At 45.7% G+C, this 262568-nt stretch overlaps 2 protein-coding genes across 2 annotated transcripts; one reads left to right on the top strand and one right to left on the bottom strand.

Annotated features, from left to right (window-relative positions):
* The first annotated feature begins 20506 nt into the window (after positions 1-20506).
* Positions 20507-197586, top strand: LOC122922310 (pleckstrin homology domain interacting protein). Its single transcript, XM_044272879.1, has 37 exons — positions 20507-20599; positions 20893-21043; positions 21828-21926; positions 24128-24288; positions 25307-25528; positions 25708-25808; positions 26011-26081; positions 27732-27832; positions 33711-33751; positions 34524-34622; positions 34795-34942; positions 40937-41071; positions 42570-42698; positions 53600-53825; positions 53972-54103; positions 65545-65728; positions 66036-66159; positions 85186-85326; positions 85927-86021; positions 90745-90970; positions 96065-96184; positions 107294-107401; positions 124304-124428; positions 139531-139613; positions 140457-140568; positions 155060-155121; positions 155519-155674; positions 155778-155898; positions 156261-156386; positions 158611-158683; positions 173441-173491; positions 174176-174325; positions 176306-176458; positions 176650-176813; positions 176944-177194; positions 177631-177792; positions 195207-197586. The coding sequence occupies exons 1-37, from the start codon at positions 20507-20509 to the stop codon at positions 195962-195964; spliced, it is 5454 nt and encodes a 1817-aa protein (XP_044128814.1). The 3' UTR covers positions 195965-197586.
* A 6132-nt stretch (positions 197587-203718) lies between these two features.
* IRAK1BP1 (interleukin 1 receptor associated kinase 1 binding protein 1) lies at positions 203719-210028 on the bottom strand. Its single transcript, XM_044272878.1, has 4 exons — positions 209717-210028; positions 207977-208042; positions 205751-205881; positions 203719-204157 (listed from the first exon to the last, which is right to left on the bottom strand). The coding sequence occupies exons 1-4, from the start codon at positions 209999-210001 to the stop codon at positions 203908-203910; spliced, it is 732 nt and encodes a 243-aa protein (XP_044128813.1). The 5' UTR covers positions 210002-210028; the 3' UTR covers positions 203719-203907.
* Positions 210029-262568: the final 52540 nt, after the last annotated feature.

Below are 262568 nucleotides of genomic sequence, written 5' to 3'. Positions count from 1 at the left end.
CAGTCCTAACCTAATTTTTGTCGGGACAAGGTGACAAAAAAAGGCAAATCGCACTTTTTTTTATTTTTTTCCTTTGTTACGGCGTTCCCCGCATAGGAGATATTTTTTAATAGTTCGCACTTTTTCGGGCGTGGCGATATGTATTTTTTTTATTGTTTATATTTTATATGTAAAATTGGGCAAGGGGGTGATTTAAACTTAATATTTTGGTGTTTATTTTTATTTTTTTACTTTTTATTCGGTGCACTGCACCACTAATGAATATAGTATATGCTTAATACAAAAGCAGGCTGTGGGTGCCGGACATATCCCATACCTGGCTCCCAGCCTCTATGACTGCGGGCTGCGATTAACCCGGCAGGTCCGGCACCCGCAGCCTGTGTTTGTATTAAGCATAAACGATATTCATTGGTGGCGCAGTGGCCATAGCCCCTCCCCTCCTCCTCCCTGCTATCAGCCCATTGGTGGCAGCGGCAATAGCGGCACAGGGGGGAGGGACTGTCTTCTTCTCCTCTGTGTTGTTGAGAAGATCATGGCACACGCTGACGGCAGCACGTGCCATGTCAGTTTGTGAAAGCTGCAGAGCAGCGGCGGGTCTAGGCGCAAATGGCGACAAGACTACAAAGTCTTGTCGCCATTTAGCAATTCTAGCAGCGCATTTGTAACCATTTTGGTCGCCATCTGGAGCCCTGACCCCACATGTGGTCGTAAACTGATCTAAGGGCACACGGCAGGGCGCAGAAGAAAAGGAACACCATATGGTTTTTGGAAGGCAGATTTTGCTGGACTGGTTTTTAGATGCCATGTCCCATTTGAAGCCCCCCTGATGAACCCTTACAGTAGAAACTCCCCAAAAGTGACCCTATTTTGGAAACTAGGGGATAAGGTGCCAGTTATTGGTACATATGATTTTTAATTGCTCTATATTGTGTTTTTTGTGAGGCAAGGTACAGTTTTATTTTTTACAGCATTCATCTGACGTTAGATCATGCTCTATTTTTATAGGGCAGTTTGTTACGGACGCAATGATATCAAATATGTCTACTTTACTTTGTTTCAGTTTTACATAATAAAGCATTTTTGAGAATTTTTTTATTTTTCCTCTTTCGATTGTCTTGTGCAGGGGCTCGTGGGAACACGACAGTGTTACAAATAATTGTGTAAAAACAGAGAGAGAGAGCTCCAAACCAAAAAGGGACTAGTATCCCCCCATACAAAAATGGGGCAGTGTCAGCTTAGTGGGTGGGGCACATATAGCAACAATTGCACTTAGGACATGCATGATAGAACACTACAACCACTTAAAGGGATTCTGTCACCTCCCCTAACTCAAAAAACTATTTTAAAGCAGCCATGAAGCACAGCTTACCTTGATTAGGCTGTGCTCTTTTATCTTGTAATCCGTCCAGCAGTTTCTGCAAAAAACGACTTTTATTGATATGCAAATGTGTCCTGAAGGTGCCCAGAGGGGCGTTTTGTTCCTCTTAGAGAGCCCAGTACCGCCCCTCTTACAGTGCCCAGCCCGCCTTCCTTGCACTGTCTAACCGCCCCCAGCCTGCCACAACCTCTCCTCCCTCTCCTCCCCCTCCCTCACGCCGAACGAACTCTCGCACAGGCGCAGTACCCACTGAGGGCTGCGCCTGTGCGATCAGCAGGAGACTGAGGGCAGGAGCTTCATCCTCGTCACTGGGCATGCGCCGAGCCCAGTGACGTCCGATGCTCGCCTGTGCGAGAGTTCGTTCGGCGTGAGGGAGGGGGGAGGAGAGGCTGTGGCAGGCTGGGGGCGGCTAGACAGTGCAAGGAAGGCGGACTGGGCACTGTAAGAGGGGCGGTACTGGGCTCTCTAAGAGGAACAAAACGCCCCTCTGGGCACATTCAGGGCTCATTTGCATATCCATAAAAGTCGTTTTTTTGCAGAAACTGCTGGACGGATTACAAGATAAGAGCACAGCCTAATCAAGGTAAGCTGTGCTTCATGGCTGCTTTAAAATCGTTTTTTGGGTTAGGGGAGGTGACAGAATCCCTTTAAGGAAGTGTGAACCTGGGTGCAGCCCTCACAAGGCAGAGACTGCAGGGGGAGAAAAAAACTGTTAAAGTGCAACAATTAGGCTTCCTTACTGACCCTGGTCTGAAGCAGCCGCCCGACGATCGTTTCGCTTCACGCTTCCTCTTGGGGCATACTGAACTCATCCATACTGCCCTCCTAGATACTCCTTCAGTTTGATTTCAGCCAATCGCTACGCACCTACCCAGCTGTCCACAATCAAACAGATCAGCTACTCCTAACGCAGGGGGGAATGCCCAACTAATCATCCAATCAGATCTCATTTTTACCACAGTCGCGTCATCTGTCACATGACCTAGGGACGCTAGCACCTCCCACCTGCAGCTACACAACGTAGCGCCACCCATCCAGTAGTTAGCATCATCATCTACTCCTTTATTCCTCCCGTGCCTACATGCTGGCCTTTGAAGATATATACCAGATTAGATCTTGATCCGAGGGTAGTCCCATGCTGCTCATATGACCGCCATGCGATCAGCATCATGCTCCGGTCTCCCGAGGTGGCGGCGCCAAATGATGACGTCACCCCCTGTGACCAAGCCATGCGCCCATAGCATAGTCCGTCTCCTGGCAACCGGGTCACAGGGCGGGTCACATGATCGGCCAGGCGGCATCCGGACCCCTCAGTGTTGTTCCTTATGTCCCATCTATAGAGAAAATAGGTCAGAATATTATAACTTATTATAAATCCTTAATGATTGTGAATGATTAGATAATCAACACATCACATGATTAGCAGGAGACATATATCTCTCCATATACAATTTAGTAATGCTCTTAATTAGTGCAAATAGCAAATTTCCAATGTCCAAACCAATATTAATACATGCTTCACAGTTTGCAAAATGTAGACACAAATACAATTGAATTCATAAAGAAATTTTGTTTCCTAAAAAACAAAGAAAAAGGGGGAGGGGGGTGTAATAATAAATACAACATCCCCCATTTTTTTTAAAACCACCAATATAGTGCATGTATGTACATCGCTATTCAAAATAAAAAACTATTAATAACAGATAGCAATTGATAACTGTGACATTACTTGGACATATATGCAGAGAACACAGTCTGCTGTACCAACACCACATAAAAGTGTCTCAAAAAGACTGGTTGGGTCAGTCCAAAAAACATCATACCCTATTGGTCATATATAAACCTATTCCTAAAATTAATACCGGGGGACAAAAGGTACCCCAGAATCCAAGTGTATTCTGATACCACCAATTCATAAAGTGCAGGTGCATGTGTATAGAAAAAGAAAGAGAAATAAAGGTAAAAGAGCAGAGTAGTGAGTGCCACGTGCAAGTGCTCAGTGAGAAGAAATTGGATTGACGGTATCAGAACCCAACTCTCCCTTTCATAATTAGTCACTACAATCATTAAAAGTCTGCCCTATATCTAACTACCACATAGCATGTTCCAGAACCCATGGTAGTTCCTCTGACCCATATCAACAGCCAAAGGATCACTATACAATGCATCTATATATCTATACTCTAGAGTTTCCATGAGTGGGAGGTCTCCATATCACCTCAATCCTCCCCACTCTTCCACCGACTCCTGATGCCATGTATATCTGGTGCCGCAAGTTTTAATCACATCAATCCCTCGACCAATCGATCCATGTTCCAAGGTGCGTATTGTTAAGATGTTCAAGGCAAACTAAAGAAACCAAAGAAGAGAGCATATGGAGTAATCAGTACTTATATAAAATGGAACCACCGTGTGGCTGAGCCAATACAGGCAGCCACCTCCGGTGCTAAAGAAAAGGAAAGAATAGACAAACAACTGCTAAAAGGAGAGAGAATACAGTATTTAATCAACAAACTATAATAACAATTAACAGTTAAAAGAACCCATCTTACCTGGTGGTTCTGTGATGATCCAGCTTCGAAGCACAAAAGCGGGTAATCTATAAAAAAGGAGCATAGCTGTGATAGTAATTCAATCCCACAGGGGCCATGGTTTTCAAAGTATATATCTAGCGTGTCTCTCGTTGGGCCAGTAGTTTCTTCCAATTCCTACCTCTTTGGGAGATCATCACATGATCAATCCCTCTGAAGCGTAAGGCTGATCTGTCACAGGCGTGCTCTGCTTTAAAATGCCTTGGTATGGTTGTTAGTAATTGTAAATCAGGGGCATATGGCCCAGTAGATCACTCCTACTCTTGTACAATCAACAGGGTAGGTGATTTTGTATTCTTTTTTTATGAGTCATGTCCCAAAAAATTTGGGGCTCATTTTGCTGGATGAGGTGACTGTTTGTTTGGTACTATTTTGGGGGTCTGTATGGTAATGCCTTGCCTGTTAGTGTATTACACAGAGTTAGGCTACGTCTACACGACGACATTTGTCGCACCAATGTCGCGCAACAATTTTTATAATGGCAGTCTATGGCGTCGCACTGCAACATGCTGCGGCTGCAACGCAACAGTCGCAGAAAATCCATTCAAGATGGATTTTTCTGCGATTGTTGCGTCGCAGCATGTTGCAGTGCGACACCATAGACTGCCATTATAAAAATTGTCGCGCGACATTGGTGCAACAAAATGTTGCAGTAAATCGTTGTGTAGACCTAGCCTAATACACTAACAGGTTGCCTAGGAGACCCAGACTGAGGCTGGATCTCCTCGGCACCCATAGAAGGCAGGTCCCAATGCAATGCATTGGGCAGCCTCTGCATGGCTTTGTGCTGCCTTGTCATCCATCGGTTCCCCGCCACAGCAGTGTGGGGATCCGATGGGCTTCCTCACCCGCAGCAAACCTCTTATATGTCGCGGTTGGCGCTGACTGTGGCATAGAAGGGGGTTAATCCGCTGGCATCTGCGTTTACAGCGATGATGGCGGATACAGCAGGGGCTCAGCTATCATGGACTGCCGGACCCCTGCAGTGATCGGGTGCGCACCACGACGTACCATTATGTCAAGATGCGGGAAGTCACTGACTTCCATGACGTAATAACACGTCATATGTCAGGAAGAGGTTAAGGACCCCAGGGCTGATTGTTCTGTAAGCCGTAACAGCAGCCTGTCATACTGACAGAGTATAATGTATTAGCATCCAGGAGTGTGATGATGCATTATAAATGTGGTTATAAAAGTTATAAAATGGTAATCCCATTGGGATTTTTTATTTTTATAAATATAACAACTAAAAAAAAATCTCAATCTCCCCAAAAATCAGTACTGTTTAGTGTAAAACATATTCTATTTATACACACGTGGAAAAATTTGTATTTATATTTTTTAATATATCCGCAGCAAAAAAACTAAAACAAGGGCATAAAAAGGTTACGGCTGCTAAAATGCAAAGAGAAAACAAACGTTTTGCTGGTCATTAAGGGATTAATACTGGGGCTGTAGACTTTCATGCAACATCTGCTTTTTGACCATAATATACACAAAAAGCGTCCAGGATCGGTTGTCTGAGTAACTATAGAAATGAATGTTCTTCAATCTCTTCCTTGTTCAGGCTTTTGATGTAGTGCACATGTGTTTGAACAGCTTTATGAGCCTTGCCAATGACTGCACCTAACTACTGAAAAAATCCAGCATGGCGGGTCATTCTTTATTCTGCCTTCACTTGGCACCTGCTCATCTTGTTTGTCATGAAAAGGTCTAAATTGTCCTTTTTGGCTTTCCAAAATAGGCATTACTGAAAGTAATCATGGAGGTGCCAGGTATTCAGCCGGCCCTACAGCTATTGGTCCTACTCTGATCTGTCAAGTGTTCTTCAATGTTTTTTCCAGGAAGAATACTTGGTGATTTTTTCTTACTGCTGTTGTCATTTGTGCATTGCAGATGTGAGATGTGCTGGCTGGTAATCTAGTTAAGTTCTTTTTGTTCTGATTTTATAGTGAAATAACCTTGAATGTTGTAATGTCAAAGCATTTATTTAAGTCTCTTGATAACCTACACAAAATGCATGGGAATAACTTGTTTCTACCTTAAGGGGTTATCCCATGATTAATGTAAAACATGAAAATCGGACATATCATGCTACATGGAAATATGTAACAAAGCTAAACCAGGGTGGACCCAAAGCGTACCCAATAATTACTGTGCTAGATTTATTTCAAGAGGCAGGTCAGTTGGTGTGCCCTTTCTCAGGGGTTTGTCCTTTCTGCTGGTATAACAGCTTGGGGTTGTGTCCTCTCAGGAGGTCTCCTTTGTGCTGAAGCTCCTTCCCTATAACTGTCACAGCTTCTAGCAGGCAGTTGAAGGATGGCACTAAAGCATGTGCCACCACCTTAGTGATATTAATGAGGTGGACAGACATAAGGAAAAGAACAAACAGCAGGTTGTGCTATACAGATACATTTTATTGTATAGCTCAACAGCTATACAAATTTCTCGTTAATGTCATTGGGGGACACAGCACCATGGGTATACGCCCAGCTACCACTAGGAGGCGACACTAGATGTGAAAAAGGTCGGCTCCACCCGGGTGGGCTATACCCTCTCCAGACACTAGGCTAATCAGTTTTAGTCTAGTATCCGTAGGAGGCAGAAATGACCTGCTCTTCTCCTGCAGGTCTTGCAACTTTTTTATTTTTTTTCTCTCTTCACTTTACAGGTGCAGCAGGGGGTCTTCATTGTGGAGGTCCACTTTATTAGCAGCCCTTGCAGGCGCGTACCTCTCCAGTCACCCCATTACTGCATCCGCAGGGGAGTACCAGTAATCCCACTGTAGTGCGAGTTTACCAAGGGGTGACCCTGCGGCGCCCGAAGATGCCAGAGTGTGAGTCCCTAGTTAGGGACTTCTTCCCTCCCATCCATCCATACTCCATCGGGGTGCCCTCCCCCCTGGCCGTCCTTCCCTTCCTTGGCCTCCTTATTACTCTACTCCCTGGCTTTTTTTTTTTTTTACATTTTGGAGCTTTTTTTCAGCTTCCCTGCGGCATCAGTCCACCGGGGGTGCCTCATTTTCAGTTGCACTTTACTCTAGCCCCCCGGCTTCTGCCAGGACTAGGCCAAACTCTTTCCTGCCATATTTGTTTATTTTTTTCGGCTTCCCGTTTTTTTTTCTAGGGGTGTTGCTTCCCTCATGGTCTTCTAGAGGTTTCTGCATGAAATTTCCGGTGGGAGGATGAGATTTCCTCCTTCCCAGAGGGTGCTTTCCCCATCTTCACAGTGCCCCCTGCCCGCATGTAGCGTCATTGGTGGTACGTATTATCTTGGGCCCCTGTTGTGGCAGGTCCCCTTGCCCTCCATCCCTCCCCCTGGGTTGCTTCTGCTCCTGCGGTGGCTGGGGGTTGCTGTCTTATCAGCCTACCTGTCCTGCATGCAGTGACTGGATCCTGGGCTCAGTCGGGTTACCCTAAACTGTTCAGGGGTCACCTTCTCCCCACGTGGGTCCCTCACCTCCACAGTAGCCTGCTCCCATTCTCAGCTATAATATTATGGCGCTCTTCCCGGCCATTACACCCTCCCCCCTGGGGAGTACTTTGCTTCCTGCCTCTGTCCATATCAGGGGGCAGAGTCCAAAAGCCGCCTAGTGTCTCCCCTCATAGGTCCTGCTCATCCCCTGGTTTTCTCCCAGGAAGGGACTAGCACTGAGGGAAACTCCTCAGGTTTCTCCTCCCCCATCAGGGGACTCCTCTGCACCGATTCTGACTCTGAATAGAGCATCAGGCGGTCTTCGACCATGCAGAATCTCTCTGGGTGGTCAAAGACAAATGTCCACTGAGGAACCTCTCCTCTCCAGGGTTGGTTTCCCCTTTAGTGGATTTTCAGATGGCACTCCCCTGGTTGTACAGGTAATTATCCACACAGGTAAGTCAGCTTGCCGCCTCTCCATTAGGTGGTGTTTTAACCGCCACAATTTGTTTTTTATTTCACTACATGAATGTTGAATATATTGGTTTTATAATTGATCATTTTTAAAGACGGTAGAACCGGACATCTGTTTTGATATTTTATAATTACAGCTGGGTGGTTTCTCCCCAGGTTCAGGTCCTGGTACCTGGGAGTTTGTTGCTCCGGTTTGCAATTTACATTCATGTTGGCCACTTCTGGCTTTCCCTCAATTTGAGAACTGTTCCTCTTTAGACTATTTGGAGTTCTCTCTTCTACTCCAATATCTGTCAGATGAGTGTGTCTCCACTTGTATTAACAGGGCCTGTGACTGGTTCCTTTTTTCCTGAGACTTCATTTGGCCAGGGATTTCTTACATTTCACAGTGATAATTAGTTCCAGTTTTTCTGAAGCTTGATTTACGCCTTTTTTGTGTGAGAACCATGTCTTTACGTTTCCTTCTCCCCTAGAGTTTGGCTGCTTTCTCTGGCAGGATGGGGTTTCCACCTTCCCATAGTGTGTTTCTCTTTTCCCACCTGCCTTGCAGTGGAAGGAGGCTTGCTCCCTTCCCATGGTGATTGTTTGCTATTCTTTCTCTCTATCGTTCAGCCTTCAGTGCTTCCCTGTTTCCTCTCTACCCTGGCCTTCACATGGTGTTTGCCACGGACAGGCCATGTTTTTGGTCTGAGACCAGAGTTGTTGTTTTTTTTTTTTTTTTCCCCTTGCCGGGTCCTCTTACTAGTCGGGTTCCAGGCCTTATGGAATCGCCTTTCTTTTGCCGATGGGTGGTTCACAGGGACTTCCTTTTAGCTTGTTTCCAGGAAGTTTTTTTTCCTTGGTTCAGGACTGCTCCTCTCCTTTCCCAGGCATTTTCTCTCCTGCCAGGTTCCTGTGTGTGTGTTTGTGTATACAGTACAGACCAAAAGTTTGGACACACCTTCTCATTCAAAGAGTTTTCTTTATTTTCATGACTATGAAAATTGTAGATTCACACTGAAGGCATCAAAACTATGAATTAACACATGTGGAATTATATACATAACAAAAAAGTGTTCAAGAGGTAGTCACCTGAAATGGTTTTCACTTCACAGGTGTGCCCGGTCAGGTTTAATAAGTGGGATTTCTTGCCTTATAAATAGGGTTGGGACCATCAGTTGCGTTGTGGAGAAGTCAGGTGGATACACAGCTGATAGTCCTACTGAATAGACTGTTAGCTGCTTTTTTCTTGCCATAATACAAATTCTAAGTAAAGAAAAACGAGTGGCCATCATTACTTTAAGAAATGAAGGTCAGTAAGTCTGAAAAATTGGGAAAACTTTGAAAGTGTCCCCAAGTGCAGTCACAAAAACCATCAAGCGCTACAAAGAAACTGGCTCACATGCGGACCGCCCCAGGAAAGGAAGACCAAGAGTCACCTCTACTGCGGAGGATAAGTTCATCCGAGTCACCAGCCTCAGAAATCGCAGGTTAACAGCAGCTCAGATTAGAGACCAGGTCAATGCCGCACAGAGTTCTAGCAGCAGACACATCTCTAGAATAACTGTTAAGAGGAGACTGTGTGAATCAGGCCTCCATGGTAGAATATCTGCTAGGAAACCACTGCTAAGGACAGGCAACAAGCAGAAGAGACTCGTTTGGGCTAAAGAACACAAGGAATGGACATTAGACCAGTGGAAATCTGTGTTTTGGTCTGATGAGTCCAAATTTGAGATCTTTGGTTCCAACCACCGTGTCGTTGTGCGACACAGAAAAGGTGAACGGATGGACTCTACATGCCTGGTTCCCACCGTGAAGCATGGAAGAGGAGGTGTGATGGTGTGGGGGTGCTTTGCTGGTGACACTGTTGGGGATTTATTCAAAATTGAAGGCATACTGAACCAGCATGGCTACCACAGCATCTTGCAGCGGCATGCTATTCCATCCGGTTTGTGTTTAGTTGGACCATCATTTATTTTTCAACAGGACAATGACCCCAAACACTCCTCCAGGCTGTGTAAGGGCTATTTGACCATGAAGGAGAGTGATGGGGTGCTGCGCCAGATGACCTGGCCTCCACAGTCACCGGACCTGAACCCAATCGAGATTGTTTGGGGTGAGCTGGACCGCAGAGTGAAGGCAAAAGGGCCAACAAGTGCTAAGCATCTCTGGGAACTCCTTCAAGACTGTTGGAAGACCATTTCAGGTGACTACCTCTTGAAGCTCATCAAGAGAATGCCAAGAGTGTGCAAAGCAGTAATCAAAGCAAAAGGTAGCTACTTTGAAGAACCTAGAATATGACATATTTTCAGTTGTTTCACACTTTTTTGTTATGTATATAATTCCACATGTGTTAATTCATAGTTTTGATGCCTTCAGTGTGAATCTACAATTTTCATAGTCATGAAAATAAAGAAAACTCTTTGAATGAGAAGGTGTGTCCAAACTTTTGGTCTGTACTGTGTATATATAATATAATATTTATATAATATATATATATATATATATATATATATATATATATATATATATATATATATATAAATTTATTAGGGCTGCACGATATGGGAATTTTGTGCGATTGCGATTAGGGCCCTAAAAATTGCGATAACGGTATGCGATGCGATATTTTAAGGGAATTGTGCTAGAGGTCTATTTGCTTGGATTTTCAAGGCAAAAGCACACACAAATTACTGATAATGCTGAAATGTAGTTATGCTTAACTCAAGAACTGAAATGCACAGTGTTTTTCAAAATAAAACATCTTTTACTAAATTAAATAACATTTGCATTACTGCAAAAGTACAAAATACAAAACTTGCCATTTTCTTAATAGCACTGCACAGAACAGATAAATAAAATAGAATAAATAAAAGAACATTTGTTCATTAAAATAACGACTTGCCTCCAGCCCCTCCTCCCTCCCCATACTGTAACTGATGTATCGCCGGCCGCGCTGTGCAACATAGAGGCCGGCGATACATCCGTGTCAACCACGTAAAAAGTCAACCATCGCTTTATAAGGCGGACTGCCATTTTCCCCCCACTTTTGGGGGGGGGGGGGGGGGGGAGAGTTTGGCTTATAAAGCGAAAACTATGGTAATATAATTGCAGCATTTTTGGGTCGGCCAATTGGCGATTGCGAGATTAATTAATTGCGATTGCTTTGGCGATATATTGTGCAGATATATAGATAGAGATAGATAGATATATATATATATATATATATATATATATATATATATATATATATATATATATACATACATAATTTAGGGTCTGTCCTCTTATAGATCCTCCTCCTGGAGCATCTTTTTATAAGCAGAGCGCTAGGTCATTACCAACAGACGCCTTCTGGTTGTGCTGCTCTCCTGTTTCATCAGGGGGAGCCTTGGTTTTTCCAGATCCTTCCTCTGGCTCTCTAGTGTGCACTTGTTCAACTCTCGGTTCTTGCGCAGGACATCTAGCCCTGCTCCCTATCCTCTAGCTTCTTTATTTTTTCCACCTAGGGTGAAGCTGGTTGTTTCCCTTTGTTCCTTTCTTGCATATGGCCTTTTGTCCTAGGCATTTGTCTTTGGGATCCTGGTGGTCTCCCACAATTTCTAGTAAATTTTTTCTTTGGACTCTTTCTGGTCCTGGGGCCTCTCGCCTCACTTCCTTAGTTTTCTATCTACCATTTCATACTATGGCCTCTCCTGGTCCTGTTGGGTCACATGGTTCTCCTGAAACTGCGTGCCCAACTTTTTTTAATGAGATTTCATTCCCACCCTCGGGGACTGCTTTAGGATGTCCCATGGTGCTGTGTCCCCCAATGACATGTTGGTTCTTTGCAGGGTGGATAGAAATCAATTTTTTTAATATAAAATGCTTTTTAAGGAAAATATATTACCATCCAAAGGTTATTTCATTATGAAATAAAGATTACTTTTTTAATTATGTAGAATAAGGCTGTATATGTAAAAAAAAAATGTTAAATCCCATTAATGCTTTCACAATGTCATGCTCTTACAGAGGTTTTTGTAAGATTATTGGGCAGTTTCTCTGCAAGATATTATCACAGATGCTTGGTTTAGTTTTGCAGTTCTCAAAACTGAATTTGACTCAGCAGAGATCACGTGCCTCTTCTTCACAGCAAAAATGTTAGAACATGAACAGAGTTGAGGAAAAGACCTTAATCCTAACTTCTACAAACCTATGAATACAGAATCAAACTAATATGAAAAGTTGTTATTCTAAAAGTCTTAATCTACTTGCATACTATGTTATACCAGCAAGAATTAGTCTTTATGTAGAAAACTATGATTTAAATCAATCCTTACTGACTAGTGATTTAAATCGCGATTTAAATCTGTTTGATTTAAATCAAATCCACCCTGGTTCTTTGCTTTTGTTTCTCTCTCCTACTGCTATTGGTACAAACTGATTAGCCTAGTGTCTGTGGAGAGGGTATCCCCCTGGGCGGAACCAACCTTTTTTATATCTAGTTGTAGCTTGGCGGTATACCCATGGTGCTGCGTCCCCCAATGAATTGAACGATAAAGGGATTTTAAGGTAAGTACAAAAATCCATATTTTTTTGTTTCGTTTTTTACACAACAGTGTGACTATTACTGTGCAGAATTATTAGGCAACTTAACAAAAAACAAATATATACCCATTTCAATTATTTATTTTTACCAGTGAAACCAATATAACATCTCAACATTCACAAATATACATTTCTGACATTCAAAAACAAAAACAAATCAGTGACCAATATAGCCACCTTTCTTTGCAAGGACACTCAAAAGCCTGCCATCCATGGATTCTGTCAGTGTTTTGATCTGTTCACCATCAACATTGCGTGCAGCAGCAACCACAGCCTCCCAGACACTGTTCAGAGAGGTGTACTGTTTTCCCTCCTTGTAAATCTCACATTTGATGATGGACCACAGGTTCTCAATGGGGTTCAGATCAGGTGAACAAGGAGGCCATGTCATTAGATTTTCTTCTTTTATACCCTTTCTTGCCAGCCACGCTGTGGAGTACTTGGACGCGTGTGATGGAGCATTGTCCTGCATGAAAATCATGTGTTTCTTGAAGGATGCAGACTTCTTCCTGTACCACTGCTTGAAGAAGGTGTCTTCCAGAAACTGGCAGTAGGACTGGGAGTTGAGCTTGACTCCATCCTCAACCCGAAAAGGCCCCACAAGCTCATCTTTGATGATACCAGCCCAAACCAGTACTCCACCTCCACCTTGCTGGCATCTGAGTCGGACTGGAGCTCTCTGCCCTTTACCAATCCAGCCACGGGCCCATCCATCTGGCCCATCAAGACTCACTCTCATTTCATCAGTCCATAAAACCTTAGAAAAATCAGTCTTGAGATATTTCTTGGCCCAGTCTTGACGTTTCAGCTTGTGTGTCTTGTTCAGTGGTGGTCGTCTTTCAGCCTTTCTTACCTTGGCCATGTCTCTGAGTATTGCACACCTTGTGCTTTTGGGCACTCCAGTGATGTTGCAGCTCTGAAATATGGCCAAACTGGTGGCAAGTGGCATCTTGGCAGCTGCACGCTTGACTTTTCTCAGTTCATGGGCAGTTATTTTGCGCCTTGGTTTTTCCACACGCTTCTTGCGACCCTGTTGACTATTTTGAATGAAACGCTTGATTGTTCGATGATCACTCTTCAGAAGCTTTGCAATTTTAAGAGTGCTGCATCCCTCTGCAAGATATCTCACTATTTTTGACTTTTCTGAGCCTGTCAAGTCCTTCTTTTGACCCATTTTGCCAAAGGAAAGGAAGTTGCCTAATAATTATGCACACCTGATATAGGGTGTTGATGTCATTAGACCACACCCCTTCTCATTACAGAGATGCACATCACCTAATATGCTTAATTGGTAGTAGGCTTTCGAGCCTATACAGCTTGGAGTAAGACAACATGCATAAAGAGGATGATGTGGTCAAAATACTCATTTGCCTAATAATTCTGCACTCCCTGTATACCTTGAGGCCTGCCATTTACACCCATGAATGATAGGAGTACATAAAGCAACCAAAGTAACTCCTGCTTTTGTCCGCCATTGCTTTTTTTTTTTTACTCTATTGTGTGATGCACTTGCTTTTTAATTGAACAGGTTTTTTTTTTTTTTGGGCCTTTTTACACTGATGAATTCATGTGTAATTTCAGCTCCACCCAGAGCCCTGGGAAACGGCATATTTCTTCATTGTAGCCAGATGTGTCTCTCGCTTTAGGTTTAGATGTATTTTGAAAGTCTAAAAGCATTCCTTACATTCCTAACTGTGTATGCCGTAGACTCTTTGCCTGAAAGTACCAATGCAGACTCCTTTGTGAAAAACGGCGCTATGGGGAATGCATCTTAGAGGATTAAAGAGAGACCGGTATATGTAGTATTCATTATTTTGTGTTTTAAGGACTGCTTGTGGATGTTTCCTCACGCTGCAGGTCATTGTGTTACCTGGAACCTCATGGAATTATTCCTTGATATAGTACGACTGCTTGCACAGCTTTGAATGCTTGTTTCATTGTACATTGCAAGAGTTTGAGAGTATGGAAAGCTCTCTTCCAGAAGGCTGAACGCTAGGAGAGTGAATTACAGTTTGTTTTTGCCAGGGAGGCCGCTCATTTTCTCACTTAAAGCATATGGAGTGTTGGCTGCAAGAATCGCAGAAATCAATGAAATGCGTGAGGGAATTGTTTCTGCATCCAACGTGAAAACGACTGCAAAGACGAGGGACGCTGCCGCCTGTGGGAACTGTAATAGGAAACAATGCCTGGGCTTATTTGCATTTTCTGTTACTAGATGTGAAATACGGTAACTTGAGGTTTTTTTGTAGTTTGTTGAGCTATTTTGCAGATTCCAATCTTTATTGATTTGTAGTTTGCGTGTATCTGTCAATAATTTAACAATGATCTGTACGTTCTTTGATATTTTCATTAGCTATTGCCTACATCTTAGTGTGTGTTTTTATTTTTTTTGGGTCATACAAGGGCAGATCTGTGGACAGTATGTCAGCGATTTGTGGGAAAAGAATCAATCTAAGTAATCATTCATGCATCAAAGGTGTTGTCCACTCCATTTAGATGTGATAGGCCATCACTGTCTAATTGGTGGGGATCCAACACCACACACCCCAGCCGATCAGCTGTTTTGCAGTAGCGCTGGAAGTTAGCGCCTGAACTACACGGCTCCCTTTCTTGCACAGTGGACGGAGCTGAAGAGAATAGACAGAGCTGTGTTTGCTGCTCCAGAGCTACTGCAGAGCAACTGAGCGGAGTGCTGGACCTTCGTGGATCAGATAGTGATGGCCTATCCTGAAAATAGACCATAAGTTTTAAAGGAGTGGGCAACCCCTGAAAAGTCTCTTCTCTTTCTGAGTTTGGAAGTCAAGTGGAGAGTCTCATCAGTAATTTACAACCTTCTGTATGTGTGCAGCTGTCAATTGTTGTTAATTGGGTTGTGAGAGTTAGAAAAAGATTTGATATACAAACCGGATTCCCAAAAAGTTGGGACACTATACAAATCGTGAATAAAAACTGAATGCAATGATGTGGAGGTGCCAACTTCTAATATTTTATTCAGAATAGAACATATATCACGGAACAAAAGTTTAAACTGAGAAAATGTACCATTTTAAGGGAAAAATATGTTGAATCAGAATTTCATGGTGTCAACAAATCCCCAAAAAGTTGGGACAAGGCCATTTTCACCACTGTGTGGCATCTCCCCTTCTTACAACACTCAACAGACGTCTGGGTACCGAGGAGACCAGTTTCTCAAGTTTAGCAATAGGAATGCTCTCCCATTCTTGTCCAATACAGGCCTCTAACTGTTCAATTGTCTTAGGCCTTCTTTGTTGCACCTTCCTCTTTATGATGCGCCAAATGTTCTCTATAGGTGAAAGATCTGGGCTGCAGACTGGCCATTTCAGTACCCGGATCCTTCTCCTACGCAGCCATGATGTTGTGATTTGATGCAGAATGTGGTCTGGCATTATCTTGTTGAAAAATGCAGGGTCTTCCCTGAAAGAGATGACGTCTGGATGGGAGCATATGTTGTTCTAGAACCTGAATATATTTTTCTGCATTGATGGTGCCTTTCCAGACATGCAAGCTGCCCATGCCACACGCACTCATGCAACCCCATACCATCAGAGATGCAGGCTTCTGAACTGAGCATTGATAACAACTTGAGTTGTCCTTGTCCTCTTTGGTCCGGATGACATGGCGTCCCAGATTTCCAAAAAGAACTTCGAATCGTGACTCGTCTGACCACAGAACAGTCTTCCATTTTGCCACACTCCATTTTAAATGATCCCTGGCCCAGTGAAAACGCCTGAGCTTGTGGATCTTGCTTAGAAATGGCTTCTTCTTTGCACTGTAGAGTTTCAGCTGGCAACGGCGGATGGCACGGTGGATTGTGTTCATTGACAATGGTTTCTGGAAGTATTCCTGAGCCCATTCTGTGATTTCCTTTACAGTAGCATTCCTGTTTGTGGTGCAGTGTCGTTTAAGGGCCCGGAGATCACGGGCATCCAGTATGGTTTTACGGCCTTGACCCTTACGCACAGAGATTGTTCCAGATTCTCTGAATCTTCGAATGATGTTATGCACAGTTGATGATGATAGATGCAAAGTCTTTGCAATTTTTCGCTGGGTAACACCTTTCTGATATTGCTTCACTATCTTTCTGCACAACATTGTGGGAATTGGTGATCCTCTACCCATCTTGGCTTCTGAGAGACACTGCCACTCTGAGAAGCTCTTTTTATACCCAATCATGTTGCCAATTGACCTAATTAGTGTTAATTGGTCTTCCAGCTCTTCGTTATGCTCAAATTTACTTTTTCCAGCCTCTTATTGCTACTTGTCCCAACTTTTGGGGGATTTGTTGACACAGTGAAAATTTGAATCAACATATTTTTTCCTTTAAAATGATACATATACTCGGATTAAACGTTTGATCTGTCATCTACGTTCTCTTACAAATAAAATATTGACATTTGCCATCTCCACATCATTGCATTCAGTTTTTATTCACAGTTTGTTTAGTGTCCCAACTTTTTGGGAATCCGGTTTGTATTTGCATAATAAAAAAAACATATACTCACCTTTCCAAACTCCCTCCTTGCCTTCAATAACATGACATCATGGCTGCAGTGGTGAATATGCCACACGTGACTGCTGCTCGGCAGTATACGGCACAAGACTGCTGAGGCCACTGATGGGCTGCACCAGTTACTTCTGTATAGGGGCATGTCACCATTGCATTCATGAAAGCTAAGCCCAGCGAGGAGGATTGAAGTGCTGGCGCCAGAACAGATTGGATTCAGAATGCTGAATAGATTTTAATATCTTCTGATGCCTTTTAATACCTTTTTTTTTTTAAATGGAGAACGGGGTTACTAAGCTGTCTTGTGCTGCCGGTGTACCTTGGGCAATGGAGGGAAAAGCGGCATCTGCTTCTCTGAGCTAGAAAAGTACTCATGGTCTTTCTTCTTTTCCTGGGGTGATAGCGTTCTCCTGGAAATAGGTTCCATGTATTTATTCCTGGTGTTGTAGTAGAAATGTGCAATAAGCCTCATGCACACAGCCGTATCCGTTCTGCGGCCTGCAAATTGTGTATCCCCAAAATACGGATATGGTCCGTGTGCTGTCTTTGCTGAATGGGCATACAGATGTGGAAAGTACACGGATCATCCATGTTATTTCTGCATCCGTATGTCCATTCTCAAAAAGATAGACCATGTCCTATTTGTGGCTGCAAAATGTGACCCATAGCAACCAATCGGCTTCCATCTTTCTCTGTGCACCTTTCATTTTCTGAAAGGAGCAATCTGTTTGGTTGCTGTGGGCTTCGGAGCCAGATTTCCTTTTACATCAGTTTTGATCTCCCCAAAATACTTAAAGGGGTCTCATCTCAGACATTGGGGGCATATCGCTAGGATGTGCTCCCAGTGACTGACAGGTGTTGGTCCAATCTCTGTCACCCACACTTATCTTTAGAATAGAGCCCTCTATTCATTCCTATGGCAGAGCCAAAAATAGCAGAGTGCTGGCTCGGCTATTTCCGTCAGTCCCATAGAAGTGAATGCAGTAGTGGTGCGCTTCCCATTAATTACAATGGGACTGCTGAAAATAGCAGTGCACGCCACTCGGCTATTTTCGGCGCTCCCATAGGAATGAATGGAGGGTGTCCACCCATGCACAGTAAGCCCACATTCACTTTGCGGGCTCCATTGTAAATATCTGAGGTGGGACCTGCATCTATCAGACATTGGTGCATATGCTGGTTTGCTGGATCAGTGGCAGACTATCGTGGGGGGGGGGGGGGGGGAGAGGAGAGAGACCCCTCCACAGACTGACACTTTCCAATCATTGCTGCCAGTTTGAGACTGCGTGAACCTCCTCAGCCAGTAACACCCAGTTGCAGTAATAAACCTCTACTAGCATTAACTGAGGAACAGGACAACCTGATAAGGTTATAATAAAATCTGAGTCCTGGAGCTCTTTGTATCAGAAAGTTTTATGGTTGCAAAAATTCTCATCACCCCTATGGTATGTGTGTGGATGTCAAGCAGTCTCTGCAATCTGTGCGGTATGGTAGGCAGATTACATTCCTAGTGGTCCTTATTTTAAAGTAAGTAGGGCTTTGACATGTGTTGAATTTTTTCGGAAAGCACTATGCTAGGTGTCTGTCATTGATCTGAGGGCCGCACCAAAGACCGGACGCTAGTTTGAACGAGCAGAGGAGGAAGAAGTGATGTAGTGCTGGTGTGATCGGCAGGAGGGATCCATAAGGATAACCACAGCATAGACTGAAGATATCCCAACTACTCTGCTCACACTCGCCTTGTTATATGAAGAGCTCATAAATTCTAACACTGCTCCACATTTATTATTACATGAGGAATAAAACGTCATAGCGGCTCATGCAGACTACTGTATTTATTTTGCGGTTCGTAAAAAGGACGGGTGACATCAGTGTTGCATCCGTTGTGTTTTTTTGCGGATACATTGTACCAATGCCTGACCTTGTCTGGAAAACGAACAAGAATAGGACATTTTAATATGTCCCCAAGCACCATAAAAATAATTGTTCCATATACAAGCCTGTAAAAAAAACCAAAGGAAAAATACGTTCATGTGCATGGGCCCTAAAACAAACATGTCAGGAGAGGTGCCAGGTCTTCGTTACACGATAGTAGCAGCTTAGTGTGAACACTACATGAATTCATAAAAACCAATCTGTTAAAAACGTGCAGTAACTGTTTTGCGTTTGACGTGCATGGGCTGTCTGCTACATAGAAACCTGAGTATTCATTATTCCTATGTAAACATGTTGCTATGCCCTTGGAGGCTGCCATTTAATTTTTTTTATTTTTTTTCCCTTCAAGGCTGCGCCACAAACAAGCCCTTTAGGAGCGATGGGAAATAAAGCACCTGCTACTTGGTTCTCTTAAACAATAAGCCGTTCACTGTGATCAATGAGGGGAATATAGTCATAGCATACACCGCAATCATTTCAGGTTGTCTTGACACCAGAATATGGGTATATAGTGCATAAGTACCACACACCATAATGCATGCAGATGACCAGAATCAGCCTGGGTGCACATAAGAAGCCAGTGACCTTTGAGTTATTTACGCAGTCTTTTTTTTGTTTTACGCTACTTTTTGGCTCCATTCAGACGTCCGCAAATGGGTCTGCATCCGTTCCGCAATATCTGGAACTGGTGTGGACCCATTCATTCTCAATGGGGCAGAACGGGATGCGGAGAGCACACTGTGCTCTCCACATCCGCATTTCCGGAGCGCGGCCTCGAAAAAAAAATAGAACATGTCTTATGGGGGGTGCCGGCCGGGTGTATTGTGGATCCGCAATACACTAAGGACGTGTGAATGGATCCTTTGGCGTATGTAGGTCACAGATTGTCGCAAAAAACCTTTGTGACAAAGTCTTTGACTTTACCGCGCTTACTCCATTTTTGCGAAGTGCTAGAAAAAGAGGTGTGGTTGGTGAAAAGGGCAGGCCCGTCTCGTTCATCAATTTTCCATGCCAGGCATGGAAAATATTCTTAAACTAGGCCAGCAAGGTTGCTGGCATAGTTTAAAGCATGCCCACGATCAGCAGCAAGTGCCATAGTTATCTAGAGGTCTGCACCTCTACATAATTTTGGCGCATCCACCGGCAGTGCAGAGGTATTAAGACTGCCTTCTTAATAAATACCCCCTCTAAAGTATAAACTGGGTAAGAGAGCCAGTGGTCCGAATCTGTGCGGGAAACTGCCTACAACCTGAATGGAAACCAGAAAATACCTCATTATGATAATATATCCGGCTTCATCTGTTATGAATGGATCCAGTTGTATTATCTCTTAAATGATCCAGATCAGTTTTCTTTTGTGTCTGTCTTTCTCTGCATCCCATGCGGGACATAAAAAACGCTGCGGCATGGAAATGCATTCTGGTGCACGCCGTTCCGTTTTGTCCCGAAAACTGAACAGAGAGGGGAAAAAACGATTTGAGCGCGGCCTACAATATCAGCATGGAAAAGGTTGCAAAGCCATTGCTAGGCTGTTGCTGTTTTGCCAGTAAACAGTAGTTACTACCAGTATCCCTAAGTAGAGTTGGGTAAGGGTATACATGTATCCAGACATCTCTGGCCTGCATGGAGAAGAAACCTGATGAACATCTAACGAACTTCAGGCTTTGTTTGCCTCAGAGCATTTGTGATTCCACCATTGGGGAGAGGCACCACGTGGTATGAACTCTGCAGCAGGATTGCACGTGGAAAGTTTCTTCAGAGACCTCTACATATAAATTGACACCAATTGTGGGTTTTAAATCTGCAGTGTGTCAGTTTTCCCCTGCGGAGTTTGCAATGCCATTTAGGGAATACAGTGCTGACATGCTTACCACCAATTGTGATTGCAGATATCATGCTGCTGTTAGAAATGGGGGGGGGGGGGGAGAGAATGAAAGCACATCTGAAGCAGCTGCATCCTGTGTAAAAAAGAAAATTATTTTCAAGGTGTTGTGTTTTTTTTTCCCTAGGTAAAATATTACAGACATTTGGCACCTGACCATTTACTGCAAGTATGTCAAAGAGTCGGACCACTCCTCGAGAAAGAGATTCCTCAAAGTGTTCCTGGAATCCTGACACTATTGGGAGCTGGCCGCCAGTCTCTGCTGCGCACAAACAAAAGTATGAGAGCACTATAGATCCTACACTTTCGGGAAGGTCACCAGCGACCTGCCTATTCAACTATTTACATGGACACATGGCTGTGCTTCTCCTGAACAAAAACACTGGTTTCATGTTTATCGTTCCTGAGTTATGATACTTTTTTCTTAATATGCAAATTAGGTCTTTTGGTGCTGTTTTCTGTGGCCATCCCCTCCCACAGTCTTGTCACTGCCTAGCCCTGTCAATCGGAGCGGCAAGGGGTGGAGCTGGACACAGAAATGAATGGAGCTTTGCTGCTACAAGGGCAAAGGTGACGGCCTCATTGCACCAAATGGCTAATTTGCATATTAGGAAAATGTATCATAACTTGTGACTGGAGCCTCAGATGGACAAAAGAAAGCGTTTTAATCAGGTGAACCACAGCTATATGTCTATGCAAACTGTTTCATAGAGAAGGTCGCTGGTGACGGATTCCCTTGAAACATGCTTTTGATGCTACATGCACACGACCGTATGTGTTTTGTGGTCCGCAAAAAAAAAAAAAAATAATGGATGACATCCGTATGCCATTTTTTTTTTTTTTTTTGGTATAATTAATATTTATTTTAATTTTTTTTTAATTTTTTTGCGGGGCTACGGAACGGACATGCGGGCAGCACACCGTGTGCTATCTGCATCCGTATTTTTTGCGGACCCATGAAATGAAAAAAAAACAAAAAAAAAACTGAACGGACACTGATACAAAATGCGTTTGTGTGGATAGAGGCCTTAGTGTTACATTTTACTGTCTGTATATCCATAGGCTGCAAACATGTTGTATGGAAGGGCTCCGCTCTTGCAGCCTTGCACTGTGGAAGACCTCCAGAGTCCCCAATAAACTACGGAAGCCCACCAAACTTAGGTGAGTACAGAGGACGACAAGCACATCAACCTATACTGGCTGCATAGTGGAATTGTAAATGGGGGACAGAAGTGCTGTCGACTGATGCATTTCATAGTCTGCTTTCACATCAGCACTATGCAGGGCTCCAGATGGCGACCAAAACGGTCGCCAATGCGCCTTAAAATTTGCAGATGGCGACAAGACTTTTTAGTCTTGTCGCCATTTGCGACTGTACCGCCGCGATCCTGCGCAGCCTATGTTCTCTTCAGTAGCACAGCACAGTCAGTGGAGAAGGAAGGAGTCCCTCCCTCTCCACTATGACGCGGCCGCCTCTACCACCAATGGGGAGATTGCAGGGAGGAGGAGGGGAGGAGCTGTCGCCACTGCGCCACCAATAAATGTAAAACATAAGTATAGGCAGCGGTATCACAGACCCGGCACCCGGCCTCAATAACAGGGCATGCGATCTGCGGTAATTAACCCCTCAGGTGCCACAGATCGCATGCCCTGTTATTGAGGCCGGGTCTGTTATACCGCTGCCGACAGGAGTTAAAGAGGACCTTTCATGGGTACAAATATTAACTTATTAGTAGCATGCTACATAGAGCGGCGCCCAGGGATCTAAGTGCACTTACTATTAGTCCTGGGCGCCGCTCCGTTCGCCCGCTGTGGCCCCCGGTAATTTCAACATTCAGAGCAAGGAGGAGGAGACGCCAGTGTCTGTCCTTCCCCCTGACAGCAGCGCTGACCAATCACAGCGCAGAGAGAGGGAGTTTTTTTTTTTTCTCCCTCTCTCTGCGCTGTGATTGGTCAGCGCTGCTGTCAGGGGGAAGGACAGACACTGGAGTCTCCTCCTCCTTGCTCTGAATGTTGAAATTACCGGGGGCCACAGCGGGCGAACGGAGCGGCGCCCAGGACTAATAGTAAGTGCACTTAGATACCTGGGCGCCGCTCTATGCAGCCTACTACTAATAAGTTAATATTTTTTTGGACCCACGAAAGGTCCTCTTTAATTACATTCATTGCTGATGCAGTGCGCCCTCCCAAAGCCTCCCCCCCCCCTCCCCCCCATTATCACTGGCCACAAGTCCCCCCCCCCCCCCCCCTCCCCCCATTATCACTGGCCACTAGTCCCCTCCCATTGTTATATGGTGGCCACAGGGTCCCATCCCCTCCATTGGTGGCAGTGGCAGATTACACTGCTGGGGCTCAGATCGTTACCATGGCAGCCAGGACGCTACTGGAGCCCTGGCTGCCATGTTCAGCTCCCTGCTGCTGTGTGCACAGGGCAGCAGGGAGATGTGAGATCCTATTCACCCTGATAGATCTCTATCAGGGTGAATAGCACAAGGGATGAAAAGATCCAGGTTCTAGTCCTAAGGGAAGAAATGGTTATTAAATAAAAAAGTTAAACAAAAAAAACACCAAAATACTAAAAGTTTAAATGGCCCCCTTCCCAATTTTACATATAAAATTTACAAACCATAAAGAATTAACATATTACATATCGCCACGTCCCAAAAAGTGTGAGCTATTAAAATATAAAAAAATATTTCCGCTCGGTGAAGGCCGTAACAGAAAAAAAAAACTCTAAACCACGCAATTCGCCATTTTTAGTCACCTTGTCCCCCAGAAGATGTCCCTGGATGTGAGAGCTATGTGGTTTTCTCCTATATGTAGTGCTGGCTTACTACTGTGACCTGCGTCTCATCTTCTCAAAGTCCCTTTTTTTTTAATTATATGCTTTTTAAATTTGGCGACTAAAAAATGTAATTTGGCTCCTAAATTTTTTCGTTTAGGAGCCAATGGCTCCTGGTCATTTTTTTTTGTCTCGAGCACTGCTATGTTCTGCTTCATTATCACTGGAACTGAGGCCGCCAGCAGACACAATTGACTATAATGGAATCCATTTGGGAGTCCAGATTGCAGGACTATATTGTGCAATGTTTCTGAGAGAATCTTCGACCGAGATCACTAATGGAGTCCCTGCAGCAGGTGTGAATGCGGCCTTAGTACCACCATTACAGGCAAACGGAACAGTCATGTGGTCAATAACAAGCATACTAGATCATTGGGAACATTACATGTTCGTATTGTATGTGATCTGTATGCTCCTATCAGTGTGCTTTGAAATACTGCCGTAGATAAATACAGAATTTTTGGGCTTCTATGTGAAATTGTAGATTTTTTAATTTGCCTTGTTGGATTTTATCTTACAGCAAGTACACTTTTTGCAAGAAAGCTAAACGGAAAGTACAAGTTTCAGTCCTTAGTGCCGACTGCTGTCTATCAGCACATGAAGATGCATAAGCGGATTTTAGGTCACCTCTCCTCTGTTTACTGTGTAACATTTGATCGGACAGGTAGAAGGATATTTACAGTAAGTCGGTTTGGTTTCCTTCTTCCAATGGTAATATGGTAAAGCTGCTTGTGTTGATCTTTCTGTAGTGAAATATTTCTGTTTTCAAAAAATCTGAGTTGCTGCGTAGTAGTGCTCAACACCTAGCCGGCCTGCTTTTACTTAGAGGTTCTCCGCTTAGCCAGTATTGATAACTTATCCTCAGGATAGCTCATCAATATCAGATCAGCAGGGGCCCGAGCAGGCACCCATGCCAATTTAGCTCTTGTATGAGCGATGTGTCCTCCTCACTGTTTACCTATCATCATTGCAATGGAGAGCAGTGTAATTACAACTCCACCATCCTATTCCATTCATTATACTTGAAGTGAATGGGATGGACTAGCTGTAATTACATCACTCGCTGCTGCACTATTGACGGCATGCAGGTAATCAGCAAGGAGGGTGCAGTACTGCTTTGTCTTCATATAGCTGATTGACGTGGTGCCAGCCTCGGCCCCCACCGAACTCAAATTGGTGACCTATCCTGAGGATAGGATATTCGGAGAACCTCTCAAAATGGTTGTTTACCCTGGAGGGCAGGGGGTCTTTTGGGCAGACCTCCACCCCCAAGCGCCGGACCTTCGGTGGAAAGCATACTTACCTGTTCTCCATTGTTGGGTTCTGGCTTCTGTTGCTCCTTCTGGTCTCTGGATTTCAACGCCCTGTTTGGTGTGGGTCATGTGGCAGTTACCGCCAGTGACTGGCCTCAGCTTGTTCCCTTTGCATCATATCACCGGGTTACGTGATGTTAACGCTGTGGCCAGTTGTTTATGGCAAGGGCCATGTTACCTACATCAAATAGGAAGATCACAGTTGGAGACTGGAAGGAGGCAGTGGTGAGGGAGCGAATGAGCCAGAACCCACAAGTGAGGAGCAGGCAAGTATGCTTCCCTCTGCAAAAGACACCCACAGTGAACAACCTCTTTAAGGCATCACTGTGTGATGAAGACACTTTGATTTTGTTTCGATGCCTAAACATTTTATCTTGTGTTGATAGGGCTCTGATGACTGCCTTGTGAAAATATGGGCAACCGATGATGGTCGTCTTCTTACCACATTAAGAGGACATGCTGCGGAAATATCTGACATGGCAGTAAATTATGAAAACACAATGATTGCTGCTGGAAGCTGTGACAAAATGATCAGAATCTGGTGTTTAAGGACATGTGCACCACTGGCCATTCTACAGGGTCACAGTGCGTCCATCACATCACTACAGGTAGATTACTTGTAAGAAAATTGCAGGCATTATTATAGGGTGTGGAAGGTGTGTCCGTATGCAGCTTGGGATGGAGGGGAGGTATCTGCTGTCACTTGTAGACCATGGGTAAAGGGGTTGGCTGCAGCATACATTTATGTTCCTTGTTTTTCAGTTTTTTTGTTCTCACTTTGTTGCAGTTCTCACCCTTGTGCAGTGGGTCTAAGAGATACCTCTCTTCCACTGGGGCAGATGGAACTATTTGCTTCTGGCTTTGGGATGCAGGAACTCTGAAGTTTAAGTAAGTGTTTTGTTTCTTGAATTATCATTTATTATTTCCATAATTGGTCTTGATGAGTAATGTTGGCCAAACCTGCTGACCATTTAAAGTAGATCCTAGCAATATGCCATTGATGTCCCAGTTGGGCAAACCCCGTTGATGCTTTTTAGGAGAAAATCCCATTTACTGGTTCATTCTTCATGAATATTCTTTACTCTTTTAGCCCTCGACCAACGAAGTACAACGAGAGACCTCGTCCTGGAGTCCAGTTGATTTGTTCCTCATTTAGCTCTGGTATTTGCATTTACTTCTGCTTAATATAATAATCTTTTACGGTATATAGCGCCAACGTTTTCCACAGCTCTTTACAATCGGAGGGTAATTGTACAAACATCAGACTTTATAAAGTAATAAACTGATCAGCAATTTAATCTTAAAACATATAACGCTGCATGAGCCAATCACCAGTCCGTACCTGTGTATGCACAGATATGACGTGCGTCTGGCTGCATATATGTATATTATATTCAGTGTACATTTTAGCTTAATTTAACATGAAAATAATCAAATACAGTTTTGCTACTGTGGACATTCCATTGTTTCCAGGTTTTCTGGTTCAAGAACCTCATTGTCAGATTTAACCACTCCCAAATGACTGCAATGTTGAGTAAATGGATCAAAACTGAGAGTCCTGGAACATAATTCCACACTTGTTGGTAGAATAAGGATCTTCTGCTACTGTGTTTAGTACTCAGAGAATAGAAGTAGTTCTGCTATGCATACATGCATGACCCTTTATCCATCATTGTTTGTGGAAGTTCAGGAAATAGTTGAGCATTTTACAACCTCCTCTGTGTAGTGATGAGCATATCAGATATTTATTATATATTTTGTAGATATGCCACAATTTACACATGTGAATGCCCCTGAATACTGATGGTGTGAACTAGACATAGCATTGTATACTTTTTGCCTGCATTTCCCCTTTCAAGTTTCTTACAATGGAATTCATAGAGCCTCATAATTCCTCCAATAGAAGTGCCCTCCATAACAGTGCTGGTCATTCAGTGCACCATTTGTACTTACCTGTCACTGTCCCTGCATGGTGTAGTTACTCCAGTATGAGAAGGGCAACAGGGTGTGCAACCCTTCTTAGGGGATACCAAATGCAGACTGTAGATTGGTCAGTACATAGGGGGTACAACCTTCACTTCAATTAACTACAATGTGGCCCTGAGAACAAGTGGTGCTAAGAGTAGAAAGGAGCACAGCTGATTAGAAATGTTAGTGTCTGCAGGCCAGAGGAGGACATGTGTTTAGAGACTACATGTACTTATACCCACTACTTCATCTAATGAATGACCTCTAATTAAAATGTTGTAGTTCATGGTGAATTGGTGTGTGTTAAATGAGCATAAGGCCTCTTGCACACGACTGAATGCCCTCCGAGACATACGGTCCGTGAGCGGGCCATATGTCCCGGAGCGGCATTGATCGTGCGCACGGGAGCATAGATTACAATGATGCTGTGGACGTCGGCCCGCCCGCGGGATTATTGTCCTGCACTTATAAGATCATATGATGTGGGACAACAGTCCCGCGGACGGCCCGACGTGCACAGCATCATTGTAATCTTTGATCCTGTGCTCACGATCAATGCCGCTCCAGGACATATGAGCCCGCTCATGGACTCTATATCTTGGAGGGCATACGGTCATGTGCAAGAGGCCTAAAGCTCATTTGAAATTTAATTTTATTTTATTGTGGGTTTATGCAGTACTTAGTTTGTAACTCAGTATTTGTAATGAGTAATTCTGCTTTAAAGTTGTGCAGTACAAATCTGAAACTGACAGTGTTTGAGTCGCCCAGCCTATTAACCCACATTACATATTTTTATTTTTTATATACTTATGTTTGTGTTCTTGCTTCTGTGTTTTGCTTTAGGTGGGATGTTTCTTGCAACTGGGAGTACTGACCACATCATTAGGGTTTATTACTTTGGTTCAGGTCAGCCTGAAAAGTTATCCGAACTGGAGTTTCACACAGTAAGTATTTGTAGGCATATGTTAATTGCGTGTATACTTAGAAGTATTAAACTATTACCTCCGGTAGCCAATATAAATGCAATCAATCCAAAAATTGAGTAGGCGTGTTGGGTGATGTGCCTTGAGTCCTCTAGTCTGCTGAGAGTGTTTTGGGAAGCTGTTTTGACCTGCTCTGATTTTGTCTGTCTGCAGCTGCCACTTGTATCATTATATTTCTCTCAGCATGCTGACCAATTCTATCCAGTAAAAAGAAAAAAACTTGATAAGGCCTATTATAAGTCTTCAAGACACAGCCATATGTTGTAGGATCTCGAACAAATGTTGCAGGAGCACAGGCTTAAAGGGGTTTTTAGACTTTTTTTTAAAATTTATTTATCCTGATCTATTCTCAGGTTCTCAGTATCTGATCTGTGGGGGTCTAACAACTGGGAGCCCTGCTGGTCAGCTGCCCAGAAATGTTTGGGCAGCAGATTGTGCAGTCTAAACAACGATTTGCTGCCCAGAAACAATGCAGCTGTATGAGGGCGAGTGATCGCAATAACGACCCCCTCGTCCGCATACTGTGGAGGTGTATCCGGCATGTAAATGCAGAGCTTCACCTCTCTTTAACGAGCAGCTGACAACAATCTGTTGCTCATTGGTACGTGTAACTCCGCCTTTAGAAAAGGAGAATGTTATAAAAAGAGGATGAGAGCGGTCAGTTACAGAATCGGAAACGCCAGCAGACAGGAAAAGGACTTGTGCACACTCTGCAGAAGAAAAATGTATGAAGTTATTTAGAAGGTTGCTGAAATTTGCATTTAGGAGGCCTGTGGATTTCTTACCTCAAGTATTTTCTCACATTTATTACAACTTTGAAGCTGTCCTCAAAATATGAAGCGTTTTATTTTATTTATTTTCTTCTCAGGGAGCAAATATTGCTTAAAGGAAATCCCTTTTATAGTGCTCTAATGGCAGCACAAGCTAGTGACAGATCAACTTCGCAAAACCCTAGTTCACTCTCTTTAGTTGCCTCAATTGTTTTGCAAAAATCTTGCACTGAACGGCTCCAGCTCATGCCAATGAGTCCTGATATTCCTTACCCCCATAGCTGCTGTTTAACAGTTCTTTTCCATACGCCTCCCCAACAGCACTAAGCAGAAGGATACGCCACCTCCCAGGGACAGGAAACAACGTGGAGAACAATAATTTAAAAGCCTTTTCCAGTTGTTTCCTGTCCCTCCGGGGTGAAGTGGAGAATATAGCAGGGGTTACCTCCTGCTTACGAAGATGTCGCAGCCTTTTTGTGTCCATCCGTTCCCCTGGCTAAATTGTCAGGGGGGGGCTGCAGCAGGGCAAGATGCAGGCTTTTCTGTCGTCTAGGCATAAGTCCTGCGAATTGCAGTCAGCCCCAGACGATACCACACCTCCATGCGGAGCAAGCCAGGGGAGGAAGCCAGCATTACGAGACTCGGGGCCGGAGTCTGGCGAGAATAGGTCACGTGGGAGCAAGCGTGCGTCGTACCGTGTGACCTGGCAGTACTGGATAAATGCCGGCTGCACAAAGAATGGCCTTCCTCATCAGCGTGGAAGCATCTGTGTGTTGGAGCAGCCATGTCCTTGCCTGCTGACAAGTCCGCAGACCCTCCAAAGGCCCTAAGCCCGGTAGGCCTCCTCCTGATGGATGCTTCTTTGTTTGCATTTTTCTTTTTTGTACACCATTGGGGTTTAATGGTGACAGTTTCAACTTAATTTATTTAACCCCTTCAGGAAAAGCTTAGTATTTTTATTGCAGGGCAGAGCCAGCAAAATTGGGGAACCTTCATTAAAGAAAGCAGTTTGCCGGCCACATAAAGAAACCCCTTTGCCAGAGATGTACAGATAAGATTATGGCTGAAGAGACCCCATCTTCAATGGACAGCCTGAAATCTATCATTAAAGAGGAAGTTCGCTCCGCCGAAGATAAGATGGCTGTGATTCCTCAGAGACCCTCTACCTCCAGATGTAATCCTGACGCACCACTAGATGTCGATTTTGACTTAGATGAAGGAGAAGTCTCCTCTGATTCCGACTCAATTTCTTCAAATGATGAATCTGGTAGACCCCTGTGTTCTATTGAAGACACTGAATCTCTCCAAAAAGAGTCATTTCAGGACCTAATGTTTAAAGGTCTGGGGGATAGGAAAAGACGTGCATTCCCAGTCCATGAAAGCATAAAGAAATTTGTTGCGGACGAATGGAAGATCAGGAGTTTCTAGGGTATTCAAGCGAAAATACCCTTTTAGTGATGCGGATTCTGTCCATTCGGATAAAACTCCCAGGGTGGACACCCCGGTTGCCACAATATCTAAGAAGTCCTCCCTCCCCTTTGAGGATGTAGGTCTCTTACGAGACTCTATGGATAAGAAATGTGAGTCTATTCTACCTCCATGTTAAGGCCCAGCATCGCTGCTACCTACACTGCCAAGACCCTGTCTTTATGGCTATCTCAGTTAGAGGAACATTTACTTTCAGGTACTCCTGGAGAGGATATCCTGTCCTCCCTACCAGTGTTAAAGCAGGCTACAAATTTCTTATCAGATGCCTCTGCTGACTTAGTCAAGCTTTCCGACAGATCAGCGGCCCTGTCTGACTGTCTTTCAGAAGGTCTGTTTGGCTAAGGTCCTGGTTTGGGGACAACACCTCTAAAGGCAAGCTATGTAGTATTCCCTGCGAGGGGGACAGGCTCTTCGGATCAGTACTAGATGACATCTTAGACAAGGCATCTGATAGAAAGAAAGGCTTCCCATCAGAATCCAGACCTTTTCAGCATCGCCGCTCCTTTTGTACCCAAAGAAAGGGCCGGCCTGACCAGAAAAAGAAAGGGAGCTCAGGCTCCTGGCAGCCCTCAAGGGGCAGAGGTAGGGGTTTCCTATTTAACCCTGACAAATCCACCAAGCAGCCAAATCAATGACGCCAGGGACCGGGTAAGGGGAAGACTAAAAAAAGATTTCTTTTAGCTTGGGAAGGGGTTTCAAAATCCTCATGGGTTCTAGATCTAATATGTCATGGTTGCAGAATAGAATCCCCCCCCCCCCCCGTCCCTCCTCCAGAAAGGTTCCTATTAAACTGAAAATTAAAAGAAGAAAGGCAATTTCTACTAGAATCCCAGATTCAAACTTTACTGTTAAAACAAGCTGTTGTTCCAGTATCACCGGATCAGAATGGGAAGGGGTTCTACTCGCCAGTCTTTTTAGTTAAAAAAAAAAAAACTGCTCTTACAGGGCCATTATAAATCTGAGAGATCTCAACAAACATGTCACATACAAAAAATTCCAAATGGAAAGAGATCAACAATCAGTTATTTCAGGGCTGTTTCGTGATAACTCTAGATTTGGTGGATACCTATTGTGTTGCCATTCAGAGATCATCAGAAATGCCTGCGGTTTGCGATTTACCTAGAAAATCGCCTGACCATCTACAATTTCAAGTCCTCCCTTTCGGTCTTTCATCTGCTACCCAAATTTTTACAAAGATCATGGCAGAAGTATTGGGGTTTTTACATTAGCAACAGATCACTATACCCTACTTAGACAATTTCCTGATTTCGGCTCATACATCAGAGATTCTCCTCAGAAGGTTCCAGGTAGTCAGACGTCCTAAGCTTGAAATTAAATCTGGAGAAGTCGGACTTGATCCCCCACCAAAAAGAAGATCCTCCTGGGGATCCTTCTAGATTCCCACTCTGACATCCTCTCTCCCGGAACAGAAGTTCCAGAATATAATAGCAAGAATGAGTTTTCCGGTCTCACCCAAGGGTGTTCTTCAGAGAAATTATGGTAGTCCTCCTGGGTTTAATGACCTCAGCCATCCCAGCAGTCAGGTGGGCTCAGTTCCACAGCAGAATGCTACAGGCTTTTCTCTTGTTCCAGGTGGAAAGAAGTTGCTTATCCCTAGACAACGGGGTGTCTCTTCCTCCTCAGGTGAGAGCTCCTCTACAGTGGTGGCTACTACAGGAAAATCTGAACTAAGGAGTTCAGTGGCGAGCCTCAGACCCAATAGTGATAACAACAGATGCAAGCGGGTCAGGTTGGGGGTCTCACAGCGGAGATCAGCTAGTCCAGGGTGTTTGGAGTCAGGAGTTGCATCCTCTATCCTCAAATTCAAAGGACCTTCTAGCAGTATTCCTAGCCTTGAAAGCTTTTCGTCCAGCTATTCATCACAGAGATGTGAAGATTCTGTACGACAAAAAAACTGTAGTCTATATAAACAAACAGGGCTGCACAAAAAGCAGAAAACTTTGTCAGACAGCGTTCAAGTTATTCTCCTGGGCCCAAAGCCACACAAACTCAATTTCAGCAGTCCATTTGAAGGGAAAAGAAACGCTCAGGCAGATTTTCTGAGCAGAAGTGATCTAAAAGCAGAAGAGTGGTCCTTGAACAAGAGGATATTTCAGTCAATATTCAACAGCTTTGGAATCCCAATCCTGGACCTCTTTCCCTCCAGAATATACAGACAGGTAGATCGATTCTACAGACCACTAAGAGTACATGCGTCCTTGGCCGGAAGGCCTGCTATATACTTTTCACCCCCCCAATATACCTGATTCCAAGAGTCTTGATAAAAATAATAGAGGACAAATGCAGTGTAATTCTGATAGCCCCATATTGACCCAAAAGAACATGGGTTTTCCCCCTTCTGCTAAGCCTCTCGAGCGGGAAGTTCTGGTTTCTCCCTCAGATTCTGGACCTTCTTCAGGGCCCGGCCCAGCATCCGGATGTTCGCCAGTTGAATCTGACAGCGTGCATGTTGAACGTTCCCTCTTGAGAGCCAAAGGACTGTCGGATGCAGTTATTAACACCCTACTAAATAGTAGAAAGCCTGTCAAGTCTAAGATTTATCTTGGGATCTGGAATGCTTTTCTCCATTTCACAAAAAATGCCTGGAATCACACTGTCTTGCCAGATGTCAAGATAATTCTGGACTTCCTACAGAAAGGCCTAGAAGACTGATTAAGGGCCAGGTCCAGCAAAGAAGTTCAGTACCACAATTTAGATGTCAGGAGATGCGTCTTGACTTACCTAGAAGCCACTAAGGAGATAAGAAAATCGATCGCCCCCTAGTCTAGTATGCAGGAAAGAACAAAGGTCAAGGGGCTTCAAAAATAACTATTTTCTGCTGCCATGGCATATAGAGAGAGGGGTGCTACTCCTCCCTTGGGGTTGAAAGCCCATTCAACTAGAGCAATTTCTAACTTCTGGGTGGAAGGTGCCTCTGCTTCCCTGGCCCAGATATGTCAGGCTGCCACCTGGTCCAGTCCAAGTACTTTCTTCAAACACTACTGACTGAATGTTTATCTCTAATAGGGACCTTTCCTTCGGCTGTAAAGTTTTGTCTGCAGTGGTCCCTCCCTAATTTTTTGATTCCTCTGTTAATCCTCCTGCTTAGTGCCGTTGAGGAGGCGTATGGAAAAGATGATTATTACACTTACCGGTAATTGGATTTTCCATTTAGCCTCCAACTGCACTGGGATTTCCCAGCCAAACTTTTATGTTGATTTGTCGAATATTCTTTGTTGCCTTTTTCATTACTATGTTACTAGTATAAATAAATATACCTATTCAGCATCATCTTGGGTTTCTCTGATACTTACTGAAGTAAGGTAAAGGGGAGGAGGCTTTTAAATGATTGTTCTCCACGTTGTTTCCTGTCCCTGGGAGGCGGGGTATCCTCCTGCTTCGTGCAGTTGTTGGAGGCTAAATGGAGAATCCAATTACTGCCAAGTGTAATTATAAATCTCTTTCTACTGCAATCTGCAGCAGGAGGTGGGGAGAGTCAGAAGCTTATGAATATGAGGACTCCTTGGCACAAGCTATAATATAATTTAATAATGTATTTTTTTTTATTTTCTTTTGTTTAGGATAAAGTGGACAGCATTCAGTTTTCAAACAACAGTAGTCGGTAAGTGGTGGACATGGGGCATTATAGAATATGAATATTCAGTGCTGCATCATACACCATGAATGCTGCATACTGTAATTTAGAACACTTATGACTCAGTTACCTTACCAATCACTGTACTCTGTAATTTGCAATAAATACTTTGATTAAACGGTCTTGGGTTGTGTTCGTATTTGCGTTACGTGTAATGGAAGCTTTGATGTGGTGTCAGATCCTTCATAAACATTGGCGACTGACCCCTTTTGACTTAAAATGGGGTTCTATTGTATTGACAGAATAGTGCAGAATGCAGTGCTATTCTTTACATTAAATCTGACTGACTTTGTGACAGAGGCCCCCAGTGGAGCCTCCAATTCAAAAGTGAATATAGTCTTAAACAGAATCTTTATCACCATGATGTTGGACTGTTATCTGCAGTAATACATGATTAATACATAATACAGCACATACGAAGTCCAGATCTCCTCCATTTTTACATTTTCCTACTGACTCCTGTTCCCCTGCTGTCAGCACTCAAACCAGGGCTGAAATGCGCAGTCCAGACTGCTATGCTAACACGATGGAGAGGACCCATGCACTGCAGTCCTGACGGGGTAGTACGGGCATCAGGTTAGTAGGTAAAGATAAACCAGCTATCTGGACTCCATATCTGCGGTACTACCCATTTACTACTGCAGATAATATCCAAGATCATGTTGACACATTCCCTTCAATTAAAAGTTAACAAAAATTGGCTTTTGCCTCTCCCCTATTTAATTTACTCTTTTTTCAGCTTTGTTAGTGGGAGCCGCGATGGGACTGCTCGTATTTGGCAATTTAAGAAAAAGGAATGGAGAAGCATTTTACTAGACATGGCGACTCGCCCATCCAGGTGAGATGGGTGATTTATTTTTTTTTTTTTTTTTTAAATATGAGTCTCTACTTGTAGAGGCAAATCTGAACATTGCCACTATAATATATTGGCATTTGGGAAGGCAGTCTGTCACGTGATAACATATATAATTATGTATTATTGACCTTCTTTTCTAATCTTCTCTCCTCAGTACTCAAGGTGTGGAAGACAAGATCGCAAAGCTTAAAGTGACTATGGTGGCTTGGGATCGTCATGACAACTGTGTAATCACTGCAGTCAATAACATGACTTTAAAAGTTTGGAACTCATACACTGGACAGCTCATCCATATCCTTATGGTAACATGTCGAACTATAAAGTTATTAAAATTGACAATTCTATTAAAGCCACAATCAAGAGTCTTTAACAGTTTGGTATGAAAGTGCAGAAGCAGCAGAATCTGAAAAGAATTGTCCACTCCTTTACAAGTGATCCTCAGGATAGATCGGCTCTGACTTTCTGCACCCCCCCTCCGATCAGCTGTTCAGCAGTAGCTCTGGCGCAGATTTCACTTCAACGGTAACAGTTGTGCAGTAAGTTCATTGCACAACTGACAAAGCTGTGTCGTTCTGCCACTGCCTCCAAGGCATCAGAGCTGCTGCAAAGCAGCTGATCAGGCGGGGTGTGGGGTGTTGGACTCCCATGATCAAATAGTAATGGCCTAGGATAATTTATCACTTGTAAAGAAGTGGACAACCTCTTTCAAGGCTTTTGACTCCTTTGTATTGATATTTTATTTGCTTCCTAAATGTAAAACTAATCAACTTTCTAAATAGGCTTCTTGAAGAATGTCCTACCATTTTGTTGCTATAGAGCAGGCATGCTCAACCTGCAGCTGTTGTAAAGCTACAACTCCCACAATGCCTGTGTAGGCTGATAACTGTAGGCTGTTCGGGCATGCTGGGAGTTATAGTTTTGCAACAGCTGGAGGGCCGCAGGTTGAGCATGCCTGCTGTAGATTGTATGCAACTCTTTTTGACATGACTGGCTATGCTTTTGTCATACAGTGGATATAAAAAGTCTACACACCCCTGTTAAAATGTCAGGTTTCTGCGATGTTAAAAAAATGAGACAAAGATAAATCATTTCAGAACTTCTTCCACCTTTTAATGTGACCTATAAACTGTACTACTTAATTGAAAAACAGACTGAAAATAATGTGGTTGCATAAGTGTGCACACCCTCGTATAACTGGGGATGTAGCCGTGTTCAGAATTAAGCAATCACATTCAAAATCATGTTAAATAGGAGTCGGCATACACCTGCCATCATTTAAAGTGCCTCTGGTTAACCCCAAATAAAGTTCAGCTGCTCTAGTTGGTCTTTCCTGAAATTTTCCTAGTCGCATCCCACAGCAAAAGCCATGATCCACAGAGAGCTTCCAAAGCATCAGAGGGATCTCATTGTTAAAAGGTATCAGTCAGGAGAAGGGTACAAAAGAATTTCCAAGGCATTAGATATACCATGGAACACAGTGAAGACAGTCATCGTCAAGTGGAGAAAATATGGCACAACAGTGACATTACCAAGAACTGGACGTCCCTCCAAAATTGATGAAAAGACGAGAAGAAAACTGGTCTGGGAGGCTACCAAGAGGCCTACAGAAACATTAAAGTAGCTGCAGGAATATCTGGCGAGTACTGGCTGTGTGGTACATGTGACAACAATCTCCCGTATTCTTCATATGTCTGGGCTATAGGGTAGAGTGGCAAGACGAAAGCCTTTTCTTACAAAGAAAACCATCCAAGCCAGGCTACATTTTTGCAAAAACACATCTGAAGTCTCCCATAAGCATGTGGGAAAAGGTGTTATGGTCTGATGAAACCAAGGTTAAACTTTTTGGCCATAATTCCAAAAGATATGTTTGGCGCAAAAACAACACTGCACATCACCAACAGAACACCATACCCACAGTGAAGCATGGTGGTGGCAGCATCATGCCAAGGGGCTGTTTTTCTTCAGCTGGAACTGGGGCCTTAGTTAAGCTAGATGGAATAATGAACAGTTCCAAATACCAGTCAATATTGCACAAAACCTTCAGGCTTCTGCTAGAAAGCTGAACATGAAGAGGAACTTCATCTTTCAGCATGACAACAACCCAAAGCATACATCCAAATCAACAAAGGAATGGCTTCACCAGAAGAAGATTAAAGTTTTGGAATGGCCCAGCCAGAGCCCAGACTTAAGTCAGATTGAAAATCTGTGGAGTGATCTGAAGAGGGCTGTGCACAGGAGACGCAATTTGACAGATTTGGAGTGTTTTTGCAAAGAAAAGTGGGCAAATCTTGCCAAGTCAAAAGGTGCCATGCTGATGGACTCATACCCCAAAAGACTGAGTGCTGTAATAAAAAAGGTGCTTCAACAAAGTATTAGTTTAAGGGTGTGCACACTTATGCAACCATATTATTTTATTTTTATATTTTGTCTTCCTTCTACCTAAACAATTTCAGTTTGTTTTTTCAATTGAGTTGTACAGTTTATAGGTCACATTAAAGGTGGAAAAAGTTCTGAAATGATTTATTTTTGTCTCATTTGTTTTACATCACAGAACCCTGACATTTTAACAGGGGTGTGTAGACTTTTTATATCCACTGTACATCCGAATACATGCTCCACCTGTCTGCTGTCGACTTAAAGATCTGTTCTATCCCACACTTACCTCAAAGTAGCACTGTTATGTTATAGAACTCAAGCAAACTGCATTGGAGAGTAGAGGCGGATTTCAAGCAGTAGATAATAGCTTAGGGGATTAACACAATTGCGATTACCAATTTTACACCAATGTTAAACAAGTATTTTCATGCAAGGATTATCGTATTATTACATCTTATTGTTTGTATTCGATCATTTACTCGCTTACTCAATGATCGTTACTGTATTGAGACCGGTATAGGGAGAGTAGCACTTCTGCTTTTAAAGGATAACCGTCACATTTAGACCCCAATTTCAATTTTCATATATGTAGTTACTAATAACACGATATTCCAGAATCAGGTTACTATTAGACTGACTTACCCCATATTTAATAAGATTCAGCCCTTAGCAACCAGTCTGCATAAAACTGCAATTTCACTATTCTGTTAAGATGGCCGCCACTGCCCTCACCCTGAGGCTAATCCCGCCTGCCCTCACTAGCCAGTAACAATAGCCCCCCAAAAGTGTCAGTAACCAGAGCCCTCCCCCTAAAGGGTTAATCTCCTGCAGCACAAAGGGGTCCTCTTACCACATGTTGCTTTCATTTATACACTGAGCAGATGGGAGATCTCCCTTCCCTGGTCTGCACTGCTCCAACTCTACTTCTCCAGCTCTGCTGAGTGAGGGAGCGTCTGCCAAGTGCAGGGACAGGGAGAAGTGCACACAACCCAGGCACTGTTATCAGCTACTGGGAGGACCTGGCTTTAATAATTTACTTACAGTCCCTGGCTGTCAGTAATGTGACCTTGCACGCTGCGTGCTTCTGCGTCCTCCGTCCTTCAACACATAGACGGACCATGCCTAGCAACCCTATTTTAAGCACAGGTAAAAGTAGGCACTAGAGGGAACAAAACTGTGGCATTAAGGGGTAATTGAATACACAGTGAAAAGTTGAAATAGGGCCACCAAGGTGATATCAATCACCACAATCCAATATAAAAATAAATAAATACGACTATCCTTTAAATCATTCACATGTTTGAAAAATCACACAATGCACCCTTACATTACCACAATTGAATAATGACAAATGATCATATATAAGTTCACATCAAAGATTTCACAAGCATTGAATAAGCGTTTTTAGTAAAATCATTCAATTGCTACATTTACATTACACTATTTTCGTTCAACACAAATTTCTAGTGTTTTGAATTGTAATTATCATCCACTCTTATAAATTTTGCCATAGGGGGCACCTGTGGCAGAATCTGCCGGATGTGCGGGCATTATACCACAACAGAGTCTGTTCAGGACATGGAGAGGACTGTATAAGAAGGGGATTGCACTGGAAGAATTCTGAATTCTGAAAAGTGTTAAAGGGGTTGTTCACTTTTTTTTTTTTTATTCATGAACTATCCTCAGGATAGGTCATCAATATCAGATCAGCAGGGGTCGACTCTGTGCACCCTTGTTGATCAGCTGTTTAAAGGGCTTCTGTCACCCCACTAAACTTCTTTTTTTTTTTTTTTTTTATATATATATACTTCTACTTATAATCCCTATACTGCGATTTATGGCTACATAATCTAATTAATCATTTTGGTCCAGTAGATTGTGTTAAAAACGTGCTTTTTAAAATATGCAAATTACCTTGCTACCAGCAAGTAAGGCGGCTACTTGCTGGTAGCAGCCGCATCCTCCGATCCTATGGACGCCCCCTCCGCATGTTGATTGACAGGGCCAGGGAACGGGATCGTCCTCTGCTGGCCCTGTCTGCTATCAAGATCTCGCGCCTGCGCCGTAGCGGTATTCAGTCGGCGCAGGCGCACTGAGAGGCGGCCGCTCGCTCGGCCGCTCCATCCTCAATGCGCCGATGACGTCACATGTACACCCGGCGCAGGTGCATTGAGGATGGAGCGGCCGAGCGAGCATCCGCCTCTCAGTGCGCCTGTGCCGATTGAAGACAGGTACTGCGCAGGCGCGAGATTTTGAATGCAAACAGGGCCAGCAGAGAACAATCCCGTTCCCTGGCCCTGTCAATCAACATGCGGAGGGGGCGTCTTTAGGATCGGAGGATGCGGCTGCTACCAGCAAGTAGCCGTCCTACTTGCTGGTAGCAAGGTAATGTGCATATTTTTAAAGTAAGTTTTTAACACAATCTACTGGACCAAAATGATTAGATTATGTAGGCATAAATCGCAGTATAGGGATTATAAGTAAACAAAAAAAAACTGTTTAGTGGGGTGACGGAAGCCCTTTAAAGAGAAAGCAGCGCTCGTACTGCAGTGGCGGGCAGGTGTAATTACAACTGTGGCATTCCCCATTCACTTCAATGGGATGGCTCTGTCTGTTCAAGTGAAAAGAATGGAGCCTCTCCGTTGTAGTGAATGGGGACGCCATAGTTATTACACCTGCTCGCCACTGCAGTTGTGACAGCAAGCGGGTAAACGGCAAAGAGACTCATCATCCAGCAGCTCGGGGGATATGATAGATCTATCATATGACCTATGATAAATTCCCCTAATAAACTTTTTCTGCAATAATTTACTTAGTGCTAACCTTTCACATTAAAGGTGCGATCTGCAGGCAGCATGTTACAGAGCAGAAGGAGCTGAGCAGATTGATTTATGGTTCTGTATGAAAATATTCACTAACTTGTCATTGATTCATTTCAATTCCTGCTCATTCTGGACATCAAGTGTCTGCATGTACAAGGTTGTCAGTCACTGAACAGATGCTGTCCATGACTTTAAAGCCCAGAACGAGCAGGAGTTTAAATTAAATGCACAATCTGCTCAGCACCTCCTACTGTGACGTAATGCATGCTGCTCAGACACCATGTTCAACATGATCGGATTCATGAGTGTCATTATACTAATGCTACTTCTGTACGTGAGAGTTGGTGAAGACGGTAGACCTTCCATTCCAGCTTTACTGGGATGGAGATGCTTAAGAGGGTTGGGGGCTCAAAACAAATGATGGCATGCAGATTACAGCCTAGAACTTTGCAAACAAATATCATTATCTGTTTTTGTATACGGAAGAAAAAAGTGTTATGCTTTTTAATGTTTTTTCTTAATTAGTTCTTAAAGGGTATGGACACCTTTTTGGAGGCAATGTGTATTAGTGCATTCTACAGATTTTAAGCCAAAATGTATTCAATTTATGTCTGTTTGTCAGTGTATCCATCCAAGTGCTGCTCTGATGGCTCCTTTTCTAGCCCTTATCTCTAGTTCCCTGACCGCTCATAAACAGCCCATTAAACGTAATGCTTATTACTTTCATAAACGTTTAGCGGAAATGAGTGCTTATCAGCTGTTAGCTCGATCTATAGACTTTATCCTCACAATCAGAAGCTCTCTGGCTGATTCACTGAGAATGGGAAGCAATGGTCTGTGCAGAGAAACTAAGGCCTTACAGACAAACTATTGAAAAATTTTAATAGAGACGAGGTTAAAAATTATCTTTATCCTAACAATAAGTAGAGTGCAATGATATGCACCCAGAGGTGTCCATAGTCTGTAAGCTGATCTTGACGCTCAGCCACAAGTCCAAGTATTATCAACACTAAATAGATTTTTTTTTTTTGACTTAATTTACTTTTGGATTTCCCTTTTTACGTAATAAAGCAGTTTATTGTACTAAATGTTTTTCAGGGTCACGAGGATGAAGTTTTTGTACTGGAGTCTCATCCATTTGATCCACGAGTATTGTTTTCAGCAGGCCATGATGGAAATGTCATAGTCTGGGATCTAGTTCGTGGAGTCAAGATTCGGTCTTACTTTAACATGGTAAGCCAATATATGCTTACTGATGTTCATAGTTATCATATTTTTGGAAGTCATTCTTGGTGACCAAAGCAGCTGTAATCTGGGCAGGCAAACGCTCCAAGGACTTCACCATGGATTTGGAAAGCTGAGCAAGGTTACTTATGGCTTGGAAGAGGGAAGAACTGATTTGGGGATGGAGGGATCCGGTAGGGTTTAAGGGCAAGGCACTCGGCACAGACTGGGTCAGGCAGTCTGCAGGGCAGTTTTTTTATTACAGCGGCATATGAAAAATACATAGCCACCTTTGGGGAGCGCCTGTGGTCTGTGGGAGTCATTTACAGAAGAGGACATGCAGACCAAAGAAGGATCCTGAAAGGAAAAGAGTCAGCCTTAGGGTCCATTCACACGTCCATGTGTGTTTTGATCAGCCAAAAACTGACTTCGGCAATGTGCGTTCCGCATTTTGCAGACCGCACATTGCCGACACTTAATAGAAAATGCCTAATCTTGTCCGCCAATTTTCCAGATCCGAGCATAGAAATGAATAGGTCCGCAATTCCGTTCCGTAAAATGCGGAACAGAATTGCGGACATGTGAATGGACCCTTAGGCTGACCTACCGGACAGTAGATATGTAAGGCTCTTCAGAGGTGGTGCTGGAACTAGGAGCAGTGGAGGACCCAGGTATTAAAGGAGCATATGGGGACCCAAGATAAAAGGGCAGAGAAGAAAGTGGTTGGAATGAGAGGGAAGGGGGAACACGTGCTCACCATTTAGCACCTTTGGGCGCTGCAGGGTCACCCATTTGAGGAACTCGCACATGACTGGGTTTACTGGCATTCCACTGCCAATGCAGAAGGGGGGGACGATGACGACTGGAAGCTTGAGAAGGTACTGAAGTACGCACCTGCAGGGGCAGCTTCTAAATTGGAGACCCATGATGAAACCTGCAGAGTGTGAGAAAATAAAATAAATTTTTTTTTTAACAAAATGACAAGACCTGCAGAAGAAAGGCAGTTGATGTCCACCTCCTATGGACACTAGATTTAAAACTGGTTAGTCCAGCGTGTGTGGAGTGGGTAAAGCCCACCTGGGCTGAGCCAACACTTCATATTTTCTGATGGCAGCTAGGCATATACCAAAATTTTCTTTTTTTTCTTGAACCAGGGGGTCCCTTTAAGATTTAGTACAGAGACCTGAATTAAAAAAAAAATTAAAAATTTGTTAAAATTCTGTGTTAAGGTGACATCATGGCGTTATAGACAGGCACCTTATCTGCTATTCTCCAAAGGTGGACAATATCTACCTTAATGCCTAGCAAAAAACTTCTAAATCATTCTGTAACCACCCAATGTACATCTACAGCACCCTTTTAACAGGTGCATCTTGAATGGTGCTAACGCAGTTCATCTCATTATGGCATGGTCACTGCAACAGTGTGGTGAATTAATAGCAGTTTTTTTTTGTATTTTTCACACTATTTGAATATTGATAACATGATATGTTTTTAAACCTTACAGATTGAGGGACAAGGGCATGGAGCAGTATTTGACTGTAAGTGCTCCCCTGATGGACAACACTTTGCTTGCACCGATTCCCATGGTCATCTGTTAATTTTTGGCTTTGGTTCAAGCAGCAAGTATGACAAGGTACAATGTCTCTTTATTAAAAAGAATGCAGAAATGTACAAAACTGGTACTCTTCAGGACCAATAACTTTTTATCAACTGGATAAAATGTTTTAGGCTGGAATACAGCAGTGAATATTGTAGTTTTATTCTGCTGATTCTAGGAAGAAGGTATGCAAATAAGCTCTTAAAGGGGTTATCCAGGTTATATAAATGTATGATAAGAGCTATTATATTACTATATTAAACTTTTCTAAATCGCTTACTTTATTGATTTGGCGCTGTTTCGCCACTGCCGATTTGGCTTATGTGACCCCCGACGTTATGAACCCTGCTCAGGCACTGACTTCTAGTTTACAAGCTTAGCCCTGCTTGAGTGAGAGGCCCGGCTCTGTAAACGAGACGTCAGAGCCTTTGGTGCCCGCCCCTCTATCACTCTCCTCACACAGTGTCTGGCTCCTTCCCTCACTTCCATGGGCCAGTTTACCCGTTCCCCTCCCGCGTCTGGGGATCGTTATTAGAGCCCTGGTCCCCTCAACATGTACACATTACTCTCCTAATACCACCCCCAGGACACACAAATATTGATGAGGGAGAACTCGGGCATTGTTTTTATACACCCCATCAGCATGTACTTCAGCATATAAACACAGCAATAACAGAACCATGAAAAGGTGGGGGTCTTCTCTTAAGAAATCAAGCTTAACCAATGTATACCGTATATAAGTTCTGATAAGTCAGTGTTCAACCTTTTAAGAGGCCTAGAGACATGACTTAAGATTTTTTATTTTTATTTTTATCAGTGAATTTTTATTTATTTAGAGTACAGCATTGGAATCATACACATATCAGTATACATCAGCATGTACATGTTTACATAATACAATATATTGCAATTTTGTTTTTGAGCTACACACTCATTTTAATCAAGTTGCAATGACCTACCACAGACAGGGGCAGCTTAACCCAAGCGGATATTTTATCTTCAAATTTACTGACTAATGGGTCCATGTTGACTCTAGCCCTGACCTAAGGCCAAAATCGGTAATGTGGCGCACCACCGGATGAACGGATCGTTCTAGGTCACCCGTGTATATAAGCATATCATCCGCATATAACGACACTCTTTCCTCCCGAGCACCCACCGGTAATCCTGTCCAGTGATGCGCGTAGTTGACATGCCAGCGGTTCAATGGCCACAGCAAACAAGAGCGGGGATAGTGGGCATCCCTGTCTGGTCCCCCTATGTAGGGTGAATTGTGCACTAAGCTTTCCATTCACTCTTATTCTAGCAACTGGGGATCTGTACAAGAGCCTTACCCATGTCAAAAAACCTGGTCCAAATTCCATAGCCCTCATAGTTCCCCCACAGGAAATCCCACTCGATGCTGTCAAAAGCTTTGGCAGCGTCGAGGGACATCACTGCCCTACATCCCCCAGTGTCCACTGGCCGCTAGAGATTAAAAAATAATCTCAGGTTAATGGACGTACTTTTAGCTGGCATAAAGCCCGACTGGTCTTTGTGAATGATGGTACTAATAACCCTATTTAGACGGTTAGCTAATACTTTTGCCAGTATTTTGACATGCGTTAGAATTCAGGAACATTCCTACAAGGTCCTAACACATTGGTACGTCCTAATATTGCTAGTGTCTACCGTGAGTTTTGACCTATATAGTTCCCTATAATATTTATGAAACTCAGTAAGAATCTGAGTCATCAGACGACAGCATTCCCCTGGCAGTTTTAATGGCCAATATTCTAGAAGCCCCTGATTGTAAAAGGACCACCCTAGCCAGCAAACTACCGCCTCAAAATCTCTGCTGCATTCATGTTCACATGGGTTCTCGCGATGTGTTAGAATTCAGGAACATTCCTACAAGGTCCTAACACATTGGTATAAAACCCCGCAACGTTTACAATATGTCTTGCTGAGTCAGGAAATTGCTGGCGATGTGGGGAAGATTCAGGCACACAGTCATATTTTCTGGTTTTGTCCTAGAATCGTTGAATTCTGGCGTAAAGTGGCTGCAGAAACTGAGGGTATTATAGGCAAACGATTGCTGTCCCCTGAATCCATTTTGCTATGGCTCCCCAACGATTCATGGTGCCCGAGCAAGAAGGATTTCGCGACACAGCTAATCCAAGCGGCTAGACTGCTTATCCCTCTTAAATGGATGGATATCAACCCCCCCGACACTGGAAATGTGGATTGATAAAGTAGACCAAATCTACAGATTAGAGGAACTCGTGAGTTGGGAATTGCGGAAACACCAGGGGTTTCTGAAGTTCTGGGCTCCCTGGAAAAAATATAGGATTCAAGCCCTTTCAGCTTGATTCTATGCTCTTAAATTCCTTTTGCCGATACTGTTTTTGGTTGCTGCAGCTTATTCATGTAAACTGGAGTCTTTAGTTCTCCTGTGTTTTATTGATGAACTCTATTAGTGGAATCAGTCACAACCTTCATCCTTTTAGTTCCACTATTTCCTCCCCCTTCTTTTTGACAGCACATATCCCTGCATGTTCTTCACGCTTGAGAACGACGTGCAATCTGTTATTGATATGTAATGTACAGTTACTGTCAGATGCAATAACTTAATGCACTACGTGTGAACTGCCATGTATACCTCATATATGTATACCGTCTGTGTCGACTGTTATTCATGGATGTTCATACAAAACAGAATGTTCAACCTGATGCTGTATTATCTGTTTTTCGCTTTCAATAAAAAGAAATTTGAATGAAAGAAAATATCTCTGCTGCAAGAAAAAGCGTTTGTCCGCAATTTGATTCAAATGGTCCTTCAATTTATCATGTGCCTCTTTCCACTGTACTTCCCTTTTTGGGGATCGGTCTTTTATATATTCCGCTTCTGAGCTTTTCACGTCTTTCTGCAGAGTATCTGTTAACCCCCTAGTTATTGCCTTTTTTTTGTCCATTTTTTTTTTTATATAGAGACCCCGGATATAGGCCTTCATGGCGTCCCATACAGTTCCAACTGGTGCTGAGCCCGTATTATGAAGGAAAAATAATTTTATTATCTGTAAGTGGGTCCCTTCCATCTAGCAGATCAATCCAAAATGGATTAAGCTTCCAAATACAAGGGCCTCCATGCACATCAGTTTTTACTAATTGTATTTCCACTCGAATAGGCGAGTGGTCCGACAAGCTATGTGGCAGATATTCTATCAGCGATATATATTGCATCATTTCCAGGGATCCTACTGGCAGGTCAATCCTGGATAGTGAGCCATGCGTCGTTGCGAAGCAGGAGTATTCTCGGGTATCAGGATGTTGAATTCCCCATAGATCATGAAGATCCAACTCCCTCAGTAATTTTGCCAGCGAAGTCTCCCGCACTCCTCTCGGGTCAGGGCTCGGATGAAGCCTATCCAGTGTTGGGTGTAGGTATTTGTTAAAATCCCCAAATATGAGTATCGGAATTGAAGGACCTTTGGCCACTAAAGCCATAACCTGTTTGAGCACTATACAAGAATAGGGTGGAGGTATATATATCGCAACAAGAAAGAGGGGCCTTTTGTAGGTAGAACATTGCAGACGAACAAATCTTCCATCTGGGTCTATATTAGTATTATAACATTCAAAAAGTAAGGCCCTGTGCACCAAAACACTGACCCCCCTAGCATGAGTAGAGAACATGGAATGGTAGGAGTGTGAAATCCATGGTTTATGTAGCAGCCTCTGAGAATCTTTGGTTAAGTGTGTTTCCAGCAAGCACAATATGGCTGGTTGACAACTTTGTACAGCTGTAAACACGGCTTGTCGCTTCCGGCTATCTCTCACTCCCCTAACATTCCACGTCAGTACCTGTGTCCTATCTACCATATTGTAACACTCGTATAGTAATGTATAGGATAAGTACCATCATATAAAACAGCAAACTCGCAGCAGAGGTAAGTATAATTAAATAGGGCGTCTTATCGTTACTCTCCCCAATTAAACTCAACATATAAACTCACAAGGAACCCCAAAAAAAGGAAACACCCAGATGGAAGATTTGTTCAGCCCTTAAAACTAGGGATTTGAGGCAGAAAGTTTTCCTGAAACCAGCAACAAGAGGGGGACAAAAAAGCCCCTCAAATCTAGTAGACACAACTAGAGAAGAGAGACTCAGGCAAGGCACCTTGTATATTTAGTTCGTACTGGAAAGGTGCATAGAGAGCATCCAACAGGATAGTACCCAGCGGAAAACGGATCAAATACACTGAGCACTATGTACTTCTAGCCCTGCTGAGCACCCAGCTAATAACGAATGCTGTCACCATATCACGATAGCAGGGTATTGTACAAACCGGAGACACCACAGATATAATACTTATCATCCATTCGACCCAGTCAGCAAGCGCTACGCAGTAGTGTCTCTGACAGTCATTCCCGGTCCCCAGCGGCGGGGTTGAGAACGCCCTACTGATCCAGCCAGCTGGTGGAGTCTTTCGGAGTATCGAAGAAATGCGTTTTTCCTCCAGCAACCACCCGCAACTTTGATGGATACAGCATGGAATGCGGCACGTTTTTTATCTGTAGCCGTCTCTTAATATCTAGAAATCTTGCTCGCTGAACTTCTTGCTCGCTGAACTTCTGCAGAGAAGTCTGGGAATATTAATATTTTGTTGCCATTGATGGTGAGCTCCTGCAGATCTCTGGCCTTATGTAGAATTGTGTCCCGGTCTCGGTAGTGCAAGATCCTGAGTAGTATTGGTCTGGGAGGCGCACCCGGTGGTGGAGGGCGGAATGGTACCCTGTGTGCTCTCTCTATAGCAAAGAGCGGAGACAAAGATTGCGCTCCAAACTTCTCCCTGAACTAGGGTTGGACGATATGAAAAATATTCAGACGGTAACGATATTAATTTTTTTTTATCGCGATAAATACCCCTTTAAAGAAAAAACACAAGGAGACTTTATACTGTTTGGGGGCAGCCACAAGGAGATGTTATACTGTGGGGGGCAGCCACAAGAAGACGTTATACTGTGGGGGGCAGCCGCAAGGAGACATTACATACAGTATGGGGCTTGTGGGGGGCAGCAGTTCATCATGTCATGGGGGAGGTACTGGAGGGACTCATGATGGCTCACTGCGGAGCATGCAGCTAGTGGCAGGCATGAAGGACTGAGTAGGCCAAGACATATAACTGGGGTAATGATAATCTGATAAAGATAGGCAGAGTGGAGTGACCTTACACCTTTTAATAGCTGCCAGTCTGCAGCTGTGATCTCTATATATATATATATATATATATATATATATATATATATATATATATATATATATATATATATATATATATATAATATAATATATATATATATATATAAAATATATATATATATATATATATATATAATAGGGTCTCTTCTCTCCGCAGCGCGTGTGGGTCGGTCGGAATCGGACGGAGTGTGGGTTCTTCTGAGTTCTTCTCTGACTGACTTTCCTGCCATTCGCTGCTGTACTGCGCTGCTCAACTCAGCCTGGGGGCGTTACCTGATTCCGACGTTAGACGTCGGTCGGTGGGCGGAGACAGCACATTCGGAGCAAGCAGGAGGAGCCACTGCTGGAAGAAATTGGTAGATAATGATGGGGAGGGCAGCTGCGGACTCAGTTTTTAAAGCAATGACGTCACGAAATATACCGCGGTATTTAGGAAACAGCGATATCGACATATCACAGGTTTTTTTAATACCGCGGTATATCGCGATACCGGTATATCCTTCAGCTTTTTCCGGAACACCCACCAGTCTAAGGTTATTGCGTCGGGACCTATTTTCTAGGTCTTCTGTTTTTATTGATAAAGGAGGGTGGTTTTTACCCTTGAGGGAGGCCCGGGACAATACGACGAGAGCAATAAACATGATTTACCAGGCTGTTACTTCTAAGACCCCGTCATTACTCCTGTCAACTGATGCCGAAAAGGCTTTTGACAGGGTTAACTGGAAATTCATGTTTGCAACCCTTCGTCATATTGGACTAGGTGAGAAGATGATGTCCAGAATTATTAATCTTTACTCCAACCCCACGGCAGTTGTCAAAGTGAATGGCCAATTTTCCTCGCCCCTGTCCATCCGCAATGGAACGAGACAGGGTTGCCCCCTTTCCCCTCTAATATTTGTTCTATGCCTAGAACCGCTTCTATGTCACATTAGGGGGAACCCCGATATTGCTGGTTTACAGATACTTGGGACCTCACATAAAGTCGCAGCCTACGCTGATGATCTTCTATTTTTCCTCACCAACCCGAGGATTACCATCCCAAACCTGATGAGGGAGCTCAAAATATATGCCCACCTTTCGTACTTTAGGATTAATTATCAGAAATCTGAAGCCTTAAACATTAATCTCCCGTCTGCCACGGTCACGTCGATTGCCGAGAACTTCCCCTTTAGATGGGCACGCTCGTCTCTAAAGTACCTTGGAATATTCTTGACCCCCACACTCTCTGACCTTTTACCAGGTTAACTACCCACCTCTTCTCCAGGCCATAAAGTCTGACCTAGATAGGTGGCATAAAGGCACGTTTTCATGGTTTGGTAGGATTTCTATCTTTAAAATGAACATATTACCAAAAATCCTCTACTTCTTTCAAGCCCTTCCGGTCCATATTCCTAGACTCTTTTTTCACAATCTCTTGAAGATGTTGTCTCAATTTATTTGGGCTGGCAAACCGTCCAGGATTGCTAGGTCGATACTTTTTCGGCCTAAGCTGGAAGGTGGACTAGGGTTACCTGACTTTATTTCATACCACAGAGCATCTCACCTCCTCAGAATTGTAGACTGGTGTCGACACAAAGCCTATAAACAATGGATCTCGGTCGAACAATCTTTTCTGTCCACTCCTTTGCCTGCTACTCCATGGTTAGACACCTACATACCGCTTGATGCTCGTTTACACCCAACCATAGGGCCCTCACTGAAGGTCTTCTCCTCCATTCAGAATCTCCCCAATATCTCTCCTTCCCCCTCTCCTATGTTCCCTCTGTTGGGTAATCCACAATTCCCCCCGGGGTTGGAACAAGGTCCCTTTCGAACTTTGGTAAACTGCAACAAATTCAGGGCCCATCATTTGATCGCCTCGAATTTGTGGCTTTCCCCCCAACAAGTCTCGGAGATGTCGGGTACCCCTACCATTAACCCCTGGCAGTCTCGTCAACTTAAACACTTCATGGCTACTCTCCTTCCGGCAGAGTCCTATGTCCGTGAAAAAACTGACTTTGAGTTTCTATGTGACCAATCAGGTGTGTCGCGCCGCACCCTTTCTCGAATGTACTACCTACTACTCAATCCGGCCAATCAACCCCCTCCTAACTTTATCTCCCAATGGGAAGCGGATATAGATTCCACACTTTCATCGGAACAGAGACTAAGGCTGTACACATGCGTTCATAAAACATCTATTGCCAGCAATGTTCAGGAGGCTGGTTTCAAACTGATGTCCCGTTGGTATAGAGTCCCTACTAGACTTCACTCCATTTTTCCGCACACCTCGCCTTTATGTTGGCGTTGTGGCTCGGAGAGAGGCACTATCCTACACACATTCTGGAGCTGTCCTTGTCTCTCCGGTTTTTGGGACTCGGTCTGGTCAATTACCTCTAAATTCACCACATATACTCTCCCTAAAACACCGGGGTTCTTCCTCCTCCATCAGTGCGAGATTCCTCTCTCCTCCTACAAAAGGTCTGTGGTTAGACATCTGGTGAACGCTGCAAGAGCTTGTATTCCGTCTCTCTGGAGGCAGCCAACTGTTCCCTCTGTTTCCATGTGGATCAACAAAATCCAGGAGACCATGAGAATGGAAGATCTCACCTCTACATTAAGGCGCACTGAGAAGAGGTTCACTAAAACTTGGAGCCATTGGATGGAGTTCTATGATTCAGCAGAGTGCAGGACGCTTCTAGCACAGCCGTGAGAGTGAGGTCTGTTGTTGCCTTTCCGCTCCCTCTCCCCCCCCTTTTTTTTTTATTTTTTATTTTTTATTTTTTTATTTATTACTTCATCTTAATTACTTCATCTTTTCCCCCCTTTGTTCTTTTTCTTTTCTTTTTTCTCATTTCCATCATTTGTCTGTCTGTGACCTAGATTGCTCACATTGTTCCACATATGCCGGTGTAGTAACCCATTGGGTACTCGGCCTCTTCGCTTAACGGTTGTCATTGTTTACAATTTCATTTTACTCTGTGATATCAGTTCATTCTCTGTGTTATGACTGCACTGATCCTTGGTACTTGGAAATGAAAATGAAAACTTAAATAAAGAATTTACAAAAAAAAAAAAAAAGATAAAGGAGGGTGACATTATGTATAACTTTAGCCATATCCCTTTTGACAGGGGGTAATTGATCTTCCAGGGTACTGATGCGGTTTTCCACCTCTGCAACTCGTTGACTTTCCTTAGGTCCTGTCTTATTAATGCAAGATTCTCCTGGAGGGACCCCATAGAGGTATGCAGAGAGGCTAATGCAGAGCTACACTGCTGAACAGCAAGAAATATATCATTGGGAGTGGGTTCATGCTCCTTAGATGTATCAGTCCCTGGTGGCAGCTGGGAAGATGTAGGTCCCCTAAGTAGTGACTCACGATGCAGCCCGACCCCAGCACTTGCCTCTGCCTCGCCACCGTCGCCATCTTGGGCTCCTCCGTCTCCCTGCTGATCGGGGTTATCCAGGGCCGGTGAGTCTTCTACGAGGCTTTCCTGGGGCGTATCGCCCCCTGTATAGCTGTCCTCCGTGCGGGGAGTCCTGTCAAATTTTTCCAGACGGGCCGCAGCGTCCGCCGATTTGTTCGCAGCGCCATTTTACTTTACCTTGGACGGGCCCAGGCCTTCCCTGCTCTCCTTTTCATTTTTACTTGCGTGGGTCATGCTCGATGACATGCAGGCAGGGGTCCGTGTGGTGTTGCCGACTATAATCAGTCGATTCGGAGCCTCCAGCCGCAGGATGGTGCAGGATAATAGAGGTGCCTTTCAAGAGCGCTCAGCCTCACGTCCTCTCACATTGCCGGCCAGGCCATGCCCCCATAATGATAATTAACACTTAGTATACTGTAGGTTTTTGCATTTTCATTTTTTCTTCCCTGTATTCCTGGAGCCATAATTTTTATTTTATTTTTTCCGCTCATTTATCCATATGAGGGCAAGTTGTACTTTCTAATGCTTCCATTTAATATTGCATGCAATTTAGTGGGAAGCGGGAAAAAATTCCATATGGGGTGGAATTGAAAAAAAAAAAAAGCCATTCCTCCACAAACGGACCAGTGGCCTTCATTCTCTGGGGCACTATGATTACAACGATGCCACACATGTATAGGTTTTATATGTTTAAACACGTGAATTTTTTTTTTTTTAATGTTAAGTTTTATTTTTTCAATCACGATATTCTGACTCCCATAACTCTTCTTTTTTTTTTTTTTTTATAGTTGTCTACGGAGATGTGTAGGGCTGGATTTTTTTGTGGGGTGATCTGTAGTTTTTATTGATACAATTTTGGTGTGTGTTTCTTTGTGATCACATTTTATTTTAAAAAAAAAATTGTCAGGGCAAGGACTCGTGCACATGACCGTATGTATTTTGCAGTTTGCAAAAAAACGGACCCGCAAAAACACGGATGACGTCCATGTGCCTTCCGTATTTTGTGGAATGGAACAACTGGCCCTAATAGAACAGTACTACCCTTGTCAGTAATGAGGACGATAATAGGACATTCTATTTTTTATTTTTTTTGCGGAGCGGACATACGGAAACGGAATGCACACTGAGTACATACTATTGAAATGAATGGTTCCGCATACGGTCCTTTAAAAAAAGCCGGAACGGACACGGAAAGAAAATACATTCATGTGTATGAGCCCTAAGAGAAGCGATGGAAAAAAAGGGCAAATCGGCCATTTTAATACTTTTTTTCGTTACGCCTTTTACCATACTGGAAAAGTATGTGTGTGTGTATGTGTGTATATATATATTATTCCAAGGAAAGGGTGGGGATTTTAAAAAAAAAAATTAATTTTTTTTTTAGCCCCTCTAGGAGGCAACTATGTTCACTTTTTAGTTTTTTAGAGAATATTACTATAGTCCAATAAGGAGTATAGTATTTCTTTAATTGCTGATCTCCTCCTATGTTGGCCTGCCAGCCTTCAGCTCTAATATGCTGGGTCTCTTCATAGAGACCCAGCCTATTAGAAATAATGGCTAGCATCCCCGATCGCCACACGGGGATGCCGGTCTTCATGTACAGCGATGGAAGCGAAGGGGTTAAGCCATCATCTCATCTGCAGACAGCGGTTTCAGGTAAGAGGCCCCTAGGCTTCTCACCCAGTTAAGCCAGTACTTTCTGCTCTGCTTTCTGATGATGGGCACTCGCCCCGAAACTGATAAGATGCTGGCTTATTTAATATCCGAGTAATGTCTCAATGGTCAAACATTGACTTATAGCAGGTGTAGGCAACCTCCGGCACTCCAGCTGTTGTGGAACTACAACTCCCATCATGCATACTTGCTCTGCTGTTCTCAGAACTCCCATACAAATAAATAGAGCATTCTGGGAATTGTAGTTTCACAACAGCTGGAGTGCCGAAGGTTGCTGACCCCTGACTTATAGGATAGCTACCTTACATCTGGTGGCATTAGAAGCAGAGCTTGTTAAGAGCTCATTTGCATCCCTTTCTTCCCAGAATTGCAGAGGAGCGCGTATGGCCTATAAAACTCCTCACGCTGTTTAAGGCGCTCTCCATAAGGAGATATTGTATTCCTCAACTACTGGTTCTAGAAATGGCCCATTTTACTGCTGAAGGTATATATGCATTGTAACTGTTTTTAGTGTCTGTGGGTAGATATACAGTATATAGTGATTCTTTTTTAGAGACATATCGTAGTTGTCTGTAATAATTCAGTTACCCTTTATAAATGTTTTGTTTTCCAGATAGCAGACCAAATGTTCTTTCACAGTGATTATCGGCCTCTTATTCGTGATGCAAACAATTATGTGCTGGATGAACAGACACAGCAGGCACCGCACCTTATGCCACCGCCGTTTTTGGTGGATGTTGATGGTAATCCACATCCAGCCAGATACCAACGTCTTGTTCCTGGTCGTGAAAATTGCAGGGAGGAGCAGCTCATCCCTCAGATGGGTGTTACCTCATCAGGTATGCTAAAAAGCAAAGCCTTAGTAATGTAAAAAAATGCAGTGTGTGAATTAAGACTTTTACAACTTGCGCGATACTGTACCAAAAATTTTGATCAATGTAGTCTGACATATCTTCTTATTCTCTTTATGTGCTGCTATATATAGGTTTGAACCAAGTTCTCAGTCAGCAGACTAGTAGTGAAGCGAGTCCCTTGGATAGCCTGATCCAACGTCTTCAGCATGAACAAGACCAGCGAATAAATTCTGGACCTGGGCACAGCAACCGTTCAGCCAGAGGTAACCACAATAAATAATTGGTTAATTTTAAAGGAGTCCTCGGAATGATTTCAAAAGTCTGCAAGCAACTTGTTCTTGAATCTGAGCAGGACTGGTTGCCTCCACTTGCAGAGCTGCCTGGGGGTGGGGGTGAGAGCTGGGGCCTTACTACACTCTGGCACTTGCATAATACTACGTATTGGTGAGTTTTCCTGTCAGGCTATTCAACCTTAATGGCATATCATAGGCAGGAGTACATCATTACCATCTATTGTAGAGCAGTGCAGTGAGGCCTTACCTCCCATTCCCCCTAGGCAGATCTGCAAGTGGTGGCAACCAGTCCTGCTCACATTTTAGTACTGGTTGCTTGCAGACATTTAAAATCATTCTTCGAGAACCCCTTTAATACAGTTATATTTCATTCTGACTAGGGATTTCAGAAGTACAGATATTATTGGCTGATATTTATACATTATCTGTATCGGCATCTAACCTTGCCGATATACCGATAATGCATATAAAGCAACTACTACTGAGCAGTAGTATGCATCGGGAGCAGGGAAGAAGCGCAACAAGTGCTTCCGATACTCACCCTCCCTGGTCTTCTTTGATGGGGCCCGCGCTGCACTGTCCTGACCCTGTACAGCGTCAGGATGTAGTGCGCGCACTATGACCTAACGCTGCACACTGTCAGGTGACAGTGCAGCACGGGCCGGAGAACACGGGAGCGAAACATCGGACCTGGAGATGAAGAGGAGCCGCGGCGCGGGAGAGGTGAGGAGTTTATTTTATTCATCTGAGGTCTGATGGGGGTCAATGAAGGTCTGATGGGGGTCAATGAAGGTCTGATGGGGGTTAATGAAGGTCTGATGGGGGTTAATGAAGGTCTGATCTGAGGTCTGCCAGGGGGTAATAATGGTCTGATCTGAGGTCTGATAGGGGTTAATAAAGTCAGTGAGGAGGGGGGATGGTGTGGAAATTGGCTTTTGGCACTAGTATATTATAAATGTAAATTATGAATGGATTAACAACTAAGGGCTTTATTAATTAATAGTTTACATTTATTATATACTAGTGCCAAATGCCAATTTCCACACCATCCCCCCCCTCCTCACTGACTTTATTAACCCCTATCAGACTACCAACTAATATAATATATATTATGATATATAAATTATTGGCTATTGGCCTGAAAGTTCACAAATTATCGGTATCGGCTCTAAAAAAAAAAAAAAAAATCTATCGGTCGATCCCTTTCTGACAGTCCAGGTGTGTTTTTTTTTTTTTTTTACGAAAGTGTGCCTCTTTAGACAAACATTTACTTTAAACTGATGTACAGTCCTGATCAAAAGTTTAAGACCACATGAAAAATGGCAAAAAAAGGAGATTTTTGTATAACTTACCAGTTAAATCTCTTTCTCGCTCTTCCTTGGGGGACACAGACCTTAGGTATAGCTCAGCTCCCTAGGAGGCGTGACACTAAGTAAAACTGTTAAGCCCCTCCTCCATCAGCTATACCCTCAGCCTGGAGATAGAGGCTACCAGTTGCGTGTCCAAGTAGTGAAAGGATAACAACCAATAACGGAAACAACCAGCCAGCAACCCAACGGGGCGCCAGACCATAACCCTGTAACCAAACACAGAAGGGTGGGTGCTGTGTCCCCCAAGGAAGAGCGAGAAAGAGATTTAACTGGTAAGTTATACAAAAATCTCCTTTTCTCGCCCATCTTCCTTGGGGGACACAGACCTTGGGACGTTCAAGAGCAGTCCAAGAAGGGAGGGACCACAAACCCAAGGCGGAACACCACCAGAGCATCAGGAAACCGCTGCCTGCAAAACCAGGCGGCCCAACGCAGCATCCGCTGATGCATGCGTATGCACCCTATAGAACTTTGTGAAAGTGTGCAGAGAGGACCAAGTGGCTGCTTTGCACAACTGTTCAGCCGAGGCCCGATGCCTCTGCGCCCAGGAAGCTCCGACTGCTCTGGTGGAATGAGCAGTGACGCCAAAAGGCGGAGGTCTGCCCTTGGCTCGATAAGCCTCAGACACCGCCAGTTTAATGAAACGGGCAATAGCCACCTTGGAGACCGCCAACCCTTTGCGCGAACCCTCCGGAACCACAAACAGGGAGTCCGTGCGCCGAAAGGACCCGGTGACCTCCAAGTAAATCCTCAACGCCCTGACCACATCCAGACGGTGCAGTTCCCGTTCTCTGGGGTGGGAAGGAGAGGGACAGAGCGACGGAAGGACGATGTCCTCATTGATGTGAAAGGCGGAGACCACCTTTGGCAGGAAAGTCGGGACAGGCCGAAGCACAACCTTATCCTGGTGGAAGATCAGGAAAGGTTCGGAGCAAGAAAGAGCCGCTAACTCCGACACCCGTCGGAGAGACGTGACGGCCACAAGAAAGATGACCTTGCAGGACAGAAGGCGAAGGGAGACCTCCCGTAAAGGCTCGAAGGGGGCTGATTGGAGCGCCGAGAGCACCACATTCAGGTCCCAGGAAGGAACTGGAGGGCGGTACGGCGGAACAGAGTGAGCCACCCCTTGTAAAAAGGTCTTAATTGGCCCTAGAGGGGCCAGGGGACACTGGAGAAGAATAGACAGCGCCGAAATCTGACCCTTCAGAGAACTGAGGCACAGCCCCAGGTCCAGACCCGACTGGAGGAAGGACAGGATTGTGGGAAGAGAAAACCGGAGAGGTGGGATGCTCCGGGACTCACAGAACCCCAGATAGGACCTCCAAACCCGATAGTAGATCCTAGAGGATACGGGCTTACGAGCCCGGATCATGGTGCGGACTACGTCCGCGGAGAAACCCCGTCGCGTTAAGACGGCGGTCTCAATAGCCACGCCGTCAAACGTAGCGAGCCTAAATGCTCGTGGAAGATCGGTCCCTGAGAGAGAAGGTCTTCCCTGGAGGGCAGTGGCCACGGTGCGTCTGCCAACAGCAACATTAGGTCGGCGTACCAAGACCGGCGGGGCCAATCCGGGGCGATTAGAATCGCGGGGACGCCCTCTGCCGCGATCCTCCGAAGAACCCGTGGCAGGAGGGGAAAAGGAGGAAAGACGTACAGAAGGGAGAATTCGCGCCACGGAAGGACGAGCGCGTCGGCGCCGTATGCCTTCGGGTCCCGTGCCCTGGCCAGGTATAGGGGGACCTTGTGGTTGAATTTGGAGGCCATGAGGTCCACGTCGGGGCGACCCCAGCGAAGACAAAGGGCTTCGAACACCTCTGGGTGCAGGGACCATTCTCCCGGGTCGATGGTGGACCGGCTGAGGAAATCCGCCGCCCAGTTGTCCACCCCCGGGATGTAAATCGCAGATAAGGCCGGCACGTGCGTCTCCGCCCAGAGGAGAATGAGGGTCACCTCTTGCATCGCTGCGAGTGCCTCCCTGATGGTTTATGTATGCCACAGCCGTGGCATTGTCCGATTGGATCCGAACAGGGTGGCCCTCAGCAGATGGGTCCAGTGTCTGAGGGACAGAAGAATCGCCCTCAGTTCCAGAATATTGATTGGAAGTCTGGACTCCGATAGAGACCAAACGCCCTGGACGGACCGGGGAGGGAAAACCCCCCCCCACCCCCGTAAGCTGGCATCTGTGGTAATCACCAGCCAGTTCAGTGGAAGGAAGGACTTCCCCCTTAGAGGGATATGCAACCACCAGCCGAGGGAAGCTCGAGCCAGGGGAGGCAGAAGAAAGGTCTTGTCCAGACTCCTCAGTGATTTGTCCCAGGCCGACAGAATTGCCCTCTGAAAGGTGCGGGATCGGAATTGTGCGAACGGCACCGCTTCGAAACAGGCAACCATCTTTCCCAACAACCGCATGCTGGATCTGAGGGAAGGGCGGTGATGACGGAGGAGACTGCGAACCGACCCGCAAAGGGCCAGACGCTTGTCCGACGGAAGGCGGACCTCCGCCAACTCTGTATCCAGGAGCATCCCCAGGAAGATCAGCCGTCTGGAGGGGGTAAGGGAAGATTTGGGGTGGTTGATAATCCAACCGAACCGCGTCAGGGTCTCCAGAGTGAGTTCCACACTGCGGGATGTCTGAGAGAAGGAGGGTGCCTTGACCAGGATGTCGTCCAAGTATGGGAGAAGAAAAACACTTCTTGAACGTAGAAGGGCCAAGACAGGGGCCAGGACCTTGGTGAACACTCGAGGAGCAGTCGCCAGACCAAAGGGAAGGGCGACGAATTGGAAGTGATCGTCCCCCACCGCAAAGCGCAGGAAGCGGTGATGACATGGAGCAACCGGAACGTGGAGGTATGCATCCTGAATGTCGATTGAGGCCATGAAATCCCCTCTTTCCAGGGAGGCCACTGCGGACCTGAGAGACTCCATCCGGAATCTCTGCAGTCGGAGAAAACGGTTCAGGCGTTTTAGGTCCAAGATCGGACGCACTGAGCCTTCCTTCTTGGGAACCACAAAGAGGTTCGAGTAGAACCCCCTGAACCTTTCCGTCGGAGGCACGGGGGCGACGACACCCTTGTCCATTAGAGAGTGAATGGCCGCGAAGAAGGCGGCCACTCGTACAGGATCTCGCGGAGGACGGGATCGGAAGAAACGGTCTGGCGGAATGGACGCAAATTCGATTTTGTATCCGCAAGATACAATCTCGAGCGCCCATGCGTCTGAGATGTGGGCCCGCCATACGTTCCTGAATAGGAGAAGGCGGCCCCCCACCCGGGTGGGTGGGGGCGCACCTTCAGGCAGAGGGCTGCTGGCCTGTGGGAGCCCGTGCAGGCTGGGACTTGCGCCAGGTAGGTTGCGTCCGAAAAAACGGCTTCTTGCGTCTATCCTGGGCTGGGCCAGAGGAAGAAGAACTGGCCGCGGGTCTAGACCCGGTGGGCTTGCGAAAGGACCGAAAACGGGACGAACCAGCGCAACCACGGGGGGCGCCCATTGGCCTGGACTGGGGGAGGTGAGTACTCTTCCCACCCGTGGCCTCTGATATAAGTTCGTCCAGACGGGTTCCGAACAGGCGGGAACCCGTGAATGGTAGGCCGGCCAAAGAGCGTTTGGAAGCGGCGTCCGCCGCCCAAACCTTCAGCCAGAGTTCCCTCCTGACAGAAACTGCCAGGGCAGAGCAACGGGCAATGAGGGCACCCGCATCAAGGGAGGCCTCACAGACGAATTTTCCGGCCTGAACAATTAGTTGGGCTAAGGAACGGAGGTCCTGAACAGGGACGTCCGACCCTAACTCCCGTTCCAGTTGCAAACCCCATTCAGAGACCGCTTTGCCAACCCAGGCGGAGGCAAAGACCGGTCTAAGGGCCGAACCAGAGGCAGTAAATATGGCCTTGGAGAGGGATTCCGTACGACGGTCCTCAACAGACTGGAGGGAAGATCCGTCCTGTACAGGAATAGTAGTGCTTTTGGACAGGCGAGCCACGGGAGGATCAACCTTAGGCGGGGATGTCCACGTGGTCACAGAATCCGCTGGAAAGGGATAACAAATGTCCAGCTTTTTGGGTGTAATAAAGCGGACGTTAGGCCGAGTCCAAGCCTTGGATACCACAGAAGAAAAATCTGCGTGTATGGGAAAAACCTTGGAGGCCTGTTTGGGGCGGAGAAAGGACACGCCGGCCTGTTCAGAGCTGGGGGGGTCATCGTGTAGCTGAAAGGTATCACGGATGCTAGTGACAAGATGCCCCACCGCGGACGCCAATTTGGACGGAAGCTCTGAGTCCATGTCCACGTCCGAATCCGCCAGTTCTCCCTCAGAAAGCGTATCCCTTTGAGAGGATAGACTTGACTGAGCTCGCACGCATGGCGGAGAGAGCGAAGCATCTGGAGAAGATGTGCGCTCAACCCTTGAACGTTTCTGAGTATGCCGGGCCCTGGAAGATTCGCTGGGAGGCAGGGAACCAGTGGGGGCGGCAGAAACGGTAGTCCCAGCGGGTGCGACAGGGATTGTGGCAGCCTGCGGGAGAGGCGGTCTATCCACGAGACGGCCCACTACGTGTGTAAGGCTTTCCACCGCCTGAGACAGAGACCTAGCCCAGTCAGGGGGTTCAGAGGCACCGGGGGGCGCAGCGGGAAGCGGGCCCTGCACCGGGGCCTGACATGCAAGGCAATGCGGCTCAGATTGCCCACGCGGAAAAAGTTCCTTACAGGCGGTACAGGCATGGTACCAGGGTTTGGGGGCACCTGTGGGATCTGACATGCTGAAGTGTGGTTGTACTCTAATATAGAGACCACAAAGGGTTATAGCAGCTATGACCAGGAGGGTTAGGAGAGGGTTAACTGTCCTACCAGTGCCTCAGAAGAACGTCAGGAGATGGCCCAGATCAGCAGCAGCAGAGAAGCAGTGAAACAGCAGTGAGCAGCAGAGAGCGCCCACAGAAGCCGAGCGATGTACACAGGAGGTTAGAGTCCCCCACCGTGTCCCAGCTTCCTGTCAGGAGTGAGGAAGCGCGGGAAACCTCAGCAGAAAGCGCGGGGAACAAGCTCCGCCCCCTCCAGCGCTTGAAATGTCTCCTGTGAAGGAGAACGTAGCTCCGCCCCCAAAATGACGCGCGGAAGCCCCGCCCCCTGCCGGGACCGCTAAGCCCCGCCCCCCGTTCTCGGCGGGAAGGGGGAGAGAGAGAAGAGAAAAATGGAGTCAGCCCCGATGAGGGGGAGGGGGGGGGGGGGAGAAAGATAGCAGCGTGGGGGGGAAAAGCGTGGGGGTGCTGAGGATGCTGCTGTGCTGCATTGTCCTGCAGATGAGCGCTCAGAATGAGCGACCACGGGTGCCCCCCTTACCCAGAGGGGTAGATGCTGCAGATAGGGACGGGGTATGGGCTGGAATAGCCATCTCACCGTGCGACGTCTTCACCCTCAGTCCTTTCCAGCAGGGTCGCCCCTTCAGCCACTGGCACCGCAGTGGCAGGAAGCTGGAAGAGGGGCTTGGCGTGCGGGCGACCCCCTAGCTGGCGGGATGTAGGGGAGCCATTGCTGCCCAGATCCTCCTATTGCTTCTGTGGGGGAGGCAGCAGTGCAGATAAGTTGGCACTGGCGCAGCTCAACCCCGGGAGAGCAGAGAGGTCAAATGCGTCTCTGGTATCCCTAGGAAAAAATAAAATAACAAAATTAGAAGAAAAAGTAAAAATAACAAGGAGAAAACAGCCCTGCAGTAGCAGGGAGTGTCTTGCCTCCTTGGACACTAAGCTAAAACTGGTAGCCTCTATCTCCAGGCTGAGGGTATAGCTGATGGAGGAGGGGCTTAACAGTTTTACTTAGTGTCACGCCTCCTAGGGAGCTGAGCTATACCTAAGGTCTGTGTCCCCCAAGGAAGATGGGCGAGAAATCATATTTTACATTGTTGGATCTTAACAAGGTTCCAAGTAGAGCTTCAACATGCAACAAGAAGAAATAAGAGTGAGACAAAAAACATTTTTTGAGCATTCAATTAATTGAAAATAACGATTTAACTGAAACAGGCTGTTTTTCAGCTGATCAAAAGTTTAGGACCACATGCCTTTAAAAGGCCAAATCTGTGCAAAGATGTGGATTCATTGTCAGTCAGGTAAGTCACACGTTGTGATGGCAAAGGCAAAAAAAACTCTTTGGTCGGGTTGTTGAACTGCATAAGCGGGGTCTCTCACAGCGCGCCATATGGAACAAAAAAGTCAAGTGGAAGACCCAAAAAAATGTCATCAGCACTGAGCCGGAGGATCCAATTGGCTGTCCGTCAAGACACTGGACGATCCTCGACCCAAATTAAGGCCCTTACTGGTGCTGATTGCAGCCCCATAACCATCAGACGGCATCGGAGACTGAAGGGCGTCAAAAAGTCTCCTTGAACGCCACAGAACTGCTCGTTTGGACTTTGCAAGAGAGCACCAAACATGGGACATTCAATGGTGGAAGAAAGTACATAAAAAGTCCGGACCGCGCGTCTCATAAATGTAAGATATAAAACAGGTTTATTTCTTCCTCCTTTCAAAAAGTTACCGAGGTCTGCAGATCTCCTACTGATGGATATCCTGCAACTTACAAAGAAAAACAATAGGGTAGATCCGTATGTTTAATCTGCCCTGTGGTGCACAGATTGTACTTGCACGGCACTCCTCCAATATCGAGCGTATCACAGGTTTCCTCTGCAATTTAGTTGGATCTCCGCATGGAAGGTGCACGGTCACACACTATTATACACAGTTCAACTGCAGACTTGGTTACAGCATACGCCTGGTGAGTCAACTGGGGTTCCTAACTTCTTTAAATTCAGAAATCTCTGTGGATACAAGTTGCTCCCACCATAGTGAAGCTCCGGTAATATGTTTAAAAAGTTTATTAGTACATACTTACAAACATGCACTTAAAATCGCATAAAAATCCCAGCGTCTTTTCTCCTTGCCCGACCCAGGTTTCGCTCCTAAAGCTTCCTCAGGGGCCCCTGATTTTAAGTGCATGTTTGTAAGTACGTACTAATAAACTTTTTAAACATGTCTAAGTGTGAAATTAGCCTGAACGGATCCGTCCAGACTTTTACATTGAAAGTCAATGGGGGACGGATCCGTTTTGAAGATTGAGCCATAGTGTGTCATCTTCAAACGGATCCGTCCCCATTGACTTGCATTGTAAGTCTGGACGGATCCGCACGGCCAGGCGGACACCCGAACGCTGCAAGCAGCGTTCAGGTGTCCGCCTGCTGAGCGGAGCGGAGGCTGAACGCCGCCAGACTTATGCATTCTGAGCGGATCCGCGTCCACTCAGAATGCATTGGGGCTGGACGGAAGCGTTTGGGTCCGCTTGTGAGCCCCTTCAAACGGAGCTCACAAGCGGACAGCCGAAAGCTAGTGTGGAAGTAGCCTCAGTACAATCTGTGCACCACAGGGCAGATTAAACGTACGGATCTACCCTATTGTTTTTCTTTGTAAGTTGCAGGATATCCATCAGTAGGAGATCTGAAGACCTTGGTAACTTTTTGAAGGGAGGAAGAAAAAAACCTGTTTTATACCTTACATTTATGAGACACGCGGTCCGGCCTTTTTATGTACATTCTCTGAAAGTGTAATCCACCCCACGACACTCTACGGACCTGCAGCATTTTTTTTGCGGACTGGTGATTTAGCACAATGGTGGAAGAAAGTTTTATTCTCTGATGAGAATTTTTTTTTTACCTCGATGGTCCTTATGGTTTCCAACGTTACTGGCATGACGAGCAGATCCCACCTGAGATGTTTTCTACGTGCCACAGTGGAGGGGGCGCCATAATGGTCTGGGGTGCTCTTTCCTTCAGTGGAGCAATGAAGCTTCAGGAAGTGCAGGGGTGTCAAACGGCCGCTGGCTATGTCCAGATGTTGCAGAGAGCATTACTCATGACTGAGGGCCCTCGTCTGTGTGGTAACGACTGGGTTTTTCAACAGGACAACGCTACAGTACACAATGCCCGCAGGACAAGGGACTTCTTCCAGGAGAATAACATCACTCTTTTGGCCCACCCTGTGTGTTCCCCTGATCTAAATCCAATTGAAAACGTTTGGGGATGGATGGCAAGGGAAGTTTACAAAAATGGACAACAGTTCCAGACAGTAGATGGCCTTCGTGCGGCCGTCCTCACCAGTTGGAGAAATGTTCCCACTCACCTCATGGAAACGCTTGCATCAAGCATGCCGAAACAAATTTTGAAGTGATCAACAATAACGGCGGAGCTACTTATTACTGAGTTCATGTTTGGAAGTTGGATTTCTATTTTGGGGGGGGGGGGGGGGGGGTTTAGTTTTTTTGGAGGTGTGGTCCTAAACTTTTGATCAGCTGAAAAACAGCCTGTTTCAGTTTATTCGTTGTTTTCATTAAATTTCAAAAAATGTTTTGTCTCACTCCTATTTCTTCTTGTTGCATGTTGAAGCTCTACTTGGAACCTTGTTAAGATCCAGCCATGCTAAATAGGATTTTTTGCCATTTTTCAAGTGGTCTTAAACTTTTGCTCAGGACTGTATATGATATTGTTAGATATACTTAATATAAATGTGTAAAACATATACCAAAAAGACACTTTAGGAATAAAATAAATTTTTCAGATGTTTTAGTACAAAGAACAGTCTTAAACAGGTTTTCTAAAATGTATTTTTTAAAGTTGGCAGAGAGTAGTGTTACAGCTGAGGTGATTGGCTGAAGCAGTTACATTAAAAGTGTTTTCCAGGATTTTACTACTGATGAACTGATCTTTAGGATAGGTCATCGGTATCTGATCGATGGGGGTCTGACACCCAGGACCCCTGTCGATCAGCTGTTTTGAGAAGTTGTGTTCACCAAGCACAACGCCGTACATTGTAAAGCAACTGTGCTTGGTATTGCAGCTTAGTCTCATTCTTTTCAATGGGGCTGAGCTGCTCCTAGGCCACGTGACTGATGAACATGTCACTCAGCCTAGGAAAAGCTGAGAGGAGGCCGCAGCACTTCTGCTACAGCTGATCGGCAGGGGTCCCGGGTATCGGTCCCCCACTGATCAGATACTGATGACCCATCCTGAAGATAGGTTATCAGTGGTAACTCAGAAAACCCCTTTAATAGTAAATGGCACTTGACCACTGCAAGCTCAGAGTTTAGAGCCATATTTCAGTGGACATTTAAAAGATGAGCAAAGCCGTTTCTTTATTTATGAGACCTTGCATTTTGCGGGACATGTGTAAGGTGTTTTTTTTTTTGCCATTTTGGGGTACATATAATGTATTACGGCACTTTTTTGGGGGAGGGAGATAAAAAAAAAAAACTGCAACAGTTTATTTTTACAGTGTTCTCTGTGTAGTATAAATAACACAACTATTCTGTGGGTCAGTACAATTGTGATGAAGCCAAATTTATGTTATACTACTTGCATAATAACACGTGTTTTTACAAAATAATCTTGTTTTTGTGTCTCTGCATTCCAAGATTTTGAACATTTTTATTTTTCTAATGCTATAACTGTGTGAGGGCTAATATATTACATTCCTCTCTAGTGATAATTATAAGAGAGGATGATATTTTTTCTCTCTGCTATACTACAGGCTGTTAGATACCCCAATGCCCCCTTCTCCAGGCTGGAGATCACAGCCAGGTGAATGGAGGGGTAGTTTTAATCCTGCATGTTTCAAGCTCAGTAGAAGGTAGAGATATGGACTAGGTCTTCTTTTTTTTTTTTTTTTTAAGTTGGCAATGGAATCTTTACAACAAGACCAGATCACAGCATTATCTCCTACATTGGCAGATCTAGCCTTTAGAAATTGGGTCAGAAGTGAAAACAAGTAAAACCTGCTATTACTTTCAGCTGCTATCACTCCAGACCTGATTTCTAATGGTTATATCTCCCGATTTTAGGCTATAAATGAATATATGACTTATCTTATATGATGTCTGCTTTCAAACAAGACTAGGCCCATATCTCTATCTTCTACAGAGCAGAGCTTGGGCAAAACGGTTAGGGGCTTAAAGCAACAGTCTGTCGGGAAGAAATGTCACATTATGACTGTGCTTAATTGTACTTTACAGCTTCAGTGAGTTCTACTTCTGAGGTTCATTCTCCGCCAAATATTGGCTTGCGACGCAGCGGTCAAATTGAGGGTGTTCGACAGATGCACAGCAATGCACCAAGAAGTGAAATGGCTACTGAACGTGACCTCGTAGCATGGAGTCGTAGAGTAGTGGTCCCAGAGCTTCCTCAGGCGGTAGCCAGGTAAAGTTTTTGTCGCAGTAATATGATGTAGGAGGCAAGATGTACATAACTGGGGTTTCAGAATTGGCGCAGAGGAAAAGGGGATTAGTTGCTCATGGCAAAAAGTGTTATAAAAGCCGGATTCTGGTTGCTTGCTGTTAGCAACTGCTCTACTTTCCCTTTGCACCAGTTTCAGTAAATCTTCCCATGTTTAAATATTAGACTAGTGTTGAGTTTTTATTGCATGTTCATTTTTTAAGTTCCTAGCACTTGAGCACAAAACTTAATATACATATTGCCAATACAATTCTCTAAATTATGCCCTTAGCAAACAGGAGGAATGGAGAACAGCAAAAGGAGAAGAAGAGATACATCTTTACAAAGCAGAGGAGAAAAGGAAATCCCTTTCAAACCACACTGTTAGAGAAAATAAATCAGTCTCTTGCTCTAAGGTGGGTTGCCCCAATCTGAGAAATGAGCGTGAAAGCGAGATTTAAGGCACACAGAAGTGCCATTTACCCAGCTATGGTCTTTGTATCATAGATCTGTACACTGTGCACCAGCCCCTTACCATCATCTTTTGTCTCTAGTACTAAAACAGCCAGTTGTGATGAGCAGAAAGTTTTTCTGTTATTCAAGACATGTAAGACATTTTAAATATTTGCTGGTTTGATCCTAGATTTTTTTTGGACTGATTTTTATACTGATGACCTATCCTCAGGATAGATTATCAGTATCTGTTCGGTGGGGGTCCTACACACAAGACCACTGCCGATCAGCTGTTAAGGTGGCACCACTGCCTTCTTGCAGCTTACCAAGCATAGCACCGTACATTGTATAGCGGCTGTGCCTGGGTATCTCAGCTCAGCCCCATTCGCTTTAATGGGATTAAGCTGCACATAGGCAATGCAACCGATGAATGTGATGCCACTGGCCTAGGGTAAGCTGTGATAAGGTGGTGGCTCTCACAGAAGCCCTGCAGCCTCTTCAATCAGCTGATCAGGGGTTCCAGGGCATCTGAAGTCTATTTGCATAAAACTTTGTTCTAATACTGTACGGAGCAGGAGCTCCATACAATATTAGAATGTATTGGCTCCGATGAGCCGACGTTGGTAAAAAAAAACATTTCCCGAACTCTGCTTCAGTTCCAAGGTACCACTTGGAGCCAAATGTGAGTTTGGGAAATGTTTTTTTTGCAGTACAAATTATTTATGTAGTTACTGCGTGAAGTCTCGCGAGACTTCGCAAAGCAACAACTTCGGCTCATCGGAGCCAATACATTCTAATACAGGAGCAGGAGCTCCGTACAGTATTAGAACAAAGTTTTATGCAAATCTACTTTGGATGTTTTAATCTGAAGGCGATTCGCTCATCCCTAGTTATTAGTATAAATGTCGTAAAAACCCCATTCTGCAACAGTGCACATGTCTAATACTAGCAACAATGAGAACATTTTTGACAAATACATTTCTCGCCCATTTTCCTTGGGGGGACACAGAAGACCTTGGGTATAGCTCAGCTCCTTGGGAGGCGTGACACTAAGTGAAAACTGCTAAGCCCCTCCTCCAGCAGTTATACCCTCAGCCTGGAGAGAGAGAGTGAGTGACAGTTTTTTGCTTAGTGTCCAAGGAGGCAAGACACTCCCTTGTTTTAGTTTTAGATTTTTACTTTTTTCTTTTTCTTCCAGACAATCGGGGACAACAGAGACGCAATAGACCTCTGTTTCTCCCGGGGTTGAGCTGTGCCAGCGCCGGTCACCCGCACTGCTGCCTCCTCCACAGAAGGCAAGGTGGACCAGGGCAGCCTAGCTCCCCTGCATCCCGCCAGTGCAAGGGTCGCCCGCACGCCAAGTCCCTCTTCCAGAGTCCTGCCACTACGGTGCCAGTAGCTGAAGGGGCGACCCTGCTGGAACGGACCGAGGGTGAAGACTGCTGATGGTGAGAGAGTGGCTTCTCCAGCCCTATGTCCCGGGGGGTTGGGCACCCGCGGCCGGCATGGATGTAAGCACAATGCTCCAACAGGCCCCGGCCGACCGTCGGTGCATTCCGGTCGGCCGGGCGCCGCAAAAATTTTTAGGCCCCGGCTTCACGGCCTACTGGCTCCCATCTAGAGGAGACCCTCTAAGATCTGGGCTTACTCATGGGACTGTATGGCTGGCCCCTTTCCTTCCTCTCAGAGAGGCTGTGCCCCTGTATGGTGGCCCCCTTCCTGCCTCAGAGAGGCTGTGTTATATAAAAAAAAAAACTGATTTCTTGTGGGCTGCGCATGACGCTGCAGCCTAATCTCAGTAGTGCTGGCCGTATGCATGCCCCCCTTCCATAGGCGGCATGTCGCGCTCCCCGGCTGCGGCGCTGGCCAGGTGCATGTTCCCCTTCTAGGCGGTTTCTTGCCCTCTCCCGGGATACGGCGCTGGCCAAGTGCAGGCCGCCCTTTCTATAGGCAGAATTCGTCACCCTCTCCAGTTATGGTGCTGGCAATGTGCATGACCCCCCTTCCTAGGCGGAATACTGCACTCTCCCTGGCTGCGGGCTGGCCTTGTGCATAACCCCCTTCCATAGGTGGAATGCTGCACTCTCTCTGGATTCGCTGCCGGCCATATGCATGACCTCCTTCCATGGGCGGAATGCTGCACTCACTGGATTTGCTGCCGGCCTTGGGCATGCCTCCTTCCTTCAGGCGGCATACATACAGTCTCACTGACTGGGGTTGTTCTCTCGCTGGTAAGTTGCTGACCATGTGCATGACCCCCTCCATGGCGGGGTGCTTACACTCTCTCTGGATCCGCTGCCGGCCATGTGCATGACCCCCCTTCCATGGGCGGTGTGCTGCACTCTCACTGGATTCGCTGCCGGCCATGGGCATGCCTCCTTTCCTCAGGCGGCATACATACACTCTCACTGACTGTGGTTGTTCTCTCGCCAGTACGTTGCTGGCCATGTGCATGACCCCCATCCATGGCGGGGGGCTTACACTCTCACTGGATGCGATGCTGGCTATGTGCATGGCCCCCCTTTCTGGGCGGCATACTGTACTCTCACCGGATACGTTGCTGACCATGAGCATGGCCCTCTAACGGGTGGAATGCTTGCACTCCCATTGGATACGGTGCTGGCCTTGTGCATGACCACCCCTCATTCCATGGGCGGAATTTTGCACGCTCACGAAACTCACGGCTGTCCTTGTATATGCTGTGCTGGACTCATACATGTTCCCCTTCATTGGCGGAGTAGTTGCACACTCATGAAATTCGGTGTTGGGTGGATTATTGCATAATCACTTAATGCTAGGATAACCCTGTGCATGTCCCCCTTTCACTAGGTGGACCTCCGTGTTCCTGCTGGATACTGTGCGGCCATGTGCATGGCCCTCTTCTGGGCGGAATATGGTATGTCCTACTTCTCTGAAGTTGGTACTGGCCTTGGGCATCGCCCCCTTTTGGGGCGGGCCTTTGCACTCTTGCCGACTGCAGTGTTTGCCAGGTGCATTTCCCCCCTTTCTGGGCGGACTGCTTGCGTTCCATCGCATGCCGTACTAGTCTTGTGCATAACTCCCTTTCAGGCTGCACTTTGCACTTCCGTAGATACTGTGGGACTCTGTGGCTGGCCCCCTTCGCTGAGTGACTATTTTGCAGTGAGCGGACGTTCTTGTGCGCTCTGTGCATTGTTTGGGCCGTGTATGCCTTCTCCTCCCGTAGGTGGGTTGGCCTTCTCACTGCTTACGGGGCTGCTCGTACGTATGCCTCCCTTCCTCCTGCGACATACTTGTTTCTCTTGGGATACGATGTTTGCAGCAAGCCTTGCACTCTTCTCTGAAGAGATCATTCTGTCCACCTGACCCAGACGGGCTCTACTTGCTCTCTACTGCACCGAGCTAGGTGGTACTCATTCTCTGGTTTGGATTCTATATTGCTGTTCCGTTGTGACTGTATCCACAATGTTCCTAGATGCTTACCAGTTCGTCCTCCCGCGGCATTGCTTTCCTGTGCAAGCGGTCACCTGGACGAGAGTGCTGTCTGCAGCGCCCCTCGAATTCTACGTTGGCTCAGGCGGGACTGCGGTTCCCTCGCCTACTACCATTTCCTCCTCTTCAGATGCAGTGTGGTATGAGCCGGCCTCTGTCTCGACTGCTTTTTCTCGTCGGCTCTGTTTTTGGCTCCCGCTCGGGACATATCACTCCGCTGTGGCTTCTGCCCCGGCCAGGCTTCAGAGGCTGTTCCTTCACTGCCCTCCCCTCTGGGGAGAGCATGGTTGTTCACTTGGATGGTTCCGGTGTTCCTTGTGGCCTCGTACCGTCTCCCTTGTTCACATTGGCTGTACTAGCTGTGTGCCTATTTACCGGGTCTACCGCGTTCTGTCCTCCCGCTGGGTGCAGATTGCGTTTTCCATTCTAGGCAATGGTCCTGCTGTGGACTTACCTTCTCGGTAACTTGGGAGGACTACCCTTCGGTCAAGATTGTCCTTAGATTGTAGAACCCCTTCCTGTGGTGGCAACATCGACATGGACTTTAGCCTGTCTTGTCCTGGCATCTGTCGGATGCTGGGCGGACCCTTTCAGTTCCTCCCCTCTGTCCTTCTGCTCCCCGACTCCGGGTGGATATGGGACGACGTTGCTCGGGGGCCGACGGGACCAGTTTTGCCGACTCTTCTGCCCGTGTTACTGGTCTGCGCCTGATCACATTGGGTTTTTTCCCGCTTACCCAGGCGATTCCAGCGGGCACGCTAGTGTTCGCTCCCGGCCATGCGTCGTCCAGGATCTATTGTCGGACTTGGAGTTCTTACCTGGGGTTCTGTGGGAAGCGGGGCATTCCCCCACTCTGCCTTTCTCTCCCCATGGTTCTGTCTTTCTCCAGTCCCGCCTGGACATGGGGGAGGGACTCTGTTCCTTGAAGTGTCAAGTGTCGGCGCTGTCAAACCTCTTCCAGCGTTCCCTGGCCCCTCTTGGGCCTGTCAAGACTTTCTTCCACGGAGTGGCTCTTTGGTTTCTCTGTACCGTCCCCCGGTACTGCCCTGGGAACTACATACTGAGCTCTCGGCGCGCCAAGCTTTCCCTTGGAGCCATTACAGAAGTTCTGTCTACTCCCTCTGTCCTGTACGGTTGTGTTTCTGTAGCCATCGTGTCTCTCAGACGGGTGTCTGAATGGCGGCCCTTCTTGTTCCGAGCCTTCTGTCCTTCCCCAGGACAGGGCTGTTCTCCATCCCGTCCCTTCCTTCTGAAGGTGGTATTTGCCTTTTATCTCAACAAGGCTATTGTCCTCCCCTTCCCACCCTGGGAACGGACACTTCACCGATTGGATGTTGTTTGGGCCTTGCAGTTTTACTTGGAGATCTCCGACTCTTGTCGACGCTCGGTCTCTTGTGGTTCCAGGAGGTCTGCGTAAAGGTTTGACGGCCTCCAGGGTGGCTTTCCTCCGCTTCATCAGAATGGCTATTGCTGAGGTTACGGCACCAAGGGCAGGGTTCCGCCTTTGATGTCACCGTTCATTTCACCAGAGCGGTTGGTGACTCCTGGGCCGGATGCATTGGGCTTTGGCCGTGCAATTCTGCAAGGCAGCCACCGGTCTTCCTTGCACACCTTACCAAGTTCTGCAAGGTGCATACTCGGGCTTCGGCGGATGCTGCCTTGTGCCGCCTGGGTTTGCAGGCGGCGGTTCCTTGATGCCTTCGGGTGCTTTGCCTTGGAGCTGTGGTCCCCCCCTCTTGGACTGCTCTCGGACGTCCCAAGGTCTTCTGTGTCCCCCAAGGGAAATGGGCGCGAAAACGAGATTTTTGTATAACTTGCCAGTAAAATCTTTCTTGCTCATCCTTGGGGGACACAGCACCCACCCATTCATAGTTTTTTTTTTTTTCTACACGGTTTCCGGATTTGGTTTACCCCGTTGGGTAGTTGGCTTGTTGGTTCCACTTGTTGGACATTGCATTTTCTCACTACTTGGACACGCAACTGGCAGTGTCTCTCTCCAGGCTGAGGGTATAGCTGCCGGAGGAGGGGCTTATCAGTTTTCACTTAGTGTCACGCTTCCTAGGGAGCTGAGCTATACCCAAGGTCTTCTGTGTCCCCCAAGGAAGAGCGAGAAAGATTTTAATGGTAAGTTATACAAAAATCTCTTTTTTATTTTTTTTAATTAAATTTGAAAATATAATTCGGGTAATCCTTCTTTAACCCCTTAAAGACATACCCTAGTTTGGTAAGAACCTGTCACCATTAAATGCAGTGCAATCACAGGCAGCATGTTATAGAGCAGGAGGAGTCTGAGCAGAATGATATATAGTTTTTCAGCGAAACTTGTAATATATACATTTACATCTCTGCTGTTTTTGAGCTCAATAGCCAAATGGGTGGTCTTATCAGAGAGTGGCTGCCTTCTCCATATAAGTGAGTATGTAAGTGTGTACTTGACTGCCATGCAGAGTACTTGCCACCCCACAATTGCGTTCATGGGGTACTGATCAGATGTAGAGTGAGCTCCCTCCCTCTGTCTAATCGCTTAGATTCTGTGATTGCTGTTGACTGCAACGTCTAAGGGGTTCAATTTCTGGAATCTTCTCTGAGAACTGGGTGCCTGCTGTATAATACAGCCAGCAATGGTGCAAGCCCCTTTCCTGTGCCCTGGTCATCACCATGATGTAGTATTACATATAGTGATAAAGGGTTAAAAACCCTCATTTGGAAAATTAATCAAATTAGCTGCATATTTTTGCACCGTTTTTGCTGCTTTTTCTATTAGGCAAATCTATGAATAAATCTTATAGACATGGAAGGTATAATGACAATACCTCTACCTTCTGGGAAAATGTGAACATTTTTCTGTGTTATGGCATGCTACAATCTTCTCTTCAGACATCACATTCACAGAAAATAAAGTCTTGATGATTTTAAAATGCTAGGTTATGTAAATGCTGTTTCACAGTGAATAGAGCATGTTATAAAAAATAAACTGTAGTGCACTAGTGAATTTAGTCCCATATTAAAGGGGTTTGTCAGTAACCTGACTGGTTTGGAGGAGGGTCTCCATTATGGCCAGTAATTGGCTGAGTGGCCCTTTCTTGGGATTTCCGGTGCACCAAGCTGGGATCAGAAAGTAAAAAGCAATGGGGACTAGACCAGCTTTGCAGAAGCAGCAGTAGGGGGGATCTCTGGAATTGAGTAATGACTCTTTGTAATTTTAACCCCCTCTGACTACTATGCTTAAAGGGATTCTGTCTCCAGATTTAACCCTATTAAGCTAGCTGACATTAGCGATGTGCCTGCTCCTAGAGGCTCTGTTCTCGAACCTTTGTCACCTCCCTCCAAGTCCTGATTGTCAGGGCCAGGCAGCACTCGCATCTGTCTGCCAGCCCTATGCTCTGGTGAAGTCTCACGTCGTTCATCATTTGGCACAGGCGCGGTGGGGAAGTTGGCAGCCTGCAAGTGTCTTTCCCTCACCGTGCCTGCGCCCATAGGCTAATTAGCATTTTGTAAACATTATATTTCTCGCCCATTTTCCTTGGGGGACACAGACCTTGGGTATAGCTCAGCTCCCTAGGAGGCGTGACACTAAGTAAAACTGTTAAGCCCCTCCTCCATCAGCTATACCCTCAGCCTGGAGATAGAGGCTACCAGTTTTAGCTTAGTGTCCAAGGAGGCAAGACACTCCCTGCTACTGCAGGGCTGTTTTCTCCTTGTTATTTTTGCTTTTTCTTCTAATTTTATTTTATTTTTTCCTAGGGATACCAGAGACGCATTAGACCTTTCTGCTCTCCCGGGGTTGAGCTGCGCCAGTGCCAACTTATCTGCACTGCTGCCTCCCCCACAGAAGCAATAGGAGGATCTGGGCAGCAATGGCTCCCCTACATCCCGCCAGCTAGGGGGTCGCCCGCACGCCAAGCCCCTCTTCCAGCTTCCTGCCACTGCGGTGCCAGTGGCTGAAGGGGCGACCCTGCTGGAAAGGACTGAGGGTGAAGACGTCGGACGGTGAGATGGCTATTCCAGCCCATACCCTGTCCCTATCTGCAGCATCTACCCCTCTGGGTAAGGGGGGCACCCGTGGTCGCTCATTCTGAGCGCTCATCTGCAGGACAATGCAGCACAGCAGCATCCTCAGCACCCCCACGCCGTTCCCCCCCACGCTGCTATCTTTCTCCCCCCCCCCTCCCCCTCAATCGGGGGCTGACTCCATTTTTCTCTTCTCTCTCTCCCCCTTCCCGCCGAGAACGGGGGGCGGGGCTTAGCGGTCCCGGCAGGGGGCGGGGCTTACGCGCGCGGCATTTTGGGGGGCGGAGCTACGTTCTCCTTCACAGGAGACATTTCAAGCGCTGGAGGGGGCGGAGCTTGTTCCCCGTGCTTTCTGCTGAGGTTTCCCGCGCTTCCTCACTCCTGACAGGAAGCTGGGACACGGTGGGGGACTCTAACCTCCTGTGTACATCGCTCGGCTTCTGTGGGCGCTCTCTGCTGCTCTCTGCTGCTCACTGCTGTTCACTGCTTCTCTGCTGCTGCTGATCTGGGCCATCTCCTGACGTTCTTCTGAGGCACTGGTAGGACAGTTAACCCTCTCCTAACCCTCCTGGTCATAGCTGCTATAACCCTTTGTGGTCTCTATATTAGAGTACAACCACACTTCAGCATGTCAGATCCCACAGGTGCCCCCAAACCCTGGTACCATGCCTGTACCGCCTGTAAGGAACTTTTTCCGCGTGGGCAATCTGAGCCGCATTGCCTTGCATGTCAGGCCCCGGTGCAGGGCCCACTTCCCGCTGCGCCCCCCGGTGCCTCTGAACCCCCTGACTGGGCTAGGTCTCTGTCTCAGGCGGTGGAAAGCCTTACACACGTAGTGGGCCGTCTCGTGGATAGACCGCCTCTCCCGCAGGCTGCCACAATCCCTGTCGCACCCGCTGGGACTACCGTTTCTGCCGCCCCCACTGGTTCCCTGCCTCCCAGCGAATCTTCCAGGGCCCGGCATACTCAGAAACGTTCAAGGGTTGAGCGCACATCTTCTCCAGATGCTTCGCTCTCTCCGCCATGCGTGCAAGCTCAGTCAAGTCTATCCTCTCAAAGGGATACGCTTTCTGAGGGAGAACTGGCGGATTCGGACGTGGACATGGACTCAGAGCTTCTGTCCAAATTGGCGTCCGCGGTGGGGCATCTTGTCACTAGCATCCGTGATACCTTTCAGCTACACGATGACCCCCCCAGCTCTGAACAGGCCGGCGTGTCCTTTCTCCGCCCCAAACAGGCCTCCAAGGTTTTTCCCATACACGCTGATTTTTCTTCTGTGGTATCCAAGGCTTGGACTCGGCCTAACGTCCGCTTTATTACACCCAAAAAGCTGGACATTTGTTATCCCTTTCCAGCGGATTCTGTGACCACGTGGACATCCCCGCCTAAGGTTGATCCTCCCGTGGCTCGCCTGTCCAAAAGCACTACTATTCCTGTACAGGACGGATCTTCCCTCCAGTCTGTTGAGGACCGTCGTACGGAATCCCTCTCCAAGGCCATATTTACTGCCTCTGGTTCGGCCCTTAGACCGGTCTTTGCCTCCGCCTGGGTTGGCAAAGCGGTCTCTGAATGGGGTTTGCAACTGGAACGGGAGTTAGGGTCGGACGTCCCTGTTCAGGACCTCCGTTCCTTAGCCCAACTAATTGTTCAGGCCGGAAAATTCGTCTGTGAGGCCTCCCTTGATGCGGGTGCCCTCATTGCCCGTTGCTCTGCCCTGGCAGTTTCTGTCAGGAGGGAACTCTGGCTGAAGGTTTGGGCGGCGGACGCCGCTTCCAAACGCTCTTTGGCCGGCCTACCATTCACGGGTTCCCGCCTGTTCGGAACCCGTCTGGACGAACTTATATCAGAGGCCACGGGTGGGAAGAGTACTCACCTCCCCCAGTCCAGGCCAATGGGCGCCCCCCGTGGTTGCGCTGGTTCGTCCCGTTTTCGGTCCTTTCGCAAGCCCACCGGGTCTAGACCCGCGGCCAGTTCTTCTTCCTCTGGCCCAGCCCAGGATAGACGCAAGAAGCCGTTTTTTCGGACGCAACCTACCTGGCGCAAGTCCCAGCCTGCACGGGCTCCCACAGGCCAGCAGCCCTCTGCCTGAAGGTGCGCCCCCACCCACCCGGGTGGGGGGCCGCCTTCTCCTATTCAGGAACGTATGGCGGGCCCACATCTCAGACGCATGGGCGCTCGAGATTGTATCTTGCGGATACAAAATCGAATTTGCGTCCATTCCGCCAGACCGTTTCTTCCGATCCCGTCCTCCGCGAGATCCCGTACGAGTGGCCGCCTTCTTCGCGGCCATTCACTCTCTAATGGACAAGGGTGTCGTCGCCCCCGTGCCTCCGACGGAAAGGTTCAGGGGGTTCTACTCGAACCTCTTTGTGGTTCCCAAGAAGGAAGGCTCAGTGCGTCCGATCTTGGACCTAAAACGCCTGAACCGTTTTCTCCGACTGCAGAGATTCCGGATGGAGTCTCTCAGGTCCGCAGTGGCCTCCCTGGAAAGAGGGGATTTCATGGCCTCAATCGACATTCAGGATGCATACCTCCACGTTCCGGTTGCTCCATGTCATCACCGCTTCCTGCGCTTCGCGGTGGGGGACGATCACTTCCAATTCGTCGCCCTTCCCTTTGGTCTGGCGACGGCTCCTCGAGTGTTCACCAAGGTCCTGGCCCCTGTCTTGGCCCTTCTACGTTCAAGAAGTGTTTTTCTTCTCCCATACTTGGACGACATCCTGGTCAAGGCACCCTCCTTCTCTCAGACATCCCGTAGTGTGGAACTCACTCTGGAAACCCTGACGCGGTTCGGTTGGATTATCAACCACCCCAAATCTTCCCTTACCCCCTCCAGACGGCTGATCTTCCTGGGGATGCTCCTGGATACAGAGTTGGCGGAGGTCCGCCTTCCGTCGGACAAGCGTCTGGCCCTTCGCGCGTCGGTTCGCAGTCTCCTCCGTCATCACCGCCCTTCCCTCAGATCCAGCATGCGGTTGTTAGGAAAGATGGTTGCCTGTTTCGAAGCGGTGCCGTTCGCACAATTCCGATCCCGCACCTTTCAGAGGGCAATTCTGTCGGCCTGGGACAAATCACCGAGGAGTCTGGACAGGACCTTTTCTTCTGCCTCCCCTGGCTCGGGCTTCCCTCGGCTGGTGGTTGCATATCCCTCTAAGGGGGAAGTCCTTCCTTCCACTGAACTGGCTGGTGATTACCACAGATGCCAGCTTACGGGGGTGGGGGGGGGGGGGGGTTTTCCCTCCCCGGTCCGTCCAGGGCGTTTGGTCTCTATCGGAGTCCAGACTTCCAATCAATATTCTGGAACTGAGGGCGATTCTTCTGTCCCTCAGACACTGGACCCATCTGCTGAGGGGCCACCCTGTTCGGATCCAATCGGACAATGCCACGGCTGTGGCATACATAAACCATCAGGGAGGCACTCGAAGCGATGCAAGAGGTGACCCTCATTCTCCTCTGGGCGGAGACGCACGTGCCGGCCTTATCTGCGATTTACATCCCGGGGGTGGACAACTGGGCGGCGGATTTCCTCAGCCGGTCCACCATCGACCCGGGAGAATGGTCCCTGCACCCAGAGGTGTTCGAAGCCCTTTGTCTTCGCTGGGGTCGCCCCGACGTGGACCTCATGGCCTCCAAATTCAACCACAAGGTCCCCCTATACCTGGCCAGGGCACGGGACCCGAAGGCATACGGCGCCGACGCGCTCGTCCTTCCGTGGCGCGAATTCTCCCTTCTGTACGTCTTTCCTCCTTTTCCCCTCCTGCCACGGGTTCTTCGGAGGATCGCGGCAGAGGGCGTCCCCGCGATTCTAATCGCCCCGGATTGGCCCCGCCGGTCTTGGTACGCCGACCTAATGTTGCTGTTGGCAGACGCACAGTGGCCACTGCCCTCCAGGGAAGACCTTCTCTCTCAGGGACCGATCTTCCACGAGCATTTAGGCTCGCTACGTTTGACGGCGTGGCTATTGAGACCGCCTTCTTAACGCGACGGGGTTTCTCCGCGGACGTAGTCCGCACCATGATCCGGGCTCGTAAGCCCGTATCCTCTAGGATCTACTATCGGGTTTGGAGGTCCTATCTGGGGTTCTGTGAGTCCCGGAGCATCCCACCTCTCCGGTTTTCTCTTCCCACAATCCTGTCCTTCCTCCAGTCGGGTCTGGACCTGGGACTGTGCCTCAGTTCTCTGAAGGGTCAGATTTCGGCGCTGTCTATTCTTCTCCAGCGTCCCCTGGCCCCTCTAGGGCCAATTAAGACCTTCTTACAAGGGGTGGCTCACTCTGTTCCGCCGTACCGCCCTCCAGTTCCTTCCTGGGACCTGAATGTGGTGCTCTCGGCGCTCCAATCAGCCCCCTTCGAGCCTTTACGGGAGGTCTCCCTTCGCCTTCTGTCCTGCAAGGTCATCTTTCTTGTGGCCGTCACGTCTCTCCGACGGGTGTCGGAGTTAGCGGCTCTTTCTTGCTCCGAACCTTTCCTGATCTTCCACCAGGATAAGGTTGTGCTTCGGCCTGTCCCGACTTTCCTGCCAAAGGTGGTCTCCGCCTTTCACATCAATGAGGACATCGTCCTTCCGTCGCTCTGTCCCTCTCCTTCCCACCCCAGAGAACGGGAACTGCACCGTCTGGATGTGGTCAGGGCGTTGAGGATTTACTTGGAGGTCACCGGGTCCTTTCGGCGCACGGACTCCCTGTTTGTGGTTCCGGAGGGTTCGCGCAGAGGGTTGGCGGTCTCCAAGGTGGCTATTGCCCGTTTCATTAAACTGGCGGTGTCTGAGGCTTATCGAGCCAAGGGCAGACCTCCGCCTTTCGGCGTCACTGCTCATTCCACCAGAGCAGTCGGAGCTTCCTGGGCGCAGAGGCATCGGGCCTCGGCTGAACAGTTGTGCAAAGCAGCCACTTGGTCCTCTCTGCACACTTTCTTTTTTTTTTTTTGAACATAATTTTTATTGTTTTCAGAAGAAAAAGAACAGGTAAGTGTCACATACAGAGCCCAAAATGTATGTTTTGTCTGCAGCATTAAGAATCATTATAAATCTTCTAATATACTCTGTATGGTGTCATCATTTTTAACATAATAATTAACAGAGCAGGTTATATAAACATTACTATAAGTAACATTGGGAGAATAGAGGAAAGGAAATGGATATAAAGGAGTAAGGGGGGGGGAGGGGGGGGAGTGACAAGGAGTGTTAAGTACATCTGAGCTTTACCTATCTGTTAGGACTGTGTTAAATTTGGAGTGAAGCCAACAATCCCATGCAAGTTTAAACTTGGCTCGTTTATTGGATATGGAAGCATTGAACATCTCACATAGACAGTTGTTATTAACAGCATTTATAATTTCCGCTAGTGGAGGGGGGTTTGGATTCTTCCAAAAGTAGGCAATTTTCATTCTAGTGGCCACAATTACATGAGTAACAACTACTCTAATAGTATGAGGAAATAAGTCTAAATCCACGGAGAGTAAGGCCTGAGCTATAGATAGTGAGATTGGGATATTACATATTTGAGTAAGGATACGATTAATTGAGTTCCAGACCGGTTTGATGTCTCCGCATTCCCACCATATGTGTTCCATGTCGGCTTCAGCTGCAGAACATCTCCAGCAGACATGGGATGATAGAGGGTACATCTTGGATAATCTGTAGGGTGTATAGTACCATCTATAAAGCATTTTCCTGGAGTTTTCAAGATGGTTAATACACTTAGAAGAAGCCCGTATAATAGAGAATGCAGTTTCCCATTGTTCTGAGGAAATCTTCAAGCTTAATTTTGATTCCCATTTATTTAGTAAAGGGGTCAGTGGTGAGTCCGATCTCTCCGCCATAAGGTGATAGCTGAGAGATAGGGCCTTGAGGGTACTTAGAGGGTTTCGTAAGATTCCCATTATTTTACAAGTGTCAGAGGAAGTGGGGAGGGTTACCCCAGACAAAAAATGTCTGATTTGTAAATACTTATAAAAATCTCTATGGGGAACCTTAAATTTTCCTGCCAGGTCTGTAAAGGAGTTTAAAGTCTTATTGGTGTAGAGTTGACTTAGGTTCTTAATCCCTAGGTCGGTCCAATTAGAGATCCTTAAGTGTGGGATACATCTCTCCAATGTCCCCAAGGGGATGTCTGTAAATGAGACATTAATAAGTTTTAGTTTTGTCGTCAATAGGATCCAGAGTTCAAAAGCGGCCTGAATTGTGGGACATAAATTTGGGATGCGAATGTTTCCCAATAGGGAGTTGGAGAAGAAAAATAATTGGGGGTTTTTAACACCCATGATATAGTTTTCGATTGTGACCCAGTGCTTGTTAGTCTGGTTTAACCAAGTGTATCTCAGTTGTTCTAAAATACACGCCCTATAGTACTTGATTATAGAGGGGCATCCCAGTCCTCCTTTGGCAATGGGTAGATACATTACATCTGCCTGAATCCTTGGTTTTTTATCTTGCCATACAAATTTAAGAAGTAGTGTTTGGATTTCTTTTAAGTTTTTTATGGGAATAGAGATTGGGAGGTTGCGGAATAGGTATAGTATTTGTGGGATGATGAACATTTTTAGGGCCGCTATTCTTCCCATCCAAGAAATTTCACAATTTTTCATTTTGTTTAGGTCCAATTTGATTTTTTCTTTTAGGATGTTATAGTTTACTGTTAGGAGATCAGAGAGTGATGGGGTTAGTTTAATTCCGAGGTAAGTGATATGTTCAGAATTCCATTTAAAGGGGAATTTAGATTTCAGCGAATTAAGGTCCGAAGCCTCTAGCCCTAGATTGAGGACTTGAGATTTAGCTACGTTCAAGCTATAGTATGAAATATAGCTAAAGGATTTTAATATTTGCATGACAATAGGCAGGGATGTTGTTGGATTGGTTAGTGCCAGTATTATGTCGTCTGCAAATAAACCAATTTTGTGGTTTGTTTCTCCAATTTTTATACCTGTTATTTGTGTATGGGTCCTGATACTTTCTGCTAGGGGTTCAATAGCAAGTGCGAAAATGATGGGAGATAGGGGGCACCCCTGCCTTGTTCCGTTGTTAATCCAGAACTGATTAGACAGCATTCCATTTATAAGGACATTAGCGGATGGTTTGGAGTATAATGCACTTATTGCTTTGTTAATTTGCCCATGTATGCCAAACTTAGCTAGGACTGCTCTCAAATACCCCCAATGCACTCGGTCAAATGCCTTCTCCGCATCTAGAGACAGAAGCAGAGAAGGCATCCGATTTGCCCTGGAAAAATAGATGAGGTCAATTATACGTCTGGTGCCATCTAGGGTCTGTCTTGACTTGACAAAACCCACTTGATCATGGTGAATAAGATGGGGAATAAGTAACGATAATCTATTGGCTAGTAGTTTTGAGTAAAGTTTGAGGTCGGCGTTCAAAAGGGAGATCGGGCGGAAATTTTCTGGGACATCGGGAGATTTCCCTGGTTTGGGTATAGCTACAATAGTAGCTTGGAGCATTTCTTGAGGTATATTTCCGGTGGACAATATATGGGTAAATGTGTTTAAAAGGAAAGGAGATAAAATATTTCCAAAGGTTTTAAAATATTCATTGGATAGTCCATCCGGGCCTGTGGATTTATTACTTTTGGATGATTTTATAACGTGCAGTATTTCATTGATATCTATTGGTTTGTTGATCTGTTCTAGTTGTACTGGGGAGAGTTTGGGCAATGAAATATCCGCTAGGAATTTATCGATTAAATCCGGAGTTGGTTGCGGAGTTAGTTTGTGGTCTTTAAGATTGTATAGATTACAGTAGTAGTTGGCAAAAGTGTTAGCTATTCCTTGAGGGTTAATTACCTTTTCCTTATTGGAATTATATACATATGGTAGTTTTTTCCTATTTAATTGGGATTTGACTTTGTAGGCTAGTACTTTACTTGCTCTGTTTCCTTGCGCATAAAATTTCGCTTTTGACCGTCTCAAATTGTGTTCAAATGTATTTTGGTAGAGTTGGTAAAGTTCGAATCTTAGGTCTCTGAGTTGGTTACTAATAGTTTGGGAAGGATTTGCTTTGTTTAAAGTTTCTAACCGTATTATCTCTGCGCATAAATGTTCTGTACGTATGCGTTTTTGCTTTTTTATATAAGATGAAATACGAATGAGATGACCTCTTATGAAGGCTTTATGGGCGCACCATATTGTGGTGGGCTGGACGTCTGAAGTAGAGTTATGTTTAAAATATTCCAGGAGTGCTTCTGTAATTTGTGATTGAGTAGAAGGTAGGGATATTTGGTAGTTATTGATACGCCAAGGAATAAAAGAGCGATGGTTGAAACGTTCTGAAATTTGACAAGATATTGGGGCATGGTCGGACCATGTTATGGATCCTATATTAGAGGATGTGACATTTTGAAGAGTCCATTTGTCCACTAGTATCAAATCAATTCTTGAATATTGTTTGTGAGGATGAGAGTAAAAAGTATAGTCACGTTCTGATGCGTGTAGGACTCTCCATGTATCATATAAATCCTCAGATAGCAAGTATTGTGCAAATTGTGAGGGAGATTGAGAGGTGACATGGTTAGATTTATCAATTATTGGTGAAGGAGGTAAATTAAAATCCCCGCATACAACCAGTGATCCTTGTTTAATGGCTAAGGCAGACGTTAAAACTTCTTTTATAAATGTGAGTTGGTTTGTGTTTGGTGCATATAGGGAGACTAGTGTATATAGAGCATTATTAATGTTACACACTAAAATAACATATCTCCCCTCACTGTCACTGATACTTTGAATTAGTTGAAAAGAGAGGGAGTCCTTTATAGCAATGACTACTCCTCTTTTCTTGTTCACAGCCGGTGAAACAAATAGGTTAGTGAATTTCTTATGTTTAAGCCTATATGTATCAGACTCATTCAGGTGGGTTTCTTGAACACAGATCACATCACTTTTGAGAGAAAGTACTTCTTTCCAAAGTAATGATCTTTTAATTGGACTATTTAGTCCGTTAACATTGAGTGAAGAGATTTTTATGACCATCTCCAGTAATGAAAAGTTGCAGGTTAGATAAAGCTGTAAATTGTAGAATATGCTGTAGAGCAAGAGCGCGCAGTCTTAATGAGACACCGCAGATGCTCCTCAGCATAAATCACATAGAGATACAGGAAGAACAATTTCACTTGTCACTTAAGTGGTAATAGTGGTGTGAGGGAGTAAGGGAAGTAAGAAATAGAGGGGAGGATGGATAGGAGGGGTTAGATAAAGTAAAACCAAATTAAGTCACTTTATCTAAAACAAGTAGAAACAACAAAGTCCGGTTCAAAGAGAACCAACTGGATACCAAAATTTATCCAGGTAATTTGGGGGTGGTGTTAGAAAAGCAGGTGAGTTATCTCCGTAGAGAACCTGCGGCACAAAATGTAAAACATTTATAGCAGTCTAGTGACCCTGCACAGTAGAAAGGATATGTCCTTCTGGAGGGTAGGAGTGCTCTTTTCTTGCAGGAAGAAGTTTCAGGTCCACTCTTTGATCAGGGTAGGGGGTCTTTTCTTCTGCGGTGAGATGGTGTCTTCGTCCACCGTAGCTAGGGACCATTTCTGGAGAAGCTTCATCGAGTCGCTTGGAGACGTGATTACGTGTGTTGTCCCATTCTTGAAGATTAGGAGTTTCACTGGGTATCCCCATTTGTAAGGGATGTTGTGGTCTCTGAGGATTTTAGTGGTGGTTGAGAATTCTCGGCGTCTGTTTAAGGTGACTGCAGAGAGGTCGGAGAATATTGATATATTTTTGAAACGATCCGGGAGATCTTGTTTTGAGTTCGCCGTCTTGAGGATTAATTCTTTGAAGTGATAAAAGTGCAGTCTGGCGATGATGTCTCTGGGAGCGGCGTTAGGGGCGCTTTTAGGTTTTGGGATCCTATGCGCCCTGTCAATTAGTAGATCTTTCTGTTCCGCTTCTGGCATTAGGGCCACAAAGAAATCTGTGAGGAAGTCCTTGATTTTGTCAGGTTCGACGGTTTCTGGGATTCCTCTAAATCTTAGGTTGTTGCGTCTTGAACGGTCCTCAAGGTCCGCTAGTTTAAGTTTTAGGGCAGAAATTTCATCATCTGCGTCGTTGTGGGCGTCCACTAGCTGGTTGTGGGCGTTGGTGAATTCTTCCATCTTTTGTTCAATATGGGAAGTTCTTTCTCCGATCTGGCTTATATCTTTTTGTAATGCTGAAAATGCAGAGGAAATGTCCTTCTGTATAGAATGCCTTAGGTCACCTAATAAGGACCTTAATGTGGCCTCAGTAACAGGAACAGAGTGACCATCAGTAGTAGTGAGGGAAGATGGTGATTTACATTCACTTGGGTGCTGATACATATTCTGACCAGTAGATGGAGCTGCTGAGCTTTGTAAAGTATGCCTATAACTAGCAGGCAGTGAATCAAGCTGCAGCTTACGAGGTGAGGAGTTAACAGGAGATGAGGAGGGTGAGTTGCTTCGTTGGCTAACATTACTTGCGCTTCGTGGGCTGACATTACTAGCGCTTCTAGTGCGCCTTGCTGGTGTCTCAGTGGAGTAACTTGCCTCCGGCGCTTCATGGTGCAGGGAGCGGGCGCCATCTTGGATTCCTCCTGCGGCCCTGAATGCCGTGATTTTGCTCGGCGGGCCTTCATTTTTCTTGCTGCGGCCCATATTGTCGGGTGCTGGGTGGGTTGGCAATACCCTCTGTTAAATTACAGTGTGTGGGGGTACACTGTACTGCGCTGTGAGCCGCTTCTTATGCCACAGGTCACGGAGCTAGCGCGGTAAGCGTCCGCTCAGCTCCACATCCGGACACGCCCCCCCCCTCTCTGCACACTTTCACAAAGTTCTATAGGGTGCATACGCATGCATCAGCGGATGCTGCTTTGGGCCGCCTGGTTTTGCAGGCAGCGGTTTCCTGATGCTCTGGTGGTGGTCCGCCTTGGGTTTGTGGTCCCTTCCTTCTTGGACTGCTCTTGAACGTCCCATGGTCTGTGTCCCCCAAGGAAAATGGGCGAGAAAAGGAGATTTTTGTATAACTTACCAGTTAAATCTCTTTCTCGCTCTTCCTTGGGGGACACAGCACCCACCCTTCTGTGTTTGGTTACAGGGTTATGGTCTGGCGCCCCGTTGGGTTGCTGGCTGGTTGTTTCCGTTATTGGTTGTTATCCTTTCACTACTTGGACACGCAACTGGTAGCCTCTATCTCCAGGCTGAGGGTATAGCTGATGGAGGAGGGGCTTAACAGTTTTACTTAGTGTCACGCCTCCTAGGGAGCTGAGCTATACCCAAGGTCTGTGTCCCCCAAGGAAGAGCGAGAAAGAGATTTAACTGGTAAGTTATACAAAAATCTCCTTTTCTGGCGTAACGGGGGCATAGATACAATTAGGAATAGGCTAGTTAGGTTTAGCTGATATTAGCAATGTGCTAATGTCAGCTAGCTTAATAGGGTTAAATCTGGTGACAGAATCCCTTTTAAGAAAGAAATGATTGTAAAAGCAATTGTTTGTACCCTATCCATCTTTGCATTGCATTTATGAATATTTTTTATTTTTTAATACAGAACAATTCTCATGAACCTATATTAGAATCGGGAGATGCAAGAAAGCAGCAAGCTGGACAGCACAACTATAGAACAAGGGCTACTTTAGAAGAACAAGCTGGACCTTCAGAAGACCTAGAAAATGAAAGTTGCTCATCAGATGTGAGATGTTTAGTAGATCAATTATCAATTGATGTTCTAATTAAAGATGAGTGAATAGATTTATTCATCAGATTTCTTGATAAGTGAGGGCCTGTCCTCGCTGCTCAGGAGGTTCTCCCTCTCGCTTGATCAATAGGGCCAGACATCTCACCCATCCCGGTCAATCTCGCACCTGTGCCACTGCGCAAATGCAGAGGCTCTACTTCTGCTACTGGAGCAGTGATTGTGCATGTATGTAACTGCACATGCATAGTTGCATTTCCAGTAGCAGCCCCAGAGCCTCTGTGCTTGTGGTGCTACTCGCAGCAGCAGTGCAGGTGCAAGGTTGACATGGCCTGGCGAGATGTCTGGCCCTGTCAAAGTGAGAGGGGGAACCTCCTGAGCAGTGGGGACAAGCCCCTCTCTGTTAAAGAACTTTTATCTTATTCTAATGCATATCATACTTGGGCTAAAGCAACATTATTTGCCATTTGAACTTTTGCACTTTACCATGTATTGTTCATACAATGCTATATTACAGATTGATGCTTTATAAATGCTTTGTACTGCCCCAATGGTATTTTACTTATTTTACTATGCTTTTTTTTTGTTTTTAACTAGGAAGCCGATGCTGAAAGTGAGGCAGTGGCAGCAAGTGGTGCAACATCTGAAGATGAAGACAAACCAAACTGGAACGGTGATGACAGTAGCTCGAGGTATATTAAATGGTTCAAAGTCAGACTAGGGTGCCTATGGCCCACCAGTAAAATTAGTTCTAGAGGCCTACTGTACAGCTACATGGAAATATTATATGCTTACACAGTGGCAGGCAGCAAGAAGATGATTGATTACAGGGACATCTACAGCAGCTTCCAGATGGTGGGTCCCTAATGAAAGAGGATACTGGATGGCCTTCCTCTGTACCTACAAGTAGTCTTAGCCACCTGATGCATCTGTAATAATAAGCTTAGTCTAGTTTTTTTTATTATATGATCTTTGGTTGAGTTGCTGTATGTTGCCTGTCTGTATGTAGTGCAGTCTGTCTACTGTGCTACTTGTGCATGGGGTGAGGGACTAGGTGTCTACCTTGTTCAGGGGATTCATCTGTTTCCCTGTGTGCCAGTCCGATCCTGAAATGGTCGCTAACTTTTCACACAACGTTGCATAATTCGGTAGTACAAGGAAAACTTTGTAATGTGTCGTACCAGAGAGAGCTCTACTTTTCATGTTTTCAGCTGTTTACCTTTCTCCTCCCCTCCTAATTAGTTTTGTGTGAAATATACCTTCCTTTTTTGCCTACCTCTACCAATGTCTTGATGCTATCTCCTTTGACTGCCAGTATGACGTTAAGTCCGTCCATTTCTTGGATTTGTTTCTCAGGGGTTATGTAGGTATGTCTGGCATCCATGCCTCCACTTATAGGAAAGATACAGCGGGCAATACAATTTTGCTGGCAACCTCGTGTCACTCCCCACATGTTATCTGCAATATTCCCAAAGGGGAGATGATTCGCACTAGACGTAATTGTACAGATGTGGGTACATTTAAAAGGGCCTCTAAAGTTAAAAGGAGACTAGAACATAGATTGTATGCCCGAGAGATATGGTGCTGTCACTGAATAGAAAAGCTCTGATCTTTCATGACAATACGCATCGATCCAAACGAGATGGTAGCGGTCTGTCTGGCGACAATGCCATTATGTTTTCCACGATTTATAGTGAGGAGTATAGGGATATATGCCATATTATCGAAAAACACCTTCCTGTTTTAAGTTATGATAAAGACTGGTCTAAGTTCCTAAAAAGCAGTATTAAATGTGTGGCGCGACGGGCGCCAACACTGGGAAATATACTAAGCCCAAGTCTTTATGCGGATAGTCCCAGGACACAACCAACATGGCTATCTAATAAGGGAAGTTATAAATGCGGACATAGCAGATGTATTTGTTGCAGCCACATGAAGAGAAGCAGTACTTTTGCATCTATGGCTAATGGCAGGCAATTTGCAATCAAGGCTTACCTGAATTGTAACACAAAATTTGCTGTATATTTAATCACGTGTGAAGTCTGCTCACTCCAGTATGTAGGCTGTACAACAAATGCTATTAAAACCAGGATAAGAAAACCTATTTCTGATATACCTCATTTCAAAATAAGAAACGTCTCTGCTGCCAGTCTGCACTTTGCCCTAGTGCATGGAGGCGATTTTTCAGCCTTGAGTGCACTAGGCGTAGAAAGGGTTACAGCTCCCTTCCGAGGTGGAGATCGAAGGAAGCTTCTTAACAGAGAGGCTTTCTGGATGTTCCAACTCAGCACTTGCATTCCAACAGGTTTAAACAAAAGACAGGATTTAATCCTACAATATAATTAAGTACATACCTGTTTATTACATTGCATTGAAAAAAAGAGTTCTTTGTTTTTTGATTTTATTAGTTTGTGAAGAAGCTTTTTTTAAGAATATTGGATGTTCTGATTCTACTAAGGAGTTAACAGCCATGTGATTTCTAAACCTCCACGGATTGGTGTGGGAGGAGTATATAAGTAACCGCTTAGTATGTGTTACTCATGTCCTGGTTAAGGACTGAAATATGAAGGTCCAAAACGCATAGACTGTGTTCTTACTCATGAGGATTGGAAAGTTTTTACCGCATCAAAGTGTCTCCTGTTGTTAAAGGGCTGGATTTTTTTTCATCATTTTTCACTAACACAGGAGTGAATATGTTCTACTTTCCTGTCCTTTTTGGATCTACAGTGTTTCTTGGTTTGATTTTTGGTACCCCAGCTGATCAAGTGCCCTACCCCCTTTACATTGCTCCATCACACCTTCGTAGTGACTGTACGTGGTATTCCAGCTCTGTTTTTCACTTGAATGGTATGAAGCACCAGCAAATCGTAATACCACGCACCACTTAGTAAACAATAACTGGAATGCAGTGCTCTTTACAGTTTCGTGGCTCCTTCAAACAGCTGGTCAGCGAGGTGCTGATGGTCAGACCTCCACCAAGCTAATATTGATTGCCTATTCTAAGGAGAGTCCGTTCACTTGAACCAGATAACCCCTTTAAAGGGTTTCTACCATCATTACTGTTCTGTAGCTAACTGACATTAGCGATGTGCTAATGTCAGCATTACATAAGGGTCCATTCACACGTCCGTAAGTGTTCTGTGAATCCGCAAAACACGGACACTGGCAATGTGCATTCCGCAATTCGCAGACCGCACATCGACGGCACTATAATAGAAAATGCCTAATATTGTCCGCAATTGCGGACAAGAATAGGACATGTTCTATTTATTTATTTATTTTTTGCGGAAACGGAAGCGCGGATGCGGAAGTGCGGATCCGCAAATGCGGACAGCAAGCTCCAGCCCCATTGAAAATAAATGGGTCTGCACCCGTTCCGCAAAATTGCGGAACGGATGCAGACCCATTTTGCGGACGTGTGAATTGATCCTAAGTGTTTTTTTTTTACATTTGTCCCTGCAGCCGTTTTGCTAAAATACACACTTTTATAATATGCTAATGAGCCTCTAGGTGCTATGTGGGTATAGATTCAGCACCTAGAGCAGGCATGGCCAACCTGTGGCTCTCCAGCTGTTGTAAAACTACAATTCCCACCATGCCCTGCTGTAGGCTGATAGCAGTTGGCAGTCTGGGCATGCTCGGAGTTGTAGTTTTACAACATCTGGAGAGCCTCAGGTTGGCCATCCCTGACCTAGAGGCTCAGTCTACTCACCCTTTATCCCGCCCAGGTCCTCTGTTCTGCCCGCCCCGCTCCTCTTGATTGATGTTCAAGTTCCATGCATTGTTGAGGAAATCCTGCGCCGTTCGCGCCGACTACATCGCAGTGAGGAAGCCGACACCAGGAGCACGGCCTTGACTCATTGCACCTTCGGTGAATACAGAAGTGAACGGCGCAGGCGCGGGATTTCCTCAACGATGCATGGAACTTGGACATCAATCAAGAGGAGCGGTGTGGGCAGAACAGGGGACCTGGGCGGGTCAGCTACATAACAGTAATTCTGATGGTAGAAACCCTTTTAACCCCTTAAGGACTCAGCCCTTTCACCTTAAGGACTTTGCCATTTTTTTGCAAATCTGACCAGTGTCACTTTAAGTGCTGATAACTTTAAAACGCTTTTACTTACCCAGGCCGTTCTGAGATTGTTTTTTCGTCACATATTGTATTTCATGACACTGCTAAAATTGGGTCAAAAAGGTTAATTTTTTTTGCATAAAAAATACTAAATTTACCAAAATTTTTGAAAAATTAGCAAATTTCAAAGTTTCAGTTTCTCTACTTCTGTAATACATAAACACCAATAATAAATGACTCACAAAAGTGAGTACACGTGCTAAGTCTACATGCCAAGTATAACACCAAAGGAGAGCGAGAGAGACTAGCACAAATAGCAATGAATATAAACTTTATTATAATCTCAAAAAGAGACAGAGAATCCAATAAAATACAATGAGAGACAATACAATGGTGAATGAAGAACACACAGGATATAAAACAAAACACCACTAGGCAATGTATAAACCAATACTGACGAGGTCACAGAGATACTACGTAATAAGTAAATAACCCAAAAGGGGCATGTAATATATGGACCCAGTCAGAGCTGTAAACACAATACTACAACCAGATACAGTACATCAATATAAAGTGCAAAGTACATGGATAATATAATGAACGGTTACTGAAAAAACAATAGCATGAATACCTAAGTAGGGGGAGGCGGGGGGCTTTCAGCACCCCCGACATTGTGACAGGATGCCGGCTGAATGATTTCAGCTGTCATCCTGTTTGATTAACCCCTGCCGCACCGCAATCGCAATTTTAAACTTATGACGTACCGGTACGTCATGGGTCTTTAAGGACTCGGGAAATATGCCGTATCGGTACGTCATGCGTCCCTAAGGGGTTAAAGAAGTTTACCTAATGATTATAGTGGCATAACTGTGGTTGGGCATTTCTAAAATCTTGGTTGTCCACTGATAACCGGAACAAAAGTTACAGCTGTTGGTATTTGGGTCGCATAGATTACATATTGATGACATCTCTAAATATATTTATCATGTTTGGCTATGGACTCCTCTGGGGAATTTCTTTAATATTCCATTCTATCTTCTACATCCTTCAGTTTTCACTGCTTTGCAGATGGTTGCTTTTCTTTGAATTCCAGCTGCTGTGACTGTTCGATATGTGGCCATTATGACTTTACTCCTGACAGTCCATGAACTCTTCTTTGTGCTAAATAAGTGTTCATGAGCTGTCAGGAAAGTATAAAGTGCTTTTTAGTCCATGATATGTAGAATACAGTAAAAAAAATGCCCCAAAGGTGTCCTTAGTCTTTATAATTTGCTTCAAATCTGTATTCTCCTTGAATCTGTGTTGGAACAAATGTTCACAGATTTACATTTTACTCTTTTCAGTGACTACTCAAGTGATTATTCAGACTGGACTGCTGATGCGGGAATAAATTTGCAGCCGCCAAAGAAAACGCCTAAACTGAAAAACAAGAAAGCTGAAAGCAGCTCTGATGATGAAGAAGGCAATGAAAAGTTCAAGCAGAAGCAAAGTAAAAAAGAAAGGAAAAAGGGAGCTGAGGAGAAAGATGTATCGCCTACGAAAATAAAACCAAAAGAACGGAAGAAAAAGGTAAGATGCCCAATTCTCAAAAAGTGACTTTAAATAACCGTACATATGATTTAGGGAGCTGCTCTTCTGGACTACATTTCTGGTTCTTCACTTTTTCAGAGTAACAGACTTTTAGCTGAACATTTCATCTGATTAGGAGGATAATTAACCCTTTAGGGACACAGCCTTATTTCACCTTAAGGATCAGGCCGTTTTTTGCATCTGACCAGTGTCACTTTAAGTGCTGATAACTTTAAAACGCTTTGACTTATCCAGGCCATTCTGAGATTGTTTTTTTCGTCACATATTGTACTTCATGACACTGGTAAAATGAAGTCAAAAACATTTTTTTTTTTTGCATAAAAAATACCTAATTTACCAAAAATTGTGAAAAATTTGCAAATTTCAAAGTTTCAGTTTCTCTACTTCTGTAATACATAGTAATACCCCCAAAAATTGTGATGACTTTACATTCCCCATATGTCTACTTCATGTTTGAATTATTTTGGGAATGATATTTTATTTTTTGGGGATGTTACAAGGCTTAGAAGTTTAGAAGAAAATCCTGAAATTTTTCAGAAATTTTCAAAAACCCAATTTTTAGGGACCACTACAGGTCTGAAGTCACTTTGCGAGGCTTGCATAATAGAAACCACCCAAAAATGACCCCATTCTAGAAACTACACCCCTCAAGGTATTCAAAACTGATTTTACAAACTTCGTTAACCCTTTAGGTGTTGCACAAGAGTTATTGGCAAATGGGTATGAAATTTGATCGTTAAATTTTTTTTGCCTAATTTTCCATTTTAACCCATTTTTTCCGCTAACAAAGCAAGGGTTAACAGCCAAACAAAAATGTATCTTTATTGCCCTGACTCTGCCATTTACAGAAACACGCCATATGTGGCCGTAAACTACTGTACGGCCACACAGCGGGGCGTAGAGTGAAAGTTGCGCCGTTTGGTTTTTGGAAGGCAGATTTTGCTGGACTGTTTTTTTTTTGACACCATGTCCCATTTGAAGCCCCCCCCACCCCCCTGATGCACCCCATGAGTAGAAACTCCATAAAAGTGACCCCATCTAAGAAACTACACCCCTCAAGGTATTCAAAACTGATTTTTACTAACTTTGTTAACCCTTTAGGTGTTGCACAAGATTTCAAAATTTCACTTTTTTTTTGGGCAGATTTTCCATTTAAATTTTTTTTTTTCCAGTTACAAAGCAAGGGTTAACAGCCAAACAAAACTCATTTATGGCCCTGATTCTGTAGTTTACAGAAACACCCCATATGTGGTTGTAAACTGCTGTACGGGCACACGACAGGGCGCAGAAGGAAAGGAAGGCAGATTTTGCTGGAGTGTTTTTATTTATTTTTTTATTTATTTTTTTACACCATGTCCCATTTAAAGCCCCCCTGATGCCCCCCTAGAGTAGAAACTCCCAAAAAGTCACCCCATTTTAGAAATTACGAGATAGGGTGTCAGTTTTGTTGGTACTAGTTTAGGGTACATATGATTTTTGGTTGCTCTATAATATACTTTTTGTGCAGCAAGGTAACAAGAAATAGCTTTTTTGGCACCATTTTCTTTTTTGTTATTTACAACATTCATCTGACACGTTAGATCATGTGGTAATTTTATAGAGCAGGTTGTCACGGACGCGGTGATACCTAATATATATACAATTTTTTTTATTTTTGTAAGTTTTACATAATTATTTCATTTTTTTTGTTTTAAAAATGTTTTAGTGTCGCCATAGTCTAAGAGCCATAGTTTTTTCAGTTTTTGGGCGATTATCTTAAGTAGGGTCTCATGTTTTGTGGGATGAGGTGACTGTTTGATTGGCACTATTTTGGGGTGCATATGACTTTTTGATCGCTTGCTATTATACTTTTTGTGACGTAAGATGACAAAAAAGATGACGCGGCAATACCTAATATGTATACTTTTTTTTATTTTTACACAATGATTTCCATAGTCTAAGAGCGATAGTATTTTTCAGTTTTTGGGCGATTATCTTGGGTAGGGTATGATTTTTGCGGGATGAGATGACGGTTTAATTGTTACAATTTTGGCGTACATGCAACTTTTTTTATTACTTTTTTGGGGAAGTAAGGTGGGCAAAATTTCTATTTCATCATAATTTTTTTATGGCGTTAAAGTAACATGACCGTTTTATAGATCAGGTCGTTACGGACGCGGCGATACCAAACGTGTAGGGAATTTTAATTTTTTTCATTTTTAATCAGTGATGAATGTGTTTTTTGATTTTTACCCCTTTTTTTTTTTTTTTTTTTTTTTTTTTTACCCAGACCCACTTGGTTCTTGAAGATCCAGTGGGTCTGATGTCTGTATAATACAGTACAGTACACTATATAGTGTTTTGTACTGTATTTTACTTACACTTTGTCTGAACAGATCTATGCCTTTAGCACAGATCTGTTACAATGTGCTGACACCCTGGTATACCCACTGACCACCAACGATTATTCAAAGGGAGGCGGGCGGGGCCGCACCACCTTCAACCCGCCCCCCCCCCCCCCCCCCCACCCTGCACCCCGCCGACATAAAATCAATAAGGGGGGGGCGGGGGACGACAACATATATATTTTGGGCATAAAGCAGGCAGAAACTGCAGAAAGCGCAGCAAACCGCAGGTCTGAATTGCCTGAGGTGCCTGATCAATGATTTGAGCTGGCACCTTGTTCCGATCACCGCCGGCCGGGCGGCAGTGATCGAAACAACACATGTCCTTAAGTACCAGGACAACATGACGTACCGGTACGTCATGTGTCCTAAAGAGGTTAAAGGGAACCCGTCAGGTCATTTTAATGCCCTAAACCGCCACCATACTAGCATAGATGACCTGGCAGTCTTTCCAAGCATGTCCTTTTCTTTAGATTCAGCAAAAGTGATTAAATAAAACCACTGCAAAAAGTCATGGAGGCATTCACACTGTACATAAGTCCGCTGTCCATTCTCCAACTCTGCTCCTCCAGTCTTCATTGCCATCCTTTTATTAGCATAAATACGAAAAAACGGCTCCGGATTCGTATAGAGATCCTCTAAAAACGTCTTCTTTATTCACAAATAGTATTTGCAGCAGACATATCCATATAACCATAAACGGAACATACTGCATGAAAATGAAAACATAGAAACCTACTTATACATGTAAAATGTGACTATACCTTCAGATTGAGCTAGTTATTGGTAGAAGTCTACCAATAACTAGCTCAATCGGAAGGTATAGTCACATTTTACATGTATAAGTAGGTTTCTATGTTTTCATTTTCATGCAGTATGTTCCGTTTATGGTTATATGGATCCTTAGAATAAGATGTAATACAATATAATCAAATATATTTATATTGTGGAATAAGAACAGTAAGAAAGGAAGGGCCTATTTTTAACAATTGTCGTCTGATTTTGTTGATTTCACGTCGTTCACATTGTGAGGTTTTTTTGCGTTTCCTATTTTCCCCTTTTACATGGATTTTAGCAAATTGCGACCATGGATTATAAGGGGTTAAGAGGTTGTAGGTCTCTGCACAATGTGAAGGAAATTTTCTATTTGATTAGATGTGTTATAGGTGAGGGGTGTTAACCTAATGAAGCAACCAATGATGTCAGTTAACCCTCCATGAAAATTTGGGAAGGTGGATTGGAGATGCATTTAAATATGGTGCTACATTTTGTTATGTTACGACTAAGGACTCAGTTCCGAAACGCGTCAACTGAACCTGTATACTGGTGGATATGTCTGCTGTAAATACTATTTGTGAATAAAGAAGAAGTTTTTAGAGGATCTCTATACGAATCCAGAGCCGTTTTTTCGTATTTGTGCTGATTGCAGCGGGGACACACCCCAAGGCTCCTGGAACCGGGACTGCATTTACCGACCAGGGAGGTGAGCTGGAATAAGTATGGGTGCTAACTGCCATCCTTTCATCCTCTGGAATTCCCGCTAGGCTCCTCCAAATCTTGCACATGCACCATTGCCTTAAATTTCCTAGGGCATGTGCAGTGGAGATTTAGGCTGGGTTCAGACCTGAGCGTTTTACAGCGCGTTCCTACGCGCTGTAAAACGCTCAACAGGCAAGAACCAATGATTCCCTATGGGAATGGTTCTCACCTAAGCGTTTTACAGCGCGTACGATCGCGCTGTAAAACGCCCGACACCCCAAGAAGTACATGAACTTCTTTGAGGCGTCTTGTCGCGCGTTCCCGTACATAGACTTCCGGGAACGCGCGTCAATGGGCGTTCGCTTGTCTCTGTATGCGCGATTGCAAGCGCCCGTACAATAGCGCATACAGAGTGCTCCATCGTGAACGCTCAGGTGTGAACCCAGCGTTAGGGGGGCCTTGTGACTACGGCAGCTGGGGAGATGTCAATCAAGATTGGAGGGACATGGTTGGGTACAGCAGTGTTTCCCAACCAGTGTGCCTCCAGCTGTTGCAAAACTACAACTCCCAGCATGCCTGGACAGCCTTTGGCTGTGCGGGCATGCTGGGAGTTGTAGTTTTGCAACAGCTGGAGGCACACTGGTTGGGAAACACTGGGGTACAGGACAGCATGACTTATGTACAATGTGAAGACTCTCTTGACTCCAGGGCTCATTGGAGTACAGAGTTTTAAAAATTGATTTTTATCAGTTTTGTTGCATCTGAAGAAACACGGGCTTGGTGGGAAAGACTTGAGGTAATCTGTAGGTGGCCAATTGATGACCATTGTTCATTATATATAACCATTCAAGTCAAACATATCCTAACTTAATAATACCTCAGTTTACCCGTTTTATTTTTTTAATCAAGTCTTCAGATCTCTCTGTAAAATGTGTCCCCAGTCAGCCAATTCAGTCTGGGATGGTGATTTGAGTTGGGGGATCATTTGTATGGAAAATTGAACTGTGTAGCCTGTCTGTATATAATGTGTGTTTAGGCAGCTATAGTATTATGTGACAACATAACCAGGTATTTATTTTTGCCATGACCCTTTAGGGTAAGAACATTATTTTATCATTTTTAACTTCAATGGTTGAAACTGTTATAATTATACATGCATCCATGAGAAAACCCTATTGTGGACTAATTCTGTATCCCTTGTCTTTACCAGCATTTACCAGTTGCAGAGCTAACCGAGCAAGGTTTGACCCTGGAAGACTGGTTGCCATCTGTGTGGATTACTGACACTATGCCAAGGCGATGTCCCTTTGTGCCACAGATGGGTGATGAGGTATTTACCTTTTTTTTTTTTTTCCTATGATTTTTAAAGTAAATTGGTGTATGTGAGGGTTTACTTTACTATGTATCTGATGATGTTTGGCGAGATGTTTTAGGCTACTTTCACATCTGGCACGAAGATCTGGCAAAAATGTTGACAATCGAACGGGCATGCAGTGGTTTGTGTCCAGCCACTTCTCGACATTTTTGACAATATTTATTTAATATTTTTTCAGTATTAAAATGTAAAAAAAACTGTACATATGTGTTATCAGTGTAATCATAATCACCCGGCGAATAAAAGTAAAAGGTCAGGAAACGGTGTTAAAAAAACAAACAAACCATAAAACTGTGGCAGAATGTCTTTTCTTTTTTTCTTTAACAATTTCACCCCCATTTGGAATGTTTTTCCCACTTCCCTCCACATTGTATGCAACAATAGCAACCGTAAACGATGCTATTAGAAAGTACATCTTGTAACGCAAAAAACAAGCTCTCCTAAGGCTATGCGAATGAAAAAATAAAGTTATGGCTTTAGGAAGGCTGGCAGTAAAAAATGAAAATGAAAAAAAATAAACTGGAAATCATCCGGTCTTGAAACGGTTAATGGCCACCTTCTGTTGCACAAGCCCATAATTCATTATTCCTGACCATCCACGGACAGTTTTTGGTGACCTCTAAAGCCACTATCACCCTGTGGATTTGGTTGGCCATTTCTGAGTTCTATCGCGCCAAGGACAAGGCGCCCCATCCCCTTCCAAATCACAGCTCGTTCAACTATGGTGGTTGTTGCTTCTTGGTCTATATAGTCTTGGTATTTTTTTCAGGTTAACAAAAATAAGAAAATTGAGATTAAAATCAAATTGTCCATAGGGTTGAAAGAAAATCCAGATTTAAATTTTTGGCGAAATCGCTCAGCTCTAGTTTGAAAGTTACAACCTGTGTCGTTTTTTTTTTTTTCTACTTGGCTTTCTTGCTCCTGCTAGTACACAAACTGTTTAGCTCTCTCCTGGTAGGAGGAAGGTGGGTATAGCTGGCAGGAGGAGCTAATATATATTATTTTAATTTTTGTATTTTTTTGGGGCTTAGTATTTACCTCCTAGTGGCAGCAGCTATACCCACAGTCCTTTTTTCTAATTCTGGACACAGAATTTAATTGTATACAGTGATCCCTCAAGATACAATGCCCTGAGGATAACAAGATTTTTGTGAACTCGCCTGTAAAATCTCTTTCTCGCTTAGTTCATTGGGGGACATAGGACCTTCGGTATAGCTGCCACTAGGAGGAGACACTAGGCTGAAAAGTGATAACTCCTCCCCTGCCGGCTATACCCCCTTCAGCCTGGAGAGGGCATATAGGAATAGGAGAAAAAAAAAACATACGGTAAAAAACTGACAAATGTCAGTCGGATCGAACCAGAATTGAGGACGATACTGGCCCACCAACCGCCATCATTTGCAGCAAACAGAACCACTGGGTCCCCCAATGAACTAAGCGAGAAAGAGATTTTACAGGTGAGTTCACAAAAATCTCGTTTTCTCGTTCGTATCATTGGGGGGACACAGGACCGTGGGACATCTTAAAGCAGTCCACGGGAAGGGAAACAAATCACACGCCCATGGAGAATGCTTAATCCGTTGCCGCCTGCAAGACCTTGCTGCCCGGAGCAGCATCTGCCGATGCCTAGGAATACACCTGGTAATACTTGGTGAACGTGCTGGAAGACCAAGACACTGCCTTCTACAACTAGAAAGCTAATGCATGGAGTAGATGAACCCGAGAAGCGCCGACTGCTGGTGGGGTAGGCCATAGCTCTGCTGGAGCGGTGCCTTGTCATAGGAGCGGAATACCCAAGCAACTGTTAGACAGATATACCTTAAAAACATCCCTTTAGAGGTCGTCCGATTTGACAAGGACCTCCATGAAAAAAACTGGTAAAAGTCCATACAGCGGAAAGTGCTAGTTATGGACCAGCAAACCTCAGAGGCCAAATTAGATGGCTGATGGAGAGCCCGCTCTCTAAAATGCGAGGGAGAAAGAAGAGAATACCATGTCTGAGATGACTTGGAAATCGGCGACTACCCTCTGCAAAAAAAGAAGATACTGGGCGGAGCACTGCCTTATGCTAATGACAAAAGAAAGATGTACATACAAGAAGGCGCTATCAACTCTGAAAGCCGCCGGGTAGAAAATCCCGTCATCCGGAATGCCGCCTTCCCAGAAATAAAAAGAGGTAGGACTTGTTCCTCACTGAAACGCCTCCAAACGATCCACAGGTTGTTGGGACGAAGCCAGCTGCTGGCTGCAACTGTGGAAGCAGAACCAAAATCTAGGTCTGCAGGATACTCTTCTGGTTAAGAGAACACCCCTTAGGAAGCAGTAAATTGGTAGACTAATGCCCCTAGAGCCGTAGAGGCTTGTCGTGAGGCTTCTAGCGTGAGAAGCTGCTTGAGAAACCACTGAGAAAAAAAAAATTCCTGAGCCAGGCATACCCAACTGCAGGCCAAAGAACCAATACCTCAGAGAAAGGTAGAAGCAAAGCCGATGTGAGAATCACCGGTGATGGAAAGCCCCGTAAGTGACCATATATTGACCATGCGGAAACACTGCCTGAAAGAGCAGATGACCAAGATGAGAAATACTCTTGCCTGGTGGAGTGTGATTACTAGGTCCAACGCCTTCACCGTACCCGGGGAAGACTGGTCACGTGAAACAAAAATTGAGCTGGGATTCTATAGCCGTACAACCTATTGCTACTGGTCGGCTAGACAGAAGGGGAAGGTGGTCAGCCACCCAGTTCGAGGAGGGACAGGAAAGAAAAGGGTATTCCGTTCAAGGAACTAAACCCCTACCAGTGGTGGCAAGGCGTGACAGACATCCGCTCTGCCCGGGGTGTCGGTGGGGGGGGGGGGGGGGGGGGGGCCCCCCCCCAAGACACATAGTACACCCCCGGAATGAGCAGTGAAAGGAATGACCACCATCGGCTTGAAGTGACGTAGACCGTAATCATCTGAAGAAAGGTAGCACTCTAGTGGTAGACGAGTGCCGCAGGGACTAAGCTACCCAGTAGAGCGCCCCCGAAGGTAGGTTCTGATGGCTATGGCAATTACGCCATTGTAAAGCCCAAGTTGACGACACAAGGACAACAGTTGTCAGACCAACTGTCAATCATCAGTAGTGTAAACCATTAAGAGGCCAGGGCTAAAGCACATTGCCATCAGAGACTGGCGCTCTACAGAATCTATTAGTTATGGCCTCCTCCTCAGGCGGAGTATTGCATACAAGGGAAGCCACAAGAGTAATGCTAACGCCATACTCCAGCTGAGGAGGAGGCCACACCGTAGGGGACACAGATTCCAGAGTCAGAAGAATCCATCACCTGACGAAGGAACTGTGCAGTAGGAACCCTAGTATGTAGTGGAGGTGCAAATACCCCTTGTACAGTAGGAGCTACAGCATGCTCCGCCAGCGTAAAACTGAGGGGGAGGCCTAAGGACACCCAGTAGAAGCATGGTACCATGCTGTCTGTTAAGTAGAGCTAGCCTTAAAGGGAGTCTGTCAGCACATTTACCCCTTTTTAACAGTTGCCATACCGCTGTAGCCGCAACACAGATTATTAACACGTTACCTTTATATGCTTTGGTGGACTTTTAAAACTGCCAAAAACGAACTTTAATGAGTATGTAAATGAGGGCTCGCAAGTGCCCAGGGTGGCGTCCACCGCGTTGGAGCCCAGGCAGCTCTGCCTCTTCGGCTCTTATCCCCGCCCAGCCTTTTCCTCTGCCCGCCCATCTGTTTTCTCTCCCCCTCAGCGAGATCCCGCGCCGACGCGATGACTTCCTTGGCCGGGGCATGCGCACTGCGATGCCCATTGCTGGCACGGCATCGCAGTAGCTTATGCGCATGCCCCGACCAAGGAAGTCGGCGCGGGATCTCACTGAGGGGGAGAGAAAACAGATGGGCAGGCAGAGGAAGAGGCAGGGCGGGGATAAGAGCCGAAGAGGCAGAGCTGCCTGGGCTCCAACGCGGTGGACGCCGCCCTGGGCACTTGCGAGCCCTCATTTACATACTCAACAAAGTTCGTTTTAAAAGTCCACCAAAGCATATAAAGGTACCGTGTTAATAATCTGCTTTGCGGCTGCAGCAGTATGGCAACTGTTAAAAAGGGGTAAATGTGCTAGCAGACTCCCTTTAACCACTTCAACCCCGCTAGCTGAAACCCCCTTAATGACCAGGCCACTTTTTACACTTCTGCACTACACTACTTTCACCGTTTATCGCTCGGTCATGCAACTTACCACCCAAATGAATTTTACCTCCTTTTCTTCTCACTAATAGAGCTTTCATTTGGTGGTATTTCATTGCTGCTGACATTTTCACTTTTTTTGTTATTAATCGAAATGTAACGATTTTTTTGCAAAAAAAATGACATTTTTCACTTTCAGCTGTAAAATTTTGCAAAAAAAACGACATCCATATATTAATTTTTTGCTAAATTTATTGTTCTACATGTCTTTGATTAAAAAAAAATGTTTGGGCAAAAAAAAAAAATGGTTTGGGTAAAAATTATAGCATTTACAAACTATGGTACAAAAATTTGAATTTCCGCTTTTTGAAGCAGCTCTGACTTTCTGAGCACCGGTCATGTTTCCTGATGTTCTACAATGCCCAAACAGTAGAAAAACCCCACAAATGACCCCATTTCGGAAAGTAAACACCCTAAGGTATTCGCTGATGGGCATAGTGAGTTCATAGAACTTTTAATTTTTTGTCACAAGTTAGCGGAAAATGATGATTTTTTTTATTTTTTATTTTTTATTTTTTTCCTTACAAAGTCTCATATTCCACTAACTTGCGACAAAAAAATAAAAAATTCTAGGAACTCGCCATGCCCCTTAAGGAATACCTTGGGGTGTCTTCTTTCCAAAATGGGGTCACTTGTGGCGTAGTTATACTGCCCTGGCAATTTAGGGGCCCAAATGTGTGAGAAGTACTTTGCAATCAAAATGTGTAAAAAAATGGCCTGCGAAATCCGAAAGGTGCACTTTGGAATGTGTGCCCCTTTGCCCACCTTGGCTGCAAAAAAGTGTCACACATCTGGTATCGCCGTACTCAGGAGAAGTTGGGCAATGTGTTTTGGGGTGTCATTTTACATATACCCATGCTGGGTGAGAAAAATATCTTGGTCAAATGCCAACTTTGTATAAAAAAAAGGGGAAAAGTTGTCTTTTGCCAAGATATTTCTCTCACCCAGCATGGTTATATGTAAAATGACACCCCAAAACACATTGCCCTACTTCTCCTGAGTACGGCGATACCAGATGTGTGACACTTTTTTGCAGCCTAGATGCGCAAAGCGGCCCAAATTCCTTTTAGGAGGGCATTTTTAGACATTTGGATCCCAGACATCTTCTCACGCTTTCAGGCCCCTAAAAAGCCAGGGCAGTATAAATACCCCACATGTGACCCCATTTTGGAAAGAAGACACCCCAAGGTATTCAATGAGGGGCATGGCGAGTTCATAGAGGTGTTTTTTTTTTTTTTTTTTGCACAAGTTAGCAGAAATTGATTTTTTTTGTATTTTCTCACAAAGTCTCCCTTTCCGCTAACTTGGGACAAAAATTTCAATCTTTCATGGACTCAATATGCCCCTCACGGAATACCTTGGGGTGTCTTCTTTCCGAAATGGGGTCACATGTGGGGTATTTATACTGCCCTGGCATTTTAGGGGCCCTAAAGCGTGAGAAGAAGTCTGGAATATAAATGTCTAAAAAAATTTACGCATTTGGATTCCGTGAGGGGTATGGTGAGTTCATGTGAGATTTTATTTTTTGACACAAGTTAGTGGAATATGAGACTTAGTAAGAATAAACAAAAAAAAAAATTTCCGCTAACTTGGGCCAAAAAAAATGTCTGAATGGAGCCTGACAGGGGGGTGATCAGGAAGTCTATATGCGTGATCACCTCCTTGTCATTGATCACCCCCCTGTAAGGCTCTATTCAGACGTCCGTATGTGTTTTGCGGATCCGATCCATGTATCCGTGGATCTGTAAAAATCATACGGACATCTGAATGGAGCCTTACAGGGGGGTGATCAATGACAGGGGGTGATCAGGGAATCTATATGGGTGATCACCCCCCTGTAAGGCTCCATTCAGACGTCCGTATGTGTTTTGCGGATCCGATCCATGTATCCGTGGATCTGTAAAAATCATACGGACATCTGAATGGAGCCTTACAGGGGGGTGATCAATGACAGGGGGTGATCAGGGAATCTATATGGGTGATCACCCCCCTGTAAGGCTCCATTCAGACGTCCGTATGTGTTTTGCGGATCCGATCCATGTATCCGTGGATCCGTAAAAATCATACGGACATCTGAATGGAGCCTGACAGGGGGGTGATCAATGACAGGGGGTGATCAGGGAATCTATATGGGTGATCACCCCCCTGTAAGGCTCCATTCAGACGTCCGTATGCGTTTTGCGGATCCGATCCATGTATCCGTGGATCCGTAAAAATCATACGGACGTCTGAACGGAGCCTGACAGGGGGGTGATCAATGACAGGGGGGTGATCAGGGAGTCTATATGGGGTGATCAGGGGTTCATAAGAGGTTAATAAGTGACAAAGGGGGGGGGGGGGGTGTAGTGTAGTGTTTTGTGGTACTTTACACAGCTACCTGTGTCCTCTGGTGGTCGATCCAAACAAAAGGGACCACCAGAGGACCAGGTAGCAGGTATATTAGACGCTGTTATCAAAACAGCGTCTAATATACCTGTTAGCGGGTTAAAAAAAAAAATCACATCTCCAGTCTGCCAGCGAGCGATCGCCGCTGGCAGGCTGGAGATCCACTCGCTTAACTTCTGTTCCTGTGAGCGCGCGCGTTCACAGGAAATCTCGGCCCTCGCGAGATGACGCGTATATGCGTCACTCTGCGCAGGGCTGCCGCCTCCGGACCGCACATCTGCGTTAGGCGGTCCGGAGGCGGTTAAGCACTCCGTCTAAAAAGGGCTCTGCACAGGAGCAACCGCCGAAGCAGTGCCAGGGTAGAATCCCTACCTGAGGTGGGCTGCCCCACTGCAGCGACTACGATCTCCAGCCCTAGCGTGATAACTTCCCCTGCTGAGAAGAACACGCTGTAGTAGCCATTGCAGAGTGCCAGCAAAACACCCTCACCTAGATAAGGAAGAGTAGTGGCAAAGAATACAGAGTCAGTGCAACCTTCGGCTCGCTGGATCGTATCACAATATTTTGTGTAAAAGTTGCAGATGACTAATTCATGACCAACCTGAATGGTGGAGGCCCATGGGAATAGGGGGTCTCTAGGACACAAGTGTTGCTGGGTGAACCCCCCCATCCCCCAGAGAGAACAAAGGTCGACATATATTTGCGCCCCCAACCAGCACCGGAAGAAAAAGGATACAATATGGAAGTAGCCACAGTATCCAGTGGCAGTATCCATATACCACTAGATGAAGAGTACAAGGCACCAACGGTACCGACTGTTGCCACGGCCCACCTGTGAAGGAAGCCAAGGTATCTAGTGTCGTGGCGTAGTTGAATTAAAGAAGGCAAATATGCCTAGTGATTTCCCCCGTTAACGGATCACTTGTAGAAGAAGGTAATGCCACGACTGTTGAATAGCATTTAGTGGTAGTGAAATCCTCCGGTTAAGGAAGGGGGGTAGCGCGATAATCAGAACCATATCCAACGGTAGTGTAATTACCCCACCTATGGAGGGGGTAATGTCTACGGTAAGCACTGCACTAAGTGGTAGTGTAATTACTCTACCTATGAAGGGGAGAAACATATACAGGAAGTACTGTATCCCGAGGTAGTGCAAGTACCTCACCTATGGAAGGGAGTAATGCATACAGCAGGAACTGAATCCAATGGTAGAGAATTATGCCCCTTATGGAAGGGGGTAATGCACATGATTAGTCCCGTACCTGGTGGGAAGTGAAATTCCTCCACCTATGTAAGGGGGTAATTCATACGGTAAACACTGCCACCAGTGATAATGCCATAACGCCTCCTATGAAAGAGGCTAATGCATACAGCCAGTACTGTACCCAGTGAAACAGCAATTCCATCACCTACGGAAGGGGGAACGCCTATGGCTGGCACTGAGACCAGTGCTAGTGCAGTTAGTCCATCTATGGACGGAGGAAATACATAAGGTAAGTACTGTATCCAGTAGTAGTGCAAATGCCGCCTAAGAAAGGGGGTAATGCATACAATCGGTACTGCTGGCTAGTATGGATGCAATCTTGGAAGATTGAACTGGATTCATATCAGAGTCCGAATAACTGATTCCCCCTCCCTCAGAACCAACCCCTACAGGAAGGGAGGGTTCTGAACATAACCCTAGGGAGGATGGGCGGAGGTGACCGAGGAGGAAATATGTCCTGCTCTGGCCCGCTCATGCGCAGTTCTACCTCAGCATCTAGCCATGGCAGTTGCAGGCTGTGCTGGTGGTGATATAACAATCAAACCACCCAGGGGGAATCCTTCAGATGTGCTCCCCTGGATTAGCGCAGGTGGAGTATTATCAACCAAACGGCCCCAGAGGGCGGATTGAGAACTTGGAGGTCCTCCATTGGATTGCACAGGTGGTGACCTATCAACCAGACGACCCAGAAGGGTGGCTCGGGAATTCTTCAGATGTCCTCCACTGGATTTGCGCAGGTGGAGAATTATCAACCAAACGGCCCCCTAGGGTGGATTGGGAAACTGTGAGCTATCCTCCACTGTCCGGGATAGGACACAGACCCAGTCTGGTACCACACAATCAGGGTGGTCCTGCGGTTATGTGGGCTGAGGGGGGCAGGACTACCTGTGATGCCCCTGCCAAATGGACAAGAGGCAGGAAGGGGTTAAATTCCTTAGACTTAAAGGGAACCTGTCATGTAAATATTTGATTATAATCTAACTAATTATATGCAATCATTAACTACTAAAAAGTGCCTTAGATGTATTCACTTACTGGTGTGACAGATGGTTACCTCATAATATACACACAAAGATGCCACATGTTGCATGCTAATGAGCTGTTTTGAGTCCAGCGTTTTTTAAATTCAGAGCTATAGCCACTCCCCTGCCCACCTGCTGCTGATTCATATGGAAAATAACTGTCAATCAGCAGCAGGTAGGCGTGGAGAGTCATGAGCTCATGAATATTCAGGACTCATCATTATGAGCTGGAGCTTTTCAATACATGATGTTGGCAGATTGACTGGGTCAATTAAAGAAAACAAGAAAGCATTTTGCTAAGAGAATCAGTCAGTTATTTATGTTGCCTTTAGTTAAGACACCATAAAACTGGTGACAGGTTCCCTTTAAGGTATTTGGCCTGCAGAGAGGAAACACTGGATAATCCAGTGCCGGCTGCAAAGAGGCGGCTTACCATGAAGGGTTAACCCAGCTTAGAGGACCGGAGGCGGAGCTCAGCAGGCACCTGGGGGAGGAGGACAGCTAGGCGGGAGGAATTCGTGCCTGAGGGACGAACCCGCCCCCTCCATAACTGGAATGAAAATTGTGGCCCTGTAGGCCGCAAAGCCGGGACATAAAGTTCGGCGGACGTACTGCCGGTCGGCTTCAACCAGAGGGACTTGGATCGGATGTGCACAGTGCGTCCACCGGCCGCTGGAGCCCACCCCGTGGGCTGCAAACTGCGCGGGTCGAGTACAGGTAGGCTCGAAGTGAAGCCAGGACCTAATTTTTCGGCAACCGGCAGGGGAGTGGAGGGTCCGTAGCGGCGCTCTCAAGCGCCCTGATTGCATACCGGCCGCGGATGCCCACCCCGCAGGCCGGATAACGTGAGGCCCCTGGAATGCTAGGAATGCACCCTGTCAGATAGCGGTCACGGACCCCGCAGGTCTGGAAGAATAGGCGCAAGCTGCAGGACTTAGAGCTAGATAGGGGAACCCAGGCCCCCAAATACGGACAGAGCCCCCAAAACGTGCATCGTGGACTGAGGTAATGTGGGGCCCTCACCAGGGCATGGTCCACTTTGAAGAAAAATGTCCTTCATTTTAGGACGAGGTGATCGAGGGGAGAGCTTAGAATACTTATCTATCTAATCCAGACTACTCACCCCATCTTCTTCCTCTTCTCTTCACCCCTTCTCAGAGTACCAGCAGGGTCACCTCTTCAGCAGCTGGCACCTGAAGTGGCAGGAGACTGGAATGGTGGAGGATCTTGCTGGATTTGGGTGACCCTTTGGCTGGCGGGAAGCAGGGGAGCTGGGCTGCCCTGGTCCACTTTTTTTTTTTTTTGCTTCTTGGGGAGGGCGAGCGGTGAGGGAATCCAACACCGGTCTAGCTCCCGGGGTAGACAGAGGGGCAAGCGCCTCTATTTCCCCTACCTAAATGGGAAAAGATGAAACTAAAAAGAAAAAATAAGAAAGGGAAGCCTCCCTGCAAAAGGAGAGGTCTGCCTCCTACGACACTAGGCTAAAAACTGGTAACTCCTCCCCTGCCAGCTATACCCCCTCCTGCCTGGAGAGGGCATATTGTTTTTGAGCCTAGTGTCGCCTCCTAGTGGCAGCAAGCAGCTATACCCACGGTCCTGTGTTCCCCAATGATACGAGCGAGAAACAATATTTTCAACATACTGTACAATGTTCTTTTCTGACCCATCAAACTAGACTCCACATACAATCTCATACTGAGATCCAACCAGCCAAGGTCACTTATCTGGTAAGATAGGTGTATTAGTTGCTATTCCTGACTGTTATATGTAAGGACTTGTTTTATCTGTCTTGGTTATCTGCTTGTTTCTCTTAAATCTTCATTTTCTCTTATCTTGGATGACATTTTGGGGCTTTGGAACCGATTACTCAACTTACAATGGTTTCAACATACAATGGTCGTCCTGGAACCAATTAATATTGTATCTTGAGGGACCTCTGTACTTGTAGACAATAGCTGTGTAGACGTGAATGTATTCTTTCTTATACTTTGCTGTTAAGCATGTGGGCCTAAATAGTGCCAATAAGGTTTAGGTATAACATTGGGGTATAATTTATGTGCTCACATTTTAAAGTATAAGTGTATGGCTTTTTATCCTGCTTGTGAAGTAATATTAATGAATCACTTTCAAATTTTGTTCTGCAGGTATACTATTTTCGTCAGGGTCATGAAGCATATGTTGAAATGGCCAAAAAGAATAAAATTTATAGAATCAATGCTAAGAAGCAGCCATGGCATAAAATGGAGTTAAGGGTAAGTTTCTCCATAAAAAAACTTTTAAATTACTGTCATCAGAAAATAATTAATTTGTGCTTGCACTTTTACTTTGTCATTACATGTATTGTGTAAGATATTGAAGGGAATCTGTCACCTCACTTTACTGTGTGAAACAAATGGCAATTCTATGTAGTGCTGTGTAACATGAATAAAACTATGCCTTTGTCTGGGTTAGAGAACTTTCCAAACGCCCCAAAAAAACTTTCTCGTGCTTTTTTCCATTGGGGGACACAGACCATGGGTATAGCTTAGAGGTATTAGTAGGAGGGACACTATGCAAATGAAAGAGCTCCTCCTCCTCGGGCTATACCCCCAGACTCCACCAGGAGGAACTCAGTCTTTGCTTAGTGTCTGGTGAAGGAGGTTGACACTCTCTGATTCTACTCCTTTTTGTTATTTTTATTCTAGATGGGGACACAGGTCGGCATGGCGCCTTCCTGGTCCCCCGTGGAGTGCCCGCCGCCGTCTTTGGGACGTTGCCTGGCTGCCTCCATTTCCCCCCAAGAAGATAAGTGGATCCGGGCTCGACCTGTTAGCTCCGGCATCCCACCAGCTGCTGGGACGCCTGCTGCCTACCCTCCTCCAGAGCACTGTTCTCCTGGATTGGAGTCAGAAGTCTGAAGAGGCGCATCCCTGCTGGTCTGGACATCGAGGGAGCATGCTGAGCAGATAAGTGTTGCAATCCCTCCCCCTCCCTCTGTGTCTATTTGTCTGTGGCTGCCTGGGTGAGCTTGAAGAAGGATCCTGATGGGGCACTTTCTTCATTTTGGCACTGGAGTACTGGCATCTCTTCCCCTTAAACTGGGCTTCAGCGCTTCTCTCGTCGGGCCTTGGCTGCTGCGCTCCCTCAGCGCCCGCCGGCAGGCCGCTCCTCCACGTGGTGCGCTTATTTTCGCGCATATTTTCGCGCGCCCGCATATTTTCGCGCGCGCGCTTATTTTTCGTGCGCGCGCTTATTTTCGCGCGCTTTTTTCGCGCCATAATGACGCGTTAGGGGAGGCGGAGCCTCGGCATGCCGCTCTGACTCTCCTTACACCGGAGACTCTGTTTGCTCATGGCCGTGCAGCTCCTCATCACTCTACTCCGTTTTGTGCCAGGCAAGCTGGTAGCTCAGTGGTACTGCTGCTGTTGCCCCATGTCCAGGCTTTCTGAGTTCAAAGCCCCTTTCAGCCTTCAAAAATTGTTTATATTATTCTAGATGGGGACACAGGTCGGCATGGCGCCTTCCTGGTCCCCCGTGGAATGCCCGCTGCCGTCCTTGGACGCTGCCTGGCTGCCTCCATTGCCCCCCAAAGAAGACAAGTGGATCCGGGCTCGACCTGCAGCTCCGGTATCCCACCAGCTACTGGGTCTCCTGCTGCCACCCTCCACCAGAACACTGCACTCCTGGACAAGGAGTCAGAAGCCTGATGAGGTGCATCCCTGCTGGTCCTGGAGTCGAGGGAGAAGTTCTGCAGGAGAAGTTCTGCAGGAGCAGATAAGTATTACCTGCATCCCTGCCTTACCCCCCTCATCCACCCCTCCTCCACGTCCCTGGGGGCCTGCGGTCCCCGCTTGGGCATCTGCCATGTCCAGCGCGGCCGCTAAATTGGTCTTAGTCACCAAGGCAACCATGTCCTTTAATCCTGTGGCGCTAACGACTCCATCTCTCTCAGTGGTCCCCACAGTGGGTGACTGACTACGAAGAGGCAGCGTGAGCGGCAGCATCCCACCTCGGATGTCTCTGTCTCTCCACCCCCCTCACCTCGCCGGTGGCGCTTGCGGACTGCTCTTCCCCCTCCCTAGGGAGAGTACTCCGAAGGAGAATTATCCGGCTCGGACGAGCCACGTCCTTTTTGGACTATAGGGCATTTTCAAATCCTGTGACGCCAACCACCTCTCTAAGTGGTTTTCCACAGAAGACGCCCGAATACTAACAGGGAGCGTGAGCAGCAGCATCCCTCCTCGGATGGCTCTGGCTCTCCCCCCCCCCCCCCCCCCCCCCCCTCGTCTAGAGGCGCGTTCGGGCGACTCTCCCCTCCCTTAGGGAGCGCAAGTCTGAAGGAGAATTCCGGCTCTGATTAGGTCATGGAGCGGGACCCCTCGCCTAAGCTCTCCACCAGGGTGGCTGACTTAGTGGTGACTGTCCGAGACACCTTTATTCTCCAAGGGGATTCTCCTCCTTCCACTGGTCAGGAGTTCCCCCTTTTTCCGTCCAGGCAGTCGGAGACTACCATGTTCCCGGTCCATGAGGGATTTTTCCGCGGTCATGTCCAGGGCCTGGGGTGGTCTTAATAAGGTTCTCGACCACCCAGCGCATGAATATACTTTCCTTTCCCTGCTGACGGCGAGGAGAGGTGTCTCCTCCCCCTAAGGTGGATCCTCCGGTGGCCGGATTAGCCAATTATGTGGCCCTTCCTGTCTTAGTCAGTTCCTCTTTCCAGGATGCTGTAGACAGACGCATAGACTCTCTTCCAGGTCCTTTTTTCGCTGGCAGCGCGTCCCTGTGACCTACCTTTCACTCAGCAGGGGTAGCCAGTGCTCTCTCGGTGTGGTTACAACACCACCACCAGGAACTGGCGGTACGAGATGCGGCTACTAACACACTGGAGTTGGTTCTCCAGATGTCTCAGGCTTCTAACATTCTTTGCGAAGCTTCTAGGGACATTGTTTCCCTCTTTGCCCGCAGGTTGGCCATCTCTGTCACTCAGCGCGAAGAGATCTGATTGAAGGTGTGGGACGCTGACGCCTCCACCAAGCGTTCCCTTGCTAATCTCCCCTTTGGGGTTTCCAGGCCTTGTGGGGATCAGCTGGACGAGTTCGTCTCTGCATGCCTTTTGCCGTTTCTCATCTGGTAGGCCGTCGCCTGCTTCCTCCGCCGGGGGTCTCAGGTCGCCCGCAAAGAGGCCTTCCTTTGCACCAGCCTTCCCGGCACTAGAGGGCCCAGTCAGCCCGCCCTGCTGCTCCTAGGCCTATCACATGTCCCGATTGCGGAATCCCACCATCGATTCCTGCGCTTCGCCATTATGGGTCGACACTGTCAGTTTGTCGCCCTTCCTTCGGGTTGGCGACCACCCCGCGGGTCCTTGCCACGGTCCTGGACCGCTCATGGCGCTTCTTCGTACCAGGGGCATTCCTTTGCTGCCCTGTCGGGACGATATCCGGATAGAGGCCCCCCTCTCTACCGCAGACCACGGACAGCGTCCGGATCACTGTTCAGACCCTGGAACGGTTCGGCTGCCTGGTAACTTTCCCAAACTCCTGCCTCTTCCCGTCCCAGAGGCTCTCCTTCCGGAGGGTGATTTTGGACACCTCGGCTGCCAAAGTATTCTACCAGCCTTCAAGTCCTCCCAGGTCCAGGGGGCAGTGTCGCATCTGCTGCGCTCCCCGTGCCTCTCCATTCGGGAATACTTGCAGGTCCTGGGTCTTATGGTAGCCTCTTTCGAGGCCTTTCCATATGCCCAGTTTCACACTCGCCTGGCGCAACAGGAGATCCTTTACCTTTCAGCGGGTTCGGGCAGTTCTCCCTTGGTGGCTGTTCCCAAAGAACCTGAGGTCGGGGAGTTCCTTTCTCGCATTCTCCTGGACGATCGCCGCCACCGATGCCAGCATCCTGGGTTGGGGGGGGCGTTTTCCAGTCTCGCACGGTTCAAGGAATTTGGCCGGCGGCAGAGTCTCGCCTTCCAATCAACTTTCTGGAATTGAGGGCGATTTTTTTCCGCTCTCTCTCTCCTATTGGACCTCTCTCCTTGCGGGCCTCCCAGTGCGGGTTCAAACGGGCAATGCCGCGGCCGTGGCCTATATCGACCATCAGGACGGGACCCGCAGCCGGATGGTGATGCAGGAGGTGAAGTGAATTCTGACGTGGGCGGAGACTCACGTTCCGGTGTTGTCAGCAGTTTGCATTCCAGGAATGGACAACTGGACAGCGGACTTTCTAAGCCACAACACGGTGGATCCAAGCGAGTGGTCTCTGCATCCAGAAGGGTTCGAAGAAATCTGCCACAGATGGGACCGTCCGGATGTGGACTTAATGGCGTCCGGGTTCAACAACAAGATCCCAGTGGTCCTGGCTCGCGCCCGAGATCCGGAGGCGTACGGATGGATGCGCAGGTGTCTCCGTGGCAGGACTTCAGCCTCCTCTGTTTTCCTCTCCTACCAAAGGGTCTACGCCAGTTCGAGGCGGAAGGGACTCCGACCGTTCTCATCACCCCAGAGTGGCCTCGCCGCGCGTGGTTTTTCGGACGTGGCTCGGTTGCTGGCGGACGCCCCATGGCCTCTTCCCGACGGACAGGACTTACTGTCTCAGGGCCCGTTCTTCCACCGGAATTTGCGGTCTCTTCGTTTACCGGCGTGACTGTTGAAACCGCCATCCTAATAAAGATGGGGTTCTCGGATTCAGTGGTTAGGACCATGATCAGTCCGGGGAAGTCTTCTTCCTCCCGGATTTACTATCGTACCTGGATGGCCTTCCTATCCTTTTTTGAGGGTTCGGGGTTCCCTCCCCTTCGGTTTTCCATCTTGATGGTACTGTCTTTTCTTCAGTCTGGGCTTGTGCAGGGACTGTCGCTTAGTTCCCTGTAAGGTCAGGTTTCGGCGCGGGCCGTCAGAGGTCCCTTGCTCTTAAGGGTCCGGTGGTGACCTTTCTTCGGGGGTGGCGCATTCGGTTCCCCGTATGTTCCCCCTTTGTCTCCTTGGGATCTCAATTTGGTTCTGCGCGCTCTGCAGTCGGCTCCCTTCGAGCCTTTGAGGAGGGTCTCTCTGACTGTTCTCATCTGGACTTCCTTGTGACCATAGCTTCTGATACAGCTACATAGCGTAGTGATTAAAGTTCTGGGCTATTATGCAGTGGCTGTGAGTTCACGTCCCATCACGAGCTTTTAGGTCAGACTGGTGTCGAAGCTGGCCGCTCTTTCCTATCAGGAGCCTTAATGGTTTTCCTCCAGGATTAAGTTGTGCTCCGTCCAGTCCCCTTCTTTTTGCCCAGGGTGGTCTCTCCCTTCCGCCTTGATGAGGATCTTGTCCTGCCTTCCTTTTGTCCTTCTCCGGCTAACCCCAAGGAACGCACTCTGCATTCCCTGGATGTTGTACGGGTCCTGAAGGTGTGTCTCGCGGCTACTGCTTCCGTCCGCCGTTCTTGGCGCTCTGGATCTGCTTGGCTATTTCCGCGGCTTGTCACGCTTGTGGTGGATTTCCCCCGGCTAGAATTGCCGCTCACTCCATTGGGGCGGAGGGGGCTTCCTGGGCAAGACGCAGTCGTGCCTCTGCGTCTCAGCTGTGTACGGCGGCCACCTGGTCGTCCTTGCATACCTTTGCAAATTTTTGTCAGTAGCATTCACTGGCTTCGGCTGATGCGGCTTTGGCCGCAGGGTTTTGCAGGCTGTGGTTCCTGTTTGACCGTTGGGGCGTTCCTCCTGGCGGTGCTGATATTTTTTCCCACCCCATGGACTGCTTTTGGACGTCCCATGGTCTGTGTCCCCCAATGGAAAAAAGCACGAGAAAAGGAGATTTTTGTGAAACTCACCTGTAAAATCTTTTTCTCGTCTTTTCCATTGGGGGACACAGCTCCCACCCATTATTCCTGTTGCAGGAGGGGTCTTTAGTTCGGTTTTTCTGTTTCTGGTTGGACCTTATGGCTTGGTCCGATGGTTTCCATGATTTTTTCTTGCTCCTTCTCCTACTGCTTGTGCAACGCCTGAGTTCCTCCTGGTGGAGTCTGGGGGTATAGCCCGAGGAGGAGGAGCTCTTTCATTTGCATAGTGTCCCTCCTACTAATACCTCTAAGCTATACCCATGGTCTGTGTCCCCCAATGGAAAAGACGAGAAAAAGATTTTACAGGTGAGTTTCACAAAAATCTCCTTTTGGTATGCAAATTAGAACCAAAGTACTCACTTCCTAAAATAAATGGAATAAAAAATGATTACGAAGTCATACACGCCCCAAAATGGGATTGGCAAAAACTAAAGATTGTCCTGCAAAAAAATGAGCCCTCACACATAGACATAACAATAAAAAAAAAAATATTATCGGTGTCAGAATACGGCGATGACCAGAATTTTAAGTATTAAAATGCAAGAAAGTGTGGTATCGCTGTAATCATACTGACCCAGAGAATGCAAAGTACAAGTCTTGCCACTTGGTGAACGCTGTGAAAACAAAGCCCTTAAAACTGTAGAGGAATTGCATTTTTTTTTTATTCCACCCAATTTTTTTTTTCCAGCCTTTCATATTAAATGGTTGCACTAGAAAGTACTTGTCCTGGAAAAAAAAAAAAAAAAAAAAAAAAAAGCTCTTATACAGCTATGTGAATGGAAAAAAATAAAAGTTATGGCTCTGGGAAGACAGGGAGCAGAAAACGAAAATGCAAAATATGCCCCTGAAGGGGTTAAAGAACCAGGACAGGAAGTAGGATACATGGAGTGATAAAAAAAATTATTTCCAGAAAATCCTCCACCCTTACATAGAATATTCACATGTAGTCTGTTAACCCCCTAAGAACCCTCCTATTTTTCACCTTAAGGGCCAGACCATTTTTTGCAAATCTTTATGTGGTAATAACTTTAAAACGCTTTTACTTATCCAGGCCATTCTGAGATTGTTTTCTCGTCACATATTGTCCTTCGAGAGTGGTAAAATTTTTAGTCCAAATATTTCATTTTTATTTATAAAAAAATAATAATAATTTACCCAAAACTTGGAAAAATTTCCAAATTTCAATTTCTCTACTTTTATAATATTACTATCTTTATAATAAACTATAACTCCAAAAATAGTTATTACTTTACATTCCCCATATGTGTTAGGATCATTTTGTGAATGCAATTTTATTTTCTGGGGACGTTAGAAGTTTAGAAGTAAATCTTGAAATTTTTTTGAAAATTTCCAAAGCCCACTTTTTAAAGATCAGTTCAGGTTTGAATTCACTTTGTGAGGCTTGCATAATAAAAACCACCCAAAAGTGACCCAATTTTAGAAACTACACCCCTCAAGGTATTTAAAACTGATTTTACAAGCTTTGTTAACCACTCCAGGACCGCCGTACGCAGGATTGCGTCCTGCCGGCGGCCCTGCTCTTCTGGGTGGACGCATATACGCGTCCTCCCGCGAGAGCCGAGATTTCCTGTGAACGCGCGCACGCTCACAGGAACGGAAGGTAAGCGAGTGGATCTCCAGCATGCCAGCGGCGATCGCTCGCTGGCAAGCTGGAGATCCGAATTTTTTAACCCCTAACAGGTATATTAGACGCTGTTTTGATAACAGCGTCTAATATACCTCCTACCTGGTCCTCTGGTGGTCCCTTTTGTTAGGATCGACCACCAGAGGACACATGTAGGTCAGTAAAGTCGCACCAAACACTACACTACACTACACCCCCCCCCCCCCCGTCACTTATTAACCCTTTATGAACCCCTGATCACCCCATATAAACTCCCTGATCACCCCCCTGTCAGGCTCCGTTCAGACGTCCGTATGATTTTTACGGATACATGGATCGGATCCGCAAAACACATGCGGACGTCTGAATGGAGCCTTACAGGGGGGTGATCAATGACAGGCGGGTGATCACCCATATAGATTCCCTGATCACCCCCTGTCATTGATCACCCCCCTGTAAGGCTCCATTCAGACGTCCGTATGATTTTTACGGATCCATGGATACATGGATCGGATCCGCAAATCACATGCGGACGTCTGAATGGAGCCTTACAGGGGGGTGATCAATGACAGGCGGGTGATCACCCATATACACTCCCTGATCACCCCCTGTCATTGATCACCCCCCTGTCATTGATCACCCCCCCCTGTAGGGCTCCATTCAGACGTCCGCATGTGTTTTGGTATCCATGGATCCGTAAAAATCATGCGGACGTCTGAATGGAGCCTTACAGGGGGGTGATCAATGACAGAGGGGTGATCACCCATATACACTCCCTGATCACCCCCTGTCATTGATCACCCCCCTGTAAGGCTCCATTCAGACGTCCGCATGTGTTTTGGTATCCATGGATCCGTAAAAATCATGCGGAAGTCTGAATGGAGCCTTACAGGGGGGTGATCAATGACAGAGGGGTGATCACCCATATACACTCCCTGATCACCCCCTGTCATTGATCACCCCCCTGTAAGGCTCCATTCAGACGTCCGCATGTGTTTCTCGTGCTTTTTTCCATTGGGGGACACAGACCATGGGTATAGCTTAGAGGTATTAGTAGGAGGGACACTATGCAAATGAAAGAGCTCCTCCTCCTCGGGCTATACCCCCAGACTCCACCAGGAGGAACTCAGTCTTTGCTTAGTGTCTGGTGAAGGAGGTTGACACTCTCTGATTCTACTCCTTTTTGTTATTTTTATTCTAGATGGGGACACAGGTCGGCATGGCGCCTTCCTGGTCCCCCGTGGAGTGCCCGCCGCCGTCTTTGGGACGTTGCCTGGCTGCCTCCATTTCCCCCCAAGAAGATAAGTGGATCCGGGCTCGACCTGTTAGCTCCGGCATCCCACCAGCTGCTGGGACGCCTGCTGCCTACCCTCCTCCAGAGCACTGTTCTCCTGGATTGGAGTCAGAAGTCTGAAGAGGCGCATCCCTGCTGGTCTGGACATCGAGGGAGCATGCTGAGCAGATAAGTGTTGCCCAATCCCTCCCCCTCCCTCTGTGTCTATTTGTCTGTGGCTACCTGGGTGAACTTGAAGAAGGATCCTGATGGGGCACTTTCTTCATTTTGGAACTGGAGTACTGGCATCTCTTCCCCCTTAAACTGTGGGCTTCAGCGCTTCTCTCGTCGGGCCTTGGCTGCTGCGCTCCCTCAGCGCCCGCCGGCAGGCCGCTCCTCCACGTGGTGTTTGTTTAAATCACGCGCGCGCTTATTTCCACGCGCGTGCGCTTATTTTCGCGCATATTTTCGCGCGTGCGCTTATTTTCGCGCGTGCGCTTTTTTTTCGCGCATATTTTCGCGCGTGCGCTTATTTTCGCGCATATTTTTCGCGCGCTTTTTTCGCGCCATAATGACGCGTTCGGGGAGGCGGAGCCTCGGCATGCCGCTCTGACTCTCCTTACACCGGAGACTCTGTTTGCTCATGGCCGTGCAGCTCCTCATCACTCTACTCCGTTTTGTGCCAGGCAAGCTGGTAGCTCAGTGGTACTGCTGCTGCTGCCCCATGTCCAGGCTTTCTGAGTTCAAAGCCCCTTTCAGCCTTCAAAAATTGTTTATATTATTCTAGATGGGGACACAGGTCGGCATGGCGCCTTCCTGGTCCCCCGTGGAATGCCCGCTGCCGTCCTTGGACGCTGCCTGGCTGCCTCCATTGCCCCCCAAAGAAGACAAGTGGATCCGGGCTCGACCTGCAGCTCCGGTATCCCACCAGCTACTGGGTCTCCTGCTGCCACCCTCCACCAGAACACTGCACTCCTGGACAAGGAGTCAGAAGCCTGATGAGGTGCATCCCTGCTGGTCCTGGAGTCGAGGGAGAAGTTCTGCAGGAGAAGTTCTGCAGGAGCAGATAAGTATTACCTGCATCCCTGCCTTACCCCCCTCCTCCACCCCTCCTCCACGTCCCTGGGGGCCTGCGGTCCCCGCTTGGGCATCTGCCATGTCCAGCGCGGCCGCTAAATTGGTCTTAGTCGCCAAGGCAACCATGTCCTTTAATCCTGTGGCGCTAACGACTCCATCTCTCTCAGTGGTCCCCACAGTGGGTGACTGACTACGAAGAGGCAGCGTGAGCGGCAGCATCCCACCTCGGATGTCTCCGTCTCTCCACCCCCCTCACCTCGCCGGTGGCGCTTGCGGACTGCTCTTCCCCCTCCCTAGGGAGAGTAATCCGAAGGAGAATTATCCGGCTCGGACGAGCCAGGTCCTTTTTGGACTATAGGGCATTTTCAAATCCTGTGACGCCAACCACCTCTCTAAGTGGTTTTCCACAGAAGACGCCCGACTACTAACAGGGAGCGTGAGCAGCAGCATCCCTCCTCGGATGGCTCTGGCTCTCTCCCCCCCCCCCCCCCCCCCCCTCGTCTAGAGGCGCGTTCGGGCGACTCTCCCCTCCCTTAGGGAGCGCAAGTCTGAAGGAGAATTTCCGGCTCTGATTAGGTCATGGAGCGGGACCCCTCGCCTAAGCTCTCCACCAGGGTGGCTGACTTAGTGGTGACTGTCCGAGACACCTTTATTCTCCAAGGGGATTCTCCTCCTTCCACTGGTCAGGAGTTCCCCCTTTTTCCGTCCAGGCAGTCGGAGACTACCATGTTCCCGGTCCATGAGGGATTTTTCCGCGGTCATGTCCAGGGCCTGGGGTGGTCTTAATAAGGTTCTCGACCACCCAGCGCATGAATATACTTTCCTTTCCCTGCTGACGGCTGAAGGTGGATCCTCCGGTGGCCGGATTAGCCAATTATGTGGCCCTTCCTGTCTTAGTCAGTTCCTCTTTCCAGGATGCTGTAGACAGACGCATAGACTCTCTTCCAGGTCCTTTTTTCGCTGGCAGCGCGTCCCTGTGACCTACCTTTCACTCAGCAGGGGTAGCCAGTGCTCTCTCGGTGTGGTTACAACACCACCACCAGGAACTGGCGGTACGAGATGCGGCTACTAACACACTGGAGTTGGTTCTCCAGATGTCTCAGGCTTCTAAGATTCTTTGCGAAGCTTCTAGGGACATTGTTTCCCTCTTTGCCCGCAGGTTGGCCATCTCTGTCACTCAGCGCGAAGAGATTTGATTGAAGGTGTGGGATGCTGACGCCTCCACCAAGCGTTCCCTTGCTAATCTCCCCTTTGGGGTTTCCAGACCTTATGGGGATCAGCTGGACGAGTTCATCTCTGCATGCCTTTTGCCGTTTCTCATCTGGTAGGCCGTCGCCTGCTTCCTCCGCCGGGGGTCTCAGGTCGCCCGCAAAGAGGCCTTCCTTTGCACCAGCCTTCCCGGCACTAGAGGGCCCAGTCAGCCCGCCCTGCTGCTCCTAGGCCTATCACATGTCCCGATTGCGGAATCCCACCATCGATTCCTGCGCTTCGCCATTATGGGTCGACACTGTCAGTTTGTCGCCCTTCCTTCGGGTTGGCGACCACCCCGCGGGTCCTTGCCACGGTCCTGGACCGCTCATGGCGCTTCTTCGTACCAGGGGCATTCCTTTGCTGCCCTATCGGGACGATATCCGGATAGAGGCCCCCCTCTCTACCGCAGACCACGGACAGCGTCCGGATCACTGTTCAGACCCTGGAACGGTTCGGCTGGCTGGTAACTTTCCCAAACTCCTGCCTCTTCCCGTCCCAGAGGCTCTCCTTCCGGAGGGTGATTTTGGACACCTCGGCTGCCTAAGTATTCTACCAGCCTTCAAGTCCTCCCAGGTCCAGGGGGCAGTGTCGCATCTGCTGCGCTCCCCGTGCCTCTCCATTCGGGAATACTTGCAGGTCCTGGGTCTTATGGTAGCCTCTTTCGAGGCCTTCCATATGCCCAGTTTCACACTCGCCTGGCGCAACAGGAGATCCTTTACCTTTCAGCGGGTTCGGGCAGCTCTCCCTTGGTGGCTGTTCCCAAAGAACCTGAGGTCGGGGAGTTCCTTTCTCGCATTCTCCTGGACGATCGCCGCCACCGATGCCAGCATCCTGGGTTGGGGGGGCGTTTTCCAGTCTCGCACGGTTCAAGGAATTTGGTCGGCGGCAGAGTCTCGCCTTCCAATCAACTTTCTGGAACTGAGGGCGATTTTTTCCGCTCTCTCTCTCCTATTGGACCTCTCTCCTTGCGGGCCTCCCAGTGCGGGTTCAAACGGGCAATGCCGCGGCCGTGGCCTATATCGACCATCAGGGCGGGACCCGCAGCCGGATGGTGATGCAGGAGGTGAAGAGAATTCTGACGTGGGCGGAGACGCACGTTCCGGTGTTGTCAGCAGTTTGCATTCCAGGAGTGGACAACTGGACAGCGGACTTTCTAAGCCACAACACGGTGGATCCAAGCGGGTGGTCTCTGCATCCAGAAGGGTTCGAGGAAATCTGCCACAGATGGGACCGTCCGGATGTGGACTTAATGGCGTCCGGGTTCAACAACAAGATCCCAGTGGTCCTGGCTCGCGCCCGAGATCCGGAGGCGTACGGATGGATGCGCAGGTGTCTCCGTGGCAGGACTTCAGCCTCCTCTGTTTTCCTCTCCTACCAAAGGGTCTACGCCAGTTCGAGGCGGAAGGGACTCCGACCGTTCTCATCACCCCAGAGTGGCCTCGCCGCGCGTGGTTTTTTCGGACGTGGCTCGGTTGCTGGCGGACGCCCCATGGCCTCTTCCCGACGGACAGGACCTACTGTCTCAGGGCCCGTTCTTCCACCGGAATTTGCGGTCTCTTCGTTTACCGGCGTGACTGTTGAAACCGCCATCCTGATAAAGATGGGGTTCTCGGATTCAGTGGTTAGGACCATGATCAGTCCGGGGAAGTCTTCTTCCTCCCGGATTTACTATCGTACCTGGATGGCCTTCCTATCCTTTTTTGAGGGTTCGGGGTTCCCTCCCCTTCGGTTTTCCATCTTGATGGTACTGTCTTTTCTTCAGTCTGGGCTTGTGCAGGGACTGTCGCTTAGTTCCCTGTAAGGTCAGGTTTCGGCGCGGGCCGTCAGAGGTCCCTTGCTCTTAAGGGTCCGGTGGTGACCTTTCTTCGGGGGTGGCGCATTCGGTTCCCCGTATGTTCCCCCTTTGTCTCCTTGGGATCTCAATTTGGTTCTGCGCGCTCTGCAGTCGGCCCCCTTCGAGCCTTTGAGGAGGGTCTCTCTGACTGTTCTCATCTGGACTTCCTTGTGACCATAGCTTCTGATACAGCTACATAGCGTAGTGATTAAAGTTCTGGGCTATTATGCAGTGGCTGTGAGTTCACGTCCCATCACGAGCTTTTAAGTCAGACTGGTGTCGGAGCTGGCCGCTCTTTCCTGTCAGGAGCCTTTCTGGTTTTCCACCAGGATTAAGTTGTGCTCCGTCCAGTCCCCTTCTTTTTGCCCAGGGTGGTCTCTCCCTTCCGCCTTGATGAGGATCTTGTCCTGCCTTCCTTTTGTCCTTCTCCGGCTAACCCCAAGGAATGCACTCTGCATTCCCTGGATGTTGTACGGGTCCTGGAGGTGTGTCTCGCGGCTACTGCTTCCGTCCGCCGTTCTTGGCGCTCTGGATCTGCTTGGCTATTTCCGCGGCTTGTCACGCTTGTGGTGGAGTTCCCCCGGCTAGAATTGCCGTTCTCTCCATTGGGGCGGAGGGGGCTTCCTGGGCAAGACGCAGTCGTGCCTCTGCGTCTCAGCTGTGTACGGCGGCCACCTGGTCGTCCTTGCATACCTTTGCAAATTTTTGTCAGTTGCATTCACTGGCTTCGGCTGATGCGGCTTTGGCCGCAGGGTTTTGCAGGCTGTGGTTCCTGTTTGACCGTTGGGGTGTTCCTCCTGGCGGTGCTGGTATTTTTTCCCACCCCATGGACTGCTTTTGGACGTCCCATGGTCTGTGTCCCCCAATGGAAAAAAGCACGAGAAAAGGAGATTTTTGTGAAACTCACCTGTAAAATCTTTTTCTCGTCTTTTCCATTGGGGGACACAGCTCCCACCCATTATTCCTGTTGCAGGAGGGGTCTTTAGTTCAGTTTTTCTGTTTCTGGTTGGACCTTATGGCTTGGTCCGATGGTTTCCATGATTTTTTCTTGCTCCTTCTCCTACTGCTTGTGCAACGCCTGAGTTCCTCCTGGTGGAGTCTGGGGGTATAGCCCGAGGAGGAGGAGCTCTTTCATTTGCATAGTGTCCCTCCTACTAATACCTCTAAGCTATACCCATGGTCTGTGTCCCCCAATGGAAAAGACGAGAAAAAGATTTTACAGGTGAGTTTCACAAAAATCTCCTTTTTGCGGATCCGATCCATGTATCCATGGATCCGTAAAAATCATGCGGACGTCTGAATGGAGCCTTACAGGGGGTGATCAATGACAGAGGGGTGATCACCCATATACACTCCCTGATCACCCCCTGTCATTGATCACCCCCCCTGTAAGGCTCCATTCAGACGTCCGCATGTGTTTTGCGGATCCGATCCATGGATCCGTAAAAATCATACGGACGTCTGAATGGAGCCTTACCAGGGGGGTGATCAATGACAGGGGGGTGATCAGGGAGTCTATATGGGTGATCACCCCCCTGTCATTGATCACCCCCCTGTCATTGATCACCCCCCCCCCCCCCCCTGTAAGGCTCCATTCAGACATTTTTTTGGCCCAAGTTAGCGGAAATTTTTTGTTTGTTTTTGTTTTTTCTTACAAAGTCTCATATTCCACTAACTTGTGTCAAAAAATAAAATCTCACATGAACTCACCATACCCCTCACGGAATCCAAATGCGTAAACATTTTTAGACATTTATATTCCAGACTTCTTCTCACGCTTTAGGACACCTAAAAAGCCAGGGCAGTATAAATACCCCACATGTGACCCCATTTCGGAAAGAAGACACCCCAAGGTATTCCGTGAGGGGCATATTGAGTCCATGAAAGATTGAAATTTTTGTCCTAAGTTAGCGGAAAGGGAGACTTTGTGAGAAAAAAACAAAAAAAATCAATTTCCGCTAACTTATGCAAAAAAAAAAAAATTGATATGAACTCGCCATGCCCCTCATTGAATACCTTGGGGTGTCTTCTTTCCAAAGTGGGGTTACATGTGGGCCCGAAAGTGTGAGAAGAAGTCTGGGATCCAAATGTCTAAAAATGCCCTCCTAAAAGGAATTTGGGCACCTTTGCGCATCTAGACTGCAAAAAAGTGTCACACATGTGGTATCGCCGTACTCAGGAGAAGTTGGGGAATGTGTTTTGGGGTGTCATTTTACATATACCCATGCTGGGTGAGAAAAATATCTTGGTCAAATGCCAACTTTGTATAAAAAAAATGGGAAAAGTTATCTTTTGCCAAGATATTTCTCTCACCCAGCATGGTTATATGTGAAATGACACCCCAAAACACATTCCCCAACTTCTCCTGAGTACGGCGATACCAGATGTGTGACACTTTTTTGCAGCCAAGGTGGGCAAAGGGGCACATATTCCAAAGTGCACCTTTCGGATTTCGCAGGCCAGTTTTTTACACATTTTGATTGCAAAGTACTTCTCACACATTTGGGCCCCTAAATTGCCAGGGCAGTATAACTACGCCACAAGTGACCCCATTTTGGAAAGAAGACACCCCAAGGTATTCCGTGAGGGGCATGGCGAGTTCCTAGAATTTTTTATTTTTTGTCACAAGTTAGCGGAAAATGATGATTTTTCTTTTTTTTTCTTTTTTCCTTACAAAGTCTCATATTCCACTAACTTGCGACAAAAAAAAAAAAATTCTAGGAACTCGCCATGCCCCTTACGGAATACCTTCTGAAATGGGGTCATTTGTGGGGGTTTTCTACTGTTTGGGCATTGTAGAACCTCAGGAATCATGAAAGGTGCTCAGAAAGTCAGAGCTGCTTCAAAAAGCGGAAATTCACATTTTTGTACCATAGTTTGTAAACGCTATAACTTTTACCCAAACCTTTTTTTTTTTTTTATCAAAGACATGTAGAACTATAAATTTAGCGAAAAATTTATATATGGATGTCGTTTTTTTGCAAAATTTTACAGCTGAAAGTGAAAAATGTCATTTTTTTTTTGCAAAAAAATCGTTACATTTCGATTAATAACAAAAAAAGTAAAAATGTCAGCAGCAATAAAATACCACCAAATGAAAGCTCTATTAGTGAGAAGAAAAGGAGGTAAAATTCATTTGGGTGGTAAGTTGCATGACCGAGCGATAAACGGTGAAAGGAGTGTAGTGCCGAAGTGTAAAAAGTGCTCTGGTCATGAAGGGGGTTTCAGCTAGCGGGGCTGAAGTGGTTAAAGAGGACCTTTCACTCCTATACAAACTAAAAACTAACTCTATCTGTGGGCAGAGCGGCGCCCAGGGGTCCCCCTGCACTTACTATTATGCCTGTGCACCGCTCCGTTCGCCCGGTATAGGCTCCGGTGTCTGTGCTCCGTCTGTTGTATTGGACTGATTTTTTGTAGGAGGCGTGTTCCTTGCTACAGCACTGGCCAATCGCAGCGCACAGCTCATAGCCAGTCTATGAGCTGTGCGCTGCGATTTGCCAGTGCTGCAGCAAGGGACACACCTACAAAAAATCAGTCCAAGTCTGATTTCGCTTTTTTGGCAGACTTTCCATTTTAATCCATTTTTCCAGTAACAAAGCCAGGGTTAACAGCCAAACAATACTAAATATTTATGTAAACTACAGAAACAGGGCATTAAACACTCCATATGTGGTCGTAAACTGCTGTATGGGCACATGACAGGGCACAGAAGGAAAGGAACGCCATATGGTTTTTGGAAGGCAGATTTTGCTGGACTGTTTTTTTTGACACAATGTCCCATTTGATGCACCCTACAGTAGAAATTCCCCAAAAATTACCCCATTTTGGAAACTATGGGATAATGTGGCAGATTTATTGCTACTATTTTAGGGTACATATGATTTTTGGTTCTTTATTAGGGACCTGCGGCACATTAAAGTCTCATTCACACGTCAGTGTTTTGGTCAGTGATTGAGAGCCAAAACCAGGGTTTGAGCCTCCACAGATATAAGGTATAAGGGAAAGATTTGCACCAGTTCTGTGTAAAGAGCTGGACCTGGTTTTGGCTCGCAATCACTGAAGGAAATCACTGACCAAACACTGATGTGTGAATGAGGCTTAGGCGTTAATGCGCCGGCATCGGTGTTTACAGCAGGGGTTCGGCTATCAGTGACTGCCGGACCCCTGCCGCTGATCAGTACGGCACCGGGCGTTAAGTCACGTCCGGTTGCGCCGTACATGTACGGCGGAGATCCTTATGGGGTTAGTATGTGGTAAAATGTCTTGATAGTGGTGTCCCTTTTAACTTTTAACTTTTTTTTTTTAAGGAGCAAGAGCTCATGAAGATTGTTGGAATTAAATATGAAGTTGGCCTACCTACCCTCTGCTGCCTGAAGCTAGCATTCCTTGATCCAGACACTGGTAAACTGACTGGAGGTGCATTTACAATGAAGTGAGTTATTTATTTTATTTCTTTAAATCTGATGAAATTTCATGATTTTCCTATTACATGACGTAAAGTCATGATTTTATTAAAGACACGGAGGCGAGTATTGCATATAACTCTCTTTACTGTTACCATAGCAGCAAAGAAGAACATGTCAATCAAAAGAAAAACCATAACAACTGACTCCTCCCCTCCATCCCAGTATATATTGTCTCTCCCCTCTGGGATCATCCTCTTTCTTTGAACAGCAAAAAACCGCAGACATCGACGGAACTTGGACCATACGAAACCCGATGGACATTCCAGACCCTGAATCGACCAGGAAACTCGGATCCACCGAAAAACCTAAACGGCAACAGCGCCAACCGAACTGGAACCATGAATGAAGAAATCAATCAACCTGCAGGATAAAATAAATACGAGGTAAAATCACATGAAAATGGCACGAAACCAATCAAGATGTAGTGCACACATGAAACATCAAAATGGGCAGTATTATGAACAATAGGACAAGAACAATAATACAGTTGAACATAACCAAAACCCCGGGTGGGAGGGTGGGCAATACTCGCCTCCGTGTCTTTAATAAAATCATGACTTTACGTCATGTAATAGGAAAATCATGAAATTTTATCACAAGACACGGAGGCTCCTATTGCAAGTTTAAAGCTGAGAGATGACAGAATGAAAGGCATGTGACTCGGGACGAAAGTAAAATTCCCGAAAGGTAGAGACTCTGGACCAATCCGCCACGCGCAAAACGTCCTCCAGACGGGCTCCCGAGACCGACATGGACGTAGCAGAGGCACTGCGAACCGAATGCGCCGTAAAAATAGAGGTGTCAACACCCGCCAGACCCAGAATCTCCTTAACCCAACGAGAGAGGGTGACACTTGAAACGGGAGCATAAGGCCTCCGAAAAGAAATGAACAGATTAGGGGAAGAAGGATCCCGTAGGGAAGCCGTCCTAGACTCATACTCCTGGAGGCATGCCACCGGGCATAAAAGAGGGGACTGCCGGAATGCTGGGTAAGACACAGAGCGGATGCTCGTTTTTGTGCGCCTAGAAATGTTAAATAAGACCCCATCCGGAGTGAAGGACCGAGCATCGTAATCCAGAGCCCGGACATCCGACACCCGCTTACAAGAAATGAGGCACAAAAGTGTAACCAACTTGGCAGATAAATGTCGCAGTGACAACTGGTCATTAGGAGACCACGAGAGGAGAAAGGACAAAACCAATCCCACATCCCAAGTGGTAGAAAAACGAGGTCTGGGAGGACGAGATAAACGAGAACCCTTTAACAAACGGCATACAAGAGGATGTTGTCCAGCAGGACAACCCTCAAAACCCTCATGTCGTGATGAGATGGCCGACCTGTACAGATTAATTGTACGGTAGGCTTTGCCCGCATCGAATAGAGAGGATAAGAAAGACAGGACCGACACTACAGGTGCTCGAAAGGGATCCAGATCCCGTTCTCCGCACCAGCGAGCCCAAGAGTCCCAGGCGGCTCGGTAAGCACGTCTGGTCCCTGGAGCCCATGCGTTTTCCAGAAGGAAAACAGTCGTGTTCGAAACTTCCGACAACCTGCCGGAGCACCCGAGATCCTGCAAGCGAGAAGACGAAGAAGGCGTGACTGAATGAGGGGGTGGGAGTCCCCCGAGGGGGCCCGCAAAAGGTGCGGAAGGTCTGGAAGAAGGAGCGGAGAGTCCACCAGCATATCCAGTATCATCGGGAACTAGGGCTGAGACCGCCACAGAGGTATGATCAAGATCAATTCCGCCCGCTGGCGCTGAACCTGAAGGAGGACCCGAGAAATCAGGGCAAAGGGGGGAAATGCGTACATCAGTGAACCCCCCCACGGTTGGAGGAAGGCGTCTACTGCCTCCGCCAATGGGTCCGGTCGCCAGCTGAAGAACCGGGAAGTCTGGGCGTTCAAGCGGCTCGCGAATAAATCCACCGAGGGAGGACCCCAGCGAGACGACAAAGCTAGGAACACCCCCTCGTCTAGCTTCCAGTCGCTGGAATCCGAAAAGTAACGTGAGTTCCAATCCGCCACTACATTGCGGAGGCCGGGAAGGTGTTCCGCAACCACCACGATACCCCTGGCGAGGCAGAACTCCCAAAAGTCCTGTGCCAGGTACGTCAGAACTGACGAGCGCGTTCCGCCCATCCCGTTGACATATCTGACTGCGGATACATTGTCCATCCGCAGTCTGATACAAGTCGTGACAGTGCCATTCGCAAAACTGCGAATCGCCAGCGACCCTGCCAGCAACTCTAGGCCATTGATATGAAGACGAGACTCCTCCGGGGACCAAGGCCCCCCGGTGGAAATCCCGTTGCAGTGAGCTCCCCAGCCGTGTAAGCTGGCAGTCGGATTCGATGATCAGGTCCGGCGAAGGACCCAGCAAAGCCTTGCCATTCCAAACCGATAGATTCTGGATCCACCACCTCAACTCGTCCCTCGTCTCCGTGTCCAGCGTGACCAGGTCCGAGTATGTGGATCCCGCCCGAAGATGGGCAATTTTGAGCCTCTGGAGAGCCCGATAGTGCAAGGGTGCAGGGAAAATGGCCTGGATAGAGGATGCCAACAGGCCAATAAGTCGCGCCAGGTGTCGCAACGACAACTGCGGTTGAAGAAGAGCGTGGCGCAGTTCTTTGCGAATTGACCGGACCTTGGACAGAGGGAGATGAAGAGACAGGGACACGGAATCTACTCTGAATCCCAGGAACTCCATGGACGTAGCCGGAGTGAGGCAAGACTTCTCGTGGTTTATGATAAAACCCAAGCGGAAAAGGAGGTCGGTGGTCAAGGTGAGGTGAGATCGGAGAAGGGATGGACTGTGCGCCATGATAAGGATATCGTCGAGATAAATTATCATGCGCACCCCTCTGCTGCGGAGCCAAGATACCACCGGTTTCATCACCTTGGTGAAACACCACGGAGCGGACGAAAGACCGAACGGCAGGCAAGTGAACCGCCAAATCTGGTCTCCCCAAAGGAAGCAAAGTAGGTCTCTGGAAGACGGGGCTACCGGTACCGTAAGGTATGCATCTTTGAGGTCCAGCTTGACCATCCAATCGCCGGGTAGTAGCATATCCCTTAAAAGATGGATGCCTTCCATCTTGAAATGCCGGTACTGAACCAGTGAGTTGAGGGCCTTCAGGTTGATAACTGGGCGCATTTGACCGCCCTTTTTCTGGACCAAAAACATGCCACTGACCACCCTGTCGGGGTGAGGTGAGGTGCGCTCTATCGCCCTCTTGTGGACCAACCCCACCAGCTCCCTGTGTAAAAGATGCAGAAGGGAACCGGTTAAGTGGATGGGGTGAGGAGTGGGTAGTTGGTTCGGTGAAGCCACCAAGTCTATCGTGAATCCCCTGATGGTCTGGAGCACCCACTGGTCTGAGGTGATCTCGGACCAGGCATTGAAACAGAAACGGAGTCTGCCCCCGACACAACCTGTTGAAGAAAGCACAGGAATCACTGGTTGGGGACTTACCGACTGGGCGGCGATAGGATGGGGTCCCGCGGTAATTCCTGGACCGACCCGAATAGCCTCTGGATGGGAAAAAGGACGGCTGGTGCCTTGGGTCCTGGAGGGAGGACCGATAACTGAAGGAGCCTCGTCCCGTTCCGCGGGAGTGGAAATCCGACCGGCCGGACAGACGGCCCCTAGAACTGCCGGCCCTGCTGGAAAAACGGTTGTTGAAAACACGTTTCATTGACGTTTGGGCCTTGTCTAACGCCGTAAAGGCCCCGACGTATCTGCCCAGTTCTTTAATGAATGAGTCTCCAAATAAGAGACCCTGGGCATTCTTGCCTGCCTCAGACAAAGCTAAATTGGACAGCTTCGGTTCCACCTTCATCAGAATGGCCTTTCGCCGTTCGATGGCCAGAGAGGTGTTTACGTTGCCCGTGATGCAGATGGCCCGTTGGACCCATCCGCCCAATTCAACCGGGTCGACCGGCCTGCCCTCCGACTTAGCGGACTCCGCCATCTCAAAGATCTTGGCGAGGGGCCCCGTGATGTCAAGGAGTTTGTCCTGAACGGCCCGCAGAGCGGAATCCAACCCCTTTTTTGGGTTGAATTTCGTTTTGGTGAGGAATTGGACCATCTTCGGGTCCACCGTAGGCGTCTCACACACTTTATTCAAAATCAAAGGCCGAGGGCATTCTGCCCGCAATTTGTTCCGGGACTCCTTACTCAGAGGAGTACGGATTTTTGCCTCCAAATATTGTGCTACCGGAGTGGCGGGGAGCCATTCCGCAGAGCGGGGATGATGGAGTTCGTCCGGGTTGAACAAAGGAGTACCCAGGGAGTCAACCATGAGGTCGTCCGGGAGAGGCTGGTTTCCCTGTACAGAAACCGTAGGTATGGACGGCCCGGGGGTAGGCGACATATCCAGAGGATCAACCTCAACGTCCTGAATGTCCTCTAAAGAGTCATATAAAGACTCATCACGCGCCTCCTCGTTCGATTCTCTTTCAGAATCAGACTGTGGCTCAGTTATAGTCCTGGCCGACTTCCATGCACGAGAGCGTTCTGCCTGTCGTGCGCAGGCTCTTTTCCGTGGGACAACCGCGTGGTCATGTGATGGATTACCATCGGTTCTGAGAGTTCTGGAGGCAGATGGTCTGGCGATATCCAAAGCCTGGTCCTGCATGGACTCAGCGGATTGTGCCCCTAGGGCCTGAGAGATCGACTGGGACAGTGCTGAGGACATAGAGCCCATCGCCGCCATGATTGCGTCAGAAATCGATTGCTGTAACGCAGTATGTTCTAACCCTTGAGGACCTGCATCGCGGGAGGGGGCATTAGCAGGAACAAGGGGGGCACTAGGGGCGTCCTGCCTGGATGAGGAGCTACGGCGAGACATGATAAGTGGCAGGAGTTAGTCACCCCAGACCACCAGAAGGACAGACCTGTAAAAGAAGGGAAAAAACGCTAATGAGGATACAGCACCCAAGGGACACTAAGCAAAGCGTCTATAAGGAAGCCCAAACCTACCGAAATAACGCAGGCGAGTGATCCTGTAGAGCGGTGTGGGACTGCAGAGGCGACAGGGATCAGCGTGGGGAGAAAACGCGCGTCGTAGCCGGAAGTAAGAGGGCGGGAGGAGGGGCCTAGGCCCGCAATGCCGGGAAAGCGAAAGAGCGGCGGGCTTGCGAAATCCCGCCTATCGCGAGATCTCGGGCGGGCGCTGAGGAAAAGCAAGATGGCGGCCGAAATCTCGCGGATCGCGAGACTTCGGCCGGAACAGAGTACTGAAGAAAAAACAGGTACCGGGGACCGGAGACCGGACGAGAAGGCAAGCGAGGGAAAGGGGAGGGCAAAACAAGCAATAATCGGCGCAAGTGGGGCACGATAAAGCGGATATAACTATAAAGAAAAGACATATATATGAAATCAGTAAATTCCCGCAGAAACGAGGGCTCTGGGGAAAAAGGTGGCCAGGGGACACCTGGGTTAGCAAAACATGAGGCGACAAACCTAAAAGGAAATTCCAAAAACAGAAAGATATACAGTTAATATGAACACTACTTATCTGCCATGGCAGCAGCAAAGAAAGAGGATGATCCCAGAGGGGAGAGACAATATATACTGGGATGGAGGGGAGGAGTCAGTTGTTATGGTTTTTCTTTTGATTGACATGTTCTTCTTTGCTGCTATGGTAACAGTAAAGAGAGTTATATGCAATAGGAGCCTCCGTGTCTTGTGATAAAATCTAAGGTTTTACTCACTCCCTTCCTTCCTGCAAGGCTCAGGGATTTAGATGAATGAATAAGTAAAGTAGAAAAGTTGCGATTTCCAGTTCACCATAGACGAGGATGCATGGAACAAGACCGGACCAGTCTTCTATGTAACATACGGAAGAATAGAGTCCCAGCATCCAGAGCTTCAAAAGGTTGCTTTGTCTTTATTCGGATTCATAAAAGGAATGCATACAGTGTGCACCTCACCCACCACCGTAACTGGTTAACATGTTTCGAACTGTTCAGTTCTTAATCATAACCGGAGGTATAAAGATGAAGCAACCTTTTTGAAGCTCTGGATGCTGGGACTCTAGTCTTCAGAATGAATAAGTACACTCTATAAGGAATGATAAGAACGCTAAAGTCCATTGTGCTGTAAGGTGGCAACAGACTCCTACAGATAATTCTCATGAAAAATCATTCATATCATTTTAAGTATCACACATCTGCCATTGCCACAGTTGTTCTTGCTCGGGAAATAGAAAAGTAAATCCTAATTATAGTAGAAAATGAATCATAAAATAATTTCTATTAACATCCTATGTTCACATTCAGATGCAATTTGTTTATGATTGCATTTTACTCATTTTCTCGCCCATATTCATTGGGGGACACAGAGACCTTGGGTATAGCTATGTCCTCTAGGAGGCGTTGACACTAGATAAAGCTGTTAGCTCCTCCCCTGGCAGCTATACCCCCTCCAGCCTGGAGAGAGAGCTTCAGTTTTTTCTAGTGTCAATAGGAGGCAAGACCTCCCTGCTCTGCAGGGATCTCCTGAAGATTTTATTTTTTTCCTTCCTTTTCAGATGGGACAACAGTGGTCGCCTCGCCTCCCTGTTCTCCCGGGGTCGAGTTGCGCCAGTGCCGATTCCGCACTGCTGCCTCCCCCACAGAAGACAAAGTGGACCAGGGCAGCCTCGCTCCCCTGCATCCCGCCAGCCAAGGGGTCACCTAGGTCCGCCAAAGAGAAGACCCTCCCGCCATACCAGACGCCTGCCACTCCGGTGCCAGCTGCTGAGGAGGTGACCCTGCTGGAGAAGGTGACCTTGAGGTCCACTTAGGGAGGGTGAAGAGAAGAGGATGAGAGAGGTGAGTACATGGGACTAGGTGAGTATGAAGACACCTTGCCCCTCCCTCCATCTTTGAAAGTCTGGGTCACCCTATGGTTAACGGCCAGGGGGCTTTACTCAACTATGGCAAGACCCCTGAAAGAGAGCAGGGGTTTAATCCGGCGGGCGCCATGCGACACGCGGTCCCCCTCTCACTTGCCCTCTAGGCCGACTGCTTCCGGCTCTTAGAGGGTTAATGTATCTTTTTCCCGGGGCACCTCCGGCAAAAGACTGGAGCCCAGTCCGTCTCGGGAGCAGGCGTCCACTTGCTGCAGTATCCTTCATTTTACTTTCGGGAGCAGGCGTCAAGCACGCAGCTCCGAAAGGGTTAATGCCCCTGGCCGTTCGCGGACATCTGACAACTTGCGGTTGTCCTGCGCCGCGGGGCACTTACTTAACATGGACCTCCGGCTGTCACGATTTCGGCCGCGGGGTGAGCATCCCGGTCCTCCGGGCGCCGCTGCAAATTTAGGCCCCGGCTTCTCTTGGGGCCTATAGGCTTCCTTCCCCTGTTGTCATCCCGGCCGCGGTGCGGCTTCTCAGGCGGGATGTGTGTCGCGCTCCGCTCCGGGTCCCTCCACCCTCCGGCTGACTTCAGTACAGAGGGGGAGGGTCCGGGGTGGCTGTGCATCGGAACTTTAGGCCCTGGTTTCGCGACCTGCTAGGCCGCGACTCAGAGGGGGAGGGTGGCGGACCGGCGCGAATAATTCCCGCCTAGCTGCCGCTGCCCCGCCCCCATCAGCACCGCCCCTGGACCTAATGTCGTTATTGGTTAACCCTTTCCGGCCAGCCACTTCTGTTGGGCCAGCTCCGGATTATCAGGGGTTGGATGGCCTAGAAAAATTGCTTATTGCACTGTTAACTCCTTCCTGCCTCTTATCCACTTGAGGCTAGGCAGACCAGTTTTTAAAAAGTAAAAAAAAAAAAAAAAAAAAAAAATTAAATGAAGCTGGAAATAAATGTCTGCCTCCATTCAGGCCCTACTCCACTCAGTCATGTCCACTCTGACTGTGCGGCACGAAAATGGGCCCGTGTCATGCCCCGGACATGTGACGACCTCTCTTACCGTAGTTTCCCACTCCGCCCTCTGGGCCGTTTGGTTGATAATCCTCCACCTGCGTGGACCAGTGGAGGACCTCTGACAGTTCCCAACCCACCCTCAGGGGAAGCTTGGTTGATTCTTTTCCACCGGTGCAATGCAGTTGAGGACCGCTGCAATTACCAATCCACCCTCCGGGGTCATTGGTCATAATTCTCCACCTGTTCAATACAGCGGAGAGCCTCTGGAACTCCCATTCCACCCTCCGGGGTCGTTTGGTTGATAATTCTCCACCTGTTCAATACGGTGGAGAGCCTCCGTAATTCCCAATTCACCCTCCGGGGTCGTTTGGTTGATAATTCTCCACCGGCTCAATACAGTGGAGAACCGTTGGATTCCCATTCCACCCTCCGGGGTCGTTTGGTTGGTAGTTCTCCACCTGTTCAATACAGCGGAGAGCCTCCGCAATTCCCAATCCACCCTCCGGGGTTGTTTGGTTGATAATTCTCCGCCTGCTCAATACAGCGGAGAACCTCTGGAATTCCCATTCCACCCTCCGGGGTCGTTTGGTTGATAACTCTCCACCTTCGCAACTCACAGGAGGACAGCTGAAGTATTCCCGTAATTCTCCACCTGCGCAATTCAGTTAAGGATCTCTGCGGGATCCCAATCCGTCCTCCGGGGCCGTTTGGTCGATATTCATCTACCTGAGCCATACTGTGGAGAACCTCTGGAATTCCCAATCCACCCCATGGGGTCGTTTGGTTGATAATTCCCCACCTGCGCGATTCCAGTGGGGAAAAAAAACTGGAAATTCCCAATCCACCCTCTAGGGTTGTTGGGTTGATAATTCTCCGCAGGTTCCCTTTGTATACAGGACCTCTGTTCCCAATCCACCCCCAGGTAGTTTGGTTGATAAGCCCCAACTGCGCAGTCCGCGACTGCTAGGGGCGATTTTCTAATGCGTATACCTGCGCGCAAGCGGACCACAGCAGGTCGTCTTCTCCTCGATATCTCCACTCACCCTTCCTTCCTCCCAGGGTCACGCTCAGGTGCACCCTCTCTCACGGGAGTGGGTCCGCCCAAGGGAGGGGGGGTGAGGAGAATCACTGATTCGGGCCTTGACGTGAATCCGAATCAATCTCCTTAGGTTGCGTCTACGGTGGCCAGCAGCACTCGTCGTGGGCATTACCCCCTTCCTTAGCCGGTGTAATTGCACTACTACGATCCGGTTTTCACCTTTATACTTTGTCCCCTGCCATAGGTGGACTAGGTACAATAACACTATTTTCAGTGCATTCCCCCTTCTGTAGGTGGCGGAATTGTACCTCCACTGGGTTCTGTACCTGCCGTATTCATTAGCTCCTTCCATTGGTGGAGTGTTTCCATTCTCACTGGTTACAAGGGGTACTGTATCCATTACCTCCTTTCCCGGGTGCTAATTGCTCTCCCATAAGGTACAGGATTGCCATATGCACTAGTTTTCACCGTGGGTATTAACCCCCCTTCCTGGTGGGGTGTCTGCCTGTGGCGCCAGTTTGGATACGGTCCGGCTGTCGCACTATCCTTCCTTAGGCGGAGTGTTGCGCGTCATTGTGCTTACTACTTGCCTTACTCTCTTTCGCTAGTGATCACTAGCGGGGGGGGAGTATCTGTACATCTTCAGATTCTGCAATTCAACTGCGCCACGGCTCTAGGTGCCTGCGCTTATTTCATTGGGGGCGTGGCGACAGTCGGTACTTGACGGTGCTCGGTACGCTTACTCTAGTACTATATGAGTTCCACCAGTACATACGGTGGCTATTCCTCATTGTGTTCCTTTGGAGCTGGGTTTGGGCAGGATTATAACTCCTGCCCAAAACCACTTGTGTCCTGGAGACTCCCATCTCTATGGGTTTCCATTGTCCCAGTCAGTAACGGTATTGTCCGCATCAGTAGTGGTGCGTACACCATTGCACATATATGGTTTACGTGCCAACAGGGCCAAGTGTTACACTGACTCCTTACTCTCTTCCACCATTCCTGATGTGGGAAGTGTTTGGGTTGGCACTCTGGTTTAGTTTTGCAGCCTGTTCAGCCTGTGCGGGTACTAGCGTTCGCAGTCGCTACAGTGGGGCATTCTAACAGGTAGGGGTTCTACCCTGACGCTTGCTGGGCAGTTGTTCCTGTTCAGCGCCCTTCCCGGGTGGAGCGTTTTAAAGTTAGCTCTCCTTCCCTGGGGCTGTATGGTACCGTGGCTTCTACCGGATTCCTCTACGGTATGGGGGTCCTGTGGTAGCCATTGCGTAATCTGGCTCCTCCTGTACGGCTCCTTCGTCAGTTGACGGATTCTTCTGTCTCCGTATTCGGTGGCGTACGCTGCATAGGCTCCTCTTTTGGCGGAGTATGGCATCCCTGCTTTCATCCGGTGGCTACTTCTGTATACTGCTGGTCTCGGATGGGAAACGGGCTTCCCCCTTCCCCCTTTCTCTTTCCGTTCTTCCTTCTCTGGCTCGGGGTTCACGGCCATTCCGCAAACCTTGGTGGTTCCTCTGTTGCTACCCCCCCTCATCTATGTGATGCAGGGTTTTTGGTTCTGTGGTTTTTTCTTTTTCTTTCGGTCTCGTTCTGGACCGACTGTTGGCCTGTGACGTTCCTGTATTCCTCCTTCTACAGGTGACTCCTACCGTTGGTCCTGGGCGCGCTACCGGTGTGTACCACTACCTCTCGATACTTGACTGGTGTCGGCATGTCTGTCCGATGTAGTCATGCCTTTTCGCTGCGCATTCCGTGACTAGACTATGAGACTCCCCACGCCAGGATGTGCGGGGGGTGCTGTCGCGTCTGTTGATGGAGTTTGGTTCCTGGAACGGGACACCCCTTCTCTTCTTCCTCCTTGAGGCAGAAGTTTTTCTCTCTAATCTTGGTTTGGTTGTTTGCTTCCGTCAAGCAGTTTTGCTACACGGTCGCTAACGGAGTTCTTCCATCAATGGTTCTCATATCGTCACTACCTTTGACTATCCAATGTATTGATTCCTGGCTTGCGGTTGGACATGCCTCATTCAGGCAGCTTCTCGGTCTCCCGTCAAACCTGGTCGGCTCGGGGGGACATTGGTGGACCACTTCTGTTTCCGTGGAGCGCTTCTCCTTAGCAGGGGTGGATCGGGTTTTTTTTGCTTGGGCTTTGGTTCTTGGCTGGATAGGTTCGACACTGTGTGGCCTTCCAGCGTCCTCTGACCCACCCGGGGTCCTCAATTCCTTCCTACAGGGAATAGCCGTACGGTTCCTCCATGCCGTCCTCCTTTTACCGCCTGGGATCAGACCTTGGTCTTTTTAGCACTCCGGAATTCTCCCCTTGAACCTGTCCTGGTTCTGCCAGGGGTAGGAGCTTCCCTGGGGCCGTTCTTCCTTTCTCCCGACGGTGGTCTCTGATTTTCATCTCAATGAAGAATCTGGCCTTCCATCACTACGTACCTCCCCTTCCCACCCTAAGGAACAGGAGTTGGGTCATTTGGCCTTGTCAGGGCTCTGACTGTTTGTCAGCCTCCAGTTCCTTCCGGCGTCCGTGCTCGCCTTGGTTTTGTCTTCCGGAGGGTCCTCGCATAACATTGGCGGCCTCCAGGGTGTTAATTGCACGTCTGCATTTTTTTTTTTTTGAACTTCTGTCCCCGGGGCAAGGTTCCACCCTTCAGTGTTGCGGCTCCTTTCACCAGAGGGGTTAGCGCTCTTGGGCTCGGATGGTTCAAGGTTCAGCCGTGCAGTTGTGCGGGCGGCTACTGCCCTCCTCCGCTCATTCACAATTATTTGCCAGGTGCATACTTATGCATCGGCGGGCACCGCCTCTGGAAGCTTGGTCTTGCAGGCAGCAGTTTTCTGTTGCCTGCAGGGGCGCTGGCTCCATGGGTCTGTGTTTCTTTCCCCCCCCTTGCGGACTGCTCTTGGACGTCCCAAGGTCTCTGTGTCCCCCAATGAATATGGGCGAGAAAAGGAGATTTTTGTATAACTTACCAGTAAAATCTCTTTCTCGCTCTTCATTGGGGGACACAGCACCCACCCAGTATTATTGTTTGGTCACGGTTGTGGCAGTTGATGGTTTGAGCCCGTTGGGTCTTTTGCCATGGTTGGTGTTCCGTGTTTTTTCTTAGCTTGCTTCTCCTACTGCTTCTCACAAACTGAAGCTCTCTCTCCAGGCTGGAGGGGGTATAGCTGCCAGGGGAGGAGCTAACAGCTTTATCTAGTGTCAACGCCTCCTAGAGGACATAGCTATACCCAAGGTCTCTGTGTCCCCCAATGAAGAGCGAGAAAGAGATTTTACTGGTAAGTTATACAAAAATCTCCTTTTTGTCTAAAAATCTTTTTTTTCAATTGGCCTTTATTAAAAATATTGAACTGTTCTGTCACAAAAGGGTTAACTGTTTATCTAACCGTCTGACTGGTACTTTTACTTTGTGCCTGTCATCTAATAACACTTATTTCTAAACTACTGAGAGGAAATAAACACTTTTTTAAGCCACATTATTATTAGTGAGATAAGAACTGAGCTATGAGTGTTTATAAGGTCAGAGATCAGAGATAAAAAGTCCGTCTGCTCCTGGTCTGATGAAAAGACAGGGAGCTACTAGAGTATCTTGGCCATATACAGAAAAAAGGATGACCTATTATTACTAAAAAATATTTTTAGCTCAAAATGAGTACAATACAAGCTTCTTGCATATGTAATATCTATTCTTATGGTTCTGTTTTGCCATTCCTTTTACTATTTCTACTAGAAGTTATAAATTAATTGCTAGCAGTCTGCAGTAAGGGTACAGAGGGGAGGTAACCTGTTGGGGGGCACAACATAGAGCCATAAGAATAAATGTTCCAGAATTATTACATGGGGAATGCATGAAGCTATTCATGTCGTACAACATTTTAGGGCGAGCTCACATCTGGGTTGTAGTCTCCCCTCAGGTCTTCATCACAGATTTCATTACAAAGACCAGACATGCAGGACCTTTTTTTTTTTTTTTTTTTTTTTTTTTTTTTTTAAATACAGGATTCCAAACGGAAAGTGAATGGACTCCCTAGTACTCAATGGAGTCTCTTTAGCTTTGTTCAGATCAGTTATGTGCCCTATCCGGCACTTTATTTTTGCCTGTAAACACCTTCAAAACAGCGCTATAAAAATGTAGTGCCTTAGGCTGGGACTGCATCAAGATTTTTTGTAGTGTTTTTTTATTTTATTTTAACTATACTGAAAAGTGGCAGCTGCAGTGTACAAGATTGCATGTAAGTCGATTTTACTGCTCTGGAGCACAGCTGTAGTTCAGTAGTTAAAGGGGTTGGATACTTGTGACCAATGTGCATGTAAGATGACTATATGGCACTTACTAATATAGCCTGTGTTTGAAATTTTGTGCCATTTGCTATATTTTATAAGCCATGCCCTCTTTTTAGGCATATCTTCTGTACTGCCCACAGCTGCGGTTGGTCCGGGAGATGAGGCTGACACATGGGCAGTGTTTACCGCACTGATCGTGGTTGTGTAAGTCAGCCCTTAGACTTAAAGATGCACTAAATTTATCATACATTGTGCAACATTTATTGCGTTTGGAGCGAATTATGGCAACCCGGGCTTTAAAAAATAAAATAAATTCCCCTCTTAATAAATGCCCTCCTAGGTGTAGCCCTAACCTAAGGGCTCATGCACACGAACGTATTTTCTTTCCATGTCTGTTCTGTTTTTTTACAGACCGTATGCGGAACCATTTAATGGGTCCACAAAAAACAAACAAAGCAGAAGTTACTCCGTGTGCATTTCATTTCCGTTCCACAAAAAAATAGAACATGTCCTATTACTGTCCGCATTACGGACAAGGATGGTACTGTTCTATCAGCAACCAGCTGTTCTGTTCCGCGAAATACGGAATGCACACGGATGTCATCCGTATTTTTTGTGGATCAGTTTTTGCAGACCACAAAATGCAAGCAAGATGGCAAGTTTCAAGAGAGAATTTAAGAAAGATGTAAATTTCAAAGGGTATTCTTTTGAGGTCGTCCGAGATTTTGATATTGATGATCTATCTCTGGTCCCCCGCCGATCAGTTGTTGCCATATTGCTCAAGCATAGCGCCGTACATTGTATACACTTAAATTCAACTTGGTGGCTCCCAGACCATATGACTGATAAACGAGATGTCACTGTCCTGTTTGCTGGGGGTGGCGGGTGTTGGACCCCTATGATCAGATATTGATGACCTAACCCCTTCAACAGTTATATTTCAAATATGTATATATATATTTTTTTTTCTTTCCTAATCCACCTACAGTTGAATTACTCATTGAACTCATTTATGCTATAAAGTATAATGTATTGTCTAACGATTTGGAATAATTTAAGGGGCATTTTTCAGCAGGTTTGTAACTATGAATCTGGATGACCCGTTACATGTACTCCTGGCAGCTGAAGGCCTCTGTGCTAGTCCTATGTTCATATGTGCCCGCTCTGCTGAATTTCTATTTTTTATAATATATGCAAATGAGCCTCTAGGAGCAATGGGGCGTAACCTTTACACCAAGAGGCTGAGCTCTCTGTGCAACTACCACAACCTCTGCGCTTTGACTGACAAGTCCAGGCAGTGTAAACGTGATCATACCTGACTCCTCCTAAAGTCTCTCGCTGCACCGTGCTCTTCAGTATCCACCACAGTACAGGAAAGTGGCTCACCGGCAGTTCTCTTCTGTACTGTGAGCATCTTTCCTGTACTGCGCCTGTGCCGGATACTGAAGTGCACAGCGCAGAATGAAACGTTAAGAGACGCCAGGGCCAGGCATGATGATGTCTACACTGCCTGGCCCTGTCAGTCAAAGTGCAGAGGACGCAGCAGTTGCAGAGAGAGCTGAGCCTCTAGGGATAACCGTAACTCCCCTGTTGCTCCTAGAGGCTCATTTTCATATATTAAAACATAACATTTCTCAGCAATGCGAGCACATATGAACATTGGACCAACACTGATGTCTTCAGCTGCCCAGCCAGATGCCCTTTAAGGTACATTTGATAGGGGGCTGGTCTGACCAGTGGGATTTGCATAATTGCCTAGAATAAAGGGCCTGTGCTATTAAGGTCCAGTAGACAGAAAATCGGGTTGATAATATATCATGAAATTCTTATTTTTCGATGTCTTGAATCTGGTGGTAATAAGGTTGATAATGTTGTACTGCTGTCTTGGGCCAGGTACCATGATATGCCGGATGTGATAGACTTCTTGGTTCTGCGTCAGCAGTTTGATGAAGCACGACGTAGACGGTGGAGCATAGGTATGTATATTGGGCTGTGGTAGATAAAACTAAGACAATACTAGTTGTATTTATTTTATCCAGTTATATAGATTTGAGCGGAGCAGCAGCACATGTGTGTCTGCTGCACCTTTCAAAGGGGGGGAACTTGGGTTGCTGCTGAAGTAATTGGCCGGGCCTACTGGTTGGACCCCTGCCAATTAGACATTTATTCCCTATCCTGTGAAAAGGGAATGAGTTGTTGGAATGGGGCAGCCCCTTTAACTAGTTTAACTGGATGCTGGCTGAGCCTGCCTCTGTAATTACTCTTACGGGATGTCCACACAATGGCTTTTTCAGAGGAATTTTGGAACAGACGGCCGTGCCAAAATTTCACTAACCTGTCCCTTCTCAGTGTGGCCTAGGCTATAAACTGCTGCCACTGAGAAATCCTTTCCATACATCTGATTAGTATTGTTCCTTAGGCATATACAGGGATTTTTGTAAGCCATATTCAGATGCAGCAGAAATTTCTGCAACAAATCTACCCTATGTGAATATACCCAATGTCACCAGTGCACAGACCGTCCTCCCAAAGCTGCATCCTGCAGTGTTTGAGGACTATCTCAGCAGCAGGGACATAGTGAGGACTCTGAAGACATTATAGACTATGCTGGTGAGAGTGGGAAGAGGAAGTGCAGAGCAACATAGAAGGAATATAAAGAATAAACTGTTCTATCCATTATAGGTCCAGGTATTTTCCAAAAATAACAATTTTGAGTGTAAAACCATGTTTAATTTGAGCAATCAACAAAACAGTTTTCAAAGGATGTATCCTCTATCTTGTTCTACTTTGGTATAATGGCGTGTAATTATATCTTGTAGGAGACAGGTTTCGCTCTGTAATTGATGATGCCTGGTGGTTTGGAACTATTGAGAGCCAGGAACCACTACAGCCAGATTATCCGGATAGCCTTTTCCAGTGCTACAATGTCTGGTATGCATTTACTGATTGTGTATTTACCTCTTTAAAGGGGTTGTCTGGCTTTTAATATTGATGACTTAGGGGGTGAAAAGTACCGTTCCACCAAGGTTTTTGGGGTTTTGACATCAGTGTTAACTCTGTGCTTAAAAACGTCCTTATTTTGCGGCTCGATTCGAATCCAGCGATGCCAAACTTGAATAGTTTAAAAAAAATAATAATAATCCTTTGAAAAAGAAATCTAACTTCTTTGCATTTTTATATTTATGTCCACAGAACTATATGAGGGCTTGTTTTTTTTCAGGATGAACTGTAGTTTTTATTGGTACCATTTTTGTGGTACATACAGCTTTTTGATCAATGTTCAGTGTTTTGGACACAACACCACCTGATATGTTTTTTTATTTATTGTTAATATCTTTTTATATGCAAAATTGGAAAAAGGTGATTTTAAACCTTTAATAATTTTAACTTTTTATTTAATAACTTTGACCTTGACCCGTCCACTTTAGTTAAACACCAGCAAACCACATTCCCTTCAAAGAGCACTTAGAAAATATTTCTTGTTAATGTCATTGGGGTACACAGCACCATGGGTATATGCCCAGCTACCACTAGGAAGTGACACTAGATATGAAAAAGGTTGGCTCCGCCCAGGTAGGCTATACTTTCTCCACAGACACTAGGCTAATTGGTTTTAGTCAAGTGTCTGTAGGAGGAAGACACGATCTGCTCTTCTCCTGCAGGTCTTGCTGCTACTTTTTTAAAAAAAAATTTTTATCTTCCTTCCTTCCTTCCCCTGCAGCAGGGGGGTCCTCATCGTGGAAGTCCACTTTAGTAGCACCCCCTGCGGGCGCGTACCTCGCCAGTCACAGAGTCCCCCATTACTGCATTCGCAGTGGAGTAACTGTAATCCCACTCTAGTGCGAGTTTACAGAAGGGGTGACCCTGCAGCGCCCGAAGACTCCAAATGGCGAGTATGCTCCCTACCCTAGTTAGGGAATCCTTCCCTCCTATCCATCCATACTCCATCGGGGTGCCCTCCCCCTGGCTGTCCTTCCCTTCCTCCCCTTCCTCGGCCTCGTACTCTAGTCCCTGGCTTGTGCCTGGACTAGGCCGCACCATTTCCTGCCTTTTTCCTGGCATCCAGGATCTCTGTGTGGCTCAGTTTATCTCTATATGGGGGTCACTATGACACCCCCCCTTCCCTCCCCCCTCATGGCATTCCTTCCTCCCCTCCCCAGGTCCCGCTGTGTCCGCCCGCTTAGGGTGATACATTTTTGGCTGTGGCATCTACTTTAGTCTCTGGCTGTGACCAGGCCGCATCTGTTTTCCGATTAATTTATTTTTCCCTGCCATCCAGAGTTTCTATTAGTTCATTTTTCTCACCAATGGGGGTTTCTTTGACACCCCCCCCCCCTTTCCGTGCCTACCCTTTTTTATAGCCTTTTGGAGCTTTTTTTCCGCTTCCCAGCACCCGCTGGGGGTGCCTCATTTTCGGCTACACTATCCACTCTAGCAAAACTCTTTCCCGCCATTTTTTCTGGCCCTACTGTTTTTTTCTAGGGGTGTTGCCTCCCTCATGGCCTTCTAGAGGTCTCTGCATGAAATTTCTGGTGGGCGGACGAGATGTCCTTCTTCCCAGAGGGTGCTTTCCCCATCTTCACAGTGCCTCTCCACCCGCATGTAGCGTCATTGGTGGGACGTATTATCTTGGGCCCCTGTTCGGTGGTTCATGTTGTGGCAGGTCCCCTTGCCCTCCATCCCTCCCCCTGGGTTGCATCTGCTCCTGCGGTGACTGGGGGTTGCTGGGCTATCGGCCAGGCTGGCCTGCATGCGGTTACTGGATACTGGGCCCAGTCGGGTTACGCTAAACTGTTCAAGGGTCACCTTCTCCACACATGGGCCCCTAACCTCCACCGTAGCCTGCGCCCATTCTCAGCTATGATGATATTATGACGCTCCTCCCTGCCCTCATGCAGCAGCATTGACTCCCCCTTTGCTTACTGCCTCAGTCCAGATCAGGGGGCAGAGTCCAATATTTTGTTGCTCAGGTTTGCAATTTACATTCATATTGGCCACTCCTGGGATGAAGCTTTCCCTCGACTTGAGAACTGTTCCTTCTTTAGGGTGTTTGGAGTCCTTTCTCTTTTACTCCAATATCTGTCAGATGAGTGTGTCTCCACTTATATTACCAGGGCCTATGACTGGTTTCTTTTTTCCTGAGACTTCATTTGGTCAGAGATTTCTCTGGTCTTACATTTCACAGTTATAATTTGTTCCAGTTTTTCTGAAACTCGATTTTCGCCTTTTTGTGTGAGAACCATGTCTTTGTTTCCTTCTTCCTCAGAGGTTGGCTGCTTTCTCTGGCAGGATGGGTTTTCCACCTTCTCATAGGGTGTTTCTCTTTTCCCACCTGCCTTGCAGTGGAAGGAGGCTTTCTCCCTTCCCATGGTGAGTCTTTGCTAGTCTTTCCCTCAATCGATCAGACACTAGTGCTTCCTTGTTTCCTCTCTACCCTGGCCTTCACATGGTGTTTGCCACAGACAGGCCATGTTTTTGGTCTGAGACAATTTAGAGTTTTTTTTTTTTTTTTTTCCCTTGCCGGATCCTCTTACTGGTCGGGTTTTAGGCCTTATGGAATCGCCTTCCTTTTGCCTAGGGGTGGTCCACAGGGTCTACCTTTTAGCTTGTTTCCAGAAAGTTTTTTTTCCCTTGGTTCAGGACTGCTCCTCTCCTTTTCCCAGGCATTTTCTCTCCTGCCAGGTTTCCTCGTGGTCTTTTTTTTTTTTCTTCCTGTTGGGTCTGTTCTCTTATAGATCCTCCTCCTGGAGCATCCTTCTATAAGCAGAGCGCTAGGTCATTACCAACAGATGCCTTCCGGTTGTGCTGCTCTCCCTTTTCTTCAGTGGGAGCCTTTGTTCTTCTAGATCTTTCCTCTTGCTCTCTAGTGGACACTTGTTCAACTCTGTTTTTGCGAAGGACATCTACCCCTGCTCCCTATCCTCCAGCTTCTTTATTTTTCCCACCTTGGGTGGAGCTGGGTGTTTCCCTTTGTTCCTTTCTTGCATATGGCCTTTTTTTCCCAGGCACTTGTTCTTGGGATCCTGGCGGTCTCCCACAATTTTTTTTTCTTTGGACTCTTCCTGGTCCTGGAGGCTCTTAGCTCACTTCCTTCGTTTTCTATCTACCATTTCATGCTATGGCCTCTCCTGGTTCTGTTGGGTCACATACTTCTCCTGCACCTGTGCAACTTGAATGAGATTTCATTCCCACCCTCGGGGACTGCTTTGTGACGTCCCATGGTGCTGTGTCCCCCACTAATCCTGGGGTGGGTCTTATAGTCCGTTTCATCTTATAAAGTGAAAAATACTGTAAAGAATACTCTATTACTATTGTAGTAATTTGAATTACTTTAATGTATTATAATAGTTTAAAACATTAGTCACTGTTAGCAGGGATATTTGAATATGGTGCGTAATTGGAAAGTTTCAGACCTTTTGATGATACAATTTATTTAAAACCTTTTACATGAACTTCTTGTCAAAATTGAAATTTCAGGTTTCATTTGATTGCATCACAAGCCGTATCTTTAAAGGGGTATGGCAAGGATATGTCGCCAATGTCAGGTTCAAGTCCCACCTCTGTGACCCATTTTAAAACTCCAGAACAGGGCCCCCAAAGTGAAGGGGAGCGTAATGTGCAAGCGCGGCCACCTGCCATTCACCACTATGGGAGTTCTGAAAATGGCAGAGGGCTGGCTCGGCTATCTCTTCCAGTCCCATAGAGGTGAATGGAGAGGTGGCCATGTATCCGTTGTGCGCTTTCCATTCACATGTATGGGACTTCTAAAAATAGGAACTCCCATAGAAGTGAATGGAGAGCATGTGCAGTGTGCTCTTCTTCACTTTGGGGGGCCCTGCCTGTTCTGGAGATAGGTGCAGGTCCCAGTCCTATCTGACATTGCTGGCATATCATTGGCTGAATGGCAGGGTAACTATGCAGATATTTTTATTTTATTTTCTAAATTTTCTGGCCTGTTTTTGTTTAAATATCCATGCAAAACCCTTGTTCATGTAACAGATTTCTCGCCCAGTTTCCTTGGGGGACACAGAAGACCTTGGGTATAGCTCATCTCCATAGGAGGCGTGACACTAAGTGAAAACTGTTAAGCCCCTCCTCCACAGCTATACCCTCAGCCTGGAGAGAGAGGCTGCCAGTTTTTGCTTAGTGTCCAAGGAGGCAAGACACTCCCTGCTCTGCAGGGCTGTTTTCTCCTTTGTTATTTTTAAAATTTTTGATTTTTACTTTTTCTTTTCTTTTGTTCCAGAATACGGGATAACAGAGACGCACTAGACCTCTCTGTTTCTCCCGGGGTTGAGCTGCGCCAGTGCCGGCATCCGCACTGCTGCCTCCCCCACAGAAGGCAAGGTGGACCAGGGCAGCCCAGCTCCCCTGCATCCCGCCAGCGTAAGGGTCGCCCGCACGCCAAGTCCCTCTTCCAGCGTCCTGCCACTACGGTGCCAGTAGCTGAAGGGGCGACCCTGCTGGAACGGACCGAGGGTGAAGACGGCTGTGGTGAGAGAGTGGCTTCTCCAGCCCTACGACCCCCCCCCCCCCTGGATTTGCTGCCGGCCATGTGCATGAACTCCTTCCATAGGTGGATTGCTGCACTATCACTGGATTCGCTGCCGGCCAGGTGCACGACCCCTTCCTTGGGTGGTGTGCTGCACTCACTGGAATCGCTGCAAGCAATGAACATGTATCCTTTCTTCAGGCGGCATACGCACAACGCCACTGACTGTGGTTGTTTTCTCGCCAGTGCGTTGCTGGCCATGTGCATGTCCCGCATCCTTGGCGGGGTGCTTGCATTTTTGCTGGATGCGATGACGGCCGTGTGCATTACCCCGCCCCCTTCTGGGTGGAATACTGCTCTTTCGCCGGATGTGTTGCGGGCCATACACGGCCCTCCTCATCCATGGGCGAAAATTTGCACCCTCACGTGACCCATGGCTGTCCTTGATATGCTGTGCGGGACTCTTGCATGTTCTCCTTCATTGTGGAGTAGTTGCACTCTCACAGTATTCGGTGTTAGGTGGGTTATTGCGCACTCGCTTAATGCTAGGATAACCCCGTGCATGTCCCCCTTTCTCTGGGCGGACCTCCTGCGTTCCCGCTGGGTACTGTGCGGCCATGTGCATGGTCACCTTCTGGGCAAACTATGGTATGTTCTACTTCTCTCAAGTTGTTACTGGCCTTGGGCATCCCCCCTTTGGGACGGGCCTTTGCATTCTTACCAGCTGCAGTGTAGCCAGGTACATTTCCCCCTTTTCTGGGGGGCCTGCCTGCGTTTCCATCGCATGCCATACTGATGTCTTGTGCATAACTCCCTTTCAGGTTGTACTTTGCACTTCCATTGATACTGTTGGACTCTGTGGCTGATCCCCTTCACTGGGTGACTATTTTTTTGCAGTGAGCGGAATTTTCTGGTGCGCTCTGTCCGTTGTTTGGGCCGTGTATGCCTTCTCCTCCCATAGGTGGGTTGGCCTTCTCACTGCTTGCGGGGCTGCTCGTATGTATGCCTCACTTCCTCCTGCGACATGCCCTTTTCTCTTGGGATGTGGTGCTTGTCACGGGCATTACACTCTTCTCTGAAGAGATCATTATGTCCACCTGTATAACCCTTGGGTGCTGTCATACAAACATTAAAAGAATGCCATTGTATTCAAAGGTGTATTCTTTAGATATGAGTAGATGGGCTCTACTTGCTCTCTACTTCGCCGAGCTGGGTGGTGCTCGTTCTCTGGTTTGGCCTGCATATTGTGGTCCCGTTGTGTCGGCATCCACCATGTCCTTTGGCCTTTCCACCTGGGGAGTGTTCGTGGTTCTTTGATACGTACCTTTTCGTTCTCCCGTGCACTCGCTTCCCGGCGCAAGTGGTCACTGGGTCGAGAGTGCCGTTTGCAGTGCCACTCGATTTCTGCGTTGGCTCTGGCGGGACTGCTGTTCCCTCGCCTACTACTGTTTCCTCCTCTTCAGGTGTCGTGCAGTATGAGTTTTTTCTTTTGGCGCCCGCTCTGCACTTCAGGCTGGTCCGCTACCGGGTTCGGGCCGCTTTTCTCGGGATGGTCACCCAACTTTTCTTGGGTGCCCGCTTACCCAGGTCCGTGGACCTCCACCTTGGGTTCTTCAGGGTATTTGCCTTCTGCGTGGCTGTGAACCGGGCGTCTCAGTGAGCGGGGTTCTGCCTTTGAGCCGTCCTATGGCTCCCCTGTTGCCCACTCCTCCTTTCGGTTGGAGGGTGTTATGCCGGCCTCTGTCTCGACTGCCTTTTCTCGCCGGCTCTTCTTGGCTCCCGCTCGGTTCGGCTCGGCCCCCTCCGATGTGGCTTTTGCCCCGGCTGCGCTTCAGTGGCGGTTCCTTCGCTGCCCTCCCTTCTGGGGAGAGCTTGGTTGTTCATGTGGGTGGTTCTGATGTTCCTCTTGGCCTCGTACTGTCTCCCTTGTTCACTCTGGCTGTGACTTGGGAGGACTCCCATTCGGTCGAGATTGTCATTAGATCTCCCACACCGGGACTGTAGGACGTCTTCCTGTGGTGGCTACATCGACATGGACTTTGGCCTGTCTTGTCCTGGCGGTTGCTGGGCAGACCCTTCGGTTCCTTCCGTCTGTCCTTCTGCTCCCCCACTCCGGGTGGTTACAGGACAACGTTGCACGGGGGCCGACGGGTCCAGTTTTGCCGACCGTTCTGCCCGTGTTACTGGTCTGCGCCTGTTCGCATTGGGTTTTTTTCCCGCTTGCCCGGGCGACTCTAGCGGGCTCGCTGGTGTTCGCTCCTGGCCGTGGTTTGTCCAGGATCTGTTGTAGGACTTAGGGGTTTTACCGGGGGTTCTGTGGGAAGCTGGGCGTTCCCCCACTCTGCCTTTCTCTCTCCATGGTTCTGTCCTTCTCCAGTCCGGCCTAGATCTGGGACTGGGACGCTGTTGCTTGAAGTGTCAAGTGTCAGCGCTGTCCTTCCCCTTTCAGCGTTCCCCGGCCCTCTGGGCCTGTCAGGACCCTCTTCCGTGGAGCGTCTTGGGGTTCCCTTGTACTGCCCCTGGGTACCGTCCTGGGCATTGCATACTGGGCTCTTGGCACTCCAATCTTTCCCTTGGAGCCGTTACAGAAGTTCTCTACTCCTTCTGTCCTGTACGGTTTTGTTTCCGTAGCCGTCGTGTCTCTGGCGGGTGCCTGGGTGGCGGCCCTTCTTGTTCCGAGCCTTCTCTTTCCTCAGGACAGGGCTGTTCTCCATCCCGTCTCTTCCTTCCTTCTGAAGGTGGTGTTTGTCTTTCATTTTAACGAGGCTTTCGTCCTCCCCTTCCCACCCCCGGGAACGGACACTTCACCGATTTGGGAGTTGTTTGGGCCTTGCGGTTTTTTTTTTTTTACTTGGAGATCTCCGACTCTTGTCGACGTTCGGTCTCTTGGTTTTCCAGGACGTCCGCGCAAAGGGTTGGTGGCCTCCAGGGTGGCTTTCCTCCGCTTTCTCACAGTGGTTATTGCTGTGGTTACCGCACCAAGGGCAGGGTTCTGCTTTTGGTGTCACCGTTCATTTCACCAGAGCGGTCGGTGCCTCCTGGGCCGGAGGCATTTGGCTTCGGCCATGCGTCTGGCGAGGCGGTCACTGGTCTTCCTTACAGCGTTCTACAGGGTGCATACTCTGGCTTCGGCAGATGCTGCCTTGGGCCGCCTGGTCTGCGGGCGGCTGTTTTCTTGATGACTTCGGGTGCTTCGCCTTGGGGCTGTGGTCCCTCCCCCTTTTGGACTGCTTTTGAACGTCCCAAGGTCTTCTGTGTCCCCCAAGGAAACTGGGCGAGAAAACGAGATTTTTGTATAACTTACCAGTAAAATCTCTTTCTCGCTCTTTCCTTGGGGGACACAGCACCCACCCATTCTTTGTTTTTCTCTGCACGGTTTCCGAGTTGTTTTACCCGTTGGGTAGTTGGCTTGTTGGTTCCGCTTTTGGACTTTGCCTTTTTTCACTACTTGGACACGCAACTGGCAGCCTCTCTCTCCAGGCTGAGGGTATAGCTGTGGAGGAGGGGCTTAACAGTTTTCACTTAGTGTCACGCCTCCTATGGAGATGAGCTATACCCAAGGTCTTCTGTGTCCCCCAAGGAAAGAGCGAGAAAGAGATTTTACTGGTAAGTTATACAAAAATCTCGTTTTTTGGTCCATTCTCATGTCCGCAAGTGTATTGCAGAACCGTATAACAGACACTGGCCATGTGCGTTCCGCATTTTGTGGACCGCACATGGCCGGCACTTTAAATAAAAAAATGCCTTTTCTTGTCAGTGTCTGCGGACAAGAATAGGATATGTTCTATTTTTTTGCGGAACAGAAGTGCGGATGTGGACAGCACAAGGTGTGCTGTCCGCATCTTTCTCGTACTTTTTTCCATTGGGGGACACAGACCATGGGTATAGCTTAGAGGTATTAGTAGGAGGGACACTATGCAAATGAAAGAGCTCCTCCTCCTCGGGCTATACCCCCCGACTCCACCAGGAGGAACTCAGTCTTTGCTTAGTGTCTGGTGAAGGAGGTTGACACTCTCTGATTCTACTCCTTTTTGTTATTTTTATTCTAGATGGGGACACAGGTCGGCATGGCGCCTTCCTGGTCCCCCGTGGAGTGCCCGCCGCCGTCTTTGGGACGTTGCCTGGCTGCCTCCATTTCCCCCCAAGAAGATAAGAGGATCCGGGCTCGACCTGTTAGCTCCGGCATCCCACCAGCTGCTGGGACGCCTGCTGCCTACCCTCCTCCAGAGCACTGTTCTCCTGGATTGGAGTCAGAAGTCTGAAGAGGCGCATCCCTGCTGGTCTGGACATCGAGGGAGCATGCTGAGCAGATAAGTATTGCCCAGTCCCTCCCCCTCCCTCTGTGTCTGTTTGTCTGTGGCTACCTGGGTGAGCTTGAAGAAGGATCCTGATGGGGCACTTTCTTCATTTTGGCACTGGAGTACTGGCATCTCTTCCCCCTTAAACTGTGGGCTTCAGCGCTTCTCTCGTCGGGCCTTGGCTGCTGCGCTCTCTCAGCGCCCGCCGGCAGGCCGCTCCTCCATGGCCTCGTTAACCCTGCTGCACCACGTGAGGGGAGTCGTGGTGTTTGTTTAAATCGCGCGTGCGCTTATTTCCGCGCATATTTTCGCGCGCGCTTATTTTCGCGCGTGCGCTTATTTTCGTGCGCTTTTTTCGCGCCATAATGACGGGTTCGGAGGGGCGGAGCCTCGGCATGCCGCTCTGACTCTCCTTACACCGGAGACTCTGTTTGCTCACGGCCGTGCAGCTCCTCATCACTCTACTCCGTTTTGTGCCAGGCAAGCTGGTAGCTCAGTGGTAATGCTGCTGCTGCCCCATGTCCAGGCTTTCTGAGTTCAAAGCCCCTTTCAGCCTTCAAAAATTGTTTACATTATTCTAGATGGGGACACAGGGCGGCATGGCGCCTTCCTGGTCCCCCGTGGAATGCCCGCCGCCGTCCTTGGACGCTGCCTCCATTGCCCCCCAAAGAAGACAAGTGGATCCGGGCTCGACCTGCAGCTCCGGTATCCCACCAGCTACTGGGTCTCCTGCTGCCACCCTCCACCAGAACACTGCACTCCTGGACAAGGAGTCAGAAGCCTGAAGAGGTGCATCCCTGCTGGTCCTGGAGTCGAGGGAGAAGATCTGCAGGAGCAGATAAGTATTACCTGCATCCCTGCCTTACCCCCCTCCTCCACGTCCCTGGGAGCCTGCGGTCCCCGCTTGGGCATCTGCCATGTCCAGCGCGGCCGCTAAATTGGTCTTAGTCGCCAAGGCAACCATGTCCTTTAATCCTGTGGCGCTAACGACTCCATCTCTCTCAGTGGTCCCCACAGTGGGTGCCTGACTACGAAGAGGCAGCGTGAGCGGCAGCATCCCACCTCGGATGTCTCCCTCTCTCCACCCCCCTCACCTCGCCTGTGGCGATTTCGGACTGCTCTTCCCCCTCCCTAGGGAGAGTAATCCGAAGGGGAATTATCCGGCTCGGACGAGCCAGGTCCCTTTTGGACTATAGGGCATTTTCAAATCCTGTGACGCCAACCACCTCTCTAAGTGGTTTTCCACAGAAAACGCCCGACTACTAACAGGGAGCGTGAGCAGCAGCATCCCTCCTCGGATGGCTCCGGCTCCCCCCCCCTCCCCTTGTCTAGAGGCGCGTTCGGGCGACTCTCCCCTCCCTTAGGGAGCGCAAGTCTGAAGGAGAATTTCCGGCTCTGATTAGGTCATGGAGCGGGACCCCTCGCCTAAGCTCTCCACCAGGGTGGCTGACTTAGTGGCGACTGTCCGAGACGCCTTTATTCTCCAAGGGGATTCTCCTCCTTCCACTGGTCAGGAGTTCCCCCTTTTTCCGTCCAGGCAGTCGGAGACTACCATGTTCCCGGTCCATGAGGGATTTTTCCGCGGTCATGTCCAGGGCCTGGGGTAGTCTTAATAAGGTTCTCGACCACCCAGCGCATGAATATACTTTCCTTTCCCTGCTGACGGCGAGGAGAGGTGTCTCCTCCCCCTAAGGTGGATCCTCCGGTGGCCGGATTAGCCAATTATATGGCCCTTCCTGTCTTAGTCAGTTCCTCTTTCCAGGATGCTGTAGACAGACGCATAGACTCTCTTCCAGGTCCTTTTTTCGCTGGCAGCGCGTCCCTGTGACCTACCTTTCACTCAGCAGGGGTAGCCAGTGCTCTCTCGGTGTGGTTACAGCACCACCACCAGGAACTGGCGGTACGAGATGCGGCTACTGACACACTGGAGTTGGTTCTCCAGATGTCTCAGGCTTCTAAGATTCTTTGCGAAGCTTCTAGGGACATTGTTTCCCTCTTTGCCCGCAGGTTGGCCATCTCTGTCACTCAGCGCGAAGAGATCTGATTGAAGGTGTGGGACGCTGACGCCTCCACCAAGCGTTCCCTTGCTAATCTCCCCTTTGGGGTTTCCAGACCTTATGGGGATCAGCTGGACGAGTTCATCTCTGCATGCCTTTTGCCGTTTCTCATCTGGTAGGCCGTCGCCTGCTTCCTCCGCCGGGGGTCTCAGGTCGCCCGCAAAGAGGCCTTCCTTTACACCAGCCTTCCCGGCACTAGAGGGCCCAGTCAGCCCGCCCTGCTGCTCCTAGGCCTATCACATGTCCCGATTGCGGAATCCCACCATCGATTCCTGCGCTTCGCCATTAAGGGTCGACACTGTCAGTTTGTCGCCCTTCCTTCGGGTTGGCGACCATCCCGCGGGTCCTTGCCACGGTCCTGCACCGCTCATGGCGCTTCTTCGTACCAGGGGCATTCCTTTGCTGCCCTATCTGGACGATATCCGGATAGAGGCCCCCCTCTCTACCGCAGACCAAGGACAGCGTCCGGATCACTGTTCAGACTCTGGAACGGTTCGGCTGGCTGGTAATTTTCCCAAACTCCTGCCTCTTCCCGTCCCAGAGGCTCTCCTTCCGGAGGATGATTTTGGAAACCTCGGCTGCCAAAGTATTCTGCCAGCCTTCAAGTCCTCCCAGATCCAGGGGGCAGTGTCTCATCTGCTGCGCTCCCCGTGCCGCTCCATTGGGGAATACTTGCAGGTCCTGGGTCTTATGGTAGCCTCTTTCGAGGCCTTCCATATGCCCAGTTTCACACTCGCCTGGCGCAACAGGAGATCCTTTACCTTTCAGCTGGTTCGGGCAGCTCTCCCTTGGTGGCTGTTCCCGATGAACCTGAGGTCGGGGAGTTCCTTTCTCGCATTCTCCTGGACGATCGTCACCACCGATGCCAGCATCCTGGGTTGGGGGGGCCTTTTCCAGTCTCGCACGGTTCAAGGGATTTGGTCGGCGGCAGAGTCTCGCCTTTCAACTTTCTGGAACTGAGGGCGATTTTTTTTTTTTTCCCGCTCTCTCTCTCCTATTGGACCTCTCTCCTTGCGGGCCTCCCAGTGCGGGTTCAAACGGGCGATGCCGCGGCCGTGGCCTATATCGACCATCAGGGCGGGACCCGCAGCCGGATGGTGATGTAGGAGGTGAAGAGAATTCTGACGTGGGCGGAGACGCACGTTCCGGTGTTGTCAGCAGTTTACATTCCAGGAGTGGACAACTGGACAGCGGACTTTCTAAGCCACAACAAGGTGGATCCAAGCGAGTGGTCTCTGCATCCAGAAGGGTTCGAAGAAATCTGCCACAGATGGGACCGTCCGGATGTGGACTTAATGGCGTCCGGGTTCAACAACAAGATCCCAGTGGTCCTGGCTCGCTCCCGAGATCCGAAGGCGTACGGATGGATGCGCAGGTGTCTCCGTGGCAGGACTTCAGCCTCCTCTGTTTTCCTCTCCTACCAAAGGGTCTACGCCAGTTCGAGGCGGAAGGGACTACGACCGTTCTCATCACCCCAGAGTGGCCTCGCCGCGCGTGGTTTTTCGGACGTGGCTCGGTTGCTGGCGGACGCCCCATGGCCTCTTCCCGACAGACAGGACCTACTGTCTCAGGGCCCGTTCTTCCACCGGAATTTACGGTCTCTTCGTTTACCGGCGTGACTGTTGAAACCGCCATCCTGATGAAGATGGGGTTCTCGGATTCAGTGGTTAGGACCATGATCAGTCCGGGGAAGTCTTCTTCCTCCCGGATTTACTATCGTACCTGGATGGCCTTCCTGTCCTTTTGTGAGGGTTCGGGGTTCCCTCCCCTTCGTTTTTCCATCTTGATGGTACTGTCTTTTCTTCAGTCTGGACTTGTGCAGGGACTGTCGCTTAGTTCCCTGTAAGGTCAGGTTTCGGCGCGGGCCGTCAGAGGTCCCTTGCTCTTAAGGGTCCGGTGGTGACCTTTCTTCAGGGGGTGGCGCATTCGGTTCCCCGTATGTTCCCCCTTTGTCTCCTTGGGATCTCAATTTGGTTCTGCGCGCTCTGCAGTCGGCCCCCTTCGAGCCTTTGAGGAGGGTCTCTCTGACTGTTCTCATCTGGACTTCCTTGTGACCATAGCTTCTGATACAGCTACATAGCGTAGTGATTAAAGTTCTGGGCTATTATGCAGTGGCTGTGAGTTCACATCCCATCACAAGCTTTTAAGTCAGACTGGTGTCGAAGCTGGCCGCTCTTTCCTGTCAGGAGCCTTTCTGGTTTTCCACCAGGATTAAGTTGTGCTCCGTCCAGTCCCCTTCTTTTTGCCCAGGGTGGTCTCTCCCTTCCACCTTGATGAGGATCCTGTCCTGCCTTCCTTTTGTCCTTCTCCGGCTAACCCCAAGGAACGCACTTTGCATTCCCTGGATGTTGTACGGGTCCTGAAGGTGTATCTCGCGGCTACTGCTTCCGTCCGCCGTTCTTGGCGCTCTGGATCTGCTTGGCTATTTCCGCGGCTTGTCGCGCTTGTGGTGGAGTTCCCCCGGCTAGGATTGCCGCTCACTCCACTAGGGCGGTGGGGGCTTCCTGGGCAAGACGCAATCGTGTCTCTGCGTCTCAGCTGTGTACGGCGGCCACCTGGTCGTCCTTGCATACCTTTGCAAATTTTTGTCAGTTGCATTCACTGGCTTCAGCTGATGCGGCTTTGGCCGCAGGGTTTTGCAGGCTGTGGTTCCTGTTTGACCGTTGGGCGTTCCTCCTGGCGGTGCTGATATTTTTTCCCACCCCATGGACTGCTTTTGGACGTCCCATGGTCTGTGTCCCCCAATGGAAAAAAGTACGAGAAAAGGAGATTTTTGTGAAACTCACCTGTAAAATCTTTTTCTAGTCTTTTCCATTGGGGGACACAGCTCCCACCCATTATTCCTGTTGCAGGAGGGATCTTTAGTTCAGTTTTTCTGTTTCTGGTTGGACCTTATGGCTTGGTCCGATGGTTTCCATGATTTTTTCTTGCTCCTTCTCCTACTGCTTGTGCAACGCCTGAGTTCCTCCTGGTGGAGTCGGGGGGTATAGCCCGAGGAGGAGGAGCTCTTTCATTTGCATAGTGTCCCTCCTACTAATACCTCTAAGCTATACCCATGGTCTGTGTCCCCCAATGGAAAAGACGAGAAAAAGATTTTACAGGTGAGTTTCACAAAAATCTCCTTTTTGCGGCCCTATTGAAAGTGAATGGGAACGGAACCGGTCCCGTTTTGCGGATGTGTGAATGGACCCTTAATGTGTGTTTTCTGCGTGTGGAATCTGCCTTCCACTGTTTCAGTGGAAATCTGTGCTGCCATTCATACAGGCAAGGAAACTGCACCAGTTGTCCACGCCGGGTTAGCCCGACCTCTGGTTGGTCTGCAGAACGCAAAACCATGGCAGAAATCAACGTTGTATTACTGCTGTGGATTCCAGTGGAAAAACCCACAGCATGAACATCCCTTAACTCCATCCATAGTTGGAAATAAGGAAATCTAATCTAGATCATTAATGTGGTGACTTTTAAAGCAGAATACGATTTATATTGCTCAGTTGATGCACAAGTTTTTTTACCCAAAACACATAACGTGACTGACCTCTTTTTGGGAAATCCTTGTTTCCTGCTTTTTCTCATAGTTGGGACAATGGGGACACGGAGAAGATGAGCCCTTGGGACATGGAAATTATACCAAATAACGGTTTGTATCTTCAAATGTTTCAATTAAGTTTGTTTTGTGAATTCTCAATGTAACCAGTCAACATGCCCAGCAATAAAATTCCCAACAGAGAATAAAAATACATATAAATTCCAAGAAATACATAATGGTTGCATTTACTTGAAGTGGTTCTCTAGGCTTTTTTTTTATAAAATGACCTTTCTTTTAGCCTGTGGGGAATACTTACCCATCCTTCAATCCGCTGATACTGCTGTCCCCACTGCACTCACACTCACACTCTAGTTTTTTATAAAAAGCCCAGGGCACCCCTTTAATCAGTTTTTTTTTTAACTAGCATTGGTTGTTAATTTGATTTTAGTGTCATACATGAAGTAATTCAGTCAATGTGTTGTTTTTTTCCTGGTTTTATGACTATTAGCAGTGTTTCCTGAAGAGCTGGGTACTAGTGTACCTTTGGTAGAAACTGAGGTCCGATCATTGCTATATAGGCCTCTTGATGGAGAGTGGGGAAGTAGAAGCAGAGATGAAGAATGTGAAAGAATCCTTCGTGGAATTAACCAGCTGATGACTCTAGGTAATAATAAAGTGATTGTATCAGAAGTAGTGTTGCTAAACTAATAGTGTGATTTTCTAATGCGATATTATTATTATTAATAATAATTGCTTATATTATTTAGATATTGCTGCTGCCTTTGTGGCTCCTGTAGACCTTCAAGCATACCCAATGTACAGCACAGTTGTGGCCTATCCAACTGATCTCAGTACAATTAAACAGCGGCTAGAAAACAGATTCTACAGGTGAATTTTCTACACATTCAGATATATTAACATGGTGTTTTGACAAATGAAACTTTGAAGGTACGGCAACATATCATGTTATTTATGTCAATGGTGTGGCGCATGACATACCGCAATGTGATGGTCAAAAAAGATGCAGACATGTAGGATTTTGTGTCGCAAGTTGCATGTGAATTTTCATCCATTGATTTTATTGGAAGTCTAACACGACTCGCTTGCGACTTGGCTGTGTTTTAACAGCCAAATCACAGTTGTAAATAGTTGTGCGACAGCAGGTTTTCTGCATCATGGAGTTGCGAGAAATATGTTGCTATATAGCCGAACCCTAAATCAGAAAAGCCCTTTTTGTTCTTTATTTCCAGGCGTGTTTCTTCTCTCATGTGGGAAGTGCGATACATAGAGCATAACACTCGCACATTCAACGAGCCAGGAAGCCCCATTGTTAAGTCAGCAAAGTTTGTCACGGATATTCTACTGTACTTTATCAAGTAAGTAAGTCTGATGATGGCATCAATATAAATATGCAGAGGTTATGAAACTGGAAAAGACGAGGTTATTATTTGCAGACCTGTTGCATGTATTTGTGGTATTTGTGAATTGGAGAACATTTGTATGCAGAAGCAGACTTGGTAAGTAGGTTTTGACATGAGGGAGAAGAAGTGATAAATGAGCCCTGTTGTAGAGTTTTGGATAGATTAGAGAGTACTTTTTAGTAAGCCATTGGTGCATTATAAATGTATGTGCTATCAATTCACTTTTCTACCCATACGATAAAAAAAAATAATGTATATGAGGAAGTGAGAAGATGAGAAAGAAGAGGTGATTCTAAGGACATCATCTGATCTTTAGGCAGGACGAGCGCTGATCGGCGATAAACATGTCGATCGGCGCTAGTTTGCACTAGCCTTTCACACTGGACTATATAATGTATATGGTGGAGGAATAGTTGCTACCACAACCATTATCCCCTATTTAGTTGTATTGATGCTAATAATTGGCCATCTTTTATTCTTGATTAAAGATGTAATCAGCCGACAAACAAGCGTCTACTTGTTTGTCGGCTGATCTGTAGCGCAATTATATAGGCCAGTTCTCCTTTTAAAGCGTGTTCACAATAATTGGCCTGAAAATTCGGGCATAGTAGTAGGCCCCTAAGGGCCCTTTACACGGGCCTAGAATCCCGTGAAAATCGCTAAAATGAGCGTTCATAAAAACACTCATTCGTGATCATCTGACGGTGTGAATGTACCGCCGACTACTCAATGAACGCGCAAAACGCTCATTCATCGGGTAATAGATCATTTGTGCGGTCAATGAAAAAATTGTTTGCCTGCAGCAGATCGTGCTGTGTAAACAGCATCTGGTGACGGCAAACGATGATTCTGTATGGGAACGAGCGTGGCATTAGTGGTAGCTCTTCCCCATGCTGTGGAGGAGATCACTGCATGTAATGGCAGTGGTCTCCTCCACCAGCGAGCAGGCGATTGTCGGGAAGGAACGCTTCTTTCCCGACAATCTGCTGCTGTATCATCTGGTGTAAAGGGACCTTTAAGGTGTTTTAGATTTGTTAATTTACTGAAAGAATTCATTGACATGATCTTGTTAACCAGAAGAATTGAGATTGCATTCACCAAGACCATAAGTGTAAAATGCCTATAAAAGGAAAGAGTAGGGCCCAAGCTCTGAGCATTGTGGCACACAAAGAAGGCATAGAAAAGCTTTATAAACATTCCTAATCATTTATAATTGTTAGCCATTCATATAAAACAGCATGTTAAATTACTCAAGCTTCTTCTTCCTTCCCTCGAATATGCTTATATTAATAAGTGGCAAGCAAACAGGGAAGGCAGAAATTATTGGAGGAATGAAGGATTCCCTAATGAAATCAATCGAAAAGCTTCTGTTCAATATATAGAAAATATCCGGAAACATAGGAGTTATATTACAAAAATCAAAATGGCTGCACACCATTATATATACAAACAATAGAGCTTGGAAATGGGGGTCATTCTAAATAAGGCTACTTTCACACTAGCGTTCGTCGGTCCGCTCGTGAGCTCCGTTTGAAGGAGCTCACGAGCGGACCCGAACGCAGCCGTCCAGCCCTGATGCAGTCTGAATGGAGCGGATCCGCTCAGACTGCATCAGTCTGGCGGCGTTCAGCCTCCGCTCCGCACGGACAGGCGGACAGCTGAACGCTGCTTGCAGCGTTCGGGTGTCCGCCTGGCCGTGCGGAGGCGTGCGGATCCGTTCAGACTTACAATGTAAGTCAATGGGAACGGATCCGCTTGAAGATGTCACCAATTGACTCAATCTTCAAGCGGATCCGTCCCCCATTGACTTTACATTGAAAGTCTGAACGGATCCGCGCAGGCTACTTGCGCACTTGCGAATTTTTTTAAAGTTATTAATCCAGACGGATCCGTACTGAACGGAGCCTCCGTCTGCATTAATATGAGCGGATCCGCCCGAACGCTAGTGTGAAAGTAGCCTAAGTGGTACAATACCGACTATAAATGAGTATACATGAATAATGGAAGCTCTTAGCGCACATACGCGTCGGGCCCATCTATATAGGAGTTATATTGTCATTTATTGGTATTGTACAAAAGCTAAATGCTGTTCTTTTGTCCTTGATTTAGAATTTAACAATGATGCTTTTTGCCTTTCCTGGTCGTTTATTTAGCCATTAACATGGTTGTTTGCACACAGGGATCAGAGTTGTTATGACATCATTCCTCAGTACAACATCATGAAGAAGAAGATTTTGTCAGACTCTGATGAGGTACAGTTTTTATTGTGCCCTAATTCTACTCTGTCTATATAACATCAGCAAATTCAGTGTCTCTTTACAACTGGAGAAGTGACAAAAAAGTAAAGTGATAAAAAAAAAAAAAAGAGGTAAAAAGTAAAATATTCCCTGCCTCATTGTTCAGTCCAGGGGCGTAGCTAAAGGCTCATGGGCCCTGGTGCAAGAATTCAGCTTGGGGCCCCCCTTCCCTTAGTGCTTGTTGGCAAGGGGCAGGGGAGCACATAGCCTTCCTGCTGCCAGAGGCAAACATTGAAAGGGCACCCCCTCATGCCAACTTCTTGACCTAACCCCTTTCCTCCAGCCAGAGGTGTAAATTGACCAGCATGCACTTTCTATAATGCCAGTGTCTTATGTGGCACAATGGTTTTTGGGCCCCCTCAGGCTCCTGGGCCCGGTAGCGACTGCTACTTCTGCACCCCCTATAGCTACGCCCCTGGTTCAGTCTTATTGTAACGCAAGGAGTGGCACCATAAAGTGCATGGTACTAATTTTGTCCATGGGACCAACTGTTTGGAAATACAAGCAAAAGTTGCATGAAACAGTCAACCAGTCAGTATCCTAATGATGCAACAACCTAACTGCTTTCTCTCAGTTCACACTTTTGTGTGCTGATTTTGACATGTTTTATGTGCAGAATCAGCACAAAAAAAGCCTCCAAAACTGCTTCCTATTCATTTCAATTGGAAGCAGCACTTGATTTAAAAAAAAAAAACAGCACGCTCTATTTTGGTGAGAGATCCGCTCTGAATCTCCCAATGAAATGATTGGGAAGTGGGGGGAAAAACACACTGTACTCTCCATACATATATTTTTTGGTGCCCAAAAGCCACAAGCAGAAAATGCATTTTTGCATTGAAGGATGCAACAAAAAAAGCACCAAAAGTGAGTAAGAAAACAAAAAAACAAAAAAACTGCTTAAAATCTGTGTGTGTTCAAAATCTAAGCAACATGCCACGGGGAACCCTGCTGCTATTAGTGAAAAAGGCACAAAAAAAAACATTATACCCTTTGGCTAATAGGGGGAATTAGAAGTTACAGGGGGCTCCTAGTTATGAATCTGCACTATTAGTAAGTTTTGAAAGAACACAGTTTTATTTTTATTTTTTTATTTTACTGCACCTGTAACTGCAAAATACTGTCCTCTGCAGTGTAATGCATCCCTGGACTCTTGAGCTCAGAGAAATAGTACAGTGGTCTCCTAGATTCATAACTAGCATGCATAGTGTGGACTGTTTGCCAGCATACTGCAGGGAGTTCAGAGATGATTGCATATTTGGTGTCCGTGTCCAATATGATGACAATCTACATAATGTCAGTGGGTTTTCCACAAATTAATTCGCCTGCAGTGAAAAATTTTGGGCAGATGTTTATTGCTGCCTAAGGGTACTTTCACACTAGCTGTTTTCTTTTCCGGCACAGAGTTCCATCCTAGGGGCTCTATACCGGAAAATAACTAATCCGTTTTATCCCCATGCATTCTGAGTGGAGAGCAATCCTTTCAGGATGTCTTCAGTTCAGTCTTTTTGACATTTTAGGATGGAGAAAATACCACAGCATGCTGCAGTTTTATCTCTAGACATAAACTGAACACTTGCCGGAATGCCGGATCTGACATTAATTTACATTGAAATGTATTAGTGCCGGAACCAGCATTAAAAATACCACAATGCTGGATCCGTCCTTCCGGTCTGCACAGGCATTTAAAAATATATATATATTTTTTTTAAATGGATCAGTTAGTCCGTATGACAGACGGATCCGTTCTTGCAATGCATTTGTGAGACTGAGACTGATCCGTCTACAAATGCTGTCCGTTTGCATGCAGATTGCCTGATCCGGCAGGCAGTTCTGGCGACGAACTGCTTACCGGATCACTCTGCCACAACTGTGAAAGTACCCTTAAAAGATTAATACTACTGTGGAAATGCCAATGATTAACCACATTGATGACAATTGGCCTAATCCTTGTGCAGATCTCCCGGACAACCCGAAGCCTATATGCATCAAGTCCACTGCAGAAATTTGAGTGTTTACCATGGAAATACATTTGACAAGTCAACCTGACAAGTGAACGTCTTAGGCCCCTTTCACACAGACGAGATTTCCGCACGGGTGCAATGCGTGAGGTGAACGCATTGCACCCGCACTGAATCCAGACCCATTCATTTATATGGGGCTGTGCACATGAGCGGTGATTTTCACGCATCACTTGTGCGTTGCGTGAAAATCACAGCATGCTCCTCTTTGTGCATTTTCCATGCAAACGCAAGCTCCATAGAAGTGAATGGGGCTGCGTGAAAATCCGCAAGCAAGTGCGGATGCGGTGCGATTTTTCACGCACGGTTTCTAGGAGACTATCGGGATGGGGACCCGATCTTTATTATTTTCCCTTATAACATAGTTATAAGGGAAAATAATAGCATTCTTAATACAGAGTGCATAGTACAATAGGGCTGGAGGGGTTAAAAAAAATAATAATAATTAACTCTCCTTAATCCACTTGTTCGCGCAGCCCGGCTTCTCTTCTGTCTTCATCTTTGCTGTGCACAGGAAAAGGACCTGTGGTGACGTCACTGTGGTCATCACATGGTCCGTCACATGATCCATCACCATGGTGATGGATCATGTGATGAGCGCAGTGACGTCATCAAAGGTCCTATTCCTAGAAGAAGAGAAGCCGGGCTGCGCGAACAAGTAGATTAAGGGGAGTTCAAAAATTTTATTTTTATTTTTTTAACCCCTCCAGCCCTATTGTACTAGGCATTCTGTATTAAAAATGCTAATTTTTTACCTTACAATCATGTTATAAGAGAAAATAATAAAATCTACACAACACCTAACCCAAACCCGAACTTCTGTGAAGAAGTTTGGGTCTGGGTACCAAACATGCCGAGTTTTCTCACACTCGTGCAAAACGCATTACAATGTTTTGCACTCGCGCGGAAAAATCACGCATTTTCCCGCAACGCACCCCCATCTTATCCGGGCCAAAAACATGACGCCCGTGTGAAAGAGGCCTTAGTAGAATTTCATGGATATATATCATAAGGAAAAGGAAGAGACTTGCTTAGGCCAATGAACACATTGGTTTGAAAAGTCTGGCTTTACCTTTTGTTGAGGGTGTACAGATGTGTGATTCCTGTGATGAAGCATGACAGATGGCGTGTGATGGTGTAATAATGCACTTAAAAATCAGCATGGCTGTCAAAGCATTCTGCAGCCTCAGTACATGAAACTCCATTTGCTTTGTGCTTAAAGGGGTTGTCTCATGAAAAATATTCTACAGTTTCCAAACGAGCACCTGGATCTGAATACTTTTGTAATTGCATGTAATTAAATATCTAGCATAGCCACTGAGTTACGTATAGCGCCATCTGCTGTCTTTTTTTTTCTTATTTCTTTGTCCTGCTCACTGAGATGGCCACACATGCTCAATTTCATCCTTCAGCTGCCTCCTGAGCTGTGATAGGGAGAGCATGGACACGCCCCCTGAGCTGCAGCAGAAAAGATGCTCCCCTTGATCTGCCAGCCTGATATAAATCTAGCAGAGCAATGAATCCGGAGATATCTCTGGATCCATGTGAGGTACAGGGCTGGTTCTAGCTTTGTTAAAAAAAAAGTAGTCATGTCCTATACGATGTCTGATTCTCATTTTTTACATTAGTCATGGGATAACTCCTTTTAACTGTTCAAAAACGCAGGTTGCATAGTTGCTACTTGGCAAAAAAAAAAAAAAAAGGTGAGAATGTGGAGTACTTTGTCATCTTACCTGGTCTCCACTGTCCCATCACTTTAAACCCAATTGAGAGTTTTTAATGAGTTGGAACAGAGTCTCCCTGGCTGGTTTGCTGAGAGAATTCCAAGAGTGTATAATGTCAAAAGGTGGCTACCTTGATGTAGCTAATATATGATCGTTTTGAATTGTTACATTGTTTAGTTCCATTTGTATTACCATTTTACCATATTTTTTTTCCCTTCACCCAAGACAGCACCACGAGAGAGAGAGAGAGAGAGAGAGAGAGGATCCGCCTCCATAGACAGGAAACCTGCAGAATAAAAGGGCGGACGCTCTCCTCCCAATTCAGTGTGGTTTTCTGTCTGTGGGGAAGCCTGCAGTTTTCTTTCAGATTTTTCCCCCTGGTGGTGCTCCTATGCTGACCCCAGTTTTTAGGCTAGAATAGGGCCTGGGGCATACCTGCAGTCCCCAGAGGTAAGAAGCGGCATCGGTTGGTGCGCTGGTGGGGATGGGCAGAGGGCACAGCAAGTCTCCAGAGGGAGCATCTTGGGTGCGGAAGCGTTGTGTGCCTGGTGGCATCACTGATGCTCTAGAGGCACAGACTTCCTGCCCACAGGGGGAGTAGGAGGAGCTTCCGGCAAGGACATAGGCCGGGGAAAGCATGTGGAACAAGCAGATCGGTGTGGGGCGCGTGACATCATCACATAGCGCCTATGAGAAGAGCGCTCTATAAGCAGGACTGCTTCCTAATCAGAGTTTCTGGCTTGGCAGTCTGGTTGGAAGCATGGAGGAGGAGAAACACATTGAGGAGTCTGGAATCCCTCCAGCCCTCGTACCTCTGAGGGGGTGAGTTCTCTGGGGCATATTGAGTCCTGCTTCTCTTCTGATACCCTTATACCTAAATGTGTTTTCAGGCAAAGCCTAGTAAGGTCGTTTCAAAAAAGAATAAAGAGTGTGGTCTTTTTAAATCTGTTTTACCGCCTGAGTGGGAGAAGATGATGTGTCAGAGTTGTGTTGATAGAACAGTAACTGAGGAATCGCCGTCATTTTATAAGTGAGTTCAGGTGTTGGTCAGATCAGAAGTTAATTCCTCTCTAACCTGTAAGAAAGCAGCCAATGCAAGAGATCCAATGTTGAGGTGGATAGATACCACACAGGAGTTTTTCATCTGATTCTGAAGATGAAATGCAGTCCATCTTATATTGGCATTCTAAAAATGCATCCCTATCTTCTGAGGAAGGCTAGATAAGTGGCAAACCATGTTTTCCAATAGAAGATACGGATAGACTTTTAAAAGCCGTAAGATCCACAATGGGCCTTGAAGAGATAAAAGAACCAAAGTCCATTTAGGATATTATGTTTGGGTGTCAAGAATCCAGACACCACAGCACCATCCCGGTACATAAGAATGTATCAGCCTTAATTAAAGGGGAGTGGAAGAAACCTAACAGAAAAGTTTATATTTCAAAAAACCTTAAGCAAAAATATCCTTTTAAAGCTGAGGACTGTGCTACTTGGGATAAGGCGCCTAGAATAGATGTAGCTATATCTAAAGTCTCTAGAAAACAGCCCTTCCCTTTGACATGGGAGTACTAAAGGACCCTTTAGATAAAATAAAAAGCTGCGTCTTTTTTTAAATAGAGCTTGGGAGGTGTCCACCTCTTCATTCAGTATAGCTTCCTCATGTATGGCCCGTTCCCTTATGGTCTGGCTCCCTGAGCTGGAAGGTCAATTAAAAAAATAAATGTCCCAGAGAAAAAATACTAGTGTCCTTGCCCACTATGAAAAAAATTTTTGGGCAGATGCTTATTCTGTTAGATTGGCGGCTAGATCTGCCGCTTTATCAAATTCTGCCAGTAGAGTGCTCTGGCTAGAAAACTGGGATGTGACTTCCCATTAAAAAACAAGCTATGTGAAGGGGAATACCTTTTGGGCCTTCGCTGGTTGATCTATTTGACAAAGCTGCGGATAAAAAGAAAAGATTTCCAGGATTTCAGGGTTCCTTTTCCTCGAGGAATAAAGAAAGAAATTATTTTTTCAACCTTTGGAGACAAAAAGAAACCGGATCAGCAATGACGCCAGAAGTCAGGTAAGGAGCAGATTTTAAGGGAACCTGTCACCGGGATTTTGTGTATAGAGCTGAGGACATGGGTTGCTAGATGGCCGCTAGCACATCCGCAATACCCAGTCCCCATAGCTCTGTGTGCTTTTATTGTATAAAAAAACTGATTTGATACATATGCATATTAACCCGAGAGGAGTCCTGTCCCTGACTCATATCACATACAGGACTCATCTCAGGTTAATTTGCAGATGTATCAAATATATTTTTGTACACAATTAAAGCACACAGAACTATGGGGACTGGGTATTGAGGATGTGACAGCGGCCATCTAGCAACCCATGTCCTCAGCTCTATACACAAAATCCCGGTGACAGGTTCCCTTTAAAGCTTTTAATTTTTTATTAGATTTTTTTTCTCGCCTGGTCCCAGATTTCTTGTAACTTGTGGATTCTAGACACTATTCCCACCGGACTAAAACTAGAATTTCGTATGGTCCTTCCAGTAAGATTCTTAATAACAAACGTTCAGACTTCGGCTCAAGGAATTTTAGCTATGGAAGAAGTAGTACTAAAATTACGGTAGTCAAAAAATCGTTTTTTTTAGTGGGAAAGAGCCCTTTATGCTAGGATTTGGCAGAAATTTGGGGAGTTTTCAGATATCCAGTTTAAAGAAATTTCCTCTTCTGCTCCCATTCATCTAGTTTTAGAATTTTTTCAAAAGGGATTAGAACTAGGTCTGGCAGGTAGTACTTTAAAAGTTCAGGTCTCTGCTCTTTCTGCCTTGTTTGATCAAGATATTGCAGGATGGCCGTGGATTTCGAGATTATTATTTTTTTAGAGCAGTAGCCAGATCCACCCTGATAACCTCCCATAGACCCCCTCCATGGGACCTAAACTTAGTTTTAAAGGCCTTGACTCAGCCACCATTTGAACCATTGGATACCAGCTCCATTAAATGTGTTACCTTGAAATGGCATTAACTTCAGCTCGTAGGGTTAATGAAATCCAACCATTATCCATTAACCCTCCATACACCACTATTTTGGAAGATAAGGAGTTGATTTGTCCGGATCCAGCTTTTCCTCCAAAAGTAGCTTCCAGTTTTCATAGGTCTCAGGAAATTGTTCTTTCTACTTTTTTTATTTTTTTATTTTTTTTTAAGAACACGAGGTCGGAAGAAGAAAAGTCTCTTCATTGCTTGGATATAAGAAGAGCTTTGATTATTTCTGTCTCGCACTGAAAGTTGGCGGAAATCTTCTTCACTCTTTGTCCTCTTCAAAGGAGTAAATAAGGGAAAGGCGGCCACCAAATGTTCCATTGCTAGATGGAATGTTTCTGCCATTTCTTTGGCGTATTCTTCATCTGAATATGTTGGTTTGTGGTGGCTCACCCTACTATTGTATGTGGAATGGGTGCTCCAACTGATATAGACACACCCCGTCTATACAAAAGGATCAATGTAGAGTTATCGGAATTCAAATCAATATAGTTATCGGAATTCAGCCAAGTGAAAACACTATCCACAATGATAAAAATAATAAAATTAAATAAATTTTCACTTGGCTGAATTGTGGATGAATTCCGATCCCTATATTAATGAATTTTGATTAATGATCATGCCCGCTTGAAGAGAATTGCCATGGGGGCGTGTCCGGATGTGGAGCTGAGCGGACGCTTACCGCGCTAGCTCCGTGACCTGTGGCATAAGAAGCGGCTCACAGCGCAGTACAGTGTACCCCCACACACTGTAATTTAACAGAGGGTATTGCCAACCCACCCAGCACCCGACAATATGGGCCGCAGCAAGAAAAATGAAGGCCCGCCGAGCAAAATCACGGCATTCAGGGCCGCAGGAGGAATCCAAGATGGCGCCCGCTCCCTGCACCATGAAGCGCCGGAGGCAAGTTACTCCACTGAGACACCAGCAAGGCGCACTAGAAGCGCTAGTAATGTCAGCCCACGAAGCGCAAGTAATGTTAGCCAACGAAGCAACTCACCCTCCTCATCTCCTGTTGGCTCCTCACCTCGTGGGCTGCAGCTTGATTCACTGCCTGCTAGTTATAGGCATACTTTACAAAGCTCAGCAGCTCCATCTACTGGTCAGAATATGTATCAGCACCCAAGTGAATGTAAATCACCATCTTCCCTCACTACTACTGATGGTCACTCTGTTCCTGTTACTGAGGCCACATTAAGGTCCTTATTAGGTGACCTAAGGCATTCTATACAGAAGGACATTTCCTCTGCATTTTCAGCATTACAAAAAGATATAAGCCAGATCGGAGAAAGAACTTCCCATATTGAACAAAAGATGGAAGAATTCACCAACGCCCACAACCAGCTAGTGGACGCCCACAACGACGCAGATGATGAAATTTCTGCCCTAAAACTTAAACTAGCGGACCTTGAGGACCGTTCAAGACGCAACAACCTAAGATTTAGAGGAATCCCAGAAACCGTCGAACCTGACAAAATCAAGGACTTCCTCACAGATTTCTTTGTGGCCCTAATGCCAGAAGCGGAACAGAAAGATCTACTAATTGACAGGGCGCATAGGATCCCAAAACCTAAAAGCGCCCCTAACGCCGCTCCCAGAGACATCATCGCCAGACTGCACTTTTATCACTTCAAAGAATTAATCCTCAAGACGGCGAACTCAAAACAAGATCTCCCGGATCGTTTCAAAAATATATCAATATTCTCCGACCTCTCTGCAGTCACCTTAAACAGACGCCGAGAATTCTCAACCGCCACTAAAATCCTCAGAGACCACAACATCCCTTACAAATGGGGATACCCAGTGAAACTCCTAATCTTCAAGAATGGGACAACACACGTAATCACGTCTCCAAGCGACTCGATGAAGCTTCTCCAGAAATGGTCCCTAGCTACGGTGGACGAAGACACCATCTCACCGCAGAAGAAAAGACCCCCTACCCTGATCAAAGAGTGGACCTGAAACTTCTTCCTGCAAGAAAAGAGCACTCCTACCCTCCAGAAGGACATATCCTTTCTACTGTGCAGGGTCACTAGACTGCTATAAATGTTTTACATTTTGTGCCGCAGGTTCTCTACGGAGATAACTCACCTGCTTTTCTAACACCACCCCCAAATTACCTGGATAAATTTTGGTATCCAGTTGGTTCTCTTTGAACCGGACTTTGTTGTTTCTACTTGTTTTAGATAAAGTGACTTAATTTGGTTTTACTTTATCTAACCCCTCCTACCCATCCTCCCCTCTATTTCTTACTTCCCTTACTCCCTCACACCACTATTACCACTTAAGTGACAAGTGAAATTGTTCTTCCTGTATCTCTATGTGATTTATGCTGAGGAGCATCTGCGGTGTCTCATTAAGACTGCGCGCTCTTGCTCTACAGCATATTCTACAATTTACAGCTTTATCTAACCTGCAACTTTTCATTACTGGAGATGGTCATAAAAATCTCTTCACTCAATGTTAACGGACTAAATAGTCCAATTAAAAGATCATTACTTTGGAAAGAAGTACTTTCTCTCAAAAGTGATGTGATCTGTGTTCAAGAAACCCACCTGAATGAGTCTGATACATATAGGCTTAAACATAAGAAATTCACTAACCTATTTGTTTCACCGGCTGTGAACAAGAAAAGAGGAGTAGTCATTGCTATAAAGGACTCCCTCTCTTTTCAACTAATTCAAAGTATCAGTGACAGTGAGGGGAGATATGTTATTTTAGTGTGTAACATTAATAATGCTCTATATACACTAGTCTCCCTATATGCACCAAACACAAACCAACTCACATTTATAAAAGAAGTTTTAACGTCTGCCTTAGCCATTAAACAAGGATCACTGGTTGTATGCGGGGATTTTAATTTACCTCCTTCACCAATAATTGATAAATCTAACCATGTCACCTCTCAATCTCCCTCACAATTTGCACAATACTTGCTATCTGAGGATTTATATGATACATGGAGAGTCCTACACGCATCAGAACGTGACTATACTTTTTACTCCCATCCTCACAAACAATATTCAAGAATTGATTTGATACTAGTGGACAAATGGACTCTTCAAAATGTCACATCCTCTAATATAGGATCCATAACATGGTCCGACCATGCCCCAATATCTTGTCAAATTTCAGAACGTTTCAACCATCGCTCTTTTATTCCTTGGCGTATCAATAACTACCAAATATCCCTACCTTCTACTCAATCACAAATTACAGAAGCACTCCTGGAATATTTTAAACATAACTCTACTTCAGACGTCCAGCCCACCACAATATGGTGCGCCCATAAAGCCTTCATAAGAGGTCATCTCATTCGTATTTCATCTTATATAAAAAAGCAAAAACGCATACGTACAGAACAGTTATGCGCAGAGATAATACGGTTAGAAACTTTAAACAAAGCAAATCCTTCCCAAACTATTAGTAACCAACTCAGAGACCTAAGATTCGAACTTTACCAACTCTACCAAAATACATTTGAACACAATTTGAGACGGTCAAAAGCGAAATTTTATGCGCAAGGAAACAGAGCAAGTAAAGTACTAGCCTACAAAGTCAAATCCCAATTAAATAGGAAAAAACTACCATATGTATATAATTCCAATAAGGAAAAGGTAATTAACCCTCAAGGAATAGCTAACACTTTTGCCAACTACTACTGTAATCTATACAATCTTAAAGACCACAAACTAACTCCGCAACCAACTCCGGATTTAATCGATAAATTCCTAGCGGATATTTCATTGCCCAAACTCTCCCCAGTACAACTAGAACAGATCAACAAACCAATAGATATCAATGAAATACTGCACGTTATAAAATCATCCAAAAGTAATAAATCCACAGGCCCGGATGGACTATCCAATGAATATTTTAAAACCTTTGGAAATATTTTATCTCCTTTCCTTTTAAACACATTTACCCATATATTGTCCACCGGAAATATACCTCAAGAAATGCTCCAAGCTACTATTGTAGCTATACCCAAACCAGGGAAATCTCCCGATGTCCCAGAAAATTTCCGTCCGATCTCCCTTTTGAACGCCGACCTCAAACTTTACTCAAAACTACTAGCCAATAGATTATCGTTACTTATTCCCCATCTTATTCACCATGATCAAGTGGGTTTTGTCAAGTCAAGACAGACCCTAGATGGCACCAGACGTATAATTGACCTCATCTATTTTTCCAGGGCAAATCGGATGCCTTCTCTGCTTCTGTCTCTAGATGCGGAGAAGGCATTTGACCGAGTGCATTGGGGGTATTTGAGAGCAGTCCTAGCTAAGTTTGGCATACATGGGCAAATTAACAAAGCAATAAGTGCATTATACTCCAAACCATCCGCTAATGTCCTTATAAATGGAATGCTGTCTAATCAGTTCTGGATTAACAACGGAACAAGGCAGGGGTGCCCCCTATCTCCCATCATTTTCGCACTTGCTATTGAACCCCTAGCAGAAAGTATCAGGACCCATACACAAATAACAGGTATAAAAATTGGAGAAACAAACCACAAAATTGGTTTATTTGCAGACGACATAATACTGGCACTAACCAATCCAACAACATCCCTGCCTATTGTCATGCAAATATTAAAATCCTTTAGCTATATTTCATACTATAGCTTGAACGTAGCTAAATCTCAAGTCCTCAATCTAGGGCTAGAGGCTTCGGACCTTAATTCGTTGAAATCTAAATTCCCCTTTAAATGGAATTCTGAACATATCACTTACCTCGGAATTAAACTAACCCCATCACTCTCTGATCTCCTAACAGTAAACTATAACATCCTAAAAGAAAAAATCAAATTGGACCTAAACAAAATGAAAAATTGTGAAATTTCTTGGATGGGAAGAATAGCGGCCCTAAAAATGTTCATCATCCCACAAATACTATACCTATTCCGCAACCTCCCAATCTCTATTCCCATTAAAAACTTAAAAGAAATCCAAACACTACTTCTTAAATTTGTATGGCAAGATAAAAAACCAAGGATTCAGGCAGATGTAATGTATCTACCCATTGCCAAAGGAGGACTGGGATGCCCCTCTATAATCAAGTACTATAGGGCGTGTATTTTAGAACAACTGAGATACACTTGGTTAAACCAGACTAACAAGCACTGGGTCACAATCGAAAACTATATCATGGGTGTTAAAAACCCCCAATTATTTTTCTTCTCCAACTCCCTATTGGGAAACATTCGCATCCCAAATTTATGTCCCACAATTCAGGCCGCTTTTGAACTCTGGATCCTATTGACGACAAAACTAAAACTTATCAATGTCCCATTTACAGACATCCCCTTGGGGACATTGGAGAGATGTATCCCACACTTAAGGATCTCTAATTGGACCGACCTAGGGATTAAGAACCTAAGTCAACTCTACACCAATAAGACTTTAAACTCCTTTACAGACCTGGCAGGAAAATTTAAGGTTCCCCATAGAGATTTTTATAAGTATTTACAAATCAGACATTTTTTGTCTGGGGTAACCCTCCCCACTTCCTCTGACACTTGTAAAATAGTGGGAATCTTACGAAACCCTCTAAATACCCTCAAGGCCCTATCTCTCAGCTATCACCTTATGGCGGAGAGATCGGACTCACCACTGACCCCTTTACTAAATAAATGGGAATCAAAATTAAGCTTGAAGATTTCCTCAGAACAATGGGAAACTGCATTCTCTATTATACGGGCTTCTTCTAAATGTATTAACCATCTTGAAAACTCCAGGAAAATGCTTTATAGATGGTACTATACACCCTACAGATTATCCAAGATGTACCCTCTATCATCCCATGTCTGCTGGAGATGTTCTGCAGCTGAAGCCGACATGGAACACATATGGTGGGAATGCGGAGACATCAAACCGGTCTGGAACTCAATTAATCGTATTCTTACTCAAATATGTAATATCCCAATCTCACTATCTATAGCTCAGGCCTTACTCTCCGTGGATTTAGACTTATTTCCTCATACTATTAGAGTAGTTGTTACTCATGTAATTGTGGCCACTAGAATGAAAATTGCCTACTTTTGGAAGAATCCAAACCCCCCTCCACTAGCGGAAATTATAAATGCTGTTAATAACAACTGTCTATGTGAGATGTTCAATGCTTCCATATCCAATAAACGAGCCAAGTTTAAACTTGCATGGGATTGTTGGCTTCACTCCAAATTTAACACAGTCCTAACAGATAGGTAAAGCTCAGATGTACTTAACACTCCTTGTCACTCCCCCCCCTCCCCCCCCCTTACTCCTTTATATCCATTTCCTTTCCTCTATTCTCCCAATGTTACTTATAGTAATGTTTATATAACCTGCTCTGTTAATTATTATGTTAAAAATGATGACACCATACAGAGTATATTAGAAGATTTATAATGATTCTTAATGCTGCAGACAAAACATACATTTTGGGCTCTGTATGTGACACTTACCTGTTCTTTTTCTTCTGAAAACAATAAAAATTATGTTCAAAAAAAAAAAAAAAAAAAAGAAGAGAATTGCCATATTTTACATATCTACTTTATATTTTTTATATTTACAACATTTAAATTATAGTACTTTTTCTGAATGGTCAGAGGTTTATAATCATATGGGACTGAGACACCGATTGGCTTACCTGACCCTGGTCCGCCCTTGAATGTCTTTGACTCCTTATATCTACAATAATATCCATTATATTACTCTCTGAATGGTTAGAGGTATATAATCATATGGGGACTATCTAAGACACCCATTGGCTTACCTGATCCTGGTCCGCCCTTGAGTGTCTCTGAGACTCCTTATATACTGCCATATAATTTTTGGATTAAATTCTAATCAATATATTTCTCTATATGTTAGTTGTATTATTCCAAATGAGGTGTACGCAACTACTCTAAACTCTATTCTTCATCTGGTTTATCTCCTCCGGTGGGTCTTAAAGCACATTCTACCAGGGCAGTTGCTATCTCCTGGGCAGAAAGATCCTCAGTCCCCATAGAGGATATTTGCAGGGCGGTTAGCTGGTCTTCTCCTTCAACCTTTAAGCACGATCGGCTTGATTTAAGCTCATCTTCTGTTTTTTCCTTTTGGGGAAAAGGTGCTTCTTTCGGCTCTCCCACCCTAAATTTTCTTGGGGTAAATCACTTTTGGTGCTGTCGTGGGTGAAGTGTAAAAAAAAATTGGATTTTCCAGAGCCCACGACAGCACCCTTATTTTCCATCCCTTTTGGTTTACTTTTGGTTTTCCTATTCTCACGTGGGTGTAGCATATAAAAAAAAAAAGTATGTTTATTAAGTTGAAAATTATACTGCAGGTTTCTTGTCTGAGGGTGGATCTCTCTCTCATTACCAGTGAGTAATCATCATTTTCGTCCCATAAGACGCACTAAGGTTTGTCAATAAGAAAAAAAATAATAATTCATTTAGACCTCAGATCAGACCCCCAATGTAATAAGCCCTCAGATCAGACCTCAATGTGAATGAGCCCCAAAATAAATAAGAATCCCCCCCCATACCTCATATCATCAGACCCCATGCCTATCACAGAAAAAACTTACCTCTCCTGACCGGACGCTGCTGCTCCACACCGCCAGCAATCTTCTTTGTCCTGCCGTCTATGTTGTGACCTGACGTGCACAGCTTGAGGTCAAGGAGCACCCTCACACTGTGCGCAGCCACAGGACAAAAGTGTGTGGGGGGGGGGGGGGGGGTAGTCTTATGGGGCGGAAAATATGGTGGTTCCAAAGACTTTACTATTGGTAAAAAATAAAAACCCTTGTATTTGAAAACTCTTAATTGAGATGGTTTGAAAGTCTTGTCTGCTGTAAATGGTTGTCTGCATTATGCTTCTGATCTTCTAACCCTAAATGCATATTACTTTCAAATGACTGTAAAGGAGAGAAGTGTTTCTTATAACTTTGTCTCTACATCTTAAAGGAGGAAGAGAAAGACGCTGATATACCTGGAACATCTACGAGGAAGAGAAAGGTAATGCTAACAGATAAACTTTCTATCCGGATTGGGTGAACCTCTTATTAGCCACACCCGCAAAGGGAAGCATGGTATACCTGCTTTCCACCACTAGGAACCAGCTCCTTCCCTGACCGACCTCCGCTTTCTCCTTCAAGTACCCCGCTGTTAACATCTGCTTTGACGATGCTGCAGACAATGACTGGCTGCAGCAGCAACCTGGTCCCTTTGTGTCACACAACCAATTGATATGGACCATAGGGGGCAGGTCACTGCTGCAGCCAGTTATTGGTTGCAGCAGAGTCACAGTGGATGTTGACAGTGGGAACCTGAGTAAGGTAGCAATAGCCAGGCAGCGAAGGAGCTGGGACCCAGCATCTGGGAGCAGGTAAATATTATTATTCTTTTTGCAGGTCTGGTTTGGGGGGGGGGGGGGTCTGCCCAAACCTCCACCACTCCCCCTTCCCCCCCAAAAGGTGAACAACCACTTGAAGAGTTGTCTGTTTTTTATCACTTTCAAAAAAATTGTTACCGATTGTTTCACATGTTGTAACTTAAAAAGGAAGAACATTTTTGAAAATCACCTACAATAAGCAGTTTTTTTTTCACATGTGAAGAAGTTACATCTATTTTGTACAGTCCAGCCTGCCATGTTCTCACTTACTGCAGCACTTTACTACAATGTTGCTGATCTTATTTCAGGAATACCAGCCAAGACGCAAACTACGAAGCAGAGCGCACACTTACGATCTGCAGTCTTGGAAGAAGCAATGCCAGGAGTTGTTAAATCTGATCTTCCAGTGTGAAGATTCTGAACCTTTCCGACAACCAGTTGATCTTATAGAGTACTCAGTAAGTCCTCCGCATTGTGTGTGATTTAAAGTAGCTCTGATGGCTCACCCCTTAAATAGCATTAGTTGCAGCAGACCTGTTTTATTTTTAATACAGCCTGCAACTTGGTCCGTTGCTGATGTAGAATGCTGCTTAACATGGCCATGCTTTTGTGTGTGTCCACATATGAGAGATGTTGGTGATATACGGTATATTATGTGTAAAGCCTCATGCACACGTCCGTGAAACAGACCGTGTGATACCGGCCTGGATTTCTTCTGAATGCAGGAGTGCACGGCGTCATTGTTGCTATGACGCCGTGCGCTTCCTGCTGCCCACCGCAGTACAGTAATACACTGGTATGATCTATACCAGTGTGTTGCTGTACGGCGGCAGCAGGAAGCGCACGGCGTCCTAGCAACCAATGATGCCGTGCACTCCTGCAATCAGAAGAAATCCAGGCCGGTATCACACGGTCTGTTTCATGGACGTGTGCATAAGGCTTAAGGAGAGATGACACATAAGGAAGCATAAATTTGACAAAGGGAAGAAAGATATATTCTCGTTTTCACCATACCGAAATTATGCGCCAGATCTCATGTATGAATCTGACTCTTTTATCTAGTGAGCTTTAAAAACATGTTTACCTGTTAAGGATCAGGCCAGTTTTCATGTTTGTTTAGTCCCCTCTGCCTTCCAAGAGTCAAAACCTTTTCAATTTTCTGTTCACATAGCCATGCGAGGGCTATTTGCCATATTTGATAGAACCTTATATTGTTGTCTACATAGCTTTACGAGGGCTTGTTTTCTGCAGGGAGAGCAGTTATTATTATTATTTTTTGTGGTACATATGACATTCTGTTCACTTTTTAGTCTTTTTTATTTATTTATTTATTTTGGGAGGGAGGTGCAAGATGACCAAAAAGATGCATACAAGTGTCTCTCTATCTAATCTCTCGTTCCCTATGGAGGATAACTATTTTTACATTTTAGTAGTTGGCATTTTTTGGCCACGACAGTAACTATTTATTTATTTTTTATATGTAAAATTTGAAATGTTTTCACACAAAGTTGCATAAATCAGTAGTGCAAGCAACCATAAGAAACTTTGCAACTTTTTATATCTTATCAGAGGGAAGTGTCTAGTTCTCCTGTTATCAGCTGTTTACCTCTGCCACCTGAGAGATTAAATAACCAGAATCTGAGTTATTTTTGATCCGGGTCATTGCAGCCACTTGTCAGCTGCATTACACAGCCGGCACCTGCTTTGTATGGAGTCAGCTTAGGTGGTGAGCCTGCTTCATAGTTCCCTAACAGGCAAATGGTGTACACTTAGGTCATTGTGTTTTGTGTATACCATCTACCCTGTAATTATTTAGTATGCTTAGGGTTTAGTGCCCTCATCTATACAACCAATTATGTATGATACTAAAATTATTAAGAGCCATTAACGGGGATAAAAATACAAGTGCACTGTTCTACATTAAATTATTACACCTTCTTTGGGCCAATTTTGTATAGCATTCTTTCAATTGGCCTTTATTAAAAATTTTCAGCAACTTTTCCTGTATAGTTTTCAGTTTGTGTGCATTTGCAATCAAGCTCTCCCTTCACAGTGAATTTCCGTCACACAGCTCTGATGACTCAGTCTGTATCCCTGATCTCTGAACTGTCAGCTTACAAACACTCCTAACTTAATTTGTATCAACCTGAAATGAATTGAATTACAGTGTGTGTTTTATGAGCGGTCAGGAGTTGAGCAGTTCTCTGGTTTCAATGTGAAGGGAGACTTTGCCAGTATGCAAATGCAGAGAAACTGAAAGCTGCACAGGAGAAGCTGTTAACAATCTTTAATAAAGACCAACTGAAGCAGTAAAATGAGTAGAATTCAATAATAAAAAAAGATATCGAACATCTCATTTTAAAAGTTTCCCACGTTCCTTTATTCCTGTATTGCTATATTCAGATATGTGCTCACATATTGTTTTATTCAATTTTCAGGACTATCGAGATATTATTGACACTCCAATGGATTTTGGAACGGTTAGAGAGAAATTGGAGGCTGGTAGTTATGATTCTCCGTCTGAACTCTGCAAAGATGTAAGGTTGATTTTCAGCAACTCAAAGGCGTATACTCCAAGCAAAAGATCAAAGGTTATTCTCCTATTCACTCTAGATATCTAACTTTATTTACCCAGACTCTCCATGTACACACTCCCTATTGAGCTATACAGACATATTATTTTCTGTAAACCACGGCCATCATTCGTAACATAACAAGTCGTACTGTAAGCATCAAGTAATCACACATGCAATTTTTACTCAATACATTTTACCTCCTTTAGATATATAGCATGAGTTTGCGACTCTCTGCTTTCTTTGAGGAGCGTGCCAGCACTATATTATCATACTATCTATCAGCTATCAAATTCCACCAACGGAACACAATAACCAAGCGGAAAAAGAAAAGGAATCGAAGCAGCTCTTCTAGTAGTAGCGCAGCATCAAGGTAGTACAGAGAATTCATTCAGTTTTTATTCATGAGATTTAATGAATAATAACTTTTACATATTTCTATTTCTTTGGTTTATGTCTCTGGTTGTTGTTTTGCCAATGTGTTTTTTTATTATTTATTTTAGCCCTGAAAGGAAAAGAAAATACGTACGACATCAGCAAAAACAAGAAAGTACAGTGTCAGTACCTGCACGATTAGCTCCTCAAAAGGCAACCGCTCAAATAAACGGAAAAGGATCCGAATCGAGTACTATGGCTCGAACAAGGAGCTACAAGCGACATATCGAGCCGGCTTCTACAGGTCAACCGTCTAAATCTGCTACACCTAAGATTCTGGCTTTGAAACCTAAAAATCCTGCCACTCCAGGAAAGACAGGTACTTTATTGATAGAAGGGATCACCTGTCTCTACACAGGACCAAAAATCAGTATTTCATCTGAAGAACTCAGAACGTCAGATTATTTATTTGGAAAAAAGATCAGTTATGGGAAAAATATATGGAGCTGTAGTTACATTGATGAGTTTTTTAAATAATATAATGAAAATTACCATATAGGAATTTCTCAAAGTATTTGATATATTTTTATTTTGTGTAACGGCTACTTCCCCATTTTTGGTAGGATCACTGGAGTTATTGAAAATGGTCTAGCATATATTGTAGATAGCCTAATGCTGTCTATTTAATGTGCACACCCAGAGGAAAGATTTGGTTGTTACCTTATGACTTTTGTACGCATTTTCTGCATTTTAGTAAATCTCTTAAGTTGTTCTCCTTGGATTGTGTATTAATTGTGTGATATGTCCACTGATAGTATCGGAACCTTCTGCAAAACATCCCAGAGGTCAGACTGCTGCCATCAACGCCAGCCAGCCATCCAGCAGCCAAGTGGGAAAGAATGCTGTACTCAAGGACACTTCGGAACAAGAGAAACCTTTGAAGCGCAAGATGAAAGGGCTGTCCAGTCCAATCAAAGGTTGGATATTTGTTTTTTGGGGGGGGGGAATCAAATAGTTTTTATTGTATATTTTTCCCCCAAAACATACAAAAAAAGAATAACTGACAAACCCATTCCCCCCACCCCTTCCCAATATTGCACAGTATACACCATAATATGAATGCATCTAACTCGCATTCTAGAGCATGAGATATCTACACCAAAACCAACCCAGATATCCCATATTCAAAGTATTAGAAAATACTATCCAAAATAGGATGTCCCTATATCCCCATTAAAGAACAGGAAGGAAGCCCTAGAGTCTGCAGCCAAGGTCCCCATATCTTATTAATTACATTAATCTTACCCCTCCTTAAATAGACCACAAATAGTTTTTATAGTATTTTTTTCCAAAACGTATCAAAAAAAAAAACAATAAACACCCAATCCCCCCACCTCTTCCCAAGGACTACATATTCATTTTGCACAGTATACACCATGATATGTATGTATTCAATTCACATTATCAGTCATAGAGCACGAGCATGAGATAGCTACACCAAAACCATCCCTTTATCCCCATTAGAGAACAGGAAGGAAGTCCTTATTGAAGACATTAATCTTACCCCTCTTTGAATAGACCTGCCGCTCCAGCCTAATAGTGTTCATTTTGGGAGGAGATGGCTGTATGCATCTCTTGTCAATCCTTTTCCTGGCTTAGTATAATAAGCGTTGAACTCCAAGGATTAAATCCAGGCTGAAGACTGTCCGGAATTCCTAATATAGAAAGTATGTGAACCCTTTGGAATGATATGGATTTCTGCACAAATTGGTCATAAAATGTGATCTGATCTTCATCTAAGTCACAACAATAGATGATCACAGTCTGCTTAAACTAATAACACACAAAGAATTAAATGTTACCATGTTTTTATTGAACACACCGTGTAAACATTCACAGTGCAGGTGGAAAAAGTATGTGAACCCTTGGATTTAATAACTGGTTGAACCTCCTTTGGCAGCAATAACTTCAACCAAACGTTTCCTGTAGTTGCAGATCAGATGTGCACAACAGTCAGGAGTAATTCTTGACCATTCCTCTTTACAGAACTGTTTCAGTTCAGCAATATTCTTGGGATGTCTGGTATGAATCGCTTTCTTTAGGTCATGCCACAGCATCTCAATCGGGTTGAGGTCAGGACTCAGGATAGATGGCCTTAAGTTCTCCTGCAAAACGTCTTGATAAACTTGGGAATTCATTTTTCCTTCGATGATAGTAATCCGTCCAGGCCCAGCAAAGCAGCTCCAAACCATGATGCCCACACCACACATACTTCACAGTTGAGGTTTTGATGTTGGTGTGCTGTGCCTTTTTTCTCCACACATAGTGTTGTGTGTTTCTTCCAAACAACTCAACTTTGGTTTCATCTGTCCACAGAATATTTTGCCAGTACTGCGGTGGAACATCCAGGTGCTCTTGTGCAAACTGTAAACGCGCAGCAATGTTTTTTTTTTGGACAGCAGTGGCTTCCTCTGTGGTATCCTCCCATGAAATCCATTCTTGTTTAGTGTTTTACGTATCATAGATTCGCTAACAGGGATGTTGGCATACGCCAGAGATTTTTGTAAGTCTTTAGCTGACACTCTAGGATTCTTCTTCACCTCATTGAGCAGTCTGCGCTGTGCTCTTGCAGTCATCTTTTACAGGACGGCCACTCCTAGGGAGAGTAGCAACAGTGCTGAACTTTCTCTCTCCATTTATAGACAATTTGTCTCACCGTGGACTAATGAACAGCAAGGCTTTTGGAGATACTTTTATAACCCTTTCCAGCTTTATGCAAGGAAAGGGTCTTCTGAGAGCTCTTTTGTGCGAGGCATCATTCACATCAGGCAATGCTTCTTGTAAAAAGCAAACCCAGAACTGGTGTGTGTTTTTTATAGGGCAGCTGTAACCAACACCTCTAATCTCATCTCATTGATTGGACTCCAGTTGGCTGACACCCCACTCCAATTGGCTCTTGGAGATGTCATTAGTCTAGGGGTTCACATACTTTTTCCACCTGCACTGTGAATGTTTACATGGTGTGTTCAATAAAAACATGGTAACATTTAATTCTTTGTGTGTTATTAGTTTAAAGGGTTTCTACCACTTTGTTTTCACATAATTAGCTTTCAGACACTAGCGATACGCTAGTGTGTGCTCTGCCAAACAATCCTAATATAATAGCTTTCTCGCTCATATCATTGGGGGACACAGGACCATGGGTATAGCTTGCTGCTGCCACTAGGAGGCGACACTAGGCTGAAAGCTGTTTGCTCCTCCTCTGCAGGCTATACCCCCTCCAGCCTGGAGAGAGCATATCAGTTTTTAGCTTAGTGTCGTAGGAGGCAGACCTCCCTGCTTTGCAGGGTGGCGCTATGATTTTTTATTTTATTTTATTTTTTTATTTTTTCCAGAATCCGGATGGGGGGTCCAGGGTCGCTTGCGTCCCTGCATCCCCGGGAGGCGGGCCGGTGTACCTTGTTCACCGCCTTGCCGCCCCAAGAAGAAAAAGCGGACCAGGGCAGCCTCGCTCCCCTGCTTCCCCCCAGCTACAGGACTACCCTCTCTTCAGCCCTCTTCTGCCCGGACCCCTGATGCCTGGTGCCAGCGGTCGTAGGGTGGTCCTGCTGGTGTTACATCTGAGGGTGAAGTCTACAGATGAAGATAGGTAAGTGACTCGCCTCCCAGGCCCCCACTCTCGGCAGCACCAGTGCCCCTGAGCGCCCGCCTGCCTGCGCCCCCGTGTGCGTTCCGCCGGCACCTGTCTCGGGCCTATCCGCCGTCCGCTCCGTCTCCCTCCGTTCTTCGCCGCTGCATCGCACACAGCAGTATCTTTTCAGTGCGATCGCAGCCGGCACTGCGCAGGGCAGATGCGCCATTCGCGGCGTGCCGGGACCTATGTTGCCGCACGGCGGTGTCGGGATCTTCCCCTCTTCTGCAGCGAAGCGGCCCCTTCTGGGCAGCCATATTATCGGGGACATTAGGCACGCTGGCCGCGGCTGCGGTCACGTGCACAGGGGTGGGCGGCGCTTGTGTCCTGCTTCAATTAACCTGCCGCTCCCGGGCTGTCAGGGGGCGGGGCTTATTCTCCCGCCCTGCTGAAACTTCCTCTTCCTCCCGGCGCAGCGTGGTGGACACAGGACCTTGGCTCTCGCTCCACTCTGGTAGGAGATAGATACCCCGTTCAGCAGGATATCTAACCATGTCTGACCCGGCCACTGACCCCCCTCAGGCAACCTGTATGACCACTCACTATGCCTGTTCAGTGTGTTCAGCTAAATTCCCTCGGGGCCAGTCACTTTCACTGTGCTCGGCTTGTCAGAAGCCTGCGCAGAGCAATCCCCCTAGAACACTGCAGCCCACAGAAGCCTTAGATCGCCCTGTTCAGGGGGAACCAGACTGGGCAAGGTCCCTGTCTCGGGCAGTGGAGGACCTCTCTAAGATCTCCCATTCCACCCTTTCTCTGTTGGGTCGTTTGGTAGAGAAATCGCCACCGGTGCAATCCGCGCAACCGCATTGCACACAAACCAGAGGCAGACCTCCTAGTAAGCGCCCCAGAGCAGGTAACCGTTCCTCCTCTGACGCCTCAGCATCCCCCCCTGCTCCTGGATCCCAGTCACAGGCGTCCTCCCTGTTAGGTGACGCACTGTCAGAGGGTGAGCTTGGGGATTCGGATGCGGATATGGATCTGGAGCACTCTTCTCAGATTGCTTCCATGGTGGATAGCCTGATTTCGGCGATAAGGGACACCTTCCGGGTTCAGGAGGATCTTCCCTCCACTAGTCAACAAGGGGTGTCGTTTCTGCGTGCGAAACAGACTCCTAAGGCATTCCCGTTGCACGAAGATTTTTCTATTGTGGTTAACAAGGCTTGGGACCAACCGGGTTTGCGTTTTGTTATCCCGAAACGCCTAGACCTTCTCTACCCCTTTCCACGCGAGGCCGTGGAGCAGTGGTCCTCCCCGCCAAAGGTGGACCCGCCGGTGGCTCGCATGGCGAAATCTACGACCATTCCGGTTGCGGATGGTTCTTCCCTCCAGGAGCCGGTGGACCGCCGCGTGGAGTCGCTCTCCAAGTCCATCTTTACGGCGAGCGGTTCGGCGCTGCGTCCGATTTGCGCATCCGCTTGGGTAGCCAAGGCGGTTTCGGAGTGGTTCCCTCCGTTTGAGCCAGGACGTGTTATCCAACCTCCCGCCCGCGGAACTCGAGTTGTCTGCGCTCCAAATCTCCCATGCGGGGAAATATCTCTGCGAAGCGGCACTGGACGCTGGGTCGATGGTGGCCCGTGCCTCGGCTCTCACCACTTCGGTTCGCCGGGAGTTATGGCTCAAGGCCTGGAAGGCCGATTCTTCCTCTAAACGTTCTCTGTTAAAGCTTCCGTTTTCTGGGGCTCGGCTTTTTGGGCCGAAACTGGATGTAATAATCTCAGAAGCTACGGGTGGGAAAAGCACCCATCTGCCCCAACCCAAAGCGAAGCGGCCCTTTCAGTCCAGGTCCGCGTCTTCACGCTTTCAGTCCTTTCGCCGTTTCTCGGGCACCCGTTCAGTTCCCACCTCCGCGGCGGGGCCGTCCAACCAGGATCGGCGGAAAGGTCCGTCTTTTAAGCCCCAGCAGGCCTGGCGTCCGCGGGCCCAGCAACCTCGCACAGCCCCAAGTAAGCAGCCTTCCGCATGAAGGTTTGTCCCCACCCTCGCAGGTGGGGGGGCGTCTTCTCCTGTTCCAGGACATTTGGCACGCCCACATTCCGGACGCATGGGCGCTCGAGGTAGTTTCTTCAGGCTACAAAATAGAATTCAGATCTCTTCCCCCCAACCGTTTTTTCCTTTCCCAGCCTCCCAGGGATCCCGTCCGGGCCGCGGCTTTCTTGAACGCCGTCCAGTCCCTACTTCTGCGGGGGGTGATTTCTCCGGTACCTCCGGAGGAACGTTTCACAGGTTTTTACTCCAACCTGTTTGTGGTCCCCAAGAAAGAGAGCGATGTGAGACCGGTGCTGGACCTCAAACTTCTGAACCGTTATCTACGGGTTCAGAGGTTCAGAATGGAATCTCTTCGTTCTGTTGTGGCCTCGTTGGTGCAGGGGGAGCACATGGCGTCTTTGGACGTGCAAGATGCGTATCTCCACATACCTATCGCTACCGTGCACCAACGGTTCCTCCGATTCGCCATCCGGTCGGATCATTTCCAGTTCGTCGCTCTGCCATTCGGTCTGGCGACGGCCCCGCGTGTGTTCACGAAGGTTCTGGCACCCCTTCTGGGGATTCTGCGGTCCAGGGGCATTACCCTTCTCCCATACCTGGACGACATCTTAGTCAAGGCCCCTTCAGCGTCGCAATGCGCAGACAGTCTTCGGATTACAATGAGCACGCTCACTCGCTTCGGGTGGATTCTCAACCGGGGGAAGTCTTGCCTGTCTCCGACCACTCGGATCAGGTTCCTGGGTATGACTCTGGATTCCGAGGCTGCCGTGGTGCGTCTCCCTCTGGACAAGAGCTCGGGCATTCGGAATGCAGTGGATCTGCTCACCCGGCGTCGCAAGGTGTCGATTCGCGACTGCATGCGAGTTCTGGGGCTGATGGTGGCCTCATTCGAGGCGGTACCGTTCGCCCAGTTCCACACCAGGGAGTTTCAGCGGCTCATTCTGTCCTCCTGGGACAAGTCCCGGGATTCACTGGACCGCAGGATCTCGCTGTCTCAGCCCGTTCGCGAGGCTCTCGCCTGGTGGATGGTTCCGGACCACCTGTCGTCGGGGAAGTCGTTCCTGCCGGTGTCATGGACGGTGATCACGACTCGGACGGCCCAGGGTGTCTGGTCTCTGTCGGAGTCCAAACTACCCATCAATATCCTGGAGCTCCGGGCCATCTACCTCTCCCTTTGCCATTGGACCACCGAGTTGCGGGGACGTCCGGTAAGGATACAGTCGGACAACGCGACAGCGGTTGCCTACATCAATCACCAGGGGGGGACGCGCAGCGGAACGGTGATGGACGAGGCCGCGAGGATCCTGCAGTGGGCGGAGGCCCATGTTCCGGTGATCTCGGCGATTTTCATCCCGGGCGTGGACAATTGGACGGCGGATTTCCTCAGCCGTACGACTGTGGACGCGGGGGAGTGGGCTCTCCACCCGGAGGTGTTCGAGGACCTTTGTCTCCGGTGGGGTCGCCCGGAAGTGGATCTAATGGCATCTCGGTTGAACCACAAACTCCCGTGCTTCCTGTCTCGCGCCAGGGACCCGATGGCCTACGGCGTAGACGCACTCGTGGCACCGTGGGACGACTTCAGTTTTCTGTATGTGTTCCCGCCGCTGCCGCTCCTACCACGGATTCTTCGCAGAGTCAGGATGGAGGGTGTTCAGACGCTCCTGATTGCCCCGGATTGGTCGCGCCGAGCTTGGTACTCGGAGCTTGTTCTGCTCCTGGGGGACGCGCCGTGGCCTCTTCCACTCAGGCCCGACCTGCTCTCACAGGGCCCAGTCTTCCACCAGGGTTTACATACGCTACGTTTGACGGCGTGGCTATTGAAACCTTCCTGCTGAAGAAAAGGGGTTTCTCGGATGCGGTCGTTCGCACGATGATTAGGGCTCGGAAGCCCTCCTCCGCGAGAATCTACTATCGTACGTGGAAGTCGTTCCTGAAGTTCTGTGAGGACAGGGACCTCCCCTCTAGGAGGTTCTCCCTCCCTACGGTATTGGCCTTTCTTCAGGCGGGTTTGGAGCTGGGTCTGGCCCTAAGTTCGTTGAAAGGGCAGGTTTCGGCCCTTTCTATATTTTTCCAGCGTACGCTGGCGGTGCTGGGGCCCGTCGAGACCTTCATGCAGGGGGTTGCGCACACAGCGGTTCCATATCGGCCGCCATTGCATTCCTGGGACCTGAATTTGGTGCTGGTGGCACTTCAGGCCGAGCCGTTTGAACCCCTGCGAGAAGTCTCCCTCCGCATGTTGTCATGGAAGGTCGCATTCCTAGTTGCCATTACGTCCATACGTCGGGTATCGGAACTGGCGGCACTGTCGGGCAAGGAGCCCTTCTTGGTGTTCCATCAGGATAAGGTGGTGCTCCGGACGGTGCCGTCGTTTCTGCCGAAGGTGGTGTCGGCGTTCCATGTCAATGAGGACATTGTCCTCCCTTCGCTTTGCCCTAAACCTTCCCATCCTAGGGAAGTGGCGCTTCATCGTTTGGATGTGGTGCGGGCCTTACGAATCTACCTGGCCGCAGTAGCCTCCTTTAGGCGAGCGGATTCTCTGTTCATAGTTCCGGAGGGTCCTCGGAAGGGTTTGGCGGCATCCAAGGTGGCGATTGCTCGGTGGATTAGATTGGCCATTCACGAGGCCTACCACTCCAAAGGCAGGGTTCCTCCGCCTGGTATAACGGCTCACTCTACCAGGGCGGTCGGGGCTTCTTGGGCACACTTTCACAACGCTTCGGCGTCTCAACTGTGTAAGGCAGCAACTTGGTCTTCGTTGCACACCTTCACCAAGTTTTACAAAGTGCATTCGTTCGCTTCGGCGGATGCTGCTCTTGGCCGTAGGATTTTACAGGCCGCAGTGTAGTGGCTCGACTGTGGGAGGTGGAGTCAGCGGTTTTTCCCACCCTGGGGACTGCTTTAGGACGTCCCATGGTCCTGTGTCCCCCAATGATATGAGCGAGAAAACGAGATTTTTGTGAACTCACCTTGTAAAATCTCTTTCTCGCTTTATTCATTGGGGGACGCAGCACCCACCCATTGTTGTTGGTTTCTACTGAGACCAGTGGTCCAAGTTGCCGGTTGGGACTGAGGTCAGGTTCGGTTGTTTGGTTGGACTGTGGTCTTCCTGTTTTTGTTTTGTTTCGGTACTTTTCTCCTACTGCTGAAGCACAAACTGATATGCTCTCTCCAGGCTGGAGGGGGTATAGCCTGCAGAGGAGGAGCAAACAGCTTTCAGCCTAGTGTCGCCTCCTAGTGGCAGCAGCAAGCTATACCCATGGTCCTGTGTCCCCCAATGAATAAAGCGAGAAAGATTTTACAAGGTGAGTTCACAAAAATCTCGTTTTTGGGGCAGCCGTTTCGCTAAAAAAATAACTTATATTGATATGCTAATGACCCTCTAGGTGCTATGGGGGCGTCATTAGCACCTAGAGGATCGGTCTACCTTCACAAAATGCCGCCGCCCAGCTCGTCCCTCCAGCCCGCCCATCTCCTCCGGAATGCGATCAAGCGGACGAATTCTCGCGCATGCGCGTCTGTATTCGGCGCATGCGCAGTGAATGTCCGACCGCTTCCCTGTTCAGACATCTCGCCTGCGCCGATGACGTCATAGTGCTCCGAGGAACAGGCGCAGCGGAGATGTCTGAGCAGGGAAGCGGTCGGACATTCACTGCGCATGCGCCGAATACAGACGCGCATGCGCGAGAATTCGTCCGCTTGATCGCATTCCGGAGGAGATGGGCGGGCTGGAGGGACGCGCTGGGCGGCGGCATTTTGTGAAGGTAGACCGATCCTCTAGGTGCTAATGACGCCTCCATAGCACCTAGAGGGTCATTAGCATATCAATATAAGTTATTTTTTAGCGAAACTGCTGCCCCAAAAGCTATTATATTAGGATTGTTTGGCAGAGCAGACACTAGTGGATCGCTGTGTCTGAAAGCTAATTATGTGAAAACTAAGTGGTAGAAACCCTTTAAGCAGACTGTGATTGTCTATTGTTGTGACTTAGATGAAGATCAGAACACATTGTATGTGCAGAAATTCATATCATTCCAAAGGGTTCACATACTTTTTCGTGAAAACATATACTAATTTTGTGTAGAAAAACTGGGGTTCTATAGATCCTGTGGATAAGGTAAATCTGTGATAACCTATGGGAGTCAGAGAGACAATCTGAAAATTATATGTATATAATTATATACGTATATAATTATACATGGGGAGAGAGAGAGAGAGAGAGAGAGAGAGAGGAGATTTGCATAATTTAATTTACAGATCATGCCCACAACTTTGAAGATTAATTTTTTATTGTGAAGCAGACGACAAATAGCACAAAATAACAGAAAAAGTCAATGTGCATAACTATTCACTCCCTTAAAATCAATACTTTGTAGAGCCACCTTTTGCGGCAATCACAGCTCCAAGTCGCTTTGCCTAAGTCTCTATGAGCTTCCCACATCTTACCACTGGGATTTTTGCCCATTCCTCCTTACAAAACTGCTCCAGCTCCTTCAAGTTGGATGTTTGCGCTTGTGAACAGAAATCTTTAAGTCTGACCAAGGATTTTCTATTGGACTGAGATCTGGGCTTTGACTAGGCCATTCCAACACATTTACATGTTTCCTCTTAAACCACTCAAGTGTTGATTTAGCAGTGTGTTTGGGGTCATTGTCCTGCTGGAAGGTGAACGTCGGTCTTAGCCTCAAATCACGCACGGAATGGTACAGATTTTGCTCATGAATATCCCCGTATTTAGCACTATCCATCTTTCCCTCAACTCTGACCAGTTTCCCAGTCCTGGCTGCTGAAATACATCCCCACAGCATGATGCTGCCACCAACATGATTCACTGTGGGGATGGTGTTTGGGTGATGTGATGTGTTGGGTTTGCACCAGACATATCGTTTTCTTTGATGGGCAAAAAGTTAAATTTTAGTCTCATCAGACCAGAGCACCTTCCTCCATACATTTTGGGAGTCTCCCACATGCCTTTTGGCAAACTCGCAACGTGCCGTTTTGTTTTTAGCTGAAAGTAATGGCTTTCTTGTGGCCACTCTGCCATAAAGCCCAACTCTATGGAGCGTACGGCTTATTGTCATCATATGTACAGATACTCCAGTCTCTGCTGTGGAACTCTGCAGCTTCTCCAGGGTTACCTTAGGTCTTTATGCTGCGTCTCTGATTAATGCCCTCCTTGCCGCCCGGTCCGTGAGTTTTGGTAGGCGGCCATCTTTTGGCAGGTTTGCTCTTGTGCCATGTTCTTTCCATTTGGTTATGATAGATTTGATGGTGCTCCTAGGGATCATGAAAGATTTGGATATTTTTTTTTATAACCTAACCCTGACTTCTCAACAACATTGTCCCTTACTTGTTTGAAGAGTTCCTTGGTCTTCATGGCAGTGTTTGGTTAGTGATGCCTCTTGCTTAGGTGTTGAAGCCTCTGGGGCCTTTCAAAAAAGGTTTGTATATGTAATGACAGATCATGTGACACTTAGATTGCACACAAGTGGACATCATTTCACTAATTATGTGACTTCTGAAGGTAATTTGGTTGCACCAGAGCTTTTTATGGGCTTCCTAACAAAGGGGGTGAATACATACGCACATGCCAATTTTCTGTTTTCTAGTTCTGAACAATAGTTTTTATTTATATATTTTTCTCATTTCACTTTACCAACTTAGACTATTTTGTTCTGATCCATCACATAGAATTCAGATTAACAAAACATTGAACCTAGGCTGTAATGTAACAAAATATGAAAAAAGTCAGGGGGGGGGTGAATACTTTTGCAAGGCACTGTGTGTGTGTGTGTATATATATATATATATATATATATATATATATATATATATATATATATCCATAACAAAAGGTCAGGCAGCACTCCTTAATATGCAGCTGAAGCTGTAGCGGTGCCCGCAGTGATCCCTCGATCCAGGACCAGCAATATAACACAGAAAAAACTGCGGCACTCCTTGAAGTAGAAAAATGTGCAATTTATTCACACATGTCAGCAGAGACAACGTTTCGGTTCTCTCCCAGAACCTTTTTCAAGTCAAGTGAACATAAAAAGTGCATATGTGCATATATAAATACATCATCACTTAGTGCCTAATTGATTCAACAACCAATGCAATAGCAGTGCACTCCCCATTGGGGGTAAGCTACAACTCATGTGATCAGTTCCTAAAGTTAACATTGATACCAATCTATCCTAAATACATGTAGGTGAAGTTTTTTAAAAAACTTATTTCATTGAAATCCTCGTAATTACGTATACGTGCATACAATAAAGTGAACAGTGCAATTAAAATCATGACTGTAATACCTTCTTAAAGAGAGTTATGGAGAGAAATATCGGGAGAGGCGTCTTCTCTTGTATGGAGGCTCGCGCCACTGTTCCGCGTCTGCTACTCCCCACTGCGCATGTGTCAGTCCCTCTTCCCTCGTGACGCCGTACATAACCACCCTGCGTCACATCTGGGCGGAGTCCCACATGATGACGCTTGATCGGCCGCCCCAGCACCATCCCCGCACGCACTGCGTGCGAAACTGAGCTGCGCCAGTCGCACCGAGCCGCATCACTGGTCTGTAACCGCCATCTTACATTAGGGCATTCATCTGGGCAAAATATTACAACTCTGTTTTCCCATAGTTCTTCTCCAAACCTCTAATCCGTTATAGGCAACAGTCCACATAACATTTTAAACAATGCCTACAGACAATTAAGCCACATGTATAACATGAACATGACCATAGCTTCTATTAATTCACTACATACAGTATGCGATACACATCAAATCACAGGGCTGTGAACTTGAGACTAGCTGACCATTTCTCCCGTTACCCTAAATTCAACGTTTAGCCCTTTTGGTTTCAAAGTATCTAGTCGGAAAATCCACTTAAGCTCAATTTTCTTTAATATGTTTAATCGATCCCCTCCTCTTACCAAGGGTTTAACGTGGTCAATGACCATAAATCTCAAGTCACTCTCCCTGTGATTTTTTTCTACAAAATGCTTCGATACAGGCAAATCAGTTCTTTTACTCCTAATGGACTGTCTATGGTTATTCAACCTGGTTTTTAACTCACATGTCGTTTCGCCGACATATAGCCTTTTACAAGGGCACCACAGCACATATATCACCCATGATGAGTCACAGGTGAGATAGTGCCTTATGTTAAAGATCTCTCCCGTGTCTGGATGTGTGAACCCTGATCCTTTCACCATCAGTTTGCAGTTCACACATCCAAGACACGGGAAAGAGCCAGTGCGCCTTGTCTTCAAAAATGTCTGTCTTACTTGTCCTTTATCAGGTACTCTTGAGTGCACAACCTTATCCCTAATGTTCCCTGCTCTTTTATATGCCATCATAGGTGGATTCTTAAAGGCTGCAATATTTGGGTGTCCACTACTCAATAGCCCCCAGTGGCGCCTCACTATATTTTCAATATTGGGGCTCAACTCGTTATATGATGATATGAATGGCAATCTGTCATTCACTTGTCTTTGTTTGGGGACCAACAGCTCCTCTCTTGAAGCTTCTCTAGCTCTATCCGCATGTTTTTTCACTAGCCTTCTAGGGTAACCCCTATCAACAAAGGCTTGTGCCATCTTATTCATTGCCAAATGCATGTTCTCTTCCTTATCAACTATTCTCCGTACCCGGAGTAACTGACTAAACGGTAAAGAGTCCACCATCCTCCGTGGGTGACCACTTGTAAAATGCAATAATGTATTCTTATCAGTGGATTTAATATTCAAATCCATATGTAACTGATCATCCTCAATATATACCTGTGTATCTAGGTACTGCACACGGTCAGCCGATGCCGTTAACGTAAATTGGATCTCCCTATCTAGAGAGTTCAAAAATACGTGAAAGTCCATCAGCTGATCCATAGTGCCACCCCAAATGAGGAAAATGTCATCTATGTACCTCCACCACGTCAATACTTGGTTGAAGTGGGGAGATACATAGACGAGACGTTCCTCAAATGACCGTACAAAAATATTTGCATAGGTGGGCGCGGCGTTGGACCCCATCGCCGCGCCCATCGTTTGCAAATAAAACTGTCCCTGGAACTCAAAGTAATTGTTCCTCAGAGACAGCTCCATCAATGCTAATACAAACTGTCGTGCTGGGGCGGAATAGTCCGAATATTGTAACATCTCAGCCACAGCCGACAGTCCCTTTTCATGGTTAATAGACGTGTATAATGACACTATGTCAAAAGATGCCAAAATCGCCCCTTTCGGAACCCTCGTTCCTTTAATCTTGGTGATGAAGTCTCCGGTGTCCCTAATGTATGACTTAGCACCCATAGCGTACTCCCTAAGTATTTTATCCAAAAAAACATTTATGTTTGACAGAATCGAATTCCTGCCCGAAATTATTGGCCGTCCCGGAGGATCGACCAACCTTTTATGTATCTTTGGTAATACATATATAGTGGGTGTAACCGGAGACTTCACCACCAAAAATTCTTTAAGTTGTTTATCAATGGTCCCATCCTGTACTGCAGCTGTTAGATGTGCATCAATTTTCCTGGCAATATCGAATCTGGGGTCCCTGACCAATGGTTCATAGACACCAGGTTCACGCAATTGCCTGTGTATTTCCTGTATATATCGAGAGGTGTCCATAACCACGATCCCACCACCCTTGTCCGCAGACTTGATGGTGAGATCGGGGTTACTGGACAAACTCTCAAGCGCAGACATTTCCTGTGCCGTAATATTTGGTTTAGTAAAGATTTCACCTTGGGTTCTTTTTCTTAGTATGGCAACATCTCTCTTGACCGCCTCTATAAAACACTCTAGGGCATGCGAATTAACAAGAGGAAAAAAATCACTTTTTAAATGCAAACCAAACTGTTGTAACGTCAATTGATCATCAGAATGATCAGTCTCATTAGTATTAATGGCACCAGGGGAACTGGAGTCGAACCACACCCTCAGTTTTAAATTCCTGAAGAGGCGGTTCAAGTCCAGTTCCAACTGGAACCAATCAGGTTTAGCCTGTGGACAAAATGACAGTCCTTTGTTCAGAACTTTCAATTCATGCTCAGTCAATGAATAAGATGAAATATTTATCACCACATTCGACTCTACTTCTTCTTTGTTACATTCATCTGTCTGGAGTTGTTGGTCCTCATTAATCTCTGTGCCCTGGTTTTTCCCAGATCTCCTGTGTCGGACACCTCCCCTTCTTGTGGGGCGTCTCCCGTAGCGACACGTGGGCCTAAAAAAGTTCCAGGCTGGCTAGAGTTGAAATCATCATTTGCATCGTTGTTTCTCGCCCATTTATTTATTTCATTATTCTGGGAAAAACCAGGGCACAGAGATTAATGAGGACCAACAACTCCAGACAGATGAATGTAACAAAGAAGAAGTAGAGTCGAATGTGGTGATAAATATTTCATCTTATTCATTGACTGAGCATGAATTGAAAGTTCTGAACAAAGGACTGTCATTTTGTCCACAGGCTAAACCTGATTGGTTCCAGTTGGAACTGGACTTGAACCGCCTCTTCAGGAATTTAAAACTGAGGGTGTGGTTCGACTCCAGTTCCCCTGGTGCCATTAATACTAATGAGACTGATCATTCTGATGATCAATTGACGTTACAACAGTTTGGTTTGCATTTAAAAAGTGATTTTTTTCCTCTTGTTAATTCGCATGCCCTAGAGTGTTTTATAGAGGCGGTCAAGAGAGATGTTGCCATACTAAGAAAAAGAACCCAAGGTGAAATCTTTACTAAACCAAATATTACGGCACAGGAAATGTCTGCGCTTGAGAGTTTGTCCAGTAACCCCGATCTCACCATCAAGTCTGCGGACAAGGGTGGTGGGATCGTGGTTATGGACACCTCTCGATATATACAGGAAATACACAGGCAATTGCGTGAACCTGGTGTCTATGAACCATTGGTCAGGGACCCCAGATTCGATATTGCCAGGAAAATTGATGCACATCTAACAGCTGCAGTACAGGATGGGACCATTGATAAACAACTTAAAGAATTTTTGGTGGTGAAGTCTCCGGTTACACCCACTATATATGTATTACCAAAGATACATAAAAGGTTGGTCGATCCTCCGGGACGGCCAATAATTTCGGGCAGGAATTCGATTCTGTCAAACATAAATGTTTTTTTGGATAAAATACTTAGGGAGTACGCTATGGGTGCTAAGTCATACATTAGGGACACCGGAGACTTCATCACCAAGATTAAAGGAACGAGGGTTCCGAAAGGGGCGATTTTGGCATCTTTTGACATAGTGTCATTATACACGTCTATTAACCATGAAAAGGGACTGTCGGCTGTGGCTGAGATGTTACAATATTCGGACTATTCCGCCCCAGCACGACAGTTTGTATTAGCATTGATGGAGCTGTCTCTGAGGAACAATTACTTTGAGTTCCAGGGACAGTTTTATTTGCAAACGATGGGCGCGGCGATGGGGTCCAACGCCGCGCCCACCTATGCAAATATTTTTGTACGGTCATTTGAGGAACGTCTCGTCTATGTATCTCCCCACTTCAACCAAGTATTGACGTGGTGGAGGTACATAGATGACATTTTCCTCATTTGGGGTGGCACTATGGATCAGCTGATGGACTTTCACGTATTTTTGAACTCTCTAGATAGGGAGATCCAATTTACGTTAACGGCATCGGCTGACCGTGTGCAGTACCTAGATACACAGGTATATATTGAGGATGATCAGTTACATATGGATTTGAATATTAAATCCACTGATAAGAATACATTATTGCATTTTACAAGTGGTCACCCACGGAGGATGGTGGACTCTTTACCGTTTAGTCAGTTACTCCGGGTACGGAGAATAGTTGATAAGGAAGAGAACATGCATTTGGCAATGAATAAGATGGCACAAGCCTTTGTTGATAGGGGTTACCCTAGAAGGCTAGTGAAAAAACATGCGGATAGAGCTAGAGAAGCTTCAAGAGAGGAGCTGTTGGTCCCCAAACAAAGACAAGTGAATGACAGATTGCCATTCATATCATCATATAACGAGTTGAGCCCCAATATTGAAAATATAGTGAGGCGCCACTGGGGGCTATTGAGTAGTGGACACCCAAATATTGCAGCCTTTAAGAATCCACCTATGATGGCATATAAAAGAGCAGGGAACATTAGGGATAAGGTTGTGCACTCAAGAGTACCTGAAAAAGGACAAGTAAGACAGACATTTTTGAAGACAAGGCGCACTGGCTCTTTCCCGTGTCTTGGATGTGTGAACTGCAAACTGATGGTGAAAGGATCAGGGTTCACACATCCAGACACGGGAGAGATCTTTAACATAAGGCACTATCTCACCTGTGACTCATCATGGGTGATATATGTGCTGTGGTGCCCTTGTAAAAGGCTATATGTCGGCGAAACGACATGTGAGTTAAAAACCAGGTTGAATAACCATAGACAGTCCATTAGGAGTAAAAGAACTGATTTGCCTGTATCGAAGCATTTTGTAGAAAAAAATCACAGGGAGAGTGACTTGAGATTTATGGTCATTGACCACGTTAAACCCTTGGTAAGAGGAGGGGATCGATTAAACATATTAAAGAAAATTGAGCTTAAGTGGATTTTCCGACTAGATACTTTGAAACCAAAAGGGCTAAACGTTGAATTTAGGGTAACGGGAGAAATGGTCAGCTAGTCTCAAGTTCACAGCCCTGTGATTTGATGTGTATCGCATACTGTATGTAGTGAATTAATAGAAGCTATGGTCATGTTCATGTTATACATGTGGCTTAATTGTCTGTAGGCATTGTTTAAAATGTTATGTGGACTGTTGCCTATAACGGATTAGAGGTTTGGAGAAGAACTATGGGAAAACAGAGTTGTAATATTTTGCCCAGATGAATGCCCTAATGTAAGATGGCGGTTACAGACCAGTGATGCGGCTCGGTGCGACTGGCGCAGCTCAGTTTCGCACGCAGTGCGTGCGGGGATGGTGCTGGGGCGGCCGATCAAGCGTCATCATGTGGGACTCCGCCCAGATGTGACGCAGGGTGGTTATGTACGGCGTCACGAGGGAAGAGGGACTGACACATGCGCAGTGGGGAGTAGCAGACGCGGAACAGTGGCGCGAGCCTCCATACAAGAGAAGACGCCTCTCCCGATATTTCTCTCCATAACTCTCTTTAAGAAGGTATTACAGTCATGATTTTAATTGCACTGTTCACTTTATTGTATGCACGTATACGTAATTACGAGGATTTCAATGAAATAAGTTTTTTAAAAAACTTCACCTACATGTATTTAGGATAGATTGGTATCAATGTTAACTTTAGGAACTGATCACATGAGTTGTAGCTTACCCCCAATGGGGAGTGCACTGCTATTGCATTGGTTGTTGAATCAATTAGGCACTAAGTGATGATGTATTTATATATGCACATATGCACTTTTTATGTTCACTTGACTTGAAAAAGGTTCTGGGAGAGAACCGAAACGTTGTCTCTGCTGACATGTGTGAATAAATTGCACATTTTTCTACTTCAAGGAGTGCCGCAGTTTTTTCTGTGTTATATATATATATATATATATATATATATATATATATATATATATATATATATATATATATATATATATATATATATATATATATATATATATATATATATATATATATATATATAGTTGTTTTTCTGTAAATTGGTTCCATCATGTAATTTCAATGTTATTTTTCTTGCAACAGAAAAGAAAGATATTTTGCCACAATTGGGAGTTCAGGTTAATGGACACAGCAGCCTTCCAAACAAGCCAGCAGTGAAAGGGCGTCCTGGTCGTAAACCAAAGGTAGTTGTAAATAACGCAACCAGTAACAGTGACTCCAACACTGCAGTTCAAGTAGTACCCAAAAAAAGGGGCCGAAAACCAAAATACCCCAGGAATGATGATCAGTCACAAGTTGTACCCGTAAACCCGAATAGGCCTGTTGTATCACCAGATAAAACTATTAAAAAGCAACCTACTTCTTCCACTTACAACTCTCATGATGTGGGAGTAACTGTTAAGAGTGAAAATGAGGTACCAAAAAAAAAGAGAGGTCGAAAGCCAAAAGTAAAACCTGAGCTATTGGAGGCAACTGTTCCGCTTCCTTCTCCTCCTCCTCCTCCTCCTCCTCCTCCTCCTCCTCCTCCTGCACCAACACAGACCAAGCCAGAGCAAGCCCCAAAACAAGAGACAACTAAAATACAAACAAGAAGTAAATGTAAAAAGCCTGAAGAGCCCACGGATGAAACGCCAGACACTTCAGAAGGACTGAATCATTCTGAACTCCAGATGAGAACTAGGAATCAGGGAAGAAGAACAGCCTTTTACAATGAAGAAGACTCTGAGGAAGAGCAAAGACAACTGCTGTTTGAAGACACTTCTTTGACTTTTGGAACCTCAAGCAGAGGAAGGGTACGAAAATTAACAGAGAAAGCAAAGGCAAATTTAATAGGCTGGTAAATGTACTATAGTGCAGCTTTACTGAAGTATATTGGCTTTTTTGCTGCTATAAAAAAACTGAAAACTCTTCCAAGGGAAGGGGACATTTTCATAGGTGTTTCTTTTCTTATTTTAAAAATTTTCTATTTATTGCCTATGGATAAACTGTAAGCATTTCAGTATATGTAGTTCCAAGCCTCAGATCAGGCAGAACAAATCCCATCATAAATATATATATATATATATATACCAACTTGTAAATGCATTTTTGGATTCTGCACAAATGAAAGAAAAAAATAGCCTGCCGATACATATTGGATGTATGAGACAATATTATTCTAGGCAAAATATAATGAATACAAAATAAGTGTTACCTTACACATGGGTAAACATTCTCCATTGTACCTTCAGGCCTTCTTTTGTGCAGTATCCTGTACATAGGCAGTAAAAACACATATATCTATATACTTATACCCGTATATATTGATATACTTTATATATCCACATTGGAAGATATTTCATTTGTGTCTAATTTTTCAGACCTCTATCTAGTACCAATCAGTAAATCAGATTAGTGTGCCAAAGACTGAGACTGAATGCAGTTAAAGCCTACAACTTCTGATTGTCAGAAATGCGCACAATCTCTGTATATAGCAGACGTACAAAATAACTTGTATAATGCGATGAAGATGGTGTAGGCTGTGCTCACTTCTGTTTTGGTACTTTTGTTAATAAGATGCAGGGCAAGGCGTCAGAGAGGATGTAATAGCTTGAAAGTTAATTGGGGGCAGTCTATATAAATGTGTGTAGATATATATATATATTTTATATATTTTGGTGTTTTCCACCCGCTGGTAATGTCCAGCTAATGTGACTTTTAGAAGTACTGGTTTATTGGTATCCTCATGTTGCTTAGTATTTTTTTGTTTAATATGAAACCCAAATTGCATTTTTATTCCTGTATGGGCAGGAGAAAGGAAGGAAGATCAAACCTACGTGTACATTTAACAGACGAATTGGGGAGACTTTTTGCTCTAGCTTGGCAACCTATTGTGAGGCTCAGTATCGTGAGCATTTTAGGGGTTCAGATTGGACTGCTTTGTCGGTAAATGGCGATATTTGTTTGAATGTTTCTCATCTGTTCAACTGCAAAAATGTGTACATAATAAAACGTGTACATATGTGTATACAGGTACGTGTAATACAGCATTTTACACGTGACACATTTCTAATCCAAGTATCAGACTTTTACATGATTCTTTTTTAGACACAAGTAGGATTAAAAACTAATTTTAAAAGGTCACTGTGTAGTTTGATTCTAAAGGCTGGGTAGTTTTGATTTTATAAAGTCAACGCACACTGTTTTATTTTTGGTAATGCTTTTCCCTGCGTTTATACCACATTGACAAGTTCATAGGGTTTCAGCAAAATCTAATTTAATTTGTGTGCCTTGTATCCCCCCCTTCCTAAACAATGTATATTAAAAGGACTTCTATATTTTAACTAAATGTAATAAACTGTATGCTGTTGTCAAATAAGGAACACTCATTGTACGATACACTGCAGCTTTAAACTGTTTATTGGAAATGATAGTTTGTTCTGTATGAAAGAGACAGACTGTTTAGTAAATGTTTTACAACTTTTCTGTCCTTTTTTATTTTATGTAAATCTATGCAAATATTCTATTCCCCGTAAGCAGCCTTCAATAAGATGAAAATACAGCACTCCCCAATTAAAATATCCTCTTTATTGACAAGTCAACAATCCATAAAGTACACCGGAATGAAGAAGCGATACTGAGGCGACGGCCGCGTTGCATTGACCGTGCTTCTACAGGCCGTTGCCTCAGTATTCCCTTCTCATTCCGGTGTATTTTATGGATTGTTGACGTATCAATAAAGCGGGTATTTTAATTGGGGAGTGCTTTATTTTCATCTTTTTGACGGCCGGATTCATTTACACTTGCATGATGATCACCACCATATTTATTCATAACGTGGCCCTGTCAAAGTCTCACAGAGCCCAGGAATTGCGGTTCACTGGTACAGGATAAGGTAGTACAGAGAATATTTGCTAAATTAAATACTGAGGAACCCATTAGGACCATTCTAAGGAAAAGTTTAAGAAAGGCACAAGTAACGAATCGCACATTGTGAAATACAAATACCTACCGCCCAAGTAAGAGACCCAGCATCTATATGGGAAGGAAGAAGAAAAGTGCTACATCAGTAGGCAGCTTGTGCTAGTTCCAGGTGTTTCTGGGTTCCTTAAAGGGGTCGTTAACATCTATAGATAGGATAAGTGTCTAATGGGGCCCTGACAGCTAGGATCCCTATTGATAAAACAAAAAAAAAGGTCCGGTGTGTCCCGTATAAATAGACTTGTTGAGCATGTGAGCTGCTGCTTCAACACTATGGGATTAACTGAGAGATGGCTGACTGTTCCTACCAAGGGGATACAGGACCCACCTTCTCATTCTTGGTAGGGATCCCAGCAGTCAAAGCTCACCAGTCAAAAACTTAAAGTAGTTGGCCACTATATAAGTACTTTCCACTATATAGTGGGAAGTAGGGTAAAAAAAAAGTTTCCTAATATACGTTATTAACAAAATCCGAATGGTAATGTTTTTATAATGAGCTCAGCGTGCAGCCAGTTCGTCCATGGCTGCACGCGACATGGGGGCGCTTTAGAGAAAGCGCGTCCATGGCTTTATTCTAACTGCACATGCGCTGCACAGTCTGCCCGTGGCACGCTCCCTGCTCCGACTCTGTCTCTACAACTGGCTTATTCCTGTCATCCCTGAGGCGCTCTTACTTTTCTTCCCACTCCAAACTCTTGACAGGAATAAGTTGGTTGTAGAGACCGAGTCGAAGCAGGGAGCAAGCCGGGGCAGACTAGGCTTGCGCTACTCTTAGGAAAAGCAGTGCATGTGCAGTTAGAATAAAGCCATGGACGAGCTTTTTCTAAAGCTCCATGTTGCGTGCAGCCATGGACGAACTGGCTGCATGCTGAGGGGGCGGGGCTCATTATAAACCCATTACCATTTGGATTTTTTTAATAAAGTATATTAGGAAACTTTTTTTTTTTTTACCCTACTTCCCACTATATAGTAGAAAGTACTTTATTTAGTGACCAACCCCTTTTAGGGTCCATTCACACATCCATAATTTGGGTCTACATTTGTTCTGCAATTTGCAGACCCATTCACTTTTAATGGGGCTGGAACGGATAACATTTTCGGGATCCGCAATTCCGTTCCTGAAAAAAAAAATAGAACATGTCCTATTCTTGTCCGCAATTGTGGACCAGAAAAGGCATCTTCTATTATAGTGTCTGTGATGTGCAGTCCGCAAATTGCAGGTGTCTATGTTCTGCATCCATTCACACGTCTGTAACGCTTATCCCCAGGATAGGTGACCTGTTTAAATCTCGAGACAATCCCTTTTAAGGGCAGAGCAGGAGACCTAATGCGAAAGCTTCAAGAACTAAATAAATTGTGTTAGGTCATCAGTGCATGTGAAGATTGTGTCTGGACCATGTCAGGAGTGCATGTTTTCTGGCATGAGCTAAATTGTCGCACTGAACTACTCCCAAGAGCTGCTCTAGAACTTAATGGGTTTTTGCCAACTTATACTTTGATTGCCATAAAAGTCTATGACATAAACGTTTAAAGGTTTGTTCCCATCTCAGACAATGGGAGCATATCGCACCACTGGGACCCACACCGAGAACAGAGCGGGGAAGGTGGTGGCAGTGGCCCCATAAAAATGAATTGAGGGCGGCTGTGCAGTCTGCCATCCACAACTTTCAAGGGATTCATTCACTATATAGTTGCGGGTCCCAGAGGTGATTTGCCCCCATTGTCTGAGATGGGAATACCCCTTTAATAGGTGACTTTTCCACTTCTTGGACTCCCGCCTATCTGAAGACTGAGGGTTTACTTTCACCTATTCACACTCTAGAAAGGGGGAGACCAGACATGCTTGTGTCTCTAAGCCCATGTCAGCTGAATAAGGGCCTCCTGAAGAGTGGGGGAGAGAGCCTGGTAAAGGTCTATAAGAAAAGGTTAGTTGCATAAGGGACCATAACAGGTCATAGTGAAAAAGAAAGTGTCTGTCGTTTGCTGTTGTATAGCCTCTTCTATTTTTATTTTTCATAGACAAGTTATTGTAACCGTGGGCCTGTTTATTGAGCATACATAGAATCTCAACCACTAAGCTATAACGAAATGTTATTTTTCTGAAGGCATCTGTGTTGGTCCCATGTCCATATGTGCCTGAATTGTTGAGAAAATAGTTTTAATATATGTAAATGAGTCCCTAGGAGAAACAGGGGCGTTGCCATTACACCTAGAGGCTCAGCTCTCTCTGCAACCATCTCACCTCCACTTTGACAGAACCAGGCATAATGAAATTTATATTGCCTGCCCCTGTCAATCAAAGTGCAGGGGGTGTGGCAGTTGCAGAGAAAGTGGAGCCTCTCTAGGTGTAGTGGCAATTCCCCCGTTGCTCCTAGAGGCTCATTTGCATGTGTTAAACCCTTCACTAATAATGACCAACACAGATGTCTTCAGCTGCCAAGCACACGTAACAGGTCAGCCAGTGTCATGGGTAACAATCTGCTGCCAGATGCCCTTTTAAAGAGGACCTTTCCCTAGAATAAAAAATGTAAACTAAGCATACCGACATGGAGAGCGGCGCCGAGGGATCTCCCTGCACTTACTGTTATCCCTGGGCGCCGCTCCATTCTCCCGATATCTTCATATTTTTGGTTCAACTGGGTGGAGCCTGCCGGCGTCTCCTTCTCCCAGGCTGGAGTGCTGGCCAATCGCAGCGCTCAGCTCATAGCCTGAGAGTTTTTTTCTCTCTCTCAGGCTATGAGCTGACGCCGGCAGGATCCACCCAGTTGAGCTGAAAATCTGAAGATACTGGAGCCTATACCAGGAGAACGGAGTGGCTCCCAGGGATAATAGTGCAGAAGATCCCTGGGCGCTGCTCTCCATGTCTGTACGGTTAGTTTAGATATTTTTTTATTGTAGTGAAAGGTCCTCTTTAACCACCTCCCGACCGCCTAACGCACCGATGCGTCCGAGAGGTGGTTGATTTACTCCTCCTGGACGCATCGGCGCGTCATCTCGCGATAGCCAAGATTTCCTGTGAAAGCGCGCACACTCGCAGGAACGGAAGGTAAGCGAGTGGATCTCCAGCCTGCCAGCGGCGATCGCTCGCTGGCAGGCTGGAGATGTGATTTTTTTTAACCCCTAACAGGTATATTAGACGCTGTTTTGATAACAGCGTCTAATATACCTGCTACCTGGTCCTCTGGTGGTCCCTTTTGTTAGGATCGACCACCAGAGGACACAGGCAGCTCAGTAAAGTCGCACCAAACACCACACCACACTACACTACACTCCATATAGACTCCCTAATCACCCCCCTGTCATTGATCACCCCCCTGTAAGGCTCCATTGAGACGTCCGTATGATTTTTACGGATCCACGGATCGGATCCGCAAAACGCATATGGACGTCTGAATGGAGCCTTACAGGGGGGTGATCAATGACAAGGGGGTGATCACTCATATAGAGTTCCTGATCACTTCCCTGTCATTGATCACCCCCCTGTAAGGCTCCATTCAGAGGTCCGTATGATTTTTACGGATACATGGATCGGATCCGCAAAACACATACGGATGTCTGAATGGAGCCTTACAGGGGGGTGATCAATGACAGGGAGGTGATCACCCATATAGATTCCCTGATCACCCCCCTGTAAGGCTCCATTCAGACGTCCGTATGATTTTTACGGATCCACTGATACATGGATCGGATCCACAAAACACATGCGGACGTCTGAATGGAGCCTTACAGGGGGTGACAGGGATCAGGCTCCATTCAGACGTCCGTATGATTTTTACAGATCCAATGATACATGGATCGGATCCGCAAAACGCATACGGACGTCTGAATGGAGCCTTACAGGGGGGTGATCAATGACAAGGGGGTGATCATGCATATAGACTTCCTGATCACTTCCCTGTCATTGATCACCCCCCTGTCATTGATTACCCCCCCCCTGTAAGGCTCCATTCAGACGTCCGTATGTGTTTTGCGGATACAATCCATGTATCAGTGGATCCGTAAAAATCATACGGACGTCTGAATGGAGCCTTACAGGGGGGTGATCAGGGAGTCTATATGGGTGATCACCCCCCTGTCATTGATCACCCCCCCCCCCCCCCCCTGTAAGGCTCCATTCAGACATTTTTTTGGCCCAAGTTAGCGGAAATTTTTTTTCTTTTTTTTTTTTTCTTACAAAGTCTCATATTCCACTAACTTGTGTCAAAAAATAAAATCTCACATGAACTCACCATACCCCTCACGGAATCCAAATGCATAAAATTTTTTAGACATTTATATTCCAGACTTCTTCTCACGCTTTAGGGCCCCTAAAATGCCAGGGCAGTATAAATACCCCACATGTGACCCCATTTCGGAAAGAAGACACCCCAAGGTATTCCGTGAGGGGCATATTGAGTCCATGAAAGATTTACATTTTTGTCCCAAGTTAGCGGAAAGGGAGACTTTGATTTTATTTTTATTTTTTCCTCACAATCAATTTCCGCTAACTTGTGCCCAAAAAAAAAATTCTATGAACTCGCCATGCCCCTCATTGAATACCTTGGGGTATCTTCTTTCCAAAATGGGGTCACATGTGGGGTATTTATACTGCCCTGGCTTTTTAGGGGCCCTAAAGCGTGAGAAGTCTGGGATCCAAATGTCTAAAAATGCCCTCCTAAAAGGAATTTGGGCCCCTTTGCGCATCTAGGCTGCAAAAAAGTGTGACACATCTGGTATCGCCGTACTCAGGAGAAGTTGGGGAATGTGTTTTGGGGTGTCATTTTACATATACCCATGCTGGGTGAGAGAAATATCTTGGTATAAGACAACATTTCCCATTTTTTTTTATACAAAGTTGGCATTTGACCAAGATATTTCTCTCACCCAGCATGGGTATATGTAAAATGACACCCCAAAACACATTCCCCAACTTCTCCTGAGTACGGAGATACCAGATGTGTGACACTTTTTTGCAGCCAAGGTGGGCAAAGGGGCACATCTTTTGGATTTCGCAGGCCATTTTTTACACATTTTGATTGCAAAGTACTTCTCGCAAGTTAGTGGAATATGAGACTTTGTAAGAAAAAAATCATTTTCCACTAACTTGTGACAAAAAATAAGAAGTTCTATGAACTCACTATGCCCATCAGCGAATACCTTAGGGTGTCTACTTTCCGAAATGGGGTCATTTGTGGGGTTTTTCTACTGTCTGGGCATTGTAGAACCTCAGGAAACATGACAGGTGCTCAAAGTCAGAGCTGCTTCAAAAAGCGGAAATTCACATTTTTGTACCATAGTTTGTAAACGCTATAACTTTTACCCAAACTTTTTTAATTTTTTTTATCAAAGACATGTAGAACAATAAATTTAGCAAAAAATTTATATATGGATGTCTGTTTTTTTGCAAAGTTTTACATCTGAAAGTGAAAAATGTCATTTTTTTGCAAAAAAAATCGGTACATTTCGATTAATAACAAAAAAAGTAAAAATGTCAGCAGCAATGAAATACCACCAAATGAAAGCTCTATTAGTGAGAAGAAAAGGAGGTAAAATTCATTTGGGTGGTAAGTTGCATGACCGAGCGATAAACGGTGAAAGTAGTGTAGTGCAGAAGTGTAAAAAGTGGCCTGGTCATTAAGGGGGTTTCAGCTAGCGGGGTTGAAGTGGTTAAGCAAAAGTCACTGACACTACATTCTGACACACTGTGCTTCTAAAATTTGTCAGATATAAAAATAAAAAAAACACAAGAAATACAAAGAAAATATATATACATTTTATTATATAAAAATCTGAATACAGTAATATGAAATCAGAAAACGCACTGTATAATCTTATAACAAAGTATTTAACAGCTCTTTTTATTTCGTTCTTTTCCCTTAATTTCAAATGTTGCAGATACTTTTGATGCTGCATAAACTGTAGCCCTCTTTATTTTATGCTGAATGGACGAAGACGCACAGTCCTCTTGATCCTCCCATTCTTTCATTTCCTCTTCTTTGATGATGATTGCCTTTCCAAGAGACTGACCTACAAGGCGACAAACATCCTGGGCCTTGCGTCGTGCGTTACTTACTGCATTGAGACACACTTGCCGCCTGGAAAATATTGAACAGTTGTAATCTGCATATTACATGCTATGTTCTGCTAGCAACAAATATACATTGACAAAATAATAAGGCACCAAAAAGGAGTTGTTGAAATCAAGTGAAACTGTCTGTGCATGTAATCATAATATATGTAAGTGATTACAATATTAGAGAGGAAGGATAAGATTGGGGAAAACTGCACAACTGAAAGGAAGCTCTAGTACCGTACTGGGCCACCTCTCCCCTGGATACAAAATGAGATGCGGCGGGGCATGCAGGTTCTGTATGGTACTGTCACAGATATTGCACGCTCGTCGTAGCTGAAGTTGGTTTCCCAGCTGGTCCCCATAAATGCTTGACTTGGCACTAAGGCCTCTTTCTCACGACGTTTTTTTTTTTCCTTCATTTACGGGCAGTTTTTTTACGTTCCGTATACGGAACCATTAATTTCAATGGGTCGACAAAAAAAAAAAAAAAAAAGGAATGTACTCCATATGTATTCAGTTTCCATTTTTCCCATCAAAGATAGAATATGTCCTATTATTGCACGCAATCCGCGTTCCGTGGCTCCATTCAAGTCAATAGGTCCGCAAAAAAACGGAACACATATGGAAATGTATCTGTTCAGTTTTTGCGGAGGCATCCATTGAAAATGTTATGCCCAGCCCAATTTTTTCTATGTAATTACTGTATGCGCCATACGGAAAAACTAAACAAACAAAAAACGGACCACAACACCGAAGAAGCCATACAGTCGTTTGAAAGAGGCCTAAGTGTGGGGATGGGTCAGGGCAAGGAAGTGTTGTAATCTGGTGGAAACCTCCCTGTGAAATCCTTGCTGTGCGTGGGTGTTATCCTGCAGGTAAAAAGGCCAGTTGGAAGCCCTGCCATGAGCAGCAACACATGGCCGCAGGATGTCCTGCTCATATCGCTGAGCTGGTAGTGTCCCCCGCGTAGCACTACTAGGCGTGACTGTCGTATGGGATGGCTCCCTAGACCATCACACCAGTAGTTGGGGGCAGTGTGTAACTCCACAGCAAAGGCAGAACTGAAGTTCTCACCATGTGGCCTCCATACTCAAACCTGACTGTTGTGGGATCCCAAACAAAACCTGGATTTGTCGCTTAAGACCATATGGTTCCAGTCTGTGCAGGTTTCTTGATCAATGATGCCACTGCAGATGAAGGCGATGGTGGCTAGCTGTTAATAGCAGGACACATAATGGGTGCTGTAACACCAAATTTCCTTCTGGAAATGGTGCTGGCGGTGTAATGAAGGTGGCATCTGTGTCTGAATGGTGGACAACGAAACTATGGGAGCTGATCAAACAATCCTCTCAACTGGTGGTCTATATGGGCTGGCGGGAGCCTGTTTGTCCTCCCGTAACCACTACTCCTAACATCTAGGTCACAATGGCAGGTAATTCATCCTGCTTCTCTCAGTCCAATGATGCGCCTTCTCTAAAAGTCTGAGAGCCTTTTTCCCGCCCTCTTGTGGCAAGGCCCAGTAGGTGATCAGACCACACTAGTCATTTACAGATCTGTCTGAGACATAACTGCAGGCCATGAACATGTTCACACATTGATTTGTTGCTTTAAATACCTTAACTGTTCCATGTTCTCAGGAGAGTGGTAGAAATGGGGTGAAGAAATCCAGACTGAACTGTCTAGTTTTTCTACAAGAATGTTGCAAATATTCTGCAGCTTTTCAAAATCGTCAAAAACTACGCAGACCTAAAACAAAAAGAACAAAACAAGTTCATAGTTTGAAAAAGAATGGCTGAATATAAAATCCTAATAACGGCGATACTGAAGCTACACCTCTGTGCCGCAGTCCTAGTGCACTGGAGCAGGAGAAGATTTCCAAATATTTGCTTTATATTAATATTAAAAAGGTAAGCAAATATCCCAAGCCTATGATTATTATTGGTCTATGTGGGATGGGCAAAAAGGAGCAATGACATCGATTGTCCCTAGTAATACGTTTATAACTAATCTAGAGCAGCAAGCATGCACATTCTACATTCATAGTCCTTAGGACTACCCCTGTTCTAGCGATAAGTTGGGGGTCCCACTTATCCTGTGGACTTTGTGAAAAGACCCCTGTGTATTGTGTTCCTATATCCAATAACCACTGTATGACAACTCTTGCTTCATGGAGATTTGCGCGTCTCTAGTCTAAAGCCACCTGCAGTATATCCACAATCTCTAAAGCCTCATTCACACGTCTGTGTTTTCCGCGGACAGCCCACGACCCCATTCATTTTAATGTGTGTATTCACACATCAGTGTTTTTAGCACAGATGCATGCTCTATTTGGTCAGTGTTCACAGATCCATCACAACATATGGGTCTGTGAAAACCATGGATGCAACACAAATGCCATCCGTGTTTCACGGATCATTAGGAAGAGCTGCTTTGAAAACGATGACCGCAAAAAGCGGACAAATGGATCCATCACAGACATCTTCACGGAGGCATCAATGACCACCTTTTCACTGAGCACGGACACGTGAATACGTTTTCTTTATGTGGATTTGATGCGGTTTTGCCGCAAATCTCACCCTTCTATTGAAAAGGGTGAAATCCACAGCTAAAACCACAAACAATTGACAGGCTGCAGATTTTGAAATCTGCATGGAGAAAGTGTATATGAGATTTGTGTAATCTCGTACACTTTGCTGGTCCTGTAATACGCTGCCGTTTTTTCCGCAATTTGTGCAGATGACCCTAAGGCTTTATTCACATCTGTTCTGGAGGTTCTGGCAGGAACATCAGTTGTAGATTCCGCCACCTTCGATGGGAAAAATAAATAATCCTGCATGCAGTTATTTTTACAGCTAACTGGACACCTCGGAAAAAAACATCATACGTTAATTGGTATCTGTCGTATAACGGATCCGCCATGTAACAGATGCTTACAATTGGCCAGACACAAGCTGTCAATCAAGGCAAATATCAGATTGTAAGGATCACATCTTTGGGATGTTTGACAATAAATCTATCAAACCGTCCATGGCTTTAAGAATGGAAGCCATGATGCAAATGTGAACATAGTGTAAAGCAGGCATGCTCAACCTGCGGCCCTCCAGCTGTTGCAAAACTACAACTCCCAGCATGCCCGAACAGCCTACAGCTATCAGCCTACAGCAGGGCATTGTGGGAGTTGTAGTTTTACAACAGCTGGAGGGCCGCAGGTTGAACATGCCTGGTGTAAAGGAACAAACAAATTTGGCGCATTTTGCACTGATGGACTTTACACTACGACTGGTGTATGCAATTCCAGTCTTAGTATATCTTCCCCAAAGTCCCTTTAGGCTGGGACTACACAGGGACCTTGGCCATGACACTTGTCACTCGATCAGCGATTGCTGTGTAGGGTTGCCGGATTTTTTGTGATTCTGGGGGCATGGCGACTTGTAGGTCACGCTGTGACCCTTTTCACTTGAATGGCTGCAGTGCTACACAGTGAACAATGGTTGAGCGGTGAGTGTTGCAGCAAAGATCTCCATGTAGCCTCAGCCTAAGGCCTCTTACACACAAACGTGTGCGCCCTGTGGCCGTGCTACGGCCCACAAATTGCGGGCTGCAATGCACGAACACCAACCGTTGGTTGCTATCTGTAGGGTTCTGTTCCGCACCATTCCACATCTCCGGATTTGCGGACCCATTCAAGTGAATGGGTTCGCATCCGTGATGTGGAATGCCCACGGAACGGCGCCCATGTATTGCGGAATACTACCACAGAGCGCACACGTTCGTGTGAAAGAGGCCTAAAAATGGACCACAGATGATTTTCCTAAAAGGAGATGTGGTTCAGCGTTCATACCTCAGCATCCATCTGATATGCGTTGGCCTTCCGTTCAATTTCCTTAGAAACAGTAATATTTTCATCCTAAAGATAAGAAAAAACAGCCGCAGTTTACAGAGACGCTATCATGCATGTAAGTGATCTTCTGGACTTCACACAGGGAAAGATGATTTCTGTAAGAAATATTTGCAGATTTTCTGTAACAAAATCTGCCACATGACAAAGACCCCCTAGCGCTGATTCACATGACTGCGTTTAGTCCGGGAAAGACTCCCCTGACCTAAACTAACTGCGTCATTTATGATACAGCCAGTTCAATTCAGGGGAGCGGTGGTCGGCCCGGCTTGTGTTTCTTGAACTGCGGTCGTGTGAATCAGACTTTAGGGTATATGCAAATGTTACGTATTATGTCCGGATTTTTCTGTGGAAAATCCGCAGCATAATATAGTACTAGCTAAATAGATAAAATTATCAAAATCTCTTGTGCAGGGTGTGGAAACTGACCGGTGGTGCAGATTTTGAAATCCGCAGCTTGTCAATTGTTTGTGTGGATTTCTGGGAGATCTGAGGTAAATCTGCCACAAAAACTGCAAGCAAATCCACATAAACGACACTGCTGTGTGCACAAACCCTCAGGGTGTCCGTAGACAGCGAGGCTCAGCCACTGTTAGGCTGCATTCACACGTCCGTGATGTGTTGCGGACCTGCAACACACCAGCCCGTCACCCCCATAGAAATGCCTATTCTTATCCGTAAGCTGCGGACAAGAATAGGACATGCTCTATATTTTTGCAGAGTTGCGGACCTAAAGATCGGGGCCGCGCACCGGCTGTCCGCATCCATTCTGTCCCCATAGAGAATGAATGGGTCTGCACCCGTTCCGCAAAATTGTGGAATGGATGCGGACACATTCTGCGGACGTGTGAAAGAAGCCTTAATGGGGTTGGCCCATCTCACACATTGGGGACATATCACTAAGCTATGCCACCCATGCACCCATCTCTAGAACAGGCCCCCAAAGTTATAGCTGTCAGAATATGGCGATGCAAAGAAAAAAGTATTATTTCTTTAAAAGTAGCAAAACGATATCAATTTGGTAACAAAATCCAAATAACCTTGGCGGGATTGCCATTTATTTTCCAATTTCACTGCACAAATAATTTTTTCCCCATTTTCCAGTACAAGTTATGGCAAAATAAACAGAGGAATAAAAAATAAATAAATAAAAAGACTTTTCCTGCAAAAAAAACAGTCCCTAAGGATGGCGGACGACAGCTTTCAATATAAATGCCTATTTTTGTCCACAAAACGCGGACAATAGGACAGGATATATTTTTTTTGCGGAGCAACGGATGCAGAAAGCACACGGAGTGCTGTCCGCATCTTTTGCGGCCCCATTGAAGTAAATGGGTCCGCATCCGATCCGCCAAAACGGCGGCTCGGATGCAGACGAAAACAACGGCCGTGTCCATGATACAGCTATGTGAAAAGAAAACAAAAAAAACATTAAAAACTGTCCTTGTCTGGAAAGGACTGCTCCTAGCAGCACAGGTGTGACGTGTACAGCCAGGCGCCACACAGTGTCACTGTCACTGGATGGTTGGGCTTTTTACCACATCAGCAGGAAGCTTTTGGGACTGTGTAAAAACCCATGTTCAATGCCGTCCGCCAGGCACACGGGGGCGCTGCCTCCTGGACAGATCCTCCATATGTGGTCCTGGTAGGAAACCACCAATCCCTGTCACCCCGAGTTCTCACCGTGAGCCCGGTCTGGCGGAGGGTCTGCTCAATGTACCCCAGCCGTCTGAGGACGCTGCTCCTGGCCTCCGCAGCTGCGCCTTTGCTGCTGGACACACGTATACACACCCGGGCCCTGTCTGGAGCGGCGCTTAGTTCAGCCGTGCCCGTCACTTGCACTTCCCGTCCGCCTTTTTGACCAACCACAATCCCCGGCTTGTTTTCTAGTTCGTCTGCAGCCACAGTCGTCATATCTCCCGGCTGCAGAGACGCAAAGAGCCGTGAAACCGGCAACGGTGCAGCCATAGCTTAATTGTTGCTATGGAAACAGAAGCAACTTACGTAATACGCATGACGTCTGTGCTTCTGGTGGTTGTGAGGGTAGGGGGCGTGAGGTGTTAGTCACGTGACTGTAACGTGAGAGCTTATTGGTGGGTTTAGGCGTGCTTAGCAGTATATATTTAGCTGCGTTTTTTTATATGCTTTCACATCCAGTCCTGGTACAAGTGAAATGTTGTCTAAGTAGTGGGGGGCTTGAAATAAAACCGACTTCTCAAACTTGCCTTAAAGCTAAATGTACACTGCCGGAAACTCCCAGTGAGGGGCAATGGCACAGTAGTTATTTCCCCTTAGTGCCCCTACACGGTTGCCCACTGTCCAGAAATTTTTGGATAGTCTGTAAAAATAGGCCACTTGTTACTGTGTCCGTGAAAAAACAAGATGTGTATGTGATTATTTTTTAGGCTGCTGGTACATGACTAGATTATTTTGGTGGTAATTATCAAAATTTTATAGCTCACAGTAAATGCTGGTAATGAGTTCTTATCAGTATATTGAGCTATAGACGTGTATTACTTATAATATTTCACATTCATTGTGGTTTTCCAATTTGTCCATAAAAAAAATTGGATGTCTGTGATTTTAAGATAAGTTGTCCAGAAAACAAAAATTATCGTTGGCAACCCTAACAGTAGTTATGCCCCTTACAATAATTATACCCCTTCAATGCCCCATTATGTTAATACTGCCCCTTAGTGTCCTACTTACAATAAGGCCCCCTTTACAGTAGTCCTGCCCCTGTCGTGTAAATAAAATTAAAAAAGTAATACCTAGCACCATTCCCGCGATGAACAGAGCACAGCATGCACTCCCCAGCACCCATGTGTGATCACGTCTGCTGAGCTGAGCAGAAGAGCGCACTGGCCGGGAATCATTAAGTCACAGCATGGAGTCTACTGCTACACTACAGGTCGGTAAATGGAGTAGGGAGGTGACGGCTCCTTGCTTCACCAGTGCATGCAACTGTATCTGTGTTCTTGTGATGCAGATACAGTTGAAATCAGGGCATACCTTATCCTTTTTTATGTTGTCACTCCTCTAGCCCTGCACAGTTTCTCTCAATAAATGCCCAATGCTGCTTAGTCTCCTTTGTGCCCCTGTCAGCAGTAGCGCCTCTGTGTGCTCCACACATTTTAACAGATACTTTGTGTTATATCACATTTGTACCTGATTGAATATCCCTGCTGTGAGCCAACACAGTTGTGCCCCCCTTAGTGTTCCCACACAGTAGTTACACCCTCATAGTGCCCCCTCACAGTAAGAATACCCCTTAATGCCCCCTCTACAGTAAGAATTTCCCTGCTGTGAGCCAACACAGTTGTGCCCCTCCTTAGTGTTCCCACACAGTAGTTACACCCTCATAGTGCCCCCTCACAGTAAGAATACCCCTTAATGCTCCCTCTACAGTAAGAATCTCCCTGCTGTGAACCAACACAGTAGTTGTGCCCCCTTATTGTACCCACACAGTAGTTACACCCTCATAGTGCCCCCTCACAGTAAGAATGCCCCCTTACAATTTCAGTTGCGCCCATAGTGCCTCCTTTACAGTAGCGTTGCCCTTTTACTTCCACCTCACAGTAATATCTGCTTAGTAACACCTAGATCAGTGATGGCTAACCTCCGGCACTCCAGCTGTGGTGAAACTATGACCCCCAGCATGCTCCATTTATTTATGTGGAGTTCTGAGAAGGGGGCATCTTGGGAGTTGTAGTTTTACCACAGCTGGAGTGCCGGAGGTTAGCCATCACAGACCTAGATGAATGGACCACATCACCCCTTGTGCTCTTTCCTGCTCAGTTTGGCCTACAGTATGAAGTCTCTTCATCTCGCCTGCTTGTGTGGGAGAGTGCAGGCTGGGGAATGGTGGTGGGGCAGGGAGCTGGCCAGCATTAAAAGCTTGTACAATGCAACTCGTGCTAATGCTATCAACATGTGGCTAGTTGCGCCCAACCCAAGTTTCGCAAACCTGCCTCCATGGGCGGACTGCTTATAGACCCAACAGGGAATTTTTTTTCGAGGGCCACTTTAATTTCCTAGCCCATCCTTGCCTGCTTTAGAAGAAAAAAATGTATATGGTTCGGCATGCAGCAGCTGTAAAAGCGTATAAAAGAGAGCGCACCATAGGGTAGTATGTTCCACATTATGAGACTGGTTGAACAAAAATGGAGGCTCACCTTAGGTGGTTGTGCTAAATATAGGCACAACCCTATTGTGGATTTGTTGGAAATGAATATCCAGTCGCTGAGTGTGCAGCCGTAGCGTCTAATTCTTCAGGAGGAGAGGCCCGATCTCTCCAAAGACAATATAGTAGTGGTGTGGCAGGACCGCAGTGGGGTGCAAAAACACCGGCCAGGACAAATGCAGAATAGGTGAATAGGTTCTTCTTTATTGAATGTTGTGCATCCGGTAAAACAACGCATTTCGGGGATACTTAGGTCCCCTTCATCAGGTTAAAAGGCTTAATACTAAAGTGGCACATGTAACAAGTATTTATACACAGAGTGCTGTCCGCATCTATTGGGGCCCCATAGAAGTGAAAGGGTCCGCATCTAATCTGCAGAATTGCAGATCGGAAGCCCGAAAGCAACATACGACCGTCTGAAGGAAGCGTTAGTGTGAGCTGCAGGCTTTTAATGCTTGTCAGTGAAACCCCTGCGTGGAGGATTTATCCTGCTGCAGCGCTGTTTCACTGTTGGAGGCGGATAGCTTTTGCTTTCTCCACAGGATTGCAGGAGATGTGAGTGAAGCATGTCTGACTGCTTCCATTGGCAATATCAGGATCAGATGGGCAGCAGCGGGGAAACAGTACAAACTTACTACGAACTAGCAAGTACTGGATAAACTGATTAACTGACTGCTCTTTTGGAGGAGAGCAGCTCCAGATTAGATTTTTGTTTTATGAGTGCTGTCACCAATAATTTTAAAAATACCCCCAGTGGCCAGGTAAAAAGAAAAAAATATAATACTCCACCAGTCACGCAGTCCTTAGGCCTCCTCCAGCCTGTGGCCTGAGACACCTGTGTCCTGGCAGAGTAGATAGCAATGATGTCATTGTGCTCTCTGAGACCCAGTGTAGGTGGTTGTGATGATGTCATCACTTAGTGACCGCATGCACTGTTCTTCACACATCTGTGTGCTGGGTACATACGTTTCTGACGCTCCCAGCTTGTAAAACAAATACAGCATCTTAGGCCACTCCCCTTAACAAACGAGATGCCACAAACATGCTCCAATTTGCACCAGATTTTGGCAAAGTTTACAACAGTGTCTAGGTGAACCATTAGTAAATATGGGCCTCTGTGCAACCATAGCCAATCAGCAGGAACCAGTGGCACTAAGTGTGGCTGCCACCAGTTTACAATGAGTATGTTTCGTTTAGGGTGCCTTCACACGCAGCAGATTTTAAAGCAGAAATTTGTGCGACTGAAAATAATTTCCATTCATCTGAATGGGGTTGTTTTGGCTGCCATCACATGGATTTATGCAAGGCCTCATGCATACGATTGTATCCTATGCAATCCGCAAATCATGTATCTGCAAAATACGGATGTGGTCCGTGTGCATCCCACAATTCTCGTGGGGCCGACTGTAAAAAAAAGCCTGTTCTTGTCTTCGATATAGACAAGGAGAGGAGGGGTTCTATAATTTGTGGTCTGGCCGCACGTATGTGTGGACAGCACATAGATGACTAGGGTTGAGCGAACCTGAACTGCAAAGTTCGGGTTCGTACCGAACTTTACGAGTTCGGGTACCCGTACCTGAACCCGGACTTTTTCACTGAAGTTCAGGTTCGGGTGATTTTATTATTTTCCATTATAACATGGTTATAACGGAAAATAATAGCATTCTTAAGACAGAATGCTAAATAAAATGGCCATTGAGGGGTTAAAAAAATAAATAAAAAAATACTCCCCTTATCCACTTCTTTCTGCAGGACCTGCGATGACGTTACTGTGCTCACTACACGGTGACGTCATCGCAGGTCCTTTTGCCAGTCCTGCAGAAAGAAGAGGATATTGGCTGCGAGATCAAGTGGATAAGGTGAGTTTTTTCTTTTTTTTTTAACTCCTCAACGGCCATTTTTTTTTTAGCATTCTGTCTTAAGAATGCTATAATTTTCCGTTATAACCATGTTATAACAGAAAATAATAAAGTGAAGTTCGGGTCCCCATTGACTTTAATGGGGTCCAGGTTCGGGGTCAAGTTTGGGTGAACCTGAACTTCCACGGGTTCACTCATCCCTAAGGATGACATCTGTGTACTGTCTGTTTTTTTTTTTGCGGTTTTGCGGACCCATAGAAAAAAATGGGTCCGTGCGCGATCGGCAATAAGTACGGATCGGGCACGGACCAAAAATACAGTCGTGTGCATGAGCCCTTAATGGAACTTATTTTTTAATCGCAAACATTTCTGTAACAGAATGTGCCATGCATGTGGAGTCACCCTTAAATTGGACTCCCAGGGCACTAGGATCAATATATAGTTTCTGGTAATGGTAGTCAGTTAAACTGTACTAAACTGCTAAATTGATCAACATGTTCCTGTTTGGCTAATATATAAGATGAAGAGATGACCGCAGCACTCAGTGTCTTCAATGTTACTTCTGTGTTTATTCACCAATCATGCAACGTTTCGACTCTTGCTAGTCTTTTTCAAGCAATGCTTGACTGGAGAATGAACACTGAAGTAACATGGAAGACATTGGGTGCTGCAGTCATCTCTTCATCTTGTTGGTTACCTGGGGTCCAACAGGTTAGGTCCCAACACTGCAAGCACCGCCACCATCTGGACCAACTAAGAAGTCTAAGGCTACTTTCACACTTGCGTTCGGAGCGGATCCGTCTGGTATTTGTACAGACGGATCCGCTCCTATAATGCAAACAATGGTATCCGTTCAGACGGAACCGTTTGCATTATATTTCACTTAAAAAGTCTAAGTACAATTTGTATTCAGACGGATCCGTCTAGACTTTACATTGAAAGTCAAAGGGGGGCGGATCCGTTTGAAAAATGCACCATATTGTGTCACCTTCGAACGGATCCGCCCCCATTGACTTCCATTGTAAGTCTGGACGGATCCGTTTGCCTCCGCACGGCCAGGAGGACACCCGAACGCTGCAAGCAGCGCTCGGGTGTCCGCCTCCTGAGCAGAGCGGAGGACAGACGGTGCCAGACTGATGCATTCTGAGCGGATCCGCATCCACTCAGAATGCATTAGGGCTGGACGGATCCGTTCGGGGCCGCTTGTGAGAGCCTTCAAACAGAACTCACAAGCGGAGCCCCGAACGCTAATGTGAAAGAAGTCTTAGTGAGTAGTGCTGTCTTACCTATGGATCTACCTAATCTATAATGAAATCACATTAGAAATAGCATTTTTTTTTGCACACACTAAACCAGGGGTGCATAAACAAACACGGGCTGTATTTGCCCCACAGGGCTTTCTGTGTGGCCCCGTCCATCAGGACACAGACATTCTTTTCTGTGTCTTGATAGTTCAGAAACATACAGATATCAAAGGACAGCCACATTGTTCTGATGTAGAATCATTAGTCCGATGCCCTCTTGTGGCTGCTCACATGTCTTCCATGTGAAGAGAATAGGGTTGTTGAGGATCATTAGGCCCCATTCGCGGATCCGCAAAACACGGACACCGGCAATGTGCGTTCCACATCTTTGCGGACCGCACATCGCCGGCACTAATAGAATATGCCTATTCTTGCGGACAATAATAGGACATGTTCTGTTTTTTTGAGGAACAGAAATGCGGACCCGGAAGTGCGGGTCGCATTTCCGGAGCCGGGCCGCAGATCGTGCGGCCCCATAGAAATTAATGGGTCCGCAATTCCATTCCGCAAAATGCCTACATGGCATAGGAGCAGGGACAAGTAAGTAATAATGGTACACCGCAAGGCTGGCATTGTTATGGGGGCACTGTTTAAGCAACTAAGGCTGTGTTCACATTTACGTTGGAGGCTCCTTTAGAGCCTTAAAGGACTATTCCCATTTTAAACATTGATGGTATATTGGTAGGATATGCCATCAATGTCAGGTGCGGGTCCCACATCTGGAACCCACTCTTATCTCCAGAATGGGGTCCCCCGAAGTGGATGGAGAGCTGCTATGTATGCTGAGCCACCCTCCAATCACCAATAAGGGAGATCCAGCTACTTCTGGCCGTCCCATAGCGTTGAATGGAGCAGTGGCTGCACTTGCTCAGTGGGTTCTCCATTTACCACTATGGGACTTCTGAAAACAGCCGAGTGTGCACCTATCTAATCGTGATGGCATATCCCAGTGATATGCCATCAATGTCTGACATGGGCCCACTCCTTTAAAGGGGTTATCAAGTCATTTGAAATGGATGATGGATTTATCCTTAGGATAGGTCATCAGTATTAGATTGATGGGAGTCTGTCTCTTTGGAAAGCCTGGATAAACCTTCTAAAGGAGCAATTCAGGCACAAGTTAAGATGGAGGTGGAGACCCCCCCATCTGACAATTCACTAGAGTCAGTAAAGAGGCAGCTGTGAAGGTATGCAGCCAGTTGCAATTCTACAAGGACATAGCAGGTCCTCTTTAACTATCGGATAAATGCAGGCCTCAGCTATGGCACCCACACCAATCTCTGTGACACTTGTTCTGCCAGAGGTAGTTGAGACTATAGCTGTTTCTGTTTAACCCTAAACAAGTGAATGGGAGTTATCACAGCCAGGGAGAAAAAAAAAAAGCCCACCTTCTCCCTGGCTGTGACGCTCTCCGTTGCGATTGGACCGCTCACAGCCAGGGAGAAGGAGACGCCCACGGAGAACAACTCAGTCTCCTCCTCCCTGTACCAATGATATTCATTTACATACCAAGCGTGAAAAGTAAAAGGGGGGCACAGTGGGGGAACGGAGCGGCACACAGATACACTAGTAAGCGATCTTACATCCCTGCACTATGCCCTATGTATCCTGATACTTAGATTATAACGTCTGGACCCATGAAAGGTCCTCTTAAAATCGAACAAATAGACCCCATAGTTTTTTTTCCCCTTGGACCTTTGGGGCCCATTATAGCTTAAGAGACTGGGCCCACCACAGGATCCTTCTGGTACTCTGGTGGGCGAGTCCGACCCTCCATGCCTGCTAACTCTGACACTCTAGATAGGAGGAGTTTGCGGTGGCATTACTGAGGCATGGATGTCTTGCATAAAATGCTGTGTAGTACATACTTTGCCCATAGGCTGCCCTGTATGGCTTCCTATGTGTACATAAAAGTATGAGAGCCATGGTACCAAGGTGCTTACAGAGTGCCAATCATGTTTCCTTTTTATTTGATCAGATTGATATTTTAATTGGAATATCCACATGGCAGGATAAGGTTAGGGTACGGCTACATGGCTACAACTGCCATCACAGCCAGGATCGCATAGGCATCACAGTGTAGCGATGATCCCATTCATTTCTATGTGATCCCTGCTATACTACGATGCCCCTGCGATCCTGGCCACAACTGCTGTCGCACCACCACTGTTGCCATACCCTTCATCCATTGATGAATCCAGGAATTAATATTTTGGGGAATTCAGCTGCAAATCTGCATCAACAGCATGTTTGTTGCAAAATATATTATATATAAAAATATATAGTATATCAAATATATTATAAAATACATATATACACCGTATATTATACAAAATAAAACAATATAAAAAACTATTGCTATTATGAAGCAAAAAGTGAAAAGACTGAAAGTAAGATATTTTAGTGAGTTTGCTTTTCTGTCAGTGATTTTGTCTAGAAAAATCTTGTTTGTATCACTCACCATTAGATGGCAGTATTACATATTGTATGAAACCGAAAATGTGATCAATACTTTGAGATTTCAGGGGACACGAAAAAGACAGATGAAAAGTGTAGTAAAATGGTTTAAATTCTTACTCAACCCAAGACCTTAAATGGTCTTAAAATGATCTATAATGCTTGAAGATCTCTTGGGGCACAACAGAGAAACAAGGAAGAGCTAACCAGTTTATCGTTGTATCACATTTTTCATTCTGAGCCCCCATACACTGTAGCACCTTCGTGATGCGAGGAGCAAACCATTTCTTTTGTGCTGTATCTCTGGATATGAATTGTTTCAAAGGACTGGAAATAGATAAAGAAATCACATGTAATTTACTTTAAAAACAGCTATTTACTTCTAGAAAAATGTTTCAGGACTCAGAGGTTTTGTTTCTAACTCCACCAATATGCTCTGTAAAAATCTCTAGTGTTAAAGAACATTTAAAGCAAAGAATATGTAAAATGACTGGTAATTAAAGATGGAAAATTATGACCAAAAGTAGGGCATAAAATCAATAGGTTTGAAGACTCAAAAAAGCACTGGTGAGAATAGAAAAGCTTTAGGCCATGTCCACACGTGACTGCAGATTTGCTGTGGATTTTCAGGTGGCAAATCTGTAGTGTTGTATAGTACCAGCCTAGGGAATGAGGATCATTTACAAAGACCAGCCCTGTGCTGCCGGAGGATTTGCCTAATTTATGACGAGGTGTGCGCCCCTCTGGCAGTCCGTATGCCTGGAGTGAAAACGACTCCAGCTCCACTCCTCTTATGTCTGTTTTCAGGTATAAATTAGGGTAGATTTGCCGGAGCCGAAGTCCTGGCCAGACCCTGCCACTCCTGCCTGCAGATTAATTCCCATTTTTTAGGTTCCCTATAAGCATTTCCATCTAGAATTTCTGTTCACACTGATAGTATGAGCCATATGTGGTTCACGTCATGCACTGTGAATATTACTCATTTCTCAGTTGCAGTGTGGGTACCGACTGGCATTGGTGCCAAGCCAGTTTCTGACCTGTCTACCCAACCATGGAACATTCAACTTGAGTCCAGTCCCATGAAGCTCCCCGGACGTAAAAAACCCTGCCATTTCAGAGGTTATACTGTATTAGCTAACTTTTTAAAGCTGGCATACGGGAGACCATAGAGCGCCATTTTTTCAGGCGTTGACACACCCGATTTCATAGTGCTCATCTCTTTTTATGATGTGTTACAATCCCTTATAGCACCTATGGGCACAGGGGCTGAGTCTGATGGTGCAACATGACACTGCCGGGAAAAAGCAGGTTTTCATGCGGTGGATGAGAGATATGCCATCTCTTCTGAGTACGGCAGGTCTCCCGTTTTTCCGGGAGTCAACTGGATGTTCTGGGAGAATTGGCAAGTATGGCTCTGCTAAGTTGCTGTTCAAGTCTGAGTTGGCCATGACAACAGTGATAACTGAACAGAACAAGCCACTTTGGTCGTCATGTTGTCTGGGGTAACACAGATTTCAGCTGCAGCCTAGCCCATCAGCCTATGTGTACCTTTTTTTTTTACAATGCCTGTTGTCTGTCCCATACACACAACTACTACTCTTTCCCCATGTTAACCCTTCGATGACCAGGCCTGAGAGCACCTTTAAGGGGCTGTCTGAGTTCATTGTAAAAAAAAAAAGCAGGGAAAGTATTAGAATGATATAAGAAATATATACTCACCATTGATAAATCCCTCTGTTCCAGCGCTGCTGCTCCTATCCTCTTTTCCTCTGTAGCCATAATGTGCTCGTATACTACACGCAGGGCCGGACTGGGAACTTAAAGGGGCCCAGGAAAAAAAACTAAAATTGTTCACATGTCGTAGGCAGATCCAGGTTAATAGAACACAGGGCAGGGGAAATAGAAGTAGGCAGGCCTTAGCAGTACCTTACTGCAGCACAAAATACCGCCCCAGCAGAAACAAATACCACAGTGCAGCATAAAATACTGCCGCCTATGTCACAGTATTCAACTGTATCACTGTCCTGAGGAAGGCACCTGTGGATGCCGGCCAGGGGCATAAGTACCTGATGCTCCTAGCATTATTAAATGTTGAGAGCCTCAGATCGTTATATACCCAGACAGCGGCCATAAGGGGAGCTTGGGCGGCCCACCATAAAATTTCCCTGTAGGGTCTATGGCTGCCCCTGACACTGTGACCACTCAGTCAATCACTGGCCTCAGCATTGCACATTGCCATTTGCTCACTGAGCACTATGCTCCTACAATCTAGCTTAAAACCCATGCAAATTGAAGGGGTTGTCTGGATTAAAAAGGAAACCAAATAGCTCTAAGTATCAACCTGTAATAAAGAGATGACTACTTACCTGACATCCCTGGTTCTCTTAGGTGGGGCTCTGATTTCCAGCTGCAGCAGTGACGTCACGCCAACAACATGTGACTGCTGCAGCCAATCAGTGGCCTCAGTGGTGAACTGGAAAGGCCAGTGATTGGCTGCCATGATCACTTGTCAGCGTGACATCACCACTGCAGGTGGGAAAACAGAGTGCTGCCTGGAGAAGCAGAGCAGCACAGTGGGATCTGCCAGGTGAGTTATCATCAATCCCCTGAATTTTCTAGTTTCTTATTGAAACAACCCCTAAAGCACCGGATCATGCACCCTGCATGTATGGCACATGGTCATCAACAGCTTAACATTTTTTTTTACTATAGTTGCTTTCTTATGATCTATGTAAAATGCTATTTTATTGTCAAAAATACTATATTTCAGTTACAATTGTCACCTAGCCACACGCTCCAGGGAAGGATGAATCCAGCCTTACAATTGTTATCCAGATGTCACAGTGATGTAAGGGGAGATTTTTACCCACAGATTTGTCTGTATCTTATGTTCAAACAGCATACGTTTGAAGATTTTTTTCAAAGCCTTTCATGCTGCCTCTACCAACTGTCAATTTGCTTTGTATTTTTGGAATTGAATGTTGCTTGTACACAATGCTACCCAGCAGCATGATCCGCATGCAGATCACTCATAATTGCCTGGCCGCACCTCTACCAGTCTATTTGTATCACATAGTATGTGCAGCCATAGCCCAGCAAAATACAGGTGCAGCCAGGCAGTTTGTGGTCTTCTGCATGCAGATCATGAGGTTAGTCATTAACTCTAAAGCAAAATAGTAAAAAAAATTTAGATCTTCATTTTCATCTATGTTTGTATCACCAGCGTGCCAATGTTTGTCTCTTGTATAATATTTGTTGCATATGTGCTATGGTAGTATACTCATACAACTACCACTGACGGAGAGTTGGGAGGTCCCCATACACATTTCATTTGAAGGAAACATTTTTGCAATCATAGTGGAATGAAGACAAATCCAACTTGTTTCATGACAGAATCTTTCTTCACCAGAGACATGTACCAGTATGGAGTTATGTGATGAACTTTTTCATGACAGTTATGTGGATATGTCCTTTGAAGTATCCATGTGTTTGTTAGATATGATATTGCATTTCATAATTAGTAACTGTCACCACTTCCTGACTCTGGCCATACCCATCCTATATCTGTTGGCTGAGCACTTGTTATGATGACCGCTCTGCCACCAAGCTGCATCATAAAAATGGGCATGCATGCTTTTTTCAATGGAGAAAGAGAATAAGCTACTGCCAGACGCCTCTGAAGAAAATCTCAATGCAAAGCTCTAGTCTACTTTAAAGATCATAAGTCAGCATGATGAACCCTATTAAACCAGGCGTATTGCCTGGCAGGGTTAATCATACTGAGCAAAGTGATATATTTATTTTGTCTCTAGGGTTAATAGTTGCTGAAAAAAACGTTTTTATAATTATGATAATGCCCTATTTAGAGCACCAAGGAGCTGGCTAGCTGTCACGAGGGTGTCAAGAGCCACGTCTGACTCCGTTACACCCAGGGTCAGGAAGTCGCAGCTGGTGGCTGCGCGCTCTATGTCTAAAGATAGTGCTGTTTCTTAATGGTAGCTTTCTGGATTTGCCTTGCAATCCTTTTTGGCTCACTCAGGGATCCGTAGCTTCTACTCCTCAGCTGTTTCTTGTCTAGCACTCCCAACCTCCTTATATTCCCCTCTCCCACTTCTCTGGTTGCCAGATATAGAGCTTCCTGCCTGGACTTCTATACTGACCCACTGGAGCTGTGTAGCTGTGATTCCTGGTTGTTGTTCCAGAACGTTACCCTCCGGATCCCTGTTGGTTGGTTGTTGTCGCCCACCTGGGAATATATGTTTTGTCAGCATTGTCTGTCCTCTCCCTGGTGTTTTCCTTTAGTGTCAGTGGTGCGGACTAGTGTTCCCACCACCCTATTCACTACGTAGAGCTCATCTCAGGGAAAGTCAGGGTTTAGGCACGTGATCGGCGTACGGGTGAGGAACCCGTCTAGGGACGTCAGGGCAGTCAGGTGCTAGCCTCAAGGTGAGTTAGGGGTCACCACCTTTCCCTCTCCCTTGGACAGGGCCTTCCCATTTCCCTCCCTTTGCGTCACATATGTGATCAGCACGCCGGTCATGATAATAGCACATGGAGCACTGGAAGCGCTATGCCTCTATGCTCTGTTCTCTGACCAGTGCACTCAGCAGTAGAAGATACATTGTGCAAGCCTCGATTTGGCTCAGTGAGTGGGCGCCTATTCAGTGGATCTTATAAGCTACAAAAGCATCGCCTATCAGATCCACTGCACTGGTACCGAATCGCCAAGCCAACTTAGTGCTTGTACAGTGGATCTTCTGCTGCTCCTCCAGCTTGGGAAGCAGCATCTGGTCCATTGTGCAAGTGCCGAGTCATTGAGCAGACTCAGCACTGTAAATCAAATGGAGAGAGGGGAGTGAACAGAGCATAGGGAGGTAATGCTTATGGTGCGCCAAGCTCTTCAGCCAGCTCTCTAAATAGATTATTAGCTCTAAATAGGGCGTTAACAAATATAAAAAGGTACATTTCTCAGCAACTTTTAACCCTAGAGACAAAAAAATATATCACTTTACTCAGCCTATTCAACCTTACTAGGCAATATGTCTGGTTTAATAGGGTTGATTATGCTGACAGATGCTCTTCAAATTATTTTTATCACTTTAAAATTAGTACGTTCATGTAAATGGAACTTTTATTCAAAGTGCTTTATGGTTATGCAACCTATGTATTTGGATACAGTGGATTACACAGTGCAATGGACAACTGCTTTAAAAATCACAAGAGAATACTAAGTTAAAGGGTTTGTCCTAATAGTACGGTACTTGTTATTTAATTCTAATTAAGCATGTAAAGCTAATTACTTTTGTAATTTACTCTCTTTAACCCTTTTACTACCGGAGGTTTTTTGTTTTTGCGTTTTCATTTTTCTTTCCTATCTTCCTTGAGACATAACTTTTTTACATTTCCGTTCACATATCTGTATGAGGGCTTATTTTTTGCAGGACAAGGTATACTTTGTAATACCACCATTAATTATGGCATAAAATGTAGTGGGAAGTGGTAAAAAAATTCCAAAAGGGGTGGAATTGGAAAAAAAAAACACAGTTCTTCCACCGTTTTACGGGTGTTGTTCCCACAGTGTTACGTTTGCAGCAAAACTGACCCATGCACTATATTCTCTGGGTCAGTGCGATTACAACTATATGTATAGGTTTTTTCATGTCTAAATAGTGTAAAAAACTTTTACATCACCATATTCTGACCCCCATAACTTTTTTATACTTATGTCTACTGAGTTGTTTAGAGGCTCATTTTTTGAAGGACAATTTGTAGCTTTTATTGAGTATGCGTGCCTTTTTTTTTTTATCACATTTTATTACATTTTCTGGGTAAGAGAAGCAATGAAAAAATGGCAAATTAGCCATTTTGACCCTTTTTTCCATTACGCTATTCGCTGTATTGGAAAAATGTTTTTATATTTTAATAGTATGGGCGTTTTCGGTCGCAGTGATACCCATGATGTTTATATTTATTGTTATTTAGGTATTTAAACTTTAATATTTTTTTATATATTTTTCCCCCAAAATTTTGTGATGATTTTAAAGCTCATATATGAGTCTATAAATTATGTTTATCATTTTCATTTTGTACTATCAGGGATTTTTTAAATGGGGTTTGGACTGAAAATTGCTCCTTTCTTATCCTGTCCTGCCACCTGGTGGCCAAAATAAGAATTGCAGCATGAACACTATAAGCCTCATCAGCGAAGCTCATAGTGTTCAGCGCAACTACCGATGCCTTCATTGGCCGCAGGGGGTGTCGGTAGGAGGCCCGGCAGCGTGGGCCGGGAAGCCTTTAATTACCGCGATCAACATTATTGCCAGTCACGGATATTAGACACAGGTCTCTGAAACAGCAGAGACTTGCCAGCCATGATACCCGTTGCACGTTCCCACATTGCTCCAGCTCCGTACATGTACGGCGCTGGTAGCGAAAGGGTTAATGCTCTAGATGCAAGATATTCCCTGTACAGGCCCCCATATGGAAGCGCTCACTAGTATCCATTAGGTGCTGGGAGCGGGGAGCGCTTGTAATACTCACCCTCCCATTCTTCATTCCAGGGGCCAGCGCTTCACTGTCCTGACAGCGTACAGCATCAGGACGTAGTGTGTGCACTATGCACGCAGTCAGGCGACAGAGCAGCGCAGGCCAGGAAGACGGGGAGTGCGACTTCTGCCGGAGGTGGAGAGGAGCCGCTGCGCAGGATAGGTAAGAAGAGGTTTTTATTTTAATCTGATGGAAGTCTGACAAGGTGGGCTGAGCTGAGGTCTGAAGGGGTCTGATAAAGTGGGCTGATCTGAGGTCTGAAGGGGGTCTGACAAAGTGGGCTAATCTGAGGTCTGAAGGGGGTCTGACAAGATGGGCTAATCTGAGGTATGAAGAGGGTCTAAAAAAGGTGGGCTAATCTGAGGTCTGAAGAGGGTCTGACAAGGTGGGCTAATCTGAGGTTTGAAGAGGGTCTGAAAAGGTGGGCTAATCTGAGGTCTGAAGAGGGTCTGACAAGGTGTGCTGATCTGCGGTCTGATGGGGGTCTGACATGAAGGGCTGATGTGATGTCCTGATGAGGGTTTTAAATGTGATGTCCTGATATTTATGGGGGTCTGATCTGAGGATTTGATATGAGGTCTGATGAAAAATATTTTTTTTCTTATTTTCCTTCTCTTAAACCTGGGATCCATCTTATCATCGGGTGCGTCTTATAAAGCGAAAAATACTGTATTTGTTTAGTGCACTTTAAGAACAGTTTGAATTTTAGAAAAAAAATCTAAATGAAATTAATTTAACCATAACAGCATGATTATTCAGGGTCAGGGTCACCAAATGAATAGTTTGGAAGCCTAATTCTAAGGGCTGTATTACACTGTCAGATGGTCTTCCAGATCATTGTAAACAACTGTATGTAGGAACACTCGTGATGATCTGCCTGTGTAAAAGTGCCACCACTTACCATTGCCACCACTTACATCTTTTATGCAGTCACAAAAATCACTGTTTGCCGATGGCAGATTGTGCCATCTAATCATGCTCTGCTGCAGGCAAACAATGATTCTGTATGGGGACTCTCAATGGCATTAGTGATCACTCCTCCCCATACTGTGGAGGAGATCACCGTATGTAAATGCTGCGGTCTCTCTCCTTCACTGACGGACATGCGATTGGCTGAAAGGTACGATTCCTTCCCGACAATTGTTAGCCTCATCTGCCAGTGTAATACAGCCCTAACAGCTAGAGTTACCATTGCAAGGGCAAATATAAAAGAATGGAACAATCTACTTTCATACTTCTTGTATATTAATATTTCAGTTATTATAAAACTACAATGTATGAGATCCATGTGATCTAAGTAAAATAAAAATGAAATGTAAGCACATAAATATCTTTGCTATCAGAAGGCTGCATGCGTAGGATCACAAGCGGATTAAAATCAGACTCCTGTTCTGAAAAAATAAATGTGGCATAAGAAAGGTATTAGAACTATGAGCAAGAATTGATCTGTTCAAAATGAAAGCTCTTTATGACACTTGCTAAATACATGATTAAATAGATGGCTTTTATGGCTCGTTCAGACGAGGGATGTAAAACTGATGATTTTTGTTGAATTAGTTTTGTCTCAGTCTGTTTGTCCATTTTATATATTAGCATGGCATCAGAATGTCAACCGGTTTTCATGTTTGTGAATAAAGAACAAAACTAAAGAGTGGCCAACCAGCGTTTCCTAGCAATCATCCGTGAAAAAACGGAATTGGCAAGTCTAGCATGAAAATCTGATCAAAATACTGCATGCTGTCATTTTCTCTGAAGGAAACAATGATCTGTAAAGAAAATCGTACTTGTGAATGGAACCACTGAATGTGGTTTAATGTGTCATGGCTGAGACTGCATATGGGTCAGTTCTACCCTTGGACAGCACCCGACAGGCAATCAGTAGTTTGAATGAGCCGTAAATGAAATCTAGTTTATGAAGCAGCTTCTTGTTTCCCTGTATGTAGTATGATTCATCATTAGGTGTTATAAGTAAAATGTAACAGGCAATGGGCCATGGGGTTCCCTTTGTTATGTTCATGGATGGTAGGTCAGTGGTTTTTGCCAATCAGAGAATAATAGCCTTTTCTAAGGTCAAGGTATCAATGTAAAATCATGGACAACCCTCAAAATAATATAATGAGATGGACATTCTACCCTCTAAGCTCCTCAACCAGACCAAATGCATTCCCAAATGACAGCACAATAATCAAAAGAATGCAGAGCGCCATGGAGGTGGGTGCATAGTGCATAGTGCATACTATGAATTTAAGGAAAACAAATCAAAACCCTGCCTTTATGTTTCTTTGTACAGTCAGATGATGTCTGTCTAAATATGTATCTTGTTTCTATCCACTTCTGATCCCCGCTGGACTTGAAGTAGCTTGGTCATGTGACCATTCTGGCCAGTTATTGGTCACATGTGCTAGAAGGGCACGTCACTAGCTGTTGCACTAATAGCAGGTGCAACCTCCTTATCCGCACATTCCTATAGAAACTACAACAACCTTATTTACTCCCTGATTTTCGTCATTCATGACATGTAGATTCTGGTCTACTGCCTAGTTCTGTCTCCAGCTATAGCTTCCTGACCTTACTCCTGTGTTCCAATGTCAAACTTGTATCCTTGCATGTACTTTTTATTATTAAAGGAGTTGTCAAGCCTAGTGTCTAATAGCACCAATGGTCAAAACCAGTGCCCAGTTAAAAATAAAATAAAAAAATGCATGCATCCCAGTTGTTTCTGTGCCACTGCCCCGTTCCTGGCTGCTTCGATCCCCGTTGGACTGGAAGTGCCTCCATAGGTGTCTGTTTAGGCCAGTTATTGCTCCCATGTTAGAAGGGGACATCACTGGCTGTTGTACTAGTAGCATGTGAAACCTTCTCATATGCACCTTTCTACAACAAACTTATTCACTCCCTGATTTTCATCATTCATGCCAAGTAGATTCTGGTCTATTTCCTGGTTCTGTCTCTGGCCACATCTTCCTGACTTTACTCCTGTCTGCCTACTTCAGACTTGTATCCTTGGAGACAGGCATCACTAACAGAAAACCTCTATAGGAGTAAAGACGCAAGTTGTAGCCTGTGGCCGGAGCTAAAATGAGAGATATGATGTATTTATGAGACGCATGGTTAGTTGTGCCACAATCTGCGACTTTTCCCCGCTTAGACGTGGTGTGGGTGGGGAAGGGATCTGGCCGGTTTCATTTTCTATGCCTGTTTTAGGTGTAGAAAATGGTCTAAATGTAGACCAACAAGGAAGCTGGCTTACATTTCAACTGCCACTGAATGAGCCGAAGTTATGTAGAGGCCTGCGCCTCTTCATAACTTCGGCAGATCCACTGCAACATATAGGGGTTATTAAGACTGGCGTCGAAAATGTCGGTCTTAATAGATGACCTCCATAGTGTATGCATTGAAGTCTATGAGAGAAGCAATCTATTAAAAAGTGTAAAAAAATAATAAAATGTTTTAAAAAATATTTTACAAATTTATATCACCCTTCCCTTTTCCCAAAATAAAAATAAAAATACATGAACAATAAAATTAAAGTTATGGCCAAAAACCAAAGATAAAGAAATGTGGGCATTTTTGCCTTTAATTAGTATCTGCAATTCTGCTCATGGTACTGAGGTTCCACTGCCCTGTTGTATTGAAAAATTTGGTTCTATTGATTTATAAATGGTTTAATTTTATTTTTTTTGCATTATTACTATAAGAGATCTACATAAATACAGGGAGTGCAGAATTATTAGGCAAGTTGTATTTTTGAGGATTAATTTTATTATTGAACAACAACCATGTTCTCAATGAACCCAAAAAACTCATTAATATCAAAGCTGAATATTTTTGGAAGTAGTTTTTAGTTTGTTTTTAGTTTTAGCTATTTTAGGGGGATATCTGTCTGTGCATAATTATTAGGCAACTTAACAAAAAACAAATATATACCCATTTCAATTATTTATTTTTACCAGTGAAACCAATATAACATCTCAACATTCACAAATATACATTTCTGACATTCAAAAACAAAAACAAATCAGTGACCAATATAGCCACCTTTCTTTGCAAGGACACTCAAAAGCCTGCCATCCATGGATTCTGTCAGTGTTTTGATCTGTTCACCATCAACATTGCGTGCAGCAGCAACCACAGCCTCCCAGACACTGTTCAGAGAGGTGTACTGTTTTCCCTCCTTGTAAATCTCACATTTGATGATGGACCACAGGTTCTCAATGGGGTTCAGATCAGGTGAACAAGGAGGCCATGTCATTAGATTTTCTTCTTTTATACCCTTTCTTGTCAGCCACGCTGTGGAGTACTTGGACGCGTGTGATGGAGCATTGTCCTGCATGAAAATCATGTTTTTCTTGAAGGATGCAGACTTCTTCCTGTACCACTGCTTGAAGAAGGTGTCTTCCAGAAACTGGCAGTAGGACTGGGAGTTGAGCTTGACTCCATCCCCAACCCGAAAAGGCCCCACAAGCTCATCTTTGATGATACCAGCCCAAACCAGTACTCCACCTCCACCTTGCTGGCGTCTGAGTCGGACTGGAGCTCTCTGCCCTTTACCAATCCAGCCACGGGCCCATCCATCTGGCCCATCAAGACTCACTCTCATTTCATCAGTCCATAAAACCTTAGAAAAATCAGTCTTGAGATATTTCTTGGCCCAGTCTTGACGTTTCAGCTTGTGTGTCTTGTTCAGTGGTGGTCGTCTTTCAGCCTTTCTTACCTTGGCCATGTCTCTGAGTATTGCACACCTTGTGCTTTTGGGCACTCCAGTGATGTTGCAGCTCTGAAATATGGCCAAACTGGTGGCAAGTGGCATCTTGGCAGCTGCACGCTTGACTTTTCTCAGTTCATGGGCAGTTATTTTGCGCCTTGGTTTTTCCACACGCTTCTTGCGACCCTGTTGACTATTTTGAATGAAACGCTTGATTGTTCGATGATCACGCTTCAGAAGCTTTGCAATTTTAAGAGTGCTGCATCCCTCTGCAAGATATCTCACTATTTTTGACTTTTCTGAGCCTGTCAAGTCCTTCTTTTGACCCATTTTGCCAAAGGAAAGGAAGTTGCCTAATAATTATGCACACCTGATATAGGGTGTTGATGTCATTAGACCACACCACTTCTCTTTACAGAGATGCACATCACCTAATATGCTTAATTGGTAGTAGGCTTTCGAGCCTATACAGCTTGGAGTAAGACAACATGCATAAAGAGGATGATGTGGTCAAAATACTAATTTGCCTAATAATTCTGCACTCCCTGTATACCGTATTTTTCGCCACATAAGACACATGAATGCTTCCATAATGGAGGCGCTCATTAGTACCGGAGGACCAGGAAGCGGTGAAGGCCCTGTACTCACTGCTTCCTGGTCCTTGGCTGTCGGCTGTTCAGTGGCTGTGGCTGTGCAGCTGACAGCAAAAGGAAGAAGATCGCGGGCTGTGAGGAGTGGTGGCATCCAGGAGCAGGAGAGGTAAGTGGGTTTTTTTATTTTATAAAACATGAGGCAATATGGGGCTGATCTGAGGCAATATGGGGCTGATCTGAGGCAATATGGGGTTGCTGGGGGGTAATCTGAGGCAATATGGGGCTGCTGGGGGGTAATCTGAGGCAATATGGGGCTGCTGGGGGATGATCTGGGGCAATTTGGGGCTAATATGAGAGGCAATGGGGGCTCTTATCTGAGGTCTGATTGGGGGTCATTCACATTGGGGTCTGAGCTGAGGTCTGATTGGTGGTCTGACCTGATGTCTAATAAAAAATATTTTTTTCTTATTGTGCTTCTTTAAAACCTAGGTGCGTCTTATGGGCCACTGCGTCTTATAGGGCGAAAAATACGGTATCTTTAACTGATAATACATTTTTAAAATCAGATTTTAATAAACAGCAAACTAAGCTGCAAAAACCAGTGTCAGGCAGCTGCTGCCAAGGCCAATAAGATAATGGGCTGCATCAAAAGGGGCATAGATGCCCGTGATGAGAACATAGTCCTACCACTTTACAAATCATTAGTCAGACCACACATGGAGTACTGTGTACAGTTCTGTGTTCCAGTGAACATGGCAGACATAGCAGAGCTGGAGAGGGTTCAGAGGAGGGCAACTAAAGTAATAACTGGAATGGGGGGGACTACAGTACCCTGAAAGATTATAAACATTAGGGTTATTCATTTGAGAAAAAAGACGACTGAGGGGAGATCTAATTAATATGTATAAATATATCAGGGGTCAGTACAGAGATCTCTCCCATCATCTATTTATCCCCAGGACTGTGACTGTGATGAGGGGACATCCTCTGCGTCTGGAGGAAAGAAGGTTTGTACACAAACATAGAAGAGGATTCTTTACGGTAAGAGCAGTGAGACTATGGAACTCTCTGCCTGAGGAGGTGGTGATGGTGAGTACAATAAAGGAATTCAAGAGGGGCCTGGATGTATTTCTGGAGTGTAATAATATTACAGGCTATAGCTACTAGAGAGGGGTCGTTGATCCAGGGAGTTATTCTGATTGCCTGATTGGAGTCGGGAAGGAATTTTTTATTCCCCTAAAGTGAGGAAAATTGGCTTCTACCTCACAGGTGTTTTTTGCCTTCCTCTGGATCAACTTGCAGGATGACAGGCCGATCTAGATGGACAAGTGTCTTTTTTCGGTCTTATGTACTATGTTACTAGATAAATCTAACCATGGTAACATCTCTTTTCATTATATGCATTTTCTTTTAACAAACTTTCCCATTCTATTCCAGGTTCTCTGGAGGAGTAATGCAGCAATCATCAGTTCCACTGTAATGGGGTTTTGATTATCTAGTGTTCCTGAAGGCAGTGCTTTGTAAGATGGACTGAGCACTAGTAATTTCTGTTGAAGTAACATTGTTAATACAAATAGTCTTGTCCTCAAGCTTGCTGACTTTTTCCATTGATTCATTTATATGGAGAAATGCAGTTACAAACAGAGAAAAAAAACCTACTGACTACAGCTTTGAAGTGAATAAATCAGTCTGATAGCCAATAAAGATCAGCAATTGTCCAACTTAAAGGGAAAGTGTCATCAGAAAATGACCAATTGTTTAGCTCACCTGCCAATATGTATGCCTAATAATACGAGATGAGCTCTGAACTGTTCATATACTGCTGAATAACTGAATTCAACATAAGTAAGGTGGTAAGATCCTATTCATTACTTACCTAAGAACTGTATTCAGCTACAATATATCGGAACTATATTAATGCTATAGCACATATAATACCGGTCAACGCATCTATTGTCAGGCCAGTAGACTTTTTTATATAAATGTGTATTTTTCTTTTTTCTTTATCTTATGGAATTGGATTTGTGATGATATTTTATGACATTTTATAGTAAGGGTGCTGTACATTATAGTATATTATTTGTTTTCATCCAGCCTACTAACATTGTGTGTGTAATATTGTTTAAATCATGTTTTTATGTTAAACATTGTTTTTTAGAATTTAATTTTTTTGATTTTGTCCATTTCTTTATTTAAAAATATATATAATCCTGCAATTTTCACATCTGCGCCTGAGCGGCAGATACAGGGCAAGCGCTAATATAGTATGCATGTTCACGCTCTGCAGTGAGAACGGTGAAACGGTGCTTGTACCATCTCACTGTGCACTTGCACTCACAAGTGCACATACATGTCCTGCTAGATAAAGACTACCAGGGGATGTAACCAGGTAAAAGAAACAATTATGGATGGGTGATGGTATAGGTTGAATTTGTGGAGTCATATCTTTGGAGACATCTATTTTAGATAAATTATTCAGATGTATTTTTTTTTTATGCGGGCATGTTGGTAATGGTGGGAATATACCTTTAAAACGCAATAAAGTCTCCTGGATCAGTGTTTTTATCCTTTCAATTCGATTTTAAAGGTGCATTTATAGCACTCTGCAACCAGCACTCTGCCCTGCCTCTATGCTGGATGTTTAATGAGGCATTAGTGTACATTTTGGCCAAAGCGTAATAAGCCACTCACCACGTCAAGGTCGCCTGGATCCGATGGAAGCTGTGATGGCACCGGACGGGGTTAAAAGCAGAGTGTGCCTGGCGTGCATGCTGTACCTGCGCTCCCTGGACTTTGTGTGGCTGTCATGGCCCATAACAGGTAGGAACTAGTGTTAGGGACCACCCATAGAGGCAACCTTGACGTGGTGAGTAGCTTATTACGCTTTGGCTAAAATGTACACTAATGCCTCATTCAACATCCAGCATAGAGGCAGGGCAGAGTGCTGGTTGCAGAGTGCGATTGCATTTGTGTTTTTGCGTTTGTATCTGTATTTCGCCATAGCAATGTGCACCTGCATACAGGGTTGTGCTGATTGAACCCCCCACAATTTTTTCTTTGTAGTATATATTGGAGGCGTGGCAATCTCCATGCAGTTATGCACACCTGACCAGTTAGTCTGCCCTGGAGGCTGGTTTTAAAGTCAGTATAAAACTGAGTCTGCTTATATAGCGCCTACCAGTAGCCATTTGGCTCCAGGAGAAGTATATAGTGGACTCAGCATGCATGTTGGTACTTGCATCCATGGATCCAATGGAAGCTGTGATGACACCGGACGGGGTTAAAAGCAGAGTGTGCCTGGCGTGCATGCTGTACCTGCGCTCCCTGAACTTTGTGTGGCTGTCATGGCCCATAACAGGTAGGAACTAGTGTTAGGGACCACTCATAGAGGCGACCTTGACGTGGTGAGTGGCTTAATACGCTTTGGCCAAAATGTACACTAATGCCTCATTCAACATCCAGCATAGAGGCAGGGCAGAATGCTGGTTGCAGAGTGCTATTGCATTTGTGTTTTTGCATTTGTATCTGTATTTCGCCATAGCAATGTGCACCTGCATACAGGGTTGTGCTGACTGAACCCCCCATATTTACTGTCATAGTGGAGGGCTGACTTGTATGCAATTTATAATCCTCTCTTTTTGTAGTCTTGTCTCTCTTTTCCATACGCTACATTCAGGAGGCTGACTGCTGGTATAGAATAACACTGTACAGAATAAAGTATTAGCAATGAAATAAACTTCTACATTTTAGTTCCCTAACTGGAATTGCTCCATGCTTCATTGTACGACATTGGTGGTCAGAAAACCTCTTGATGACTGTTCTCTGCATTCTCTGCTGTTATACGTCTGCTGGCAAAATATTTGAACAAAGGGCATGCATGCCTATTATAGTCCTGAAAACAATGAACAAATCACCTGATATGCCAATATATTTTCTCTTGCCAAACGGAAAAGATTAATGGAGATGGTTATACAACTCAGCGTAGGACAGGAAAACTTTAGAGTGATGTTAAAAGTCCCTTTCCGGAATACTTTTATTTCTGCATGCAGTATATTCATAATTTGCATAATTGTTTTAAATCTTCAGACAAAATGTAATAATTAAAGAGGTTTTACCAGACTTACTTATTGATGAAGTATCATTATAATAGGTCAATAATATTAGGTTGTTGGGAGTCCGGCTCCAAGGAGCCATGCCAATCAATTATTTTCAGAAGCTCTGGCAATGGAACCAGGTACTTAAACTACATACCATATTTTTTGCCCCATAAGACGGATCCCCCCCAAAAGTGGTGGGAAAATTCCTCAGCGTCTTATGGGGTGAAGACGAATGAGGGCTTCAATTATGGAAGCGCTCATTAGTCCCGGAGGACCGGGAAGAGGTGAAGGCTCTGTACTCACCACTTCCAGGTCCTTGACTGTCGGTTGTGCAGTCGCTGTGCACAGAGTGAGGGCGACCTCATGCTGTGCTCGCCGGTTCACATCACAGCCGGCGGCAGGATGAAGACAGAGCGCAGGCTGTGAGGAGCGGGGGTGTCCAGAGCAGGAGAGGTAAGTGGTTTATTTATTTTATCTGGCATGAGGCTGCTGGGGGCTGATCTGAGGCAATGGGGATGATGAGAGGCATAAGGGCTGATTTTGGGTGCTGATGAGAGGCATAGGGCTGATTATGAGGGCTGATGAGACGCATAAAGGCTGATTATGGGGCTAACAAGAGGCATAAGGGCTGATTATAGGGCTGACAAGAGGCATAAGGGCTGATTATGGGGGCTGATAAGAGGCATAGGGGCTGATGAGAGGCATGAGGTTCTTATATGACGTCTGATTGGGGTAATTTACATTGGTGTCTGAGCTGAGGCCTGATTGGGGGCCTGATCTCAGGTCTTATTGGGGTCTTATTAATATTGGGGGTCGATTGGGGATGTTAGCTGAGGTCTGATTAACATTGGTGGTCTGATTGGTGCTCTGACCTAAGCTCTAAAACATAGGTGCATCTTATGGGCTGGTGCATCTTATAGGGTGAAAAATACAGTAGCTCCATCCACTGTGTAGTGCCCGGGCCAGGTTACTGCAGCACTGTTCCCTTTCTATTAAACAGAGGTTGTTGGGCTCCCCATAGTCCCTAAACATCATAAAATAATAAAATATTGGATGCTTACCACTAAATCACTCTCTGTTTCCAGGGCTTTTCCATATACCATATTCCATAGATGACATCAGGGGCATTGCTAGGTCAAAACATTCGGTGCCTGGGTCCCTGCTGTTTAGGAGAGGTTAGTGAAGGGAGATGCAGAGCAATGCTAGGAGTTGTGGTTATTTAACTGGGACTGTATGTTAGGGCTGATGTTAGAAAAACAGATTTTTCTAAAATTAGATTAGTGGTATACGAGTCCCTATTAGATTGGAACAGTTTCAATGGAGTCTAGGAGAAATGGGACTATTTAAAAGTGGCACTATTGAAGGCAACAGAAAATTGCATTAGGCTTGTCAGTAAAAGCAAAAAAAGGAAGAGACCACTGTGGTACTCAGCAGAAGTGGCCAAAATCATTAAAAACAAAAAGATAGCATTTATTAATTATAAAAAAAAAAAAACGAGGATGACAGGCAAATTTATAAGATTAGGCAGAGAGAGGCCAAACAAGTTATAAAAGCTTTTAAAGCACAGGCAAAAGAGAAATTAGCTCAGTCAGTAAAAAAAGGCAATAAGACATTCTTCAGATACATCAATGAAAAATGGAAACTAACACAAGGAATTACCAAATTAAACACAAAAGAAGGAAGGTATATGGAAGAGGATAAAGAACTAGCTGACTGCCTCAATGAATACTTCTGTTCAGTTTTTACAAAGGAAAATGAAGGAAAAGGACCTCAGTTAGGAAGGAAGACTAGATAATCTTTTGATGCATGTGTCTTTACAGAGGAAGAGGTTCTAAGTCAACTGTCTAAAATTAATACAAATAAGTCACAGGGGTCTGAAGGGATACACCCAAAGCTATTAAAAGAGCTCAGCGGTGAACTAGCAAAACTATTAACAGATTTATTTAACCAATCACTGGCAACAGGAGTTGTCCCAGAAGATTGGAAATTAGCAAATGTTGTGCCCATTCACAAGAAAGGTAGTAGGGAGGAATCGGGCAACTATAGGCCAGTAAGCCTGATATTAATAGTGGGGAAATTAATGGAAACCATACTTAAGGATAGGATTGTGGAACATCTAAAATCTCATGGATTGAAAGATGAAAAACAGCATGGGTTTACTTCAGGGAGATCAAGTTGAACTAATCTTATTGATTTTTTTGATTGGGTGACTAAAATAATAGATGGCGAAGGTGCAGTAGACATCGCTTATCTAGACTTTAGTAAGGCTTTTGATACTGTCCCACATAGAAGACTTATCAATAAAGTGCAGTCTTTGGGCTTGGACTCCCGTATTGTTGAATAGATTAGGCAGTGGCTGAGGGACAGACAACAGAGGGTTGTAGTCAATAGAGTATATTCAGACCAAGGTCTTGTTACCAGTGGGGTACCTCAGGGATCTGTTCTGGGACCCATATTGTTTAATATCTTTATCAGCGAAATTTAGAAGGCCTCGATGGTAAGGTGTGTCTTTTTGCTGATGACACAAAAATTTGTAACAGGGTTTATGTTCCTGGAGGGATACACCAAATGGAAAAGGATTTAGGAAAAGTTGATAGGTTGATAAGTGCAAGATAATGCACCTGGGGCATAAAAACCCAAGAGCAGACTATAAAATCTGTCAGGAAATGCTAGCAGATTGCTTGGGTGTATTGGGAGGCATTACAAGTAGAAAGAAGGAGGTGCTCATGCCGCTCTACAGAGCACTAGTGAGACCTCATTTGGAGTATTGTGCTCAGTACTGGAGACCATATCTCCAGAAGGACATTGATACTTTGGAGAGAGTTCAGAGAAGAGCTACTAAACTAGTACATGGATTGCAGGATAAAACTTACCAGGGAAGATGAAAGGACCTTAACATGTATAGCTTGGAAGAAAGACGAGACAGAGGGGATATGATAGAAACTTTAAAATACATAAAGGAAATCAACAAGGTAAAAGAGAGAATATTTAAAAGAAGAAAAACTGCTACAAGAGGACATAGTTTTAAATTAGAGGGGCAAAGGTTTAAACGTAATATCAGGAAGTATTACTTTAATGAGAGAGTAGTGGATGCATGGAATAGCCTTCCTGCAGAAGTGGTAGCTGCAAATACAGTGAAGGAGTTTAAGCATGCATGGGATAGGCATAAGGCCATCCTTCATAAAGGATAGGGCCAGGGGCTATTCATAGTATTCAGTATATTGGGCAGACTAGATGGGCCAAATAGTTCTTATCTTGCGACACATTCTATGTTTCTATGTGTCTAAGGGAGGGATGTTATTTACATGGAACTGTGTGTTGCAGGGGGTTGGGGGAGGGTGGGATGTTATTTACATGGGACTGTATGTTGATGGCGCTATGGGAGGGAGGGGTGTTATTTACATGGGACTGTATTACAGTGGGGCTGGGGAAGGGAGTGACGTTATTTACATGGGACTGTATGTTGATGGGGGCTGAGGGAGGGAGTGACGTTATTTCCTTGGGACTGAATGTTACAGAGGTCTGAAGGAGTGATGTTATTTACATGGGACTGAATGTTGTGGAGGTGATGTTATTTACATGGGACTGTATGTTGAAGGTGGCTGGTGGGTAGGAATGATGTTATTTACATGGGACTGAATGTTGAGGGGGTGATGATAGAAAAGTGAGGAAGCTAAGATGTCTGTGTGTCACACTCTGGAGAGACGAGGCGCGACTGAATCTGCATCGGAGGAGACATCACCTGGGAGGCCCTGGATGTGACAGGTATGTGCTGCTGTATAGCAAGTACAGCAAAATTCGGTGTGTGGTGGGAGGGGGTGGTGGCGACTTAGAGAACTGGGCCATATTCATTGGGGCTTGGGCCCCGGATCTTTTGAGACCCTAGCAACGCCCCTGTATGACATCATCTCTTCAGCCTTTAAACACAGAACAGAGGTGAGGACTGGAACGGAAGTGCTATAAACGCTGGGGCATTAATTGGTGAATATGATTTATTTTACTATTGTGTCACATTTTGAGGCTCTGGGGAGATTTTCTAATAAGTCAGACAACCCCATTAAGGAGGACCAGCAACCTCACTTGGAACTTTATTGCAAACTTCTAGCAATTCATTCATAACTTATAGAAGGAATAATAATGGAATGGCACAACATAAAAGAATTGTTATTACATAGAAAATGCAAATAGGTCCTGAAACAGACATGTCAGGAGAGTTTATAGGTTCTCAATAAGCAAAATAACAGGAAAGCGCCAAAGACCAGGAGACATAAATTAGGAAAATAAGCTATAGGTTATGAGTGTTTTCCTTCAAAGGCTTATGTTAAAAATGATGTGATGATACATAACAATTTAATTGAAAAGTGATGTTTCCTATTAGATAGGAGGGACTTCGGTGTTGTAGCTGGTAGGCCAAATGCGACAATGTATTGCATAGTTGCTCTGTTAAATAGGTTATGTTTAATACTGCATTTTACCCTGTTGGAAATAAGCAGCCTCCTGCAACCTCCTCCAGCGATAATAGCTGTTAGTTAGAGCAGTTGCTGTTTCCAGTTGTTGTGCCAATAATGTGATTTTGATGATGTTCTTAAACATGTAATTCATGCTATTCTCTTTTGATACACAGCAGATTTAGCTTTGATGGACAGTTTTCAGATATTTTGGTAATTTTAAACACACCAGTATGAAAACATGAATATTAGAATCTGATTTACCTTTAAAAGTTCAAAGCTCTTTTAATGTCTGGATGATTTCCCGGAAAAGATTTGATTTCATTTTTACCCTTTTCCTTTTCAGACAACACAAAATCCCTCAGAGGCTGTGTTATTCTGTTAGAACGATGTGTTGTCCTCTCTAAAACAGTCTGCACTTGTATTTTTTACAAGTAAAGTCTCTGCTGCATGTCAGTCATAAACACAAGTACATTTTTACCTGTCTTTGGTGACCTTGGCTCAAGAGACTGTGTCTAATGCTGTTAAGCACACAATCACTGCAAATAGGAGTTTGAAGTTGACTAATGAGACATCCAACTAACGTGACAGTCAACATGTTATATATAGAACAATGATTAATCCAGCAATTTTGTAAAAAAAAAAATATAAGAAGAAAAGAAGCAATATAAAGTAACTATTTACCATCAACAAGCAGATGTACAACTGTAAAATTGTTCTAAAAAAAAAACCATCTGGGATTCTGTTAGTATTTAGGTGCAGATTTCAGGCCTAAATCCTCACAGGATCTGCTGACAATCCACAAACAATGCTCTTAAAAAATCCAGACAGAATAATGAGCACACTGCGGATTTTAAAGTCCACAGGTTGCCATTGATTATGCATGGAAAATCCACAGAAATTCAAGTTTTAGCCTTGTATTTCTGCCACTGATAGTCTTAGATGCCACAAACAAGTGAAGCTTGACAAAAAAAGTTAAATTATGGGGGGACATTTATTATCTCCTTTGCGCCTGAAAAGCGACGTTAAAAAGTCAACGGTGTGACTTTTAAAAAAATTGTTGGATATTTCACTTTTCACCGTCCTCACAACTTGTCTGAAAGGGGGCGTGGCAAGGGTGGGGAATGGGCATGGCCAGTCACCCTGACAAATTTATCTTCATTTATGCTAGTTTTCTGGCGTAAATGAAGCCAGAGATCTATGGCAGCTCTAAGATGTAGATTTCTGATTAGGTGCACGGACTGCAGGAGATTGTGCCTAATTTATGCTGAGGCGTGCATCCTCTGGCAGCAGAGGTGACATCAAGGTGCAGAAAGCATCAGTCATAATACATTTCCTCCATAGTGGTGCTTGAACGTCTGTAAACCCTTCAGAATTTTCTATATATCTGCATATTAATGTATTTGACCAGAAACCACATATTTTCACGCAAGTCCTAAAACTGGATAAAGATAATCAATTCAAACAAATAAGTCAAAATATTAGACTTTTATAATTAATTTATTGAGGAAAATGGTTCAATATCACATGTCTGAGTGACAAAATGATATAAACCTTTAAGATGAGCAGATAACTTGAAGGTGAAATTAGAGTCAGGTGTCAATCAATGGGATGACAATAATTTGTGAGTCTGATCTGATCTTCACAACACACGTTTGTAAAAGTGTATCATGGCAAAAAGATTTCTGAAGACCTCAGAAGAAGAGTTTTGATGCTCACCATGCTTGAAAAGGTTGCAAAACCATCTCTAAAGAGTTTGGACTCCACCAATCCACAGACAAATTGTGTACAAATGGAGGAAATTCAAGACCATTATTACCCTCCCCAGAAGTGGTTGACCAAAAAAGGTCTTACCAAGAGCAAGGTGTGTAATAGTGAGATCACAAAGGAACTAAAACTAACCCCTAAGCAACTAAAGGCCTTTCTCACATTAGCTAATGTTAATGTTCCATCAGGGGGACACTAAACAGTAATGTGCATGGCAAGATTGCATGGAAAAAGCCACTGCTTGTCTACAGTTTGCTAAAGATCACCTGGACAAGCCAGAAGACTATTGGAAAAATGTTTTGTGGACTGATGACACCGAAATATAACTTTTTAGTTTAAATGAAAATCATTATGTTTTGAGGAGGGAAACACTGCATTCTGGCATAAAAACCTCAAACCATCTGTAAAACACTGTGGTGGTAGTATCAAGGTTTGTCTATGTTTTGCTGCATCTGGGCCAAGGCGGCTTGCCATCATTTATGGAACAATTAATTATGCATCATACCAGAAAATTCTAAAGGAATATGTCAGGACATCTGTCTATAAGCTAAATCTTAACAGAATGTGGGTCATGCTGCAGAACCTAGTCACACAAGTCGGTCTACCAAAGAACGGTTAAAAAAGAATAACATTAAAGTTTTCGAATGGTCAAGTGAAAGTCCTAATTAGTGAAGAGCGGCAGGGGCAATATTCGAATTTGCAATATTTAGTGAATATTTGGTAGAATATTCTTGATATATTCGCGAATTCGCGATTATTTTCTTGATCGCGGAAAATCGGCAATGTAATATCCATGTAATGCGCAGGAAATACAGGTGTGGGTCACTATAGCTACATTTTTCAAGCTGCTAGAAGTTTCCTGAGACTCTAGAAAATGGTTGGCACGGCAGAACATTACAATAGCTTTATATGCAGATAGAGTGCTCCAATATATTCACAATTGTGAAATCGGCACTAATGATGCAAATATTTTGGCGCAATACGTGCAACTTCACATTTTAACAGGTCTGACTATTTAGTAGCAATTGGTGCACTAAGTATTGTTGCAAACTTGTGACATCACAGCATTATGTATGTATGTACAGTACAGACCAAAAGTTTGGACACACCTTCTCATTCAAAGAGTTTTCTTTATTTTCATGACTATGAAAATTGTAGATTCACACTGAAGGCATCAAAACTATGAATTAACACATGTGGAATTATATACATAACAAAAAAGTGTGAAACAACTGAAAATATGTCATATTCTAGGTTCTTCAAAGTAGCCACCTTTTGGTTTGATTACTGCTTTGCACACTCTTGGCATTCTCTTGATGAGCTTCAAGAGGTAGTCACCTGAAATGGTCTTCCAACAGTCTTGAAGGAGTTCCCAGAGATGCCTAGCACTTGTTGGCCCTTTTGCCTTCACTCTGCGGTCCAGCTCACCCCAAACCATCTCGATTGGGTTCAGGTCCGGTGACTGTGGAGGCCAGGTCATCTGGCGCAGCACCCCATCACTCTCCTTCATGGTCAAATAGCCCTTACACAGCCTGGAGGTGTGTTTGGGGTCATTGTCCTGTTGAAAAATAAATGATGGTCCAACTAAACGCAAACTGGATGGAATAGCATGCCGCTGCAAGATGCTGTGGTAACCATGCTGGTTCAGTATGCCTTCAATTTTGAATAAATCCCCAACAGTGTCACAAGCAAAGCACCCCCACACCATCACACCTACTCCTCCATGCTTCACGGCGGGAACCAGGCATGTAGAGTCCATCCGTTCACCTTTTCTGCGTCGCACAAAGACACGGTGGTTGGAACCAAAGATCTCAAATTAGGACTAATCAGACCAAAGCACAGATTTCCACTGGTCTAATGTCCATTCCTTGTGTTCTTTAGCCCAAACAAGTCTCTTCTGCTTGTTGCCTGTCCTTAGCAGTGGTTTCCTAGCAGATATTCTACCATGAAGGCCTGATTCACACAGTCTCCTCTTAAAGGGAGTCTGTCACCACATTTTAGCATGTTAGACCGTTAAAATAGGGTTATGTGATCCAGCCAGAACATAAAAACGGTACCTTTGTGGTAGAAAACGGACTTTTCAATTTGCCGAAAACGAAGTTATAAGATTATCTTCTGAGCCCTCTCAAGTGCCCAGGGCGGTCTCTCAATCCTCGGAGCCCCAGGCAGGCACCTCCTAAACGGCTGATAACTCCGCCCTCCGTGCGCCTCTGCCCGCCCGTTTACTCCCCTCCCCTGTCCCTTTCCACTGCGGCTGTGCGGTACAAATCGTAGCGGGCGCATGCGCAATGCGATGCCCGCTCCTGGCAGGGCATCGCAATACCTATTGCGCATGCGCCGGCTAAACGGCGTGAAATCTGCAGGATTAGCCGGCGCATGCGCAATAGGTATTGCGATGCCCTGCCAGGAGCGGGCATCGCATTGCGCATGCGCCCGCTACGATTTGTACCGCACAGCCGCAGTGGAAAGAGACAGGGGAGGGGAGTAAACAGGCGGGCAGAGGCGCACGGAGGGCGGAGTTATCAGCCGTTTAGGAGGTGCCTGCCTGGGGCTCCGAGGATTGAGAGACCGCCCTGGGCACTTGAGAGGGCTCAGAAGATAATCTTATAACTTCGTTTTCGGCAAATTGAAAAGTCCGTTTTCTACCACAAAGGTACCGTTTTTATGTTCTGGCTGGATCACATAACCCTATTTTAACGGTCTAACATGCTAAAATGTGGTGACAGACTCCCTTTAACAGTTGTTCTAGAGATGTGTCTGTTGCTAGAACTCTGTGTGGCATTGACCTGGTCTCTAATCTGAGCTGCTGTTAACCTGCGATTTCTGAGGCTAGTGACTCGGATGAACTTATCCTCCGCAGCAGAGGTGACTCTTGGTCTTCCTTTCCTGGGGCGGTCCGCATGTGAGCCAGTTTCTTTGTAGCGCTTGATGGTTTTTGTGACTGCACTTGGGGACACTTTCAAAGTTTTCCCAATTTTTCGGACTGACTGACCTTAATTTCTTAAAGTAATAATGGTCACTCGTTTTTCTTTAATTAGCTGCTTTTTTCTTGCCATAATACAAATTCTAACAGTCTATTCAGTAGGACTATCAGCTGTGTATCCACCTGACTTCTCCACAACGCAACTAATGGTCCCAACCCCATTTATAAGGCAAGAAATCCCACTTATTAAACCTGACAGGGCACACCTGTGAAGTGAAAACCATTTCAGGTGACTACCTCTTGAAGCTCATCAAGAGAATGCCAAGAGTGTGCAAAGCAGTAATCAAAGCAAAAGGTGGCTACTTTGAAGAACCTAGAATATGACATATTTTCAGTTGTTTCACACTTTTTTGTTATGTATATAATTCCACATGTGTTAATTCATAGTTTTGATGCCTTCAGTGTGAATCTACCATTTTTATAGTCATGAAAATAAAGAAAACTCTTTGAATGAGAAGGTGTGTCCAAACTTTTGGTCTGTACTGTATGTATGGACAGCAGAACCAGCTACAGAATCAGCTACATTGTATCACAATCTAACTTACACTGACTATCTCCCACTAACTATCTGTATTATATATATATATATATATATATATAAAAGCAGGGCCTGCTCCAGGTTCATGTGGGCCCTTGGGCCATAAAACCTCAGTGGGCCACCTTACATAGTGATAACTCTATCTGAATACAGATAATATTGTAGATATCACCTGCAGTCCTATGTAACAGCACAGATAACACAGTCATGGCTATCTGAGTACAGAAAATGTAGTAGTGTTACCTGCAGTCCTACTTAAAACCACAGATGACACTAGTGCTAATAATGTGGTAGTGTTACCTGCAGTCCTATGTAAAACCACAGATAACACTAGTGTAGATTATGTGGTAGTGTTACCTACGTCCTTAGTGTGCCTCCCTATGTCTCTCTCATGGACTCCATGCTGGCGGCACTGACTCCTCCTTTTCTTCTTGCCCCGCACAGAACATCCTGATGCAGCTGCGTCAAGAGAAAGGAACACTGTGGGCATGGTGATGGTGACACACAGGGAGACACACACACACACACAGGAAGAGACACGCACACAGAGGGAGAGACACACACACACAGGGAGACACACACACACAGAGGGAGAGACACACACACACACACACAGAGGGCGAGACACACACACACACACACAGAGGGAGAGACACACACAGGGAGAGACACACACACAGAGGGAGAGACACACACACAGAGGGAGAGACACACACACACACAGGGAGAGAGACACACACACATGGAGAGAGACACACACACACAGAGGGAGAGACACAGAGGGAGAGACACACACAGAGGGAGAGACACACAGAGGGAGAGACACAGAGAGAGAGAGACACACACACACACACAGGGAGAGACACACAAACAGGGAGAGACACACACAAACAGGGAGAGACAGACAGGGAGAGACACACACACACAGGGAGAGACACACACACAGGGAGAGACACACACACAGGGAGAGACACACACACACAGGGAGAGACACACACACGGAGAGACACACACAGAGAGAGACACACACAGAGGGAGAGACACATATACACAAGGACACACACACTGGGACAGTCAAATACACACAGGAACAGATACACACACACAGGGACGGACACACACACACAGGGACGGACACACACACACAGGGACCAACACACACACAGGGACGGACACACACACACAGGGACGGGGACAGACACACACACAGGGACAGCCACACACACAGAGACATACATATGGACAGACACCTGTGCAATCGTCAACCAACTTCTATCTAATGTGTGGCCACTTTTAGGGACATTAACCCCTTAGTGACCACCCATACGTGTTTTTACGGCAGTCACTAGGGGGCCTTGGGCTGGAGCGCCACCTTTTTACGGCAGCACTTCAGCCCAAGTTAACAATAATATCAATCGCTGTAGCTCCGTGACCGCAGCTACCGGAGGTAGCTGAGGGCTCGGGGCAGTGATCAGAGACCGTGACAAGCGGTCTCTGATTACGTGATCGCCGTGATACTTTTTCACGGCGATCACAGAAAATGCCGGCAGCGGAGCTGCCCGCACTAAACTTTCTCCCTCCTCTCACATGAGAGGAGGGAGAAAGTCTCTGGTGCAGCGATCGGGTCCCCCAGCGCTTCTTGTCCTAAGCTGGGTCCCGATCCTCACCCCCACCCCCTCTTACCCTCAAGAAAGATGGTGGCGGCGGCCCGGTGCATGTGCAGACTGAAATCCGCCCACCGCCGCTCACAGTAAGGTCTCTCTCCTCAGGAGAGGAGAGAGAAGTTCAAATTATGCCCCGATCGGGTCCCCCAGCACCCCGATCGGGGCAATATGGCCCCCAAATATGTTAACCACCTCCGGACCGCCTAACGCACATGTGCGTTCCGGAGGTGGCAGCGCTGCGCACAGTCACGCATATACGCGTCATCTCGCGAGACGCGAGATGACGCGACTATGCGCGCGCGCATGCGCAGTTCGCGCCGGCATTTCGCACAGGAGTATTTCATCAGCAACCTGCCAGCCAATGATCGTGGCTGGCAGGTTGCTGATTTTTAAAAAATCCAATCAAAGTGCCAGATAGCAGATCATATTTGTAAATATGATCTGTTATATGGCTGCCTGCTCCTCTGCTGGTTCTTTTCGTCGGTTGGATCCAGCAGAGGAGCAGGCTTCACAGTGAGTACACCAAACACTACACTATAGCCCCTGATCACCCCCCTGAAACCCAATTAACCCTTTGATCACCCCTTTGATCACCCCTGTCAATCACAAGTGAAAAGAAAAAAGTGATCAGTGCAAACTGTCACTTTTTTTTTTCACTGGTATTGACCGTTAGGTTTTAGGTATAGTTTAGGTCCCTTGGTTAGGTAGTTAGCGATCAGTTAGCGCCCAGCCCACCGCACCGCAGTCCGTTATTCGCTGATTAGCGTATCGCTAATCAGCATTTGTACTTTTATAGTATCTGGAAGTGATCAAAACTGATCACGGTCAGATCTATAATTGTATTAGTGTCACTTTAGTTCGCCCTCCACCCAAAACGCAGTGTTTGCCCGATCAGGCCTGATCGGTCGCCCACACGTGCGTTCGCCCACACCCGCCCCACCGCAGTGACAAAAAAAATATTTTTTTTTGATCACTGCACATTCACTTTACACGCACTGCGGCGATAAAAAAATCAGTTTTGATATTTTTTATCAACCGCAGTGGCCTCCGGTACTTCGCTAGCCTCCCCTTTGTAAGACAGGCTTGCTTTTTTTTTCTTGGGTAGTCTCAGGGAATACCCCTAAATTTAGTTGCCCACATGTCTAACAGGGGGTATTCCTCTGAAGAGGCCTACAGGCTTCTGACCCAGTCGGATGAGGAGTGGGAACCCTCATCTGATGAATCCAGCGGGTCAGAATACGAACCTGTAGAAAGCAGTGGCTCTCTGACCCAAAGTTCGGACGAGGAGGCTGAGGTCCCTGATACCACCAGGCGTACCCGGCCCCGTGTCGCTAGACCGCAGGTTGCGCAGGATCCGCTTCAAGAGCAGCAGAGTGGGGCTGGTGCTGTCGGATTACGTGGTGAGGCATACACCAGCAGCCCAGCCCTCCCTGGACCTAGTACCAGCACTGCCGTACAACCTGGTGAAGTAGCGAGCACCAGAAGGGCAGTTGAAGCTGGTACGGTGGCACGTGCAGTAGTGACCCCGTCGCAGCCACCGCAAAGACGTGCCCGTAGAGCCCCTAGAATCCCAGAGGTGCTGGCAAACCCTGATTGGCAGTCCCCAACTTCAGCCGCACCTGTAGTTTTCCCTTTCACTGCCCAGTCTGGAGTTCGGGTTGAGACGGCTCAGATCGGTTCGGCCCTGGGATTTTTTGAGCTGTTCTTGACTGCGGAGCTTTTAGACATAGTTGTGGCCGAAACAAACAGGTATGCCACACAATTTATCACCGCTAACCCGGGAAGCTTTTATGCCCAGCCTTTCCGGTGGAAACCAGTCCAAGTTTCCGAACTTAAAACTTTTCTGGGCCTCCTCCTCAACATGGGCCTGACAAAAAAGCATGAATTGCGGTCATATTGGTCCACGAATCCGATTCATCACATGCCCATGTTCTCTGCTGCCATGTACAGGGCACGTTTTGAGGCCATCCTGCGGTTCCTGCACTTTAGTGACAACACCGCCTCCCGTCCCAGGGGCCACCCTGCTTTTGACCGGCTCCACAAAATTCGGCCCCTCATAGACCATTTCAACCAGAAATTTGCAGATATTTATACCCCAGAGCAAAACATCTGCATAGACGAGTCCCTGATACATTTTACCGGGCGCCTTGGCTTCAAACAATACATCCCAAGCAAGCACGCCCGGTATGGGGTCAAATTGTATAAGCTCTGTGAAAGGGCCACAGGCTATACCCATAAATTTCGGGTCTATGAGGGAAAAGATCAGACCCTGGAGCCGGTCGGTTGCCCTGACTACCTGGGGAGCAGTGGGAAGACAGTTTGGGACTTGGTGTCACCCTTATTCGGCAAGGGGTACCATCTTTATGTGGACAATTTTTACACAAGTGTGGCCCTCTTTAGGCATTTGTTTCTAGAACGGATTGGCGCCTGTGGTACCGCGCGAACTAGTCGCGCGGGCTTCCCCCAACGGCTCGTTACCACCCGTCTTGCAAGGGGGCAGAGGGCCGCACTGTGTAACGAAGAACTGCTCGCGGTGAAATGGAGAGACAAGCGTGACGTTTACATGCTCTCCTCCATTCACGCAGACACGACAATACAAATTGAGCGAGCAACCCATGTCATTGAAAAGCCCCTCTCAGTCCACGACTATAACCTCCACATGGGAGGGGTCGACTTCAATGACCAGATGTTGTCTCCGTATTTAGTTTCCCGACGCACCAGACGCTGGTATAAGAAGGTGTCTGTATATTTAATTCAATTGGCTCTGTACAATAGTTTTGTTCTCTACAGTAAGGCTGGGAGAACTGGATCCTTCCTCAAATTTCAGGAAGAGATCATCGAGAACCTCCTGTATCCAGGAGGTTCCGTGGCCCCAACCACCAGTGTAGTTAGCCGTCTACACGAGCGACATTTCCCCAATGTCGTTCCTGGTACCTCAACCCAACAGTCACCCCGAAAAAGATGTCGTGTCTGTAGCAGGAGTGGAATAAGGCGTGACACCCGCTATTTCTGTCCTGACTGTCCGGACCACCCTGCCCTATGCTTTGGAGCAGGCATCCTCAAACTGCGGCCCTCCAGATGTTGTAAAACTACAACTCCCACAATGCCCTGCTGTAGGCTGATACCTGTAGGCTGTTCGGGCATGCTGGGAGTTGTAGTTTTACAACAGCTGGAGGGCTGCAGTTTGAGGATGCCTACTTTGGAGAGTGTTTCCGGAAGTACCACTCACAGGTACACTATTAGCATAGGGATCATCTCACCAGGACAGGCACACAGGGCTATTAGGGCCCATTCACTCACTGCTGCTGCAAACGTCTCCTTTCACATGGGACAAAGTGCATAACGCACTTCGCCACATCTTTGGGCGATTTGCGCTTTGCACATTGACCCATGGGGAAGGAGAGGTTTGTTCTATAAAGGTAAAAAAAAAAAAAAAAAAAAAAAACACACCAGTAAGCAAACACGTTAATGTTCAGTTAAAAAAGTTAAAGTTTATATGTTCTGTTGCAAAGTTAATAAAATTATTGCGTTGCGGCCTGTTTTTTTGTTTGTCTTTTTTTCTTTTTTTACCTTCCAGGTGGACCAACCGATTGACTAGCTGCAGCACCGATGTGCATTCTGACAGAAGCATTGCGCTGCTGTCAGATTACACGCAAGTCGGTGTATGCGGCGCTGCAAGACGGGATTTTCTCCTCTGCAGTGACAGATACGTTTGCCGAGGCATACGAGCTGAGGAGGAGGCGGCGTTCCTATGCTTTGGCAAGCACTTTGTATATATATATATAAAAAAAAAAATAAAATCCCGGCAATGATTTATTCATCCACATCGATTGATGTGAATGGAGAAATCTGGTTTGCCAGGGCATACGAGCTAAGTGGGTATGGATGTAGGGCGGAGCTCCTATGTCCTGGCTGACGCCTTTCCCCTCCATTTTTTTTTTTGGCAGAGATTTTTTCATCCACATTGATCGATGCGAATGAAGAAATCTGTGCCGTTCATTTTTTTCTTTCAGCCCAGAGGCTGAACGGAAAAAAAAATCTCATTACCTGTATGCTCAATATAAGGAGAATAGCAGAAACTCCTAATGCTGGCCATACATGTAATGATTGCGGAGACCCTCAAATGCCAGGGCAGTACAAACACCCCACAACTGACCCAATTTTGGAAAGAAGACACCCCAAGGTATTTGCTGAGGGGCATATTGAGTCCATGAAAGATTTAAATTTTTGTCCTAAGTTAGCGGAAAGTGAGACTTTGTGAGAAAAAAAAAAAATAATCAATTTCCGCTAACTTATGCAAAAAAAAAAAAAATTCTATGAACTTGCCAGGCCCCTCATTGGATACCTTGGGGTGTCTTCTTTCCAAAGTGGGGTCACATGTGGGGTATTTATACTGCCCTGGCTTTTTAGGGGCCCTAAAGCGTGAGAAGAAGTCTGGGATCCAAATGTCTAAAAATGCCCTCCTAAAAGGAATTTGGGCCCCTTTGCGCATCTAGGCTGCAAAAAAGTGTCACACATCTGGTATCGCCGTACTCAGGAGAAGTTGGGGAATGTGTTTCGGGGTGTCATTTTACATATACCCATGCTGGGTGAGAAAAATATCTTGGTCAAATGCCAACTTTGTATAAAAAAATGGGAAAAGTTGTCTTTTGCCAAGATATTTCTCTCACCCAGCATGGGTATATGTAAAATGACACCCCAAAACACATTCCCCAACTTCTCCTGAGTACGGCGATACCAGATGTGTGACACTTTTTTGATGCCAAGGTGGGCAAAGGGGCACATATTCCAAAGTGCACCTTTCGGATTTCACCGGTCATTTTTTACAGATTTTGATTGCAAAGTACTTCTCACACATATGGGCCCCTAAATTGCCAGGGCAGTATAACTACGCCACAAGTGACCCCATTTTGGAAAGAAGACATCCCAAGGTATTTCGTGAGGGGCATGGCGAGTTCCTAGAATTTTTTATTTTTTGTCGCAAGTTAGTGGAATATGAGACTTTGTAAGGAAAAAAGAGAAAAAAAAATAAATCATCATTTTCCGCTAACTTGTGACAAAAAATAAAAAATTCTAGGAACTCGCAGTGCCCCTCATGGAATACCTTGGGGTGTCTTCTTTCCAAAATGGGGTCACTTGTGGTGTAGTTATACTGCCCTGGCAATTTAGGGGCCCAAATGTGTGAGAAGTACCTTGCAATCAAAATGTGTAAAAAATGGCCTGCAAAATCTGAAAGGTGCACTTTGGAATATGTGCCCCTTTGCCCACCTTGGCAGCAAAAAAGTGTGATACATCTGGTATCGCCGTACTCAGGAGAAGTTGGGGAATGTGTTTTGGGGTGTCATTTTACATATACCCATGCTGGATGAGAGAAATATCTTGGCAAAAGACAACTTTTCCAATTTTTTTATACAAAGTTGGCATTTGACCAAGATATTTTTCTCACCCAGCATGGGTATATGTAAAATGACACCCCAAAACACATTCCCCAACTTCTCCTGAGTACGGCGATACCAGATGTGTCACACTTTTTTGCTGCCAAGGTGGGCAAAGGGGCACATATTCCAAAGTGCACCTTTCGGATTTCACCGGTCATTTTTTACAGATTTTGATTGCAAAGTACTTCTCACACATATGGGCCCCTAAATTGCCAGGGCAGTATAACTACGCCACAAGTGACCCCATTTTGGAAAGAAGACACCCCAAGGTATTCCGTGAGGGGCATGGCGAGTTCCTAGAATTTTTTATTTTTTGTCGCAAGTTAGTGGAATATGAGACTTTGTAAGGAAAAAAGAGAAAGAAAAAAAAATCATCATTTTCCGCTAACTTGTGACAAAAAATAAAAAATTCTAAGAACTCGCAGTGCCCCTCATGGAATACCTTGGGGTGTCTTCTTTCCAAAATGGGGTCACTTGTGGCGTAGTTATACTGCCCTGGCAATTTAGGGGCCCAAATGTGTGAGAAGTACCTTGCAATCAAAATGTGTAAAAAATGGCCTGCAAAATCTGAAAGGTGCACTTTGGAATATGTGCCCCTTTGCCCACCTTGGCAGCAAAAAAGTGTGACACATCTGGTATCGCCGTACTCAGGAGAAGTTGGGGAATGTGTTTTGGGGTGTCATTTTACATATACCCATGCTGGATGAGAGAAATATCTTGGCAAAAGACAACTTTTCCCATTTTTGTTTATACAAAGTTGGCATTTGACCAAGATATTTTTCTCACCCAGCATGGGTATATGTAAAATGACACCCCAAAACACATTCCCCAACTTCTCCTGAGTACGGCGATACCAGATGTGTCACACTTTTTTGCTGCCAAGGTGGGCAAAGGGGCACATATTCCAAAGTGCACCTTTCGGATTTCACCGGTCATTTTTTACAGATTTTGATTGCAAAGTACTTCTCACACATATGGGCCCCTAAATTGCCAGGGCAGTATAACTACGCCACAAGTGACCCCATTTTGGAAAGAAGACACCCCAAGGTATTCCGTGAGGGGCATGGCGAGTTCCTAGAATTTTTTATTTTTTGTCGCAAGTTAGTGGAATATGAGACTTTGTAAGGAAAAAAGAGAAAAAAAAAAATCATCATTTTCCGCTAACTTGTGACAAAAAATAAAAAATTCTAGGAACTCGCCATGCCCCTCACGGAATACCTTGGGGTGTCTTCTTTCCAAAATGGGGTCACTTGTGACGTAGTTATACTGCCCTGGCAATTTAGGGGCCCAAATGTGTGAGAAGTACCTTGCAATCAAAATGTGTAAGAAATGACCGGTGAAATCCGAAAGGTGCACTTTGGAATATGTGCCCCTTTGCCCACCTTGGCAGCAAAAAAGTGTGACACATCTGGTATCGCCGTACTCAGGAGAAGTTGGGGAATGTGTTTTGGGGTGTCATTTTACATATACCCATGCTGGATGAGAAATATCTTGGCAAAAGACAACTTTTCCCATTTTTTTATACAAAGTTGGCATTTGACCAAGATATTTTCTCACCCAGCATGGGTATATGTAAAATGACACCCCAAAACACATTCCCCAACTTCTCCTGAGTACGGCGATACCAGATGTGTCACACTTTTTTGCTGCCAAGGTGGGCAAAGGGGCACATATTCCAAAGTGCACCTTTCGGATTTCACCGGTCATTTTTTACAGATTTTGATTGCAAAGTACTTCTCACACATATGGGCCCCTAAATTGCCAGGGCAGTATAACTACGCCACAAGTGACCCCATTTTGGAAAGAAGACACCCCAAGGTATTCCGTGAGGGGCATGGCGAGTTCCTAGAATTTTTTATTTTTTGTCGCAAGTTAGTGGAATATGAGACTTTGTAAGGAAAAAAGAGAAAAAAAAATCATCATTTTCCGCTAACTTGTGACAAAAAATAAAAAATTCTAGGAACTCGCCATGCCCCTCACGGAATACCTTGGGATGTCTTCTTTCCAAAATGGGGTCACTTGTGACGTAGTTATACTGCCCTGGCAATTTAGGGGCCCAAATGTGTGAGAAGTACCTTGCAATCAAAATGTGTAAGAAATGACCGGTGAAATCCGAAAGGTGCACTTTGGAATATGTGCCCCTTTGCCCACCTTGGCAGCAAAAAAGTGTGACACATCTGGTATCGCCGTACTCAGGAGAAGTTGGGGAATGTGTTTTGGGGTGTCATTTTACATATACCCATGCTGGATGAGAGAAATATCTTGGCAAAAGACAACTTTTCCCATTTTTTTATACAAAGTTGGCATTTGACCAAGATATTTTTCTCACCCAGCATGGGTATATGTAAAATGACACCCCAAAACACATTCCCCAACTTCTCCTGAGTACGGCGATACCAGATGTGTCACACTTTTTTGCTGCCAAGGTGGGCAAAGGGGCACATATTCCAAAGTGCACCTTTCGGATTTCACCGGTCATTTTTTACAGATTTTGATTGCAAAGTACTTCTCACACATATGGGCCCCTAAATTGCCAGGGCAGTATAACTACGCCACAAGTGACCCCATTTTGGAAAGAAGACACCCCAAGGTATTCCGTGAGGGGCATGGCGAGTTCCTAGAATTTTTTATTTTTTGTCGCAAGTTAGTGGAATATGAGACTTTGTAAGGAAAAAAGAGAAAGAAAAAAAAATCATCATTTTCCGCTAACTTGTGACAAAAAATAAAAAATTCTAAGAACTCGCAGTGCCCCTCATGGAATACCTTGGGGTGTCTTCTTTCCAAAATGGGGTCACTTGTGGCGTAGTTATACTGCCCTGGCAATTTAGGGGCCCAAATGTGTGAGAAGTACCTTGCAATCAAAATGTGTAAAAAATGGCCTGCAAAATCTGAAAGGTGCACTTTGGAATATGTGCCCCTTTGCCCACCTTGGCAGCAAAAAAGTGTGACACATCTGGTATCGCCGTACTCAGGAGAAGTTGGGGAATGTGTTTTGGGGTGTCATTTTACATATACCCATGCTGGATGAGAGAAATATCTTGGCAAAAGACAACTTTTCCCATTTTTGTTTATACAAAGTTGGCATTTGACCAAGATATTTTTCTCACCCAGCATGGGTATATGTAAAATGACACCCCAAAACACATTCCCCAACTTCTCCTGAGTACGGCGATACCAGATGTGTCACACTTTTTTGCTGCCAAGGTGGGCAAAGGGGCACATATTCCAAAGTGCACCTTTCGGATTTCACCGGTCATTTTTTACAGATTTTGATTGCAAAGTACTTCTCACACATATGGGCCCCTAAATTGCCAGGGCAGTATAACTACGCCACAAGTGACCCCATTTTGGAAAGAAGACACCCCAAGGTATTCCGTGAGGGGCATGGCGAGTTCCTAGAATTTTTTATTTTTTGTCGCAAGTTAGTGGAATATGAGACTTTGTAAGGAAAAAAGAGAAAAAAAAAAATCATCATTTTCCGCTAACTTGTGACAAAAAATAAAAAATTCTAGGAACTCGCCATGCCCCTCACGGAATACCTTGGGGTGTCTTCTTTCCAAAATGGGGTCACTTGTGACGTAGTTATACTGCCCTGGCAATTTAGGGGCCCAAATGTGTGAGAAGTACCTTGCAATCAAAATGTGTAAGAAATGACCGGTGAAATCCGAAAGGTGCACTTTGGAATATGTGCCCCTTTGCCCACCTTGGCAGCAAAAAAGTGTGACACATCTGGTATCGCCGTACTCAGGAGAAGTTGGGGAATGTGTTTTGGGGTGTCATTTTACATATACCCATGCTGGATGAGAGAAATATCTTGGCAAAAGACAACTTTTCCCATTTTTTTATACAAAGTTGGCATTTGACCAAGATATTTTTCTCACCCAGCATGGGTATATGTAAAATGACACCCCAAAACACATTCCCCAACTTCTCCTGAGTACGGCGATACCAGATGTGTCACACTTTTTTGCTGCCAAGGTGGGCAAAGGGGCACATATTCCAAAGTGCACCTTTCGGATTTCACCGGTCATTTTTTACAGATTTTGATTGCAAAGTACTTCTCACACATATGGGCCCCTAAATTGCCAGGGCAGTATAACTACGCCACAAGTGACCCCATTTTGGAAAGAAGACACCCCAAGGTATTCCGTGAGGGGCATGGCGAGTTCCTAGAATTTTTTATTTTTTGTCGCAAGTTAGTGGAATATGAGACTTTGTAAGGAAAAAAGAGAAAAAAAAATCATCATTTTCCGCTAACTTGTGACAAAAAATAAAAAATTCTAGGAACTCGCCATGCCCCTCACGGAATACCTTGGGGTGTCTTCTTTCCAAAATGGGGTCACTTGTGACGTAGTTATACTGCCCTGGCAATTTAGGGGCCCAAATGTGTGAGAAGTACCTTGCAATCAAAATGTGTAAGAAATGACCGGTGAAATCCGAAAGGTGCACTTTGGAATATGTGCCCCTTTGCCCACCTTGGCAGCAAAAAAGTGTGACACATCTGGTATCGCCGTACTCAGGAGAAGTTGGGGAATGTGTTTTGGGGTGTCATTTTACATATACCCATGCTGGATGAGAGAAATATCTTGGCAAAAGACAACTTTTCCCATTTTTTTATACAAAGTTGGCATTTGACCAAGATATTTTTCTCACCCAGCATGGGTATATGTAAAATGACACCCCAAAACACATTCCCCAACTTCTCCTGAGTACGGCGATACCAGATGTGTCACACTTTTTTGCTGCCAAGGTGGGCAAAGGGGCACATATTCCAAAGTGCACCTTTCGGATTTCACCGGTCATTTTTTACAGATTTTGATTGCAAAGTACTTCTCACACATATGGGCCCCTAAATTGCCAGGGCAGTATAACTACGCCACAAGTGACCCCATTTTGGAAAGAAGACACCCCAAGGTATTCCGTGAGGGGCATGGCGAGTTCCTAGAATTTTTTATTTTTTGTCGCAAGTTAGTGGAATATGAGACTTTGTAAGGAAAAAAGAGAAAAAAAAAAAATCATCATTTTCCGCTAACTTGTGACAAAAAATAAAAAATTCTAGGAACTCGCAGTGCCCCTCATGGAATACCTTGGGGTGTCTTCTTTCCAAAATGGGGTCACTTGTGGCGTAGTTATACTGCCCTGGCAATTTAGGGGCCCAAATGTGTGAGAAGTACCTTGCAATCAAAATGTGTAAAAAATGGCCTGCAAAATCTGAAAGGTGCACTTTGGAATATGTGCCCCTTTGCCCACCTTGGCAGCAAAAAAGTGTGACACATCTGGTATCGCCGTACTCAGGAGAAGTTGGGGAATGTGTTTTGGGGTGTCATTTTACATATACCCATGCTGGATGAGAGAAATATCTTGGCAAAAGACAACTTTTCCCATTTTTGTTTATACAAAGTTGGCATTTGACCAAGATATTTTTCTCACCCAGCATGGGTATATGTAAAATGACACCCCAAAACACATTCCCCAACTTCTCCTGAGTACGGCGATACCAGATGTGTCACACTTTTTTGCTGCCAAGGTGGGCAAAGGGGCACATATTCCAAAGTGCACCTTTCGGATTTCACCGGTCATTTTTTACAGATTTTGATTGCAAAGTACTTCTCACACATATGGGCCCCTAAATTGCCAGGGCAGTATAACTACGCCACAAGTGACCCCATTTTGGAAAGAAGACACCCCAAGGTATTCCGTGAGGGGCATGGCGAGTTCCTAGAATTTTTTATTTTTTGTCGCAAGTTAGTGGAATATGAGACTTTGTAAGGAAAAAAGAGAAAAAAAAAAATCATCATTTTCCGCTAACTTGTGACAAAAAATAAAAAATTCTAGGAACTCGCCATGCCCCTCACGGAATACCTTGGGGTGTCTTCTTTCCAAAATGGGGTCACTTGTGACGTAGTTATACTGCCCTGGCAATTTAGGGGCCCAAATGTGTGAGAAGTACCTTGCAATCAAAATGTGTAAAAAATGGCCTGCAAAATCTGAAAGGTGCACTTTGGAATATGTGCCCCTTTGCCCACCTTGGCAGCAAAAAAGTGTGACACATCTGGTATCGCCGTACTCAGGAGAAGTTGGGGAATTGTGTTTTGGGGTGTCATTTTACATATACCCATGCTGGATGAGAGAAATATCTTGGCAAAAGACAACTTTTCCCATTTTTTTATACAAAGTTGGCATTTGACCAAGATATTTTTCTCACCCAGCATGGGTATATGTAAAATGACACCCCAAAACACATTCCCCAACTTCTCCTGAGTACGGCGATACCAGATGTGTCACACTTTTTTGCTGCCAAGGTGGGCAAAGGGGCACATATTCCAAAGTGCACCTTTTGGATTTCACCGGTCATTTTTTACACATTTTGATTGCAAAGTTCTTCTCACACATTTGGGCCCCTAAATTGCCAGGGCAGTATAACTTCCCCACAAGTGACCCATTTTGGAAAGAAGACACCCCAAGGTATTCCGTGAGGGGCATGGCGAGTTCCTAGAATTTTTTTTTTTTTGGTCGCAAGTTAGTGGAATATGAGACTTTGTAAGAAAAAATAAAAAAAATAAAATCATCATCATTTTCCGCTAACTTGTGACAAAAAATAAAAAGTTCTATGAACTCACTATGCCCATCAGCGAATACCTTAGGGTGTCTACTTTCCGAAATGGGGTCATTTGTGGGGGTTTTCTACTGTTTGGGCATTGTAGAACCTCAGGAATCATGACAGGTGCTCAGAAAGTCAGAGCTGTTTCAAAAAGCAGAAATTCACATTTTTGTACCATAGTTTGTAAATGCTATAACTTTTACCCAAAACATTTTTTTTTTATCAAAGACATGTAGAACAATAAATTTGGCGAAAAATTTATATATGGATGTCGTTTTTTTTGCAAAATTTTACAGCTGAAAGTGAAAAATGTCATTTTTTTGCAAAAAAATCGTTACATTTTGATTAATAACAAAAAAAAGTAAAAATGTCAGCAGCAATGAAATACCACCAAATGAAAGCTCCATTAGTGAGAAGAAAAGGAGGTAAAATTCATTTGTATGGTAAGTTGCATGACCGAGCGATAAACGGTGAAAGTAGTGTAGTGCCGAAGTGTAAAAAGTGCTCTGGTCATGAAGGGGGTTTCACCTAGCAGGGCTGAAGTGGTTAAATAAAGTTATTAGGGCGCCTCCCACATCTAATAAAAAAAATATTAAAAATGGCGCAGACATGCGCACTGGTTACTGTGCTGAAGATCTGCCTACAGCACAGTAACCATCAGGGACCAATAATAATATAATTTTTTTTTCACCTTAGCATTAATTTCTTAAAAAAACTAGTGGGTCAAAAAACTCATTACACCCATAGATAAATACGTTAAGGGGCCTAGTTTTTAAAATGGGTTCACTTTTGGAGGGTTCTATTATTCTGACACTTATAAACCTCTGCAAACTTGGCTTGTTGCAGGAAAAAATTGGTATTTTAAAATTTATGTTAAAATGTTGTCTCCTAAAAAAAAAAAAAAAGTAAACATTTTTTGTAAGTGCAACCAAACTAAGTAAAGATGTGGAAATATATTTCTGATAAAAATATTGAATAGAATTTATGTATGTAAGTGAAATATTGCAGTTGAAAATAGAAAAATGTGCCATTTTTAAAAAAAATTTCATACATTTTTCACTTTTTTAAATAAAGATATGCATATTTTATTGGTAGAATTTTACCACCTAAGTAAAGTACAATATGTGACGAGAAAACATTGTCAGAATTACTTTGATGTGCAAAACCGTTACAAAGTTATTCTAAGCTAAAAGGACACAAAAATTTTGCTTGGTCATTAAGACCCAAACAGGCTTGGTCACTAAGGGGTTAAAGGGGAATTCCACCTTTTAGTTATGCTCCAACCTTTTGTTGCCTTCTAATATGACTCCCACTGATTCCTAGTACTGAGGGGACTGGGGTTTAAAAGGTAATTATCAACATGTACCAGAAGGTGGTCTAAACTGTAACCCATTAGGCACTGGCTAGACTGTGGAATGGAGTCTAAGCAATGCCTTAGGCCTCATGCACACTGCCGTTCTGCATCCGTTCCGTGCACTGGAGACTGCAAATTGTGGTCCCCAATGCACGGGCAATATCCGTGCGGGGACCGGAACGGATCGGGACCCATTAAACTTCAATGGGTCCGTGATCCGTCCGCACCGCAAAAAATAGAACATATTCAATTTTTTTTGCGGTGCAGTGGCATGGCCATAGTGCTTCTGTGGGGTTCCGATCCATGGTTTCGTTCCGCATCTCTGTGATTACGAACCCATTCAAGTGAATAGGTCCGCATCTGTGATGTGGAGTGCACATGGGCACACAACGGCCATGTGCGTGAGGCCTAAAACATAAACTCCTATAGGAAAATAATACTCAATAATACACTTAATTGGCAAAAATTCATAAGAGGAAATTTTCCTCATACATTTTTGCCAATAAACTGTATAATTGATTTCATGCGTTCTGATATTTTCTTATAGGAGTTTTTTTGTGTTTTACAGGCATGTGTGCTTATTGAGCTGAGCAAGTTGCAATACATGGTAATTGTCCTCTATTCAATTATTGGCTTGGCTCGCTCCTTTATTTTGGTGTTTTACACATATAGCCCCACATTACTGTGTAGACTGTAGTTCACCTTAGACCTGAATTCTAATAAAACAACTCCAGCTGCTGCTCCAACCTCCGGGTTTTCTCTTGGGCTCCGCTTGGGTGGCGGCTATGATGTCCTGAATCTTCTTCTGCAGGCTGCAGCTGCGCCTGCTGATCAGATACACCCCCTGTGTCCTGCGAGACTAGTCCTGGCTGTGAGGCTGACAGTCTGTGCGCTGCCTGTTGTGCCCAATTGTACTCATGCGCCGCACGGCGCTTACGCGCACAGAAGCTCAGCCTGGAGAGACCGTGCGAGGGCCCTGTATATAAGCTAACTAAGTATCTGTCTAATGTAATGACACAGGAAAGCACAGAGCACAGCAATAACACTGGTGTCTCTCTCAGATCTGCAAAATACTGCATACAAGGGCTGCTGGGGAGGTTCTTATATAGTAAGGGGTAGGCAACTTTCCTATTGGTTGCTCGGGATGTTGCTAAGCTCAGACAAAGACATTGCAGCCTTCTCATTGGCCCACAAGCAAGAAAGGAGGTTACTGATGAAAAAAAAAATCTAGAATATTCGCGATTACGAATATATATCACTATATTTTAAATATTCACGAATTCTCGAAGTGCCGATAGTCGCGATTAATATTCGCTATTTGAATATTCGCGCCCAACACTAATCCTGACCTTAATCCAATAAAAATGTTGAAAAAGGACCTGAAACGGTTCATAGGAGGAAAGCTAGCAACATAACAAAATTGAAGCTGTTTTGAATAGAGGAATGGGCTAAAATTCCATCAAGCTGATTGGCAGGACTAATGAACATGGGATTCACATCAGATACTGAAAGCAAAGATACACATACTGTACTTTTTCTATTCACAGATGTGATATGGGATCATTTTCCTCAAGAAATAAATGACCAAGTCTAATATTTTTGACTCATTTGTTTGATTTGGTTATCTTTTAGGACTTGTGTGAAAATCTAAAGTAGTTTTAGATAAAATTTATGCATGGCACTCCACAATATTAAATGAAAAAAGTGGACTTTATTCAACCATATCAATGCAACGTTTCAGTATTCTCACATGACCTTTCTCCAGTTAGGGTCCAGTCACATGTCCACAATTTCGTTCCGCATTTTGCAGAACGGAATTGTGGACCTATTCATTTCTATGGGGCAATTCCATTCCCAAATGAAAAAAGTGGACTTTATTCAACCATATCAATGCAACATTTCAGTATTCTCACATGACCTTTCTCCAGTTAGGGTCCAGTCACATGTCCGCAATTTCGTTCTGCATTTTGCGGAACGGAATTGCGGACCCATTCATTTCTATGGGGCAATTCCGTTCCCGAAAAAAATTGAGCAATTGCGGACAAGAATAGGCATTTTCTATTAAGTGCCGGCGATGTGCGGTCCGCAAAATGCCGAACACACATCGCTGATGTCTGTGTTTTGCGGATCCATGGATCCGTGAATCTGCAAAACACACACGGACGTGTGAATGGACCCTTATTCTGAGAGTGACAGTATTTATATAGCTATACAAAAATATTGTCCTCACTAGCCAATTAATACAAAATCACCATATAACATCCACATGATTAAAGGGGTTTTCCGGGATTTTAATACTGATGACATAATTACCAGTTATAGATTATGGAAGGTTTTATGCATTGTACATTGATATGTTTTTTATTTTAATTTGGTCATGTATGAATTTAAATGGTTTTCCAGGATTTTAATACTAATGACCTATACTCTTGATAAGCCATCATTATCTGATAAATAAGTCCAACACCCTCGCTAATCAGCTGTTTGAAAAGGCACTGGCGATCCTGTGAGCACCATGGCCTTCTCGCTGCTTTTCCTAGGCTATTGATGATATGTTCATCTTTCACATGTCCTAGGCGCTGCTCAGCCCCATAGAAGTGAATGGGGCTGAGCGTGATACCAAGCATAGCTGCTATACAATGTATGGCCCTGTGCTCAGTAAGCTGCAATAAGGCCGTGACGAGGGTCCCGGGTGTTGTACCTCCACTTATCAGATACTGCTGACCTATGCAGAGTATAGGTCATTAGTAGAGTTGAGCGAACCCGAACTGTAAAGTTCGGGTTCGTACCGAACTTTAGGCTTTTCGGCACCCGGACCTGAACCCGAACATTTACGTAAAAGTTCGGGTTCGGTGTTCAGCAATTTTTATGGTGCTTTTTGAAAGGCTACACAGCAGCCAATCAACAAGCGTCATACTACTTGCCCCAAAAGGCCATCACAGCCATGCCTACTATTGGCATGGCTGTGATTGGCCAACTGCAGCATGTGACCCAGCCTCTATTTAAGCTGGAGTCACGAAGCGCCGCCCGTCATTCTGCTCGGATTAGTGTAGGGAGAGGCTGCAGCTGCTGTGAGGGAGAGATCAGGGAGGAATCTTATGAAGAACTGCTTCTTTACTCAGCGATCTACAGCAAATGTGTTGGGGCGGTGCTTCATATCAACTTGCGCCCAGCCAGCCTCGCCACAACTGCCGTTTGAAGCGCCGCCCAGCTCATCAATATTCACTGAGCTGGGCGGCTACTCTGAAGCGCTGTACTAGTGTCCCCGGCCATCTTCAGCGCATGCGCCCGGCACCCTCACTGGCCGGGATCGCATTGCGCGTCTGCTTTATGCGCATGCGCCCGGCACCCTCACTGGCCTGGATCGCATCACGCGTCTGCTTTATGCGCATGCGCCGGGCACAGCAGCGCCCCGCATGCGCATAAAGCAGACGCGCGATGCGATCCCGGCCAGTGAGGGTGCCGGGCGCATGCGCTGAAGATGGCCGGGGACACTAGTACGGCGCTTCAGAGTAGCTGCCCAGCTCAGTGAATATTGATGAGCTGGGCGGTGCTTCAAACGGCAGTTGTGGCGAGGCTGGCTGGGCACAAGTTGATATGAAGCACCGCCCCTTGGGCAGATTGAACACCAGGAAAGCAGGTTATAAAACTTCAGATTACTGTATTTATGAGGTGGACAGGGGGGATACTTAGATGATTCTAATACCCTTTATAAGACCTATACTGTCATATATACCCCTAAATATGCTTTTTGGGCCTGTCAGTGTCCCTTTAAACCTGCCCCGAGCCAACTACTGCTGAAAACTAACTTTTTTTTCTTCAGTTATTCACTATCAATACATGATCGGCAGCCATTTTATGCAACGATAGTGCACCAGCACAGGCTATCTGCATGTCTGCAATTCCAGAAATACAGCTTTGGCATACTGGGGTGAAAAAGCCTCTGATATACTGCACATCTGGGATTAGACAAGCATAAGTGACTGTCACATTTAGGA

The sequence above is a fragment of the Bufo gargarizans genome, unplaced genomic scaffold (assembly GCF_014858855.1).
Source record: "Bufo gargarizans isolate SCDJY-AF-19 unplaced genomic scaffold, ASM1485885v1 fragScaff_scaffold_186_pilon:::fragment_2:::debris, whole genome shotgun sequence".
Lineage (NCBI taxonomy): Eukaryota > Metazoa > Chordata > Amphibia > Anura > Bufonidae > Bufo > Bufo gargarizans.
The sequence above is the reverse complement of the archived record's forward strand: the minus strand, read 5'-3'. Positions and strand labels throughout refer to the sequence as shown.

Bases quoted from the DNA above. Each gene is read 5' to 3' on its own strand.
- LOC122922310 (XM_044272879.1), top strand. From the start codon at position 20,507: ATGGAGAAGAAACCTGATGAACATCTAACGAACTTCAGGCTTTGTTTG. The intron at 27,833-33,710 runs GTAAGTATTTGT...TCTTTTGTTTAG, and splicing joins CCGAACTGGAGTTTCACACA to GATAAAGTGGACAGCATTCA. The intron at 107,402-124,303 runs GTAAGTTTCTCC...TTTTTTTTTAAG, and splicing joins GGCATAAAATGGAGTTAAGG to GAGCAAGAGCTCATGAAGAT.
- IRAK1BP1 (XM_044272878.1), bottom strand. From the start codon at position 210,001: ATGGCTGCACCGTTGCCGGTTTCACGGCTCTTTGCGTCTCTGCAGCCG. The intron at 208,043-209,716 runs GTGAGAACTCGG...TCTTATCTTTAG, and splicing joins TCCGCCAGACCGGGCTCACG to GATGAAAATATTACTGTTTC. The intron at 205,882-207,976 runs GTATGAACGCTG...TTTTTGTTTTAG, and splicing joins CATATCAGATGGATGCTGAG to GTCTGCGTAGTTTTTGACGA.